The sequence below is a fragment of the Erythrolamprus reginae genome, chromosome 3 (genome assembly GCF_031021105.1).
Source record: "Erythrolamprus reginae isolate rEryReg1 chromosome 3, rEryReg1.hap1, whole genome shotgun sequence".
In the NCBI taxonomy this organism is placed as follows: Eukaryota; Metazoa; Chordata; class Lepidosauria; order Squamata; family Dipsadidae; genus Erythrolamprus; species Erythrolamprus reginae.
The window spans coordinates 230,342,507-230,548,147 of NC_091952.1; the positions used below are offsets into that span (position 1 = coordinate 230,342,507).

General features: G+C 40.8%; 4 protein-coding genes across 10 annotated transcripts; 1 reads left to right on the top strand and 3 right to left on the bottom strand.

Moving 5' to 3' along the window:
- Positions 1–13,107: 13,107 nt before the first annotated feature.
- Positions 13,108–34,612, bottom strand: RRM2B (ribonucleotide reductase regulatory TP53 inducible subunit M2B). Of its 2 annotated transcripts, XR_011558756.1 has the most exons (10): positions 34,413–34,555; positions 33,166–33,321; positions 29,143–29,259; positions 28,242–28,375; positions 26,440–26,534; positions 22,594–22,727; positions 21,278–21,382; positions 19,412–19,525; positions 14,565–15,646; positions 13,108–14,240 (listed from the first exon to the last, which is right to left on the bottom strand). XR_011558756.1 is itself a non-coding variant. In XM_070748160.1 (9 exons), exons 1-9 carry the CDS (start codon positions 34,473–34,475, stop codon positions 15,494–15,496), a joined length of 1,071 nt encoding a protein of 356 aa, XP_070604261.1. In that variant the 5' UTR covers positions 34,476–34,612; the 3' UTR covers positions 13,108–15,493. The 2 variants fall into 2 exon arrangements, 1 of the variants encoding a protein (XP_070604261.1); XM_070748160.1 differs by having other exon boundaries at positions 13,108–15,646; positions 34,413–34,612.
- Positions 34,613–38,422: 3,810 nt separating this feature from the next.
- On the bottom strand, positions 38,423–145,367 carry UBR5 (ubiquitin protein ligase E3 component n-recognin 5). 5 transcript variants are annotated; one of them, XM_070748158.1, is made up of 59 exons: positions 145,003–145,367; positions 130,859–130,903; positions 128,358–128,439; positions 128,129–128,205; positions 127,266–127,385; positions 124,939–125,128; positions 123,814–123,973; positions 113,735–113,884; positions 111,302–111,495; positions 109,345–109,461; positions 107,847–107,957; positions 107,235–107,389; positions 106,164–106,281; positions 105,353–105,537; positions 104,572–104,681; positions 103,415–103,527; positions 101,169–101,312; positions 99,525–99,636; positions 98,361–98,515; positions 96,188–96,385; positions 95,291–95,501; positions 86,991–87,117; positions 85,590–85,741; positions 85,107–85,202; positions 82,239–82,362; positions 81,854–81,951; positions 81,246–81,394; positions 79,900–79,991; positions 78,834–78,980; positions 78,624–78,742; positions 77,435–77,561; positions 77,193–77,322; positions 76,913–77,073; positions 75,352–75,591; positions 73,662–73,785; positions 72,704–72,815; positions 72,050–72,181; positions 71,074–71,331; positions 68,958–69,226; positions 67,462–67,673; positions 66,329–66,559; positions 64,648–64,721; positions 63,363–63,535; positions 60,979–61,092; positions 59,428–59,645; positions 58,343–58,463; positions 58,159–58,257; positions 55,184–55,427; positions 52,224–52,338; positions 51,106–51,250; positions 49,877–50,007; positions 49,230–49,290; positions 47,670–47,845; positions 47,387–47,471; positions 46,314–46,469; positions 46,020–46,133; positions 43,852–43,996; positions 42,409–42,494; positions 38,423–40,910 (listed from the first exon to the last, which is right to left on the bottom strand). In XM_070748158.1, the coding sequence occupies exons 1-59, from the start codon at positions 145,062–145,064 to the stop codon at positions 40,698–40,700; spliced, it is 8,379 nt and encodes a 2,792-aa protein (XP_070604259.1). In that variant the 5' UTR covers positions 145,065–145,367; the 3' UTR covers positions 38,423–40,697. The 5 variants fall into 5 exon arrangements, with proteins under 5 accessions (XP_070604259.1, XP_070604256.1, XP_070604257.1 ...); XM_070748155.1 differs by having other exon boundaries at positions 86,991–87,114; positions 111,302–111,513; XM_070748156.1 differs by having other exon boundaries at positions 77,193–77,316; positions 111,302–111,513.
- Positions 145,368–165,533: 20,166 nt separating this feature from the next.
- ODF1 (outer dense fiber of sperm tails 1) lies at positions 165,534–172,333 on the top strand. Its single transcript, XM_070748645.1, has 2 exons — positions 165,534–165,829; positions 171,901–172,333. The coding sequence occupies exons 1-2, from the start codon at positions 165,534–165,536 to the stop codon at positions 172,331–172,333; spliced, it is 729 nt and encodes a 242-aa protein (XP_070604746.1).
- An 18,871-nt stretch (positions 172,334–191,204) lies between these two features.
- KLF10 (KLF transcription factor 10) lies at positions 191,205–198,786 on the bottom strand. Of its 2 annotated transcripts, none has more exons than XM_070748161.1 (4): positions 198,417–198,786; positions 194,130–194,366; positions 193,060–193,978; positions 191,205–192,538 (listed from the first exon to the last, which is right to left on the bottom strand). In XM_070748161.1, the coding sequence occupies exons 1-4, from the start codon at positions 198,450–198,452 to the stop codon at positions 192,279–192,281; spliced, it is 1,452 nt and encodes a 483-aa protein (XP_070604262.1). In that variant the 5' UTR covers positions 198,453–198,786; the 3' UTR covers positions 191,205–192,278. The 2 variants fall into 2 exon arrangements, with proteins under 2 accessions (XP_070604262.1, XP_070604263.1); XM_070748162.1 differs by lacking the exon at positions 198,417–198,786 and adding an exon at positions 196,196–196,564.
- Between the last annotated feature and the right edge of the window lie 6,855 nt (positions 198,787–205,641).

Sequence of the window (205,641 nt, forward strand, 5' to 3'; positions counted from 1 at the left end):
ACAACTAAGAAAACTTATTAGTAGTCCTTAATTAGTCTTTAATTAGTAAGCTAAGGTTTGTACAGTCTTTGTCTGTGCTGCGTTCTTTGTAGTCGTAACAGACTAAAAATGCTAGCCAGATGAATACCTGGTAGGCATATTCTTTCCCCTATTTTCTTCCCCCCCAAACTAAGGTATGTCTTATATTCCAAAAAATACTGTATATTGTACTATATGTTTAGGGTGAGGGCGGAATTGGAATTTACAAAGTGAAGCAATCGTTTTAGGACAGAAGTTTTCTGCATGATGCTTAGATTTATGTAAACGCGTTTGCCATGCTGGTGGGCCGATAGCTATGTATTACATAAAGTATCATCCTGTCTACAGTGTCAAAAGTGTAAATCTGAATAATGTGTAGGTTGAAGTGCTACAGAAAATGTCTTTATTGATTTGGACTGAAGAAAACTCACAGTTGTGGGTGTGCAAAACTACGCAAGCAACTTAATGCTTTATGCACTTCTACGATTACGGTAGAAATATAACGTCTGTAACTTCCTACAATGCATTAATGAAAGGAGTTTGAAAATGCCACTTTTAATAACTTTAGTGCTGATTAAGAGCTGACCTCATTTAGTTGCAAACGTTCCTTGAGAATGGAGCAAAAGCAAGATCAAGCCATTACCCTCAATAAATACAAGCAATGATAACTTGTCTTCTTGTCTTAGACAAAAAGTGATGTCCTTGCTTGTATTTATTGAGGGTACAGAGCAATGCACACCAAGACAACTAGACACAAGAACAGTTTTCCCCCGAACGCCATCACTCTACTAAACAAATAATTCCCTCAACACTGTCAGACTTTTTACTAAATCTGCAATTCAATTCTACTAGTTTTTCTCATCATTCCTATCATCCTTTTCCTCCCACTTAGGACTGTATGACTGTAACTTGTTGCTTATATCCTAATATTTTTATTTATATTGATTGGTTCTTCATTGCTTATTTGACCCCTATGACAATCATTAAGTGTTGTACCACATGATTCTTGACAAATGTATATTTTATTTTATGTACGCTTTTATGTCTCTTATATATGCTGAGAGCATATGCACCAAGACAAATTCCTTATGTGTCCAATCACACTTGGCCAATAAAATTCTATTCTATTCTATCTACATGGAGGGAAGTAAGCAGTGGAGTACCATAAGGTTCTCTTAGGCCTGGTACTCCTCAATATTTTCGTAAATAACATAGATGGGGGAATAGAAGGGGAACTCATCAAATTTTCATATGACACAATGCTATCAGGAATAGCCAACAACCTAGACGACAAACTAGGATCCAAAAAGATCTTGACAGACTTAAACAATGGGCCCTATCCAGCAAAATTTAATGTGCAGAAAAGCAAGGTTTTACACTTGGGTAGGAAAAACCAAAGATAGATATACAGATTGGGTGAAACCTGGCTCAAAAACAGTAACTGTGAGAGGGACCTTGGAGTCCTAGTGGACAATCACTTAAACATGAGTCATCAATGTGCTGGATAGGGCCCATTGTTTAAGTCTATCAAGATCTTTTTGGATCCTAACTTGTCTTCACTTGAGGATTTTAAGAAAAGGCCACCTATCTGAAATGATATAGGGCAGTGATGGCGAACCTATGGCATGGGTGCCACAGGTGGCACACAGAGCCATATCTGTTGGCACGTGAGGGGTTGCCATAGCTCAGCTCCAACATGCATGTGTGTGCCAGCCAACTGATTTTTGGCTTGCACAGAGGCTCTGGGAGGGTGTTTTTGGCTTCCAAAGAGCCTTCAGGGAGATGGGGGAGGGTATTTTTACCCTTCCCCAGCTCTAGGGAAGCCTTTGGAGTATAGGGAGGGCAAAACACGAGTCTACTGGGACCACCAGAAGTTGGGAAAGAGGCCGTTTCCAGCCTCCAGGGGGCCTTTGGGAGGGGGAAGCTGTTTTTGCCCTTCCCTGGCACTGAATTATGGGTGTGGGCAATCACACACGCTATTTTGGCACCCTAGGGAAAAAAGATTCGCCATCACTGATATAGGGTCTCCCGCTATACTTTATTTATTTTATTTTATTTATTTATTTATTTTGAAAGTTAGAATAAAAACGTGTAGTAGTAAATATCAGGGAAGGGATAGAAGAAGAGATATGAGAATAGAATACATCAATGAAGAGTAGAGGAAGGATATATGGATGAGAGAAAAGATATATAAAATATAGGAGAGACAATTGGACAGGGGATGGAAGGCACACTAGTGCACTTATGCTCGCCCCTTACTGATCTCTAAGGAATCTGGAGAGGTCAACCGTGGAAAGTCTAAGGGGAAAATGTTGGGGGTTGGGGGTTGACACCACAGAGTCTGGTAATGAGTTCCACGCTTCAACAATTCGATTGCTAAAGTCATATTTTTTACAGTCAGGTTTGGAGCGGTTGATATTAAGTTTGAACCTGTTGCATGCTCCTGTGTTATTGCAGTTGAAGGAGGTCCTTTCCAGCTCTAATTGATTGATTGATTTTAGATTGCATTTCCTACTTGTAACAAGATAGACAACATAATCTCTCTAGTGTAGTATCTGCTAAAGGAAAAGCGGTAATGTTTCTTATAAAAATATTCTTAGCAACACATATCTGAGTTCCGAAGTTATTGCCCAGATATGACATCTAATCTTCTCCAGATGTTGTCTGCTAGAAAAAATATAATTTTTTGGCAGTGTTCCTAGATTATTGACCGCAGAGGTCTTCAGACAATTCTCAGGTGCTATCTATTACAGATCCTTTCTTACCTAAAAATATCCCTGAGCCCACTCTCTCAAATTATAATGAAATGTTGATAAGATGTGCTACCAAATCATCTTCGGGAAGAAGTGCTTATATTTCCCATCTCTTAAGAACATTATAAAAAGGTGCCAAAAAGCTGTAGGTTTCCTCTTCAGGTTAAAGCTAATGTTAGTTGTTTATACTGCCTTCAAAATTCTCCAATAAGCAGATAAAATACCATAATAACCAATGCAGATAACAAAATTACCATGACACACAGCGCAAGAACTGAGCCTGGGAGAATGATTTATTGTTGGCGGAACAATTCTAATACATATAATTGTGTACAGCACTCATTTCAAAATGATGCATTTCACTGCACTTAATTTACTTAAATTTGTTTTTACTCCGCAAAGGAGTTGCTGACAGATAAGCCAAAACAGTAGCTAACAATAATGTATCTTATGAACATTTTCCAGTGCATAAAAATTTGATCAATGTCTGAGTTGAACCGATCCAATTTGTATTTTTACAGAGTCAAGAAAATAAATTAGGAATGTGGTAGTCTATTATCAAGCACAACATATGTAAGAATCAGTCATTGAATTGCAGTTTAACAGACCCTTTCATCATATCTGGAAGCAAATGAAATATTTGCATAAAATAGAACAAATCAGGGACTGCAACCATTTCTCAGTTTCCTTTCTTTGGAATTGCACATAAATAGCACCAATTCCATTGGGATGGAGACAAATACTCAAACCCCAGCAGTTTCAGTTGGCTGTGGTGGAATCCCCTGGTAGGCTGGTCAAGAGTAACCTGAGTTTAGTGTCTTTGCACTGTAGTAAATGGTGCAGGCCAGGTCTCCTCCAGAATCCTCCAGAACCCCAAGGGTATGCAGTCAGTCAGATTATTGTAACATAGTTGACTAGCAATTGTCAGGCACAAGAAACCAAGAGTCAAGTTCAAAGCATTAAAAAGATTATTTCATGCTACCTGTAGTATAGACCAGCGATGGCGAACCTTTTTTTGCTCGGGTGCCGAAAGACCATGCACACACACTATTGTGCATGCACAAGTGTCCACACCCATAATTCAATGCCTGGGGAGGGCGAAACTAGTTTTCCCCACTCCCTGGAGGTCCTCTGGAGGCCAGAAATGGCCTGCTTCCTAACTTCAGTTGGGCCCAGTAGGCTCATGTTTCACCCTTCCCAGGCTCCGAAAATTTCCCTGGAGCGGAAGCAGGGTAAAAATCCCCCCCGGAAGCTCTCTGGAAGCCAAAAATGTTTTCCCAGAGTCTCTGTGTGACCCAAAAATTAGCTGGCCGGCATACATATGCATGTTGGAGCTGAGCTAGGACAATGGCTCACATGCCAACAGATATGGCTTCGCCATCACTGGTATAGACAGTAATCTGATCTATTAACAGTCAAGCCAAATTGGCACTAGATAAAGGCCAATGAAATTCACAGAGGGACAGGATTAGATCTCTTGTGGGAATGTAATGATTCCAAATTGATGATGCAATTGATCGCCAACCTCGGGCTCTACCTAGTCATCTCATGCCTCAATATTGACACTCTTCATGAATGATTCTGGTTACGGTCAGGTATGCAGAACGGGTAGGAAAAAAATTGCTTTTTTTTCTTTTTTTCCCTTATGGGCTCTGGGTATGTTTTTCCTATCGCAGTAAATGAGGTTGAATGTGCATAATTTTGGAAGAGCTGTGCATGCGTGTGAGTACATACACTTTATATAGTAGATAATGTATATTTTTGTGTGCCTTGTGTATAATATGCATGGGCGCGTATGGCCGCTCCGAGTCTTCGGAGAGAGAGGGGCAGCATACAAATCTAATAAATAATAATAATAATAATAATAATAATAATAATAATAATAATACATAGAATTAAATAGTATATTTTGGATATATATTTTGGGCCTTTTCTGGCCCTGTTTCCTCCCAGGAGATTCCTAGAGAGGCCCCACAGAGGCTTCTCCCCACCTTTTCCAGCCCTGTTTCCCCACAGGAGATTCCTAGAGAGGCCCCACGGAGGCTTCTCCCCACCTTTTCCAGCCCTGTTTCCTCCCAAGAAATTCCTAGAGAGGCCCCATGGAGGCTTCTCCCCACCTTTTCCAGCCCTGTTTCCTCCCAGGAGATTCCTAGAGAGGCCCCACAGAGGCTTCTCCCCACCTTTTCCATCTCTGTTTCCTCCCAGGAGATTCCTAGAGAGGCCCCACAGAGGCTTCTCCTCACCTTTTCCAGCCCTGTTTCCTCCCAGGAGATTCCTAGAGAGGCCCCACAGAGGCTTCTCCCCACTTTTTCCAGCCCTGTTTCCTCCCAAGAAATTCCTAGAGAGGCCCCATGGAGGCTTCTCCCCACCTTTTCCAGCCATTTTCTCCCAGGAGATTCCTAGAGAGGCCCCACAGAGGCTTCTCCCCACCTTTTCCAGCTCTGTTTCCTCCCAGGAGATTCCTAGAGAGGCCCCACAGAGGCTTCTCCCCACCTTTTCCAGCCCTGTTTCCTCCCAGGAGATTCCTAGAGAGGCCCTACAGAGGCTTCTCCCCACCTTTTCCAGCCCTGTTTGCTCCCAAGAGATTCCTAGAGAGGCCCCACGGAGGCTTCTCCCTGCCTTTTCCGGTTACAATTTCAGAGGCTCGGGTTTGTAGGTGGAAAATGGTTCTTGAGAAGAGGCAAAAAAATCTTGAACACCCGGTTCTTATCTAGAAAAGTTCGTAAGTAGAGGCGTTCTTAGGTAGAGGTACCACTGTGTATGCTAATGCAAAAAAAATTGTAGTATATATGGTACATATTTAGTTTTCATGTATAGGGAGAAAGATCCAACATGATTGAAAAAGCTAGGAGACATTCTAATTTGCATCTGGGCTCCAAAAAGAAACATCATAAGACGGGTCATTTGCAGAAATATCTACTTTGCATTTAGATGTGTTTTTTTCCTTTAGTGCAGCCTGGTGTACAAGCAGTTCTTTCCGATTCATTAAAGATGCACAAATCACTTCGAGAAGAAAGAGGCAGTGATATCTGGAATATTTCAGAAGTGTTTTAAATACCTCGATATCATTTTCTTCCTGCGGAAAGGCTACAGCTGAGTGGCAGCGAACAGTCTTGGCTCATAAAAACAATGTGGGTTTCCCCCCCCCCCCCAGGCACACAAAATTGCCTTACAATCCTGGAAATTATAATTAATTATAGGCTGGTCTTTCTTTCATCCAAGTGATGACCAAGTCCACTTAGCTTCTGAAACTAAACAGGGTAGGGTAGATGCAACACAAATAGTCCTCAACTTATAGCAATAGCATTTAGCAATAGCATTTAGACTTATATACAGCCTCATAGTGCTTTAACAGCCCTCTCTAAGCAGTTTATATGCTGTAAACTGACCCAAGTCCTCAGAGAGGGGCAGCATATAAATCCAATGAATGAATAAATATAATAAATAAAGGTGAATGAGCTGCCCTAAAACAAGCTGTCTGTCAGCGAACCAAATAACATCTGAGAAATAAATCACACTCCACTCCTATGCTCTCAGACAAGGTTCGATTTATTAACATAAATAAATAACGGAGAGGAGGGGGGACACTGTTTTCCAGGACACCAGAGGGCCGGACGAGGAACAACGGTTGGAAGCTGACCAAGGAAAGATTCAACCTGGAGATAAGAAAGAATTTCCTGACAGTGAGAGCGATCAACCAGTGGAACGGCCTGCCAGCGGAGAACATTGTTTTGAATTTTCAAACGTTTGTGTGTCTGAAATTTGTACCTGTGAATTTTTGGGAGGAGTGTACCAGAGAGCCCGACAGAACACAGGTTAAGGTTCATTTCACATCCCCAGAAGTGCAATCACGTGGACCAATCCGGTGCAGGGATTCACTGGCTTCTTCATTAGTTCAGTTGACCGTGGCCTCTGCGTAAAGGAATATGTGGTGGTATCAATCTCCCTCTCTCTCACACACCTCTCCCGTTTCGCTATCACTGCTAACTGTGTCAGGCCAAAACCTCTCACTTCACATAATGACTTTGGGCCTGACACTGTCATTAAAGGACACAACATACCCCTACCTAGAGATGCTATCCCTCCCTGAACACCCCATACACCCCAAGACACGCTGAAAGCCTCCTTCAAGTCTCTCGATATTGACACCACCTCCTGCGAAACCCTGGCACAAGATCGACCAACATGGCGCATGCTGATCCACCAAGGCTGCCAGACATCTGAGGCCAGAAGAACATTCAGAGCAGAAAAGAAGCGAGCACTCCACAAAGCCAGAGCTGCAAATGCTGCGACAATGGGGCCCACATAGTTCTGTCCAACATGTGGCAGAACATTTCGTGCCTGTATTGGCCTTACCAGCCACCTGCAAACACATCGCGTACAGCCCACAACCTGTTAAGATGTCAAGGTCCTGGTTATTATTTTGAAATTTTATAAGATAGAGTGAAATAGTTTAAAAATAACATAAATACAGGATTTTTGCTCTTTTTTTCTATTTTTTTTTTTTTTGGCTTATAGTATGATAAAGTTAGATGTGTTATTCACTATATTTTATTTTTTGAATAAGTATTTTACAGATAAAGAAATTTAATTAACATAAGAATATAGAGTTAAATTCAACAAGTATCTAATATATATGTGTGTTATTTCTGTATTGATCTGACCACAGTTAGGTTTTTGCTTTTTGTAGTACTGTAGTTAGATTTCTAAGATAAGTGGAGCAATGGCAGCTCCTTGTGTGTTTAATGTTGTATGTTTTTGTTTGTCTTTTAAAAAAAAACAATAAAAATATATTTTAAAAAAAGATGTCAAGGTCCCCTTCAAACATGAGGGACATGTAAGTTATTATCAATTATTGCAATGATATGCACACATCTGTTGCCCATAGAGCATCTCGTTATTCTGAATTATTAAAAGCATAAAGATTATACTCTCTATATATCTAGGGAAAATGTTACATGCTTGTTCAGTTCTGGCTAACAGCAAAAGTCAAACCAACCGTGATTGGATTAAGAAGCTACCTGCTGGATTGAGACAACTCACCCCTCTTGATTAAGTTTAAGGAAATAATTGTTTAGATTTATGTTGACATTAGGTAATTGAAGTCCTTCTGTTTGTGTAGTTAATTAACATGCTTTCCTGTTTGTTTTAGCTAGTCTGCTTAAAGGATTATGCCTCATGCTCTGTGTTAGATCTTAAACCATTTACACTGTAACTAGATTAAGTAAAGAAATTAATTAATTTTTTATAGTTATATATACCAGAATTTTGTTATAAAAACTAGGCTGTTTGCCCAAAAGAATCAGAGCTTCACCCATCAGAAGCTGCTTACTCAGAGAGACCAACAGGAAAGTGAACACAAGAACAAGGGGGCACAATCTGAGGTTAGTTGGTGGAAGGTCTTAAGCATAAAACCTTATCAGGGAAAACTTCATGAACTCAATCTGTATAGTCTGGAAAACAGAAGGGAAAGGGGGGACATGACTGAAACATTTAAATATGTTAAAGGGTTAAATAAGGTTCAGGAGGGACATGTTTTTAATAGGAAAGTGAACACAAGAACAAAGGGACACAATCTGAGGTTAGTTGGGGGAAAGATCAGAAGCAACGTGAGAAAATATTATTTTACTGAAAGAGTAGAACAAACTTCCATCAGATGGGTTTGGTCAATCCACAGTAACTGAATTTAAACATGCCTGGGATAAACATACAGTAATACCGTGTCTTACGAACTTAATTGGTTCCGGAAGTAGGTTCGTAAGGCGAAATGTTCGTAAGATGAAACATTGTTTCCCATAGGAAACAATGTCAAAGCGATTAATGCGTGCAAAAAGGAAAAAAATCGCAAAATGGCGCTCCGCTGGGCACCGCCGCCCGGCTGTCACCTTTTAAAACAGCCGGGGGGCTTCTCGGCATTCTCCTGAACGCCAAACCCGGAAGTTAGGGTTCGGGTCCTGGAGGCCGCCGAGAAGCGCCCGGCTGTTTCAGAAGGTTGCAGCCGGGCGTCGGCGCTCAGCGGAGCACCGTTTTTGTGATCGGCGGCAGCGTTTTCGGCCGATCTGGAGGCTGGAAAGGAGGTGGGGAATCCCAATAGGGAATTCCATGGGTGGAGCTTTGACATCACGAAGGTGACAGCCGGGCAGCGGTGCTTCTCGCCAGCCTCCCGAAGCTGAACCCGAAAAGTTCGGGTTCGGGAGAACGCCGAGAAGCCCCTCAGCTGTTTTAAAAGCTGACAGCCGGGCGGCGGCGCCCAGTGGAGTGCCATTTTGCGATCTGCGGTGGGTTCATAAGCCGAAAAAAGTTTGCAAGAAGAGGCAAAAAATTTCCGAACCCCAGGGGGGTACCACTGTATATCCATACAGGAAATAGTATAAGAGCAGACTAGATGGACCATGAGGTCTTTTTCTGCCATCAATCTTCTATATTTCAATAAAGGATAAAGGATTCCAGAAACCATGACTCCGTTTATGTGATTTCTACAACTCAACATGGACAAACATCACCATCATTGTCAAGTCAATCCCTCCATTGAAGACGCTCTTATCTCACAGTACGTCATCAGATGATCTGTATCTTAACATCTTCTCCAGTGGATCTAAAATTTCATCTGCCCTTTACTTTCTAGGGCTAATTGGTCCTCTTCATTTCATCCTCTGAATCAAGTATGGGTTCCTAAGTTACCTGAAGATCTGAGCTCAGAGTAATGGTTTTTAAGAGTCCTGATTCTTCACGGTGTAGTTCAGAAGTTGCTGTCCCTGGGAAGAACACAGACTTCTCTAGCAAGGTCATTTACACTGTATTATACACAGTACAATAGTTCCGTAAAACAAGATCAACCTGAAACTTGAAACTTTTCCAAGACTTTGGGGAAACATTTGGGGGGAGAATACAATTCAAGCTCTGTTTAACCAGGAAAAAAAAAAGAGAGGAAGAATTAGGAGCCAAAATGTAAGAAAAGGAAATGGTAGCTGCTTCTGTGCAGAGCATAAAAAGGTACAGCTGCAGGGGAGATATCAAGTTCCACAGCCACTTTGAATTTTCAAAAGAAAAGAAAAATTATTCCAAAACATTCTTGGGTGTTGTGGTTGGCTCTGGCCCAGCTCCTGCCCCAAGGACTGTGGATGTGGGGGAGACATCCACATGCTGCAGGCCTGTTTTGCTCCCTGTGGAATCTGCTGATGAAGGCTCCTCTGACCAAGAAGACATGAGTGACAGGGAGGAGGAGAGTGTGGCAGACAGCTCAGAAGGAGATCAATTATCTAGCTCCTCCTTGGATTCAGAACAAGAGTTAATGATACAGCCACGCATGCGGAGAGCGATGCATAGGCAGCAACAACTGAGAGATTATTATCAAAGAAAATGAGGCCACCTGTGGTTGGGTGGGGCTGTGGTAATTAGTGAGGCTGCTATAAATAGCAGCCTATGGGTTTGGCCATTGTGGAGGATTATCTAATTGTTGTGTTTCGTGACTGCTTTATTGACTTTGAGCTTTTGTGTGCTGATTTTTCCCCGCTTGGAAACTAAACCAGAGCAATGTGTGTTTCACTTTGTGAAAGAAGAAGGACTGTGAATTGCCTCACAGCTGCAAGCTAAGTATCACATAACTGATAAGGGACTTGTACAAATTACCAGTTTGTTTGGAGACAAGTGCTCTTTGCTATACCAGAAGAGGACTTGGTTTAAGGGAATTTTCATTATAAAGAACATTGTTTTGAATTTTCAAACGTGTGTGTGTCTGAATTTTTGGGAGGATTCTACCAGAGAGCCCGACAGAACACTTGGGAGTGTGTTCGTTCTTTTAAAAGAACGGAACCTGTTGTGAACAGGTTGCTATTTTAACTCAAGTCAATTTTTCAAAGGAAAGTCAGCCAGTTATTCTGAACCTTGCTTCAATCTCTAATAGAGAAACTAAAATTTAATGACATTTTTTCCCCCTTGCACCAGCTGCACATTTAGTGAGAGAGGCTGATTGCCAGGCTCTTCTAAATGGAGGAGGCAGAAGTGTCCAGGCCTGATTTATTAAATCTCCAGATAAAAGGCAAGATCATAGAAAATGATCTAAAGGTAAAAGCTGCCCAAAATAAGAAGCACAAAATTGCCACAAAAGTGTGAGATTAGATTGGTTGCTGGAGATACTTTACTCTTGTAAAAAAAGCAAGTATGTGATAGGCTTTACTGTACTGCCACCTACTGGGTAGTACTGAAATAGCCGATCTGCTAAAACCAACCTTGTTGATTTTTAGCCTCTCTGGACATTGGCTTATTTATTTTATTTTTATTTATTTATTTATTTTGTCCAATACACAATTAGGGTTTTAGTGGTTATATATTTATATACACATAGTAAAATACATGTTGAAGGTTATAGAGTAGATACTCATAGTAAAATATATCTAAGAAATAATAGAAAAGAAGATATAGTAATCAATGAAGGAATAGAAGAAGAGATATAGGAATAGAAGAAAGGTATAGAATCAAAGGCTTTGCAGAAGTCAATATAAATTGCATCTGTAGATTTCCCTTGATCTAGATGAGTTGTCCATATATTTTTGCAGTGGAGGAGCTACAGGTTGCAGGATATTTTTTTTCTGAAACCAATTTTTTTGTTAGAGAGCAAATTATTAGTTTCTAGATGGAGAGTAATTGATTTGTTTATAATTGATTCCATGACTTTGCATGGGACGCAGCATAGTGAAATTGGTCTGTAGTTATCTACAAGGTCTCCTTTTTTGAAGATGGGGATGACCATCGGTTTAGTCAAATTCGGGATCAAGGTTTAATGTTATCTGTGTGCTGTTGCGGATTGTGTAGAAATTGTGTTCTTTTGCCTGTCTACAGCAGTGTTTCTCAACCTCCACAATTTTAAGGTGTCTGAAGTTCAACTCCCAGAATTCGTCAATCAATCTGCTGGGTAAAGATTTTTGGAATTGAAATACAAACACACATCTTAAAAATTTGCCAAGATTGGGAAACCCTGCTCTATAGACTTAACTAGGAACTAGCAAAACTAGATGGTGCTGAAGCTTCTACAGTATTTAACCTATTTTACTTGCAATGGTTTCTCTTTTTTACTTCTAGCACTACTGCCTAACCTAGTAGGAAAGGGAAGGGACATTGATGTTACCTGATACGCCTCTTCTCGTAGGGTGGAGCTAGCATCCAGGCATGGGTTGACCTTATACAGCCTATCAGGACTGAGTCTCTGAAAGTTGATTGACTCAAAGTGTCAGCAGCCATCCATGCACCTCCAACATCCAAGGACCAGCCAACGCAAGGGAGGGGCTGGATGCTATCAGGTAAGATCAATGCCCCTTCTCCATAGTAAGTGGAGCTAGAATCCAGGCATGGGACATACCCAAGCTGGGCAGTCCTATGGGCAAGACTGAGATTTCAGAGCCCTCCCTAGTACAAACTCTCTGCAGAACCCTGCGACTGAATGCTGTCTCTGCCAATGTGAAGATATCGATTTTGTAATGCTGTATGAAGGGTGACGGGATAATCCAGGTAGCTGCCCAGCACACCTCCTCAATCGAACCCTGCATAGTCTGCCCTGTATTTTTATCTTAGGATGGATATATGTTTATCCCAGGCATGTTTAAATTCAGTTACTGTGGATTTATCTACCACGTCTGCTGGAAGTTTGTTCGAAGGATCTACTACTCTTTCAGTAAAATAATATTTTCTCATGTTGCTTTTGATATTTCCCCCAACTAACTTCAGATTGTGTCCCCTTGTTCTTGTGTTCACTTTCCTATTAAAAACACTTCCCTCCTGAACCTTATTTAACCCTTTGACATATTTAAATGTTTCCATTTAAATGTTTAAATGTTTCGATCATGTCCCCCCTTTTCCTTCTGTCCTCCAGACTACACAGATTGAGTTCATTAAGTCTTTCCTGATACGTTTTATGCTTAAGACCTTCCACCATTCTTGTAGCCCGTCTTTGGACCCGTTCAATTATGTCAATATCTTTTTGTAGACATTGCAAGATCAACATGAATTTGAAAACATTTTGCGTATCCCTAACTTCTATTGTCTCTGGCATCTTAGGGATTGAATTAGGGTGCAGAGCATGTTTCCAAATCCAGCTTTTCAATCTAGTTAGGAGCTTTTGTGAATTGTGGCATGTTATCCTCAATGGGTCCAAACGGAAAAATTACAAAAGGAAAATCATAATTTGTTCTCTCAATTTTTATTTAAACCATTTTTTTTTTAATTTAAATCAACTAAGAAGCATTCTTCACATTGTCCATTCTAATGTCATGTATGTCATGACATTTTACTGGTGGAAAAAAAATAAACTCAATTAAAAATATTTTACAAGACTTCATGAATATTTTTTTAGATAATTTTAGAATTCTTTATTGGCCAAGTGTTATTGGACACATAAGGAATTTGTCTTTGGTGCATATGCTCTCAGTGTACATTAAAAAAAAGATACATTTTTGTTCAAAATGACTAAATCAGGGTCTTATACATGAAACAGGAATATTTGAAAAAGCTTTAAAATACATCCAACAAAATATCTCATTTGCTTCCCTGAAGTGGATTAGGAGGTCTGTTTCCTTAACTAAGGATGAATCCAAGACCAAATTTTCACGCACCAAAACAGAGAAACTTCAAATCTTTCAGGATTTACAACCATAATACAATTATAGACATATTTACTTTAACGTAAAACTTGCTGAGTTCATCAGCCAGATTTTGCTCTCCCCACTCTTCATATTACAGTTTCTGAAAATAGCAATTTTTGCAAGTACTTCAGCTTCAAAGCTATGGTGGGTTCAAATAAGATATTAGACTTTTAATCTGTAACCCACAATCTAATTGCACATCACAAACCTTACAATGGCTAAGCACAATGTGTCAAAGCCTTATCAATTCCTGACAATATTAGAGGGAGATTTAATCTCTGTGATATATTTCATCCTTAAATTGTGCTTCTATTTGCACTAGACCAATTATGAATAAAACTGTTTCAAAACACAAGATTATGAGTGTTGAAGTCCAAGATATCTAGAAGTTGCTAGCGCAAACTTCCAAAAGAAAAAACAATATCACGAACATTGTTAAATTATCTCTGCTTCTTCCTTACTCAGTCCTCTTTACTGGATGCTCATAAAGAGAGCATGACAAAACTGGCTTTCCAACATAAACATTAGCTGTAATGTTTCACAAAGGAAGCTTTGGTTTTATCAATTACCCCTATATTGTTTTTTTCTTTTTAAAATTTACCTAACTTATCTATTCCTTCATTGTTTACATTCTAAATAAGTTAGCTTAAATCGTACCCCTCTATATACATCAAAGCGAAGTTCATATAATATAATTATGCATAAATTATTAAATAATTAAATATTTTTCTAAGTTTGCAGGACAAAAACTAATAATAAAGTCTGGGTTCAGGCAATACATTAACTTAAAATGCCCCAAATTAGCTTCTGGATCAGTGTGTCACGGTGTGTCAGCCTTCCATCCTTCCGAGGTGGGTAAAATGAGGACCCGGATTGTGGAGGCAATATGCTGGCTCTGTTAAAAAGTGCTATTGCTAACATGTTGTAAGCCGCCCTGAGTCTAAGCAGAAGGGCGGCATAAAAATTGAATAAAATAAATAAATAAAATAAAAACAGATACTCTTCACACATTACTTTAAGCATTGATTTATTTATTTATTTATTCGGTTTTTATGCCACCCTTCTCCTTAGACTCAAGGCGGCTTACAACATGTTAGCAATAGCACTTTTTAACAGAGCCAGCATATTGCCCTCCGGAAGGATGGAAGGCTGAGTCAACCTTGAGCCGGTGATGAGATCTGAACCGCTGACCTACAAATCTACAGTCAACTTCAGTGGGGCGGCAGTACTGTACTCTACCTACTGCGCCACCCTATTTGTTGAGAAAATAGTTATGTTTGCCCAACAAGGACAAGCTATCTTGGTTCATCATGCCGAATAAGCCAAACCTTTATGTAAGGTGATCAAGTTCTATGTTATGTGGGTTGCTGCAATCAAGTTTAGAGCCAAAATGAAATGAAAAATGAAAAATCCTTCCCAAACATATTACTTCAGACATTGTGCTGATTTGATGAGTGATAAAAGATTATAAAGTGCTCGTGTCATCTTCTTCATTTTCCCAAGGTCAGTTTTATCTTACATAAAAACAAAGTCTCCACCGAGTCAATTTCGATACCTGCCGATTACGTAGCCACGTCCATGTTGCTGTCCTTGAAACCATGCAGAGGTGGTTTTCCATTGCCTAGAATGTTTTTAGAATCTGGTTTGCAGTCTTAAGTTTCGTTGACAATCTCCTACCCAAGACCTTATGCTGGAACATTCCTTTAAGACAAAGGAGTACTGTATGTCTTTCATCTCAGTTCAGTTCAAGAACTGAAGTAGGAAGGAATGTTTTATAGCGCAATCATCCTTATCATCATAAAAGCTTTCCACTCTAACGATGGGATTGGATTTTATCAAAAGGATCAGCAGCTGAATGTTGACCTAAATGTCACAATATAGCTTTAGAAAAGTTGCACGGTGTTACAGAATGAACGGTTGCTAAGAGCGTATATATGCACAAGGCTTGCAATCTATTCGTAGAAACTTTTCTATCAACCGTTAATAGTTAGCAAAATGTTCCAAAAATACCCTACTTTGATTGTAAGACGTGTCTTGCCATCACTGAGAGTGAATGTTTGGCGCTGTCGATCTTCCAAGTAGGGAGCGTCAAAAATCAGCATCTAAAGTAAATACTTTATTATTTGCTTGGGACATAACTGCAAAATGTTGATATTCTGAAACCCTCCTCTCAAAGAAATTGGTTTTTCCTTCCAGGGAAATGTTCTCCATGAAGTCAAAGGGATTTTCTGCTTGAAAGACCTGAAAAAACCGAAGGTGTGGTTAAAAAATAGGAAATGAATGAGGCACTGCAAGGACAAATCCATCTTTGGTGAGTTCTAAGGAGCATTTCCATTTAGCCCTCACGCCCACCCCCACCTTTGGTTTCTTCCTCTTTGACTGATAAGGCTGACCGGGAGAAAGCCAAGATATTTCAAGTTTCCTAAAAGCCATCACTTCTGTAAAGATTGACAGATTTTTCCCCTTTGCTGTCTACGTTCACATCATTTTTCACCTGTTTTATCAGTTATTTCCCTATCAATTTGTATTTTTAAACAACACACGAAAGTTCAAAATCTCTTCAAATATACAAATATAGGTATGCTGTTGTGCACATTTATCTCTAAGTAGCTGATTTATCTGCCCATCAGCAGTGGAAGTGATGTGCCGGTGTCTGGAGGCTGTTGGGGCCTGGATGGGTGTCAACAGACTCAAACTCAACCCGGATAAGACGGAGTGGCTGTGGGTTTTGCCTCCCAAGGACAATTCCATCTGTCCTTCCATTACCCTGGGGGGGGGGAATTATTGACCCCCTCGGAGAGGGTCCGCAACTTGGGCGTCCTCCTCGATCTACAGCTCACATTAGAGAACCATCTTTCAGCTGTGGTGAGGGGGGCGTTTGCCCAGGTTCGCCTGGTGCACCAGTTGCGGCCCTATTTGGACCGGGACTCACTGCTCACAGTCACTCATGCCCTCATCACCTCGAGGTTTGACTACTGTAATGCTCTCTACATGGGGCTACCTTTGAAAAGTGTTCGGAAACTCCAGATCGTGCAGAATGCAGCTGCGAGAGCAGTCATGGGCTTACCTAGGTATGCCCATGTTTCACCAACACTCCGCAGTCTGCATTGGTTGCCGATCAATTTCCGGTCACAATTCAAAGTGTTGGTTATGACCTTTAAAGCCCTTCATGGCATTGGACCAGAATATCTCCAAGACCGCCTTCTGCTGCACGAATCCCAGCGACCGATTAGGTCCCACAGAGTGGGCCTTCTCCGGGTCCCGTCAACTAAACAATGTCGGTTGGCGGGCCCCAGGGGAAGAGCCTTCTCTGTGCTGGCCCCGGCCCTCTGGAACCAACTCCCCCCAGAGATTAGAACTGCCCCTACTCTCCTTGCCTTCCTTAAGCTCCTTAAAACCCACCTTTGTCGTCAGGCATGGGGGAACTGAGACAGCTCCCCCGGGCATATACAATTTATGAATGGTATGTTTGTATGTATGTTTGTTTAGTAAATGGGGTTTTTAAATATTTTAAACTACAATTTAGATTTGTGATGAATTGTTTTATTTTGCTGTGAGCCGCCCCGAGTCTGCGGAGAGGGGCGGCATACAAATCTAAATAATAAATAAATAAATAAATAAATAATAATAATTGATGTTTTCTCCAAAAACTGAACAGCATATGTTCAAATCTGCTGGGAACCAACAGATAAGGAGATGCAACATGTTCTTTCATTATAGAAAACAAAGGATAAACCAGATGCCTCTTATGGCTGTAAATGGAGGCTGAACTACAAAAGCTGTGCTTTGCACTATTTACCAACCTTGATAAAAACTACTTTTAATTACTTAGGCCAGCCTTTTCAATAAAATATACCTTTCATTTGCCCTTCAGAATTCACATGAAATTCTCATGAAAAGTCATAGTGACTGGGATTCCAAGGTGATATCTCAGATACCTCAAGATACCAAGCTTGATATAGGCCAGTGATGGCGAACCTATGGCACGGATGCCCTAGGTGACACGCGGAGCCATATCTGCTGCTGTTGCCATAGCTCAGCTCCAATGTCCATGTGCGTGCCGGCCAGCTGATTTTTGGCTTGCACAGAGGCTCTGTGATGTGGTTAGCTCTGGCCCAGCTCCTGCCCCAAGGACTGTGGATGTGGGGGAGACATCTACATGCTGCAGGCCTATTTTGCCCCCGGTGGAATCTGATGATGAAGGCTCCTCTGACCAAGAAGACATGAGTGACAGGGAAGAGGAGAGTGTGGCAGACAGCTCAGAAGGAGATCAATTATTTAGCTCCTCCTTGGATTCAGAACAAAAGTTAATGATACAGCCACGCATGCCGAGAGCGATGCATAGGCAACAACAACTGAGATTATTATAAAAGAAAATGAGGCCACCTGTGCTTGGGTGGGGCTGTGGTAATTAGTGAGGCTGCTATAAATAGCAGCCTGTGGGTTTCGCCATTGTGGAGGATTATCTGATCGTTGTGTTTCGTGACTGCTTTACTGACTTTGACTTTTTGTGTGCTGATTTTCTCCCGCTTTGAAACTAAACCAGAGCAAAGTGTGTTTCACTTTGTGAAAGAAGAAGGACTGTGAATTGCCTCACAGCTGCAAGCTAAGTATCACAGAACTGATAAGGGACTTGTACAAATTACCAGTTTGTTTGGAGACGAGTGCTCTTTGCTATCCCAAAAGAGGGCTTGGTTTAAGTGAATTTTCATTATAAAGAATATTGTTTTGAATTTTCAAACGTGTGTGTGTCTGAAATTTGTACCTGTGCATTTTTGGGAGGAGTGTACCAGAGAGCCCGACAGAACACTCTGGGAGGGCGTTTTTGGCTTCCAGAGAACCTCCAGGGGGATGGGGGAGGGTGTTTTTACCCTCCCCCCAGATCCAAGGAAGCCTTTGGAACCTTGGGAGGGCGAAACATGAGCCTACTAGGCCCACCAGAAGTTGGGAAACAGGCCGTTTCCAGCCTCCAGAGGGCCTCTGGAGAGTGGGAGAAGCTGTTTTCGCTCTCTCCAGACATTGAATTATGGGTTTGGGCACTCACGCTCTTTCGGGGGGGGGAGGTTCACCATCACTGATATAGGCCATTGTGAAGTCTGGCTTTTCCAAGTGTGGAAAATTGGGGTGTAAATGTTCTAAAATAAAATGGCGTTAAACTTATAAGTATGCAGTGAATTGCAAGAAAACATGATCGATAAAATAAGAACCAATTTAGATACACATGCTACTCGTACCCAAATACAGAACAAACTGTTCTCTTTGGAAAACAAGAGTTTGGAAATAGATTTAGGAAAAGTTATCTTCACCGGCCTAAAGTTCATTGCAAATACAGTGATCCCCCGCTCGTTGCGAGGGTTCTGTTCCAGGACCCCCCGCAACGAGCGGGTTTTCGCGAAGTAGCGCTGCGGAAGTAAAAACACCATCTGCGCATGTGCAGATGGTGTTTTTAACTTCCGCAGCGCTAGCGAGGAGCCGAAGATTGGGGGCGGCACAGCTGTTTTAAAACGTCGCCGCCGACATGGGGGGCTCGCTAGCACCCCCCCCGAACCCCCAACCCGGGTTTGGGGGGGTGCTAGCAAGCCCCCCATGTCGGCGGCGATGTTTTAAAACACCCGCGCGGCTTTCCAATGAGTCCTGAAGACAAACGCGGAAGTTTGACGTTTGTCTTCGGGACTCATTGGAAAGCTCCGATCGTTTTAAAGCAGGCGCGCCGTTCTCCGCTGACTCCTGGCGAACTTCCCGGGCGAAGGGCGAAGGGCGGGCGAGCGGGTGCTGGGGGGGGGCTTCGCCCTCCCGCCAGCAAGAGGGGGAAGACCCAGGGAAGCCGCCCAGCAGCTGATCTGCCCGGCGCCATCTACGCATGCGTGCCCATAGAAAAAAGGGCACGCATGCGCAGATGGTGTTTTGACTTCCGGGTTCAAAAATCGCAGATTACCCTGTTCGCAATGGTCGGGGACGCAATAACCGGGGGATCACTGTACTTTAAGGTCAGTTTAATGACTTTACCTTAGGGAAACCCAGTTCCAGCAGCAGCCTATCAGCCACAAATTCAATATACTGTTTCATCAGAGTGCAATTCATTCCAATCAATCCCACAGGTAAGGCCTCTGTCAAAAACTCCTGCAATAGTAGAAAAAATGAAATTATTCAGAGTATATTTCCCAATTTGATTCACATGTATAACATGAAATAGAAGCTCTTACACCATAATAATATAATTCTGCAAGTGTGAGTCACTACATATATAAAGCTCAAAATAGATCTATACTAGTCTCCCTTTTCATTATCAGCAAAAATACATTACACACGTTCTACATCATCACCATCATCATCATCATGATTATTTATTATATTTGTATGCCGCCCCTCTCCCCCGCCTTAGTAGCAGCTATAAATAGTAATAATTAGTTCCTTTAAATATTAATCTATTTATTTATTTTAAAAAAATATATATTTTAATAATGAACGAACAAAACAAGACATACAGACAAGCTTTCAGATATTAAAAAACAAACAAAATGAATTAGCTTAATACTTTACAATTCTGTTTCCATTAATTCCTTCTTTTTCTTAAACGTTAGCTCAATTCTTTTTTCTTTTCTATCCAACTATATAATTGCCCCCAAACTGTGTAGTAGTCTTAATTTTGTTTATTCTGTAATTTGTATGTTAATTTGCTTAATTTAGCACAATCTAGCATTTATTAAGCAAATTAAGCTAAATATTAATCAAGTTAATTGTGGTTTGTGACCCATGCTTATGGTTTAGAACAGGAGTGTCAAACTCGATTTCATTGAGGGCCACCTCAGGGTTGGGTTTGGCCTTGGGTGTGTGGCCAGATGTGGGCAGGTTGACATCACTCATTGATGCTTTGTTTATGGCTGCGACGGCCTCCTACAGCCTTCTGCCAGCGAAAACAGAGCTCAGAGTGGTAGTGCATGGCCTCCCCTGGTTCTATTTTCACTGGCAGAGTGCTGCAAAAGACTGTGGTGGCAGAAAACAGATCCTGGACGACGGTGCACAGCCCTCCCAGGTTCCATTTTCACTGGCACAGGTACCACAAGCCAGTCCTTCACTGTTTCGAGAGTGGTCTCAGGGGCCAGATCTAAGCACCCTACGGGCCAGATTTGCCTCAAGTGCCTTGAGTTTGATACCCCTGATTTAGAATATTGTGTAAGTTCATCCAAGTGCGTCTCATTCAGCAAGACCTGATTTTCATGCAATGCATTGAGCAATCACAGCAGCAAACCACAAGGGTATAAACCAGTGATGGCAAACCTTTCTTCCCTCGGAGAGGGCAAAAACAGCTTCCTCTGCCCCCCAGACTCTTTGGAGGCTGAAAACAGCCTGTTTCCCAACTTTTGGTGGACCCCGGGGTCTCATGTTTCATCTTCCCCAGGCTCCCCTGGAGCTGGAGGAGGGTAAAAACGCCCTCCCTCATCTCCCTGCAGGCTCTTCGGAAGCCAAAAATGCCCTCCCAGAGCCTCTGTGTGAGCCCAAAATCAGCTGGTTGGCACACACATGCACACTGGAGCTGAACTAGGACAATGGCTCACATGCCAACAGATATGGCTCCGTGTGCCACTTGTGGCACCTGTGCCATAGGTTTGCCATCAACAGTATAAACGTTGGGTAGAGTGGTTGTTTGAATAAACACACTAAGTCACAACTAGTCCACCACATTTTAACCTATAGGATTTGTTAACCCAATTCAGATGGCCACATTAGGGTGTGGGTATTATGCAAATTCAGAAAATTACAATTGAGTCCCTCATATGAAACTTCATCATAGGTCAAATGGGCTTATAAACGCAGCTCGCATTATTTTGAGGTTGATCACAACTATGTCCAGGCAACAGGGTCTAATCTCACCTTTTCAATTTCAACTGCATTGACAATGATCTCTTTCACCCTTCCTTCTGAAGGTTTATTCACTAAATGCTGAAAAATCAGGCAAGCAAAGTCACAGTGGAGCCCCTTAAAGAAATAAACAAGACAGAAACATAAGAAATTCATCTTTTTTTTAAAAACAGGAGACAATTTTTTAAATGTAAGAACTTTGCTCTCTAAGCCTGTGCAGCTTCTTTAAAAAGTTAAAATAATCCACTAATAATGCATTCAGGACTGCCTTCTGCCACATGAATCCCAGCGACCGGTTAGGTCCCACAGAGTTGGCCTTCTCTGGGTTCCGTCAACTAAGTAATGAATCAACTCCCCCCAGAGATTCGAACTGCCCCCACCCTCCTTGCCTTTCGCAAGCTCCTAAAAACCCACCTATGTCACAAAGCTTGGGGAAGTTGATATTCTCCATAGCTACTATGATTTATGTATTGTTTGCTTGGGTTGTGTTATTAATTTTTATGATAAGGGTTTTGTTTTGTTTTTAATATTGGATTTGTACATTGTGTATTGTGTTGTGAGCCGCCCCGAGTCTTCGGAGAGGGGCAGCATACAAATCTAATAAATTATTATTATTGTTGTTGTTGTTGTTGTTGTTGTTGACAGCAATGATTTAAAATGTGTTAAAAACTTAACATAAAATAAGATGTGCGTTAATGAATTTTGTCTACATCAAAGATGTCTCCAGATATTTCTTGTCTAATTCAGAAATTGGGTTTGCATGCCTCTATTCCTTGCAAGTACAATTTATGATTTCTAATTCAGAAGTCACATTTATTCCTCACTCAATATCTTAAATACAAGAGTAGTATGTTTTGGACTGGGAAAACACACAAGTCCTAAAAATATATATTGCTGTACTAAAAAAAAAGTAGCTTTAACAATACTCTTGTTAAACAGCATTTTGTGGGTTTTAGTTCAGATTTTAATAATGTACGAATCATCATCATTTCCAAAATAATAATAATCCCCATCAGTCAATTGCAAAAAGGCAGCTTTACTTGGAAGCACTTACATCCTGCAACCATATAACACCCTTAAAACTATCTGCTTATTTCAGGTCCTTGGGAAGGATTTGCTAGGCAGATAAAAGTGCCAAATCCAGTCTAAATGTCTGGATATTTAAATATACCTATTTAGATATGTAGATATTTAAATATCCATGCAACCATCCATAATGAATTTATAGACTTTGCAGCCTCCACAAATAAAGAGAGTCTACACATAATACTGCTTCTTTGAAAGCATCATATTTAACCTTACTTAAATATTTTTGTCCCACATCTTACTTCATCTCTGCTAATAAGTTCATTGGAGAAAGTAAGGCCAGGCATTAACCCTCTCTTCTTGATCCAAAATATGGCGGCAAAAGCACCCGAAAAGAAGATGCCTTCGACAGCAGCGAATGCAACCACTCTTTCACCTGTTTCAACAAAGTCATAATTTGTTATCAGACAATTAATGAACCTTCTTCAAATGGTAGAAAAGAATAAAACATTTTTCTCCTATTTTACTCAGCCAAGGTATGAAATAAATGCATCTGGAGCGCAAAAGGTGGGAAATATTGACAAAATCCACGATCCTTCCAAATCTTAATTAAAGTGCAATCTCACTAACAATAAAATAGCATCTACTGTATCTTGTATAGATACTGTGGACATTATTATTATTATTATTATTATTATTATTATTATTATTATTATTATTATTATTAATTAAATTTGTATGCTGCCCCTCTCCGTAGACTCGGGGCGGCTCACAATAGTAGAAAACAATGTACAATACAAATCTAATATTTAAAAAACTAAAAACCCATTGCCTCATTTGGCTTGTTCTGTTAATTCCAAAGAGATCTTTTAATTGCTTGACCTGTTCATTGCTTGATTTCCTCAGAGGAATAGCTTTAATACAGAGACTTCTGGATTATGCACAGGGGGTGAACAAAAAAATGGAAACACTTGACTTTTTGGCATCATAATGTTTGACCATGTTCAAATCAATCAAAACTTGACATATTTTAATGATTTTTTTTAAATTCTGTTATTTGATATGGGTTTTTTATTACCTTTTTTTAAACAGAAATTTAAGGAAATTGGTTATTTATTTATTTATTTATTTTATTTTATTTATTGGATTTGTATGCCGCCCCTTCTAGAAATGGCAGGCCTCTCAGACTTTCAAAGAGGCCAAATTGTTGGGGCTCGAATGGCAGGCACTAGTGTAACAGAAAGTGCCCGAAACTTTGGTGTTTCAAGAGGTAATGTCTCAAAAGTAATGACTGCTTTTGAAAGAGAAGGGAAAACGTCCTCAGCCAAGCACAGGTCTGGTCAAAAGTTGAAGTTGTCTGAGAGAGACCGTCGGACTCTAAAGCGAATTGTTAGAGCGGATCGCAAGAACACCGCTCCTAAAATCACTGCAGAGCTCAATAGACACGTACAGAACCCAGTTTCCACAAAAACTGTTCGAAGGGAGTTTTTCAAATCTGGATTCCACAGAAGAGCTGCAAGGTGTTTCCATGTTTTTGTCCACCCCTGTATATTCTTAAGAGGCTGATGTCAACTTCTGGGATGTAGTTTAGTTTAATTGGATTTGTATGCCGCCCCTCTCCGAGGACTCGGGCGGCTCGTAGCATATATAAAAGATATAATAATACAATTGATCCAATTAATATAATTAAAAATCTTTAAAAATTCTAACTTTAAAACATTCATTAACATTCACTCAATAAATCACACTAAAGTAGATCAAAGAAATATATGGTAAATATAGAATCTACTGGAATGGCAAAGGTTTTATTTCACTGTCATTGCTGTGGGGAAAAAATATTTATTTGCAAAGTGGACCAGGTTCAGAAGGTAAGAAGCCAGTTGCTGGACTTACCGTTAATTATTTGACTGACTGACTCTATTTGACTAGATCGGGGCAGGCAAAGTTGGCTCTTCTATGACATGTGGACTTCAACTCCCAGAATTCCTGAGCTAGCATGACCAGGTCAGGAATTCTGGGAGTTGAAGTCCACAAAATCATAGAAGAGCCAACTTTGCCTAACCCTGGACTAGATAGATGAGAGAGAGAGACAGACAGACAGACACTGTATTTTTCAGAGTATAAGACGCATCTTTTTACCTCCAAAAAGAGGGTGAAAACTTGGGTGCGTCTTATACACCAAATGTAGCCCCACCCAGCCGCCGCCGCCCTTTGATCTCTGCCTCCCAGCAATTTACCTCCTTGCAGCAAACAGCGCAGAGCCTGATTAGCACAAGCCACTGATTATTGGCCTCCCGACCCTCAGCTGATTGATTGAAGCTGCAGGCAAGTCCAGTGCTAAAATGAAAGTGAAACTAAAGCTGCAAGGAGGCAAGTTGCTGGATGGGAGAGGCAAAAGCAGAATTTTTTCCTTCTGCTAAGCAGACTCTGCTGAAACTGGCTGTTTGTCGTTTGCTACCAGGAGGTAAGTCAATAAATATAAATGCCTATAGAATGTTCCAATTATTAGACTTATTATTTTAAAAGACTGCTTTATTATTGTTCTAAACAACTTAACAAAATGAAGAAGCTTTCTAAAATAAATGCTTGATCTGAAGAGGACCAGTGCTCTTGTATCTTCTTTTAAATAGCAGAGAATAACTATATTTCCAGAAAGCCACATCCATTTTAACAGGCTCTATACAAGTATAATCTAAAATGTAGCAGTGTCCTGTTCTAGTATTAAAATAAGGCAGCTGAGTTAAACCTTGACTTAGTCATATTTAGAGTAGATCTATTTAAATAATTGGGAGAAGTTAGTGTAATTACATTTAAGAAAACTTTCTGGCATTAATATACTGCCATAATGTATATTTCTCCAATTCTTTGCTGTTTCCATGGGTCAGGGACACACACATGCACAGAAATGCCCAGCAAACAGTGTACAGTGGTACCTCATGATATGAACCCCTCGTCTTACGAACAACTCGAGATACGAACCCGGGGTTCAGAAATTTTTTGCCTCTTCTTATGAACTTTTTCCTTCTTACGAACCCGCCACCGCTGAGAAGCCCCGCCGCCCGGCTGTCACTTTTTGAAACAGCCGAGGGGCTTCTCAGCGTCATCCTGAACCTGAACGCAAAACCCGAATTTCCGGGTTTGGCGTTTGGGAGGCCGCCGAGAAGCCCCCCGGCTGTTTTAAAAGGTGACAGCTGGGCGGCAGGGCTTCTCGGCGGCCTCCCGAATGCTGAACCCGGACGTTCAGCAAAGGTTCGGGTTCAGGAGGCCGCTGAGAAGCCCCGCCGCCTGGCTGTCACCTTTTAAAACAGCCGGGGGGCTTCTCAGCGTCCTCCTGAACCCGAACGCCAAACCCAAACTTCTGGGTTCGGCAGGCCGCCGAGAAGCTCCCCAGCTGTTTTAAAAGGTGACAGCCAGGCAGCGGAGCTTCTCAGCGTCCTCCTGAACCCGAACGCCAAACCCGAACTTCTGGGTTCAGCGTTCGGGAGGCCGAGAAGCCCCCCGGCTGTTTTAAAAGGTGACAGCCGGGCGGCAGGGCTTCTCGGCGGCCTCCCGAACGCCGAAACCGGAAGTTCGGCAAAAGTTCAGGTTCGAGAGGACACTGAGAAGCCCCCCCCCCCGGCTGTTTCAAAAGGTGACAGCCGGGCGGCGGCGTTTTTGGGGGGGGGGGTTCGTTGCACGGATTAATTGATCTTACATTGTTTCCTATGGGAAACAATGTTTCGTCTTACGAACCTCCCCCGGGAACCAATTAGGTTCCTAAGACGAGGTATTACTGTATATCGTCTGTGCTGGTTGCTAGTTGCTAGGAGGCAAATTGCTGGGCGGCAGAGGCAGATTTGTTTTTTCATTGTTTTCCTCCCCCAAAACTCAGATGCATCTTATACTCTGGTGCATCTTATTCTCAAAAAATTACAGTACATATCAGGGAGTCAAACAATTAAATCCAGCAACTGGCGTTTTACCTTCTGAACCCGACCCACTTTGCAGATTAACTGAGTAAGATATTTCCAGTTATTAGACCATCTTCAATCAAAGACAGCAAAGAGAGAAATTAAACCTCTGTTCACACAACACACTTACCCATGAATAATTGAATTACTGTTTATTCAGTTAAGCCAATGAATATCACATACAATGGTGGGACCTACCAAAAGTGGCTTCTCTGTCCGTTATCCACCTCATCGCCCAATCTGCTTTCTTCCTGACACATGGCATTGTTTCAATAGCATTAAATAAATAGCCCCTGAGAGGATGGGGGAGGGAGGAAAGAGGAATGGAGGAAAAGCAAAAGTAGGCTGTAAATTTGGGTAGCGGGACCGACACAAAAGCATAGATCACTTGCTGTGACAAATTAGCTTACTTCCAAGGATAGCAAGGATGCTTTCACCATTGCATCTTATTTCTCAGACTTATAGGATCTTCTGAAAATGCACCAGCATATGCTAGAAAGGTCTTCTGCAGTTTGGACAAAAGCGGCCACATTTGTTGAAGGAATCACTGCAGTTGTTATATTACTAACACGGTTGTTAAGTGAATCTGGCTTCCTCATTGACTCTGCTTTGTCAGAAAGCCACAAAAGAGAATCACATGATTCCAGGACGCAACTGTCAGTTGTCAAGCATTGGAATGCAAATTACAGGACTATGGGGATGTCACAACGGACATAAGTGTGAACGATGGTCAAAAATCCTATATGGCATCGGGCCAGATTATCTCCGGGACCGCCTTCTGCCGCATGAGTCCCAGCAACTGGTTAGGTCCCACAGAATCGGCTTTCTCCAGCTCCTGTCAACTAGACAATGCCGTTTGGTGGGACCTAGGAGAAGAGCCTTCTCTGTACAGGCCCCGGCCCTCTAGAATCAGCTTCCCCCGGAGATTCACACTGCCTCCACCTCCTCGCCTTCCGTAAAAACCTAAAGGCCTATTTATGCCACCAGGCTTAGGGCCATTAGACCTTAGCCCCCTGGCCGATGAATGTAGTATGTTTCGATGGTAATGGATGATTTAAACTCTACTAGTGTTTTATAAAGTTTTAGTTATATTAATTGGATTTTTAGTTATGTATACTGTATATTGTTTTTCGACATGAGGCGCCCCAAGTCCTCGGAGAGGGGCGGCATACAAATCCGATAGGTGGGTGGGTGGGTGGGTGGATAGGTGGGTGGGTGGGTGGGTGGGTGGGTGGGTGGGTAGGTAGGTAGGTAGGTAGGTAGGTAGGTAGGTAGGTAGGTAGGTAGGTAGATAGATAGATAGATAGATAGATAGATAGATAGATAGATAGATAGATAGATAGATAGATAGATAGATAGATAGATAGATATTTTTTTCAGTGCTCTTGTAACTTTCAAATGGTCACTAAAAGAACTGCTCTAAGTTGAGAACTTCCTGTATAATAAACATAATACAGATAGGACAGAAATAAAATTTTAAAAGTTACAGCAAATACTGACCTTCCTCAAGATCAAGCAAAAACTCTTCCTCTCTCTCCCTTATAAAAAATATATACTTCCACTGATATGTCCTAGCAATGTTAAACCACGGTGTTCTATTACACCTAGACCAGACCATACATGGAAATTATAAACAAAAAAGTATGTAAATCCTCTACATCAGTGGTTCTCAACCTTTCTAATGCCGCGACCCCTTAATACAGTTCCTCATGTTCTGGTGACCACCAACCATAAGTCTAGCGCCAATTCTCTCAACAGAGCTTTAAGCTGATTGGCAGGAAGGTCAGAGGGCACCCACACTGTAAACACCTGATTGGTCGGATTGTAAAAATATGTTCCAAGACATCAGAATAGAAGCTTTAGTTCCTAATACTATGGGAATTTGTCTTTTCCCATGGTCTTAGGCGACCCCTGTGAAACGGTCATTCGACCTCCAAAGGGGTCCCGACCCCAAGTTGAGAACCATTGCTCTAAATAGTGGTAATATTTACATTAATTACCTTTTCTTGGGGTCTTTGATGTAAGTGTCTATTAACAAACTGTACATTTCAGAATGAACATTTTCTATTGATATCTGGAAACCATAGAAACAGCGAGCTTCCGGGATTTGCACTTCTTGGCTAAAACGTTCTACCTGTCAATGAAAGAAGTCAGGTATCTAAATGTTCATGTAAAACCGGGTTCACAGCCTACACTAGGCCACAATATTATATAAATAGAGTGGTACCTCTACTTACGAACTTAATTAGTTCCGTGACCAGTTTCTTAAGTAGAAAAGTTTGTAAGAAGAAGCATTTTTTCCCATAGGAATCAATGTAAAAGCAAATAATGCGTTCTATTGGGGAAACCACAGGGAGGGTGGAGGCCCTGTTTCCTCCCAGGAGATTCCTAGAGAGGACCCATGGAGGCTTCTCCCCGCCTTTTCCAGCCCTGTTTCCTCCCAGGAGATTCCTAGAGAGGCCCCACAGAGGCTTCTCCCTGCCTTTGCCGCTTACAGTTTTGGAGGCTTGGGTTTGTAAGTGGAAAATGGTTCTTGAGAAGAGGCAAAAAAATCTTAAACACCTGCTTCTTATCTAGAAAAGTTCATAAGTAGAGGCGTTCTTAGGTAGAGGTACCACTGTAGTCTTATATAAATGACTATTTTCTCCCAAGAGAGCATCTCTGGGTAAAATAAATATGAGATACACATATATGATTCCCAAGAAAAAACAGTTGAAAGTCAGTGTGATTAGTACAAACTTCATTAAAGTAATATTTGTTATAAGAAAATATCCACAATATTTCTTATGACGGACAACAAGTACATGCAAGGTACAATCACAAATAGATTTTTGATTTCATACGATGAAAAAGAAATATAGCATCAAAATAGTACAGGCTACATCACAGGAAATATCTCACCAAGTTTTCATTGACAATTCCATCACTGGTAGCAAAAAAAGCTAGGATATGCGAAATAAAGTATTTCTCTTCTGGTTTTAGGTTGTTCCAATTAGTAAGGTCCTTTGACAAGTCAACCTATGGAAAAAGAAAATATATAGATTACACACAAAATCATCATTGTTTACTGACAATTCTGAAAAGCAAAATAAATGTCTAAGGGAATATATACCCTACAACTTCAAAGAGGGGCATTTGGAAAGGGTCCACAACTTGGGTGTCCTCCTCGATCCACAGCTGGCATTAGAGAACCATCTTTCGGCTGTGGCGAGGGGAGCATTTGTCCAGGTCCGCCTGGTGCACCAGTTGCAGCCCTACTTGGACCGGGAGTCACTGCTCACAGTCACTCATGCCCTCATCACCTCGAGGTTAGACTACTGTAACGCTCTCTACATGGGGCTACCTTTGAAGAATGTTCGGAAACTCCACATCGTGCAGAATGCAGCTGCGAGAGCAATCATAGGCTTCCCTAGGTATGCCCATGTTATACCAACAGTCCGCAGTCTGCATTGGTTGCCGATCAGTTTCCGGTCACAATTCAAAGTGTTGGTTATGACCTATAAAGCCCTTCATGGCACCGGACCAGAATATCTGCGAGACCGCCTTCTGCCGCACGAATCCCAGCAGCCAGTTAGGTCCCACAGAGTTGGCCTTCTCCGGGTCCCGGCGACTAAACAATATCGGCCGGCGGGACCCAGGGGAAGAGCCTTCTCTGTGGTGGCCCCAACCCTCTGGAACCAGCTCCCCCCAGAGATTAGGATTGCCCCCACCATCCTTGCCTTTCGTAAACTCCTTAAAACCCACCTCTGCCGTCAGGCATGGGGGAACTGAGGTATCTCCCCTTGCCTATGTAGTTTTCTGTATGGTATGTTTGTGTGTATGATTTTTAAATAATGGGGTTTTTAGACTTTTAATGTTAGATTTGTTATTTTAGACTTTTAATATTAGATTTGTCATTGTATATTGTTTTATCACTGTTGTGAGCCGCCCCGAGTCTACGGAGAGGGGCGGGATACAAATCTAATAAATAATAATAATAATAATAATTCATGGGAGGGGAGGGCATTTTTGATAAAGTTGGTAGCTGCAACCTCACCAAAGCCCCATTCTTTTTCCATATCTTGTAATTTATTTATTTATTTATTTATTCAATTTTTATGCCGCCCTTCTCCTTAGACTCAGGGCAGCTTACAACATTTTAGCAATAGCACTTTTTTAACAGGGCTGGTTATCCTCGGAAGGATGGAAGGCTGAGTCAACCTTGAGCCGGTGATGAGATTTGAACCGCTGACCTTCAGATCTACAGTCAGCTTCAGTAATATACATTTAAAATGGTGAGGCTTCTATCATACAGCTATTCCTGCCCTCTTGACTTTCTTTTAGTTGCTTTTTCAGACTTGCTAGGCTTCTAACCATCTTCTCTCTAGTGATGTCTTGTATCATAATGGATTATTATTAAATTTAATGGATTATTATTACCCTTACCATCCTCTGCCAAGATGGGTCTGTGGATTATTGGGAGTTGTATCCTAATCATCTGATGGTTAACTGATGAGTAGAAATTTATTGGAAATTATCTGCAAGTTATTATCTGCATAACTTGACACCGATGGAGAGGGAAAGACAGTGAAAACACATACAGCTTTTTGTATGATTTCATATAAAAATCCTTCTATCCCTGAATCGTGCCGGAAAATAAAATCATATAAACAAACCTCTCAAGCATTTCATTGTTCATGCAAATAGGCAGTGGATTTATTAGTTTGTTTGCAAATGTGACTGCCTCCTTAAAGCAGGTACTGAATCTTTCTTAAAAACAACTTAACCTAAATGTAAGGAAAGTATGCAAATTAGAATACCAGATTAGCGAACAGAATTTCTTCTGCACCTTTGCTTCTCTCTCTTGGCTGCCTTATTTATTTATTAGATTTATTTATTTATTAGATTTGTATGGTCTAAATATATCAAGGACTTTTCAGTTGTTAGATCTTGAGGGATCTATTGCAGGGTCTGAGTTTCACCATACAGACCAAGGTGCAAAGTCACTTTTCTGCCAAGATGGAAGTAAATGGATTACCTATGCTCTGGGTAGAAATCTGTGCTCACTACTAGAAGCTGATCATATTCTTTCCACAAAAAAACCTCTTTCACTCTGGTATTCAGCCATTTTCAGAGCCGAGGTGGCCCAGTGGGCAGAGTGCAGTACTGCAGGCCACTAAAGCTGACTGCTAGATCTGCAGGTCAGAGGTTCAAACCTCCTCACCAGCTCAAGGTTGACTCAGCCTTCCATCCTTCTGATGGGTAAAATGAGGACCTGGATTGTGGGGGCAATAGGCTGGCTGTTAAAAAGTGCTATTGCTAACATGTTGTAAGCCGCCCTGAGTCTAAGGAGAAGGGCGGCATAAAAAATCAAATAAATGAATGAATGAATAAATAAATAAATAAATAAATAAATAGCTGTTCGTGTTGCTAACACTGTTGCTAGTGTTAGAGGTAAATAATCCCTATGTAGCTTCCCAAATCCCATCTGCAATGCCCCCAAAAGTAAGGGCTGAACACTTCAAGCCTTTACTTTTAAGGCTAAAGTTAAAGAAAAAGAATAGAATAGAATAGAATAGAACAGAATAGAATAGGTCTATTGTTTTGTTGTTTGTTGTTGTTGTTGTTGTTGTTGTTGTTATTATTATTATTATTATTATTATTATTATTATTATTATGTCAGCACAACACAGCAAACGAGATCACTATGCTGGATTTTGTATTTCATCACCAGTCGGGCGCTTCCCAAGCACTTATTATTATTATTATTATTATTATTATTATTATTATTATTATTAACAGAACAGAACAGAACAGAACAACAGAGTTGGAAGGGACATTGGAGGTCTTCTAGTTCCTGCTTAGGTAGGAAAATCTATACCATTTCAGACAAATGCTTATCCAACATCTTCTTTAAAACTTCTAGTGTTGGAGCATTTGCAATTTCTAGAAGTAAGCTGTTCCACAGATTATATTGTTCTGTGAGGAAATTTCTCCTTAGTTCTAAGTTGCTTCTCTCCTTGATTAATTTCCACCCATTGCTTCTTGTTCTACCCTTAGGTGCTTTGGAGAATAGTTTGACTCCTTCTTCTTTGTGGCAACCCCTGAGATATTGGAACACTGATATCATGTCATCCCTAGTCCTTCTTTTCATTAAACTAGACATGCCCAGTTCCTGCAACTGTTCATCATATGTTTTAGCCCCCAGTCCCCTAATCATCTTTGTTGCTCTTCTCTGTACTCTTACTACTCTCAACATCCTTTTTACACTGTGGCAAACAAAATTGAAAGCATTGTTCCAAGTGTGGCCTTTCCAAGGCCTTATAAAGTGATATTAACACTTCATGTGATCTTGATTCTATCCCTGTTAATAAAGCCTAGAACTTGGTTAGCTTTTGTGGCAGCTGCTGCACACTGCTGGCTCATATTTAAATGGTTGTCCACTAGGAATCCAAGGTCCCTCTCAGAGTTACTACTGTTGAGCAAGATACCACATATACTGTATCTATGCATTTTGTTTTTCATGCCTAATTTCTTGCCAGTAATGACTGTTCAAAGTTACGTCAGTGAAAAAAGTGACATGACCATTTTTCACATATGCCAATTGCAGTAAATCCCTTAGTCATGGGATTTATATTCAGATGCTTGATAACTGGATCATATTTATGATGGTTGTAATGTCCCAAGGTCCTGTGATCAGCTGTTATTACCTTCTGACAAGCAAATGATATCAATGGGAAAGCCAGCGTCACTTAACAACAGTATTACTAATAACCGCAGTGGTAATGGGCAAAACTCACTAAATATCTCACTTAGCAATATAAAGTTTAGGTTCAAGTGTGGTTGTAAGTCGAGGACTACCTGTATAATCCCTAGGCTGACATTGTAGCCCCCTCTTGGGTTAGTGCTGGTCACCTGCTGCAACCTGTTTTTTGCATAACTCACCTCTTCTACTGTCCAGAAAGAAGCCTGAGCTTTCTTGTACATTTTCCATATATCAGGATATTGGATTGGAAAGATGACAAATCGATGGGGATTCTTCCTTAAGAGAGGTTCCTCGTTTGATTTTAAGTCATTTACAAATCCATCCGTGGTCAACTCCTAAAGAAAAAGCAAGAAATCATACAGGTGCTATTTTCAACAATACCCCTGATTTTCCTTAGCTTTCATCTAAGAAAAACAAAGCAGGTTTGTTTTGCTTAGATGAAACAGATTCAAAACAAAGAATTCTATTCTATTCTATTCTATGCCATGCCATGCCATTTCATTCCATTCTTGATGAATGTATCTTGTCTTTTGATGTATACTGAGAGCACATGCACCAAAGATAAACTCCTTGTGTGTCCAATCACACTTGGCCAATAAAGAATTCTATTCTATTCTATTCCATTCCATCCCATTCCTGATTATTGTATCTTGTCTTTTGATGTACACTGAGAGCATGTGCACCAAAGACAGATTCCTTGTGTATCCAATCACACTTGGCCAATAAATTTATGTATGTATGTATGTATGTATGTATGTATGTATGTATGTATGTATGTATGTATGTATTTAGTCAGTCAAGAATGTATTGGTAGTATACAAAGATATGACAATGTTTATATACAGTACATGATACTAATAAGAGAGAAACATTAGGACAGGGGACGGTAGGCACGCTGGTACACTTATGCACACATAAGTATATAATAGAATAATATTCTATTCTATTCTATTCCATTCCATTCTTGACGAATGTATCTTGTCTTCTGATGTACACTTAGAGCATATGCATCAAAGACAAACTTCTGGTGCGTCCAATCCACTTGGCCAATAAAAAAATTCTATTCTATCATGATGCCCGTAAAAAAACAAGATCCAAAACCCTTTAAGTGCTTTAAAAACTATAAAATGGCAACTTTGCTAAAAACCGAGCCGAAGGAAGCCTATCGGACCGCGCGGAGGGGATTTCTTAACAGGGAGCGGAAACGTCAGAGACGCCGGTCAACTCCTCGCACGTGTTAGGCCGGGTAGACCCGCGTGCGGCATTCAGAAGGGCCAGAGAGCGCTGGTTAGAGATGGACTTCCCGAGAAACTCGGGACAATCCCGCCACCGCCGCGTCAGCCCTGCCTGACCCGATACCCTTTTAACGCCGAAAGATCGCCGCCGCTTTCCCGCGAGGTCCGACGGCGTCGCTCCGCCCGCTTACCTCGCTGCTTTCCGGCCTAGCCGGCCCATGCGATCCAGGCCTACGACCGGGAGGCTCGCTCATGGCGCCCGGGAAGCCAAGCGAGGCGGACGGGAGCCCGTCTGACCTTGGTCTCCTTCTCCGCCTCCTCCCGGGGCGGGACTGCGGGCGGCTGCGAAAGGACGAGGCGGAAACGGCACCGAAGAGCCGATCCCGAAGTAGGCTTCTTATTTAACCAGTCGCCTCCCTCGTTTGGGCCTGAGGAAATCGGCCTCTTTCGTCCCCGCGTGGGCGCCCTCCCGTGTTTGGACGCGCAGCGCCTCGGATTGATGTCCTGCCGGCCGGGAGGAAGGGGTGTCTGCAGGGCTGGGGATTGTAGTAGGGGGATGGGTGGGGGGGGTCATCCTTGTGAAATGTCTGCAGGTTGGGGGGCTACCTATTGATAAAATGGCTGCCAGAAGCCCGGAATAGAATAGAATAGAATTCTTTATTGGCCAAGTGTGATTGGACACGCAAGGAATTTGTCATTGGTGCACATGCTTTCAGTATACATCAAGACAAGATACATTCATCAAGAATGGAATGGCATGGCATGTGTACATAAAAGAAAGAGATATGCTCATCAAGAATCATGAGGTACAGCACTTAATGATTGTCATAGGGGTCAAATAAGCAATGGGGAAACAATATTAATAAAAATCCTAAGGATACAAGCAAGAAGTGACAGTCATACAATCATAAGTGGGAGGAGGAAATGGGTGATAGGAATGACGACCAAAAACTAGTAGTAATATTACTGCAGACTTAGTAAATAGTTTGACAGTGTTGAGGGAATTATTTGTTTGAGTGATGGCGTTCAGGAAAAAAACTTCTTGTGTCTTAATCTTGGTGTGCAGTGCTCTGTAGCAACGTTTTGAGGGTAGAAGTTGAAACAGTTTATGTCAAGGGTGCGAGGGGTCAGTTCCTCCTTATTTCCAAGTTGAATCTTTCCTTGGTCAGCTTCCATCCATTATTCCTCCTCTGGCCTTCTGGTGCCTTGAAAAACACCCTGACCCCTTCCTCTCTGTTGCAGCCCCTCAGTATTGAAACACTGCTGTCATGTCACCCCTGGCCCTTCTTTTTGCTAGACTAGCCAGGCCCAGTTCCTGCATATATTTTAGTTTCCAGTCCGTTTATTCATCCTAGTTACTCTCTTCTGCACTTTCTCTAGTTTCAATGTTTGGGGTTTTTGTAGTGCGGTGACAAAAACTGAATGCAGTACTCTAGGGGTGGTCTGTCTAAGACTTTATAGAGTGGTTTTAGTAATTCCCTAGTCCGATTGTATTTTATTATTTATTTATTTATTGGATTTGTATGCCACCCATTAATGCAATTTAGGATTGTATTGGCCTTTTTGGCTGCCACTGCACATTGCTGGCTCATAGTTGGTTGTCCACCAGGACTTCAAGATCCCTTTCGCAGTCGCTGCTATGGAGGGTTTGATTTGAAGCCTTTAAAATGTAAAAAGATGGGACAGGGACATAGAGGGAGGCAGCAATATTTATGTTGGGTGTCCAAAAGCATTGCATTGGAGTAGGGCTTCACCATCACCAGCAGAGAACATGGAGTCACCACCAGTCCCATTGCAAAGTCTTAAATCTTCATGTCGAAGAGCAGAAAGTCTTGGCTCAACCATGACGCTCAACGATTGCTTTAGGATTTTGAAAAAATGATATAAAATAGTTCTATGCTATTGTGTTTTTCTTGCCAAAGAGTATTTGGCATGTACCGCTTCAACTATATAAGAAACAAGTGTGCCTCTGAATACATCAGGCTTACATCTCATATATTTTATAGTGGTTTATTCATTTTTTTCCACTACTGGAAAAGACAGATGATGTGTGTTAGGAAATTTCCCATTGGATCTGGAATGCTCTGAATTCTTGGGTCATGAATGATTAACAAGGTGTGAAGTGATATTTGGAAACATTTAAGATTCAGACAAAAGTTTTGCTAAAAGTCAAATCATTTATTTAAACCAGATTATTTTTGCTATGCGCTCTGCATGTCTTGAACTGTCTAACAGTATACTTTTGCAATGACAAATCCTGTCCATTGTGGTCTATTCCTGCTCTGGAGTTCAATATGTACAGCTAAGGACTAATCTAGCACAACTATATTTCTGTGCATGGAGCAGTATGGTCTGCTACTGCATTAATTTTCTTCCCCATCATTTATCTAATAATGCCTTACTTTTTTTATAGAAAGTAGACAAAGGTGAAGGGCATGGGAAAGGATTTCGATGGACAGGAGGAAGAGGTAAAAATGAGACAAATGTGGCGTAATCCCATTCTATTAAATAAATAAATAAATAAATAAAAATAATAATAATAAATAGACAGTAAGAAGGGTAGCTTCAAAAAAGAGGGATTTAAGCTTTTTTACTTCTCTTTGATTTGGTAAGGAGAAACTTCTATTAAATAAAAAAATAAAATAATAATAATAATAAATAAAAGTATAAATGTACTTGAGCAAATGTCTCAAATGGAACTCTTTCTAATTCACGTGAAGATAAAGTGAGGGATGAGGGACACACATTCAGACTTATTATATAATAATACTTATTATAAAGGTTAAAATAAAAATAATTAGCTGTCTATGGCATTGGTTTCTTAGTCTGATCTACGTTATAAGTACCTGTATCTCATCGTGAAATCATCAGATCATAAAATACATGCACATGATACAAGATTTAAATACGCCCTTAAAACAGCAATTAAAAATAAATTGTAACAAATAAAATAGTTTTATAAAAGCATGTTGTTATTTCTTTAAAATGTAGACAGTAAGAAGGGTAGCTTCAAAAAAGAGGGAAGTTTCTCCTTACCAAATCAAAGAGAAGTAAAAAAGCTTAAATCTAAACAGAGGAGGAATGTAAAAATGTCTGTGGTTGATTTCATGCTGTGACATCTTGGTCTGTGATAAGCAAAGAATATGCAACTGAATCTATTTCAATTGAAGGTCCTGAGAAAAGGAAAGCATTTTCAAAGGAAGTTTATCAATGTGTGCAGACCTTTTCTTCTCTTAGATATGGCAGTTGGTATGATGAGGGTTGAGATAAGCCATTTGACATGGGAAATGTACCAGGCTAGAAATTTGGAGTCTGTAGTACTTAATTGCTACAATTAAGTGCTTTCAGAGGCTTAAATACCTTATTTTGCTTACTTGGTCAGTTTACTTATAAAGCATAACAAAACTTAGGATATTGTGTCTAAAGCAGAGGCTTCCAACCATGGCAACTTTAACACTTGTGTATTTCAACTCCCAGAGTTCCTCAGCCACTCTGGGAGTTGAAGTCCAGAAGTTGGAGATTATCCACAAACTGGCTTGATGGCTGATCTTCAGCTGCCTCCGTCTTCTGAAATTTTAACTGGAACAAATGGCAGCACTCATGCTATCTCTGACAGATAGTAATATTGACGTGTATGCTGTGCTAAACATATAGTGCTAACTATAGACTAAATAAGATTTTTAATTGTTCATAAATCTTCATAGGTTTCACCATTTCATATTTTATCTATTTCTTGCCCAAAATAAAAGGCTGGCCTGTTCAATAGACACTGGGGCTAATTAACAGATGTAGAGAATAACCTTGCTGTCTCTCAAATTAACATTAGTCCAAAAGGCTAAATTGTGGGCAACATAAAGTTAGAAATTCTGAAGGTGCCATAATTTGTATCATTTCTTATTTGGGTCGATTTCGTTGTTGGTGACTATCCAATTACCAAAATACCGTACATCTTGTTACAAAACCGAGGTTCCATGATCAAGAAAGTCCCAAAGGACTTTAGAGAATTACCATAGCAACTGAATTGTCACGATTTCAAGCCCATTCAGTTCAGTGGCTTCTGAAGGAAAAAAGTAATCAAAATCCAGCTTTTAAAAGAATATGATTATCAAAAGTTAGGTAAGATTCAAGACACTATTGGAAAACTTTCCTATGATTTTTCTTGCCATATATTTAAAAGAAACTAATTTAAGCCACACAGTAATGCGGTGTACAATTTTAATAAGCATTTCTTATTAAAAGCTTGATAATGTTCAAATATACAGAGAAAAGCTATTTATATAGCTACATACACATTTTGAGTCAATGACTACAACATTAATCATTCTAGCTTTCCCCCTTGGCATTAAAGTAACAACAAAGTATTGTGTACATGTGTGTGTATACACACACGCTATAGGCCTTATGAATTTTTGTAATGTATTTTGCTGTGACTGTTGTAAAACAATTGTGTTATATACAGAGCTATACATATAACATAGGGTTATGCTAGATATACACAGGTTATATATAACAATATTTTACAATATACACAGCCTTTCCTAAAAGGGCTTCAGAGAATATTAACTTTATTATGCCTCAACTCTTCTGTGAGGTAGGTAGCATTTTTTAATTACAGAATGCAAGAGGCTCAGACATTATGAAACTTGCTATAAGTCAAGTAGCAAATTCAAAAACAGAACCTGAATTCTATGCCAAACATGAAAAACTCCATCCTTATCCTTAAAAGGGCTGTCATTCAGAAAGAATGATTTCATCAAAATGTGCAAGGGGGGTTGGGGGTGGAAATGAAGCACCTGCTATTTAATTTTTTTTTTTTTTAGAAAACTGAGTAAGCCTGGCACAGTCAGCTTTTAAGAGAACAGTCTTCAGTCTTAATTTTAAAAGAGATTATAGTTAGGATTTACACTGCTAGAGTGTCTGCCAAAACAAAAAATACTCTACAGAAGCAGGATGCTATTTTCAAGCTAAGGCAGAAAGAGGCATGACATTTGTTGGCATAGAGAAAGAGAAGAGATGGTCCATTTTGGCAGAAATTCAGGCAAGTTCTTTAATGATGTGCAATTTCCCCCCTGCCGAAACCCCACATTAACAAATTATAAGGAATTCCTGACTATGAGATGGTAAGCATAAAATAACAAAGAATCTTCCCCTTTCCTACAATAAGTTAGTATTCAACTAAGTAGGATCTTAATATACTGAAATGTTATGCACTAAAATGCTTTAATAAAAATAGCATTTTGTATGTGCACTACAATGGATTTGGCAAATGTTTTTGTGCTGAGTAAGCTATATCTGATGAAAAGATTACACTTTGTTGGATCAGGCCATCTTTAACTTTTCTGCTAACTGTAAAATGCAGACTGAACTGCTTCTATTTTAACTGAAAGGGAAGAGTAGTTTTATTCACTTACAAATAAATTAATAGATAACTGTGGTGTGCAGTAGCAACTAAATATACAGGTCACATAAATAAAAACTATTTTTTCAGTATGACTGTAATTTATTAAAAACTGTAACAAGATACTTAAAAAAGGCTAGATACAAAAGTAGTTAAGCTGTTCACGAACATTAAATTTTTTTTTTCAAAATGTACCTTCAAATAATCATGATCTTATAAACATTTTACAGTTACCACATAGTGCCCAGGCTGAAAATTTAACCAGCTTGAGACACAGCAGAACAGGTGTCTGGATTTGAGCTGGAGAAGCCTCCTAAACTGACCGCTCAAAGAAAGAGGGATACAAAATGTTGATTGTAAACGATTAAATACTGTGCATTGGCTTCCTTCTTACTTACAAAAAGAATCTCACTAAGGTTATACAGACTACATGCAAAACATTAATGGTGGTATTTATTGTGCCAGAGTCCAGTGCAAGCAGACAAAATTGCAATGGCAGTGGTTCTTTTTAAGCAAACATGAATGATTTCAACTCTTAGCTCTAACTGGCAAGAACTTTTTACAAGTTCAATATACATGATGCACAACTGCAGCCAACCACAAACTTAAACACCATTTTTCTTTTCTTTTTTTTTAAAAAAAAGTTAAAATAAACCACAGGACATACTTCATCTTTTATTTTGAAATTTCCTATTCCCTCTATACAAGCACCTTTGCTGAAACACTTTCCAGAAAGGCAGCAGTGAAATTTTTTTTTTGAGGAACATTTGACATATTTCTACCCTTTTTGCAAAAAAGTTAAATCACAGTGTAATTTATATTGTTCTGCTGTCATCTTTGGCTGGATTTGGCCAAGAAGTTAATGACTAGCAAATTATCACAATCTAACATCGCCAATGCTTCTTCAGCCCTTAGGTTACCAACTTTATTTGGGAATGTTGCATTTTATCATTGCAGTACCAGCATCAGGAGGGGGCATGACAGCGTTAACTTTCATAAACTTTTATGGACAAATGGAAATTCTACAAAAAATCTAGCTAGTAATAATTATACAGCAGTACACACTTTTTTTAATAGTCTACACAAAACCAAAATTTTTGGTCTTAATGGCGAGTAGTAACTTCTGTTTAAGAATCTGTTTAGAAGAATAAAGTGGAACATAAAGGCGTGATATACATGTGTTTGCTGTAGGAAGGTGTTGATCATCTGGTGGTCTTATTGTGATGGATGGCATAGGCTGAAATCCTTCTTCACTAGCAGGTAATGATGGGCTAGATGTCCAAAAGTAAACCTAAGGGCAGTTAAAAAAATGTGTTAATCCTTCACTAAATAAATTCATACCCAATTTTTATATTAATAATTGCACACATATAAATGGATAGTATCCTGCAAACAACACATATTTTTATATGAACATTTTTTCATCTATCTCATGTTCTGTTAATATTTCTGTCCTAACCCCGAGATCTGTATACAGTGACATTAAAATGAACACCTGGCAATTTTTTAACATATTTATTTTTAACAAAGATTTGTGTCAAATCTCTTGTCTTAAAAACCTTTTATTGGTAAACATTGAAACAATACAAATAATATTCAGATGAAAAAGCCTTTTCCACTTGTTATACTTCTTTTATGTTGATTAGAGGTTTCCATAATATACTTACTTAGGAATGAGACCCATCATTTCATTAATGTTCCTTAGGATCTGATTCTTAACATTATTTTTGATTTCCACAAATAAGGGAATTTGTAGGATGTACAGTGAACCCTCGATCATCGCGAGGGTTCCGTTCCAGGACCCCAAGCGATGATCGATTTTTCGCGAAGTAGCGGTGCGGAAGTAAAAACACCATCTGCGCGTGCGCAGATGGTGTTTTTACTTCCACTGCCGCCCGCCCTTCGCCCGCCCACCCCGTTGCTCGCGCCTGGGGTGCGCGCGCGCTTGGGGAAACCCTAGCTCCGCTTCCCAGCTGGGAAGCGGAGCTAGGCTGCCCCAAGCTCGCGCGCACCGCGCGCCCGCCCACGCTGTTGCCGGCTCCGCTTCCCAGCTGGGAAGCGGAGCTAGGCTGCCCCAAGCTCGCGTGCGCCGCCCGCCCGCCCACGCTGTTGCCGGCTCCGCTTCCCAGCTGGGAAGCGGAGCTAGGGTGCCCCAAGCTCGCGCTCCAGCCCACCGCCGCTGGGGTCTTACCGGGGCAAGAGGGGGAAGACCCAGGGAAGCCTCTGCCCGGCGGGGAAACTCCACCATCTACGCATGCGTGGAAGGGCACGCATGCGCAGATGGTGGAGTTTACTTCCGGGTTGAAAACTAGCGAAATAGCCCTTTCGCGATCCTTGAGGACGCGAAACTCGAGGGTTCACTGTATAACAAATTTATTCTAGCAAATTTATTGCTATGCTGCACTATTATTTTTCTATGAGCAACTAATCTCATCTCTAGAGACCTGGCCTGAAGCAAAATAAAAAAGTGGGAAGCAAAACATCTACCTTCTAAGTATTTTCAAGAACTAGATATTTGTCATTTACATTTTTTTCACTTTCCATGGAAAATTCCATGCCATTTCTTAAATAACCATTCAAAATCCCTCACTTTCAAAAGTTTGCAATGTGATCTCAGAACTTCATATTAAAGAAATTCTAAACCCGAAGTATATGGGATATAAGCCAACATGAAAACAGAGGACAATAATATGAAAGTGAGAATAATGTTTTTAACTTTTCAAACCATTAAAGGAATTTCACTTTAGATACTCAAAAGGCATGCTCGAAGGAAAAGAAATAAGACTTACTAAATCTTGCCTTTCAGTCATACTCATCTTCTCTACTATGGACCAAAACCATCGTTTAAACTGCAGAAGTTTCTCAGCATTTTCTCCTAAACAAAATTAAATAAAAAAATATTAAAAGCAGACACCCCATAATATTACTTTCAAAAGTGAATTCATGGAAATACTTAAAATATAATAATGTCTTAAATGCTATTGAAATACAGTAATACCTCATCTTACGAACTTAATTGGTTCTGGGACGAGGTTCGTAAGGTGAAAAGTTCGTAAGATGAATCAATGTTTCCCATAGGAATCAATGGAAAAGCAAATAATGCATGCAAGCCCAAAACTCACCCATTTTGCCCTTTTCTGTCGGCATTCGGAACCTTGTTCGGGGGCGGGGGGCAGCAGGGGGAGTGGATGTGACATTCCCGGCGCTGTTGCTGCTTCTCAAAGGGAAAACGCCACCGCCACTATCCTCTTGTTCTGGCAAGAGGGATGGAATCTGCCGGGACATGGCAGCCCCACCCTTTGGTAGGGCGGGGCTGGAGTAGAGGAGCGGCTGCAAAGGGGCTGGCTCGGCGAAAGCGCTCCCAGCGAAGGGGCTGTGAGAGGGTATTTTCCAAGCGCTTTGGGAATGCCTGCCCCGCCCCTCTCGCAGCCCCTTCACTAGGAGCGCTTTCGTCCAGGGCTGTCAGCGAAGGGGCTGCAGGAGGGGCGGGCGTTCCCAAAGCGCTTGGAGAAAGCGCTCCCAGCGAAGCGGCTGCGAGAGTGCTTTCTCCAAGCGCGGAATCCCAGTGGGGGCTGTAATCAAATGGGAAAACCCAGCGGTGACAGTCACAAAGCAGGGAAATCCCTGCGGCAGTCAGAGAGCGCACACACAGTACGAGAGCACACACGCAGTAAGAGAGCCCACGCACCCGGGCTCGGGTTCGTAAAACAAAAATGGTTCTTAAGACAAGGCAAACAAATCGTAAACCCTGGGTTCGTATCACGAAACGTTCGTATGAAGGGGCGTTCATAAGGCGAGGTATCACTGTAGTATGATTCAACAGCACTACTCTTTAGTTGGACAGTAATACAATGTTCATTATAAATTACATTTTACATTAAACAAGCTATGAAGTCTCAATTTTTTTCAAAAAATCCAAAAATCGTATCTAAAAGAAATAATCTGAACTATTATTTTTATTTTGTGAAGAAGTTCACCAGTGGACCCAGGATAAATACAATCAAGAATCTATGATTACATACAACTGTTTCCATCCCCCAGAATGGACACTAGTGACAGAATATATTCTCACTAAATCCTTTTCATATCTTTTCTAGAGGAATGAAATAGGCCATCTTATACAACATCAGATAACCTATATAACTTGTAAGACATTTTATTTTTTAATTAGCACGCAAAGAAGCTGATCACAATTTTATTATGGTGCAACTTATAATGAAAATATTTTATACCTGACTCATCATTGAAAGAAGTAAAGCTGATTAGCATCTGCACATTAACTTCACCACATCCATTGACTAGAAGCCTGAAATCTTCTGCTGTCAAGTCTTCTAATGAATTCTTTGGAAGTACATCCAGCAGACCTTTCCTCATTGCCTGAAAAAAACACCAGAAATAGAATTCTAACACTCAAATGCACACTGCTGGGTTACAATGCAATTCAAGATTCCTTGCTGTGATATACAAGTTCTTGCCATGAACTGCAGCAACTGCAGATTATTCAAAGAATAATCTTTTGCTTCATATCATCCAGATCCAGAGGTAAAGTAGAAAGGTGTGTGTGTGTGTGTGTCATATTATTATTATTATTATTATTATTAATTTACTGGATTTGTATGCCGCCCCTCTCCGCAGACTCGGGGCGGCTAACAACAGTGGTAAAACAACATGAACAATCCAATTAATAAAAATAACTAAAAAAAACCCTTATTATAAAAAACCAAACATATCCTCTGTATTTACCTGAAGTTTAATTATTTTATGTTCTGGAATCAAGAGACCAGCTGGAATTGTTCTAAACCTCAAGAGAGCTACTCTGGGAAACTGGGCTCACAAAAAAGCAGAATATTAGTTGCCACAAGTTTTGGTTTAGCTATCAAGGCCAACCCAAATTTAACTGAGAATAAATACATTTTCTCCCAGAAACAGAATAACAGAAAAATTAAGAATCAAATGGGAAATTGGCAGATTTGTTCACCCTTCTTCATAACTGGATCAGAGGGAAGAACAATACAGTGATCCCCCGATCATTGCGAGGGTTCCGTTCCAGGACCCCTAGCAATGATCGGGTTTTAGCGAAGTAGCGCTGCGGAAGTAAAAACACCATCTGCGCATGCGCAGATGGTGTTTTTACTTCCGCAGCGCTAGCGAGGAGCCGAAGATTGGGGGCCGCGCGGCTGTTTTAAAACGTCGCCACCGGCATGGGGGGCTTGCCAGCACCCCTCGGACCCCCAACCCGGGTTTGGGGGGCTGCTAGGAAGCCCCCCATGCCGGCGGCGACGTTTTAAAACAGCCGCGCGGCTTCCCAACTGAGTCCCGAAGACAAACGTCAAAGGCGAACTTCCGCGTTTGTCTTCGGGACTCATTGGGAAGCCGCGCGGCTGTTTTAAAACGTCGCCGCCGGCATGGGGGGCTTCCTAGCAGCCCCCCAAACCCGGGTTGGGGGTCCGGGGGGTGCTAGCAAGCCCCCCATGCCGGCGGCGACGTTTTAAAACAGCCGCGCGGCCCCCAATCTTCGGCTCCTCGCTAGCAGGCAGGCGGCGGACAAGCCGTTCGCTGGCGCCGCTCGCTCGCGCTTCCCAGCTGAGTCCTGAAGCCAATTCGCTTCAGGACTCAGCTGGGAAGCGGCGAGAATGAACGGCGTGGGCGGGCGAAGGGCGGGCACGCGGGCAGGCGGCGGACAAGCCGTTCGCTGGCGCCACTCGCTCGCGCTTCCCAGCTGAGTCCTGAAGCCAATTCGCTTCAGGACTCAGCTGGGAAGCGGCAAGAATGAACGGCGTGGGCAGGCGAAGGGCGCGCGGGCAGGCAGGCGGCGGACAAGCCGTTCCCTGGCGCCGCTCGCTCGCGCTTCCCAGCTGAGTCCTGAAGCCAATTCGCTTCAGGACTCAGCTGGGAAGCGGCGAGAATGAACGGCGTGGGCGGGCGAAGGGCGGGCGGCAGCAAGGAGTTTGCGTGGGCGGTGGGGAAACTCCTCGCTGATGCCCGCCGCTCGCCCTCCCGCCAGCAAGAGGGGGAAGACCTAGGGAAGCCGCCCAGCAGCTGATCTGCCCGGCGCCATCTACGCATGCGTGCCCATAGAAAAAAGGGCGCGCATGCGCAGATGGTGTTTTTACTTCTGGGTTGCAAAATTGCCATATAGCCATTTCGCAATGATCGGGATCGCAATACCCGGGGGATCACTGTATTTATTATGCTAATTCTAAATTTCACACAGATATACTGCTGATAGTAAGAGAAGTATTTTTGCGACAGATTTTCTGAATATTTTATGAAAAACGTGAGATTTCGTGGATGGCTTAAACATTTGTATCTATTTATTCAACACAATATTTCTTTACAGCTTGAAGAACAGTACTAAGAAAAAGTGCATCAAATTCCAAGAAGATTTAACATCACTTACGTGTAGAGGTTGTTCTGCAACTACTAACATTCTATGTTCTGCATATTTACGGACATATTCATACACATTTTGAGGAGTGACTGGTATATTTACACCATTGGAAATAAGTTCAACCTAGAAAAATAATGCAACACAGAATTATTTTAAAAATATTATTAAAAGTTTCGTAACCATCACTTATTCACAACTCCTCTTATTAGTCTTACTTACATTTTTCACTGAAGAATCTATGGATGTTAACATTAATAAAGACATTCTGAGGAAGTAACATTAACTACAGTAGTTTGGGCCTACCTGTCCTCCACCTTCCTCTTTGCACAGGTCTATCGCAAAAGCTAAGTCCATTGCTGCAAAAACTGCATCAGCATCTGTGCTTTGGGAAGCGAGGATGAGTTGCCGTAAACTCTCATACATGACTGGGTCGAAGAACGCAAAATCATGCCAGTTGACCTGAAAATAGAAAGTAAACATTAAACATTTACTCATGTTCCATTGTACAGGTAATCTTATTGTTGGGATTTTTACAAGATTTTACAACTAATACTCTCATATCTATTTTAAGAACAATAGTGTATGCACACTTCCACTACCTGATCAAGAAACATAGAAACATAGAAGTTAAATAAATCACAATATAAGCACAAAAGGTTATGTATGGTCATGGGTTAGTTCTTAGACTGAGTGGTTCATCTAATTTGGACTTACAACTAGTGTTGGGTGAACCCAACAAAGTTTGGGTTCGGCGAACTTACCCAAACTTGGTGGCGGAGTTCGGGTAAGTTCTCCGAACCCTTAAAATTTTTTACACCCGTAAAAATAAACGAGGTGGGGAATGCCATGATGGGATTCCGTGGGCGGGTCTTTGACGTCACGGAGACTCCTTCCTGGCCCGTGGCTTTATTTCTTCCTCAACTCCCCATTTCGGCCGGCCAGGAAGGAGTCTCCGTGACGTCAAAGCTCCGCCCCAGGAATCCCATCGTGGGATTCCCCGCCTCCTTTCGTGCCTCCCGAACGGCCAACAGCTCCCCGGTGTTTGCCTTCCTCTGCCGCCACTGGCAGCCAGCTCTTCTTCCTCTTCTCAGAAGATGACAGCTGGGCGGCGGCACTTCACGGTGTTTGAGCGAACGCCGAACTTCTAAAAAGTTCGGGTTCGGCATGCTGAACACAGCAAAGTTTGGCACGAGCCCGAAGTTCGGTTCGCCCAACACTACTTACGACCAACTGAGCTTGTGACTTCCAGCAGACTAAAATAGGAATTTTAAACAGAAGGATAGAGGTCATGGGAGCAATGCCCTACATTTTTAGCTGAAGACAAACTTCATCAAATAATGCAGCAGCCCTATGGTAATTCACTAAGAGGTGCTTACCTTTCTGCCAAGAAGCACTTTTATTACATGTCGATTTAACGTAATCGGACATAGTTCATTTTGCAGCAAGCACAACCCTAGAATTCTGAAAATGAGTAGAAAGCAGTTAATATTTTAACAGAAAATTGTTGTAACAATATCAACATAGAAGTATTAAGAAACAAATGTTATTATTTTCAAATTTTGGTTGAAAATCCCAATCTCATTACATTTACTGTCATTTATACATTTCGTATTGTTTTTTTCTCTGAAAAGCAATTCACTCATCTAGAGGATATTTTACCTGCCAATATTTCTGAAGCAATTCAGTCTGGCTTCTGTATTTTTGCCCGGCCTCGGTGTATAAAAACCACGTTTTCCAGGTTGATAAAACAGTGGTGCGTTATCATCACCATCATCTGTATCATCTAATTCCATGTCCACAACACTACGACTAGAACCGTGTCGTTTTCTATTTTCCTTTTTAAAAGAAATACACAATAGAATTAAAAATAAATAATGCTAATTTAATAATATACCAATACATCTATGTAATTATATAGAGCAGTGATGGCGAACCTGTGGCACAGGTGGCACACAGAGACATATCTGCTGGCACGCAAGCTGTTGCCCGCACTCCGCTTCAACATGCATTTGTGTGCCGTCCAGCTGATTTTTGGCTCACACAGAGGCTCTTGGAGGGCATTTTTTGCTGCCAGAGAGCCTCCAAGGGGATGGGGGAGGGCGTTTTTACTCTCCTCCGGCTCCAGGGAAGCCTATGGAGCTTGGGAAGGGCTTACTAGGCCCACCAGAAGTTGGGAAACAGGCCGTTTCTGGCCTCCAGAGGGCTGCCAGGTGATGGGGGAAGCTGTTTTTGCCCTTCCCAGGAATTGGATTATGGGTGTGGGCATTTGCGCATGTGTAACAGCAAGCGTACATGCTCTTTTGGCACCCAAGGAAAAAAAGGTTCACCACCACTGAGATAGAGGGTTCTAAAATATGGATTCTGCTTTAGTTATTTTGTATCTCTTCAAGCAAATAAAAACTAAATGGAATAGTCTAATTTCTAATAACTAGTTTTTGGGCATGCAGGGGGGAAAAGTTTAGGTTTGTAGGCTCTATGAATTCAACATTAATGAAAGAAGAAAGGAACAGTAATTTGTAAAGAGGTAGCATGCAAAATACTCTGAAATGAAATTAAGAAGAAAGATATTGTCTGAATGAGTTCACTACAAATTCAAACCAGAGACAATTTTTCATCTTCACACAGAAAACCGCTAATGCCACCTGTTTTCCAAGATATAAGACTAAGATGAGTAAATGAAACCATGGCTGGGCATAGAAACATATTACAGATACTCCTCCTAGTATACCAATCATGAATTGGAGAAGAAACTTGGGTCATTAAGCAGTGACTAAGTGAAATGTCAATTGTGCTTATAATTTTATTTCAATTTTCCTTTGTTTTATAGATCTACAAAGGTTGTAATTGTGAGGACTATTCATAAAGTTTATTTTTCATCATTGCCCAAAATGTGAATGGTCCCTAAACGATGCAATCATTAAATGAGAAATAGCTGTATGGTCAATTTCCATGACAAATTTGAGGCTGTAAGTATTGCAAGAGCAAGCTGCAATCATATGCTGCAATGTAGTCTCTTGTTCAGAACTCCAACTTGTATGGCTTCATGGAATTTGATTCTTTAATAACTGATATTTAATTTGATGACTCTGGGAATTCATATAACTTCTGGTCTCAAGTATGCGAGTAAAACAATCTTCTTGGTAAATGTCTCTATTTTAGATATTTCAGACATCTTTAAACAGTAAATTAATAAAGGCATTGTCTACAGATGTTTCTTACTTGTACTTTATCAGAAGAATCCAACAAGCCAAGGTCTAGAATGCTGTCAGCTCCATTTTCCCTTTGAAGAAAATAAAAACCAATTACATTGAGCCAATATAACGTTTATAGAAGGAGGACGGCAAAGCAGCAACTACACTATACATATTCCTCTGTTGGATTTTAATGCACTATTTATCACGCCTACAATACAATCTCCATTTCTTGCAGAAATTGCAAAGACCTCACTTGGAATCTCTAAACATAACCACAATACAAACCAGTGGGCATAGATGCTAGGAGAAGGCAAGTGAACAATAAAACAGATTGGGAACAAATGTTGCCTTTTCTGCATTTGTGTTACACACTACACCCAAGTACATGTTAAGAAGAGTTTATGTCATAATGTCACAATATATATTCCATCATTTTTGCATGCTGTAGATGTGCCTTATGATAGAATGAAAGAGCCTCTTCCACTATCAAAAAGATCCAAAATTTTGTGTGATAGCAGATGTGTGCAAAATTTGGGATGGATTTTCTGCCGTTTGTTTATAAATATGGAGGGGGTAAGCTAGATAACTTGGCTTACTTAGGAAGTCAGAAGCTAATCATTACCATTGTTGAAATTCACAGGCATATTTTAATTCTCATGAATATTAAATTACCTCCCATGTGCAATGATGAGCTCCATAGCCTCATCCACTCTTGCTCGAAGGGAATCTTCACTTGCTAATAGCAAAAGCAACTGTGCAGGTGACAATTCCAATAGCATGCCTGTAATCTTGCTTGCAAATGCCTGAAAAGATGTAAGTTATATTTATTTTCTGATGTTTACACTTTTTTCCCTCTACCTAATTATTATCCTAGATATGCAGGAAAAAATCTGCTGTCTGCTTCCCAATATGTTAAAATTATGGGTAGAGAACCACAGGGTAAATGGGATGGGATTTGGCTCCAGGAAATTTCTATTCTAGACATAGGGAGGGTAAATCCTGATAGTACAATATAATTTGTTCTGAATTCAAGTAATATGGAAAATGTGGAAGGATTATTTTTCTGGAGTTTATCCCAATCACCAAAAATAGCCCAATAAGCAAATTAATCTAACAGATTCAGACTCAGAACAAACTTCCAGCAGACGTGGTTGGTAAATCCACAGTAACCGAATTTAAACATGCCTGGGATAAACATATATCCATTGTAAGATAAAATACAGGAAATAGTAAAAGGGCAGACTAGATGGACCATGGGGTCTTTTTCTGCCGTCAGTCTTCTATGTTTCTATGTTTCTAATTTTGTTCCAGCCTTGGATTTTTTTCTAGTTATCTATCAATGATTCTGTATTCTTACAGTCACAATGCTAATTAAAATCTACCAGTCTATTCTGTTCTTAGATACAGCAATATTCACAAGATCCATGCTAACCCAGAAATTTATTTTAAAGGGAGGCTTTTTCAAATTTAATAGTCATTAACCTGGCATTCAGAAGAAAGGATGGCAGGTAGGTTGGTATGGGAATGATTACCCCGAGGAGGAGATAACACAATCCTTGCATTGAATGCTGACCTATTTATTAAAAGATAAAGCTCCTCCAAATATAGATCTTTTTCCATACATGCACAATTGTTTTATTTATATTGTCCAAGGTCTAAGATTATTTGTATTGTAGCTATATACATTCGTTAAATAAATACATTCTGCTACAGATTGTGGCATATTAAGCCAAGTCTTATTATCATAACTTGTTCGACACCAATGTCAGAAAATAGATTATGAACCGTCCAAGAAGAAATTAAGGCAAAGACTGTAAAACGCTCAAATAAAACAGATTAGAATATTTTCTTTAAGAGGAGGGGAGATGATGCCCTCCCCAAATGAAGAGACTTAGGCTCACAGGTTGCATTGCTTGTACACGAGGATAAAGTCTTTCACCCAAGGCCTGTCGATGTGCTGGAAGAGGATCAGGGTCATCACTAGGATTTCCTTCAGATGCAGGTCGAAAAGGTCTGGTGTCAATGGACAGCTGCCTCCTGAAATCCCTTTAAAACACACGCACACACAAACGTTCTTTATCAGAAATTATTGTTGCTTCCTATACGACCAAGAATTGTGGGAATGTTTTTTAAAAAAATAAATTTTATTGAATTTTATAATATAAACAAATACACACAACACAAAGCAGTGCACAGTGATATGTGCTCCCGTCACCGCACAACAATCATTCAGTCCCTCCCCCAAATGAGGGTGTACTAATTTATAATATTTTAAAACCATGAACATCAACATATTTACACAATGTAGAGTGATTCCAATTTGTTCTTTGGGGCTCGGTCTCGAATTCTACTAGCCATAAAACCTCTGACCCTGCCCCATCTTCCCATCGGTTTTTCCACTTTATTTTCATCAATCATATTCATTTGAATTTCCATAATTTCAAATTGAATGTGTTCCACCATGTACCAATACCGATTTTGTATTAATTTTGGGAATGTGTTAAAAACATTAAAACGGGGTTTCTGTTCAGTTAAAGAGTGGTTCTCAACCTTTCTAATGCCGCGACCCCTTAATACAGTTCCTCGTGTTGTGGTGGCCCCCAACCATAAGTCTAGCACCAATTTTCCCAACAGAGTTTTAAGCTGATTGGCAGGAAGGTCAGGAACACCTCCCCCCCATTGTAAATGCCTGATTGGTTAGATTGTAAAAATATGTTCCAAGGTGCCAGAATAGAAATTTGTCTTTCCCCATGGTCTTAGGCGACCCCTTTGAAATGATCATTCGACCCCCAAAAGGGTGCCGACCCCAAGGTTGAGAACCACTGTGTTAAATGAACAGGACATCAGTTTCCACTCCACCTTTTGTTTATACTTCAGTGCAAACATTTTGAATCTTTGATTCTGTAAGACGATTTAGAGAGGTATACTGTGCTCTTAAGTCATAATCTGCTCCCCATTACTAAAAATCTACACCAGAAAATTCTCTGAACAAAATTTATATGTCAGGGGGACAACGTACCTGTCTCTGTCTCTTCGAGAACCAGTTCGCAAGCCACTACTGTTTCTCCTCATTTCTCTCTCCCGCTCCCTTTCTCGATCTCTCTCCCCTCTGTTCCGTAATCTCTGCATTAGACCTGAAGAGACAGTCAAGTTTGTACAGAGTTTATACATAACTAATACAAAGAATCATGAACAGTGAGATCTATCACTGAGGAAGAAGAATACAAAATTTTAAGTTTGGAAGCTTTCTACAAAAGAATTAAGAACTAATGCAGTAACACCTTTTCATCTAATTTTACCTCCCCATTCTGAGCAACATTTTAGAACAATGATGGCGAACCTTTTTTCCCTTGGGTGCCGAAATAACATGCGTGCACGTTACCATGCATGCAGGAGTGCCCGCACCCATAATTCAATGCCTAGGGAGGGCAAAAACAGCTTCCTCTGTCCCACTGGAGGCCAGAAACAGCCTGTTTTCTAACTTCAGATGGACTCAGTAGGCTCATGTTTTATTTATTTATTTATTGGATTTGTATGCCGCCCCTCTCTTTGGACTCAGGGCAGCTAACAACAATGATAAAAACAGCATGTAACAATCCAATACTAAAACAACTAAAAAGCCCTTATTATAAAACCAAACATACATACAAACATACCATGCATAAATTGTAAAGGCCTAGGGGGAAAGAATATCTCAGTTCCCCCATGCCTGACGGCAGAGGTGGGTTTTAAAGAGCTTACGAAAGGCGAGGAGGGAGGGGGCAATTCTAATCTCTGGGGGGAGTTGGTTCCAGAGGGCCGGGGCCACCACAGAGAAGGCTCTTCCCCTGGGTCCCGCCAAACGGCATTGTTTAGTTGACGGGACTCGGAGAAGGCCCACTCTGTTTTGCCCTCCACAGGCTCCAAAGGCTTTCCAAACACCCTCCCCAGCCCCCCGGAGGCTCTCTGGAAGCCAAAAACTCCCTCTCAGAGCCTCAGTGCGAGCCAAAAATCAGCTGGCCGGCACACACATGCATGCTGGAGCTGAGCTAGGGCAACAGCTCATATACCAGCAGATATGGCTCCACATGCCACCTGCGGCACCCATGCCATAAGTTTGCCACCACTGTTTTAGAAGGTACTTGTATCGTAGTTCAAAAAATATATTGCAGGAGAAAATGTGACGGTATGCCAACGGAATCCTTCCTTGCTTCAAAGTGTTATTGATTCTCAACGCCTTTACAGTCCTCAACTTATGACCACAACTGGGACCAGAATTTCTGTTGCTAAGCAAGGTAGTTGTTAAGTTAATCATGTCCAATTTTGCAACCTTTTTCACCATGGTTGTTAACCAATCACTGCACTTGTTAAGTGAATCATGTTTTTGTTATACAAATCTGGCTTTTCTCATTGACTTTGTTTTTCGGAAGCTAGCTGGGAAGGTCACAAATGGCAATCACTGTGCTGGGATGTTGCAACTGTCACAGCTACATGCCAGTTGCCAAGCACCCACATTTTTATTATGTGACTGTGACAATGCTGTGACAGTTAAGATGTGAGGATTGGCCATATGCCAGTCTTCACATTTTTTCCAATGCCACTCTTAACTTTAAACAATTTCTAAATGAATGGTAGGCCCAGGTACGAGTAACTGAAATAGAATACATATATTTCTCTACATAACATTGTTTCTTTTTTCTTAATTCTTCCTTTGGTATTTCTTCTATGCTAAATGTTATTAATTTTATTTATTTATTTATTTATTTGTATGCCGCCCCTCTCCGAGGACTCGGAGCGGCCTCACAACAAAAACAATACAAATCCAATACTAAAACAATTTAAAACCCTTAATATAAAAACAATCATTCATCTCATACAGACCATATGTAAAGCGGAAGCAGCCCAGGAGAATCAATTACCCCATGCCTGAAGACAAAGGTGAGTTTTGAGGAGTTTGCGAAAGGCAAGGAGGGTGGGGGCAGTCCTAATCTCCAGGGGGAGTTGATTCCAGAGGGTCGGTGCCGCCACAGAGAAGGCTCTTCCCCTGGGTCCCACCAGATGACATTGTTTCGTCGAGAAGGCCAACTTAAATAAATAAACTCTGTGGGACCTAACTGGTCGCTGGGATTCGTGCGTCAGAAGGCGGTCCCAGAGATATTCTGGTCCGATGCCATGAAGGACTTTATAGGTCATAACCAACACTTTGAATTATGACCGGAAACTGATCAGCAACCAATGCAGACTGCGGAGTGTTGGTGTAACATGGGCATACCTAGGGAAGCCCATGATTGCTCTCGCAGCTGCATTCTGCACGATCTGAAGTTTCCGAACACTCTTCAGAGGTAGCCCCATGTAGAGAGCATTACAGTAGTCGAACCGCGAGGTGATGAGGGCATGAGTGACTGTGAGCATTGAGTCCCGGTCAATTCTGTCAATTTTTTCCTACTTTCCCTATCTAGTAATTTTCTTCTATAACTACAAGTAGGATTTTGGGGTGTTTTTGTGCACATAGGACAATTGTATCAAGGGCGTGGAACAAAATTGCACAATTTAGACCCTTAATGTGACCGGGGTGGCGCAGCAGGTAGAGTGCTGTACTGCAGGCCACTGAAGCTGACTGTAGATCTGTAGGTCAGCAATTCAAATCTCATCACCGGCTCAAGGTTGACTCAGCCTTCCATCCTTCCGAGGAGGGTAAAATGAGGACCCGGATTGTGGGGGCAATAGGCTGGCTCTGTTAAAAATTGCTATTGCTAACATGTTGTAAGCCGCCCTGAGTCTAAGGAGAAGGGTGGCATAAAAATCGAATAGATAGATGATAGATAGATAGATAGATAGATAGATAGATAGATAGATAGATAGATAGATAGATAGATAGATAGATAGATAGATAGATAAAAACACATTACTAGACTACAGCATAACCTTTTGTTTGACCTTCTCTTTGCCAAATGTGTACAATTTAAATAGCATACAAAACATATTCTTTGGGATACCTACTTGTATGTGTTCCCTTGTTGGCATTTTGAATACAATCTAGATTTGGCAGTTTCTCATTCGACAAAAAGGCTTGTGCAATAGCAGTATAAAAGCTTCGTGCCACACCACTGCCTTCTCCTGGTTCATCCTTAAATGTAACCTTTACCCTGTGGACAGCCATTGGACTGGTAATACATCTTCGACCAAAGTGACTGTTGAGCTGCCTCATTGTTTGCTGAATCAGAAGGTCTCTATCCCGATCAACCTAGCAGACATATCAGAATAAGAGCTTAAACCTCTGAAGAAAGGAAGAAAACACTAGTGTTATATAGCTACACTCCCTCTCAAAGTGTGCCCAATAATATCTCTTAGCAGCAGTATTTAACCAATTATTCAGAAAGTTGATATGACTGTAGTAAGAATGACGAGTTGTCCATGAGCTGTTTCAGTAAAAGAATCAGAGGAAATTAGTTAGATCACTAAGGTGGTATCCGATTCAAAATTATATTAAAACTATCATTAGTACTGTTTCAGTGTTTTCCCTTAATATAAAAAGTCGTGTAGTGTAATAATAAATATCACCCTCTTAAAAAATTACATTTTAAAATATTAGAAATCTATGCTATTAAGGCTGAAGCACAAATTTCCCTAGCTTAGGATCTTCCGAGATACCATTTAGCAAAATCAATGAAGGAAATATAATAAAAACTCCATTTCCCAAATCCATCCAACTTATATTCTCAACTGAGACTGTCATTTATTGATTAAATTACTCTGATTTACTATGTACATCTAGTTTGAACTTTATGGTTTGCTTGGTCCTTCCAAAATCTATAGCCGAGAATCAGTTATATATTTTTTAATTTATTTCTATCCTGCCTTTATAATTTTTACAAATAACTCATATATCCAACACACTTCCCTCCTCTTTTTCCCACAACAACCCTGTAAGGTGAAAGAATGACTAGTCCCAGGTCATCCAGCAGTTTTCATGACTAAGGAAGGACTAGTACCCAAGAATCTCCCACTTTCTAGCCTACTATCTTAACCACTAGATCAAACTGACTCTCTATTCTCAGCAGTTCTGGAATCTAGAAGTAGCACAGAACAGAAGTGGCTCAACTACTATAGAGAATACCATACATGAACCACATTATACCAATTTTATCTAAACTGTTCCGATTTCCAATAAGATACTGGTCCATTCCAAGGTGTTAGCAATGATATTTAAAGCTCTACACAAGTTGGGGTTTTGATATTCAAGACAACAATTCTCTCTATATATACATGGTTCAATAGCTGGCCAAGTAAACTATCCTTTGCTTCTCACTCTGTATTATATAGAAATGGGAGAAATGGACTTCTTGATGGTAACATCCTTGTTTTAAAAGGTTTGGCCAAATCTGGCTATTATACCACCTAGCAACTTAGCTAATCTTGGGTTTCCTGATAGTAGCTTAAAGATGTTTTAATATTGCTGACTGGAATTTCTTAGTGAAATGCAAAATACGGCTTGAAAGGTTTGTGCTGATTTGTTTTATTCATTGTCCACCTTCCTCAGAGTTTCTAATTTAATTAGCATCCTAACCAATTTTTAGTACTGTGAAAAATACAGACACCTACCAATCCTACAAACCCAGAATTCATGCAGACTCAATAGCATTACAATCAACAATATATCATCTCACTGACTTAAACTGACTTTGAGCTATATTTCTGATGGCTGGATAACTGTTTTATTGTCTTTTAATATAGAACAGTATTTTACTCTAACAAGTTTTTATTTAAAAATTTATAATTTTACATGTTTTATTGGTAATGTTTTCTGAAAACATACAGAACTTTTGTATACATGTATAGTTTGTGGAACAAATCTCTCCCTCCTGTTATGGTTAGCTCTGCCCCAGCTCCTGCCCCAAGGACTGTGGATGTTGGGGAGACATCCACATGCTGCAAGCCTGTTCCCCCCCCCCACGTGGAATCTGCTGATGAAGGCTCCTCTGACCAAGAAGACATGAGTGACAGGGAGGAGAGTGTGGCAGACAGCTCAGAAGGAGATCAATTATCTAGCTCCTCCTTGGATTCAGAACAAGAGTTAATGATACAGCCACGCATGCGGAGAGCGATGCATAGGCAACAACAACTGAGAGATTATTATCAAAGAAAATGAGGCTACCTGTGGTTGGGTGGGGCTGTGGTAATTAGTGAGGCTGCTATAAAGAGCAGCCTGTGGGTTTGGCCATTGTAGAGGATTATCTGATCCTTGTGTTCTGTGCCTGCTTTGCTGACTTTGACTTTTTGTGTGCCGATTTTCCCCCGCTTTGAAACTAATCCAGAGCAAAGTGTGTTTCACTTTGTGAAATAAGAAGGACTGTGAATTGCCTCACAGCTGCAAGCTAAGTATCACAGAACTGATAAGGGATTTGTACAAATTATCAGTTTGTTTGGAGACTAGTGCTCTTTGCTATACAAAAAGAGGGCTTAGTTTAAATGAATTTTCATTATAAAGAACATTGTTTTGAATTTTCAAACGTGTGTGTGTGTGTCTGAAATCTGTACCTGTGAATTTTCGGGAGGAGTCTACCAGAGAGCCCAACAGAACACCCACCCCCCCGCCCCCGCCCCCACCCCAATTCTTTTTCTAACATTTTTCTTTGGCTAACTTGTTTTAATGCTGACTATGTGTGTGTATATGCAGAGTACTTACTTTTTAAAAAAACCACCCAGATGTTTGTGGATTCCATTCAGTACCACTTTCCATAATATCACTGAATCCATTATGGTGGATCTTGCTTATTAACTCACAGAGAAATCTGGTAGATTTCTTTTACTTCTCTAGAGTCTACCTATTCTGAAATCTATTCTGTCACTTTCTCTGAAACAATTTTGGATGGTTAGATCAATTCTATACCCTAAATGCTGAAATGAAAAACAGGATATTCCACTACATGCCATCTTTTAAATCAAACTAAAACAAAAAATATCAATTTCATTACCTCTAATGTTAAATCCCTAGACTGCTGATTTCTCAGCTTTTCCATTTCTCTGCGGAATTTTGATTCCTTCACTTCAAAACCACCTAATTCAGTCAAGATCTACAAAGATAATTGTATGCATTAATAGAAGAAAAATCCCCCAATACAACCAAGTGGCCCTTCGATTGACAAAACAAAAACATACCGATCCAGGTTCTGCTCCTACATCTTCCATGAATACTCTCCCAAATAACTCTAGAGAAAGACGCCAACGTCCAAGCAGCATATCATGAGAAATGACCATTCCCATGAAGCTACACTGTGGCCTGTGAAACAAAAATACAAGCAACAAATGAAGAAGGCAATCGCTTTTATATACCCCCAAAATTCTTGCCATTCTAGCACGATAAATGAAACATTTATCCTACAAGTCAGATCAAGGTATGTTTTAAAATAAGCAAGAAAAGGAATAATATTCAGGAGATTACTATTCCTGCCACCCAAACTAAGCTGCAATTCAAAATTGCTTGCCAAATCAAACCGAAACTGTGGAGAGTACTGAAAATTCAAACATTCTTTTAACTTTTGCTTCCAAAGCCCATTAGTTGTGTGCTTAGCATTATTATTAAAAAAGGAAGAAAACCATTTAATCATGTAGACAGGAAAGAGAACAAACTGGGCAGGGAGCCTGTTTTATATTGATGATTATCTGTTGGCATCTAATAATAAAGCATGTTTCTTCTCCTCCGCCTTCCTTTTCATACTCCATACAGATAAACAATATGCATATGTAACCTGTGATTTTCAGAATCTCAAGATTCCTCTGTCCTCATACTTGTTTTTTCTTTCTCTGCCATAAGTTTTGAATTCTCTGATGCTGGGGTAAGTCTATTTTGCTCTTAGAAATGCCTCACTTCAGCTTATCTATTTCAATTTCTCCCAAGCCCAGACTGTGCTGTGTTTCTGCAAGAAGATGCAGACCTTTCCTCTACATTGGAAAGAGAGTAGGATCTAGAACTCCCCAACAGGCACAGAGAGAAGGCTGTATTATCATCCTGAAACTACACACTGGGCTGCACAGGGACAACCAGGAGGAGTAGATGTCATTTGCTCTTTCTCTCTCTTTTTGCCATCTAACTCAGACTTCAACTCCCAAAATTACTCCAGCCAGAGAATTCAATTCAATTCAATTTATTAGATTTGTATGCCGCCCCTCTCTGTAGACCCGGGGCGGAACTTCCGTAATCTCTTTGAAAGTTACATCTTTACACCGTCTTTAAACAATGCTACCTGAAGGATGTTAGAGGAGGTCCTTCACTTTCAGTTAGCCCAATCTCTGCCAGCAAACTGCTTTTCAGTTGGGCTGCAAGATCGTGTGCTGATGGCCCAGGCTTTGAACCTTCTGATTCTTCTGATGGCACATTTTGTTCCTCTTCTTTCTTCTGCCGATACTGCATGCTCATCACATTTTTTAAATTGGCTGCATAGGACATTTTGGTTGGAAGAACCTAAATGAAAAGGATATTAAAAGGCTTTTTCAAATAATGGTCATACACTTTCAGGACATAGTCCTCAATATGGTTCTGAAAAATCCAACTTAAGATTGCTAAAAATCCAAAGAAATCTGTGGGATAGATATTTCAGTTGCCTAAGGTCCTCATGTTCTAACCACAATTGGGACCAACAATTCCATCATTAAGTGACGCAATCTTAAAATGAAGTGTCGATAACCTTGCCCAGTTTGGTTGAGTCACTTCAACACAACTGGCAGTGTTTGTTAAGTGCAATGTTCTGCAACAACTTTGGATTTACTAATGATCTCCACATTGACTTTGCTAGCCAGCAACCAAAAGCTTGTTGTAAAGATCATATCTGGCAACCGTGTCACTTCAGAACACCGCAATGTAAATATATCAGTTGCCTAATGTAAATATATGTCAGTGGCACTGTCCCAGAAATCTGTAACAGCCACAATTTTTTAAAAATAAAGTTTTTATTGTTTTTCATCACAATACATCCATATGTAAGCCTTAATTCTTAACAAAATACACACAGTTATACATTTCTATTTAATAGTACATGGACCAGTATCTTAATTTGCACTATTTATACATTAATTACCCTCCTGTTTGCATCGCTTCTAATTTCTGCTCAGAAATTGCTTATTAACTAAATTTAAAGTTATTAGACTCATTTGGCTCAACAAGGAATAGTTGTTTGATCCAAGTTAAAAGTTAAATATTTCTGGCAAATCTTAATAGATTTTTTATGATACCAGGACTCAAATGATGATGCTTTATAGATTTTTTAACAAATAAAGAGTTAGGACATGAAATGAAGCGGTCATAGGTTGTAAATTTAGAGGAAATGTACTAAAATTGTTTAACTCGTGATGAAGGTTGGAAGTCACTCCTATATATATTTTTTCTTTTTACTATATTCTTACTTATCTTTCTCTCTCTTTCCGTTCTTTAATTTTTTCCTTTACCTTTTTTCCTTTTCTTTCTTTTACTCTCTATTAGTTTTTACTATTCAATTATAATCTTAAATAAAATTATTTTTAAAAAGGAATCAAAATCGACAAGGTTAAAAACAACACTCCTCTTTAACACCTGCTATAGAATAGGAATTTTAAAGAAGAAAGAGAATTGTCTTCTAATTTTCTAAGCCAAGGTATGGGTCTCACAAGGGCAGGAGATTTACCGAGAGTGGAGAACAGAGGAAAGCATGGACACTACTGCACTGATTCTTCCAACAGAATAGCAACAGCAAGAAGAAAAAGAGGAGCGGAAAGGGGGAAAGGCTATACAAATTATATAATCCACGTTAACAAATTCATACCTCAAGACAGTTTCTATCCATGGTCACTTCTAACAAACACTTCCCACTATTGGCAGATGATGAATAAAGGCCTTGACTTGGCCGACCAAACAAATCTTCTTTTCTAGCATTTGGCTGAAAAACAATTTATCCATTAATAACAATATTAGTACTAACACTGAGATAAATATAACACACTGATCATTTAACCACAAGGTGAGGTGGTGGTACTGACACATCTATCTTATTTCTATTAAATATTTCTCCTATACTATTTGTTATGTGTCCTTCCGTGTGTTTGAGCCATAAATCTTGAAAGGGCATTTGCCCAGGTTCACCTGGTGCACCAGTTGCGGCCTATTTGGACAGGGAGTCACTGCTCACAGTCACTCATGCCCTCATCACCTCAAGATTCGATTACTGCAACGGTCTCTACATGGGGCTACCTTTGAAAAGTGTTCGGAAACTTCTGATCATGCAGAATGTGGCTGCGAGAGCAATCATGGGCTTTCCCAGATATGCCCATGCTTCGTCAGCACTCCGCAGCCTGCACTGACTGCCGATCAGTTTCCGGTCACAATTCAAAGTGTTGGTTATGACCTATAAAGCCCTACATGGCATCGGACCAGAATACCTCCGGAACCGCCTGCTGCTGCACAAATCCCAGCGACCGATTAGGTCCCACAGAGTTGGCCTTCTCCGGGCCCCATCGACAAAACAATGCTGTCTGGCAGGACCAGGGGAAGAGCCTTCTCTGTGGCGGCCCTGGCCCTCTGGAATCAACTCCTCCCGGAGATTAGGATTGCCTCCAACCTCCCTGCCTTTCATAAACTCTTGAAAACCTACCTATGTCGCCAGGCATGGGGAAATTAATATACCCTTAGCTGTTTTGTTTTATGTATGGTTTGCTCGGGTTGTATGATTGTTTTTTAATAAGGGTTTTTAAAACTGTTTTAATATTGGATTTATATATGATGTTTTTGCTTGTTGTGAGGCGTTTTGAGTCCTCGGAGAGGGGCCGCATACAAATCTAATAAATTTATATATTATTATTAATTATTAAATTATTATTATTAAATCAGAATCCACATTAAGGATAAATTAAAATGAAATATACAATTGCAGTTATATCCAATCTGCAATTTCCCTATCCAAACTGCAATTGTATATCCAATCTGCATGCTTTCTAGAAAGTAGGAGAATAATGGGCGATGGAACACCCAACTCAATAAAATTCATTCTGGGAGATACTCCACATTGGTTTGCCCAATCCTGTATCATTTGAGTTGTAATGGGATTCTCTTATGATATTCCCCACCACCACTCTCCTTTAATCATACCACCATAGCTGAATTATCTTCAAAGATAACCAGTTACAAGGCGGTTGGGTCCCCCCAGGTATTAACCAATGTGTATTAAACAAGATGTATTAGCTCTGAAACTGAACATTATTTGTTGAATTTATCCTCAGGCGAGACACGGATCACAAAGCCCAGATACAAGGAAAAATGATCAATCTCCACCATTCACGTCATTGTCTAACTGCCTGGAGGATAAAGCCAGTATCTTGTGTATACTTGATTTCTACTTCTGTTAAGTACAGTGGAACCTCGACATACGAGCAGCTCTACTTACGAGCTACTCGAGATAAGAGCTGGGAGGGGAGCGACATTTTTGTTCGCCTCCCGAGCTCACATTCGGGATACGAGCGCCAAGGAGCTGTCTCCTGAAGCCGAACGCTAACTTCCGCGTTCGGCTTCAGGAGACAGCTCCTTGGCGCTCATATCCCGCGTGTTTTAAAAGGTTGCAGCCAGCCTGGGGGGCTCGGGGGGTGCTGGCAAGCCCCCCAGGCCGGCTGCAACCTTTTAAAACACGCGCGCCGCTTCGCAGCTGTCTCCTGAAGCCGAACGCTAACTTCCGCGTTCGGCTTCAGGAGACAGCTGCGAAGCGGCGCGGGTGTTTTAAAACGTGGCAGCCGGCCTGGGGGGTTCGGGGGCTTCCCCCCGAGCCCCCCAGGCCGGCTGCCACGTTTTAAAACACGCGCGCCGCTTCGCAGCTGTCTCCTGAAGCCGAACGCTAACTTCCGCGTTCGGCGGCAGCGGTTTTTTTTGTTGTTGCACGGATTAATTGACTTTACATTGTTTCTTATGGGAAACAATGTTTCGTCATACGAGCGTTCCGACTTACGAGCCTCCTTCCGGAACCAGTTAGTCTCGTAAGTCGGGGTTCTACTGTATACCAGAATGAAGTTCCATTTTTCAACGAAAGTACTAGTGAAATGACAGATCTCTACTTTGGGGGATGGGGGTGTCATTTTACATCACCCAATATGCTTCTGATCTCTCAGCCTGAAAAAGCCAGAACAGCAGTACACACACCAAATAAATGTTCTTGTTCAAGCTGACCTGTAACAGGTGAGGCTGGTCTGCCAGAGGGATCGCTTCCGCTAGAGGAACTTCAAAAGGATTGGGTGGAATACAGCCCAAGAATGTCATAGAATCTGATCGCCGGAAGAATGGATGATTTTGGCCTGTTTCAGCTGGAAGGGAGTCCTCATCCTTGTCATTAAGTGTAGTACCTAGAGAGCGGAAACGTGATGGAAGGAATTCAATTCAATTTTGAAATACTCGGAAACAGCTAATTTTGTAATCATCAATCATTACTATTCTGATAAAAAGTCCTCTTTTTTTTTGCGTTTCTTTACCATGTTCTGTTAGGCATACATTTCTTTGAGATAATTTCCTTCCCTTTTTCAAACACGAAGGGTGGTTTGAACACAGAACAGCATCACCAGCAAGAACAACTATCAAGATCTTATTTCTTTTCACACTGAACACGTATCTCTCAAGTGACAAACTGATATTATTTTTCTAGCATATTATTACTTCTAACTGATACTCAACTGAGTTCTTCAAATTCTAAAAGGTGAGAGTCTCAAATTAAAAATATGAATGTTGATCACATAGGAAGACCTTAGAATACAGAAAAAACTATAAACATTGGAGTCTAGGAAATTGAATTTCCAAAGTTCTGGCTTAATCCACCAAAAATTCAAATTTCCTGAATTTTAAGTGAAGAAACACTCTGCATGAACAAGCAGAGCTTAAGCCTAAAGTTATAGCCATCATGCTCTGCAAAAAAAAATTTTTTTGACAGAGAGATAGTCAAAGAGCATAGTAAGATGCTCATCCATGCATATTAATATTATTCTCTCCAAAAGGAAAAAAAATCCAAGTAAATGAGGATGTAGGAGACAATAATCCATTACAACTTTAAAACCAGACAGCTAGAAATTACCTATGGTTCCTAAATGATAATGTGTCAGTCTATATTTGCACAAACATCCCATATAGAAATATTTAATATCCTTTTTTCCCACTAAAAAGTGTTTTTCCTTTAGTGAAGCAATGCAATTTGCTTCACTACATTAATATGTCAATACTTATGTAAAAATGACAATAAATTATGAGATGACTGCTTTTATTCTTGAACTGTAATTCTACTACGCTAAATGGAATAGTTAATTTTCAAAAACAATTTTTAATGTATTTTATTTTATTCGTTTCTGAAAAATAATGTATTAATTTTAATAATAAGATTCTTAAGCCTCAAAACAAATCCTTAAGGCATGTGAGGCATAATTAAGTCTCCATTCATTTTATTTTCTCCCCAAACCATATTAATACTAACTTTGATTCGTATCATCATCATTTTCATGTTCAGAATCCTCATTGTCCAGGCCAAGTTCCAAAAGCTCTCGAGTCCTAAAAAAAGAAAAGAAAAAAGATTTAATTTTAGCTATCCAAGAGTAAAACTCAGCAAGCTTTATCAGATCTCTCTTGTAGCAACTTAGAACAATAAACTCCCAAATCAGTATTTCATAGCTATGATTAGCCAGTTATTAAAACGTAGATTGCAACTGTAACCTAAGAATTCCAGGAAGTATTCTACTTTCAAATTTAAAAACTATGTATAAATGATTTAAAAATGGTACAATTACTAAAATACTAAAGATATAGAGAGAATTTTTGATAAGCTACATGATATATTAAAATTTAGATAGATTTTATTATTCTTTGCATTGATGTAATGTAACCTTTTGTAGTAAGATGGAGAATAATGTTTATTTAGATCTTTAAGAATTGATAATGTTGTATAAAATTAATAGGAATTTTTTAGATGAGGAGAGATAAGAGCCTCCATTGAGGGAGTAATAAGAAAAGAAGTTTATACAGTGATACCTTGTCTTACAAACTTAATCAGTTCCGGGAGGAGGTTCATAAGGTGAAAAGTTTGTAAGACAAAACATTGTTTCCCACAGGAATCAATGGAAAAGCGATTAATGCGTGCAAGCCCAAAACTCAGAAACCCGGAAGCCGGGCCACCACCGCCGAAGGAGGCTTGAGCCTCCTGGTCCTCCCCGCCCCTTCGCCGTACATGTCATCCTGGGTAAAGCGCTGGGGGGAGTCAGGAAGGTACTCCTGCTCCCCCCCAGCCGAAAACACAACTGAGGTCCATGGCCAGCGGGGCTTGTGCCTCCCTTTGCTCCACGCTGCGTCGCCGTCTGTCATCCTGGGCAAAGCACTGGAGGGAGGGAGTCAGGAAGGTCCTCCTGCTCCCCCCTCCAGCCGAAAACACAAAGTCGGTCTGCCACCACCCGCTTGAGCCAGGATGACAGGCAGGGCAAAGCGGCATGGAGCATTGGGAAGATGAAGCCACCGGCGGTTTTAGCCTCTCTTTGCTCCACGCAGCTTCGCCCTGCCTGTCGTCCTGGGTGAAGCGCTGGGAGGAGGGCATCAGGAAGTTCCTCCTGCTCTGCCCCCTAGCTGAAAACACAAAGGCGGTCTGCCGCTGCCCGCTTGAGCCAGGATGACAGGCAGGGCGAAGTGGCGTGGAACAATGGGAGGCTCACGCCGGTGGCGGCAACAACGGCGCCCCGCCTTTGTATTTTCGGCTGGGGGAGGCAGGAGGGCTGGCCTGACACCCTGCCCCCCCGGCGCTTCGCCTGCCTCCGGCCAGAAGGAAGAGGAAGGGGGACATCTTGGCCAGCCACTGGAAAAACAGGGAAAAATCCCAGGCGCTTCAGCTGGCAGTTGGGAGGCGGGGAATCTCAGCGGGTCGGGAAACGAATGGGAAATCCCAGACGGGTGTAGTCGTAAGACAAGGTATCACTGTATGATTGATGTTAAGCATTGTTGTTGTGTTTATAACTATATATTGTTTTACTTTATGGCGAAGAAAAATAAAAATCTTATATGGTAAAAAATCTTGATGTATTCTAAAAGACATATTTAATCTTACGGAAAGATAGATGAAGAAATGCAACTTGCTACTGAACTAGCTAGTTGTCTATTATTGATCTGGTTTCTACCTCTTCCGTTCCAGCTGAGGTGTATCCAAAGTTGTTTGTTGGTTCATTGCTTTAATCCAATAAATGAGAGCTTGAAAGACATAGGCTACATGTTTCAGTGAGCAGACATCCAAGACTGGGAGAACATCAGAATGCTCATCATTGTGGGAACGCATCAAGGAGAGGGCGTAATTCAAGAAATCTCCCCTTGCGGACATCATCCCCTGCCGAGCACTGAGCAGTGTAGCACGCCTGCAATTATAAGAAGTATTGTACATTCAACAATTGCTGATTTTTCAAAAAATCATGGTTAGGTCCAAGATATTATCACTTAATTGGCATAAATATGACCATACTATAAATAAAAGTTATGTGTCCGAATACAAATTGCTGCTCTGAATTTTTTGGCATATAGAATTTTTTCAATCACACTAACTTGCTCCGAAGAAGTTTCTTTCCAGCCCTAACCAGGTGCTATTGATGTTCCCAGTTCTTACCGGCTTGCAAGCTCTTTCATTGTTACTCCCTGAGAAGAAGAATGTTTTCGAAACCCTGTCTTTGTAGGGTTGTTTTTTCATTGCTTTACTTGCTCCAGATGTTTCTTTCCAGCCCTAACCAGCTGCTAAAAAATGTCCCCAGCTCTTACTGGCTTGCTAGCTCTTTCATTGTTACTCCCTGAGAAGAAGAATGTTTTCGAAACCCTGTCTTTGTAGGGTTGTTTTTTCATTGCTTTACTTGCTCCAGATGTTTCTTTCCAGCCCTAACCAGCTGCTAAAAAATGTCCCCAGCTCTTACTGGCTTGCTAGCTCTTTCATTGTTACTCTCTGTGAAGAAGAATGTTTTCCAAGCCCTAAGTCTTTGCAGAGTTTTTTCCATTGCTCTACTTGCTCTGTTTCTTTCCAGGGACTAATGTTGACCCAGCTCTTACTGGCTTGGAAGCTCTTTCACTGTTACTGTCTCAGAATAAAGGACTTTTTAAGCCCTTAACCAGGGGATAAAATAATGTGCTGAAGCTGACCAGACTAAGGACACTAGCCAGATGAATACCTGGTAAGCAGATTCTTTTCTCTATTTTCCTCCCCAAAAAGTAAAATTTATACTCTGATGCGTCTTATACTCCAAAAAATATGGTACATATACAATTATTAACATACCGTCTACCCTCCAAAGTCCTTAGGCTAGCTTCTTCACGTGCTGTCATCCTCTCTCTCCGGGTTGAGTTCTGTGATGCGTGAAGAGGATGGTTTGGATGGCCTGGATCTCCAGCAGAAGCAAGTGCAGATCCATAACGTAGCTGAGCTTCAGTGGAGTCCATAATGCTCACCATCCAATTCCAAGTGGGAATCAGTTTGTCTTCAACATAATTCTAAAAACAATGTTATTGCCCACTTGTTATAATACAGATAATTGATAGATGATAATTTTCCTAATAATATTTCTTTTTACATTTCTGGAAGCACTGGATCGCTATTCATTTTTCCCTTTTAATAACTTCCTGATTCACAAGAAGACATTTATCATGTTTTTGACCAACCAAGAAACCAGAAATTGGAAAGAAGCATAAGGAATCTCTAACTGCAATTTAAATCTGGACCACAGAACCAGTCTGAAATCCATGCCAGGTTTTCAATTCCCCTCTTGCACCCTAGGCACACACAAGTGTAAGCCTCCTGGCTAGGATTTTACCCTTTGAAATGCATCAGTGTGTGCATAGTAGCAAAAGAAGAACAATGGCTGGAAATGTTTATCTAGCATTCTTTGTTATTCAATCATTCTAAACTAAACTACAGTGGTACCTCGAGATACAAGTTTAATTCGTTCCGGACCTGCGCTCTTAAGTCGAGCAGCTCTTATCTCGAACGACTTTTCCCCATAGGAATTAATGTAAATAATTTTAATTGGTTCCAGCCCTCAAAAAACTCACAAAGTTAGTCTAAATTATGCAAAAAGACATGTTTTTAATGAAGAAATGTACATGTACATATAAATGAATAATGAAGTTTCTTTCACTTAACTTGTAAACTTTCTTAAACTTTTAAATTTACATATGTACACAGTAGCCTAATCATCTGAAAGAAAGAAAGAAAGAAAGAAAGAAAGAAAGAAAGAAAGAAAGAAAGAAAGAAAGAAAGAAAGAAAGAAAGAAAGAAAGAAAGAAAGAAAGGGGGAAGGGACAGGAACAGAGGAAGGGAGCAAGGAAACTTATGAAAGGGGAGAGTAAGAGAGGAAGGACTGAAGGGAGGGAGGGAGGGAAGAATGTAGGAAGGAGAAAGAAAAGAAGAAATAGAGGAAGGGAAGGTAAAAGGAATGTCCCTTGTTAATAATGAGTAGCATCTTTAACAGGCTGCCCAATAGTCTCTCTATCAGCATGTGTATTTTCCTCTTCACAAATGCAGACCATGGAATCCTGTAATTATTTATATCAGCCTGCCTTTCATTTTCCTCATTCTGTGCCGCATGTAGATCCAACCTATTTTGGTAGAGCTTGAGAGCATCTGGACGAACTAGTAATAATAGGCAAGAAAATGAATTCGGACTACATGAGTAACTATTTATTGAGAGGAAATGAGTTATGAGTTGGAATGAGAAAAGGGCAGATTTTTATTTTCTATAAAAAGAATATATAGCTAGAAAGCACAGTGCATTGTACCTGTAAATTCACAGCATCTTGGTATGTCAGCTTAACTGCAGCTGGGATCTGGGAGTACACCAAATGATTGTATTTGGGAATTAGTCCCATGAGATCTGATATTTGCCGTATCACAATACTGTACGCCCTTGCCAAACTGCTTGCGGATGTTAGGTAGCTGCTAGCATTGCTCGCCTCAAGAGCTGCGGCTGCGGCGGCTGCACTGGTACTGATGGTTCCACTCCGACGCAGGTTGGATGGATCAATATAAATTAAGCCTGCTGAACTAGCTAAAGGGAGAGAGAACAAAGACATTCTGGGAAGAAGAAATAGACAGAAGCAAACCCCAAGTATTTATACCAAAGCAGAACCATCTTGTCCTGCTTGTAAATGGCGTTTAAACAACAAAAGCCACCACGACAGGCAAAAAGACAATTCTGCAGGGTCACACCATGTAAAACTTTGCATCTACAGTGATCCCCCGCTCGTTGCGAGGGTTCCGTTCCAGGAGCCCCCGCAACGAGCGGGTTTTCGCGAAGTAGCGATGCGGAAGTAAAAACACCATCTGCGCATGTGCAATGGTGTTTTTACTCCCACAGCGCTAGCGAGGAGCCGAAGATTGGGGGCGGCGCGGCTGTTTGCCGCCGGCATGGGGGGCTTCCTAGCAGCCCCCCAAACCCGGGTTGGGGGTCCGGGGGGCGCTGTCTCTCGGCGCTTTCGAGCTGAGTCCGGGAGCGAACTCGCTCCCCACTCAGCTGGAAAGCGCCGAGAGACAGCGTGGACAGGCCCGTTCCTTGGCGCTGTCTCTCGGCGCTTTCGTGCTGAGTCCGGGAGCGAACTCGCTCCCCGACTCAGCTGGAAAGCGCCGAGAGACAGCGTGGACAGGCCCGTTCCTTGGCGCTGTCTCTCGGCGCTTTCGTGCTGAGTCCGGGAGCGAACTCGCTCCCCACTCAGCTGGAAAGCGCCGAGAGACAGCGTGGACAGGCCCGTTCCTTGGCGCTGTCTCTCGGCGCTTTCGTGCTGAGTCCGGGAGCGAACTCGCTCCCCGACTCAGCTGGAAAGCGCCGAGAGACAGCGTGGACAGGCCCGTTCCTTGGCGCTGTCTCTCGGCGCTTTCGTGCTGAGTCCGGGAGCGAACTCGCTCCCCGACTCAGCTGGAAAGCGCCGAGAGACAGCGTGGACAGGCCCGTTCCTTGGCGCTGTCTCTCGGCGCTTTCGTGCTGAGTCCGGGAGCGAACTCGCTCCCCACTCAGCTGGAAAGCGCTGAGAGACAGCGTGGACAGGCCCGTTCCTTGGCGCTGCCTCTCGGCGCTTTCGTGCTGAGTCCGGGAGCGAACTCGCTCCCCGACTCAGCTGGAAAGCGCCGAGAGACAGCGTGGACAGGCCCGTTCCTTGGCGCTGTCTCTCGGCGCTTTCGTGCTGAGTCCGGGAGCGAACTCGCTCCCGGACTCAGCTCGAAAGCGCCGAGAGACAGCGTGGACAGGCCCGTGCGGCGAGAATGAACGGCGTGGCCGGGCGAAGGGCGGGCGGCAGCGAGGAGTTTGCGTGGGCGGTGGGGAAACTCCTCGCTGACGCCAGCAAGAGGGGGAAGACTCAGGGAAGCCGCCCAGCAGCTGATCTCCCGGTTGCCATCTACGCATGCGTGCCCACGGGCACGCATGCGTAGATGGTATTTTGACTTCCGGGTTGAAAAATAGCGAAGTACCCTGTTCGCAATGGTTGGGGACGCAATAAACGGGGGATCACTGTACATCATTGATGGTGAACCTTTTATTCCTTGGGTACCAAAAGAGCATGGGAGCACACTATCGTGCATGCGTGAGTGCCCACACCCATAATTCAATGCCTGGGGAGTGCAAAAACAGCTTCTCCTGTCCCCAGAGGCTCTCTGGAAGCCAAAAATGCCCTCCCAGAGCCTCTGTGTGAGTCAAAAATCAGCTGGCCAGCACACACATGCACGTTAGAGCTGAGCTAGGACAACAGCTCGCGTGCCAACAGATATGGTTCCGCGTGCCACCTGTGGCACCCGTGCCATAGGTTCACCATCACTGATCTACATTAAGAAGAACAACAAAACTTAGTGAATCAGAAATTGTCAGGCTAGAAATTTAAAGGGGGAAAAACACTTTTGAAATACCTGCTGGAGCAGAGGTACTAGATGGTGCGGTGCTAGTGGTTCTCTGATTCTGGGTGTTGCGTACAGCCCACTGCATGGAGCGGGGGGCCTGGGCTGCACCATTGGCATGAGAGCTACTGGTTGTTCGTTCCAGAGGCTCATCCAGCATAAAGGTTTCTTGCTCTATATCATCGCTCTGACTGCTGCTGCTGTCGGAATCGCTGGTATCATTTGATTGCGAGTCATCCTCAGAAAAAAAAGCTGGCACACTACTAGCTCCTGTGAAAAAGGCATATGACGAAAAGTTGATCGTTTCATACATTTTTACGAAGGAGCACATCTTCTAAGGGCAATTTAATGTCTCTTTAAAGCAAAGACAAGTAACTCAATTGAACAACTGAACCTCAATCCCACTAGCCTTAGTGAGTATTGCAGTTACAGTCTAATATCAGGAGAATGACCACTGCCCACCCTGATTTCAACTAGCCTAGTCTCATATGCTTCAATTAGATTTACCTTTTTCGGAAAACTGTAAATCCCAGTTTCCAGCATGTATAATAAAGTCTTATTTTAACATCATAACAATAGACACAACTCTATTTTTGCATACTGTACCATATTATTTTTACATTTATATTCAATTTTCTAGCATAAGGAATATACAAGAGGCATCAGAGCATCTTTACATCCAAGATAATATGCAGACAAAATCTCTCTCCACTTTTGAAACCATCTAACTTTTTAAAGCAACTCTTTAATTCAGAGTCTTCAGGGCGTCATTTTACCCTAGATAATATGCAGACAAAACATCATTCCACTTTTCAAAACAATCTAATTTAAAGCAACTCTCTTGTTCAGAGTCTTTGGGGCATATATTTACCCTAAGATAATATGCAAACAAAATATCTCTCCACTTTTCAAACAATCTCTCAAATTTAAAGAAACTCTTATCCCAATTTTCCCCCCAAGAAAATGAAGCTGACACAAAGCACGTTACCTGCTTCTGATCCTGCCGTAGCTGCGGTGACAACACTTCTGCGCCCACTAGCATTATCTTGGTTGCTATGGTTACTCTCACTGTCACTCTCAGTTTCTGCCGCCGCCAGTAAATCCAACTCCATATCGCTTCCTAATGGTAAGTGTAATGAAATGTATGCAACTGTTTTAGCACTACATTTTAGATTACAAAATAATTCAGGTTTGTTTGTTTCTTTAAACTATTTTAAATCACACCCACTATTTACCATTGCACTGGAAAGCTGTATATTTCTTCCACCATGTTCCTGTTTATAACAGAAAGTAATTCTCTTAACCCTAGCTGAACAGGCTGGAGATGTGCTATATAGTAAATATGATCCTTTGATAGATATATAAGTTACATTATTATTTGTACCACTTTTGTGGCAAATGGACTTTATTGTGTTAAAATAAAAGATATACATTCTGCAATATTTTATAGAAGAACTGAAATCAATATGAAAGGTCAGTTCTTATTAATTTATAATAGCACTAATGCAAGGATAATTTATGCTGCACTTTAACTCAGACTTTCTAGAAAGTAAACGTCAATGAGGTTATGGCATTCTTTTTGTATCCATGAACAAGGCCATATCTATGCCTAGTCTCAATCGAAAGCAGAGATAAAGCGTACCATCTTCATCATGTTCATCGTGCTGGCCTTCTGCTTCTGCATTTTCCTCACCGTGTTCTTCTTGTTCATCATGGTGATCTTCTTCACCTGCAACTCCTTCAACCACTTCAACCTGGCATGAAAGTGCATTACATCAAGTCACACGTATTATGACCTTACTGTATATATAAATCTGACCTTTATGGATATTTTATGCATGTGCTTTTCATTATGTTCAAGAACTGCCAAACAGAATCCCCCAAAGCAAAGAAAAATGAAATACACGCAATAGGTCATACTGTTATTTTCAGAGTCCAGAATACAGTGGTACCTCTACTTACGAACTTAATTCATTCCGTGACCAGGTTCTTAAGTAAAAAAGTTTGCAAGAAGAAGCAATTTTTCCCATAGGAATCAATGAAAAAGGAAATAATGTGTGTGACTGGGGAAACCACAGGGAGGGTGGAGGCCTGTTTCCTCCCAGGAGATTCCTAGAAAGGCCCCACGGAGGCTTCTCCCCGCCTTTTCCGGCCCTGTTTCCTCCAGGAGATTCCTAGAGAGGCCCCATGAAGGCTTCTCCCTGCCTTTCCCAGTTACAGTTTCGGAGGCTCGGGTTTGTATGTGGAAAATGGTTCTTGAGAAGAGTCAAAAAAATCTTGAACACCTGGTTCTTATCTAGAAAAGTTTGTAAGTAGAGGCATTCTTAGGTAGAGGTACCATGTGCTTTTCATTATGTTCAAGAACTGCCAAACGGAATCCCCCAAAGCAAAGAGAAATGAAATACACACAATGGGTCATACTGTTATTTTCAGAGTCCAGGATACTTGGAAGTCAACATGACAGTGCTTCTAGTATTTTAAGCAGAGTTCTAACTTTACAGGCAAAAGTGCGCATGCCAACAAAATTCACATTATTCTAAACCAGTATTTATTTTGAAATGGATATAACATTGTGTATTGAAAACAATTACAATAATAACCTCTTCCACATCTGCTGACACAATATCATCTTGTTCTTCATCTCTGCCACGAACTGGCTGAGACTGACTGATCCGTCTTTGCTGTGGATTCCTAATGATATAGGAGGACTGCGACTGACTGGAACTGAAAAGAGAAGGAAGAAGAAAGCCTTTTAAAAGTACAAACATAAAGCAATATTCATAAAAATAAATTTGATATAAAAAATGAAACAGATCAATAGAGAGAAGATTTTCTATGATTATTTTTGTTACATAACTGGTTTTGTACATCAGCCCAAACTCTGGGGAGTTAACAAACTAGAAAACGCATTTTAGAAAATTAAAATCAACCAAGCACTGTTGGAGTCACTTAGCAAACTTCTAATAAAAAACAAGAGGGCCTCGCCCCACACCTTCACTCTTATGTCCAGGGGAAACCCCAGGTCTTCAGTGCCTTAGCAAAGGCCAGAGAGTTCAGAGGCTAGAAAGTCGGAGTCATCCAAATCAAAGAGCAATATAATAATTCAATCTCCAAAGAAGATGTTTCTTCTGTTTAGATTACAAAAATTAACTGGTTCTCAAACTGGATTGGGGACTGTGAGCAACTCTGATGGTGACAATAGTTGCAAATTATTTTTGATAATCTGACAGGGTTCCAGTTATGTTCAATTTGATTATGCCCCTCTATTTCCAAAAACTAGTGCCTGCCAAGTCCTCCTCCCAATGCTCTCATTGTGAAGCAACAATAAGAGAACTAGAACTGAAGGACTGTCCCCCTGTCCTGGGATGGAAGTTGAGCATCCCAGCATATGTTAAACATGTCACGCAAATTGCATACTTCTGTTTGGTCCTCCTTTCCAAAAAGGAACAAGGAAACAGAACAAAAAATGCTGTACTTTGGTTTTTCCTTCTTTGCACACTCGGGCTGTGGGAAAACAAAGCCATGTTCTTCTTTCTCAAAAGACAATGAAAAAGAACAAATAGAGAAGAAAATGTGGGGTACTTTTCCAAGCACTGGATCTCGGGATGAAGAATCTTGGTGAAATGAACCTCAAAGGAGCTTGGAAGAGTATCAAGGGGTCAATTAGGTTGGCTGCTGGCTATTTCTACCAGGCAAGTTCTGAAAAGCATTTTAGGATCCGGTTTTGGAGCTAAGGAAGCAGCGCAAGCAGACAGCAACAACCACAGCCTGGGTTTCTTTCTTTGTAGCAGTCATTAAGCAAACCAATGGTTCTCTATGGGCCAGTTTTTCCCAAAATTGTATGAAAATGTCAGCTTGTAAAATGCAGGTACATGACTGCAGGAGGCTGTGAACAGCCATAAATCTGTGCCAACTGCCGAGTGGCCCTTGTTCATGTGGTCCGGGTGCATTGGAACGGAGTCTTAGGCACCCCAGGGAAGCCCATCGTAATTTCAAGCAGTCACTAAGTGACAGGTCAAAAGTTGAGGATTACTTGTGGGATCCTCGACAATGCTGTCCTTCTAAAATATATAGAAACTGATCTTTTTGGATTCTTTTTATTTATATCGCACTTGTGAACCTGGTCTTTTACTGTTTGTTCGTATGCGTTTATACGTGGGTGGTGGTGTTTGGGGGGGGGTGTCATTTGTTACTTGTCGAACTCACCTGCACCAAAGACAACCTGACAAAGAGCATACGGCATTGCATTTAGAAGAATGTAATCATAATAAGCTACGTGCTGGACATTACCTGCTGGACTGGTCAGAAGATGGCCGTGGAGGAAGAGGTTCTACAGAGAACAGCTCTTCACTGCCTTGCATGGCATCTATACTTGTGCTTGCCAATGTAAAAGGTGCTGTTGGACGTGCAATACCCATCCTAACTGGGATAATGAGAGACTCTGCTACATTGCATAATTCCTCTACAGCATAAGGTAATAAAGCTTGGAATACACGCTTACATTTTCCAATCGGCTGCGGAATAAAGTTGCTGGAAAAGAGTTGAGAAAGGGAAAATGAAGGAATCTATTAATTCCAAAGGGACCAAATTATAAAAGACATATAAATCAAGACTATTCTTATTTAATGCTTTTGCTACCCAAGTAATGACAGCAATTTCTCCTTATATTCAGTCCATGGTCAAGCTGTATCTCCTCCCACAATGCTGCAAAAAAAAATCCTTTTGAAGAAAAAATGTGTCAAAGTCTTGTTTAGGTCTCAGAACTCCTGAATTGTTCTCACATTTTCCAGAATTAATTAGTATCTAGCTTTCTGTTTCCCAAATTAGTCACTTCTCTTGTTCTAATTAAATAAACCTTCATTCTTAAATTCTGGCTTCCTGCTTAGTCCAGTATAATTCCTCATTCTTATTTAAATCTCTTTATGACTTTGCTCCATCTCTGCACTGCTGTATCTTGATAGATCACTCAATTATGTCTTTTACTCCTCCAAATCCATGATTCTTTTGCACAACAACCCTTAATTGCTCCCTTGCTTTATCCAATATGCCAGCATATCATTATCTTGCTGTCATCTTTCAAACTCTTGCAAAATCCACCTTTGACATATTTTGCAAAATTGTTATTTTGTTCGTAGATAAATCTAGCACTACAGAAATAAAATAATTCCTTATTCTTTACCTAATTACCCTTGTCTGTTTTTCTTCAACAGTAAACTTGTTCCCAGGAATTAGACTATGTAAACGCCATGCAAAATGAAAACCAATAAGAATAGCAAAATATTTAAATAAAATATGTCTTCCTGTCTTATTTCAACCCTATGGAGCAGTTTTTTCAGATCTTGTTAAGAAGAGTGTTTCTCCAATGCATGTACTCACAGATCTGACAGATATAAAAGCACCACTATACTGTTTAAACAATAAACAAACAAATAAATAAAAGTAGAAACCATGTGGCAACGTATGTCACTAGACATGATGCCAAATTATTTCCACCAATAAACACTTCAATGCACTGTCTTTTAAAATAGTAATGATCACAGGCATAATAAGCTACATTTCCATCTAATTTCTACAACCAAAACATCTGTTCAAGTAGACAGCTTAAAGCCAAAGGAAATGATTATTATATTTTCTTAATTGTTCCCATTTGGACAAAAGCGAATGAGTCACAAGTTTTCCATATGAAGGGGACATTTATTTACAAAATGCAGTATGTTCTTTCATACTAAACTGAAGCTCGAGGTTCATATTAAAAGAAGCTACATGAATGTATGCATAATTTAAAAATACAGTGGCACTTTTCACCCCAATGTTAATTTAACTAAAGATTTTTTTTTTTAAAAGAACTTACTTTTTCTTTTTCGAGGAAGCCATTTCCACACTAAGAATTACAAAAACTCTAGCTACAGAACGCAGAAACCGCATTGTAACAGAAATCGCTTCTTCTCTGCGACCTGGGGTGTACTTGTTTTGCAATTCTTTGACAAGTGTCCCCAGCAAAGTATCTAAAAGCTAAAGAAAACATCACAGCTTAGATTTGCAAATTATTATGTGATCTTTTAATTGAAAAAGAAATTTGAGACCATGTATACAAAAAAAAAAACCCAGAAAGAAAGAAACACACGCCTTACCAAAATATCTGCTGTACATTTCACAATGAGACAATGTGTAAAACAATCCAGCCGAATAGTACCACTCTGCTGATTAAGATAAACTTGTTCTTCAGGCAAAAGGTGACCAATTCTACTGCTCGCACTAAGACTTGGAAAAAAGCAAAAAGAAAGAAGAGAGAAAACAAGAATAAAATGTAGTTGCATGTCTACAACACCAAACAAAATTTTCAAAGTAACTGTAACATGTTATCTATACACACGGGTCTTTGTTCTCCTGTGAGCCAAACATGATCATAGATTTCAAGGCATTCCAGTCTTGTAAAACACGTTCCAAGGCAAGCTGTGCAAATCGTGGTGGTTCTAAATCATGATCAGGCATATCTGAATCTAAGATACAAATAAAAGAATACGTTAATCGTTTTTCTAGAATGGAATATTCTTTTCCATAATTAGATATGGCTACGCCAGCAGGTTTTGAGATCTTAGGGAAATGGAAACTTGTTGAGATGGCCGCATTGTTAAATATTGCTACATTTATTATAGTTTTATTTTTTTTCTTTTGTACGCCACCCAGAGTCACGTTTGTGAAATAGTCAGCTATATAAGTGGAGGAATAAAAAGTCCTTCCAGTTTGGTAAGCTTGCATGTATGAATTGAACGGATCAAGAAATCAAGAAAGTTGCATGGTTAAATCTGCTGCTACATTCTCACACAAACTTCCCTTCCATTTTTATCTACTGTTTGATTGGAAGAGAGACTGGAGAAGCCACTATAAATAATTTGAGAAACAATTTAAAAAAATACTCCACTCTTTTCTACAAGTGGGTGGCAAAAACATTAAATTAGTGGGAATAGTACTATTTTGATGTCTCCCTGCCTCAAAGCAGAAATAGCTTTCTGAATAGGTGACTAGCATTCTGGACTTACAGACATCTACAGATAGGATACATATTTTCTCATTCATGTAGAATTTATTTTTCATTATGTGGCTTAATGAATTAAAGAACAAAATGGATGCCTTAAGTCAGGGGTCCCCAAACTTGGCAACTTTAAGACCTGTGGACTTCAACTTGTGGAATTGAAGTCCACAAATTTTAAAACATTACAGATACTTAAAGCTTTCCATTTCACATATTAAAATGCCTTTGACCTCTCCAAATCAGAGGGTGGTTTTATCAATTTGGAGTGGACCCTCAAAAGAAGAGGTTCAGTTGTATGCTCCTACACTGGAAAAATGATGGGAGAAGTAAACATTAAGATCAGAAAGGAAAGACAACTGTGGAAATACAACATAAAAATAGCTAAGGCGGGAAAATAATGGAAAGAGAAGCCTGGGAAAGCTAATATAATAGTATTCATATTATATATTATTCTTTCTTTTATGTGTGCTGCGAGATCTTGACAGGTAAGATTATGGCAGCAAATTTTGTAAATCATGGAACGGCCTACCTTCAGGGTTTGCAGTTTTACGATTACGATCTTCTCTAATTCTTGGCGGTCGGTATTGGCAGTGCTCTACTGTTTGTCGTGCAACTGTCTGTACTAAGAACAGTAGAAGATGTTCCCCTCTAGAACACAGAAAGAGGTGTAAAAAAAATAAAAGACTGCTCTGAATTTCCCAAATAACCTTTTTCCCATTTGAAATAAACAGGCACTTGCCTACTATTTGGCATGGTGACAAGATTTGTAGTCGTAAGCAGTCGGAAAAGCAGATCAAGACGGGCAGATTTCTGTCCTGCAATTAATGTTTTGCACTTGCACTTCTCCCAACAATCACAGTATGCTGTAGGTGATGTGCGTTTAAGCCTGGAAGAGAGGAAATTTTCATTATGCTATGACCAATTTTCATATCAATATGAAATGTAAATCTAAAACCGTGAGATTTATGAATGTTGGGACAGTCATTAGTAAAAGGCATTAAGAGTAACCATTGTGAAAAAGAGTAAATTGCCTATGTACTTGTGAATACATAGCAAATGTTGCCGAGAAGGAAAATTTAAACCCCTATGTCTAAACTTAAAGGAGACAAACAATCAGAGAGAGAAAACAGGATTAGTTGACATTTGGATCGAAGATATTCAAGTAATTCCATACTGTGAAGTAAGAAAACATTTCAGAAAGTGGTTTCGGCAAGCTACCAAACGTTGCCAAGAAAAGAGAATGGCCAAAGCTATGTAGTCATTTAGAGTTAACCTTGACTTGAATCTTAAATCTTAAATCTTCTACCTTTTCACCCCAACAGAAATGAGCTCGACATGTTGAATTTCAACTTTTGTGTCTTATGTTTCCATACATGAACAACAGAAATACATAAGAACAATTTTGAAGAGATGATCACTAAACCTCATTGTGAGAGAGCAGGCTGCCCATAAAATGCTCAGTACTTGTGCTACTATTAACCCGTCTCTTTCAGCCCTCTCCGCAGTCAGAACAACATTGTGTATAAAAGCTTATTGAGAGACAGCTGGGTGTGGAGGGTCATGTATGGAAGTAAAGCAGCTTGAAGTATCTTAAAATACCTAGAAAGAGGTAATTTTCTCTAACAAAACTCACTAGGATTAGTGGTTGGAATAGTAGTAGAAATGGCAGTGGAGAATAGAGGAATAGTGGTGAATAGTAGCTTGTAAAAACCTGTGTTGTGAATGGCCCTTTTGTGTTTAGAGCCCACTAAGATGGGTATAGTTAAAATAATCTGTGATATTCGTTACAATAAACACAAACATACTTGCAATCATGGCCTTTGTGGCACACTCGTGCACATTCTGTGCAACAGCACAGAGATTCCAATAAACCACATGTTCGGCATTCAAATATATCCTGAAATGGGAGGAAAACAACATTTCAGAAAAAGTCAAATTAACAATCTTCTCCCCACCCCCTCTCTGTCTACATATAGATATTGGAAGTATACTGGATTGGCATACATTATGACTTCCTTTTCTCATTCTGTAGAATAGACAACCACTAGAAAACGTGCATTTGTTAGCAGTATCTATCATTAAAATATTAAGACTTCTAGACACATTTTCTAAAACCTGGCCAATTTTCAGCTCTGTTCACTTTCTTTTGTAGCAAAATTTTTATTAAGCATTAGAATTAAAAGGGAAAAAAGATAATACAAACTAAAAAAAGAAAAAAAACTGCAGAAAAGAATAGGAAAATCCAGAAAAATAGGGAAAAAACCAACAGAAAAATAGAAAATAAGAAAAAATAAGAATACTGTATAGTAAAGAAAAAGAAAAGTAATTCCCCCCTTCATCACAGCAAGTATAAAACCATTTTAGTAATTTATCACTTAAATTCCACCAAATATACAAAGAAAGAATTATTCTTCCCATGTCTCATTTCCTATTTATAAACAAAACGTTAAAGTCTTGTCCTTCTGGGCAGCAAAATTCCATTAAGGGTTACTATAGATAGCCACCTATCTATTTTAACCGTGAGGAAATAATCAACTTTAGGTTACTTCCCTTTATTTTTTAACAATCTGGATTTTTAATCTGTTTACATATATCCTAGACCTAGATTTTTTTTCTTTTTTCTTGTCTCTTCTCAAAAAAAATCTTTCAAAACTTTAATAGATTCTCTTTTGTAAATCCATATAGGAATGTTATCTGAGTCACTCTTCTGGTTTATTATTTATATGTCCTTTTTCATTGTTAAACATCAGCTGAGCATTGTTTCCTTTCCCAATGTTACCCAAGATTAGACTTTTAATTTAGCATACTATTAAGGCAGGGTAATATCTAAGTAAACATGTCTTGCTTATCAATGGCCGAATACCAAATGAATCATAGTTTTAATTTAAAGAAAATAAATTAAACATAAGTTAATAAGCTTATTGCAAGATTAATTACATCTGAATTTAAATACTGAGATTTTTAAAAAAACCTAACTTCAACTGTTTTAGTCTGCAGGGGGGGGAAAGGGAGGGGGGAAGGAGTGTGAGAGGAGGGAAGGTAAAAGAAATGTGAACTTTTTTTAAAAAAAGCTTGTAAAGTTGAAGAAATAAAGATGTTTAACCTGGCAACAAAAATGATAAAAATGCCAGCTAAAGCTCCCTAGATTTACCTGATTTATATGTTCTGCCCCAGTCCATGTAAAACTACAAGTATCGTTGCAACACAAAACATACAAAGGAGAGTCATCTGGATTTGTGCCAGTTGGACAAACCATTCCCATAAAGATATCTTCTTCTTTTTCACTTGTCATTGCCTCTGCTTTAAAAAGAAGGAGCAGAAAGAGGAGGGGAGGTTACAAACTAAACATTAGAACAAGGGTTTAAAAACCTTAACACTCAGAAGCTCCACAATATGTAAACGGAAACACTGCTTTACTTCAGTTGCATATTAAACAATATTTAGGCTAAATTCTTCCTAAAAATAGGTTGTCCTGGGACTATTTGGCTTTATTGAAAGGAATTGCTATACACTCTCCTTTAATAACTACCTGAAACTGCTTTAAGTCAACGAGATATAAAGGGTAAAGATATACATTTTCTAAGAAAATTTCTAAAACTGAATTAATCCAACTACAAAGAAGGGTATAATCCATGTAATATAGACAAGTAGCAAGGAAACTGCAGTTTTCTATTCATTCTATAATATTAAAAATATGTCAAACTCCCAAAGAAAAAAAAATCCTAAATCATTAGCAATTTTAAAAAAAAATGTCCATACCTTTGGCAACTTTCTGTGCAGTTTCTAAAATAGTAATTGCAGCAGGATATGCTCTGCCACTGACTGCAGACATAAATGGTGTCATGCCCCTTGCATCCCTACAAGTAAAAATATATCCATGTCATATCCAATTAAAATATATACCAAAAAAAGGTTTTTTTAAAAAAAAATAGCCCATGTAAAGATATTTAAAAACGGCATACATTTTACTTTAGTCCTGATTTTCAAAAACACATAGGGGAATATGGGTACAGATAATTTCAACCTAAGTGCTTGATTGAAAAAGCAGGAATAAAACCAAATACACTCTTGAAGAGGCATGTTATTCTGCCTGATTCTCAAGAGTATGAAACCAATGCATGAAATTTAACCAGAAGACACTTACTTGGCTGACAACAGTTCCCGGAGATATGGCTGCAAAACAACACTGTCACACAACAATTTCAGTATGAAATGTGCATTGGCCTTCCTGTCTTTTGATTCCACTACAGAAGGTTCTGTAGAAGGACCTACAAATGAGAAAACATGGACGAAAAATGAAATTTAAAAGCTGCTTTGTTGCTGTAACAATTATGACTGACATTGAAACTACATTTGAAACGTGATATGACAAAATTATCGATATTAGTGGAAATAGACGGACTGGATATTTTATATTCAGAAGCAACATTTTAACTGACAACATATTTTAATGCATGCAAATTATTATGGGATATATTTGTAAGTCTTACAGAAATACAGTGATACCTCATCTTGCAAACGCCTCGTCGTACAAACTTTTCGAGATACAAACCTGGGGTTTAAGATTTTTTTGCCTCTTCTTACAAACTATTTTCACCTTACAAACCCACCGCCGCTGCTGGGATGCCCCGCCTCCGAACTTCCGTTGCCAGCGAAGCACCCGTTTTTGCGCTGCTGGGATTCCCATGAGCCTCCCCTCCATGGGAAACCCCACCTCCGGACTTCCGTGTTTTTGTGATGCTGCAGGGGAATCCCAGCAGCACAAAAACGGGCGCTTTGCTGGCAACAGAAGTCCGGAGGTGGGGGTTTCCAGCGAGGGGAGCCTCAGTGAAATTGCAGCATTGCAAAAACACAGAGGTCCGGATGTGGGGTTTCAAGGACTTCAGTGTTTTTGTGATGCTACGATTTCACTGATGCTCCCTTCGCTGGGAAACTCCACCTCCGGAACTCCGTTGCCAGCGAAGCGCTCGTTTTTGCGATGCTGGGATTCCCCTGCTGGGATTCTCCTGCAGCAACGCAAAAACACGGAAGTCTGGAGGTGGGGTTTCCCATGGAGGGGAGACTCAGGGGAATCCCAGCAGTGCAAAAACGGGCGCTTTGGCTGCCAAAAGGGGTGAATTTTGGGCTTACACGCATTAATCACTTTTCCATTGATTCCTATGGGAAACATTGTTTCGTCTTACAAACTTTTCACCTTAAGAACCTCATCCCGGAGCCAATTAAGTTTGTAAGACAAGGTATCACTGTACTTGAAAACTTGGTAGAGTTCTTTAGGTAATCACACTAAAGCAATTTATTTAAGTACCGTATTTTTCGCTCCATAAGACGCAGTTTTTCCCCTCCCAAAGTAGGATGAAAAATCAATCGCGTCTTATGGAGCGAAGATGCAGGCAGGGAGGGGGGGGGAGGCGCTGGAGCAGAGGGGGGGCGGCGAAGATACGAACCCCTCCATCGCCGCTTCTTCCCAGCGGAGAAATTCCAGCCCCCACCTGTTCCCGCTCGATCCTCCTCCCTGAGGCAGCTCGCCCTCCCATGGCCGCTTCCTCCACCCTCCATCGCAAGCCCTCGCCACCGCAGCCAACGCGCGCTGCGATCTTCAAGCCCGGCTCCTTTCGGCCCAGCATCCCGGGCCAAGCGGCTGCCTTCCGTCACTGAGCCTGGCTCGCCCGGAAGATCGTAGCGCGTGTTGCCTGCGCCGGCGAAGGAAGCCAGCTACGATCTTCCGGGCGAGCCAGGCTCAGTGACGGAAGGCAGCCGCTTGGCCCGGGATGCTGGGCCGAAAGGAGCTAGTCGGACGCACCCTCGCGCTCCTGGCTACTCCCGCTGCCTTCGCCGAAAGCGCTTTTCTCCCGGGCTCTCAGCAAGGGGGCTGCAGGAGAGGCGGCGAAGGCGATCTCTTTCGTTCTCCGGAGGCTGGCAAAAGTGATTTTCAATGTCGGAGGCGCGGTCCGGCGTGCTCTCTCTCCCCATCCCCCTGCCGGCTTACTTTGAATGTGACAGGGGGAGGGGGAGAGCGCACGCTGGACCGCGCCTCCGACATTGAAAATCACTTTTGCCAGCCTCCGGAGAACGAGAGAGATCGCCTTTGCCGCCTCTCCTGCAGCCCCCTCGCTGAGAGCCCGGGAGAAAAGCGCTTTCGGCGAAGGCAGCAGCGAGAGGCCAGGGGCGCGAGGGGGCTAGAGGCGCGGGGCAGGGGGACGGCCGCGGCTTCGGGTGCACCCTTGGAAAAATCACTTTCGCTAGCCTCCTGAGAACGAGAGAGTGAGAGCGACAGAGCAAGATAGAAAGTGAGAAAGAGAGAGAGAGACAAAGAGGGGGTAGAGAAAGATAGCAAGAGAGAGAGAATGAGAGAGAGAAAGTGTGAGAGAGAAAACAAGAGAAAATGAGAGAGAGAAAGGGGGGAGAGAAAGAGATAGCAAGAGAGAGAACGAGAGAAAGAAAACAAGAGAGAAAGAGAGAGAAAGCAAGAGAGCGAGAAAGAAAACAAGAGAGGGAAAGTGAGAAAAATAGAGAAGAGCAAGAGGGGGAAAGATAGAGAAAGAGGGGGAGAGATAAAGAGAGAGAGAGAAAGAAAGAGAGATGAGAGAGGAAGGAAGAGAGTGTGAGAGAGGAAGAAAGAAAGAGAGAAAGAAAGAGAAAGATGAGTGAGGAAGGAAGAGAGTGAGAGAGAGAGAGAGAGAAAAAAGCAAGAAAGAGATAGCAAGAGAGACAGAGAGAGAGAGAGCAAGGGAGAGAGAAAGACATAGAGGGAGGGAAGGAGGGAGAGAGCAAAAAAGAGAGGAAGAAAGAAAGAAAGAGGGATGGAGAAAGAAGGGAAGAAAGAGAATGAGGGAGGGAGAAACAGAGCGAAAGGGAGGAAGAGAGAGATTTTTTTTGTCCAAACTTTTCTTTAGCCCACTTTTTGGCTCAAAATATTTTTTTTCTATTTTCCTACTCTAAAATCTAGGTGCGTCTTATCAGCAGGTGCGTCTTATAGAGCGAAAAATACGGTATATCAATAATGTTCTCTCACCTGGTATGGTAGAAGTGCTTGGTCCTTGGCCAGTGCCAGTTGTTGCTGTGGTAAGAGATCCCACAGCAGGAGCCAGGATAAAATCAATATCACCATCTTTAGCAAACAGAAAAGCAGGATGTTCATCAATAAATAAAACACATCCCAACATGAAACCCTCCCTCCCTCCATCTTAACTAAAAAAATATCACTGCTTAAGTTTTCTTCTAGCCAAAGGTTCTTAAATAAGTCTAAATGTAACTAGCAAACAGCAAGCCTAAAATGAGCAACAATTGCTACCAACTTCCATGTGGTAATTTCACTTCATTAAATACTGCATGCAGTCAAATAGTTACATTACATATCTATTATAAGTATTTAATGCTAGGTGTATATATAGTCTTGCATTTACAATGCATGACTCTTGCTACATGGTTCCTCTGGCATACCATTAACATTTGTTTGGAATCTGCAATTATGCAGAGGAACAGCTCAGGATCTTACCGGGATCCATCGCTGGAGGATCAGGAACCCAGCTTGGAGGAGCTATGGGAGGAGAAACAGGATCCTGATGATCACTTGATGAAGCTCCAGCTTCATGTCTGCCCAAACCCGCTGCTCTCAAAGATCGTCTCATCATTTCCCTCAATCGCAAACTAATAATAAAAAGGAAGTCATAAATAATGATGCATTTTTAGAATATATATATTCTAAAAACATAAAAATGCAGAACATAAAAACGCAGTCAAAAAAGAAGAAAAAACTTCCTCCCTTTTCCAGCACATTAAAAAAACAGGACATGAAATTGACTTCGAAAAAACTAAATTACTTTCCAAAACAGAACACGTATATAAAAGAATAATCATGGAAGCCATAGAGATAGAAAAACACCCCCTCTGTATGAATAAACATGATGACACGTCCCGCCTACCAGAAATTTGGAAACCAGCCCTAAACAAAAAAACATATCATAATCATCACCATGTCAATCCTTCAACTAAATGTGATTCCACCAACCAATCAAATCATTAAAACATAGCCACCCAATCTATTTGCTACATTCAAACCAAATCTCCACCCCCACCACTATTTATAAGGAACAAATGGCAGTTGCAAACAAACTATATTTACAGCAGCACGAAGCTTACAACTTCAGCCTGATGATGGTGAATGTGATTTCACTGAAACGTCGCATAGACATGCAAAATATTACACGGGGCAAAACCCGAACTCAGAACAATCTACATACATACATACATACATACATACATACATACATACATACATACATACATATATATATAATTTTACTAAAATTGCCTGCCAAGCTGGTAAATACTTCTAAGTTCATACTTCTGTCATCAAGAAAAAGTATACAGCCAGCTTGCCTTTCACTGGCCTCTCTTTCCAACTACTTTTTACATTTCTGTGTCTGCTCTCCTCAGTGAACCCTACCTTTATATTACATCTGCAAAATATATATTATTTTCATTATGACTTTCACTAAGCAATGAAGACCGATTTCACTTAATCTGAAATGATGTGGTTTTCTTGTGATCCACATTACATTAGTCAATAATATTAATTATTAAAAACAACAATTTTCTTCAGCATCACAATTCAAAAGTGACAAGTGGGGGGGGTTTTCCAAAAGGCAACTGGACTTCTTTTCTTTCTTCTGTGAAAACATTTCACTTCTTATCCAATAAGCTTATTCAATGGAGGAAGCAATCACGTTTGGAAGAGTCAGCAGTAAAAGAAAACTGGGCCATCAAAGAACATAGTGGCTGGACAGCATCAAAAAATTGTTGAACATAGGAAAATTCAAAGTAGTGGAAGATGTAGAGCGAGCTGGCCCGCCAGAACTTGATTGAATGGATAACATCATCATCACCATTAACCTACCTTCTACTGCTGGAAGAACCTGCACGATTTCCTGGTCCGTTACTTGACACCACTGAAATAGCATTTGCAATAGCTTCAACGGCAGATAATCTTTCAGCAAACGTATTCCTTTCTGAGCGCTCTGCTTCTGAAGGATAAATAAGAACCTTGACAAAACGGTTGCTATCATGGCTAAAACATTTCTCTTTCACATGCATTTGTCATTTATATATAAGTGCCCTAATTTGTAATCAATAGCATATTAAAATCAAAGATTTACTCAAATGCAAAATAATGAGAGGAATAAAGTTTCAAGGTATCAGAAGGTTAGGGTAATTTACATCATAGAAAGTATTTACATGTTAAACATTTTACAGTCAACTAATGGTCAGCAAGGCAACTAATGGCCAGCAAGAGAGCTGGGGTGGCACAGCAGGTAGAGTGCAGAACTGCAGGCCACTGAAGCTGACTGTAGATCTGTAGGTCAGCGGCTCAAATCTCATCACCCGCTCAAGGTTGACTCAGCCTTCCATCCTTCCAAAGTGGGTAAAATGAGGACCAGGATTATGGGGGCAATATGCTGGCTCTGTTAAAAAGTGCTATTTGCTAACATGTTGTAAGTCGCCCTGAGTCTAAAGAGAAGGGCGGCATAAAAATCGAATGAATGAATGAAGGAAGGAAGGAATGGATGGATGGATGGATGGATGGATGGATGGATGGACGGATGGACGGATGGACGGATGAATGAACGGATGAATAAACGAACAAATGAACAAACTTAAAGTCTTTACTGTAACATTCAGTAAATGTAGATGTGGCTGTAATAATGCATACAGAGAAGACCCGTTGTACCTACCTGAACGGTCTTCTCGATGCACTGGAAGGAGAGTCCAACATGGGTATTTAACCAATCCGATTGGTAGAGACTGAGTAAAAATTTACATAATAAAAGCTACCGCCCCCTTGCAGTCCCCCCATGAGCTCAGTTTTAAAAACGAAAGGCACTTAAGAGGATAACCAACTTTTATTGACCAATGCAAGAACTCATGAACCAACCCAACCTCCGGTGTCCCTGAACTACAACTACCGGGTGGGTTTGGACTCTCCTTCCAGTGCATCGAGAAGACCGTTCAGGTAGGTACAACGGGTCTTCTCCACTGCATCTGGAAGGAGAGTCCAACATGGGATATACCAAAGATCTTTAAAGCCCATGGGAGGGAGAAGGTCTAACTAGGGACTTAGGAGAAACACAAACTCTTTGAAGAACCCTCCTGCCAAAGGCCGCTTCCGCTGAAGCAAAGGAGTCCAACTTATAATGTCTAATAAATGTTGTAGGAGCTGCCCAGGTTGCAGCTCAACAAATGTCCTCTATCGATGCTTGAGTAGACCAAGCCGCCGAAGTCGCCGCACTCCTGGTTGAGTGAGCTGTCAATCCTTCTGGAACTGTGTGTCCTCCAGCCTTGTAGGCCTCCGAGATACAGTCCTTAATCCACCGACTAATGGATTTGGCCGATAATCCAAGTCCCTTCCTATATTCAGAAAACGAAATAAAAAGATTCTCAGACTTACGAAACTCCTCTGTCCTTCTAATGTAAATCTTTAGAGCTCTCCGGACATCCACCTTGTGCCACAGTAGCTCTGATGGATGACTCCCGTGAGAGCAGAAATCTGGAAGAATAAGTTCCTGTTTCCTATGGAACACTGTATTTACCTTTGGTACAAAGGTAGGGTCCAAACGAAGAACCACCCTATCCGGATAAAAGACACAGAGGTCAGGTCTCACGGATAACGCCGATAACTCCGACACCCTGCGTGCAGATGTAACAGCTACAAGAAAGGCTGTCTTGATGGAAAGTAACCTAATTGGTATAGACCTCAATGGTTCAAAGGGAGGTTTAGTTAAGGCCTTAAGTACCCACGTGAGGTCCCAGGATGGAAATCTCCTGACAGGCGGAGAATGTTTATTCGTGGCTCCTTTAATAAAATCTCTGATCCAAGGATGCTGAGCCAAGGGACGAGACTCTGGAGTTTGAATCATGGTGGCTAGGGCTGCCACCTGTCGCCTCAAAGTATTAGGAGCTAAGCCACGTTCCACCCCTGCTTGCAGAAACTCTAAAACAGCAATTACAGAAGCTTCCCTAGGATCCCGTAAATCCTTGTCGCAAAATTTACAAAACGCAGCCCAGGTCGCCTGATAAATTCGTGAAGTCGATGGGCGCCTGGCAGCCTGCATGGTATCTATAACCTTCTCTGGTAAGTCCAACTGCTTCAATTTATGCCTTTCAAGTGCCAACCTGTCAAGTGTAGCCATTGAGGATCTGGGTGTTTCAGATTCCCCTGGCTCAACGAGATGATCCGATCTGGAATCCTCCACGGGGGTGACACTGAAAGTTCCACCAAGTCCGCGAACCACGGGCGACGTGGCCAATATGGTGCTAGTAAGATCACTTCCGCCTCCTCGTGAAGAATCTTCTCCACCACCCGCGGGATGAGATTCACGGGGGAAAAGGCGTACAGGAGACCTGGAGGCCAAGGTGACAGTAGGGCGTTGGTCCCCTCTGCTCCTGGATCCGGAAACCGTGTGAAAAACCTCGGAAGCTGAGTGTTCTGGCCGCTGGCAAATAGGTCCACTAGGGGGACCCCAAACCTCTGGGTCAACTGGTAGAACAGGTCTGGATCGAGTCGCCACTCTGACGGATCCAGGGTAGCCCTGCTGAGCCAATCCGCTGTGGAGTTGCTGATCCCTGCGATATGTTCCGCGGTTAGTGACGCCAAATGGGTCTCGGCCCAGGTGAAGAGCCGCATAGTTTCCTCCATGAGACGTTGAGACCTCGTGCCCCCCTGATGATTCAGGTGGGCCCTGGTTGCTACATTGTCTGTTAAGATAAGTATGTGTTTGCCCTCTACTAGGGGGGCAAAGGCCAACAGGGCTAGAAACACTGCTCTTAGTTCTAAGAAGTTGATATTGACCGAAGCCAATTCCTCTACTGTCCATTGTCCTTGGGCCATATGACGTCCCAGGTGGGCACCCCACCCGTATAAACTGGCGTCTGTGGTCAGAATGAGACGGTCCTGAGTACGAAAGGGGGAACCCTCCTGAATTGTTGCGGTGAGCCACCACTTCAACGACTCTTTGACTTTCCTTGGTAGGAAGATAATCCTTTGTGAGTGGCTGACCCTGGCCCTCTGGGCTGGCAAAAGGAACCACTGAAGGCCTCTTATATGGTGTCTGGCCCAGGGAACTATACCTATGGCTGACACCAACGTACCTAACACCTTTGACAATAGCGCCATCGGGGCCCGTCTGAGGCGGATCAAGCCGGCAACCAGACGATGAATGTTCTCCTGCCTCTCGGGAGAAAGGGTTACCTTGCCGGATATTGTATCGATGATGGAACCCAGATGTTGTAGTCTGGTTGTTGGAGACAGCTGACTTTTCTCCACGTTTATAGTGAAGCCATGCGCCTCTAGGGTCCGTATTGTTCTGGCTAAGTCCTCTCTGGCCTGCCTGGGAGACCTGGACAAAATGATTATGTCGTCCAGGTAGGCCATCAGTCTGATAGAATGAGACCGAAGACTGGCCGTCAGGGCGTCCAGCAACTTGGTAAAAGTCCATGGGGCCGAGGAGAGGCCGAAGGGCATCGCCCTGTACTGGTAATGTACGCCTTCTGAGCAGAACCTGAGGAATTCCCGGTGTGCCGGGTGTACAGGTACGTGGAGGTAGGCCTCCTTTAAATCTATTGAAGTCAACAGGTCCCTGGAACGTACCGAGGGAAGAATAGTCTGTAAGGAGTGCATATGGAACCTCCTGTACTTGATGTAGATGTTGAGTTGTTTCAAATTCAGTATCATTCGGTATCCTCCTGAAGTCTTGGGTACCAGGAAGATCCTGGAGTAAAATCCCCTGCCAACCTCCTGCTGAGGTACCTGTTCGATGGCTTGTATTTCCAGTAAATGGGCAATCTCCTTGCGGATCTGCTGCCTTTTGTGTAGGTCCCGAAGCCTCGGGCAACTTACAAAGCGATGAGGAGGGGGCCCCATGAATTCCAGACGAAGTCCTTCCGATACGGTGGCTAAAACCCACTTGTCCGAGGAAGTGAGCAGCCAGGAGGGGCTGAAGTGCTGCAGCTTCCCTCCTAGAGGTAGGGGCCCGGAGGAGTCATTTGGAACGACGATATCCCCTCTGGTTGCCTCTACGAAAGGGCCGCCTGGACTGCTGGAAGCCTCTGGGACGATCCTGATAAGATCCGCGATCATTCCTGAATGACTGCTGGGAGTACTGATTCTGGTGAAAACCTCTCTGCGCCTGTCCTTGTCCGGTAGAAGCATCCCAACGTGGGTTCTGCCGTCTGGTGTAGGGAGTAAAACGACGGTCTTGGCGTCTATTGGACTTAAGGAGGACCTTCCTCTTGTCCTTGTCCTCTATGAGGACTTTATCCAAAATGTCACCGAAGAGCATCGATCCCTGCAGTGGAGCTGAGGCCAGGCGCCATTTTGATTTCAAGTCCGCTGGCCAATTTCTCAGCCACAAAAGTCGGCGTGACGACAGCGTAGTGGCCATGCCCCTACTGGCAAACTTAGCTGCGTGTAGGGTGGCGTCGGCGGAAAACTCAGCTGCGGCCTGTAGTTTGCTGATATCCTGGCAAAGTCTGGCTTCCTCCGGGCCAAGGCGCGACTGCAGCTCCTGGAGCCACATGATGGAGGCCCTGTTGAAGAAGGAGGCCGCAGCAGCCGCTCTGAAACCCCAGCCCGCCATTTGGTGGGTCTTGCGTAATAGGGTTTCCGCCTTTCTGTCCTCTGGTTTCAAGCTCTCCCCCGTCTCTGACGGTACAAGGGCACTGGAAACCAGCGTGACTACTGGCTGGTCAATGGGGGGAAACTCCAAAAGTTTTTCCACCTCATCGTCGAATGTGTAGAACTTGCGCTCTAAATTCGAAGGGCCCTGAGCCGCTGCAGGGTGTTGCCAGGGTTTTTTGACTCCCTCAACGAAGATATGCGATGCCGGGATGTGGTCCGACTCGGGTTGGGGTTCTCTTAAAAGGGAAGCAGATGTCTTGCCGGTCTCTGCTTCTGGTGTCTTAGCCGCTCCCTGCAGGTCCATTACCTGCTTTGCCTTAAAAAGCAGAGTCCGAAACAGCGTGGGCTTAAACAGTCCGGCCACTGGCTGCTGTTCTGGGGTGTTCTCATCCTCTGAGAACTCATATTCTTTATCACTGTCCTCGCCAAAGTCCGGATCCTCTGAAAGAGACCCCAAACCCGAGGGGGGCGGTATTGGCCAAAGGTTTCTTGCTTGAGTCTGAGGCCGGTTCACTTGCTGGCCTGTCCCGGCATTCACTCCTTGAGCATAGACATTTGCAAACATCTCCTGCAATTCTGGAGCCATGTGCTGCCACGAACCAGTCTGGGGGCGCAGCCCCGCCGCTGTGGGTGTAAATGTGGCAGAAGGTGCCTGGGTGCCCCTTCTTGGGAGCCCGGAAGGTTCAGGTCTAGTCCAGGACAAGGCTGGAGACGGGGCCTGTGGCAAAGACATGAACTGTCCCTCTGGGGACCAGTCACCCTCCTGTAGGGGTCCCAGGTGTCCAAAGGCTGACTGAGGGGTCCCAGGTTCAGGCGTGGTTGGCTGCCTCTGAGTCAGAGGTACTGGAGAAGGGGAGGGGTGCAAGGCTGCCTCCAATTTCTTCTCTAGCGCCTTTATGCGCTTTTCTGCCTCTTTTAATGAGGCCACCGAAGCAGGGGACTGGGAGGGCTTTGACCTCTCCTTATCCTTCCCCTTAGCCTTCTCCTTGCTCACCACTGGGGAGCTGGCTTTCTCGGTATTGGGCTTATCTTCCATTGTACTCACAGCTCCGGTGTTGTAATAGGAGTATCACGAGAAAATTGCCTCTCAACAGCTTCGTCACGAAAGAAAAAATGGCTGCTGATGCTGGCCTCGCCCTTGCGACTGCGCATTAGAGCCGTAGCCCAATTCGCGCCTCTCAGCTGCCGGAAGCCCTTCCGGATGGCGCTCTTGCGCTCCGTGGGGGGGTGTAGTCAAAATGGCGCTGCCCAGCGTTTTCGCGGGTCTTTTGCGCTCACCCCCCCTTTCGCCGCTTCCTCGGGCTTTCCCAGCCCGGTCTCGGCCCTCCAGGGCTCGCCCAGTCCAGCCGCGGCGATCCCAGCGCTGTCGGCGGCAGCGGCGGCGGCGGCGGAAGTCTCTGCGGCATTCCTCGCCGCTTTACAGCTGATTCGGGCTCCGGCGCTGCCTGCGAGCCCCTCCGGGGGTCGCCGTTCTCCTCGAGCCTCCCAGTGGGGGGGGCGGACCCCCCCACCTTCGGCTCGCAGCCCTTGTTTGACCGCTGAGGCCAGGGACTCCGGGCTGAGGTGCTCCTCTTGGGGGCAGTTCCCTCGGGGGGAAGCAGCCCCTAAGGAGATCGTTGGGGGTGTTGTCCGCGGAGGACAGAGACCCCTGCCTCCAACGTTGATCAGATCTGTAAGGAGACAAAAGAACAAAGATTAAACTGGTAATAACACCTTAAAATTTATTCAGCAAAACTCAGTATGTCTCTACTCTGGGACTGAGTTTTTAAAACTGAGCTCATGGGGGGACTGCAAGGGGGCGGTAGCTTTTATTATGTAAATTTTTACTCAGTCTCTACCAATCGGATTGGTTAAATACCCATGTTGGACTCTCCTTCCAGATGCAGTGGAGAATACAATGTTCACAGGCTTAAAAATAGCTTACCGGGCATTTAAAGAAGCACTGGGCAACATTTGCACCAAGAAGCTGATGACTTCTTGTTGCTGTTGTTATTATTAGTATTATTATTATTCCTCCAAGTAATGTTACAGAATGTATGGAAACAAATATATTGACTCTATGTTTTTGCAGGAAAGTTTAAGGAATGAAAGTGCAATAATCTCCCAACAACCTAAGGCAGCCTTTTTTTAAAAAAAAAAATCCACCCCATAGATCAGTGATGGCAAATCTTTTTGTCCTCGGGTGCCAAAAGAGCATGGGTGTTCACTATCACACATGTGCTAATGCCCACACCCATAGTTCAGTGCCTAAAGAGAAGCAAAAACAGCTTCCCCTGTCCCACAGAGGCCCTGTTTCCCAACTTCTGGTGTGCCCAATAGGCTTGTGTTTTGCCCTCCCCATGCTCCAAAGGTTTCCCTGAAGCCAGGGGAGGGTACAAATGCTCTCCCCCCCCCCCCCCCAGTCTCTTTGGAAGCCAGAAATGCCCTCCCAGAGCCTCTGCATGAGCCAAAAATCAGCTGGCCAGCACATACATGCACGTTGGAGCTGAGCTAGAGCAACAGCTCGCGTGTCAGAAGATATGGCTCTGTGTGCCACCTGTGGCACCTATGCCATAGGTTCGCCATCATTGCCATAGATGATACATCATTGGAAATCAGAAGTTTTGCCACTAAATTTTGGTGATATAGTTAGAGGCCACAAGCGACTCATAAGTTGCCTATCAATAATTTAGAGAATGGATGACCAAAATTAGCTTCCTTTTCCCTTTACTCTACAGTTGTCAAGTGCCAGGAATATTAGGAGATCCATACAGTTCAAATGGGTTTAAAGATTTATCCTCTATATTTCCAGGAAATTACATTCTTGTGTTAAGGAGGTGCTGACAGCATTCCCATGACTGCTCTGAGAGACTATGTTGGACCAGGAAAAAAGTGCAATTTAAATAGATACAGCGTTCCTTCGATTTTTGCGGGTTCGAACTTCGCGAATAGCCTATACCACGGTTTTTCAAAAAATATTAATTAAAAAATACTTCGCAGGTTTTTTTTCTATACCACGGTTTTTCCTGCCCGATGACATCATACATCATCGCCAAACTAATAATTTTTGCAAATAAATAACAAAAAAAAATTATTGTTAATAAATAATTATGTTTACAAATATCAGGATCACTAAGCGTCTTATTCAACGGTGAGTACCGGTAATAATGATGAGTAAATGGTTGTTAAGGGAATGGGAAATGGTAATTTAGGGGTTTAAAGTGTAAAGGGATGGCTTGTGATACAGTCCCTAGCCAAAAATGGTGTATTTACTTCCGCATCTCTACTTCGCGGAAATTCAACTTTCGCGGGCGGTCTCGGAACGCATCGCCCGTGAAAATTGAGGGAACACTGTACCAACAATTGTAGCATGTAGGTCCATCACGCTCTGAAACATATTTTTGACTTTCAACTAAAGTGCTTCATGTCACTGTGACTAATTTGCCTATATATGTACAAAGCTATTTTAAAATTGATTTATGAATAACAGTGGATCCTTCTTTCAACAATGGGCAGAAGAATTTGCATCAGATTGTTAAGCTTACCTTCTTCCTCTTTAGTTTCTTTATTACTGGTTGGAAAGCACACAGACACACAAGCATGCAGAATATTTCTATTTCCGTCACATCGATGGCCAAGGAATGTCTGCAGCATTTGTGGATTCTGATCCAAGACAACAGCTTGTTCAAGGTTCATAAGATACTGTCTGCAGGACTCATAGTCACATCGCAAAATATGTTGCATTAAAGTTTGCTTCTGCACCCAGAAAATAAAACAGGCACCATTATCCAGTATATGCTACTGTATGCAGTTTATTTTTTAAACTATTTTGCTGCTCTGAATTCCATGAAAAAGGATGAGCCAAAAATACAATCAATAAAAATGTAATATTAAAAGATTAATGTTACATTTTATACATTAATTAAGTTTTACCATTAATGATAACAGTCAAAAGTGCATGATCTATAAAGCAATGTGAAAGCTAGTAATTTTTGAAATCTATCTGCCTGAAATTGTAAGCAATATAATGTACATTTAAAACTTCTGACTGTAGCCAAATGCTTTGTGACACGAAAGAGTTAAAATGTCAGTTTTAAATTTCAGTATATTTAACACCAAAGTAGAATGATCTGCAATTACCAGACTATATTTTTGAAGATTCTAGCTTTAACTTTATACGGTAATTGTAACTTAAATTGCACAACTTGAGAATTCAATTATATAACTTTGAAAAGGAGTTTTGGTTTAATCAAAGTATTTGTAGTACAGCAGAAATCTATATTAAACTAGATTAAACTCAGATTAAAATCACTATTTAGGAGTATTTACAAAAGACTGAATGCAATCAAAGAGAGTAAATAAAAGATACAGCACGTTTCTAACTTTGCTTGATATATTTAATTATTTATTTAGCATATGGCACATTCAATCTGTTTAATTACCTCAACAGCCATTATGATGATTGCAGCTTTCTTTTTAATGGTTGAATTAGCAGGAATATTTGTTAAGGAATGTACTCCCATTCCCAGACTGCTAATAGGAGGGAGATCGAGCCAATCAGGATCTCTAATTCCACCCATACAATCTTTTGCCATTGGATATATGGTGCCATTTCCATCCCTAAGAATGATTGGTGATTCCTATGTAAGAAGCAAAACATCAGGTAACACAAAATTCTAATTATTTTTCCTCATTGTTTTAGTTAATACTTTACAAAGAAGTTAACATTCCTCATCTACCAGCTATTCTTCTTGGTTGAACATTTTTGCCTTTTGGCCTATTTTAACAACAGGATAAATGTGGCCTCCAGCAATGCATCATCTCCTGAAGTAAACCCAGTTCAACTCTTTTATTTATTTATTTACTCATCTTAGACGCAACCAATCAGAAACTAAGCAAAAATTGTTATAAATATGCAAAATGTATCAACTGAAGAAATGTTTCAAGCTTGCAATACTCTGTGTTTGAAATATATCATTCCAACTTAAGTGAATAATTCCAATTGTATTAAAGTTGACTTGCACACCGAAAAGGAGACCACCTTCCCAACATTTTCTTCCCCTCAACCACTAAACTATGCCATAGGCTTAGACAAACCCTCTTGGTAGTATTAAATATTTATAACTTTCTTTCCTTTTCCATTCCTTACATTCTAAATACAGTGATCCCCCGAGTTTCGCGATCTCGATCTTTGCGAAACGCTATATCGCGATTTTTTCACCTGATGACGTCACTCCCTTCCTTTCTCATCTTTCTTTCTCTCTCTCTTTCTCTATCTTGCTTCTTCCTCTCTCACACTCTCTTCCTCCCTCTCTCATCTCTTTCTTTCCTTCTCTCTCTTTCTCTATCTCTCCCCCTCTTGCTCTCGAGCGGCGGGCGGCACCCAGGGAAGGTTCCTTCGGCCGCCCACCAGCTGATCTGCTCGGCAGCGCAGTAGCAGCGAGGAGCCGAAGATGGGGTTTCCCCTTTGCGTGGGCAACGGGGAAACCCCATCTTCGGCTCCTCGCTGCTACTGCGCTGCCGAGCAGATCAGCTGCGGCGGGCGGACAAGCGGCGGACAAGCAGCGGCCGGAAAAGCGGCGGGCGGACAAGCGGACAAGCGGCGGACAAGCGGCGGACAAGCGGCGGACAAGCGGCGGACAAGCGGCGGCCGGACAAGCGGCGGCCGGACAAGCGGCGGACAAGCGGCGGCCGGAAAAGCGGCGGACAAGCGGCTCCTCAGCTGCTGGGTCTTCCCAGGTGCGGAAGTAAAAACACCATCTGCGCATGCACGGCCATGGAAAAAGGGGCGCGCATGCGCAGATGGTGTTTTTACTTCCGCACCACTACATCCCGAAAAATCGATTATCGCGAGGGGTCTTGGAACGGAACCCTCGCGATAATAGAGGGATCACTGTACAGTGATACCTCGTCTTACAAACGCCTCATCATACAAACTTTTCGAGATACAAACCCAGGGTTTAAGATTTTTTTGCCTCTTCTTACAAACTATTTTCACCTTCCAAACCCACCACCGCCACTGGGATGCCCTGTCTCCGGACTTCCGTTGCCAGCGAAGCACCTGTTTTTGCACTGCTGGGATTCCCCTGAGGCTCCCCTCCATGGGGAACCCTGTCTCCGGACTTCCGTGTTTTTGTGATGCTGCAGGAGAATCCCAGCAGGAGAATCCCAGGAGCGCAAAAACGGGTGCTTCACTGGCAACAGAAGTTCGGAGGTGGGGTTTCCCAGCAAGGGGAGCCACAGTGAAATCGCAGCATCTCAAAAACACAGAAGTCCAGAGGTGGGGTTTCCCATGGGGGGGGAGCCTCAGGGGAATCCCAACAGCGCAAAAACGGGCGCTTCGGCTGGCAAAAGGGGTGAGTTTTGGGCTTGCACGCATTAATCGCTTTTCCATTGATTCCTATGGGAAACATTGTTTCGTCTTACAAACTTTTCACCTTAAGAACCTCGTCCCGGAACCAATTAAGTTTGTAAGACAAGGTATCACTGTATAGAGAAAAATGATGCACCCTGTATATGGACCGAGAATATTGATAGCTTTCCTATAAAGGCATAGTTCAAAATAATTCAAATTTGGACTAAAGCCCATTTCTAAATATTCAGAATAAAACAAACCTGTCCAGCAGTGAAAATAGCAACACTTCTCTCATTCTGCCCAAGGAAAGCAAGGCTGCTAGTAGGGAAATTATTTTCCTGTTCTGCTTTTCCAGTTGCTAGATCAAAAATGCAATATCTAACCCAATTTCCGGTCTTGAGGACAGCATGGACTCCTAAAAGGTGGGGAGAAAAATGCTAGTTTAACATATCTATATACTACTAAAAGTCTTGTTCCTGTAATCTTTAACTGGGGGAAGCAGTTCAACATAGGCAATAATTTTTGAACCAAGGTACCTCAAATGACCTAATTCACAGAATGAATCCAAAATCAAGGACCTACAACTCCTATGGAATTGAAACTTGGCAAAATTTATAAAACACTAGCCGATAATCCAGCATTGCCAGGACATTTATTTATTTATATTTATTTATACACACACAGATGCACACCCTGATGGGTGTTAGTGATGTCTTATCCCCACAATATTTTTTTTCCAAAGAGTAAGTCATCTGCGTATTAAGTTAGGTTGACATTGCTCACGGCATTCCAGAGTCATGTTGGAAAACACACACACACACACACACAAACCTAGGAGTGCTAGGGGTGTCTTACTCCCATTTTTTCCAGACAATAAGTTATCTGTATACCAAGTTTGGTTGAAATTGCTGGAGGGATTCCAGAGTTATGCTATAATACACACACACATTTTTATATAGAGAGATTTTATGAGATCAAAATTATCATAAAACAGTTTATGGCATTATATAAAATATTGTAACAAATTTCCTCTGTTGATGTTTGACTGTGCTTTCATTCATTCATTCACTCATTCATTCACTCATTCATTCATTCAATTTTTATGCCGCCCTTCTCCTTAAACTCAGGGCAGCTTTCAACATCTTAGCAATAGCACTTTTTAACAGAGCCAACATATTGCCCCCACAATCCGGGTCCTCATTTTACCCCACCTATTTCAGCATGGGCTATTTGCAAGACAGATACCTCTCTGAATGCATCATAACTTTTCCAGTGAAGGCATTAGAAATCCTGACCTTTTTTTTAATGGCATTGAGGGTAAGGAAATGTCTCTGAAAGGATGATCCAAGGGTCACAGGTTGTCTATTATTAAACTACTGTATAGGTAAGCCAAGAAAGTGAGGAAGAAAAAAGTTCACACCTACCTTTCGAATCTACATTAACTGCCAGAATTTCTGTTTTTTCTGGAATACATAGTTTTTTAGGAGTTCTCTGAAAACAATCTGGAACTTTTGGCGTCCCACCAGTTTTTACCACCTGTAACAAATAAGACTCTAATTCAGTTAACTTGCTGTATCTGATCTTTTCTTTCATTAAGAATGTAATAAGATTCTTCTGGAATATCAGCCACGCTATTTTTTTCTTGCATGGTGACAAATAAGGCATCATGATGCTAGAAATCAATTCCTACCCTCCATTCCCTGACACTTGCTCAACATAATTAGGATTGTTTGAAGTTGTTCTGGCTAAAAATATTGATTAATTTCATCATTAGATATACAGTGATCCCCCGATCATTGCGGGGGTTCCGTTCCAGGATCCCCCGCAACGAGCGGGTTTTCGCGAAGTAGCGCTGCGGAAGTAAAAACACCATCTGCGCATGCGCAGATGGTGTTTTTACTTCCGCAGCGCTAGCGAGGAGCCGGACTCAGCTGGGAAGCGGCGCTGGGGTTTCCCCACCGCCCACGCAAACTCCTCGCTGCCGCTCGCCCGCCCTTCGCCCGCCCACCCCGCTCGCTTGCGCCGCTTCCCAGCTGAGTCCTGAAGCGAATTCTCAGCTGGGAAGCGGCCCCAGCGAACGGCGTGGGCGGGAGAAGGGCGCGCGAGCTGCGGGCGCGCGGGCAGGCAGGCTGCGGACAAGCCGTTCGCTCGGGCCGCTTCCCAGCTGAGTACTCAGCTGGGAAGCGGCCCGAGCGAAGCGGCAGCAGCGAGGAGTTTGCGTGGGCGGTGGGGAAACTCCTCGCTGATGCCCGCCAAGAGGGGGAAGACCTAGGGAAGCCGCCCAGCAGCTGATCTGCCCGGCGCCATCTACGCATGCATGCCCATAGAAAAAAAAGGGCGCGCATGCGCAGATGGTGTTTTGACTTCCGGGTTGAAAAATCGCAAATTAGCCTGTTCGCAATGGTCGGGGACGCAATAACCGGGGGATCACTGTATTCTATTTAATGTAATCTACTAAATTATTCATCATTGTATCCTATATATATTAACTAAAAGCAAGTTAAACATTTTTGGTTACTCCAAATTTACTGTGGTTTTATAAATGGTCCCAAGTTTTTGTTTAAATGATATAATTTGAGTAATCTCATTTAGCAATAGCACTTAGACTTCTATACCACTTCACAGTGCTTTTACAGCCCTCTCAAAGCGGTTGACAGAATCAGCATATTGCCCCCAATAATTTGGGTCCTCATTTTACCGATCTCAGAAGGATCGAAGGCTGAGTCTACCTTGAGCCAGGTGAGATTCGATCTGTCAAATTGCAGGCAGCGAGAAGGCAGCAGAAGTAGCTTGCAGTATTGCATTCTAACCACTGTGCCACTATGGCTCATACATCATACTTAGCTGATTTTTTTAAAAAAAATCAAGTTCATGAAATATAAGACTTTACGTTATCCAGTTCCTTCTAGTATCTGCTCATTGCTACTTTTTAAAGATGATTAGCAAATGATAATTTGTAGCCCTTAGTAACAAACTGCTAACCACTTAAACTGTCATGATAATTTGTAGCCCTTAGTAACAAACTGCTAACCACTTAAACTGTCATGTTTTCTCATTACTACACATACTTGTAGTTCATCTATTCGGAGCAATCGGCAATCTTGAAGAAGCGAGGAAGGGTCAGGATCTAAACCAGTGCTGCTTGCACAATTTGCAGTAGTAGATGTCCCTGGAAATTTTACAGCAACATAAGCACCATCCACTTTTAATACCTAGAACAAAAGTATGTAATTAGAATAAAATGAAAGACATAATGAAGTTGAAAACTTAAGTTTGAAAATATACTAAAGATATTTAAGTTTTAAGAAATACCTTTAGCATCAGAGATACTGCCTACCTTATTTTTAAAGTGGAAGCTCCCAGACACAGTTATTCTACCATATACATACACAATATTATAATACATAATTTAATTTTGCTAAAGAACTTGAGATAGCAACAGAGCACCAGTGGTATCATCATTTATTTTTGCAGAAGGGGCCTATGTTCAATTTACACTAATCTTATCTATCTATCTCTCTATCCCTCTATCTATCATCTATCTATCTATCTATCTATCTATCCATCTATCATCTATCTATCTATCTATCTATCTATCTATCTATCTATCTAATCTATCTATTTATTTATTGCATTTAGAGGCCGCTCGCTCTAACAACAAGTATAAATACAATATAAGTAAAACACCAATAAAAACATCACTAAAATCACATGTATTATAAAACCATACTTGTAACAATCAGTCTTAATTCCAGGCCTGCTGGAAAAGCCAGGTTTTAATAGCTTTCCGGAAAAACGGTAGGGAGGAGATAATGCGAATCTCTGGGATCAGTTGATTCCATAGGGTCGGAGCGGCCACAGAGAAAGCTCTTCCCCGAGATCCCGCCAACCAACATTGTTTAACGGACAGGACCTGGAGAAGGCCGACTCTGTGGGCCCTTACTGGCCACAATGAAGTATGAGGGAGGAGGCGGTCCTGTAAATAGTCTGGCCCTGAGCCATTTAGGGCTTTAATGGTGATAACCAACACCTTGAATTGTGCTCGGAGACAGACTGGCAACCAATGCAGCTTGCGTAGAGATGGAGTAATACAGGCATACCATGGTACCTAGTATGCGTAGAGATGGAGTAATACAGGCATACCCATTATTGCACGCACCACTGCATTTTGCACCAGCTGAAGTCTCCGAACACTCTTCAATGGTAGCCCCATGTAGAGCGCATTGCAATCTTCCAGTCTCAGTAAAAACGTCTATGATTGCTCTGGGCCACCATTTTAGTATTTTATCAGAACAGAAGAAAAAATATAGTATCTTACTTCACACAAAGAATCTTTCTTAATTTGTAACATAACATGTTATCCAATATAGCACTCAGAGAATACTAAACACCTTTGAAAGTTGACATTGCCTGGAAGCTATAGTTCAAGTGTATTTTATTTTTATACTGCCTTTAAAGAAATAGGAAACCAAAATGTATTTCCCACTTCAAACACAGTTACCTAACTAAAACTGTCATGTTGAAAAATTATATGCTCAAAATACTTTGAAGTAACTACAGTACTTTGAAGTAACATATTCTAATTAAATGGTTTGTTATAGTCTATTTAAGACTAACCAACAGCTCTACTTTAGCAGAATCTCTAAAGGGGAAAATATATTTGAGATAATATCCTGCAGGAGAGAAGCAGCTTGTAATGTATCTTGTTTTGATTAAGGCCATACAAAATAGGCAGCATCTACCATACTTTTCGGACCCACTGGAGTATAGGATGCACCAAGATTTTGAAGAGGTAAATAAGAAAAAAAAAGTTTTGGTCCTTTTAGGCCCCCCAGGAGCACTCCACAGGTTCCTGCATGCTCAGTTTTTTGCAAAAAAATGGTCAATTTTTCACCTGTTTTGGCGAAAAATGGGATGAGCAGAGCGTTAGGGAGGCCTGCAGAGTGCTACTGGGGAAGGCAAAAATGCCATTTTTGTGAAAAACAGCCCATTGTTCGCAAAAATTGTGACATTTTTGCCTTCCCTTGGGCCCCAAAAGCACGCTGCAAGTCTCGTAAACCCTCTGCACACCATTTTTGTGGAGTTTTGGAAGGCCAAAAATGGCTGTATTCGGTGTATAAGATGCACCAACATTTCCACCCTTTTAGCAAGGAAAAGGGTGTGTCTTATATTCCAAAAATACGGTAGTTCAAAAATATTTGTACACATCTGTTTCAGAGTAAAGTATTTACTGTGACATGTTTTGATTTAATTAAAAAAAGCAGAAAATCAACACCCAAAAGTTTAAAAAAAATGGAATTTGTTTTATACAAACCTTCCCAACAGGAACATTTTTAACATCTTCCACAAATACAACTTCTCTAAGAGACCACTGTTCCTCATTCACCTTCTCCTCTTCTTTAGGAGCTGGGGTAGATCTTCGCCGTTCTTAGATAAGCACAAAGAATTGGGGAGAGGGGGAGAGAATCAAAATAACTTTGATCACAGATAATCTGTATATGGCTGCAATGCAACTTATATTATTTATATATAATATAATTATATTATAACCGAGTGATTAAGAAATATGAAGTATAAATTAAGCAATTAAGAAATAAGAAGTATAAATAAAAATAAACTTTCTCATTAAAACACTTAAAATTTTATTAATATCTGAATCTATTCTTAAAAGGTTGACTGCATTTGGACATAAAGCAGAACTGCTGAAAATTCTAGTTTGTTGTTTACAAGCTACATAAACCTGGATCTTAATAGTTAGAGGAGTTCCATTTCAGATTAACAACCAGATTTTTAAAAAAACGCAGATGAAAAAAGTACTTAATACATGTGTAAAAGCCACACAAAATACAATATTTGAAATATTTTCCCTTCCACGATGTTTTCTAAGTCAAACAGTGTGGCAGCAATCTTTATTGCAGATAAAGAAGTCTTCTCTATATTTAACCCACCGCAGATCTGCAAAGCCATTAATATTGGAAGAACAAGTAGCTAGGCCATTTGGATATGTGTTACTCAACTGCCCCTACTCAAAATTTCCCACCAGTGGCAACAATTAAAGTAACCAGAAACAGCTGAGGAAGAAAAATTTCCTGCAGAGGTAAATCGATCTGACAATATCCTAATACTGTATTTTATATGTCTGATGTAGAATTCACACTGCTGGAATGAATTAGTGACTCCCACTGGTTAGAGAATTCAACAGGAACAATTGAGCCATGTGCTATCTATAAGCAATAGGCAGAATTCAGGGCAACTGCATCTTGATACTATATTCAAATGTAGTCAATGTAATGAAGAAAATATGAAAACATCAGTGCTTAAAAGGAATAAAAAAATTGATCAAAAATTTGGCATTTTCCAAATAATTGTATTAAGATTTTAAATATTTAGATATTAATTATGGTCAAATTATTACAACTGGGAAATTAGTGACAATTGCAATTCCGAACTATTTCCTTCCATGTAACTTACTATATGGCATTGATGCACTGCTTGCTATTGAAGACGCATCACTGCAGGTAGAGGCTGGAGAAGGTGGTGGACCCATTTCAGTTTTCACTGGTTCCTGCTTACTTTCAGGCCTAAGAGATCAAAGAAAGAAGTAATTCATGTACTTTGAGTCAGTCAGGCTTAAAATTCATATTTTTATTCTGCAATTGCCATTTCATTGTTTGTTTGTTTGTTTGTTTGTTTATTTATTTATTTATTGGATTTGTATGCCGCCCCTCTCCGTAGACTCTTATCCCATTTACACTGCTTCTAATTTTGTTACATTTTAACTAAACTGCTTTCAAGTTAATTTATTGTAAGAAATCTCTCTCTTTTGGGACAGCATGCAAAAGTCCTAAGTGTCTACTTTCTCACACATTCATTATAGGGACTGGTGAAAGCTCTGGATATACTTATTCATTTTGCTGATTTCTTTAGGTAAGCAAGGCATGTAAATATAACATTTACAAAACTGATTGAAATGTACAAATTAACTAATTGTCCTTAGTGAAAATTGGAATTGAAATAAAAACTCAAAAACCCTGAAAATTATGCTTTGTTTAAGACTGCCTACCTAATTGCATCTCTTCATTACTTGCTGTAGCCATCAGAGAAATATTTAACATTATACATTATAATCAAACAGAATTCCATTTAGGTAAAATGTTAGCAGACTGAGATTTGTAATTCAATGCTTCTCAAAGATTTTCAGCCATGACGAAGTGTATTAAAGAAGTTCTTCACAATATTTTACAGCACTTACTTTGTCTCTGTAGTTTTATTAGCTTTCTCCATGTTCTTTAAACTTTCTGGTGATCGAAGCTGAAATCTACAGCTATCATTCATATTCCAAACAGACTCCATTAAAACACCAACTTTAGGAATTCCAGCACTAATTGAAAAGGCCACTGCACCAGCATGATAGAGAGGATTATTCCTCAAACACACCTGAAATAAAGAGATAATGAACTCATTAGAGTAAATTAAAAATCAAAAAATCAGAAGGAAAAACTGTATTTTATATACATAAATGTATATAAATGTGATACAGATATATACATGAATGTTTAAATGCAAAATATCCAGGACACAATTCCCTAACAATAAGACCCTTTATAATGTTTAAAACTATAACTCAGTCATTGATTAAGGAAAGAACAAAAGGCAGAATATACACTACTCAATTAAGCAAATAAGTAATCAATTAAAGGGAACACTTAAACAATACAATATAACTCCAAGTAAATCAAACTTCTGTGAAATCAAACTGTCCACTTAGGAAGCAACACTGATTAACAACCAATTTCACATGCTGTTTGCACATTCAACTTTGTACAGAACATTCTATGAGAATATTTCATTCATTCAAAACTAGGATGTGCTATATTTTAGTGTTCCCTTTATTTTTTTGAAAAGTATGTTTACCAGGCACACCATATATGGATATTTGAAATTTTTGTCAGTTCAATAAACAAGGCGATTCAACATAAGAATTCCATGTACAGATACTGTGACTTTTTACAACTTGTTTGTAGTTCTATTTGTTCAGTTTTTTCAAATAAGCTAATACATACCTGAGTACCAACAGTGATATTTGGCATTGACGATATACCAGCACTAGACTTGGGCTTTTTATTTTTGGCTCTAGCCTTTTCCAGCATCTTCTTCCTTTGGCTAAAAGGAACAACACCCCTAGGAAGAAAAATACTAGTGTTAATATGAAATGGATGTAATAAAGTGGAGTAAGGAATTAAAACAAGAGACAATAAAAGATAAATACAGTGATACCTTGTCTTACGAACTTAATTGGTTCCGGGAGGCTCGTATGGTGAAAGATTCGTAAGATGAAACAATGTTTCCCATAGGAATCAATGGAAAACCGATTAATGCGTGCAAGCCCAAAATTTACCCGTTTCAAGCCAAAGCGCCCGTTTTTGCGCTGGTGGGATTCCCCTGAAGCTCCCCTCCGTGGGAAACCCCACCTCTGGACTTCCGCGTTTTTGCGATGTTGTAGGGAAATCCCAGGAGGGGAACCTCAGGATCGCAAAAACAGGCGCTCCGCTGGCAACGGAAGTCCGGAGGTGGGGTTTCGCAGTGAGGGAAGCCTCAGCAAAATCGCACCATCGCAAAAACACGGAAGTCCGGAGGAAATTATTTGTTTAGCAGAGTGATGGCGTTCGGGGGGGGGGGACTGTTCTTGTGTCTAGTGGTTCTAGTGTGCAATGCTCTATAGAGTCATTTTGAGGGTAGGAATTGAAACAGTTTATGTCCAGGATGTGAGGGGTCTGTAAATATTTTCATAGCCTTCTTTTTGACTCGTGCAATGTACAGGTCCTCAAAGGAAGACAATAATTATTAAAACATGTTTAGTGTCTGATTTATTATTACCTGTTGTAATCTTTAATGGAATTAATCAAGCACCTCTATCTCGGGAAGTAGGTTGTTTTGAATTAGGCAGCTTTACAATTGCGATAAATCAAATTAAACCTAAATGAGATTGGCATCTTTTTATCATGTTTTCACCTACTGCTTTTCCAACAAAAAAACCTCTTCAAACATAAATAAATTAATAATAAGCTGATCAGTGGAGATTTTTGTTCCTTGTAAACATATATTTAAAACTTTAAATAGAAATATACACTTACCACCAATATAAATTATTCTCCAACTGAGCACAGGTATAAAGGGCACAACAGTGCAGTGAAACTATCCGTTCTCCTTGAAGTTCTGAGTAGGTCTGTGCGGTATGTTCTAATTTAGAAGCTACAGAACTCAAAGTCTCATCTACCCAAGTAGCCACCTGAAAGGGAAAAAAATAGTAATCAGATCATTTCATTTCAGAATCTTATTTTAATCAAAAATTAGTGTAAATTCTTGACGCACAACATAAACAATTTGTTACCTTAAGTTTGAGACGAAATTTTAACAAAAAATTTTTTTGAATAATTTTAACAAGCAAGAGTTTTGGGGGCCATATTCAAAGTGGAAAAAAGCCCAATGTGGTTTTATTAACTTTCTATAGTTGCTTTTCCTTCATCTTTTTTTTTTTTAAAAGAAGTTTCTCTTTTACTTAATTATTTCTGGACCAATTATACAGCTTTGTGTGGTTGACAACAATTAAAATCCTTAAACTTATCTTACAATAAAGTGATAAAAGGAATATAATTGAAATATAATAACAATTTTATAAAAATTACTACTAGAATGATTAAAAAATGAATACAAACTAGAAAAAGAAAATATTTTCTCAAATATACCTTATTGTTTTCAGTAGCAACAGTTGCTCTAATGCTATTTGCAGAAAGAAGAATTATCTTTTCATTTGTCAATCCCAAGGATCCTGCACGTGGATGATGTATTGATGGATTCTTTGGAAACAAAACCATCAGACAGTATGTTGTTGTTGTTGTTCTTGTTATTTATTGCATTTATAAACTCATCAATGAACTCCCGGCATTTCTTCCACACTAAGGGTCAACTAAAAAGGAGATTTTGTCCCATCCCCATTTTATTTTCAAGAACAGCAGCACACCTTTTGCCGTGAAAGTTATTTTCTTCTATTCAAGTAAGACAGGGAATTACAAGTCAGAAAAGGCCAAGCAGCTTAGCTCTTGTTAAACACTCATTGCTATCACTGCTCCTTCTAATTTTGCTGGATGACAAATCATTCCACTTCCTGTACAGCACTAGCTAGATTTTGGTCATACTGTGATGTAATCATAGAACATTAGTTTTAATAACTATATATATTTGATAGCCTTAAACAGGGACACCTTATACAGTGGTACCTCTACTTAAGAATATAATTTGTTCTGTGACCAGGTTCTTAAGTAGAAACATTCTTACGTAGAAGCAATTTTTCCCATAGGAATCAATGTAAAAGCAAATAATGCGTGCAAACCCATTAGGAAAAAAAATAAAAGCTCGGAATTTGGGTGAGAGGAGGAGGAGGAGGACAGTCACTGCTGAAGGAAGAAGGTGAGGTGAGGGGAATCAAAAAAATCCAAAACTTTAAGGCTTAAAAAAAAAAGAGGGACTGTGAGGCAGCGCCCAGAGAAAGGAAAACGCTCCAACCCAGAGTGAAGGGAGCATTTCTTTTCTCTGGATGCTGGCAGAAGTTTATTCCCTCTCCAAGTGCCCAGGGGGAAAAAATGCCTTGTTCGCTTCTCTGGAAGACAAGAAAAGTCCGAGATGGACGGGATTGAAGGGGGAATGGCAGAAAACTGGCCGGGCCTTCATGCCACTTTCAAATTTCCTGGGAAATTTTTCCAGGCTCGGGTTCTTAAGTAGAAAATGGTTTTTAAGAGGAGGCAAAAAAATCTTGAGCACCCGGTTCTTATCTAGAAAAGTTCTTAAGTAGAGGCATTCTTAAGTAGAGGTACCACTGTACAAGAATCTAACTTTCTGGAGACTGTAAAGCTGAAAAGGGTAAAAGGAGGGAAAGAAAAGAAGAGCTCAACCAACAGCAAGATGGATGGAATTGATTACAGTGGTAATCGGTACAACCCTGGAGCAGCTGAAAAACCAAGCTGAGACAGATCATCATGGAGAAAATCTATGTAGGGGATGTCAAAGTCATCGTTTTGACAGCGTCACATGACATATTGGGACTTTCCCCAACCGGGGTGGGGGCTGGGTCAGCACGTGACGCATCCAGGCCATGAGTTTGACACCCTTGATCTATGTGATCACCCAGAGTCAATACTAACTTGATGGCAAATAATGAATCAATCAAACAAATGTAATTGTATGTACCTGTGTATTTCTGTATGGTTCAGATTCACTCCATTTCCATTGATAGAGCTCCCCTTTACTGCTCACTGCCACCAATTCCGAATACAAAGCACCAATAGAAATAAATTTCATTCCATCCTACAAAATCAGATAAGTTTAAATGAAAAATTGTTAAGAGAAATAATTAGTTGATTTTCAGAGAAGACCTAGTACAGTGATCCCTCGATTTTCGCAATCTCGATCTTCGCGAAACGCTATATCGCGATTTTTCCCACCCGATGATGTCACTCTCTTCCTTCCTTTCTCATCTTTCTTTCTCTCTCTCTTTTTCTATCTTGCTTCTTCCTCTCTCACACTCTCTTCCTCCCTCTCTCATCTCTTTCTTTCCTTCTCTCTCTTTCTCTATCTCTCCCCCTCTTGCTGGCGGGCGGCGGGCGGGCGGCGGGCGGGCAGGCGAGCGGGGGCATCAGCGAGGAGCCGGGGTTTCCCCTTTGCATGGGCGGCGGGGAAACCCCGATCTTCGTCTGCTCGCTGCTGCTGCAGCAGCAGCAAGCAGACGAAGATCCGGGTTTCCCCGCCGCCCACGCAAAGGGGAAAGCCCGATTCGGCTCCTCGCTGCTGCCACCGAGCAGATCAGCTGCTGAGCGGCCGCAGCAGCAGCAAGCAGACGAAGATCCAGGTTTCCCCGCCGCCCATGCAAACTCCACCATCTGCGCATGCGCGGCCATGGAAAAAGGGCGCGCATGCGCAGATGGTGTTTTTACTTCCGCAACCCTACATCGCGAAAAATCGATTATCGCGAGGGGTCTTGGAACAGAACTCTCGCGATAATCGAGGGATCACTGTATACCAGATGCCAAAATTAATGGCCTCACCCAGGGGTCGGCAACCCACAGCTCTGGAGCGACACATGGCTTTTTCATCCCTCTGCTGCGGCTCCCCCTCACCAGTCAGCTCTACAACTGATATGGCTTTCAGTTAACAGGTAGAGAAAAAAGGACACCACGCTAGGGGGAGACTCTATAGTGGGGGAATTGCACTTCCGGTTGACAGAGGAAAAAAGACACGGTGCTAAGAGGAGACTCTATGGTGGGGGAACCGCACATCCAGTCGGCTCCAGAATTTGAATGTGGGGCTTCCGACTAGGACTTTTATGGCTCTGAGTCTTTAAGGTTGCCGACCCATGGTCTAGCCCAGAGGTAGGCAAAGTTGGCTCTTCTTTGACTTGTGGACTTCAACTCCCAGAATTCCTGAGCCAATCATGCTACCTCAGGAATTCTGGGAATTGAAGTCCATATGTCATAGAAGAGCCAACTTTGCCTACCCCTGGACTAGCCAAAACCAGTAGCATGTTACATTTAGCCTGTTTAAGGAAGTGGAAGTAGTCCTCAACTTACAACCACAACGTTCAAATCCTGACCTCCATTTCTGCAGCCCTTTGGAGGAGTTCTCCCCAACTTGGCAAGCAGCTCTCTCTCTCTCTCTCTCTCTCTCTCTCCAAAAAGAGCTGCCTGTGGATCTCAGCTCCACACAGAGTTGAGATTCTATCCCAGCTAGCAGCCTATTCACCCTCAAAGAGTGGGGAGGGAAGAATCCCAACTCCATGATAGTTTGTGTTACAGTCCGCCAGGGCCCTGCGGAGCTGGCAGCAGTCGGACAGCAAGGCAACTGGGGAGAAACATGGGCCAGGCCTAGAGTCAGGAGAAGGCTCAGTGCCAGAGGCACTGGAGCGAAGTGGGGCTCCCTTGCCGTCTTTTCTTTCCCCCCCCCCCCTTGCTTCCCAGACATAGCAGGAGCTGGAAGTCAGCTCCCCGAATCTAGCCTGCTGATCTCGGCCAGCGAGGGGAAGTGCCAGGGGGCAGGGGTGGGGCAGCAGAGAAACGAGACACAAATCTTTCTCTCTTCCAAACTCTGTAAGAAATGTAAATATATAATTAACACATCTTATATATATACATATATATTTAAAATTCAGTACCTTATCTGGCCACCACTGCAAATCTTCTCCTAATGAGACTGGGCTTTGGACTGGTGCATTCTTCTTGTCAAGGTTTGGCTCTCCTTCTTTGCTTGTAGAGCCTCTTTCATTATCAAATGAGGCTCCATCAAGCCACCTTCGTTCACGCAAACGTAAAACGGACTCACGTTCACGCAACAGCTCAGAGTCTCTCTCTAAGGGAAGAAGGAGAACTGGTATGCAATTGGGTCACACCAGTGGGATAAAAGTAAGCCACTCTCTAGTAAAGACCCTTCAGGATGCAACTAACAGCAATTACAATCTATTATAAAATATAAACATCAAAAAGGCATGCAGCACTCAAAATATTAACCCATTCAAGCATATGTACTATTATTGCCAAAATCATTTAAAATGGAAGAATGATACTCAAAACTTTCAGACCCAGGAAGTTTCAAGCTACCCAAAATGGATTCATTTTTTTAATTATATCATTGGATATACAGAACAAGATAAAACATGCTTTTCAAAATTTGTAGTACATATGCAGAGTATATTATGAGTGATGTATCAAACAGTACAAACAAAACAAAACCTAGTTTTAACTAAAAAGGATTTGAAGAGACTTTTAATTTACCAAAAAAGGAGTGTTTAGTAGAGAGTCTCAGCAGTTCCCCCATTACCACTTGAAAAGGTTAACACAATCCTACAGAGTTGTAAATTTGCTTATCCAACCCTTTAAAAAAAATATATATAGCACTTGGTGTGATTTTTTTATGTTCAAGAGTAAAGTTGATTAAAAGAAAATTTTGAAATCAAAAAAGTTCTAGAAAGATTTTTTTAAGGAAAATGTTCCTTACCAAAATGCTTTCCCTTCAATTGGCCTACAAATTGTCTAAAGCCAGTATGCCAGTTCTCTCATACAATTAAAATGTTAAGTCAGGTAATCAAACTAAATATCCAAGAGAATATATACATGGAAAATAAGGATTTTTCATCTTAACATAGAAATAACCTTAGAAAGGAAAAGGGAAGGGATTTAAGAAAAATCAGATGAATATTTATACATGCACATAATGCATTTAAACTATATTGTACTCCTTATTTAATAACATTCTTAATCAAAACATGCCTCCTTTCTTTTGTCTTATTTCTTTATTCTTGTCTTCTATCACTGTCATCTTATTCTTCACTTCCTTCAACAATTGGTTTAAAAAAGGAATGTCCATCTAGCTTTCTAATAACTTCTCTATTACTAAAGTTTTGAGAATTTTCCCCTCTTAATCAGACAAGATAATTTAGTTGACTTCTAATGAGACTATAATGAGGAGGGTTAGGGATATGTGCATTAAAAAGAGGTAGTGGCATGTATATCATTCTAAGATTGTCCTCAAGACCTGTGCATAGACAGATAAGGCCTTTGGTTTTAATCTTCACTAGCATGAGTAAGCAACCCATTTCCTTTCAACTGTGATTTTCATAATTTCTGACTGTTTGCCCTACTGGCTAGTTTTTATGGGAATAAAAACAAAAATAAACAGACTTCAAGATGTCTACTATTTTAGAAGCTTCATAAATAGCACAATGAAGCCATATATGATAATTTGGAAAATCACCTTATATTCACAATGTACAGCAACCATACATTTTTTAACTAACTTAACATAATGCACTAAATATTTATGCACGTGGAGACTAAGATAAATATTAAATGGGTAGAATGAAATTCAAGAATGATATGTAGCAGAGGTTGGATTAACAACTGATAAAATGTTCTGGACAAAGTACTAGTTCTTTTGAAGGAAGCACCAGATCCAGTATTGGATTTCATACATTTTCAAATCTTATTTATAACTTGTTTTTATGCAAAATATTTTGTAGCTGCTATTTCTAAATCTACATGCCAAAAAATAATAATTACTAGGCTTAATATATTTTAAAGTGTCACTGATATTATATTTTTCAAGAAATTATTAACTATCTGAGTGATACATAACTTTCACTGCTACCCATCTGAACACAGGTAGATTTTCTGTATTTGCTATAAAATTATGCCTCCATATCAAAGAAGGCAGAAAATTCCCTATGTATCAACTAATTTTAACTTATTCTGAAGTAAACAAGTGGTCTTCTGAGATGTTTCAGAAGAGAATAAGTTTTCAGGCCAATCCTTCATTAAGTCTTTGTTTAAAAAATACTGGCTTCGGGCAGACAATTTTAAAAGCCTCATGCACATTTCATCTGTCAAGACATTTCAAACATACTGCTAGTAATTGTTTTGTAACTTACTAGAATATTTTTGAAATGTTACAACTTAGAAGAAAGTTTTTATTTGTCTAAATTTAGAATATAAATTGCACACACAAATCTAAGACAGAAATCACCAGCATGTGCTATAACTAGTACTGCACAGCAATACTACTTATTTACAAAGAAAAAAAGGTGCAAAATTACCTCGGGATGAGCTTAGCCTGGAAAGTGATGAGCGCCGAAAGGATGGATAACCAAAGTAACTAATATCTTCTGAAAACATAGCATCAGCATCAATAATGACACTTGGGTGAGCAGAATGTATGTCAGCATCCAGAAGAGACATAAGATCCTCTATAAGAGGAGACAAGGATCTGAGGTAAATTATCAGCTACTTGAAAATAATCTAGAAAGACCATCACCAAACAAGACAAATCTACCAACAAAACTGATCTTTTCTTCCAGTTCCCTAACATATAAATATTTTGCCTACTGCTCACATTTCAATCAAACAAAATATCCTAGAATGCTAATCCAATGTTATCTACTGTATATCAACTGCCTGCTTGCTGCTTCAAGCCATTAAGTCTAACCTCATTCTAAGAACTCAAATGTTAGACAAAGCTATGAACAGTTAAGCAATATAGAGACTAAATCGTTCCAGAAAACAGCATGTGAAATGCTTCCTTCAAAAGAAAAGAAAAAAGGAAGAAAGAACCTCTCGTTTTATCTGAAACTCTTACCTAAACTGAAAAATGTCATTTTAATGGAGTCTACAGATGACTATGCAAAAATACATACACATATCTCCTGAAGAAAATATTTTATGAGACTACATTTATGGTATCAAGTTAACTGAAGTGTTGATAGGGCATAAAATCTCAGCTGTTGATAGAACAAACAAATGCTCTCCCGGTAATAGCTTTATTTTTTTCTGCCACTTTATATTAAATTTAATTTCCAGCAGGGGTAAGAAAGGCTGCCTAAACTGTCAGCGGATGCAATTAAGTTTATCCAGTAAACTCACACTTTATAAATTTAATACCTTGCATTTTAATAGACTCCTAACCAACAACTTGCCACACGTAATCTAGCAACAACAGACACTATTTTATCCTTACTCACCTGTCACTTTAATTCCATAACTTCACTATGTCATGTGCAATTCTTCTATTTCCCATTTCTTTTCGACTATAAGATAATTGAATTCTTAGCTGTCAAGTACTATCTGTCTGACTCAGGCTACAAATAATCCCAGTGAGATCATAATTCAATTCAAATAACCTGACCCTGATTTTTACAGATCAATATACAATATAAATATTTATGTCCCGTATTTTCCCATGTCCATCATTACTATATTTCTTCCCAGAAGCCATGTCCTATTACTCTATTTTAAGAAAACACTGGTTTATGCAATCCTTTCAGCGTCCATCCAAGAATTACACCACAATGGAGCAGTACCTCAATAACTTTCCACTTCTCCACCTAGGGTATCCTATAGGAAATATATTGTGTTTCTGAATTAAAAACTACAATTAGCAACTAAGATTGGGAAGATTTGCTTTTAAATGCATCTTAGTTACTTTTCCACACCTTATTAATAAAAAAAATCAATTACTTTTTAAAAAACAGGTTAGAGATATGTGAAGTTTCACAAAAGAAGCTCTAACCATTAGCATTTAATTCAAAAATTTCCCACATATTAACTAAATGAAAAAAATTGGATAATTTCCAGCACCTTAGTTCCTTTCTTCCTAATTTAAGTTTCTCGTGGGAGTACTAAATATGTAATTCAATCCCCCTTCATACTGACCCTCCAAAGTGTTGGTTCTTGCTTTCCAGTAACTATTTAAAATGCTCAGTGAATAATCTTAAAACATCGCATTTCACAGCTATTACCTTTCTTATACATTCATGCTCAGAGTCTGATTTATCCATTTTGAAACTGCAAAGCAAAATACTACAGCAATATAGTAACTCTATTATCTTAACTGATAAGCAGGATCAGATTGAGTTAGCTAAATGAGTGGGTACTTGGAAATATGTGTTATAAACTAGACTAGGTTGGGGCAGAACAATCCTAGAAGTCAGCAATAACAAACCACTCTGTTGTTGCCAAGACAATTATATGACTATTTCCATGCAGTCACCAGTAATCAAATGTGAGTTCGAGCTTTTACTTTTACACACATACAGAAAGGCAATTCACCAAATGTTTGCCCTCAATGCTGTTAACAATATTGATAAGTTATATTATAATTATATTGTATATAATTATAATGTTCCTTTTTTATAAGTGTTAAACATCTTGTGGATCTGCAGGCTGTAAAGCACTGGATATAGTGTAGCAAAATAAGGTGTTACAATGATTCTGACAAGATGGTGTTACATTGATTCTGTAGGCTGGATTCAGGAACAAGATTGTAACCTGTTCTTTCACAGGCCTATATTCATAGAAACATAGAAACATAGAAGTCTGAGGGCAGAAAAAGACCTCATGGTCCATCTAGTCTGCCCTTATACTATTTTCTGTATTTTATCTTAGGATGGATATATGTTTATCCCAGGCATGTTTAAATTCAGTTACTGTGGATTTATCTACCACATCTGCTGGAAGTTTGTTCCAAGGATCTACTACTCTTTCAGTAAAATAATATTTTCTCATGTTGCTTTTGATCTTTCCCCCAACTAACTTCAGATTGTGTCCCCTTGGGGGACACATATTCCTCCTTAAGTAACACATTTTCAGCCCACAGGTGCTTTTAAATCCAGCTTAGATGATAGACAGCTATGTAACAACTATGGCAATTAGGCTTTTCATTAACTTCAGCTAATAAATCCTGAAGATTTGATTATTTGTGGGATGTTAAGCTTAAAGAACTCTATATACAACTCTTGGGGTGATACAGAAATTTCAGATAGACTGGAATATAGAACCACGTATGCTAAAGGTTATCTATTTGCTAATTGCTCTGGCATACACAACATGCCTATTTCCACAGGGCAATGTATGGAAACAAGTAGTGCCATGTGGAATTCTGAAAAAAAATGTAATGTAGTAGACTAACATAAAAGAAATTTGAAAACTAAACAAAGTTATTCTCTCATACAATGTATATATGGTGTAATTAAGGCAAAGTTACTCCTAGTCTCTTTTTCATATTTCCCCATTCACGTTCCCTAATGGCCTTGTTCCTTCCCTTCACTGTCTGGCTCTTCTCTTTGTTAAGCTACTCCATCAAAGATATCAATCCCACCACACAGAAATGAAAATTCAAATCAATTTGTATTGCCCATTGTAGACCCATATTATAGAACTGACAATCAAACTATAGTGCATCTTCCCCATTATTACATTTTAGAGTGGTGTTTAAAATGTACTTAGACATCTCCATACAGGGATATCTCATCTTACAAACGCCTCGTCATACAAACTTTTCGAGATACAAACCCGGGGTTTAAGATTTTTTTGCCTCTTCTTACAAACTATTTTCACCTTACAAACCCACCATTGACACTGGGATGCCCCGCCTCCGGACTCCCGTTGCCAGTGAAGCGCCCGTTTTTGCACTGATGGGATTCCCCTGAGGCTCCCCTCCATGGGAAACCCCACCTTCGGACTTCTGTGTTTCTGTGATGCTGCAGGGAAATCCCAGCAGGGGAATCCCAGCAGCACAAAAACGGGTGCTTCACTGGCAACGGAAGTCTGGAGGTGGGGTTTCCCAGCGAGGTTAGCCTCAGTGAAATCGTAGCATCGCAAAAACACAGAGGTCCAGAGGTGGGGTTTCGAGGACTTCGGTGTTTTTGCGATGCTGCAATTTCACTGATGCTCCCTTCGCTGGGAAACCGCACCTCCGAACTTCCGTTGCCAGCCAAGCGCTCATTTTTGCACTGTTGGGATTCCCCTGCTGGGATTCTTCTGCAGCATCGCAAAAACACGGAAGTCCAGAGGTGTGGTTTTCCATGGAGGGGAGCCTCAGGAGAATCCCAGCAGCTCAAAATCCTGCGTTTCGGCTGGCAAGAGGGGTGAATTTTGGGCTTGCACGCATTAATCGCTTTTCCATTGATTCCTATGGGAAACATTGTTTCGTCTTACAAACTTTTCACTTTAAGAACCTAGTCCCAGAACCAATTAAGTTTGTAAGACAAGTTAGCACTGTATATTGTTTTTAATATAGTACAATGTATATATTTACTGTGTCTTTCTGCCTCGAGCTATTAAGAAGGTAATTATTATCTAAGTTTTTTAAATAAGCAAATGGAATTCATATTATTCACTTTAATAAAAACTAGACCATCGCTCATATAATATATATTAATTCACTATAATCTAAAAATGTTTATTACAATCTAACAAAATCAACCTTTCACTGCTTTCCTTTGTAATCTTGCATATCTGGGCATATAAAAAGGTTGTACAAATTTATGATGATAACTAATTAGTGATCCTATATTCTTATAAAATTTTAATAAGTGTGTACTCTTTTACAATTTCCTTGAACAGTTGGCAAATTGGACTCTCACCAATAACCTGAATAAGACATATCCTGTATACTTTCTTTACATTCATCCAAAATTTAAGCTTTTTCGTATACAGTGATCCCCCGAGTTTCACGATCCCGATCATTGCAAAAGGCTATATCGCGATTTTTCCACCCGATGACGTCACTCCCTTCCTTTCTCATCTTTCTTTCTCTCTCTCTTTCTCTTTCTTGCTTCTTCCTCTCTCACACTCTCTTCCTCCCTCTCTCATCTCTTTCTTTCCTTCTCTCTCTTTCTCTATCTCTCCCCCTCTTGCTCTCAAGCGGCAAGCGAGCGGGCGGGCGGGCGAACGGGCAAGCGGCAAGCGATCTTGGGGTTTCCCCTTTGCCTGGGCGGCGGGAAGACCCAGGGAAGGTTCCTTCGGCCGCCCAACAGCTGATCTGCTCTGCAGCGCGGCAGCAGCGAGGAGCCGAAGATGGGGTTTCCCCGTTGCCTGGGCAACGGGGAAACCCCATCTTCGGCTCCTCGCTGCTGCCGCGCTGCGGAGCAGATCAGCTGTTGGGCGGCCGAAGGAACCTTCCCTGGGTCTTCCCCAGGTCTTCCCCGCCGCCCACACGCAAACTCCACCATCTGCGCATGTGCGGCCATGGAAAAAGGGGCGCGCATGCGCAGATGGTGTTTTTACTTCCGCACCACTACATCCCGAAATATCGATTATCGCGAGGGGTCTTGGAACGGAACCCTCGCGATAATCGGGGGATCACTGTAATAAGTATACATCTAACATTCAAATACAGGGTTCTTAAGAATTCAGATCATTTTCTCATTTCAATAGAAGAGAAATGTGTACCTGTGGAGTTCTTGATGTTCTCTGAGCTTGTTGTTTATTTGTAGAAATGTCATTACATGACTAGGCAACATCCACAGTGCTAGTGAATATGGGGATTGCTCCCTACTGTTTATATCCCAGCAATACTGGTGGAGGTGTGGTTTTCTCCTTGGCAATTCCTTGATCAAGGTATTGCTTTCTGCTTGACTATTTTATCTGATGTTAACCTCTGTTTATCTGAGTTCTGGCTGAAGGAGATGGTGTGTTTTTATCTCTTTATTTCTTTATACTTTTATATATGACATTACGATCTTTAAAAAAAATTAAAATGTGCAAAATTGTATGATAGCATAGCTCCTCAGCTACCCTTGTGTCTTTAGGATTTCAAAAAGAGGGTGTTTTTATTATATTTAGATTGAAATGGAGAGTCACTAGCAAAAGGACTCAGACAAGTAATGTTCTCTTCCAGATCTGAAACTAGGAGCAATTTTAAATCTAATGAAACATACTGAAAATGAATCTTTCTTCGTGATCTATCTGAGAGGTATGTCTTCCGAATTCTATTTAGTGAAAACTAAAGAAAAAAGTACCATATTAACTCTGTCTTATATATTATTTAACTTGCTATTCAAGTGAAAATCATATTAATATTTCTCCAGTAAAGTTGTTAAAGTGATATGATTTTGAAAGCCATTTGGTAATAAATAGAGCTGTACTGTAGCATTGATTGTAAGCATAAAATGTTCTGGAAAAGAAAATTGGTCAATTCAGTAAGAACAGAATTATAATGCTGTTTAAGACTAATGATAGATTAGCCTTAAATTGCCCATAAATTTGACCCTCAAGAGGGGGTCAAATACATGTATTCAACAATCAATTAGCTACTGCCTTAGAATTTAAATGGGTTTTAAATAATAATATCATAGCTACTCCAAAGTTTTTTCTTAAATTACTACTTTGCCTCAGATATGATATACATTTGCTACTGAATACTGCAGTCAGAATTCAAAAGTTTTATATAAGCAAAACAAAATTACAGCTTGGCATAACCATAAAGCAGAATTATGGAAACGCTTATGGAAACCAAGAGAACCTTAGCAATCAACCAGCAAGGCTTTTAACACCTGTTTTTAAAAGAGCAATTTATCTCACATAGCTTTATAGATTATTTTTCACATGAATATTTTCTGACATTGACACAGCTTTGGCAATTCTCTTATAGTCGAAAAGAGTTTAAACTACAAAAATGATTTTAATTTCTCATTTTCATTGTACTCATTATAATACTCCATTTTAAATGTCATATTTTGTTTTACTGCTATAAGGTGTCATATATTAAGCAGAAAAGTAGGGTATAAATTTAATCATCATCATTTTCACTGAAGCATCTTCTCCATTAGGCTGACTTAGCTGAAGATTCCTCTGTGAATGAGCATCTCCACTGTGTTTCCCAGAAAATATGACCTGTCCCCCAAAATAGGGCCAAGGCTAATTTTTGGGGATGGACGTAAATATACGCCCTCCCTCAAAATAAGACCTGCTGAAGGAGTGAGCGTTGCCAGCACACGTGGCAGCCCTTCCCTTCCCTAGCCACCTCAAGCCTGCCGGACCCCTTAACGACAGCCTGCTGATGGAGCGAGGGCCCGGAATTTCCTCTTCCTAGGTGCCTGGAGATAATTCCAGCGCACTCTGCCCACAGCGCTAGGCAACATTGCAACTGATGGCCCCTCACTTTGTGGCTATGAAACAAGCAGCAACCACGGTTTGTGCTCCACAGGTGTTGTTTAGGCTCCTACTACAGTAAGACAGAAAGCCATGTGGCCCTTCTACTCATGCCTCATTGTAGTAGGAGTCTAAGCAATACCAATGGAGTACAAACCATGGTCGCCACTTGCTTCATTGCCACAAGGTAAGCTGCAGAACAGAGACATCCTCGGCTGCATGGTTGCCTAGCACTGTGGGAAGGGCTGGAGCTAACAAGAGTGCGCTGGAAACAAGAGACAGAACCTCTGGCCCTTGCAGAACCAAGTATGCTAAAGGTATGAGGTGATCACACTCACCACCTCCTGCACCTAAAAAATTAAAGACCCCCCTCCCCGAAAATAAGGTATATTGCTTATTTTAGTGGTCAAAGAAAATAAGACAGGGTCTTATTATCTGGGAAACACAGGAACCCTTTGGAATCAACTCCCCCGAGATTCGCATTGCCCCCACCCTCCTCGCCTTTCACAGGAGTCTTAAGACTCATTTATGCCGCCAGGCTTGAGGCAATTAGATCTCAGCCCCCTGGCTGACAAAATGTTTGTATGGCTGTTGTTTGAATGGGTATGACTGATTTTTAACACCACTGGGGATTTTAAATTGTTTGTATAGTTTTAATTTAATTGTATTTGCTATTTTATTTGTTGTTTTTATATGTTGTAAGCCACCCCAAGTCATCAGAGAGGGAATGGCCTATAAATCCAAATAATAACAACAACAACAACAACAACAACAAGCTGTCTGTCACTAGCTTAGCAAAGTTTAGTGTGATATGTAAATATATATGTTTTCATCTACAAACAAAAAATTAAAGAAAGAAGATGGACTGATATTAGTTTCTTAATAGCTTCGTTCTCTGGCTTGTTCCAAAAACAGAATCCAGTGTTGACATGTCATGCTATCCCCAAGTAACGAGGCACAGATATTTCTTTCCCCACATAATTTCAGGATGTTATCAGCAGGTATTCAAGGATGTGTTTATCATTACACCAGCTATATTTATTTGTATAAGTGTTTTTATTCCAATCTTCTAATTTTACACACTTATAGCTTAGAACAGGAGTGGGCAACTATGGCCTTTTTATGACCTGTGGACTTCAACTCCCACAATTCCTGAGCCAGTCATGCTGGCTCAGGAATTGTGGGACTTGAAGTTAACAAGTCACAAAGGCACCTACCCCGGCTGACAAGAATACGTGAGGTGACACTGTAAAAACCTCTTTTGAGTTTCTTTTATTAAAATGAACAAAAATAGATTGAAAAACACCACTGCCAATGTGAGCATATTTAACTACGAAATGCTTTTTAACACTTCCTCTTTAAAACCAGCAGTATATAAAATTCCATAAATAAATTAGGTGCAACCAAGGCATTAAATTATGTATCTCTAGCATAAGAAATAATAAATTGCCTTAAATTAAGATCTCTTCTGCCATACAACTTACTGAACTGCAGAACAAATAAAATTTTAACTTTAAACTTTAAAAGCTTTAACTTTAAAAGCTTATTAGCAGCATTGATAAGTCATCTATGGAATGTATTGATGATTGCATAATTCTTTATGAGAAGGGTGAGCTTGTATAATTGTATGATTCTCAATACGAACGGGGCCTTTTATATTGTTGGTTTTTCTTTAATCCTGTGTGCTACCTAGAGTTATAAATAAATAAATTTGGGAGCTAAATTTCTTATAATGATGTTAATAAACTAAGAAAAGGGGCACTTCAACAAACATAAGGATGAAAACATAAGAAATGGATGATAGGTAGTCCTTGACTTACACAATTGACCCCAAAATTTCTGTTGCCCAGCAAGACAGTTCTTAAGTGAATTTTACCCCATTTTACAACTTTTATCACAGTTGTCAAGTGAATCACTGCAGTTCTTAAATTAGTAACACGATCATTAAGTGAATCTGGTTTCCCATTGACTTTGCTTGTCAAAAAGTTACAAAAAATGATCACAATACCAGAACATTGCAACCTTCATAAATTGCCAAGTGTCTTGACTTTAGATCATGTGACCGTGGGGATGCTGCAACAGTTGTAAGTATAAAAACAGTTTTTTCAGTGCTATTGTAACTTCAAGTGGTCACTAAATGAATTGTTATAAGTTAAGGACTACCTATATAATAATTGATCAAAATTAACACATTAATCAACTAGAAAACTACTAGTTAGTAGAATCAGTAGTAGAATTATAACATTCTAAACCTCACAATGGCAATTCATACATTTAAGTATGTATTTGTTCATTTATTTAATCAATGGTAAGTCTCATATGGTTATTTAGTTTTATATGGCTAAATATTATGCCACAGAATATAAGCCTTTGTCTAATCAAAACCACATTAATTTCTTCCCCAGGTATTTCTTATCCTTCAGAACTACTATTCCACTCGTTTCCAAAAACACAATATTTAAACAGCAATTGATTTCTTCTTAAAATATTAACATTAAGCTAATTCTCTGGTTATCAAAAGTAATATAAATGTGCCTTCCTGCTTCTTGTGTTTAGTATAATCTTTTTTCTTTAACAATTTCTATTTTAATAGAGGTCTGTTTTAGAAAGTAATTGTGAAAAAATAAACAGGATATAAAGATTTATTTTTGCAAGCTGTGTGCTTTGTAAAAGTATTTATCTCTAAGCTGTACATAATCTATGACACAAAAACAAACACTTATTGTTGGTTTATTTATTACATATCAATGCTGCCTTACTCCCAAATATTAATCTATGCAATAGTTACATGTTTTTTGAACCCAGTTACTCAGGCTCTTTTTTGACTTGGTTTGTAAACATTAGAAACTTGTTTCAGTATGAATCATTTAATAGAAACCTTTCAAAGTATACTGTAACGGTATTAATTAAGATGCTCAAATATGTACATTCTTATAACACGGGATTTCAAATTGAACAATAATGCAGATACTTCCAAAGTCCCTTAAATGTCAGTATTTTGGACTATATGATTCCTAAGGTTCCTTTCAACCCTCATATTTGACATATTCACTCCAATAGTAAAAGTAGTAAAAAGCTGGCCTGATTTTACCTTACCTATTCTTTGTTCTTTCTTCCAAAACATCAATATTTTTAAGAAGAGAATATTAATTATTTATAAATATTGCAGAATGAATATTTACAAAACTCTTATAAGAGCTTGAAATGATTTTTTTAGAAGAAATAAGAAAACATTTCCCACACAAACCTCCAGGAAGGTAGGATTCACTTGCTGTATCATCCCCATCGTCACCATCCTCATCATCACGACTCAACAAGTTGTTCACCGCAAGATTAACATCAAGATTTGTCCGTTGAAGCTCTCTGATAATTACACTTCTAGATTTCCCTTGTAAAACAACTTGTGCCTATAAAAAACAGAATGCATGCAAATATTAAGCTGAATAAATAATTTTCAAACAATTCCAATTTACAAAACTAAAATATTCCCGAGAAGTTAAACTATTCTGTTCAAGAGGAATTACAGAGGCAAGGTAAGGATGCTGACTGCTGAAAATCAGCAGGCTTTTGGAAAGAAGATTAAAGGTGAATTCCAGTTCAATAGGAATGTTTATGGTATCTTTTACTGTAAATAGCCCGCTATAAAAGTAGTTGGGAAACATGCAATTGCCTGCCCCATTCTGAATCCTGAATATAAACCTCCTTGTCTTAGAAGATTTGCCATATATATACTATTTGTGACAAGAGTGTATGATTATAATAGCAATTATCTCTGGGAATACTGTTTTCAAAAGCCTGAGTGATACGTTACGCTGTTGTCAAGCATAACCAGTAGACATACCCTGAAAAATATTCAACAACTAGCCTGATTTTCAATCGTTTCCATTTCTGTCAATGGAAGTTTCTTATTTTCAAAAGCATGCATATTATGTTCTTTAAAAAATGGCTAAATTTCAAATATCTAGGCTTAGATTGTCGTTATCTATCTATTACAGTTTTAATTTAACCAATACACCAGTTATTTGGACAGAATGACTTCCCGGTAATATACTGTTTTTTTCTAGAACAGAAATATTGTCTCTCATCAAGTAACTAAACTGATTTCAAATACCAGTTCTTGAACTTACAACCCCAGTACCATTAGATGAAGAACAGTTGGTTAAGCATATGCTGCATCTCTCTCTCTTTCTCTCTCTCTCTTTCCCTCTCTCCCTCCCTCTCTCTCTCTTATACTGAGAGACTATATAACTTTAGAAACTATTAACTGGCACAACCAATTTGTCAGTATTCCAACTCAAAACAATGACTTGGGCCTGACAAAATTTCTTTGTCATAGGAATTTTAAATAATTCATCCTAAGCAAGATTCAGACCTGTGAAATGAGTTCTTCTGGGATAACAGATGCTGGAATCACCGGTTGTGGTTGACTACCCAGTAGACCGGATCCTCTGTCACGTCCAGTTCGAATAACTCGTGTTTGTCTTCGTGAATCTCTAGCTCCTGCTGATGATCTACCAGATGATCCTCCCCCACTTCCTCCCACACCAGAGCTCCACCGACTTCTGGGGGAAAAAATTGAAAGCAAATGATCAATGTTTCTGACTTATTTTTAAAGTGATTATGTATCTGAACTGAATTGTTCCCTCTCCATGAGACAGGCTGTTAATTCTGCAGTTTTGCCAAAGATTAAAAATACTGCAACACATTCTTTTTCCTTTGCTATCCACTATATCCTCTCTGAGCACTCTAGGGCTCCCTTTATTTTATATTTATATAAAATTATTTTATATATTATATTATTATATTATATTATTATTATATTATTTTATATTTATATCCCTTTATATTCTTTGTTTCAACCAGTTTTATAATTCTGTAAACCTTTCACATGAAGATGTGATATTGACTTTCGCAATCCGAATATCAATCTACAAATGAGCCGGAGTGGCGCAGCAGGTAGAGTGCTGTACTGCAGGCCACTGAAGCTGACTATAGATCTGTAGGTCAGCGGTTCAAATTTCATCACCAGCTCAAGGTTGACTCAGCCTTCCATCCTTCCGAAGTGGGTAAAATGAAGACCCGGATTGTGGGGGCAATAGGCTGGCTCTGTTAAAAAGTGCTATTGCTAACATGTTGTAAGCCGCCCTGAGTCTAAGGAGAAGGGCGGCATAAAAATTGAATGAACGAATGAATACAATGTATTTAAATATAACACATGCTTAAACTTTTATCACATCAAGTATTTTTCTAGGCATAGATATTAAAAAATCTCACATTATCTCAAGAATATATTTTTTTCAAAAAAAATCAGTGATTGTTTTAAAAAGTTTTTTGAGTAAAAATGTAAAAAAACATTGATGTTAGCCAGGATTCATTTTAAATTGTTTTTAGCAAGATAAATCTATACTAGCAGCTGTTCATAACCACTATCTTTAAAACTGAGTGATCTATTCTAGACAACACAACAGAAGTTAAACATGTTTCAAATGATTTTAGTTTCAATTCTAACTAGAAATGCTATAATGAATCATTTATAAAGCATGCTGGCTTTATTCAACCAAAAAAAAGCAACAATAAATTAGAACACAAAACAACACATATCTTCGAATATTCCTCCTAAAAAGCTTTCCAAGTGTATTTTTAATACTGGTATTGCATGGAAAATACGAAGGACATATATTCCTCTAAAATACCGTATTTTTTAGACTATAAGACACACCAGAATATAAGACACATCTTAGTTTTTCAGGAGGAAAATAAAATAGCTGGTTGGTGGTTGCTCGGCCTCCTGGAATACCCCCAATCAGCTGTTCCCAGAAGTAAATTTTAGTAATACATTCATTGCTTTTTTTCCTGCCTCTGAAATCTCTATTTCACAGGCTTTTTTTCTGAAGCTCCATTTTAGAGACTCAAAGCTTCATTTCAGAAGCGTTTTTTCCCTGAAGCTCCATTTCAGAGGCATTTTTCAGCCTCTGAAACTTCCATTTGAGAAGCTGCGCAGGGTTATATTTGGAGTATAAGACGCACCCAGATTTTCACTGACTTTTTTTTTGGAGGGGGGGGGGGTTGCGTCTGAAAAATATGGTGTTTATTACTATTGAAGAAAACTACCTATAATAGCAGTAGTCTAATCTGAAAATTATGTCTATAATTAGTACCAGAATTTCTGTTGTTAAGTAAGGCTTAATTAACTTGGTTTTATATGCTTTTTTGCCAAGGTTGTTAAGTGAATTACTGCAGCAAATAACACAGATTTTAAACAAATTCATTTTTCCCCATTGACTTTGTTTGTTGAAACTGGCTGGAAGGATGCAATTGGCAATCACATGGCCCCAAGACTCTGCAATCATCATGAATACATGCCAGCTGCCAAGTGCCTGAATTTTGATCATGTGACCGTGGGGATGCTGCAACGGTCATAAGTCCGAGGATCAATTATAAATCACTGTTTTCAGTGCCATTATAACTTTGAAAGATTTTTAAACAAATGGTTGTTAAGTCAAGGACTACATATACATTAAATATTTCTTCAAAATCTAAGTTTAATTGATGAAATATAAAATATTTCTTGATAGCATTATGCTGCATTAGAATGATCTTCATACATATGGAGATGTTATGCATATTCACATAACCAAGGTAACCTTTTATAACCATGGTATACAAACAGGTTGCGGCCTCAACCCTATCAAAACTTACCCAAGGGTGTTGCCTGCCAGTCTGCCCAGAGTTTCAGAACCAGACAGAAACCAAGGGGAATCACTAGTCCTGCCTGGCCTGGATGTCCTTCCAGCCCCTGAGCCACTGCTCAACTTTGAACTGAAAGTAAAAGATGGTAGATCAGTCACAATGCAATCCCAAATGGGTTAAAAACAAGCCCTGGAATCCCAGGTTTAAATTCCTAGGGACTTAGTCTGGTAACATACCAGCTTAAGCAACACCCTTGGGGAATCTTCCAAACATAGCTAAAGGATATGACAATCATAACAGGGAGCAAGGGAAAGCATGCAAAGCATGCCAATACAGTTCTTTTATTAGAAAATGTTTTATTACAAAAGTAGTGTTAACTCTCATGGTGAAACTATTGTGCATATGTTCAAATGAATTACTATGTGTATTACTATGTGAATTACTATAAATTAACATAATCAAATTTCAAACTCCTGCTTTTAATCCCAAACTTGAATTAATGTAATACTCCTATATCCTTTCAAAACTCAGATAAAAATGTGGATCCCAAAAACATATCCTGGGAAGGGGTAACATCATAAATGAGAATATAATGTCAATTCAATTATATTAAGACTATTCAATTCAGTGGTCAATGTTAGTTAGGACATCTAAATTGTTTTTAATATTTATGATTTATCTCTTATTATTTATATGCAAATAGGTTTAGCATCTATAAAATCATCATCAGAAAGGTACATCAAAAATTTTATTTTCAAATTATCCCATGTTTATTTTCAGTTTTGTTAACAATCCAAATGAGTAACATTTAAAAACAAAGTGGATTAAAATGTTTGATACTTGTTACCAATCAGAACAAAAGTAGCTCTTACCCATCATTGTTATCAGGTTTACCCAATTCTAATCTGTCTGGCTGAACTAAAAAGCCAATTCTGCAGACTCTACCATCCTAAAATTGAAGAAAAAGAATATCTATTAAACATTATACTTAAATTGCATTATTAACATTTTTAGCAATTATTACGTTGGTCTAACCTTGGACAACTAAATTTAACTATACAACCAGGATATTTCAATTCCAGCTTAATGTGTGCAATTTACCTCAAGAAGAAATGCAGCATGATTTGGTCCCACTACACACTGTTTAATTGTTGCTTGTTCCAATACATTCAAAGGAGGATGGCTGAAAAAGAAGCAAAAGAAAAATCCCATGAGTGATTTAAGAAATGGAAGAAGTACACAATAGAAATTCGGACCACAATCAATACAACCCCTGTCTGAGTTCAATCCACTTGATAATTACTAGAAACCTACTCATATTACAACCTACAATTGCTTCTCACTAACAAAGACAACTAACATAATCAAACTAAGCCGTCACAATCCAAATGCCTGCTAGCTTGCAGGTACTCCTCCTCCTCTCTTTTTCTCTCTCTTCTCTTTCCCTTCTTCCCGCTTTCCTTTTCTATCCCTTTTCTTTCCACGTTATTCTTGGACTATTAAATATTAGAGCTATAAGATTATCCAAATAAGAATATTGAATACAAAATATTTACATATGGACAAATATTCGGAATGTGTATACAATAATATATATAAGCCGTTGTATAATAATACTGTTTAACCCCATTCCCCTCCCACTTCTCTTTTTTGTATTCCCATCCCCTTTTCCCCTGTTTTCTTTCTTTTTTTATAAACTAATAAAGTATATTTCAAAAGAAAAAAGAAATGGAAGAAGTAGGTTGTGATATAAAATGAATAGCTGTTTCAAAATTTATTTTCAATTGTTACCTTTAAAAAAACAAAGACACTTCTGAAAACTCTCTATAAAGGTTTCTTCACTGAAAATGTATAAATGTGAACTGTTGATTTTGGGATTTATTGATTAGAAGGTTTGTTAATTGGAAGATGGGAACTATAATTTGCAATATAGGATGGAAGAGTTGGTAATTCTTATAATTGTAACAGTCACAAAGAAGATTATTTCTTCAGGTATCTTTCTTTCTCTTGCTTTTTTATTATTCACATTTTCTTTCTTAGTAGAACTTCCAATAAATATTTTTAGCTGAACAACTTGATGGGGAAAAAATCTATTTTTAATTAAAGGGATATCGTTATCATCTGGTGTTTAGTCATACTTATTTTTTACAAATATCTGTCTTCATTTGTTACAGAGGAATTTAATATAGCAGATATCTATATAGCCCTGTGATGGCGAATCTATAGCACTCGGAGTCAATATCTGAGGGCACATGAGGCATTGCCCTATGCCAGCTCCAGTGCGCATGCACGAGCCGACCAGCTGGTTTTGGGCCTTAAGGAAGGCAGTTTTCACCCTCTTGAGGTTTCAGGAGGTCTCCCTGAAGCCTCCACAGTGTGAAAAATGGCCCAATGGGCAAACTGGAACTCTCTTTTTCTGAACTTCTGGTTTGCCTGTTGGGCTGTTTTCCTCACTCTGGAGGCTTTCAAGGGAGCCCTGAGGGTGAAAAACGGCCCAACCCCAGGGGGGAGGGGCATGCATGGGGATGTGAGTATGCGCAGTGTGACACATGTGGGAAGGGTGCTGTGTGCCAGCACGCATGTGCCAGAATGTGTGCGCACTCCCATTTTTGACACCCAAGAGGTTCACCATCACTGATATATCTACATACAGAACAAGAAAGATTTAGAAATACAGAGATTACATGTCATCTTATGCCAGCCTATTTTTAGATCTATTAAGAACTTAAGAAGAGCCATGCTGAATCAGGCCAAAGCCCATCGAGTCCAGCATTCTGCGTCACACAGTGGCCCACCAATTGTCCATGGGGATCTTGAGCAGAAAGAGAAGGCAAGACCCACCCTTTCCCTTGACCCCCAACAAGTGGTATTCAAGGGAATCCTGCCTGCCTCAACCAAAATAGAGGCAGCACTTGGACATCCGTTTCAATAACCATCTATATGCTTGGCATCCATGAATCTGTCTAATCCTGCCTTGAAACTATCAAGGCTGACAGCTGTCACGACCTCTTCTGGAAGTGAATTCCATAAACCAAGGACCCTCTGGTGAAGAAATATTTCCCTTTATTTGTCCTCACCTGTGAGCTGTAAGGAGTGCCCCCTCGTCCTAGTATTGTGTGATAGAGAAAATAATTTTTCTCTATCCACCTTTTCTATCCCATGCATGCTTTTATACACTTCAATCCCTCACATGCCGTCTTTCAAGGCTGAAGAGACTAAGGCGTTGTAACCTGGTATCATAAGGAAGGTGCTCCATTTCCTTTATCATACTTGTTGCCCTTTTTTGCAATTTTCCAGTTCCATTATATCCTTCTTGAGGTGCGGTGTCCAAAACTGTACACAGTACTCCAAGTGTGATCTCACCATCGATTTGTAACCAATCAAACCAAATTGAAACCAATCAAACTAAATCTTTGCTTCCCAAGTTGTAATCCTCCCGGAATCCAATGAAGAATTTAACACAAACATTCAGTCACATAGGTACACACACCTGCTTCTCCTTCATCCCCTAGAGCCCACCCTATTAGGTAGCTGAGTAGAAAAATAAGCTTGAAGATACCAAATTTACAAATTCAGAATTGAAACAGTAAAAGGTTCCTCACCTATTTAAGTTGTACTTGTTGAGCTTTTCTGAAACTTCTCTTAACCTGAAAGAAGAAACAATGCATATTTTAGCAAATACAGTACAAGCATGTATTAATCAAACACATTTTATGTGCTTTCAGAAATCTTACAAGTAGTCCTCGACCTGTGACCACAATTGAGATCAGGATTTCAGTCTCTAAGTGAAAGCATGACATCATGTGACCCCTTTACTTAGCAATCACAATTCCATCACTCTCTATTGCAACAGTTACCCAAATACCACAGATAACCATTACAGTTTTCCAAAGTTATTCAAAGCCAGGTATTTATTTTATTTTATTTTGTCAGATTTCTATGCTGTCCTTGTCCTATAGGACTCAGGGTAGTTTACAATAAACAAGCACAAAACATGAAGAAATCTAATATTAAAATACATTCAAATGTCAATACTAAAACAAATAAATATCTAAACATAAGTTATAGTCTAAAACCTCTATATATTTAAGAACCAGTCATTCCCATTCATTCCATCATTCTTCACTCATAAGCCAGGGAGTTAATGTTAAAGTTTCAGTGGTCCCAAGACTGTTGGAAGAGGTGCATTTTCAATTTCTTAGGGAAGGCCAGGAGGGTGGGAGCAGTATGAATCTCTGGGGGGGGAGTTGATTCTAGAGGGCCGGGGCTACCACAGAGAAGGCTCTTCCCCTAGGCTCCGCCAGACGGCATTGCCTGGTTGATGGGAGTTGGAGAAGGCCAACTCTGTGGCACCACAGAGGGATATCCCAAGGATATCCTTTCAAATATGTTCTGAAGTTAACACAACTTTATGAAAATAAGCACTGCTTAACAAAAGGCTCAAGGTCTACATGTAGAATATTTGTCAGCGGAACTGGGTCTGAAAAGAAAAGACAGCAAAGGCAGCCAGATGCTTCTTCTTCAGCCACAGTGGCTGGGCATGAAGAAGAAAGGTTGGTCCTGTGAACTCCAAGAGAAGGCAAATGGGGAGTGAACCAATGCTGGTGCTTGCTGGGGCAGACAGACCTTCCCAAGGCATAGAAAGTAGTCCCAGAGCCACACAGTTCCACGGTTGTTTGTTATCCCACAAGGCAGGGGGCAGGCAGCAAAAAGTGTATAGATGGGGAAGGGGAAGAGATAATTGGGTGAGGGGAATTACAAAGGGGCTGCCAAGCATCTAAATTGTAATCACATGAGTATAGGAGAGTACTGCAACAGTCATAACTTAGAGCAGGATTTCTAAGTCTGTTTTTAATATTGAATGTTCACTGAATGAAAGGTCATAAGTCGAGGTCTACCTGTGTGAGGCAGAACCTGAGCCGGGGTGGCGCAGCAGATAGAGTGCTGTACTGCAGGCCACTGAAACTGACTGCTAGATCTGCAGGTCAGCAGTTCAAATCTCATCACCGGCTCAAGGTTGACTCAGTTGACTCAGTCTTCCGAGGTGGGTAAAATGAGGACCCGGATTGTGGGGGCAATATGCTGGCTCTGTTAAAAAGTGCTAGTGCTAACATGTAAGCCGCCCTGAGTCTAAGTAGAAGGGCGGCATAAAAATCAAATAAATAAATTAAAGAAATAAAATGCAGCTTAATATGTATCCTGGTAACAAAATCAGAACAAATCACCCATACTAATTAATGTTTGTACAGTGTACAGTGTACATAAATACATACACATCAACCATTCCCTTTCAGAGCAAGGAGCTTTCTGCAAAGTACAAAAAAGAATTACAAGGTAGCCAGCCAAATAACTTAAGGCATAAGAAAAAAAATAGTTAAAATCAGGTTACACAAGCAACTTTTACTGTACCTTTCTATACCAGTTTGTCCAGGCAAACCTCCTTGCTTCTATCATGCCCATGCACTGCTTGTATTCTTTTTTTGACATTAATTCATTGCCCACTACAGATCACATACTACCTACTACACGTCTGACAGCATTTCTACATCCTAAATTTTCCATATACAGTGGTACCTCATGATACGAACCCCTCGTCTTACGAACAACCCGAGATACGAAACCGGGCTTCAGAAAATTTTTGCCAGTTCTTAGGAACTTTTTCCTTCTTACGAACCCGCTGCCGCCGCCGCCAAGAAGCCCCGCTGCCCAGCTGGCGCTTTTTGAAACAGCCGGGGGGCTTCTCAGCGGCCTCCCGAACCCGAACTTTTGCCGAACTTCCGGGTTCAGCATTCGGGAGGCCACTGAGAAGCCCCGCCGCCCGGCTGTCACCTTTTAAAACAGCCAGGGGGCTTCTCGGCGACCTCCAAAACGCCGAACCCGGAAGTTCGGGTTTGGCGTTCGGGTTCAGGAGGACGCTGAGAAGGCGCCCCCCCCCCCCCGGCTGTTTTAAAAGGTGACAGCCGGGCGGCAGCGTTTTTTTTTGCGGGGGGTTTTCGTTGCACGGATTAATTGATTTTACATTGTTTCCTATGGGAAAAAATGTTTTGTCTTACGAACTTTTCGTCTTACGAACCTCCCCCGGGAACCAATTAGGTTCGTAAGACAAGGTATTACTGTATTCATGTAAATCTAATGCTGTATTCTAATACATAATTCTGTGAAAAATTATAATTATATATTCCATTTTTGTCATCAAAAACAATTACTTTGGTCTTCAATAAATTATTTCCTAGGCATACAACTGAATGTTACTGCAAATAATTCAGATTCTCAGCCAACAGTACAGCTTCAACCACTATCAAAACTTTATATATACAGTGGTCCCTTGACTTTCGCGGGGGATACCTTCCAAGACCGCCCGCGAAAGTCAAATTTCCACGAAGTAGAGACGCTCCCTCCCTCCCTCCCTTTCTCCCTCTCCATTCCTGCAGGGGCAATAGGGCAGCAAGGTGGGAACTTTGCTGCGCTCGCTGCCGGTGTCTCCCATGGCAACGGCGGGAGCACCGTGCTCAGGGTCAGAGTAGGGGAAGGGGAAGCTCAAGGCAAGAGGGATCCAGGCCAGGACTCGAAGCCGGGATTCCAGGCTAGTCAGCTGGGAGGTCAGACGCTACCACTAAGGCTTAGGTGGGTAGGGGAAGAAGAGGCAGCGGCAGGCATAGGGCAGCAGTAAAGCTCAGCTTCAAGTGGAGCGTATCAACGCTCTGAGAATTAAAGGCGGAAGCGGAGCTTTTATTTAAAGAAGCAGGACGGCTGGGGGGGAAGGGGGAGAGTTAAAACACACAGTATTGTACATCGGGCAGCCACAGGAAAACCCGTAGTGTTAAAAACAACACAGAATATTTTTAATTAATATTTTTTGAAAACCCGTTGTATAGCCTTTCCGCAAAAGTCCGACCCAGGAAAGTCAAGGGACCACTGTATATTCATGTCCCTGACCAAAACATCTCAAGTCACAAACATTTTTAATGTATTTATCATTAAACAGCCAAAGCGATACTGCACAACCAAGTCTTATTTCCTGCTCAATGCTGAAATCATCTGCTAAGCATTCCTTTTATTAAACAGGCATTTTCTAGTTCAGCTGCCCCCAAGAGAGGCTTTTCGGGGGACCTGGTTCCACAATGATTTTGTGTGCTGCCTGCATCCCATGGATAAGTCTCCACTTGTTTGCATGGCCCAGTTTCTGGCATGCTGTGGACTGGAGGTGGTCCACGGTCTGGGGACTCCTAATCTAGTTCCATCATATCACTCTTACTGTATTCATCCACCAATCTTCAACATGACAAATGCACAAAACATGGGATCGATAATGTTTATTGTATATTTGTTGACTTAAAGAAAGTGAACAGACTTGAGATTCCATAAGCAAGCCAGTTTTTTATTTTTTGTTTTTCAGTTAAATTTATTATTTTGACTTGTAGGCCGCCCAACTCCTCGTTGATTCTTAAAATCATTTAAATCTGGAAAGTTTCCAATTTTCAACATTCAACTGGTGCATTTAATTTTCTATTTACTGAATTTTCCTTAGACAATATCATACAGGTAATCCTTGGATTACAACAGCAATTGGGACAGAGATGGATGTCGCCAAGTGATGTGGATGAAAATGCGATATCATGTCATCACATCATTTAGCAATGGCAATCCCAGCAGTCCTGGGTGTTGTCACAATCCAAGGACCGCATGGCCTAAGTGGGAGAGGCGAGAGCTCCAGATAAGGAGCACAGAGGGCTGCATGGGTGTCATGGAAGGGTAGAAGAATGCCACAAGTCAACTGGCAAAGGCACAGGTGGGCTCTGGAGAGCACAGGTAGGACAGCAATGCCACAAGTGAGCCCTGGGGTACAGGCCACAGTTGGGCAGTCGGGTTACGCAGGCACACCATTGAGTGTAGGAAGACAGGGTTGCTACAGAGTACGAGATCTCTGGAATTTTTTCAGTATTCACTTAGCATTTTAAAATAATTTTCTTTCTATTGATTTTTCATTTACAGATAGTCCTCTTGTTGCAACCGTGACAAAGATTGCCATCGCCAACTGACTGCAACATTATGTGACTGCATCACTTAGAGAGGGCAATTCTGGTGCTATCCTGAGAGCTTGTACTGGGGCTCAAAAGAAAAAGTATAATCCTCTCTGCTAGATACTCTATTGATTTTTCTTGAGACTCCAACACCCAGAATGCAATCACGTGACTCTGGAAACGCTGTTAACAGTTGCAACTCCATAGATCAAGTACAGTATAAGTCTTTCTTTCATCTCTGCTGTAATTTTGAATGATTGCTGAATGAGTGGTTGTAACCTGTATTTGTTTTCTAGTTTCACATGTGCTTCCAAGAGTTCCTTAACCTCAAATCATTTCCCATTTTTAAATATTCCATTCCATCTATTTGAAGTTCTTGGTTTAGCTCTCTTCATTCACTTCCAAAATAATTTTTATTTCTATCAAACTACTCTGCATTTATTTTAATATCAATATTTGTTCTGCAGGAGCCAATCTAGGTCAGTCCTGGGACATGCTTTGTTCCATGAATATTTGCTCTTTACCAATATTCTCAGCAATAGTTATACAATATTTTTTTCTAGTTCTCATTTTTTGCATCGTTCTTTTACATGCATTTCTTTTCTCTCCCACATTTTCCCCAAGCATCATTTTCATACTAATGGAGAAACCCATCAGTGCTTCTCCACATGCTTATGTGGCACTCAATAACATTTCTTTACTAGTTCAACCAGCTTATATATTCTTTCCATCTATTTGCCATTCCATTTCCATTTATTCTGATGGAAAGTGAACTCTTTCGTTCAGCTTTTGTACCTTCTCTTTCCTCCATAATTCTACTTCCAGACTTTTTTCTATATTTTCTTCCCTCTTCTGTTCCCCTCCCCCCCCTCCCCAAAGATCCAGTTTTGATGCTATCAAAAAATGGGCCATCTCACATCTAAAATGCAGAATATAGAATAACAAAGGGATATGGGCTTTGGAAATCTTCTAATCCAAACACTGGCTCAATCAGGAGAACATATACCATTCCAGACAAAATCTATCATTCTTTTTGCATCCTTACCAATCCTCTCCTTATTTCATCATTAACACCAGATCGATCATGCTGTTAGATGTTGTGCTAATTCTTTTGCCTTAAGTACATGTAAACTGACTTATTCTTAAAGCATGTACCATAGTAGAAACTGACCTTTTGCTAAATACTTTCCAAACTATAATCCCCAATCCTTGTGAAGGATCTATCACCTTTTCCGTACACTGTTACCTTTCTGCCACTCAACCGGTCATGTCACTTACAATAAGAATTTTTTCAAGATGTCAATTACCGCCATCTCCTGGAACTATGGCCAATGTATAGCAATTCCAGTCATAACTAATGTCACAAACTGAGAGCTACCTATATAAACATCTATAGTTTTTAAAGGAAAAAGGAATAGAGAATTGAAATAAAAATATTAATGTTTTAGCCAATTTATTTGGAACTAAATACATGTTGTGAGAGTGTTCTACATGTAAATAAACACCCATTGCAAGAGAGGCCACCTAAAGCTAACACCAGCTTCTACCTGTCTCCGCAAGACTAGATTGTTGAACATCTCTGTCCAAAAGATGTCAACATCCTGCTCCCAGGACTACAAGATCTACTACCCTGAAGCAGCGGAGGTGCTATCAAAGGGGACTCCCTCAGGATGGGAATATTTAGTATTATGTATGCTAGCTGAAGATTTCTGTTTTCCACCTAGTAAAGCACCTGTGTCTTCTCTAAGGAAATGGATCTGATATTTTCAATTCCAGTTTATTTCTCCCATCCAAAAAGCCTTTTTTGCGACAGAGATCTAAATTATTTTTTGTTTTCACTAACTTTCTATCCTGAGGTTTACTATGAAGAATAATAATAATAATAATAATAATAATAATAATAATAATAATAATAATAATAATTCACAACACAAACCATTCTCTTTCACATCGGAGCTATTAGATCTATCAGGAATGTGTTTAATGGACTGAAATGTCTTAATTTTAATACCTTTTTTCACTTTTTCTTATTTTTTTCGTTTTCTTTTTTTTCTTGTTTGTGTAGATGTGTTTGTGTTAATATTTGTTTATGTAATTTTTGTGTATTATTTTTTAATATTTAAATTTCAATAAAAATAATTTTTTTTAAAAAAATCTATCAGCTGTTTGGCGGCCCTCTCCGCGGCTTCCGAATAGAGCGAGGGCAGCTCCCCTCACCACTTTGATCATCAAAGGCTAGCTCAGGGAACCTTGTCTGAAAATAATGTGGTCCAGCCGCAGTTCCGCCAAAGTGGATTGCAGCTTTGAGGGGGTGGTCTTTGAGGGGACTTCCATTTTGATACCACCAATGGTCCATCATTATCCTACCTGGGATTTTGACCAAGGTTTTACAGGCCCTTGCTAGGAGTCCCTTAGAACCATTAAGAGAGGCCAAGCTACATCTGTTCTTGTACAAGGTGGGGCGTCTGGTGGCCGTCACATTGGCCAGGCGTATTTCAGAGTTGGCGGCTTTATTGGTGCAATGCTTCCCTTGAACAGAGTGGTTCTACAGTTGGACCCTGCCATTTTTCCAAATGTTAGATACTTGTTTCACCAAGCACAGGATTTGATCTTGCCAGACTTCTGTCCCAGCCATGGCACACCTTGGAACAGACCCTGCACTCCCTGGATGTGAGGCAGGCCCTTCGTATTTACACCTCCAGAATCACTTCCTTTGGAAGACTGAAGCTCTGTTTGTGTCTTTTCAGTCATCAACTCTAGGCCACAAGGTGACACCTTCTATGGTGGGTTGTTGGCTTTGGGCTGCTATCAGCTGTACCTATGAGGTTCAGGCGCTGCTAGCGCCCCGGGGGGATCACTGGTCATTTGACCAGAAGCATGCTACTTCCATTGTCTAGGCCACCCAGACTTCAGCGGAAGAGATCTGCAGGGCTGCAACCTAGAACATTCATCTGTCCTTCAACCTTCATCTAGATTCCTTTGCTTCAGCAGAGGCTGCCTTCAACAGGAGAGTTTTGCAGAAAGTCCATCATCATGAGGGGGCACAGGAACATTCAAAGGCCTACCAGTAGGGCATGCCAATGTCCCATCCTGGCCATTCCGGAGGATGCCATGGAGAAAGTGTTTTGGGCTTACCTGATACATCCGCTGTCATGGCAATCCGAAGGAGAGGCCACCCACCCCTCACCACCGTGGGTTTGTTTTGCCTTTGGGGGTTTTGGGGTTGTGTTCCTGGCCCCAGCCGGGGGTTTCCATAGGACTCAGGGGACCGGCATAGACTCGGTGACAGAGGACGATAGTGCTGTGGCATTAGTTGGAGCAGGTGACATTTCAGATGGCACGGATTCAGGAATGCTTTGGATGTTGCATCAGCTTCTTTTCGAACTAGACTGTTGGCAGGTAAGCAGTCCTAAAATGTTACAGCTTGGTCATAGAGCTGGAGAACTAGAGCTACCCAACCTGACCTCTCCTTCGGATCGCCATGAGAATGGGCATATCAGGTAAGTTCAACGCCCTTTCTATGATAGCTCCAATTGGAAACACCTATTAAGAAAGTCCACTTAGTCCGTACTTGATTATTTTCAGCACTGTGCAAGAATCAGTTTTATTCTCTTACACCTTTTAATTACCCACTTTTGCTGTTTGTTTTTGAGCAGTTTTATCACTAAGCCAGGTTTGAGTTACATTTTTTAACCTTTGTTTTTAACAGCTGCATCTTACTTTTTGAATTATGTTTTTATTTAGAGAAACCTTTAGGGCAATGTAAGCAATTACCGTATATACTCGAGTATAAGCCGAGTTTTTTAGCCCCAAAAATGGGCTGAAAAACACAGCCTCGGCTTATACTCGGGTCATTGACAAAGTCACCACACGAGGGCGCCATTGCTTGAGCCAGAGCGAGGAGGCACCAGCTTTTGTCCCCTCTCGCACTCCGTAGTTCCTCTCCCTAGCTCAAGCAAAGAAGGCAGCCATTTGCAATGGTGAGTCGGATTAAAAAGGCCCCCTGCTGTCAGATTCTCCTCCCCCTCTGAAAGGATTTAAACTGTTTAAAAAATGGTATTTTGTGGTAGTTGCTGTCCTTGCTTGGATAGGATCTAATAATGTGTTATGAGGCAGAGCTAGACAGGAATTCTTTTTCTATCTGTCTATCTTTCTATCTATCTATTTTTCTATCTATCTATCTATCTATCTGTATCTATTTCTTTCTATCTATCTATCTATCTATCTATCTATTTTTCTATCTGTCTGTCTGTCTGTCTATCTTTCTATCTATATCTATCTATCTATCTATCTATCTATCTATCATCTATCTGTATCTATTTCTATCTATCTATTTTTCTATCTAACTATTTTTCTATCTATCTATCTATCTATCTGTATCTATTTCTATCTATCTATTTTTCTATCTGTCTGTCTGTCTATCTATCTTTCTATCTATATCTATCTATCTATCTATCTATCTCTATCTATCTATCTATCTATCTATCTATTTGGTTTTCTATGCTGATAACCTCACAGCAGCTAATGCTGAAGCTCTTCTTTGGATACACTTATTTGTTTGTTTGTTTGTTTGTTTGTTTGTTTGTTTGTTTAATTGGATTTGTATGCAATCCCTCTCCAAGGACTCAGGGTGGCTCACAGCATATATAAAAACAGAACAATAATGTAAATCCAATTAATGATGAGAAGGAATCCAGTTTTGAAGGATTTTAACTCTTAGGTTTTAGCTTCCTGATCGAGCTACTTTTTTTACTTTTTAATTTATTGTTAATATTGTTAATTTGTTTACCCTCTTTTAAATTTACAGAGCTAGTTTACTGGTTTTCTTTAAAATAAATATTCTAAAACATGTCTCAATTAATGTAATTTTATTGTTTTCCATTTTTATAAGTTACGAGTAGCCACTGCATTTTCTAACCTCGGCTTATACTCGGGTCAATACGTTTTCCCAGTTTTTGTGGCAAAATTTGGTGCCTCGGCTTATACTCGGGTCGGCTTATACTCGAGTATATACGGTATGTCCTTCATAACCCCCATCAATAGTTATCCAGACTGTGGCTGAGTTGAGGGTCTGGAAACCACAATAACCCTGCCTTCTATTATCATGGGGTTGGTACAATTTAGGGGAAATATCACAATTTCATTTACTCATATTAGTCACACCGAGAAGAAACCAAAATTTCTTGCTTCATAATATTTTAAGGGATTCTCTGTTTTCAAGAAGTAATGCATAATAAACTCTTTATAAAAGCTAATTATTTTATTTTATGCAGTTTCAACCAAAATATCTTATCTGCAAGTTTACAATTTGTCATGCTACGTTGCTCTAGTTTCCTTCCCATTCAGAAGAGATATGCATGAAACTTAGTCTAGGGGGGAAATTCTCAACTACCCCACATGGGTAGGAATTCAAAGGTTCTTTTTTCACTGTATTTCTGAAAAATCCCATGCTTTTCCAAAATACATCAAAACTATAATAAGTACAGCCTTTATTACCAAATAGAGAATTGAATTACAGGATGATGCCTATAATAGCAGCAATAAATCCTCATTCTCTGATTCTTGAGTTGGTGGAAAGAAAATGTACATTTTAATGACTATGAGGCCATAGAAAATTGATGGATCATAGTCATATCTAAAGCCCAGAAAATAATAATATAGTACTAAAAGATCTATTTTAATATACTGACCAGGGTCATACAACACACTAAGTTGTAAAATAAACCAACCATATCATCACTTAGCATTATGTGTTAACCCAGCTATGTGTGAAGTAGGGTTTTTTTAGTTTTAGATGTCACAATGAAATAAAAATATTGGCAAAATATAAGTTTGAAAACTAACTACGTGAGGATTGAAGATTAATCATATAGCAAATAAGAGTAGACATTTTCCAAGTCAATGTGGTTCCCATCTATTCATAATTGGCAAGTCAAATGCACTCTTTCACCCCATATCCATACACAGCTTTAAAAAATTAATATCATCTACAGTACAGACACAAAGAAAATTCTACGATGTTTTTCCTGTTGAAAAATTTTAAATTCAGCAAAAACATGTTACATACACACACACACACACACACACACACAAACATATATTTTTATTGCATTTTAAAAACAATGGAAATTCTGATGTAATAATTTGAGCCATACCAGTCAAACTGGTTAATTTCAAAGTTATAATTTTTGTTACATGACTTATTAAAAGTGTGATATTAAAAGTGTGTATGTAGGGCTGCTAAGGTGGAAGGGTGACATGTGCTCGCCCCCGTGGCTCTGAATGCTAGCGGAGTCCAGCGCAATTCTGCTATTGCAGCTGTGCAAGTAACAGAATCGTATATGGAGACGCAGGTGCGCCTATGTTTGGGCATGTTTTTTTGCTTCCATGTGCGTGTGAAAGTAGGAAAAAACGCACTGTAAAACGGGCACACCTGCATCACCCTGTGCGATTCTGCTACCTGCTATCTACTTTAATGTTCAGAATATATATTTTTCATAAACTTTTACAAAAAATCCTTGTTATGATCTAGTAACCCCTGTTCTTCTTAAAGCCCTGGCAGGAATTGTTTTTTTCATTTAATATGTTGTACCTTTAAAACAAAGTCTAACATGATATTCATTTTTATATTTCAAGTTTTCTAAAAACAACGCATCAAGATTAGATTTCATCAACACTAAATGACTTCTATTCCTACCAATTTCAGTGGACATTAAATTCAATTAATCTGGATTTAATCTATTGTTTAAATATCAATGAAATATTGTAAACAAGCAAAGCACAAAACTTTTCAGGTTCAAATATCATAGTTTCTACAATTTATACAGTTCACATGATCCTGTCTATAAACTAAATCACCCAGGCCAAGTTCTCATGAGACTTTAAAGTGAAATACAGTCCACTAATTTGAGGCTCCATGTATCATCAAACTAAGGCAGTGTCAACAATTATTAAGAATATGGATAGAACTAAAAATCAGAGGAAACTCAAGGATGTTGCTCCAAAGCATCCCATACTCTCCACCCATGAAGTGTTGTATAATTTGTCATTTCTTGTGACATCATGACAATGTATTTTACTACATCTATTGTATGTCATTATCAATTATCTCTGGGAAAAACCAGAAAATTTTACAATATTACAACAGGTAGCTTTTATTAAATATTATTTACGTTTATACAATCTAAGCAGTTAGTTATACCAATGCAAATCATAGGTAAGTTACTTACCCAGTGACAATACATTAAAAAAATTATTTGGTTTTAAAGAATAAGACTATTTAAGACTACTAGCTTAAGAATGAAATGATTTTCAAACATTTATAGATGTGAAGAGAGAAATGAAAAGAAGAAAAATAATGACACTATGTCTGAAATATTAGCATTTGAATGAGTTCTCTCTAACTCCTGGTCAGTACTAGATGCTGAAATACAGGTATGCTACAAAGATATATGGTAATATATAATAATCTATGCATATGTATTTATAATAAATACATAACATATGTATAATAATACATAACAATATAATGTATAATAAAAGTATAACACTGAGGAAAAATCCTTTATATTTAACTTCTGTACTTTATTAAAAAGCCTTTTAGAAAACACAATGAACCCTAGAAAGACAATAAAAAATTATGAAGAAATTCTCACAGAACCTAACACGTCCTTTTTAAGCATGAAGAGTTTTAGAATCAAGCAGCTTCATAAAGGTCTCTCACACTATCAAATTCTTATCTCCACTACTTGACAAGTCTATGTTAGAAATAATATGCCAGCTCAAAGTAATATTAAAGCTGTAGCCAATCCCTGAAGCATTATCCTTTTTCTCAGTAAAATGGCACTGCAGTACAAAATGTGTCAGTAGGTCATTCAAAAAAACCACACCCAACTAAGACATTTTAAACTATAGATCCCCTTTCTGGTTTATGACCAGCCATACTGTAATTTGGATGAGATGCAATTCCCACCCTGATCTATGCTTGTCCTTCAGCATTCAGCATTTACATTTTGTTTCAGCCACTTAAGAGTGGGAGACAAATTTATCTTGAAACACTCTCAGGTTACTCATTAGCAGGTATCCTTTTGTATGCTATCCTAAATCAGTGGCACAGAAATGCATTGCATGATATCAATGTAGACTTGAATTACATTTCTTTGATTAGATCTGTATGCTGCCCACTCCCCGAGGGACTCAGAGCAGTTTACAAGAATAAAAACAATATAAAATGATTAAAATACAACAATTAATAACAATATAAAATCCTTTAAATATTATCACAAGTCATATCATCAAGTACTGTACAAAAAAAAGCTAGAGATCTTAACAATGAATTAGGACACAAAATACAACCCATTGCAAATATGGAAAACGAAAAATTAAAACAAAAAGACAGAAAGCATCCCAGAACATTAAAAAAAAATGGTCAGGGAAAAACCTGAAACTACAGATTTTTTTATCCTTTTTTTATAAAATAAGTTTTATTTGTACACAGATACGTAACACACAAAAGACATTTAAAATCATGTGTTAAATTTCTTATTGTTCTCACAATCTATTACACAACTATTTTTGCATATTATTATAGACAAGTCATATACATTGATCTTATTTATGTATCTAATTCTATTTTCTCTTAACGCAAAATAACAAATGTGCACAGTAATAATAATAGCAGTTGGAAAAAGTTTTTTTTTAAATATTTCTTGGTGATAAATGAGATTTTTTAAAATCCTTTCTGCAACACCGCAAACATAGAAACATAAAAGATAGATGGCAGAAAAGGACCTCCTGGTCCATCTAGTCTGTCCTTATACTATTTCCTGTATTTTATCCTAGGATGGATATAGGTTTATCCCAGGCATGTTTAAATTCAGTTACCAATCACGTCTGCTGGAAGTTTGTTCCAAGCTACTACTCTTTCAGTAAAATAATATTTTCTCACGTTGCTTTTTAAAGAAATAAAAAAAAAATCCAATTATGGTCCTTAAAGCCCGAGGGGATCATAACTGCCAATCCTTATTTTCATGTCATCAGAAGCAACAGGAGAAGGTATCTCACAATCACAAAGATGCAAAAATGTGAAATTGCTCCAGCCCAAGCCTCTCTCCTCCCCCCCACCCACCCCTATTTAGCAATGGCGAGAGAATCTGGAAGAAAAGGAGGACACAGTCCAGCCCATCTTTTCCAGATCTCCCCCCCCAAACCAAAAACTAATCGATCTGCTGGACGTGCTGAATTCACACACGATAATAATAATAATAATAATAATAATAATAATAATAATAATAATAATAATAATAATAATAATAATAGATTTGTATGCCGCCCCTCTCCGAGGACTATAATAATAATGATGATAATGATAGATTATTATATATAACAGAATAAAAATAAGCAAGCCCAGCCCTGCAACTTTTCCCTCAACGTCTGCCGTAAAAAAAGGAGACGATTCTTTCCATCCACGCGGCCTTCGCCTTTCAACGCTCCCGGAAGGCGAGACGAAACGAGGCCGGGATCTAAAAATCGGCGTCCGTGGGGAGGGGGGAGAAAGGGGCTCCCACCCCACTCCGAGGCTCCCTCCCGGCATTTCACCTCCTCCAGCCCGTCGCGCTCTCGCTATGCCCACATTACCGGGGCTCCTCCCCCTCACGCACGGGGGGGGGCTCCTTCTCCTCCTCCCCGGGGGGGGGCACAGACCGGGCTCCCCCCTCTCGCCTCACCTGTCATTGAGCTGGTCCTCGGTGCCCGGCAGCGGGTGCACCACGAAGTGGATCGATGTCATGTTTGGCTCCCCCTCCCTGGAGGGAGGCGGGCAGGGGCCAGGCGCACAAGGAGGAAACGGAGGGGGGCCGGGAGGAAGGACGGGCGAGGGGGAACTTGGCGTCTCCTTCAGGGTGTCGCGGCTCCGCTCGGGAGCTTTAGCCCCGCACGAGGGGAAGGCAGAGGGGCGAAGAAGAAAAAGAAGAAGAAACCCGGGCGACGCGGGGTGCGCAAGAACGGCAGGAAAAAAGGGTTCGGCCAGCACCCCCGCTCTCACACACCAGCCGCCATCTTAAACTTCCAAGCTGCCCCTCGCTTTCCTCCCTCCCTCCGCTGCGCCGGGAACAGAGCGGAAGGTGGGACGTCACCTGAGCAACAGCGAATAGAAAGCCCTCGCTGACTGGCGAACCGGCAGTGTCCTTGTAAAGCCGGCAGCGATTGGCTGAGGGGCGGGGAGCCTGGGATCGGCGTGCTTACGTGAGACGTGAGAGTTTTCAAGGGGAGGGAAGGGCTTAGTGGCTGCTTTCTTTTCAGAGGGGGGAGGCGTTGAGGAAGGGTAGCGCGGCCTCCCGCGGTGGGCGGAGCTTTGATTGATTGCTCGGTGTCCGCGTGGGGGGAAAGGAAAGGCGGTTGGCTTCCTTGCTATCTTGGCGCCAAGGCGAGGGTGTCTGGTCTTCTGTTCTGTGAAATCCTAGTTGGGCAGTTCCATTAAAAGGGGGGGCGGAGGGGAGAAAAATGCATTTGGTAGCTGCGTGCAGGAAACTTGGAAAAGGGCTTCGCTTAAGTTTGTGGCTTTCTCTCTGGACGTTGGTGCATTTCAGGATTGCGGAGCCTCCAGATTCGAAGACTTGCGTTCCAGGACTCCCCATAGACATTTATTATTTTATTTATTTTTATTTATTTATTAGATTATTTATAGATTTATTACATTTATGATTGGTTGGTTGGTTGGTTGGTTAGATTTTTGATTGATTGATTGATTACATTTATTATTCCTAAGAGGTCAGTAAGGGGTGTGCATAAGTGCACTAGAGTGCCTTCCGACCCCGGTCCTATTGTCTCTCCTATATCCCATATATCTTCTCTTCTGTCTTTCTTGTATTCTCTCATCGATTTATTTTATCCTATATTCTCTCTTCTATTCTTTCTCTAATTCTATTTCCTCGAAGATGTCCTCTATTACCTTCATTTTGTATTATTGTGTATTGGACAAAATAAATAAATAAATGAATACAATTATTGATTGATTGCATTAATTACATTTATTATTGATTGCATTGATTATGATTAATGATGACTAGGGGACTGGAGGCTAAAACCTATGAAGAACGGTTGCCGGAACTGGGCATGGCTAGTTTAATGAAAAGAGGGACCAGGGGAGACATGATGGCAGTGTTCCAATATCTCAGGGGTTGCCACAAAGAAGAAGGAGTCGAACTATTCTCCAGAGCACCTGAGGGTAGAACAAGAAGCAATGGGTGGAAACTAAACAAGGAGAGAAGTAACTTGGAACTAAGGAGAAATTTCCTGAAAGTAAGAACGGTTGATCAGTGGAACAGCTTACCTCCAGAAGTTGTGAATGCCCCAACACTGGAAGTTTTTAAGCAGATGTTGGATAACCATCTGTCTGAAGTAGTATAGGGTCTCCTGCCTAAGCAGGGGATTGGACTAGAAGACCTCCAAGGTCCCTTCCAACTCATCATCATCATCATTATTATTATTATTAGATTGAAGCCCCTGGGTGACCTTAGGCAATCCCTATTTTCAGCCCAACCCATCTCACAGGGTTGGGAAAAATAGGAATGAGTATTACATATACTTGCTGCCTTGAGTTTTATATATATATATATTAAAAGATATTAAAGGCTGGATAAAAAATAAAAACAAATTGCTGCTGAGTTGTCTTTCTTGATACTGGCGCTACGTGGATAAGTTGAACAGCTCCTGTCCTCCAAAATATTAATAGCTGGGCTACTATTTCCATCTGGTTGTAGTCCAGTCCTTCCCAGAGAGACCTAGCCAGAAATAATGGGGAGGAGGGAACCAAGTAAATGTGATTTTTTTTATTTTTCAATGTAGTAAACAGAATTCTGATGTAGGAAGTTAGCACCCACCCCTATCCTAGAAGAATAAAATATATGAATATTTCCTAAAATATTTCATTCTTAGGAGAGGGGTGGGTGCTAACTTCCTACACTGATAAGAGGTTTGGTAAGCTCCTGGGCAGTGAAATTTATTTTGCTGAAGAAAATCTCTTTAAATATTAATATGCATTAATTACACTGAATGCATGTTAATTGAGATGAATTACAATTGTGTGTATAAGTGCACCGCGTGTTCCTGTCCTAATGTTTCTCTATTAATAGTACCAATATCATGTATATAAACATTGCTCTATCTTTATATACTATCAATACATACTTGACAAAATAAACAATGTCCCGGGAGGCCATATGGTAAAATGGGGTCTGTTTTAGCAATGTGCTATCCCAGTTGTTATTCTGGGCACATGGGATGAGGTTTACTATTTTTGAGAGTGAATTTGAATTAAAACTGCACCCAGTTCTTCCAAAGATACTTCACCAGAAGAACCCTTCACTCCTCCACTTGAAATAGAATACCCTACGAGACTAGACTTTCAATCCTGGGCCTAGAACTAAGACTCCTTAAACAAGATCTAAGTATTGTCCACAAGATCATATGCTGCAACGTCCTGCCTCTCGGCGACTACTTCAGCTTCAACCTCAACAACACAAGAGCACACAACAGATTTAAACTTAATATCAACCGCTCCAAACTTGACTGTAAAAAATATTACTTCAGTAACCGAGTTGTCGAAGCGTGGAACTCATTACCGGACTCCATAGTGTCATCCCCAAACCCCCAACACTTTACCCTTAGATTATCTACGGTTGACCTATCCAGATTCCTAAGAGGTCAGTAAGGGGCAAGTACAAATGCACTAGAGTGCCTTCCGTCCCCTGTCCTATTGCTCTCCTATATTTCCTATACCTTTCTTCTATTCCTATATCTCTTCTTCTATTCTTTCATTGATATGTTCTATTACTATATCTTTTCTATTCTTTCATATATATATTTTACTATGAGTATCTCCTCTATAACCATCATGTATTTTACTGTGTGTGTGTGTGTGTGTGTGTGTATATATATATATATATATACACACACACACACACACACTAAAACTGTCATTGTTTATTTATTTATTTATTTATTTATTTATTCATTTGTCCAATACATCAATACATAGGAAGAAAAATAGACATGTAGTAATATATATAAGGGTAAAAGTAAACTTATAGGAGAGGATATGTGAAAGGAAGAAAATATATATGAATAAAATATATATGAAACGCGAGAGAAAGGGAAGACAATTGGACAGGGGATGAAAGGCACACCGGTGCACTTATGTACGCCCCTTACTGGCCTCTTAGGAACCTGGAGAGGTCAATCATGGAGAGTCTACGGGAGAAATGTTGGGGGTTAGGGGTTGAGACTATTGAGTCCGGTAATGAGTTCCACGCTTCGATAACTCGATTGTTGAAATCTTATTTTTTACAGTCAAGTTTGGAGCGGTTCGTATTAAGTTTGAATCTGTTGTGTGCTCTTGTGTTGTTGCGGTTGAAGCTGAAGTAGTCATTGACCGGTAGGACGTTGCAGCATATGATCTTGTGGGCAATACTCAAATCGTGTTTTAGGCGCCGCAGTTCTAGGCTATATATGCCCAGGATTGTTAGTCTATTTTCGTAGGGTATTCTGTTTCGAGTGGAGGAGTGAAGGGCTCTTCTGGTGAAATATCTTTGGACATTTTCAAGGGTGTTGATGTCTGAGATGTGGCATGGGTTTGTATTGGACAAAATAAATAAATAATTAAAATAAAACCTTAACAGCCTAAGGCTCGCTCACCAGGGTTGGATGAGGTGAGGAGAAGTAGGAGGGGTGCAGGCACTTCAGCTGCTAAATCTAATTGTACAAAGCCGATCCATGAGATTGGAAACCTTGCAGCTAAAGAGGCTTGCTTGCCACTGTCTCCTGCTATCCTGCCTAGCCCTGACAGCTAACGTTTCAGCTGCTTGGCCAGAGGGGAGTTTCCCAATCCCATGGATCAAATCTATACAATTGGAGATGTGGAAAACAATTAGTTCACCTATGGAATTTGAATACAGTACATTGAAATGGTGGGGGAGGGGGGAGACCCATTTTGAAAAAAGTCCTCTTCATTGGTAAAGCAGTAGAAAACCCCCAGGAATGAAAGGATGTCCCCTGTAGCATTTTTTGGCATCTTAATCCATTCTGCAAGATTTACACCAGGAGAAGAGGTGAAATACTAACTTTAAATACAAATCGGTAAATGTTGAATTAAAGCTGCCTCTGAAGCAGGCTGGAGATGAGATGAAGACTACGTGATAAGGATGTAATCTTTAAAAATATAACATGTTTTATCTGGTTAGGAGATCATGAGAAGGGGCCTTAAGCCTAAAGGCCTTAAGTTTGCAAAACATATTTGAAAATTTAAAATAATCAATTTATTTTTCTGTTGAAAAGAATACCAAATACGGGCTCCTTGGTTTATATTTGGCAAATAAGATTTGGTGATTAATTTGGGAGAACATATACGAAGCAGTAATTATTTTTTTTATCACAAATTGATGGATGATATTACATACTTCATCTTTCAGGGTTAGAAGTTCAGTAATGAAATAGAATGAGATCTATTGCCAGATGTTCTGAGAGGGTCAATTTACCTGAAATCTTGTCTGCTTCTATAAGAATGTTTTCTTCCTGTGGAGCAGCTTTTAAATGAGCCATCTGTGCTTCTTTTAAGCAGCAATTCTTTTCTTTTTCATATGTTAAATTGATTGACTATATGCCATCAAGTTAGTATTCACTCTTAATGATCACATAGATTTAGTCCAGGAATATTCCCAAGCTATCCTAAAATTCAGCTGGGATTTCTACAGCCATTGTGTTTCTAAATATAATTCATACCACTGAAGCATTCCCTCAGTTAACTATGGTAGTTATTTTATAATAGTTCTTCTAGTTATTTCTATAGTCTCTTCCAAATTAAATATAATAAAATACATATAGAATAGAATTCTCTATTGGCCAAGTGTGATTGGACACACAAGGAATTTGCCTTGGTGCATATGCTCTCGGTGTACATAAAAGAAAATATAGATTTATCAAGAAACATGTGGTACAACATTTAATGATTGTCATAGGGGTCAAATAAGCAATGAAGAAACAATATTAATAAAAAATCTTAGGATACAAGCAACAAGTTACAGTCCTAAGTGGGAGGAAAAGGACGATAGGAATGATGAGGAAAAACTAGTAGAAATAGAAGTGCAGACTTAGTAAAAGGTTTGACAGTGTTAAGGGAATTATTTGTTTAGCAGAGTGATGGCATTCGGGGAAAAAGCTGTTCTTGTGTCTAGTTGTCTTGGTGTGCAGTGCTCTATAGCAATGTTTTGAGGGTAGGAGTTGAAACAGTTTGTGTCCAGGATGTGAGGGGTCAGTAAATATTTTCACCAACCCCCCCTTTTTGACTGGTGCAGTATACAGGTCCTCAATGGAAAGGTAGGTTGGCAGCAATTGTTTTTTCTGCAGTACAATGCAACACAACACCCATGACAATGCTCAAGTAGTTATGCAGATCCAGATTAGTGCTTATAAATTGTTCTGCTGTGCTAGGGCTCCTAGGATTGACATAGTACCCCAGTTAGCTCTAAACTCTGGTAAAACGCCCGGCCGCTCTGTTTAGGGTGACCCGCTCCCTTCTTAATCAGGGGGGAGTTGGGGAGCCCTTGCAGAGTAGTGCCGAGGATTTTAACACGTTTTTCGCTGATAAAATCGCTCGGATCCGAGCGGACCTCGACTCCAATTGGAATACAGAGTCGACTGACAACGAGTCAGTTGAGGTGACTGGGGCACGTACTTGTCCACCTGTCTGGGAAGAGTTTGATCTGGTGACACCTGATGAAGTGGACAAGGCCATTGGAGCTGTGAGTTCCGCCACCTGTTTACTGGATCCGTGTCCCTCCTGGCTGGTTTCGGCCAGCAGGGAGGTGACACGGAGCTGGGTCCAGGAGATTGTCAACGCTTCTTTGGGGAGGGGGTCCTTCCCGGATCCCTACAAGGAGGCACTTGTGCGCCCCCTCCTCAAGAAGCCTTCCCTGGACCCAGCCATTCTCAACAACTATCGACCAGTCTCCAACCTTCCCTTTATGGGGAAGGTTGTTGAGAAGGTGGTGGCGCTCCAGCTCCAGCGGTCCTTGGAAGAAGCCGATTATCTAGGTCCTCAGCAGTCAGGATTCAGGCCCGGCTACAGCACGGAAACTGCTTTGGTCGCGCTGATGGATGATCTCTGGCGGGCCCGGGACAGGGGTTTATCCTCTGTCCTGGTGCTTCTTGACCTCTCAGCGGCTTTCGATACCATCGACGATGGTATCCTTCTGCACCGGCTGGAGGGGTTGGGAGTGGGAGGCACTGTCCTTCAGTGGTTCTCTTCCTACCTCTCTGGCCGGTCGCAGTCGGTGTTAGTGGGGGGTCAGAGGTCGACCTCTAGGTTACTCCCTTGTGGGGTGCCTCAGGGGTCGGTCCACTCCCCCCTACTATTTAATATCTACATGAAACCGCTGGGTGAGATCATCCAAGGGCATGGGGTGAGGTATCATCAGTATGCAGATGATACCCAGCTTTACATCTCCACCCCTTGTCCAGTCGGCGAAGCAGTGGAAGTGATGTGCCGGTGCTTGGAGGCTGTTGGGGTCTGGATGGGTGTCAACAGACTCAAACTCAACCCGGATAAGACGGAGTGGCTGTGGGTTTTGCCTCCCAAGGACAATTCCATCTGTCCATCCATCACCCTGGGGGGGGAGTCACTAACCCCCTCAGAGAGGGTCCGCAACATGGGCGTCCTCCTCGATCCACAGCTCACATTAGAGAAACATCTTTCAGCTGTGGCGAGGGGGGCGTTTGCCCAGGTTCGTCTGGTGCACCAGTTGCGGCCCTATTTGGACCGGGAGTCACTGCTCACAGTCACTCATGCCCTCATCACCTCGAGGCTCGACTACTGTAACGCTCTCTACATGGGGCTACCTTTGAAAAGTGTTCGGAAACTTCAGATCGTGCAGAATGCAGCTGCGAGAGCTATCATGGGCTTTCCTAAATTTGCCCATGTCACACCAACACTCCGCAGTCTGCATTGGTTGCCGATCAGTTTCCGGTCACAATTCAAAGTGTTGGTTATGACCTATAAAGCCCTTCATGGCACCGGACCAGAATATCTCCGGGACCGCCTTCTGCCGCACGAATCCCAGCGACCAGTTAGGTCCCACAGAGTTGGCCTTCTCCGGGTCCCGTCAACTAAACAATGTCGTTTGGCGGGACCCAGGGGAAGAGCCTTCTCTGTGGCGGCCCCGACCCTTTGGAATCAACTCCCCCCAGATATCAGAGTTGCCCCCACCCTCCTAGCCTTTCGTAAGCTCCTTAAAACCCACCTCTGTCGTCAGGCATGGGGGAATTGACATGTTCCTTCCCCCTAGGCTTATAAAATTTGTGTATGGTATGCTAGTGTGTATGATTGGTTTTTAACTTGTGGTGTTCTTAAAATTAATTTAATATTGGATTTGTCTTGTATTGCTGTTGCTGTGAGCCGCCCCGAGTCTGCGGAGAGGGGCGGCATACAAATCTGATTAAACTAAACTAAACTAAACTAAAAAAAAAAAACCCACATCCCCAATTAACATTGGAACAAAAGCAGCCCTTATCAGCAAGAAAGGCGTGTAGAAGAATAAGAATCTGTTTCCAAGAAGAAACAAGGCAGTTATCCATCAGGAAAACTTGTATCATTTAAAGGCCTTTGAGTTGGCATCCTCATTTCAGTTGATATCCCATCTCTGGTTTTCTGACAGGAAACTCAAATTGATCCTCAAAACTAACTTAAAAATACTTAAACTACAGTCCTTATGAATATATATGGTTAAAAGTATTGCAGTTCTATATAAAGGATCAGCCAAACAGGTAAAAAACCTGGGGCATACTTTTCAAGTCACTGGAAATTTCATCAGACAGTCTTCAGAGAGGGGCGGCATATAAGTCTAATTAATAATAATAATAATAATAATAATAATAATAATAATAATAATAATAATATGTAAAACAAAAAATGCAGCAGAAAGGAATTTAAAGAACAGAGTGAATTGTTCATTCACTTGTTCATGGGCCAAAATAGAAGAGGTAACAGAAACATGAATAAACTAGATTGAGGTGCCACGTTGTTTTCAAGTGAGAGCTTAAATCTGTGAGAATAAATATGGCAGATCCCTCCATTTTTAAAACTGCACACTGCAGTTGTTAACTTGGGTCTTATGCAAAATGCACATGGTAATTCAAATTGTGTCTCTGCTGCCATCTTTTGGTCAGTCAATAAATATTCCAATGTCAAAACGTGGGTGAGGGCTGCCATTTCTCCCTACCAGTTTGGAACAATCAGACTTGAAAGATTCTGTTTCTTATTGCCAATTTCAGTAATGGTGGTCTTTAGCCTTCCTGTAGACTTGATCTGCCTAAGCCAAATCTGCAACCCTATTCAATAGGTTTATGCTAATTACAATATATATGTGTTTATGTGTTCGATGGGTGCATGGATGGATAAATTGAGAAAGTAGATTCAGGTAGGTAGGTAGGTAGGTAGGTAGATTGATGATTGATGATGAGATTAGATTAGATTCAGGTAGGTAGGTAGGTAGATTGATGATGAGATTAGATTTAGGTAGGTAGGTAAATGTGAAGATTGATGATTGATGATGATATTAGATTCAGGTAGGTAGGTAGGTAGGTAGGTAGATTGATGATGATATTAGATTCAGGTAGGTAGGTAGATAGATTGATGATGAGATTAGATTTAGGTAGGTAGGTAGGTAAATAGGTAGATTGATGATTGATGATGAGATTAGATTCAGGTAGGTAGATAAATAGATTTATGATTGCTGAGATTAGATTCAGGTAGGTAGGTAGGTAGATTGATGATGAGATTAGATTTAGATAGGTAGGTAAATAGGTAGATTGATGATTGATGATGAGATTAGATTCAGGTAGGTAGATAAATAGATTGATGATTGCTGAGATTAGATTCAGGTAGGTAGGTAGGTAAGTAGATTGATGATTGATGATGATTATATTCAGATAGGTAGTTAGTTAGTTAGATAGGTTGATAGATGATTAGATTCAGATAGGTAAGATTAGATTAGACTAGATTCAGTTGATCGATTGATTGAAGATAGATAGATATCTACCTACCTACCTACCTATCTGAATCTAATCTCAGCAATCAGCAATCTACTTATCTACCTAGATAGATAAATAGATAGGTAGGTAGGTAGGTAGGTAGATAGATAGATTCAGATATGTACACATGCAGTGCAACCAATTGGTCTAAGAGGCATTGTTTCAGGATGAGATAAATTTAGTGACTGAGATATTACAAAACAATGGCTGATTGAAATAAACAAAGGCTACCTTCTTTGAGGAGAAGATACTGTCCAAAAGCTATTTTCTTTAGGTGTTATTGAGCAGCTTTGCTTCCCAATGTTATTGTCAACTTTTAGTGTCCTGGTTCTTGTGTCTAGCTGAGCTGGCATTAGGGGAGGGAACAAATCAATGCAATTCCCCAATAAAAACAATATGCCCACAGTATTGTTTTTGCTTCCTGAACACAGGCTTACTCCCTTAGATATTAAACAATGGTAAAATAAAATTCTTCAATTTATCGTCATAGATCCCAAACCAGAAAATATAAAGAATTTATTTTTTTTAAAAAATTCATGAAGAGGGATTCTGAGCAGCCACTTATGAAAAATTGCATGCTGTCAATTGATACATGTCTGTAGCAGGGATGAGTTCCAACGTACCGCGCTGCCGGTTTACTCCCTCATGTGCCATGTGGGCATGCCGCTTGGGCGCACTGCATGGATATTCACACGCTTCATGTACACGCACATGCACAGTAACATAAAAGTTCATGGAAAAAAGAAAAAAGCAACACTGAAAAAAGATGGTGACCAGATGCACAGTGCCAGAACCTGGCTTCTGCACATACTCAGAAGGAATTTTAAAAAATTAAATTAAATTGAATTGAATTGAATTGAATTGAATTGAATTGAATTGAATTGAATTGAATTGAATTGAATTGAATTGAATTAAATTAAATTAAATTAAATTAAATTAAATTAAATTAAATTAAATTAAATTAAATTAAATTAAATTAAATTAAATTAAATTAAATTAAATTAAATTAAATTAAATTAAATTAAATTAAATTAAATTATTAAATTAGTATTTTTTTAAGTATTCTTTTTTCTGTATTGAAATTTTTACTTTTAGAATAAGCAGGGAAGATACAACCCCATTTTTATGTTTTATGTTATGTTTGTCAGTTTTGTCTATTTTATGAAAATTAATAAAATTTATTAAAATTTTAAATTAAATTAAATTAAATTAAATTAAATTTTCAAGGAAAATCTGGTTCATTGATGTCATTTTGACATCACCAGCAGGTGGCTACTAGTTCGGGTAAACTGATCTGAACCCGGAGAAACTCACCTCTGGTCTGTAGCCAAAAAAAGAATAAGAGCATGCATATAGGTTTTTCCAGTTATTACAGTCCTACAATATCTCCAAGCACATTCAGGATGTATCACTTAATTTATTTTCTCTGTCTGGAAGAAGAATCAGATAGGATGGGACGGGACGGGATGGGACGGGACGGGATGGGACCGGAAAGAATAGAACAGAACAGAATAGAATAGAATAGAATAGAATAGAATAGAATAGAATTCTTTATTGGCCAAGTGAAGATTGGACACACAAGGAATTTATCTGCTCTCAGTATACATAAAAGAAAATATACATTTGTCAAGAATCATGAGGTACAATACTTAATGATTGTCATAGAGTACAAATAAGAACTCAGGAAACTGTCAATATTAATATAAATCGTAAGGATACAAGCAACAAGTTACAGTCATAAGAACTGGTTCTTTTCATAATTTTTTCAATTTTATGCATTTATTCCTGCACAACAATAATATTTTAGGTTTTGACAACAATTCCCAGCATTGATTTTAGCTCTGCTTATCGGTGGGGTCCTTATCCATACAGGTAAGTCTTTGACTTATACAATCATTCATTTTAGTACCGTTCAAAGATACAATGGTGCTGAAAAAAGTGACTTATAACTGGTTTTGATACTGGTCATGTGATTAAAATTCAGGTGCTTGGCCTGTACTTAGGACAGGATCATGTGGTCACCATTTGTAACCTTCTCAGCCAACTTTCAACAAACAAAATCAATTCACTTAACAGCTGTGGCACAAAAGATTGTAAAATGGGGTACAATTCATTCAACAACTTCCTTGCTTAGCAGTGGAAGTTCTGGACTCACTTGTGGTCATAAGTAGAGGACTACCTGTATTTAACAATGCAACTTTATGTATGTCGATTAAAAAAAATTATGTTGACAATAATAATTAGGGTTATTATTGTCTTGCTATTAGTTTTGCTAGTAAATGATTTGGCTTATTTGATTAATGTGCACCAGAATGCAGTGAAAGAACACCACCTATTGCTGTGTCTCAAATTTAAAATACGTAGAGGAATGGCTCAATTCATACACAGAAATCAGCCACTTCTGTAAAAGCTGGGGTGGCGCAGCAGGTAGAGTGCTGTAATGCAGGCCACTGAAGCTGATTGTAGATCTGTAGGTCAGCAGTTCAAATCTCACCACTGGCTCGAGGTTGACTCAGCCTTCCATCCTTCCGAGGTGGGTAAAATGAGGACCCAGATTGTGGGGGCAATATGCTAGCTATGTGAGAAAGTGCTACTGCTAACATGTTGTAAGCCGCCCTGAGTCTAAGTAGAAGGGCGGCATAAAAATCAAATAGATAGATAGATAGATAGATAGATAGATAGATAGATAGATAGATAGATAGATAGATAGACAGACAGACAGACAGACAGACAGACAGACAGACAGACAGACAGACAGACAGACAGACAGACAGACTGACAGACTGACAGACAGACAGACAGACAGACAGACAGACAGACAGACAGACAGACAGACAGACAGACAGACAGACACCTGGGAGCCAGTTTTATACCAGACACAAAGCTTTGTTATTTATTACATGTGAATCAGCAATCCTGGCTTGGTCCTCTTTTTGAAAACCTATTTCAACAACCTTTTTCCCCCTTGAGAATTTTTCTAGATATGTTGAAAAAAACTAAACAGGTATTGATAAATAGCTCCTAGCAAAAGGAGCCAAATCAACATGATCAGTCAATTGTATCGACATGATGCTTATTCACAGATAATACAGATTTTGTAAGTTGTCAGTAAATAATTAGTACTGTATTACTGACTTCAATAATGTTGCAGAGTACATTATAAGACATTCTGGAGCTGTCCAGAATGGATGGCTTTCCCTTTGGGAGATAGGACGATGTTAACGTAGTGCAAGGTAGACTCTGTCTGCACATCCAAAAGTATTAGTTGTATTTATTCTCCAATAAAATTATCTCCAACAGACATACAAAACATGTGTATTTAACAGAATATTGTTAATAAAGAGATAACTGGGCAATCTCAGTGAATGCTTTATAACTATTTTATTATGCAATATTATTATACTTTCAATGACCAAAACCCTCACCTCATTAGATTTCGGTACTTCAGAAGCTCTTAGTCTCCTGACCACTTCAAATGAGTAAAAACTCTTTTGTAAGCCCTCCAAGGTAGACCAGACTATGAATCCAATGTCACATTGGTCAGTACTACTTTTAGGTAAAGCTGTAGTAAAAGAATCCCCCAAGTCTGAATGGAAAATTTTATCTTTTATTTTTCCTTTTATCTTTCATGAGAGCTCAAGAGAGTTTTGTCTAAGATGTTTACTCAAGCAACATCCTTGGCCTGGACTCTTTTATCTGACTCTTGTTTTGATAGTGGCTCTTTGTCCTGTCCCTCAAGGCCATTCCTTATACCCTCTACTTTCTTTTTACTTCTCATTCAGGCTTTTGATGTGGTGTTTCCCTGAAAAGAAGACCTGAGAAGACTTGATCAAAGTGTATTAAATCATGCGTGGGATAGAAAAGGTGGATAGAGAAAAATTATTTTCTCTATCACACAATACTAGGAAGAGGGGGCACTCCCTAAAGCTCATAGGTAAGAAAGCGAGGACAAATAAAGGGAAATATTTCTTCACCCAGTTGGTCACTGATTTATGGAATTCACTTCCAGAAGAGGTCTTGACAGCTGTCAACCTGGATAGCTTCAAGGCAGGATTAGCCAGATTCATGGATGCCAAGTGTATCGGGAGGGTTATTGAAACGGATGTCCATGTGCCACCTCTATGTTGATTGAGGCAGGCAGGATTCCTTTGGGTACCATTTGTTGTGGGTCAAGGGAAAGGAAGGGTTTTGCCTTCTCTTTCTGCTCAAGATCCCCATGTACAATTGGTGGGACACTGTGTGACACAGAATCCTGGACTCAATGGGCTTTGGCCCAATTCAGCATGGCTCTTCTTATGCTCTTATGTTCTTACCTGAAAATAAGCCCTGCCATGATTTATGCACGGGTGCCCAAAATAAGTCCTACCCCCCAAAACAAGCCCTACTTAAGGGCCTGTGTAGCTGGCCATCTGCCCAGCCCACCTGTACAAAGCAAGGTGAGGGGGTGGAGTTGCCCCATGTGTCCTCAGGACCCCTCTAACCAGGCCGTCCATGTCTCAACACCTGCTTCATCTTACGGCGGTGGGTTCATCAGCCCCATCCCCACTGGCCCACCTCTGCTTCCCCGTGAGACTGCAACAGAGCAGGAAGCCAAGCAAGGTACTGGGGCCGCCACTGGAAGGCAAGGCAGGTGTTGGGGTATGAGTGGCCTAGAAGCTGGGGTGCTAAAGTAATCCAGCAAGGCGTGCATGGGGCAAGTACACATCCCTCTTGCCCTGCGGTGTCACTGGTGTACCTTGAGGCTTCCCGCCCTGCCGCAAGCAAGCAGAAGTGGGAGCCCTTATGTACTCTTAAATTACATGGGGGAAAAATAAGATACAATATATCCTGAAAATAATAATAATAATAATAACAACAACAACAACAACAACAACAACAGAGTTGGAAGGGACTTTGGAGGTCTTCTAGTCCAACCATCTGCTTAGACAGGAAACCCTACACTACTTCAGACAGATGGTTATCCAACATCTTAAAAACTTCCAATGTTGGAGCATTCACAACTTCTGGAAGCAAGCTGTTCCACTGATTAATTGTTCTAACTGTCAGGAAATTTCTCCTTAGTTCTAAGTTGATTCTCTCATTGTTTAATTTCTACAAGTTGCTTTTTGCTCTACCCTCAGATGCTTTGGAGAATAGTTCGACTCCTTCTTTGTGGCAACCCCTGAGATACTGGAACGTTGCTCTCATGTCTCTCCTGGTCCTTCTTTTCATTAAACTAGCCATGCCCAGTTCCTGTAACCGTTTTTCATATGTTTTTGCCCCCGGTCCCCTAATCATCTTTGTTGCTCTTTGTTGCTTTGTTGCAAAATGACCCCTAGTGCTTATTTTGAAACACAAAAGAAAATAAGACTGGGTCTTATTTTGGGGGAAACAGAGTAAGTAAATGCTGCGATTTTGCTGAGGTTTCCCTCGCTGGGAAACCCCACCTCCGGACTTCCGTTACCAGCAAAGTGCCCGTTTTTGCGATACTGGGATTTCACTGCTGGGATTCCCCTGCAGCATCGCAAAAACACGGAAGTCCAGAGGTGGGTTTTCCCATGGAGGGGAGCCTCAGGGGAATCCCAGCAGTGCAAAAACGGGCGCTTCAGCTGGCAAAAGGGGTGAATTTTGGGCTTGCAAGCATTAATTGCTTTTTCATTGATTCCTATGGGAAACATTGTTTCACCTTACGAACTTTTCACCTTACGAACCTTGTCCTGGAACCAATTAAGTTCGTAAGACAAGGTGTCACTGTATGGGGGTTTTAGAATACAACTTAAGTTAGATTTCTATGTGTTTTTAGTATTGAGAATTTTAGAGTACTGTATTTTAATATTAGATTTCTTCATGTTTTGTGTTTACTGTGAGCTGCCCTGAGTCCCAGGAGAAGAGAGGCATAGAAATCTGATAGATAGATAGATGATAGATAGATAGATAGATAGATAGATAGATAGATAGATAGATAGAAGATAGATATATAGATAGATAGATAGATAGATAGATAAGATAGAAAAATAGATAGATAGATAGATAGATAGATAGATAGATAGATAGATAGATAGATAGATAGATAGGAGATAGATAGATAGATAGATAGATAGATAGATAGATAGATAGATAGATAGATAGATAGGAGATAGATAGATAGATAGATAGATAGGAGATGATAGATAGATAGATAGATAGATAGATAGATAGATAGATAGATAGATTTATTTATTTATTTATTTATTATTTATTTATTTATTACCGTACTTAGATTTGTATGCCGCCCCTCTCCGAAGACTCGGGGCGGCTCACAACATGTAGAAACAAATCATAAGCAATCAGACAAATTTAAAATATTTAACTATTTAAAAACCCCGTATGCTAACAGACACACACACAGACATACCATGCATAAATTAAACGTGCCCAGGGGGAGATGTTTCAATTCCCCCATGCCTGACGGCAAAGGTGGGTTTTAAGGAGTTTACGGAAGGCAGGAAGAGTAGGGGCAGTTCTAATCTCCAGGGGGAGTTGGTTCCAGAGGGCCGGTGCCGCCACAGAGAAGGCTCTTCCCCTGGGGCCCGCCAACCGACATTGTTTAGTTGATGGGACCCGGAGAAGGCCCACTCTGTGGGACCTAATCGGTCGCTGGGATTCGTGCGGCAGGAGGCGGTCTCGGAGATATTCTGGTCCGATGCCATGAAGGGCTTTAAAGGTCATAACCAACACTTTGAATTGTGACCGGAAATTGATCGGTAGCCAGTGCAGACTGCGGAGTGATGGTGAAACATGGGCATACCTAGGTAGGCCCATGACTGCTCTCGCAGCTGCATTTTGCACGATCTGAAGTTTCCGAACACTTTTCAAAGGTAGCCCCATGTAGAGAGCATTACAGTAGTCGAACCTCGAGGTGATGAGGGCATGAGTGACTGTGAGCAATGAGTCCCGGTCAAGATAGGGCCGCAACTGGTGCACCAGGCGAACCTGGGCAAACGCCCCCCTCGCCACAGCTGAAAGGAGAAGCGCAAGTGGATGTGGAGCGAAGGAAGGATAAATGCCTCCCGGGCGCTCCGCATCCACTTGCGCTTCTCCTTCTTCCCTCTCGCCTCGCCGAGTCAGGCTCAGAAGGCTTAGCGGGGACCAGCGCTCGCAGGAAAAACAATCTAGGCTCGCCAACCCGGAAATGCGAGGCGAAGGACGGCGCTGGTCCGAAGTTGTAGAAGCGAGCCGAGCGGGCGGCCGGAGCTGCGCCCTCCTTCGCCCGCCTCCTTTCCGGCAGGCAGGGCTGCCCAACTGCGCAGAGCGGCTCCTCCCCTCCAGACGCGTGTCGGGGAAGCGGGTCGGTTGCGGGGATGAGCGAGCGGACCAGCGCCGTCAAAGCGGAGGGAACAGCCACCAGGGCTGCTGCCGCGCTGCCGAGCAGATCAGCTGCTGGGCGGCCGAAGAATCCTTCCCTGGGTCTTCACCCTGTCAATTTGGTGAGTGGAGGCAGGAAACGGCGGAGGGGGGTATGTAAGACATACCCCGAAAGTAAGACCTAGTGGGGCTTTTGGGGGTAAAAAGAAAGTAAGACACTGTCTTACTATCGGGGAAACACGGTAGCAACCATATTGAACCCAAAATGTTATGTGTTTTTCGATCAAAAGTTATGATGAAGGCTCATTTGGAACTGAAGGCTATCAATCAATCAATCAATATCAACTTTATTTGATTAGTCAATCGACCATATCAAAGCAAGAAAAAGGACCACATCGGTCATCATAAAACTGTGACTGGTTAAAATACAGTAAAATTGGCTAAAATAGAGGGAATTTGAATAAATATTAAGTTAAAATGCAGTATAATAAGCTAAAATTGAGTAGTAAAACATGAGAATATAACTCGTGCAAAGGATTATATTAAACAAAACTAAGATACTGATATAAAATATTCTTAAGTAAGTTCATCTCCTTTGCATGCCACCCCAATATGTTCTATAAAACGTATTCTCATCTGTACAGCCCTGACTATAAACTTAGCGGTTCTAGAAACTACATATATATTTGTACCCTGAAGAAAAAATGATAATTGTTTATTACAGTCCCAGTGTATGATTTTGTCAAGTAGGGGCTGTAAATACTGAGGTCTTACTGAAGAGTATAGTTTACAATTGAGTAGCACATGTGCAATGTCTTCTATTTCTGGTGCACCGCAAATGCATGTTCTCTCAAAATATGGTACTTGGTGGAATCGTCCGTATCTAACCATAGAATCTAACTGCTCAAATCTTGCTCTAGTGAGTGCTGTTCTATGGTATTGGGTCTGAAGGCTATCAATAATGCAACATTATTTTCAGCCCCAAACTATACATATTGTCAATCTGTTTTGGGATACACTAGCTTCCTTTCTTTAAATATTTTCTTTTCCCTGAAGCTAAATGATGCCTTGTTGTGACTTACAATAAGGTGACCAATCATCCTCCTTGATTGATTGATTGATTGATTTGATTTGATTTGTATGCCGCCCCTCTCCGTGGACTCGGGGCGGCTAGGGAGGAGAGTCCTTTTGTATGTTCTGTCTTTCCTCGAAAAGTGTCCTCCTACCTGTCCTCCTTTTTGATATTTTAAAATTAATCTGTTAATCTCTGTATTCAGAGATACCGCACCAAACTGTTACGCATCATGTGATGATACAGTTCGGAAAGATACAATTATGAAAAGTATGTGCAGGGCACAGGAGAACCTCAATTGTCTCGTACTTGTCTCCCACCATTGCCTCTATACAGTGATCCCCCGGGTATTGCGACCCCGATCATTGCGAAATGGCTATATGGCGATTTTGCAACCCGGAAGTAAAAACACCATCTGCGCATGCGTGCCCTTTTTTCTATGGGCACGCATGCGTAGATGGCGCCGGGCAGATCAGCTGCTGGGCGGCTTCCCTAGGTCTTCCCCCTCTTGCTGGCAGGAGGGCGAGCGGCGGGCATCAGCGAGGAGTTTCCCCACCGCCCACGCAAACTCCTTGCTGCCGCCCGCCCTTCGCCCGCCCACGCCGTTCATTCTCGCCGCTTCCCAGCTGAGTCCTGAAGCGAATTCGCTTCAGGACTCAGCTGGGAAGCGGCGAGAGCGAGCGCGAGCGAACGGCTTGTCCGCCGCCCGCTCGCGCATCGCCCGCCCACGCCGTTCATTCTCGCCGCTTCCCAGCTGAGTCCTGAAGCGAATTGGCTTCAGGACTCAGCTGGGAAGCGCGAGCGAGCGACGCCAGCGAACGGCTTGTCCGCCGCCTGCCTGCCCGCTAGCGAGGAGCCGAAGATTGGGGGCCGCGCGGCTGTTTTAAAACGTCGCCGCCGGCATGGGGGGCTTGCCAGCACCCCCCGGACCCCCAACCCGGGTTTGGGGGGCTGCTAGGAAGCCCCCCATGCCGGCGGCGATGTTTTAAAACAGCCGCGCGGCTTGCCAACTGAGTCCCGAAGACAAACGTCAAAGGCGAACTTCCGCGTTTGTCTTCGGGACTCATTGGGAAGCCGTGCGGCTGTTTTAAAACGTTGCCGCCGGCATGGGGGGCTTGCCAGCACCCCCTGGACCCCCAACCCGGGTTTGGGGGGCTGCTAGGAAGCCCCCCATGCTGGCGGCGACGTTTTAAAACATCCGCGCGGCTTCCCAATGAGTCCCGAAGACAAACGCGGAAGTTCGCCTTTGACGTTTGTCTTCGGGACTCAGTTGGCAAGCCGCGCGGCTGTTTTAAAACGTCGCCGCCGGCATGGGGGGCTTCCTAGCAGCCCCCCAAACCCGGGTTGGGGGTCTGGGGGGTGCTGGCAAGCCCCCCATGCCGGCGGCGACATTTTAAAACAGCCGCGCGGCCCCCAATCTTCGGCTCCTCGCTAGCGCTGCGGAAGTAAAAACACCATCTGCGCATGCGCAGATGGTGTTTTTACTTCCGCAGCGCTACTTCGCTAAAACCCGATCATTGCTAGGGGTCCTGGAACGGAATCGGGATCACTGTATTATACTTTGTGTTTACTTCTAACAGAAATACGAAATTATTTCTTTCCCAGTGAATATTACACTCAGGTAGGTAAATTATTAATTCATTAATTCAATTTTATACAACCCTGTTTTCAACACAAGTGTAAAATGATTTAAATATAGATTTAGTAAAGTTTTACCCCTTTCGTTATTAAAGTTTTAGTTTTAATTGTTCATTTATTGACAAAATTGAACGGGTCCAAAGACGGGCTACAAGAATGGTGGAAGGTCTTAAGCATAAAACGTATCAGGAAAGACTTAATGAACTCAATCTGTATAGTCTGGAGGACAGAAGGAAAAGGGGGGACATGATCGAAACATTTAAATATGTTAAAGGGTTAAATAAGGTTCAAGAGGGAAGTGTTTTTAATAGGAAAGTGAACCCAAGAACAAGGGGACACAATCTGAAGTTAGTTGGGTGAAAGATCAAAAGCAACGTGAGAAAACATTATTTCACTGAAAGATTAGTAGATCCTTGGAACAAACTTCCAGCAGACGTGGTTGGTAAATCCACAGTAACTGAATTTAAACATGCCTGGGATAAACATATATCCATCCTAAGATAAAATACAGGAAATAGTATAAGGGCAGACTAGATGGACCAGGAGGTCTTTTTCTGCCATCAGTCTTCTATGTTTCTATGTTTCTAAGTGTAAAATGATTTAAATATAGATTTAGTAAAGTTTTATCCCTATTGTTATTAAAGTTTTAGTTTTAATTATTCATATTATTTATTCATAATTACATAAATGTTTCATGTGCTTTTTTCTTAAATGTTTTCGTCCTCCTTTTCATTGTAAAAAAATTGGTCACCTTACTCACAAACCTTTGAGTTACTCTATCCCAACTATTAAATACAAGCACCAAGTTCACTCCTGGTGGAGAGGAACTCGGCATTTTTTAAAAATGTGTGCGATGTAGGCTCTTAAATCACAGCCTTCAGCATTGACACTTTCTGTTACTGAGTTTGTATTTGGTACCCTGGGTTATCCTTTTGCCGTTCCCATGGAAACGGTGAGAGATTGTGACATGTTTACACAGCAGTGATGTCATAAAGAGCATGCTGGAGTACAACTCAAAGCATCAAGGAGCTGGCTCCTTAATGCAAACTTCTGGCCAGGGCTTGCAAGACCAATTTTTTTCCCCTGACGGGTGCCCTTTTCCAAAGGCTGTACTCGTAAGCGAATATGCTTTAATGCTTACTAATGGCAACGCTCTGTCACGCTCTGGAAACTGTGAGGCGGGATTTAAGGCGAACCGACAGAGAGATAAAACGGCGGTTAAGGCTTTTAGACATGAGTTGCTGCCCTAAAATTTGCGATGTGCAGACCCACTGCTGCTGCGATATAAATCTCCATCCTCACTGTTGCTGCCTTCTCCATCCGTACCCGCATTGCCTTTGCGACATACTATGTTGCCGTCCCTGTCGGCCGCTCTGCCTCTCCACCTTGGAGCGAAAAGCGATTAGAGCTAAAATAGAAGCTGAGCAAGAACTGGCCAGGTGAGTTTGTGTAATACCTCTTCCTTTACTAGGTTAAGAACCGGCGTGGAATGAAATGAGAACGAACGGTACTTAGTTCCATGGCTCTTTGAAAGAGAGGCTGTCCGTAATTTGTCTCACAGGCCTCATGTTTGGTTTTTTTTCAAAAAGTTTTTATTTCCTTCTCCATCACCATACCTTAAAATATCACAATATTTCAATGAAATGCATAGTTATGTATTTTGATCAATCATTCATACACTCTATATATAAAACACATTACTCCAGGTATATTTTATTGAAATAGTACTGCTTCTAGAAAAAAATAAAAAAATAAATCCAACTTTTTTTCTGGGATGTTCATCAATTAATTTCATTTTCCCCCTAAATTGAGCACTATTAGCTTAATTTGTCAAAATATTCTTTCTCTTGTCGTTTAATTTTTTTAAAGAATTTTATTAGTTTTCAAACATTTTTAAACAAAAAAAATAGAAAGGACAAAGAACTATAATATCAGCATACATTCAGTATTTCTACATTGCTACATCAGATATTTCATTAATCTATACAATAATATTCATATTAATTACAATAATGTTCATATTAATTAATACAATTACTATTCAAACCACTATTCAAATATTTACATATTTACATCCTTTGTTTTACTGGCTTTTATGTATCTTTTGTAATTTTTAAATTTCTATTGCTTAACTCAATCCATCTGTGCCATTGTGCCCATACTTCGTAATACTCAGAATCTTTTTGGCCCCTTAATTCCATCGTCAGTTTGTCCATTTCGGAACATTTATATATTTTATTGATTATTGTTTTTCGGAAGGGTCCTGTGTTTTTCCAATATTGGGCAAAGGTAATTCTGGCTGCCAGCCTTGTATTTTTATTTGGGATGACATATAGTCTATTCTCAAGAAAGAGCCTGCCAGTTAAATGAAAGTGGCCATGATTACTGCTGGGAACAAAGAGGGTCAGAAATGGCATAGCAGCATCATGGCATCATAACAGAAGCCCTGGCCTCTCTTTATATGTGTCATGACATCACATTGAGCCCCAAAGGGTCACTTTGCTTCATCATACCACGGATCTGCAGACACAATTGATCATTGGCTTTTCAAAGTTTCTCAGAACTTATGTGACGGTGGTAGCACAGAACTACTGTACGTCATGTTGTAGGTTAATGTAAACCACCCAAATATGTATAATACATATTTTTCCTAATATCTGAATTCACGGTGAGTATTTTATGTATTTTGTGGAATTTTGAGCTAGCATGAAGATAAATTCTTCAAGAAGAATATCTACTGAAGAAAGCGCAGCAGTTTTAAATACAAGACATGGCTAGTTCATTAATATATATTTTCCCCCCTCAAATGTTGGGGAAAGCAAGGCAAGAAGTGGGAAACTGGGGAACATAAAAGGCTATTTTGAAAATAGTCTAAGCTTCTATAAAGCTTGAGAAACCATAACTACCAATCCCTTGCTTGCAAAGCTAGGAGAAAGAAATGTAAAGTTTAAAACATGGAACATAACATATAGTATATGCTTCTCAAGTAGTGGGGCCCACCTGGTTTAATGCATTATGTAAACCTGGACAAAATGAACAAAATCAGAATAGAATGATCTACCTTAAAAATGTACCAGTAAATTCTGCCAGGGGGGAACATGCTTTTTTTTGCAACAGGGAGTAAAGGATTTTTGCACCAAACAATAGCATACAGCACACAGCAGGAGATATGAAGTGCATATAACAAACCCTTAAGAGACACTATGGAAAAATATTTAACAGGGATGAAAAGAAAGGAGGAGAGAGACGGAGATGATGAGACAAATGTAAGTCTCCCAAAAGCTAAGATGAGGAAATATGATGCAGCGTATGTAGCGCTTGGCTTCACTGTGACTACGGTGGGAGATGAGGAAAGATCGGTATGTTTACTGTGTCTAACAGTGTTGGCAGTGGAACAGCATGAAGCCAAATAAATTAATAATAAATTAATAAACACCCCAATCACGCTGATAAACCACTTGAGTTTTTTCAGTGAAAACGTGCTGAATATTGCAAACAATCGTCCCGGTGGAGAGTTGAGGGCGGGGGCACAAAATGTTTACTTCTTCCTAGAGAGGGGAGGTATAATAGAAAATAATTGAGAAACTGGATTCCATATTGCTTGTGCCTATTGTGGAGTGGAATTGTGTGTGCGTTTGTGTGGAAAAACCTCATAATTTCTGAAGCTCCCTTTTTTCCTTCATTCATTCTGGTGTTCAACTCAGATGCAGCTTTTAATTCCAGTTGGGGAAAGGGGCTGTTTGATGGTCGCTTCCCTTGGTCTCTAATTTGTTTGGCTCAAGCATTTATTTATTTATTTATTTAATTAAATTTATTTATTTTATTTATTTTATTTATTTTATTTATTTTATTTATTTTATTTATTTTATTTATTTTATTTATTTTATTTATTTTATTTATTTTATTTATTTTATTTATTTTATTTTATTTTATTTATTTATTTATTATTTATTTATTTATTTATTTATTTATTTATTTATTTAATTATTTAATTCGGCTCAAATGGATTGCCGATCCACCTGCCCTGCTGTGAGATGGCTGGGTGATTGGGTGGCTAGGAAGGGAGAATGATTGACAGCAGGCCAAGCAGGTGGAGAGCCCTGCTGTGCCGAACTGCCCGTGAGCAGCGCAGCAATAGTGTCTTGTTGGAGATGTGCCCGAGGTGCCGCTTACAGCTGCCTTCCGAAGCTACTCCTTTCCCCACATTGTTGTTTTGAGGCTCAGTCGGGGAGTCAGTCCATCTAGCTAGAAGCCTAGAACCATAAACAGAGTGGCATCCCAGAGCTGCTGCACATACCAGCCCACAACAGAAATGCCACAACACGCTAGTACATGAGAGGGAACTCCCTGGCACAGTGCAGTTCCGGGATGGCAGATATCCCAGGAAAGCTCTACCTCCCTGCCGAGCCGCCGCTGATGATAGGTGCATCCACGCAGCAGAACTTCCCGGAAGGGCTCTGTCTATGTGTCTAGACCAGGGGTATGTGTGTGTGTGTGTGTGTGTGTGAGAGAGAGAGAGAGAGAGAGAAATAAAAACCGAAACAAAGAGGAAGAAGGTAAGAAGAATGAAGGAAGGAAGGAAGGAAGGGAAAGAGAGAGAGAGAGAAGTAGGAAAGGAAAAGGAAGAGAAGGGAAGGGAAGGGGCAAAAAAGGAGGAAAGAAGAGGGAGAAAGAGGGGAAAGAGAAAAAGCGAGAGAGGGGAAAGAAAAAAAGAAAGAGAGAGAAAGAAAGAAAGAAAAAGAGAGAGAGATAAAGAAAGAAAGAAAAAGAGAGAGAGATAAAGAAAGAAAGAGAGAGAAAGAAAGAAAGAAAAAGAGAAAGAGAGAAAGAAAGAAAGAAAAAGAGAGAGAGAGAAAGAAAGAAAGATTTATGACCAAAACCGAGCCCAAAAATTTGATTGCTAAGCAAGAGCATTGTTAAGTAAGTTTCACCACATTGTACAAGTTGGCCACACCCACCCAGTCACCTGACCACCACCAAGCCATGCCTACAAAATAAGCCACACCTACAGAACCGGTAAGGGAATTTTTTGGCTATATAATTGAATAGCCCAATGGAAAGTAAATATAGATATAAAAATTTCATGTGGCATGTGCAATACTCATTTTAAAAATGAGAAACTTGTGATTGAATAAAGATTTTAAAAGTCGTCTTCGGCTCCTGGAAATTTCATGGATAGTTCCATGCAAGTGTCTTGACAAAATTTGAAAATGGTCTTTTCAAAGATATGTGTGTAGTTGTTGATAGGGCAGAGTTTGGGTTTTTTTTATATTTCCCTCTTAGCCTAAATTCACCTGATACTTCTGAACAAGGTCCAATTTATCTGAAATAAGAGCCAGTTTATCCTGTTTAAAAGTACACAATCCACAAATCATACTAAACCTGTGGAGTCCTTGATGCTGTCTAAACTCGATTGTTTGCTGCAGGTGTTTCATTAACTGACTAGATAACATCATCAATGCTAGTAAGCATGAGGTTTGCTTCCTATTTAAATATAATAAAACAACAAACTCCTGCCTATGTTGGTGGGGGAGTGATTTTCTCCTTGGTAGTTCCTTGATTTAGGGTATTGTTTTCTGCTTATTTGTATGGTGTTAATCCCTGCTTATCTGTGTGTGGGCTGCTGGAGAGGATGTTTTATGATATTTTTGTTTCCTTCCTAGGTTTCTGTCTCTTTCAAATGTATTTCCACCAACACTTGAGGTATAGCCAGGGCAAACCTCAGACTCACTAGCATTTATTATGTTACCAAGTTGGGTAAGGCAGCATCTGCAAGCAACTAACAAATCTAGGGAATACCAAGAACTCTACTGGCTAACTAGAGCTACATATACAGTGGTACCTCTACCTACAAATGCCTCCACTTATGAACTTTTCTAGATAAGAACCGGGTGATCAATATTTTTTTGCCTCTTCTCAATAACTATTTTCCACTTACGAACCCGAGCCTCCGAAACTGTAACCAGAAAAGCCTCTGTGGGGCCTCTCTAGGAATCTCCTGGGAGGAAACGGCCAGAAAAGATGGGGAGAAGCCTCTGTGGCGCCTCTCTAGGAATCTCCTGGGAGGAAACGGCCAGAAAAGGCAGGGAGAAGCCTCCATGGGGCCTCTCTAGGAATCTCCTGGGAGGAAACGGCTGGAAAAGGCAGGGAGAAGCCTCCATGGGGCCTCTCTAGGAATCTTCTGGAAGGAAACAGGGCCTCCATTCTCCCTGTGGTTTCCCCAATCGCACACATTATTTGCTTTTACATTGATTCCTATGGGAAAAATTGCTTCTTCTTACAAACTTTTCTACTTAAGAACCTGGTCGCGGAATGAATTAAGGTCGTAAGCAGAGGTACCACTGTATTCTCTTTTATTTGCATTTTACCTTACAATGCTGTTTGTTGAGCATTAACAAACTCCACATCACACTTAGCATTGTGTGAATAACAGCCTCACAAAAAAAAGAGTATTCTGAAACATGATTTGCATCATACATTTTTCCAATTATTTTTTTTCCGCGTCTTTTGACAATCTTTCAGCATTTCCTAGTCGGTGCTTCCCAATAACAAAATGTGTGTGGATGAGCCTTGTGTATAATGTCAGCAATGCCAACACTGCTAAGAATTTCACCAATTTAACATTGCAATGGGTAGAATAGATGGGTAGAATAGAGAGGAGTTCCGCCCTGAAACATTTCTCTTAGCTTACTTTCCATCAACATTCACACAGTCACTCATGCCCTCATCACCTCGAGGCTCGACTACTGTAATGCTCTCTACATGGGGCTGCCTTTGAAAAGTGTTCAGAAACTTCAGATCGTGCAGAATGCAGCTGCGAGAGCTATCATGGGCTTTCCTAAATACGCCCATGTCATACCAACACTCTGCAGTCTGCATTGGTTGCCGATCAGTTTCCGGTCACAATTCAAAGTGTTGGTTATGACCTATAAAGCCCTTCATGGCACTGGGCCAGATTATCTCAGGGACCGCCTTCTGCCGCACGAATCCCAGCGACCAGTTAGGTCCCACAGAGTGGGCCTTCTCCGGGTCCCGTCAACTAAACAATGTCGTTTGGCGGGGAAGAGCCTTCTCTGTGGCGGCCCCGACCATTTGGAACCAACTCCCCCCAGATATCAGAGTTGTCCCCACCCTCCCAGCCTTTCGTAAGCTCCTTAAAACCCACCTCTGTCGTCAGGCATGGGGGAATTGACACTTTCTCTCCCCCTAGGTTTATAAAATTTATGCATGGTATGCTAGTGTGTATGATTGGTTTCTGAATTGGGGTTTTTTAAATTAACTTAAATATTAGATTTGTTTACATTGTATTATTATTGCTGTGAGCCGCCCCGAGTCTGCGGAGAGGGGCGGCATACAAATCTGATTAATAAATAATAAATAAATAATAAACATTTGAGATGCATCAACTTCTACCGCTAAGTACTGAACGATGTATAACATCAGATTTGTGCTGGATGTTGTAAGGTTTAAGCCGGTATGTTGCACTCATCTTCTTTGTTGTGATTTGCAGGATTCGAAGAAGGGTCTGTAAAATGATGGCAGCATGTGCTCGTCCGAAGCTTTTAGCTTTAATGGATGTTAAAGGTTTTGATCCAGAAGACATTACAGTGAAGGTGCAAGATGGGAAGGTTAAAGTTTGTGCTGAACATGAAGAAGAATTTAAGACTTGTAGAGGGAAGGAATACAACTATTCAACTGTCACCAAGGAGATCTGTTTACCCCCAGGCATTTGTGAGAATGAAGTTACATACAGCATAGGACCAACCAGTCTTGTGAGGATAGAATCACCTTGCTGTATACGTCCTTGTTGTTTGCCTCCCTGCTCTCCTTGCTCTCCTTGCCCTCCTTGTGGGCCACCTTGTCCTCCTTGTGGGCCTCCTTGTGGGCCTTGTGGGCCTTGTGGGCCTCCTTGTGGGCCTCCTTGTTGTATCAATCTTATTTAAACACTGGGCAACCAGCTCTGGTAGCTGTACGGTGTAAGGATGGGACACCAGTTGGATGTCATGAAAATCGCCCATTGATCAAGTGTTAGGAAATGTGTAAACCTCTTCCAACAATGACAATGTTGCACATCAATTGGTTTGGCTGTACATTTTTTGGGGGGGTTAGTGGTTGCTCTGTGCATGGCTCTCGGATCGAAACCCCCGGCTCAAAAACCCTTTATTCTAAATCCTACTCTTTATCAATCTAAGCACACATAATGAAAGCAGGTTTTAAAACGGCCAAGCAGAAGCGAGTACAGTGGTACCTCTACTTAAGAACTTAATTTGTTCCGTGACCAGGTTCTTAAGTAGAAAATTTGTAAGTAGAAGCAATTTTTCCCATAGGAATCAATGTAAAAGCAAATAATGCATGCAAACCCATTAGGAAAGAAATAAAAGCTCAGAATTTGGGTGGGAGGAGGAGGAGGAAGAAGAGGAGGAGGACAGTCACTACCCAGAGAGAAGGGAGCCTTTATTTTCTCTAGGCGCTAGCAGAGGTTTATTCCCTCTCTGCTCAGAGAAAGGAAAATGCTTCGTTCGCTTTGGACTGCCAAAGCCTCCTTAAGCGCCACCAAAACGCTCCTCTGGCAGCCCAGAAAAGCCTGAGATGGCCGGGATTAAAAGGGGAATGGTAGAAACTTTGCGCTAGTCTCAAATTTCCTGGGAAATTTATCCAGGCTCAGGTTCTTAAGTAGAAAATGGTTCTTAAGAGGAGGCAAAAAAATCTTGAACACCCGTTCTTATCTAGAAAAATTCTTAAGTAGAGACGTAGACATAGTTCCCTCTAAGCTGAGCAGTGAGCAATCGCTCACTTAAAAATCATCATCAACTCAGAGTTTTCCAAACCTGCCCAGAAGCCGAGAGGGAAGGAGAGAGAGAGGAAGAGAGGAAGAGAGAGAAACAGATAGAAAAAAGAGAGGAAGGAAAAGAGAAAGAAAAAGAATGGGAGTAAGGAAGAGAGAAAGGAAATCAAAATCTAGTTTGAAACTAGCTCAACTATTTAAGTGGCATTTTGATATTGATAGAGTTGCCCTATTATGAGCTCACTGTTATAGACACACAGTACAGTATTTTATTTTGGAATTCTCTGAGGCAAAACAGGGTGGGTTTTTTATTTGTTTGTTTGTTTGTTTGTTTATTTAATATTTCTGTGCCGCCCAGTCCCGAAGGGACTGCCGCTCAGACACTATACTTTTCCGCCCCCCCCAAAAAAAAAATTAGAGGGAACACTGGACGTAGAGGCACCACTATATTTTCTCTTTAGAGCTAAATGTCAACAATGTCCAAGAAAGGCGCATAAAAACCCAGCCTAATTCAGCATTCCTAGATAACACAGTCCATTTATCATTTAAGCATATAATTCTGCTCACCCTAGTCCTGGTAACAAGCATCCAGCAGAGAAATGAGTTTTATTGTGGCAGAAATCATGGTTTTAAAGCCTTGTTCAAGCACGCCCCCAGTCTCACATCTCTTCCCTTGAACGACATTGAACCCCACACCCAATTTCCCAAGATCCTTTGCCTTTATACTCCTGGAAGTGGCATCATACCATAAAGAGGCTCGGTCAAATACACTAATACCTTTTATTATGCATCTCCTCTCACCTTCTGAACAATCTTCTATAGCGAGGGTCTATCCACTGACTTTCTACTCAAATGTCTTCCTCATCCTCTGACTGGGACCAGCCCCCTCTAGTGGTTCCTCAGGCTCACTCAGGTCATTTTCTCTCTCACTCTTGCTCTCTGCTTCAGCTGGCAACCCCCTGGCCCAGGGTATCCAGAGGGACCTGATTCATCACTTTAGAATATGACAAGACCTGCGGTGGATAAAGAGCACTAACAACACTGGTGGCATGACGTTATTTGTTCCTTGAAGAATGCCTGCTTGGCAGTTGAAACAGGGACAAAATAATATTTTTATTTTTCTTAAGAAAGATTTCAAAGAAGGGAAGCAACTCAATAATCAGACACATGCTTTGGTACTTCCATTTAGAAAGGCACTGAATAGCAGAGGGGCAAGTAAGACTGTATACCTCAGTCCCCCGGGGGGGTTGCTGCTCCTTAAAACAGAAGGTACTAGATTTGACTGCAAATAGCCTGACTGATGGCAACTTAATTTCTTAAGCCTGGAGTATAACACAAAGAAACATGGCCAAAGCAGCTTTTAATTAAGTTTCGATACTAAGTGTTCTGTGCACAGGCCTCGGATTGAACCCCAACTCAGAAATCATTTATTTTATGAATGCTTGGCTGCATATGCACAGAAGCAAAATTGTGCAAGAGGGACACGCACATGCACGAACATGAATTACCAGCATGCGCACGCAGCACACCGGTAGGCAGGTAAAAGGAACCCACCCCGGGTTCCAACATAATATCAGATCCCTATTGTTCTGCCTGGCATGACAGCTGAGCAGTGATGAAGGTCAAAATCAAACACACAGACTGGAGTTTCAGAAATACCAAAATATATTTCCTTCACAAGGTGACTGAGCCGCAATTATGGTAAAAGAATGTCTGTTTACTGCCAAAGAATCTGAATTGTCTTCAAGGCCAATAACAAATGTCCAAAATCTCCCAAGATTTGTAAATAATGTCTCTGAACTGGGATGAAGCAGGGGTACTCACACTTTTTTGCAATAGCTACAGTCTTTCATAAAACAATCGTCCAAAGGCTGGGTTTCTCCAAGGAAGCAAGGATGTTGCTTTAGAGAAAACTCTGGATCTGTTTCTCATTCTCTGTTAAACCACGAACGATAACACCTGCATAGAACACTCCCACAAACCTCCCCTTTTATGCACGCTGCAGAATTCCCTATTACTCACAGCTGTGATCAAGATCTCCTCCTGCGTCTGCACAACTGTTCCTGTCTTCTCCTAATCCTTCACACACACACATTCAGGATTGGATCATTCATCACCCCGTCCTCATCCGATCCAGACAAGGCCCCAGCTGGCGGTTCTATAGGTATTGCAGGGACCGCCACCTCTGTGTCTCCAGAGTCTTCATCTTCCATCTCTCCCCTCACTGTCTGAATCCTCCGATAGCCACACAGGTCTCCGATGCTTGGATGGACCTGGCTCATCTGACTCAAAATCCATTATCAGAGGAGCTGGCTGTGATCCAACCAGAACACCTACAACCTTTTATGATGATATGCCTTTTGACATTTACTAGAAGATTTTTTTTCATTCTGCCACTTTCTCCTATTTGTGCATATTATATGGCTATGGCAGCAGTGGTGAAATCCATTTTTTTTTACTACTGGTTCTGTGGGCCTGGCTTGGTGGGCATCATGTGGCTTGGTAGATGTGGCTTGTGGGTGTGGTGTGGCTTGGTGGGTGTGATTTGGTGGACATGGCAGGGGAAGGATACTGCAAAATCCCCATTCCCTCCCCACTCCAGGGGGAAGGATATTTATTTATTTATTGGATTTGTATGCCGCCCCTCTCCGTGGACTCGGGGCGGCTAACAACAGTGGTAAAAACAGCATGTGGCAATCCAATACTAAAACAGCTAAAAACCCTTGTTATAAAACCAATCATACGTACAAACATACCATGCATAAATTGTAAAGGCCTAGCGGGAAAGAATATCTCAGTTCCCCCATGCCTGATGGCAGAGGTGGGTTTTAAGGAGCTTACGAAAGGCAAGGAGGGTGGGGCTATTCTAAACACTGGGGGGTGTTGGTTCCAGAGGGCCGGGGCCGCCACAGAGAAGGCTCTTCCCCTGGGTCCTGCCAAATGACATTGTTTAGTTGACGGGACCCGGAGAAGGCCCACTCTGTGGGACCTAACTGGTCGCTGGGATTCGTGTGGCAGAAGGCGGTCCCGGAGATAATCTGGTCTGGTGCCAGATTGCAAAATCTCCATTCCTACCCCACCCTGGGGACAGCCAGAGGTGGTATTTTATGGTTCTCTGAACTACTTAAAATTTCCACTACCGGTTCTTCAGAACCTGTCAGAACCTGCTGGATTTCACCCCCAACCATGATGGTATTTATTTATTTATTACATTTGTATGCCGCCCCTCTCCGTGGACTCGGGGCGGCTCACAACAGTAATAGAAAAACAATGTACAATACAAATCTAATAATTAAAACTAAAAACCCATAATTTAAAAAAACATGCACACAACATACCATACCTAAACAATATAGGCCTGAGTAAGTTGTCTCAGTTCCCCCATGCCTGACGGCAGAGGTGGGTTTTAAGGAGTTTGCGAAAGGCAAGGAGGGTGGGGGCAGTTCTAATCTCTAGGGGGAGCTGGTTCCAGAGGGTTGGGGCCACCACAGAGAAGGCTCTTTCCCTGGGACCCGCCAAATGACATTGTTTAGTCGACGGGACCCGGAGAAGGCCAACTCTGTGGGACCTAATCGGTCACTGGGATTCATGCGGCAGAAGGCGGTCCCGGAGATATTCTGGTCCGATGCCATGTAGGGCTTTATAGGTCATAGGTATACAATTACTTTCATAGAAAAACTTATTTGTGCCGAATTTATAAGCTAATTCATTATATGTATTAAATATTGGCTCATCTAGAAGCAAGAACATACCATCACTGATTATCTTCCCCTGTTTTCAATTAAAAAAAAATTCACTGAAAAATAAAATATATTGTATGTCCCTACATTGTGAGAGATGATTACACTATTTCTATATACACAGGTACACATTCATTGTGAGCTATCCTAAACTATCCTAAATCAGCTTTAGTATCTTTTTCAAAGTGCACAGATGCTTTGTTTACAACCAAATTACAACCGATTAGGTCCCACAGAGTTGGCCTTCTCCGGGTCCCGTCAACTAAATGTCGGTTGGCGGGCCCCGGGGAAGAGCCTTCTCTGTGGCGGCCCCAACTCTCTGGAACCAGCTCCCCCCAGATATTAGAACTGCCCCTACCCTCCTTGCCTTTCGTAAACTTCTCAAAACCCACCTTTTTTGTCAGGCATGGGGGAATTGAAACATCTCCCCCGGGCCTATATAATTTATGTATGGTATGTTTGTAGGTATGTCTGCTTAAAAATGGTTTTTTTAAACTATTTTAAATTTTAAATTGTATATTATTAGATTTGTTATGAATTGTTTTATTGTGTTGTGAGCCGCCCCGAGTCCACGGAAAGGGGCGGCATACAAATCTAATAAATAAATGAATGAATGAATGAATGAATGAATGAATGAATGAATGAATGAATGTTTCTGCACAGAAAATAGTGATTTATAGATACCCTAATCCATGGGTGTCCAACTTGATCGTGTCGGATATCACATGACATATCATGACATTTTTTGCTTTTGTGGAGCAAAGGTGGGCGTGGTCAGGGCACGATGCATCCGGCCCACTGGCCCCCAATTTAACACCCCTGCCCCAATCAAACTTCAACTAATTTTTCAGTCTTCACGAAAATAAGACATTGAGAGAAATTTTACCACTAGGTGGCATGTATTTGTACAGATTAAACATTGCTCTGTTTATATTTTCAAACAGATGAAATTTTCCCAGGCCAAAATAAGCATGGCCTGGAGTGTTCTTTGCTCATTCCCGCTTTAGGCTAATCTTCCGGCGTGCATATTGATCTTGCTTAGGTGAGTCAAAGGTATTCCTAGAAGAGAAACCTAGTACAAACTCCTGTGCAATTCCTGCTTTACATAGCACAATGTACAGTGAAGGGCTGCAAAAAATTTTACTACCACACTTGTGGTAGTGGCTTATTTTGTGGGTGTGGCTTGCTGGTCATGTGACCAGGTGGGAGTGACTTGGCGATCATGTGGCCAGGGGTGGCTTAAAAGTCATGTGACTGGCTTAAAGGTGGCCAACTTAATGTCACTCACCTCAAGGGTTAGGGTTAGGGTGCCTGGCCTCTCCTCGCCTCAAAGAGATACAATTTCCCTATGTACTGTATTTACTCCTACTGAACATCCAAAATATGCTCTTTAATTGTATGTATATATGCCATATGTGTACATACATATTACACACGGGCACACAAAAATATACATTATCTACTATATAAAGTGTATGTAACACACATGCACGCACATCTCTTCTAAAATTATACACATTCAACCTCATTTACTACAATACGAAAAACATACCCAGAGTCCAGAAAAAAAAATCCATTTTTTTCTATCAATTCTGTGTACCTGACCAATTTTTTCTACCAGTTCTGCATACATGACTGCACCCATAGGAGCCCATCACTGACAATGTAATTGTTGTACCTTCATATACATGAGTCAGTTTGATGTACTGGTTAATGCATTAAATGAGAAATCAGGAAAGCATAAATTCTGTGTTAGCCAAAATATCAGAAGAGAAGGATTTAGGGGTAGTGATTTCTGACAGTCCCAAAATGGGTGAGCAGTGTGGTCGGGCGGTAGGAAAAGCAAGTAGGATGCTTGGCTGCATAGCTAGAGGTATAACAAGCAGGAAGAGGGAGATTGTGATCCCCTTATATAGAGCGCTGGTGAGACCACATTTGGAATACTGTGTTCAGTTCTGGATACCTCACCTACAAAAAGATATTGACAAAATTGAAAGTGTTAAGGGATGGCTTGTGATACTGTTCATATCCAAAAATGGTGTATTTACTTCCCCATCTCTACTTCGCGGAAATTCGACTTTCGCAGGCGGTCTTGGAACGCATCTCCCATGAAAATCGAGGGAACACTGTAATACCAACTTCCCCCTTGAACCTTCCCCACCAGAGCTATGTGCTTACTTTCCGGATAACCCTCATAGTTGCAGATCTGTGGACATTCTCCCATTCCAACTGAACTACTATCTGGCTGCCTTATTTAACGGGCTCTTTCTTTGGGCAAACTGAGGACAGACAAAAATGGGGGGAAATGTTAGATCCCCTTGAGCTCTTAGAGAAAGGGCAAGATATAAATGAATGAATGAATGAATGAATGAATGAATCAATCAATCAATCAATCAATCAATCAATCAATCAATCAATCACTTATGGCAATAGAGATTTTGGAACCTTTCGTAGCCAAAACAGCACCATCCTAACAAAACAGAAGATATTGCAACAGGCTTCTCCAGTTTGCAGGAGTACACACAGTATTTACAGTAAAAATGAAAAGGGGGATTTCCAAAAAGTTTAATGAGTGTTGAATCTTCTGAGACTCAAATAACAAAATGGAGTCTAAGGAAGATGGCATTAAATATACTGAGAAAGAAGACCCTGAATCTCAAGTGAGAGTTAATGAGACGGAGACAGGAATTGGGGTAAAAGTCCAGATTCAACTGTGGACAGTGTCAGTGACTCATCTGAAATTCAACCCATTTTGCTGCCCTCTTATTTAAACTTGTTTTAAAGGTGATCGATCGGGATTGCCTTTTGAGGAAGTAGCTCTCTAGGGTTGGCTTAGCTTGGTGCACTCAAAGACTGATGGATTCTATTTTGTTCCAACAAGTTCTAGAGGTTATTTGAGAAAAGTCTGACCACTCTGTCAATGACCTGGTTGATACATGGAATAAAAAAGAACACGACAGATTGGTTGGTAAATGACACAGTGTCCTGTGGTTCCAATCAATACTTGGATTCCCTCTAAGGACTTTGGCCAGTTATTCATAGACAAGAATTGTTTGACTTTGATTTGAACTTTAATGTCAGGTTCAGCAATAACACACATTGTGTAACCACTTCATTGACTCTTAACATCTGTCCGAAGCAGTTCTGATGCTTGTACTCTAAGAAACTAGTTAGTCCATGGATCTCTTTAATAATATTAACAGTTTTGGAAAGGAGCTTGGAGATCTTAGAAACATAGAAACATAGAAGACTGACAGCAGAAAAAGACCTCATGATCCATCTAGTCTGCCCTTATACTATTTTCTGTATTTTATCTTAGGATGGATCTATGTTTATCCCAGGCATGTTTAAAATCAGTTACTGTGGATTTACCAACCGCGTCTGCTGGACCTTTGTTCCAAGGATCTACTACTCTTTCATTAAAATAATATTTTCTCCTGTTGCTTTTGATCTTTCCCCCAACTAACTTCAGATTGTGTCCCTTTGTTCTTGTGTTCACTTTCCTATTAAAATCACTTCCCTCCTGGACCTTATTTAACCCTTTAACATATTTAAATGTTTTGATTATGTCCCCCCTTTTCCTTCTGTCCTCCAGACTATACAGATTGAGTTCATTAAGTCTTTCCCGATACGTTTTATGCTTAAGACCTTCCACCATTCTTGTAGCCCGTCTTTGGACCCGTTCAATTTTGTCAATATCTTTTTGTAGGTGAAGTCTCCAGAACTGAACACAGTATTCCAAATGTGGTCTCACCAGCACTCTATATAGCGGGATCATAATCTCCCTCTTCCTGCTTGTTATGCCTCTAGCTATGCAGCCAAGCATCCTACTTGCTTTCCCTACCGCCTGACTGCACTGCTCACCCATTTTGAGACTGTCAGAAATCACTACCCCTAAATCCTTCTCTTCTGAAGTTTTTGCTAACACAGAACTGCCAATACAATACTCAGATTGAGGATTCCTTTTCCCCAAGTGCATTATTTTACATTTGGAAACATTAAACTGCAGTCTTCTAGTCCAACTCCGTGCTTAGGCAGGAAACCCTACACTACTTCAGACAAATGTTTATCCAACATTTTCTTTAAAACTTCTAATGTTGGAGCATTCACAACTTCTGGAGGCAAGCTGTTCCATTTCTCCTTAGTTCTAAGTTGCTTCTCTCCATGATTAGTTCCCACCCATTGCTTCTTGTCCTACCTTCAGGTGCTTTGGAGAATGGCCTGACTCCCTCTTCTTTGTGGCAACCCCTCAGATATTGGAACACTACTATCAAGTCTCCCCTGGTCCTTCTTTTCATTAAACTAGCCATGCACAGTTCCTGCAACCATTCTTCATATGTTTTAGCCTCCAGACCCCTAATCACCTTTGTTGATCTTCTCTGTACTCTTTCTAGAGTCTAAACATTATTATTATTTTATTATTATAAAATACTGTATTATGAGACCACATTTGGAATACTGTACTGTGTTCAGTTCTGGAGACCTCACCTACAAAAAGATATTGACAAAATTGAACGGGTCCAAAGACCGGCTATAAGAATGGTGGAAGGTCTTAAGCATAAAACGTATCAGGAAAGACTTAATGAACTCAATCTGTATAGTCTGGAGGACAGAAGGGAAAGGGGGGACATGATCGAAACATTTAAATATGTCAAAGGGTTAAATAAGGTCCAGGAGGGAAGTGTTTTTAATAGGAAAGTGAACACAAGAACAAGGGGACACAATCTGAAGTTAGTTGGGGGAAAGATCTAAAGAAACATAAGAAAATATTGTTTTACTGAAAGAGTAGTAGATCCTTGGAACAAACTTCCAGCAGACGTTGTTGGTAAATCCACAGTAACTGAATTTAAACATGCCTGGGATAAGCATAGATCCATCCTAAAATAAAATACAAAAAATAGTATAAGGGCAGACTAGATGGATCATGAGGTCTTTTTTTGCCGTCAGTCTTCTATGTTTCTATTATTTATTAAATTTCTATGCCGCCCCTCTCCGTAGATTCGGGGCGGCTCACAGCAATAGTTGAAAAATGCAAATCTAGTATTTAAAAAACTAAAAACCCATAAGTTAAAAAGCATACACACAACATACCATACATAAACTATATAGGCCTGGGGAAGATCCTTTTTGCATCGTGGTGACCAAAACTGAATGCAGTACAGTGTTCCCTTGATTTTCGCGGGGGATGCGTTCCGAGACCACCTGCGAAAGTCGAATTTCCGTGAAGTAGAGATGCGGAAGTAAATACACCATTTTTGGCTATGAACAGTATCACAAGCTTTCCCTTAACACTTTAAATCCCTAAATTACCATTTCCCATTCCCTTAACAACCATTTACTCATCATTATTACTGGTACTCACCTTTGAATAAGACATTTAATGATTCTGATATTTATAAACATAATTATTTATTAACAATATTTTTTTTTTGGTTATTTATGTGCAAAAAAATATTAGTTTGGCGATGACGTATGACGTCATTGGGCAGGAAAAACCGTGGTATAGAAAAAACCCGCGAAGTATTTTTTAATTAATTTTTTGAAAAACCGTGGTATAGGCTATTCGCGAAGTTCAAACCTGCGAAAATCGAGGGAACATTGTATTCCATGTGTGGCCTTACCAAGGCATTATCTTTGTAGTGTTGCTTCATGTTAGGTTTCCCCTCAGACTGGCTTATTATGACTATAGATTCAGTCTTGCCAGTGACCTCTCAAATTAACACCTGTTTTGCAGCTAGATTTCCTTTCCACCTTCAGGGAACTAGTAATTAGATTCTTTCTTTAAGAAGAACCTTGGTTTTGATCCAAGATACTTTAGCAACTGTCAGCTGTTGCACCAATATTTTCTACACTGCTCAAAAAAAATAAAGGGAACACTTAAACAACACAATATAACTCCAAGTAAATGAAACTTCTGTGAAATCAAACTGTCCACTTAGGAAGCAACACTGATTGACAATCAATTTCACATGCTGTGAATGTGAGAATAGTTCATTCATTCAGATCTATGATGTGCTATTTGAGTGTTCCCTTAATTTTTTGAGCAGTGTATATTGTAATGACATTACTGAGACAATAATACTAGCATGGTGATTACTGGTATTTTTATTTAAGAATAGATGTATGGTTTACACTTAAATAGATATATTAAAATGAATTTAGGAGGCATGCTACATTTTTCTATTTAATATCACAGTAATTTTCTCTACCGTATTTTAAGAAAACGGGAATCTAGCCACAAAGTGATAGTAAACTGGGCAATATACTAGTCCTCATTAATCTGCAAAACAACAAAGAAAACCACCCAGCTAACAAATATTATTTCCTTTCAGTTTTATTGAATTGTATAAACCACAATTTGGGGTTGGTTTTTTAAAAATATAATATACTAGTTCACTAAGATTTGCTTAAAACTATAATGACTTTCACAAGAAAGAATTACACTGATCTGATTTATTGAACATACAAAAATTATATGAGTTTACACCCAGTCATAGGTCAGAACAAATTATGAATCCAAGGAATTTGGTGGAGTACATGAAAACCTACAATGCCTGCTTTAATTAAACTATAATAAATTGTGGAGAATTGAAAACATTTTAAAAATCATACATTGCTGGATGAAAAGGACAGACACCCTCCACAAGCTAAATATTTGACCATGAAAACCAGGGATTGATTTTGGAAAACATAAAATTTCAGAAGAATTTGTAATTGGCTGGGTCAACTTTGATGCTTGCCAATTCCGTGTTACTTATAAGCCTCACAGCATACCAAATGCAGAACTGCCCTTGTAAGATATTTATATTTGTCATGTGTCAACATGTCTGAACATTTTAAAAATAACCCTACAAACCTGCTAATGATGCATTTTGATATATGACTCTTAGATTTCCAAAGTTCAAGTATTTGGAATATTTAAAATATGAGATTTCTGATTCAGAAACAGCACAATGGTCCCGTTCAAGGGCTTATATCCCAAAGACGTTTGCTTTTCATCTGAAGAAATGGTTCCAGGAAGTGAGGGTGGGTGGGAGAGGTTATATCTATCCAGAGACTTCTACTCAATGGATTGTTTCTCTCACTACTTCTTTTTAACATCTATGAGGGTTATCAGGAAAGTAAGGTTACAAAACATGTAGCTCTCGCGGGGAATGTTCCCGGGGAAGTTGAATAGAATAGAATAGAATAGAATAGAATTTTTATTGGCCAAGTGTGATTGGACACACAAGGAATTTGTCTTGGTGCATACGCTCTCAGCGTACATAAAATAAAATATACATTTGTCAAGAATCATATGGTACAATACTTAATGATTGTCATAGGGGTCAAATAAGCAATGAAGAAGCAATATGAATAAAAATCTTAGGATATAAGCAACAAGTTACAGTCATACAGTCAACATGGGAGGAAATGGGTGAAAGGGATGATGAGAAAAACTAATAGAATAGAAGTGCAGATTTAGTAGAAAGTCTGATAGCGTTGAGGGAATTATTTGTTTAGTAGAGTGATGGCGTTCGGAAAAAAATTGTTCTTGTGTCTACTTGTCTTGGTGTGCAGTGCTCTGTAGCGACGTTTTGAGGGTAGGAGGTGAAACAATTTGTGTCCAGGATGTGAGGGGTCAGTAAATATTTTCCCTGCCCTCTTTTTGATTTGTGCAGTATACAGGTCCTCAATGGAAGGCAGGTTGGCAGCAATTGTTTTTTCTGCAGCTCTGATTATCCTCTGAAGTCTGTGTCGATCCTGTTGGGTTGCAGCACCAAACCAGACAGTTATAGAGGTGCAGATGACAGACTCAATGATTCCTCTGTAGAACTGTATCAGCAGCTCCTTGGGCAGTTTGAGCTTCCTGAGCTGGTGCAGAAAGAACATTCTTTGTTGTGCTTTTTTGATGATGTTTTTGATGTTAGGTGACCATTTTAGGTCTTGAGATATGATAGAGCCTAGAAATTTGAAGGTCTCTACTGTTGATACTCTGTTGTCTAGTATTGTGAGAGGTGGGAGGGTGGAAGGGTTTCTCTTAAAGTCTACCACAATTTCTACGGTTTTGAGTGTGTTCAGTTCTAGATTGTTCTGGTCATACCACAAGGATAGTTGTTCAACCTCCCATCTGTTTGCGGATTCATCGTTGTGTCGAATGAGTCCGATCACTGTTGTATCATCTGCAAACTTCAGTAGTTTAACAGATGGATCGTTTGAGATGCAGTCATTAGTGTATAGAGAGAAGAGAAGTGGTGAGAGTACACAGCCTTGGGGGGCACCTGTGCTAATTGTACATGTATCTGATGTGATACTGAAGTAGCGGGTTGCAGTTGGCGCAGGGCAATACAACGTCCCAGTAGCGAAAATGGAGTTGGGCACACAGTTCTAGCTGACTGGTATGTGCGTGCTTGCGTCGGCACAAGATTTGGCTTCCGCGGAAGTGAAATTTTGCATGAGAATGCACGGGTGAGTGAGATGTTGTTGATTTTTGTCGATTTGTTGCTTTGACGCATGTGTGGAAGCAAAAATATCAGCGAAAATTGCCAAAATTTCGCTCGTGCATGCATCCTTACACAAGATTTCACTTCTGGAGCATACTCATAAGCCAAATCTCATGGTGATGTGTGCCCTCCTGCCCACTGGACACATGCTTGCCCATGCCGGTTACTGTTCTGTCGGGCTCTCTGGTAGAATCCTCCCAAAAATGCACAGATACAATTTCAGACACACACACGTTTGAAAATTCAAAACAATGTTCTTTATAGCAAAAAATGCAAATAAATGAAGCCCTCTTTTTGTATAGCAAAAAGCACTTGTCAAAACTGGTAATTTGTACAAGTCCCTTATCAGTTCTGTGATACTTAGCTTGCAGCTGTGAGGCAATTCACAGTCCTTCTTCTTTCACAAAGTGAAACACACTTTGCCCTGGTTTAGTTTCAAAGCGGGGGAAAATCAGCAAACAAACATCAAAGTCAGCAAAGCAGGCACGAAACACAACGATCAGATAATCCTCCACAATGGCCAAACTCACAGGCTGCTATTTATAGCAGCCTCACTAATTACCACAGCCCCACCCAACCACAGATGGCCTCATTTTCTTTGATAATAATCTCTCAGTTGTTGTTGCCTATGCATCGCTCTCCGCATGTGTGGCTGTATCATTAACTCTTGTTCTGAATCAAGGAGGAACTGGATAATTGATCTCCTTCTGAGCTGTCTGCCACACTCTCCTCCTCCCTGTCACTCATGTCTTCTTGGTCAGAGGAGCCTTCATCAGCAGATTCCACCGAGGGCAAAACAGGCCTGCAGCATGTGGATGTCTCCCCCACATCCACAGTCCTTGGGCAGGAGCTGGGCCAGAGCTAACCACAACAGTTACCGGGAGTGTTCTGGGAGTGCCGGCAACAGGCAACTTTTGCCTTGAAAGTTGGTATTACTATCGTGTAGTGGGAAATCAGTGGTGCCAGTGGTCAGTAGATCATCGACCAGCATTGTGGTGAAGGTTAGAGATGAGCATCCTCATTCTGTTTCCCAAGTGTGAAGTATGCGCTGTAATACGCTAAGGGCATGAATGCTGCTGCGATTCATCGCAAAATTGTTTCAGTTTATGGAGAGGACGTAATGTCAGGACATCTTGCACCCAGTGACTATCCTATGTTCACTAAATTGGAGGAACACCTTGATGGAAAACACTTTCCCGACGATGACGATGTGAACATCGAAGTGATGAATTGGCTGAAAAAGGCAGTGGGAGACTTCTATGACACAGGTGTCAAAAAACACATCCGACAGATGATAAAATGTATTTATGTATTTTATTTTATTTATTTATTTTGTCCAATACACAATGAGGGTTTTAGTGGGTATATATCTATATACACATAGTACATGATGAAAGTTATAGAGGAGATACTCATAGTAAAATATATCTAGGAAATAATAGAAGAGAAGATATAGGAATAGAACATATCAATGAAAGAATAGAAGAAGAGATATAGGAATAGAAGAAAGGTATAGGAGATATAGGAGAGCAATAGGACAGGGGACGGAAGGCACTCAAGTGCACTTGTACTTGCCCCTTACTGACCTCTTAGGAATCTGGATAGGTCAACCGTAGATAATCTAAGGGTAAAGTGTTGGGGGTTTGGGGATGACACTATGGAGTCTGGTAATGAGTTCCACGCTTCGACAACTCGGTTACTGAAGTCATATTTTTTACAGTCAAGTTTGGAGCAGTTAATATTAAGTTTAAATCTGTTGTGTGCTCTTGTGTTGTTGTGGTTGAAGCTGAAGTAGTCGCCGACAGGCAGGACGTTGCAGCATATGATCTTGTGGGCAATACTTGTGGGCAATATCTTGTGGGCAATATTGAACCGAATGGTGATCATGTAGAAAAATAATGTAACAATAATTTATAATAATAATTTATAAGATTTGTATGCCGCCCCTCTTCAAAGACTCCTATGCTACAATTCATGTAACTTTTATTAAAATATATTCATTCTAATAATGAGCCGGGGTGGCGCAGCTGGTAGAGTGCTGTATTGCAGGCCATTGAAGCTGACTGTAGATCTGTAGGTCAGTGGTTCAAATCTCATCACCGGCTCAAGGTTGACTCAGCCTTCCATCCTTCCGAGGTGGGTAAAATGAGGACCCAGATCGTTGGGGGCGATAGACTGCCTCTGTTAAAAAGTGCTATTGCTATCATGAGTCTAAGGAGAAGGGCGGCGTAAAAATCGAATTAATAAAATAAAATGAATAATAAATTCTTTGTATTTTAAAAAAATCTTGTAACCTTACTTTCTGGATTACCCTCAAACACAAAACCACTGGGGGAAACCATCTATCAGCACAGGATTCAGGATCACGCTCTCTACATGGGGCTACCTTTGAAAAGTGTTCGGAAACTTCAGATCGTGCAGAATGCAGCTGCGAGAGCAATTATAGGCTTCTCTAAGTATGCCCATGTTACTCCAACACTCCACAGTCTGCATTGGTTGCCGATCAGTTTCCGGTCACAATTCAAAGTGTTGGTTATGACCTATAAAGCCCTTCATGGCACCGGACCAGAATACCTTCGGGACCGCCTTCTGCCGCACGAATCCCAGCGACCGGTTCGGTCCCACAGAGTTGGCCTTCTCCGGGTCCTGTTGACTAAACAATGTCATCTGGCGGGACCCAGGGGAAGAGCCTTCTCTGTGGTGGCTCCGACCCTCTGGAACCAGCTCCCCCCTGAGATTAGGATTGCCCCCACCCTCCTTGCCTTTCACAAACTCCTTAAAACCCACCTCTGCCGTCAGGCATGGGGGAACTGAAACATCTGCCCCTTGCCCATGTTGTTTTGGTGTTAGATTGATTGTGTGCTTGTTTTTTAATATTCTGGGGTTGTTTTTTATGAATTTTTTAGCTTAAAATTGCAATTGGATTGGTGGGTATTGGATTTGTTATTATGTATTGTTTTTACCATTGTTGTGAACCGCCCCGAGTTTGCGGAGAGGGGCGGCATATAAATCCAATAAATCTAATCAAATCTAATCTAATCATCTACTATGCTGAGGACCCCCAGTTCTATCTCTCATTCCCAGGCTGAACAGGCAATAAGGCGGCGACCCAGTTCTTCAAGAGATCAGGGTCTGGATGGGGGAGAGAAAGACAGGGACTGAATCATCCCGAGACAAAGTAGTGTTGGGTTTCTGGGATTACCAGTTCCAGGGAAATTCCATCTCTGATTCTCTTGACAGGTGGTCCACAGTCTGGGACTTTTGCTAGGCTTACAGCTCTTATTTGAAGAGCAAGGGACAGCTGTGGCTAAGAGCGCACTGTTAAATCCTGTGTGCCAATCGTAACCATTCGTGGTCTGGGAGGCCATGCTGATAGCCACATGCCCAAATCAGGGGCGAGCTGCCCCTGGCAGTGTTCCCTCTAATTTTTTTTGGGGGGGTGGGCGGAAAAGTATAGTGTCTGAGCGGCAGTCCCTTCGGGACTGGGCGGCACAGAAATAATAAATAAATAAATAAATAAATTAGTAAGTAAGTAAATAAATAAATAAATAAATAAATAAATACTTTGTGTCTATAACCGTGAGCTCATAATAGGGCAACCATACCTAGACATGCAATACGTGGCGCTGCCATCAAACAATATTTGGAGGCTACAACTAGTATAGAACATGGCAAGCTGGACATTCTACCCCATGCCTCCCAGCAACCGGTAAGATCCCACAAGGTTGGTCTTCTTCAGGTCCCGTCAGCTAAACAGTGTCGGCTGACAGATCTGCGAGGGAGAGCCTTCTCTGTGGTAGCCCCAACTCTCTGGAATCAGTTACCTCCTGAGATCTACACTACCTCCACTTTATTGGCCTTCCGGAAAGCTGTAGAGACTTACCTGGCTTTCCCGACAGGCCTCAGGGGGATGACTAGCGAGATCGGCCCATGAATGTATGGATGGTTGCAATTATTTAAAATTGAAACATTTTTATACTGATTCATCTTCTTGTTTGTTGTGAGGCGCCCTGAGTCCCTAGTGAGTTGGGTGGCATAGAAATATTAATTAACTAATGAGCCGAGGTGGCACAGTGGGTAGAGTGCAGTACTGAACCGAATGGTGATCATGTGAAAAAATAATGTAACAATAATTTATAATAATAATTTATTAGATTTGTGTGCCGCCCCTCTCCGAAGACTCCTATGCTACAATTCATGTAACTTTTATTAAAATATATTCATTTTAATAATGAGCCGGGGTGGTGCAGCAGGTAGAGTGCTGTACTGCAGGCCACTAAAGCTGACTGCTAGATCTGCAGGTTAGCGGTTCAAATCTCATCACTGGCTCAAGGTTGACTCAGCCTTCCATCCTTCCGAGGTGGGTAAAATGAGGACCCGGATTGTGGGGGCAATACGCAGGCTCTGTTAAAAAGTGCTAATGCTAACATGTTGTAAGCCGCCCTGAGTCTAAGGAGAAGGGCGGCATTAAAAAATTGAATGAATGAATGAATGAATGAATGAATGAATGAATGAATGAATGAATAAATAAATAAATAAATAAAATTTATTTGGTAGATCACAACACTACCTTGCCCCTTTTGGACATATGTCGTGACATCATACAGATGTACAAAAAACAGTTTGCACCATACCTCTATTTTTGTCATTCTATCAACTTACACCATGTTATTTGATGCTAGATACCTTTTATTATTTATTTATAAAACTTATAGGACATTCATTTTACCTCAAGGTAACCGTGAGTGGCTTACTACCAGTGTTTTCCTGAAAATAAGACCTAGTCTTATTTTGTTTTGAGCCCCAAAATAAGCACTAGGGCTTATTTTCAGGAGGATGTCTTATTTTTCCCCCCTGTATGGGAGGCCCACTTCTGCTTGTTTGCAGAGGCAGGCTGTGCGATGCGCCAGTGCCACCACCGTAAAGCAGGGGAGGTGGAGCTGCCCCAAGCCCCCTCTTAACTCGGGACCCCTGCAGCCAGGCTACCCACACCCCTATATTTGCCTGACTTCTCTCCCAGCAGCCCCACGTTGGCGGTTAGCCCACTTATGCTTGCTCGCAGTTTCAACGGAGGAGGCCAAGTGAGTTGCCGGTGCCACATCCACGGGGCGAGGGTGGCGATGCCCTATATGCCCTGCACCAGCCTACCCATAGCAAGGTCATCCACACCCCGACACTTGCCTCGCCTCGTATCCATGGCCACATCACCAACACACCACTCCGCCTCGTGCTCCACTGCAGCCACAAACAAGCAGAAGTGGGCCAGTAGCCACGTGGGCTCCCGCTGTAAATGGCTGCGAGGGAGGTCTTGGGGCATAGATGTATGTATTATTTATTAATTGGACTTGTATGCTGTCCCTCTCTGTGGACTCGGGGCAGCTCACAACATATAGATGGCCTGGCTGCAGGAGCCTTGAGGTGAGCTGGTGCAGAGCACAGGGGGAAGCCCCACCTCTCAGTGTCACCTTGTGGCCGCCTCACCATGAGAAATCAGATGGAATGGGCAGGCGGTGGTTCAGCTTCTAGGGCTTATTTTGGGAGGCAGGTTTTATATTAGGTGCACATATAAAAACATGCTAGATCTTATTTTCAGGAAAATGATATTACACTTATATCCCATTATTCTAAGTGCTCAAGCTCAAAGGAGAATTTAGAGGTCATTGTTAGAAGCAAGCATGCAAAAACCCATTTTAAATTAGTTATTTACAAAAGATCACTAAGTGACAAATACTTCAAATAATGTGGCACACTTAATTTTAATGTCATTCTTTAAAAAAATAAAATATTAAAAACACAGAACACATGCTATATTAAAGAAAATTACATTTATTGTAAACAAGTATAAAGTACATAGGAAATCTTGTGCAAAATCTTAAGTAGTCACAAAATAGATATTACAATACTCTGTATAATTTTATATTTATTCAGTATAGTAAAGAGAATTGAAAAAATGATGGCAAAATCACTGTTGATTTTGGACTGCTGATTTCACTGTCTTTGCTTCATAAGCAATCCATCATTTTCCAATTCAATGTCATTTTAAATTATATCTAAAACATATAAAGATCAATCTATTGTAATCTATTTTAGAGAAATTTCAGGAAGTAACATAGAACACACTGCTTTTGTTCTTCCTGGAAAATAAAGCTTTTGTAACTCTTAAATTATCCTTTAAACAAAGTGCACTGTATCAATGATATAGAAATTTAAATGTATAAAAGAAACACACAACTTAACACACAAGTTACAAAAAATGCTGAAGTACAGCTAATAGTACTAACAGTGATACTTTCAAAGTAGTAAAAATTTGTCTTTAGAATAATCCAGCCATATGATACCACTTTCTCAATGATATACTTAAGTTATACAGAATTGCTAAATACTCTATATACCAGGAAATGAAGATATATAAACACCTAATCTCAGGAAGTTGGTAACCACATTCCCATCATCATTCACAACTGAGAAAACAGCAAGTATTTCTACTTAACATTTTCAGCATTCTAATATTACTGGAATTTATCCCTGATTATGTACCATAAACAGATATTCTGCATTTTGTTTGCAACAGCGTTGAAAACATTCCCACATCCTAATATCTGCATCTTTCTCTAGTTTATACTCGGATGCAGAGGACATAGGAATAGCTCTTTCCAGAACTGTCATTGACATTTCCGTATCTCTTTTCTCCAAAAATGCCTGCTACCCTATATATCACAGCCAAGGTATTCAGGTAGCCACTGCCTCTGTTTCAATGCTATGCCAACCTGATAGCGTAGAACCCACAGACTTATTCTGCAATGTTTTTTTCACACTACCATTGGTATCAGTCGTACACTGGGGGGAAAAAAGCTAAACAGCCTCTTTAGATGAAGTTATTTCATTGATCAGCCACAGAAGTATGTGGTGCAACAATATCATTTAGCTTGCTCACTTCCATTTGCCAGTTTGGTAATTTTTTGGCTGACAAATGGCGGCGTGCATGTTTTGTTAAATGGTCACTCCTCATGAATCGTCGACTACACATTGGGCAGGCAAATTTTTTCTCTCCTGTATGTGTTCTGCGATGACGAGATAGTTCATCAGAGCGGGCAAATCTCCTCTCGCAGCCTTTCCAACTACAGCTGAATGGCTTTTCTCCTAAAATTAAAAATGAATCATTAATGGCAGGGGGGGGTTTATTAGCAGGATAAAAACCTTTATTAAGCTCAGATAATAAAATTATTTCTGTATCCATTTATAAATAAATAGAAAAAACTTTTTTAAAACCAATAATGGTAATCCTATCATAATCCAAGCAAAATTTTATATGGTACCTACTACATTCTTACAGTTCCATATAATAAGAATACAAATTATAATTAATGTCTCCATTTAATTAATTTAATCCATCTTCTTTATGTTAAATTGACACTTTAGTAACAATCTGTGAAGGTTGACATTAGCCGTTTTATTGAGCAGAAGAAATCTAACTTTCAAATTATAAATCTGACCTGTTCCTTATCTTGAAGTGATACTTTCCTTATTTGGTTTCTCACAAAAACATATAGACCAAAACATTTGGAAAGAGTTGCATAGGTGAATAACAGCAATTCTCCCCATCATGTTAATGTTGAGAAGTTCATGTAAAAATTTTCACACTAGACAATTCCACAACTTACCTGTATGTGTTCTAACATGTGCCTTTAAATGGGAGCTTTTGAAATATGTTTTTCCACAACCCAGGTAGTTACAGACGTGGCTTCTTGTTCTGAGAGAGTCAGCAGATGGAGTGATCTTTGTGGCAGGAGGGGTCAAGCCTGGAGCAGGAGCAATAGGAGACAGTCTGGTGTTGGGAAGACTGGTCAAAGGAGCCTTGGCATTCTGCACAACAGTCTGTGGCACCACAAACATAACTGCTGCTTTGGGAACTTGAGTTCCCATGAGGACCATTGGATGACAAAGGTTGGATGGCAATGGACCACAAGGAGTGTTAGATACTATTGCTGTCACAACAGAGTTGTTAGCCGACAATGGAACCATCTGGCAAACCAGTGGCATAGAAGAGACTCCAGCTAGTTGCACAGAAGACGGAGGGGCTACCTGTGAAGCCCGAGAGACAGATGGAGAAGTATCAAGTACAGTCTGTGGGAAAGGCACTGGGCTGGTGGCCTGTAATGGACTTTTCAACTCTTTAATGGCTGACAGCTTATCTTCAGAAAATGCAGTATTCAGCAATATGCTTTTATGAGATAAATTTTGTTTTTCTTCTATATTGTCTTTTGAATGCAATTTTGTACTGCCATTCTGGTTTGCTTCCCCAATGTTATGATCATATTTCCTAACATGGTCTGTTCTGACTGGACAGGTTATGCTACTGCAAAGCTGAACATCTGCTGTATGGCGAATGACGCTGGTTGCCTGAGCTGTCAATGTTCTTGGCACTGGGACATTTTGGGTCTCTTTAGGAGATGCTGTAAAGACTGGATCCGAAAGGTCTGGATGTGGCCTGTTCTGTACACAAGGTGGCGCTGATGCTGCTGGATGGACTGCTTGAGACATTTCAAGGTCAGCAGAAGGGCTGTAGGGTGGAGTTAAACACTGAACAAAACAAAGCAAAGAGGAGTGAGTTATTTATGAGGAGTTGAATTTCTGTACATTTTAGTTAAGATGCTTATCTTAGAATAAGTGCTAATAAACTAAGCAGAGCACAAAGCTGTAAATTAGTAATTTATAACAAGCTAAAACTTACAAAAGCTGGTATTGTACGAAAATCAGCAGGAGGTAGCAAGTTGTCTTCAAACTCCTCAGATGTATCTGAAGCCGGTGTCATGGGTCTCCGATCGGCATATTTTTTGAAGTCTGACTTCCAACTGCAACTCATGGACATGAGAGCTTCCACTGCTTCAAAAGCACTCTTTTCATTGGGATAGTTCCAATAACACTTCCTGAGGCATTGTTTTTTAGAAATCATCTCCATTCCCTCTCCCTAAAAAAAAAAAGGGGGGGGGGAGAGAATGAACCATTTTTCAGTTAGTAAGTAACCCAAAGATGTTGCTCAGCTAAACTGATTAAAAATGCAAAACCTGCCAAAAAGTCACGAAAATGAAAAAAGAACAACAGTAAGCTCCAGTCCAAATTTATTTTTCTATCAACCAAATAAAATTTTAGGATGTATAATTATAGTAACATAACCTAACATTATCAATCTACTTTCTTTAAAATCAACACTATCAGGAAGTTAAATTAATCCCTTTCATTGCAGAATATTTAGACAATTCCTTAGCCAGGCTGTTAAATTTAAAGTAGGCCACTGAACCAACAACCCAATGTTTAAGTCTTTCACACGGTATTGAAGACTTAGTTGTACCCCTGAGCCTGAAAGCTAAGTGAACCACACCAGCTGACTTGTTTGACCAAGGCTTAGAGTTTTGTGAAGGAGTGTGAATATGAATGTTTTCAGATCTTGGGTATTTGTAACATTTTCAGTTACTTTAACAAATTGCATTGTTGTGTAGTGGTCTTATTCTTTGCAATGCTACCATGAGCAGCCACAACAATTGCTTAAATAAATGCAACAACATAACGTTCAACTTTTTTGGCCACCCTCAAACAATAGTTTGCAGTCCCATACTGTAATTCTACAGATTATTGTATTTATTTTTGTTGTGAGCCGCCCTGAGTCTGCGGAGAACGGCGGCACAGAAATCTAATTAATAAATTAAATAAATAATATTTCAATTGTTGGTTGTTCAACTCTACATTTTGTGTTTGGTTCATCTCAAAGCAGCCTATATCAACATTGGCAATTCTGGGAATCAAAGTCCACACGTATTTAAAGGCTGCTGCAGTTGAGAAACTGTCTTTAAATGCAACCAGAATTCCATTTGTAAGACTTGTCAATTGCTTTCCTTTTCAGGCAACCCCCCCCCCCAATATAATTCAGTGGTCCTCAAACTTGTAGCTTTAAGACCTATGGACTTCAACTCCCAAAATTTATTTATTTATTTGAGTTGGAAGGGACCTTATAGGTTATCTAGTCCAACCCCTCCCTCCTCAATAGAATAGAATGGAATAGAATGAAACTCTTTATTAGCCAAGTGTGATTATATACTCTCTGTGTACATTTAAAAAGATACATTTGTCATAATCATAAGGTACAACACTTAATTATTATCGTAATGGTCAAATAAGCATTGAGGAAAGAATCAATACTTAGGATACAAGCAACAACAAAGCTTTTAGAGAAGGGAAGCAACTCAATAATCAGACATGTGCTTTGGCACTTCCATTTAGAAAAGCACTGAATAGTAAAGGGGCAAGGTAAGACTATATGCCTCAGTCACTGCAAGGTTGCTGCTAATCCGAGGTGGGTAAAGAGGACCCAATATGCTGGCTCTGTTAAAAAGTGCTATTGCTAACATGCTGTTATGCCCTTTGTTAAAAGGGCATTTTATATAAACGTTTTTTTAAAAATTTAAACAGAAGGTACTAGATTTGACTGCAAATGGTCCGTCTGATGGCAACTCCTATATCTTATATATCTTTTCTTCCATTCATATATCTTTTGCTCTATTCTTTATTGACATATTCTATTCTCATATCTTTTCTTCTGTGCTTTCCCTGATATTTACTACTAAATGTTTTTATTCTCTTTAACTTTCAATTTGTATTGGACAAAATAAATAAATACATAAATAAAATAAAACTTAATTCCTGAAGCTTGTAGTAAAACACAAAGAAACTTGTGCCAAAGCGGGGGCTTGCATTAAAGAATACAAGCGTTTGTATTTAAAGAATACAAGCGGGAGTCCCTACATTATCGCCCGAGGATCCTGAATTCTGGCCGTTGAAGACCACAAAGTTGCAAAGTTTATAATCAGGATTTCACCGAGACTGAAAGGCTCAGACGCCCGCCTTCCTTCTGCAAAGCCTCAGCGTCTGGGCGGGCGGAAAGACTTATTTTCAAATTGGAAACTCCGGAGGGAGTCAGGTTGCCAGCAGAGGCCGCTGAGCAAGTCAGGCTTTCGGGAGTGGGGCTGCAGGGGGGAGGGAATGGAGGCCAGGGAGTTCCTCGCCCCGGCAGCCGGATCTTGGAAGCGAGCCACGTTCACCTCAGAGCGCCTCAGACGTGACTCACCCGGCCCTTCGAACAGCTCGCCTACCCCCCCTCCCTCCTCTTCCCCAGGGCGGCCCCTATCCTTCCCCCATTGGCTCCTCGGGGCAGGCAGCGCGGGCTGCGATTGGCTCTCCGCGCCCCGTAAAAAAGCTGGGCGGAGACATGTGAACAAAGCGTGATCGGGGGCTGCTCCTCAGCGGCGGGGGAACGTGAACTGGGCTTTGCCGCGGGGCGACCTTTCACCCACTTTCTCGGCGGCCTCCTCTCTCACTCCTCCTTCTCCTCACCCCGCCCCCCTCGCCATCCGCAAGTCGCTCCCACGCCTAGAGGCAAAGGCGGGTGGGCGGGTTGGCAGGCACGGCGGCATCCCGCCTTCCCAGCAAGGTTACAATACCAGGGCGCGACGGGCAGAAGCTTCGCCTCAGCTGCCCCGCCGCCCACCACCACCACCTTCCCGCGCTAGCCCGATTGGCTCCACAACCGCGGGGGAGGGGGGAGGAAAGCGGAGGGGGCTCACTTTCGTGAGGAGGCGCGAAAAGGCGCCGGACGGTTGAAGCTGCCAACTCGCACGAGCGCAGGACACCCCACCCCCTAGGGCTGATGGGGGAAGGGGCCGCTCTGAGGGGGCGAACATTCCCGCCAAATCCGCTCCCAAGAAGATGAGGCGGACTTGTGAGGGAGGCTTTCCTCCCGCCCTTCCCCCACCCCCCATGACGACCCCCCCGCTGGCCGCCTCCGCCCAGGGCGACTCTCTTCCTGAGGCGTCTCTCGGCCATCCGGGAGTGGCGCTTCCTGACCCATTTCGACCTTTCCCGTCTAAAGCCACAGAGAGCCGCCCCCGGCTTCCCCTCTTCGCTTTCCGGTTTCTCGCTTGGATTTCACGGTCCTTCCCTCCCCCCCCCCTTTTTTTTTTTGGCCGAGGCTATTTTCAGCAACTTTCATCCTTGCCGTGCCTCGACTGCTTCCTAAGAGGCGAGGCTGCCGTCATTCACCCGCCTTCGCTTTCCGGAGCAGCCTTTCCAAGCAACCGTCACGTCTCGCCGCTGACCCCCAACCCCACAGGCCCGGCCACTGCTTAAATTTATTTTCTTTATTTATATGCCGCTCACTCCAAACGGACTCTGAGCTAAGCTTCCCAGCCGAGCGCCTTCCCCCCGTCCCTCCCGGGGTCCCGCCCAGTCCAACCCTAACTGCCCTACAATGCAAGGCACCTATTTCTTTTTTCAAAAAAGAAATGGGTTGGTTTTTAGTATGTTTTAATGGTAGATTTCTATGTTATACATTCACTTTTGTTGTGAGCCGCCCCGAGTCTGAGGAATAGGGCGGCATAGAAATCCAATAAATAAATACATTTCCCTCACGTCCTCCAAGGGCTCTCCTTTGACCCCTTGGAGCTCTCCCTTTCTGACCAATTGTCCCCCTGCGTCTCCACCCTTGAGAGGCTCCATTCACCCCCTTGGAGACTCCAAAATCTCCCAATTCCCAGCAAAGTTTGCTTGGGATTCCTTTGCCAATTCCAGGCGGTTACCTAGCAACGTTTGAGCGCCTTTCCATTGCGCCCCCCCATTTTTGCTCGCCTTCCTCAAAAATTAGACGACTTTTAATAATCGCGCATTCATCCTGGAGGTCCAACCCTGCAGACTCCCCATTCCTGTGGGTCTGGCGTGCATGCCCCCTCCCTGTCCCCTCCGAAGGGGTAGCTGGCGCTCCCTCCCACCCCCGAAAATCAGTTTCCTTTTACACGCCTCGCACGGAAGCATATACTGTATATATACCCTTTTTTCCCTGAGCTGCTTTTCTGAATTGACCAGCTTTTCGCACCTCTTTCCACACCCAAGACAAGGGCTTATTTATTTATCTGCCTCGATAAGCGATATATCCCCCCACCCCGCGCCTCCAGCAGCCCAGATCTGTACTTACGGTGTGCTGGAAAGCAGGCTCTCCAAAATTGAGCATGGCTCTGACGGCAAAAAGCCTTCAGCGTTTGGCGGTGGACGGAGCGGGCTGAAATGCGGTTGTTGACAAGCACCGTCCCCCTCCCCGCCTCGGGCGATTTCTGCTTTGGCGCTGCCTTTATTTTTCTCTTTTTGTTCGCGGGCAGCTCCCCATTCAGGTAGTGTCTCCCCGGGCTGTAGCGTCGGCGGAGGCGGGCGCGAGACCGGCCAATCACCTTCAAAGGTGTGTGAAGCTCGGGCCAATGGGCGAGCGGGGGGTCACGCGTGATCAGCGGCTGCCCGGCAGCGTGAAGAGGGAGTCACTCCTGCGTGTACAGAACCCGGCGGCGTGTCCCAGCGCGGCTCTTGGGTAAGTCCCTCTTGTTGGCTGAGTCAGTGTCACGTCCCTTCCCCACCCCCTTTCCCGTCCCTTCCCCGGGTTCCTGTGGGAGAAGCGAGGTGGGCAGGGAAGAGCGTTTGCTTCATAGCGAAAGAGCCGTGCTGGGTCTCTTCCGGAAAGACGCCCACCAGGTCGGGGGAGGAAGAAATCTTTCTGGACTGCAGTTTTTAAAACGGTTTGGAGGTGGTCGGTGTCTTGCGCCATTCAGCTTCAACCAAAACAATACACGAGCACACAACAGATACAAACTTAATGTAAACCGCTCCAAACTCGGTTGCAGGAAATACGAGTAACCGAATAGTTGATGCATGGAAAAGAGGATACACTCGAGTAAAATATAGAAAGAAAGAATAGGAGGGGAAATATAGGAATAGTATTGTATAAGTACTGTATATCAATGAGAGAATAGAAGAAGAGATATAGGGATAGAAGAGAAGATATAGGAGAGACAATGGGACAGGGGACGGAAGGCATGCTAGTGTACTTATGTAAACCCCCTACCAGACTTTGTAGTATCTTCACCTAATCCCCAAAACTTTACCCTTAGACTATCCACTGTTGACCTCCCCCGATTCCTAAGAGGTCAGCAAGGGGAGTGCATAAGTGTACCAGAGTGCCTTCCGTCCCCTGTCCTAATGTTTCTTTTTTTATTAGTATCATTTATTATATCTTTGCATACTACCAATATGTATTTGACAAAACAAACAAATAAAATAAATAAATAAATCTCAAAAGTATGGCACATTGTATCTAAAATACAATAAGTTTCCACTGGCCAAAATAAATTATTTTTGTCCATAAGATTCTCCTAGAAGTCCCCACTGTGAGTGGCTTTTTTTCTTAAAGGAAGGGTGTGCTGTTTGCTAAAAAACATGGATATGAAGTTGGTAATTCTGTGCAGTGAGGATGGGATGGGAGAAATGGATAAAAGGTGTGCCAAAGAGTCAACACTAAACACCACAAACAAAGGATCAGTAAGATTACCCACATAGGCAAGTCATTGGAATATAAGCTAGCAGCAAATAACACTCCTTACTAGCACTGATGATGTTACCTAGTTAGGGTAATGAAAACTCTTCAAGAAAATAAGTAAGCTCACAGAACAAGCAGCCTTGATTTCAATCCTGAGCTACAAATATTCTCCTTTATTGGCATTCTCTTTTTCTGTGTCTAGAATGGCCTTAGTTACAGAGGAAGAGACTAAATGTAGATGGAGGACTAGTTGGGTGAAAGGAAATGTTACTGTGAAAGACAACTTGGTAAGGAGCAGAGAAGGCCACTGCAGGGCTTGCCATGATGCAATTGTCAATATGTAATATAGCAACAGAGCATACAGTTAGCCTTAATTATTGATTTGTATTTACATCCCATCTTTTTCCCTAGCACTGAAGGCAGTGAAGGTAATACCTAGCATCACCTTATGTCATCTCATTCCTATCTCTGCCTGCTTCTCTTGTGTGCAACGCATTGGAAATAGCTCCTGCCTGTATTAAATACTTTGGATTATATTACTTAACTATATGGGTTACTTTTTTGGTATTTGTTTTGATAGAGCCCACTAGGTTTCTCATTTGATTATAACTATTTCGCCTTTTTTTCTGACATTGCACAAAATCAAACAGCATGGAAGTGCATTACCCCTTGTTTTTATGCATTCTCTGCTCCTGGTTTGTGAACTGCAGTCCAGAGCTCAATGCCAGCTGCCTAATTAACCTTCCTATACAGCTGCTAACACTGCAGAACAGTCAAAAGAGCATAATTGGGGTGGAGATACCCTCAGTACCCTTCAATAGTGAGTGCAAGCAGACTACCAAACACGCACATTTTTATCCTATGATGGTGGGGACATTGCAATAACTGTAAATTCAGGCACAGGTTATATGTCTCTTCATTCAACACTATGGTAATTTTGAATGATCACTGAATAAATAGTCATGTAAAAGGCAACCTGTAAAGTGTCTTATTTATTTATTTGCATAGTTGCTCATCTTACATGAAAATGACTTTGGGCAGCACTTCTAAAAGCCTTCCTCTTTGGACATTAGTGTGGTATGGCTGTCAATCAATCCTGGATTTCAGAATAGAAACTATTGATTCTACATTTTTATTTGGTGCTTTTAGTAAACACTGTTTTATGCTGGTATATTTTAACATAAAAGTGTTCAAAAACATTCATTCACTATTTCTTGAATATTTAAAGAAAATGTCAAACTGAATCAGTTCCTACAATTTTAAAAGGAAATTAAGCCTTTGCTCTTAGTTGTTTTTTGCATAAAAGACCATTTGAGAATAATGTGTTCATGTTCTGCATGGCAGCTATTTCTTTGTTATATTTAATTAATGTAAGAAAATAAAGATTTAATTGGGGATGGTTCTTGATTTAAAGCAAAGGTAATTCAAATCAATGGAATTAAAAATAGTCCTGGTTTTTTTGCATGCTACATAAAACTATTGACTAGCAAACTACATCTTACCAGTCATATTATATGAAATTCAAGTATCACAACTATCCCTAAAATTGGATAAACTAAAATGGAGTGTGAATGTAATAAAGTGTATACACAGACATACACACACACACACTTCAATTCTTAAACCTCAATTCCCTATACATAAAGATGGTTGTTGTATAGAAAGTGTGCAAAAAAGAAACTCCAATGCAGTCACTTGCACATACTTACTAAACTTGCACATACTTACCTACTAAAGCTATGTACACTCTCACTCTTATCTATACCAATGACATGGTAATTATCTTGGATTTTCAATGGTGATATCTTAACTATCTTAACTATTGGAGTCCAATGAGTTTGAAGTTAAATGTTTATAATGCACAGATTCTTACATTGTGTGATGTGATTGCAAAAATAATAATGTATTCTATACAGCTGATCATTCAATAAATGAAACAACCGTGATTACTTTTTTTTTAATTGATCTTTATACCCAAAGGTTTAGGCAACTCTCTCAAGTCCCTTGGGCCCCTGCCTCTTGCTTTGCCTATTCAAGTTTAACCAGCTTTAAAAAGCATTGTACTTTTCCTAAGTTCGTAAGTTCATGAAGATCGCTGAGATGGTGTAACCCACCATTTGAGAGCCTTTTCCATTATGGGAAAAACATGTTTCTTGCTCCTGTGCACCGGAAAGTTTAAGCATTGTTAACCCAAAAGTAATCAGCAAAGCTAGAAAAGAATCATTGCTTCCAGAAATTGTTATACAAATCAAAACAATATCACCTCTTGTTCTGTTGTAGACTATTCCATACTTTCCATTCTACTAATATGTATTTCCACAGCACTAGGTTTGACTGATCTGTTTTTATGTGAATGCAGGCAGCCGAATTAATTCCATTGTTAACAAACTAACTGTGGATCTAAGAATGTTATTGATTATTGCCTATAAAGGTTTTATTTAATTTTTGTGAAGATAAGTATTGTTCAATGAAATATTAGCACTTAAAAAAGACTTGAAAATTTATACCACCAAACGTTAGGTCAAAGTACTGTAATATATTTCAGGGAATAAACAAGCTTATATTGGGAATGCAAATTTGGATATGGATGATACTGTTTACATTTTATCTGGGCCTAGGATTTATTTTGTGGCCTTCTGTCCGTCCCTTAGCTAAGAGCCTGATTTGTGCAAGGTCACTTTGTTCTAACGAAAGAAATTTAACCTGTTTTATCCACGTTTGATTACACTTTTGTTTGTAGTGGCTGTTCTTTGCCTGCAGTCTAATTCTGTTATCTGTAGCCAGTTGTCAAAAGGTCATTGAATGGGCTTAATTCTAAAGTAGCTCAAAGTTATTTAAAATAATATATGTTTCGGACTTATTCTTTTATGGAAGCTACAGATTCACAATGTAATTTTAATTTTACATCACCGTGGAATTGTTAATATATTTAAAGACCAAAAAGTTGTTAGGTCTACCTGTAGGATATGTAAACCTTTATTTTTTCAAAGGCATGCATTTTTTGGGGGGGGGGGGTTTCCTCTGATTTGCATAAGAAATTTGGATAAAAAGTAAATCCTCATTGTGGCTTCCCCCAACCAGTATACACAAATACACCTATGCATTGACAATAATTTTGTCCAGTAAAAAATATTTATATTTAAGTCACAGCAGGGATGCAGCTAAGACAAGCCATTTTCATATTAAATCATGCCTGACTAGTATTCTGAGGACTAAATGAAGACTGATGATGGCAGGGGTCCATGTTTGGAACCTTATAGATATCTATGACCCGCGACAGGCCACCATTCCTGGTGCCACCAGAACAGGCAGAGGAGGGGCCATGCACATCACAGGATTCAGCTTCTGTGCATGCGCAGAAGCCGAATCTTGCATGAGGACATGCAATTTCCAGGGGGGTTTGCACAGAAGCAAAAAAGTGGAAAACAGAAAAAATTAGGTACGTTATCCTGCCCTGCCCATTTGCCTGCCCGCCACATGCCTTACCTTTCACTCCGGTGCTTGTGTGACAGCTTTTCCCTCGCTGTGCCGAGAAGATGGCATGGGGAGAAGGCCGGGCGGTCCCAAGTTCCTGTTGCGCTCTGCTCTGCTCTGTTCTCTCCCACGCCGCAGGCATCTTTCGGAGCGGCGATGGCACCCTGAGGAGTCATGGCCTTCGGCAGCACAGCTCTGCGGCTCCCAAAGGCCACAATTCGTTCAGGGCGCCATCGCTGCACCAAGAGATGCCTGGGCGTGGGAGAGTAGAGAGCAGGCCACGTGGCCGGAGCTCAGGCAGGTCGCTGTTGTTGTTGACCCCAGCTGCCGCTCTAGGCGCCGCCCTGAGGTTCTGCTGCTGTGTATGTGCAGCAGCTGAAATCTCGCACAGATGTCCCTCCGGCAGTGAGATTTGGTGAAAAATTGTTGATTTCTTTGCTTCCACACATGCGCGGAAGCAAATACTTCCACACGTGCGCGGAAGTATTTTTTTTAACTGGAATCACGCCATTTGCGCGTGCATGGCGCATGCATGCCTGGCAGTAATGGAGCTATGCTATGCGGTCCATTTCCGCTACCGGAACGGCGTTCCCAGCCAGGCCCATCCCCGTCTACAACTGTTCTATTATAGCCAAATGAAGAATGACATTTTATATTTAATAGACACATTTTAAAAAGGCAAAAATAAGGAGTGAACAGAGGAATAGTCTGATAATTATGGGTTTTGAAGAAGGATCAATGAGACTAAAACCATTTATTAGTGTAAGTGGGATACTTTCTGCCAGTAAAAGAAATTACTTCAAGAAATGGTTTCACTTTGAACACAAAAGGAAAGAATTAGACTCTTCTACATGTCTGTTAACGCCCCCTGATAATTATAAGGCCCCTTACATTTGTGATTACTATTTATTTTTCATATTTACAGATCAGAACTGAACTGGTAATAACTGCTAATTAGGAAATGACTTGTGGTAAATAGTACAAGCAAAGCATAAACCTAACTTCTAGATCAATTCTGAGTTGATTTGTTAGGATAGCAAAATTATAATTATGCTGTTACAGTACATTCACTCCCAAACAAAAAGATTTATGTAAAACATCCTTAGCTTGAACAAAACATTGAGAGAAATAGGAAAGCAATGAGTTCCCCCAGAGCAATGTTGCTTGCAATAATTTTTCAGCAGCATGAAACTGATCATTTCAAGCAGGTCAACCAGATGGGGCAAAATTTAATTTTTTTCCTTTCTGAAGAGAGGGATTTTCGGAGGTAATAGAGAGCTGTAAATTGCTTCTCAGTTAAATATCTGGTTTTACATACAGTAATCAATAACGGTAGATATTAGCAGTATGTTCCCTGCTATGCAACTTTTCCCCTGGCCAGTTGGTGTGAAAAATGAGTGAGCTTTCTGTGATGATTCATAGTGTACTTTTTATGGGTCCGCAGATAGGATAAGAATAAGTGAGAGATCTTCCCTTCTATTTACTAAGATGCGACCATGAAATTCTTTCTTGTTCACACTTGCCCAGTATCAAATGTCACTTTTCTTTTTTCTTTTTTTAAAGTTTTTATTAATTATTTACACTGAAACAAAAACAGGACAAATACAATGCAGAGAAAAGAGAGCAATACAGCAATACACACAATACACAAAAACGAAAGAATTTTTTTAAAACCCAGAACAAAACAACATAATAAATAAATAAATAAATGAATAAAACAAAACCTATTTTGGCCAGCCTGCAGGTTGGCATTGTTCCTACAGCTTGTATTATTGTTTACTATGTTCATATTTTTACAAGAATCTTGGTCATGAAAATTTCACTCTTGTATCCAATATTTTATGATAAAGGAATAACGAAGGGTAACAAGATTGCTAGGAAACAACATATTTGACTGCATTGTAAGTGTTTAAAGTTTTAAATATTTGTTTTGGTCAACCCAGTTATACCATCTTTTCCACATCTGTATTATCTTTTTGTCTAATTTCCATTGTCAATTTATCCATTTCATCAATTTCATAGATTTTATTTATTATATTTAAGGTTGATAGAACATTATTTAGTTTCCAATTTTGCGCAAATGTGATTCTGGCCGCAGTAGTTATGTGTACTATTAGATATCTGTCCTCTTTTGCTATTTTTTGCCTGATAATTCTGAGCAGGTATTTAGTGGAATTTGTAAATTTGTTATTTGCTCTAAAAGACTTTTGATTTTAGTCCAATATTTTTTAGCATTGGGGCAAGTCCACCCTGTATGGTAGAAGGTTCCAATTTTCTTTAGGCACTTCCAGCATGTTGGTGATCTATTCTGAAACATTTTAGAAAGTCGGGCAAGTGGCAAATGCCACCTGTAGAACATTTTATA

What these genes read in the sequence shown, in the direction of transcription:
- RRM2B (XM_070748160.1), bottom strand. Translation starts at nt 34,475, where the DNA reads ATGAGCGAGCCTCCCGGTCGTAGGCCTGGATCGCATGGGCCGGCTAGG. An exon ending in GAATTGTCAATGAAAACTTG is followed by an intron (nt 28,376 to 29,142) that starts GTGAGATATTTC and finishes TTTCATTGACAG; the next exon opens with GTAGAACGTTTTAGCCAAGA. An exon ending in TGGAACTGGGTTTCCCTAAG is followed by an intron (nt 15,647 to 19,411) that starts GTAAAGTCATTA and finishes CGGTTTTTTCAG; the next exon opens with GTCTTTCAAGCAGAAAATCC.
- UBR5 (XM_070748154.1), bottom strand. Translation starts at nt 145,064, where the DNA reads ATGACATCGATCCACTTCGTGGTGCACCCGCTGCCGGGCACCGAGGAC. An exon ending in AATGTACAGCAGATATTTTG is followed by an intron (nt 77,074 to 77,192) that starts GTAAGGCGTGTG and finishes TGTTTTCTTTAG; the next exon opens with CTTTTAGATACTTTGCTGGG. An exon ending in TGCTTCAGAAATATTGGCAG is followed by an intron (nt 47,472 to 47,669) that starts GTAAAATATCCT and finishes ACTCATTTTCAG; the next exon opens with AATTCTAGGGTTGTGCTTGC.
- ODF1 (XM_070748645.1), top strand. Translation starts at nt 165,534, where the DNA reads ATGGCAACGCTCTGTCACGCTCTGGAAACTGTGAGGCGGGATTTAAGG. An exon ending in GCTGAGCAAGAACTGGCCAG is followed by an intron (nt 165,830 to 171,900) that starts GTGAGTTTGTGT and finishes TGTGATTTGCAG; the next exon opens with GATTCGAAGAAGGGTCTGTA.
- KLF10 (XM_070748161.1), bottom strand. Translation starts at nt 198,452, where the DNA reads ATGCTCAATTTTGGAGAGCCTGCTTTCCAGCACACC. An exon ending in AGCCTGCTTTCCAGCACACC is followed by an intron (nt 194,367 to 198,416) that starts GTAAGTACAGAT and finishes TTTTTTTTTTAG; the next exon opens with GGAGAGGGAATGGAGATGAT. An exon ending in ACATGTTAGAACACATACAG is followed by an intron (nt 192,539 to 193,059) that starts GTAAGTTGTGGA and finishes TTTTAATTTTAG; the next exon opens with GAGAAAAGCCATTCAGCTGT.